The 288,358-nt window shown below is 41.9% G+C and overlaps 3 protein-coding genes and 1 pseudogene across 5 annotated transcripts; 1 reads left to right on the top strand and 3 right to left on the bottom strand.

Moving 5' to 3' along the window:
- Positions 1-4,474: 4,474 nt before the first annotated feature.
- Positions 4,475-4,566, bottom strand: LOC115517372 (annotated as a pseudogene).
- A 47,065-nt stretch (positions 4,567-51,631) lies between these two features.
- NID2 (nidogen 2) lies at positions 51,632-118,396 on the top strand. Its single transcript, XM_030319095.1, has 21 exons — positions 51,632-52,161; positions 52,817-53,125; positions 63,468-63,700; positions 69,060-69,814; positions 80,459-80,608; positions 81,040-81,285; positions 82,441-82,641; positions 84,188-84,418; positions 96,055-96,198; positions 96,905-97,033; positions 97,933-98,076; positions 104,854-104,973; positions 105,786-106,016; positions 109,737-109,958; positions 110,570-110,739; positions 113,197-113,326; positions 113,802-113,973; positions 114,728-114,885; positions 116,347-116,470; positions 117,327-117,439; positions 117,731-118,396. The coding sequence occupies exons 1-21, from the start codon at positions 51,733-51,735 to the stop codon at positions 117,739-117,741; spliced, it is 4,422 nt and encodes a 1,473-aa protein (XP_030174955.1). The 5' UTR covers positions 51,632-51,732; the 3' UTR covers positions 117,742-118,396.
- A 107-nt stretch (positions 118,397-118,503) lies between these two features.
- On the bottom strand, positions 118,504-134,712 carry RTRAF (RNA transcription, translation and transport factor). Its single transcript, XM_030319097.1, has 8 exons — positions 134,558-134,712; positions 132,647-132,771; positions 130,587-130,686; positions 124,902-124,988; positions 123,938-124,026; positions 121,234-121,302; positions 118,952-119,000; positions 118,504-118,831 (listed from the first exon to the last, which is right to left on the bottom strand). The coding sequence occupies exons 1-8, from the start codon at positions 134,616-134,618 to the stop codon at positions 118,677-118,679; spliced, it is 735 nt and encodes a 244-aa protein (XP_030174957.1). The 5' UTR covers positions 134,619-134,712; the 3' UTR covers positions 118,504-118,676.
- Positions 134,713-165,126: 30,414 nt separating this feature from the next.
- GNG2 (G protein subunit gamma 2) lies at positions 165,127-285,252 on the bottom strand. Of its 3 annotated transcripts, XM_030319092.1 has the most exons (4): positions 285,080-285,250; positions 267,391-267,432; positions 190,603-190,718; positions 165,127-168,340 (listed from the first exon to the last, which is right to left on the bottom strand). In XM_030319092.1, exons 3-4 carry the CDS (start codon positions 190,687-190,689, stop codon positions 168,212-168,214), a joined length of 216 nt encoding a protein of 71 aa, XP_030174952.1. In that variant the 5' UTR covers positions 190,690-190,718; positions 267,391-267,432; positions 285,080-285,250; the 3' UTR covers positions 165,127-168,211. The 3 variants fall into 3 exon arrangements, with proteins under 3 accessions (XP_030174952.1, XP_030174953.1, XP_030174954.1); XM_030319093.1 differs by lacking the exon at positions 267,391-267,432 and having other exon boundaries at positions 285,080-285,252; XM_030319094.1 differs by lacking the exons at positions 267,391-267,432; positions 285,080-285,250 and adding an exon at positions 194,012-194,020.
- Positions 285,253-288,358: the final 3,106 nt, after the last annotated feature.

Raw genomic sequence — 288,358 nt, 5'->3', positions numbered from 1 at the left:
AATAAAAGAAATATATGATATGTGACCTTTTGTGTGTCTGGTTTTCTTCACTTCGCACAATGTTTCAAGGTTCACTCCTGTTATAGCAATGAGTCAGTTTTTTATTCATTTTTATGGCTACATAATACTCCATTTTGTTCATCCCATTCCTCAGTTGGTAGACATTTTGGTTATTTCCAGTTATGCTCTTCCTGACCAACGTGTGAACTCAGCTAACATGAAGCTCCAGAACAGTGGTAATATCACACTATGAAGATACCCCTAGGGTTGTCCAGTGCTGGAAGTGTGACTTGTTGAGGAGAAACAACTTTGAATTATAGAGTCAGAAGCTATCATGTCAGAGGAATGACTACCTTTATCAATTCTCCATGTAGAAGTGATGTAACAAAAGTGTTGTCAAATGAAGGTATTATCAAATTTTTGCATCCCAAATATGTAGAAAGACATTATAGAGGTGTATCAGTAGTTAGTTAATTAAAATATCTTTTTGGGGGGGGGACTATTTTTTGTTAATTATCAATTTTTCACAACATATGCTTTGTGGTTTATTTTCTCATTTTAAATAAACACTTTTAAATTTGAGTTTATATTTGTAATTTGGCATTTCTTTTCTTAAAGGCCCTAAATCATATATACAAGCCCCTCAAAATAAGGATCCACCCTGCTCTGAAGTGATGCTTTTAACTCCCCCCCCTTTTTTTTTTTTAAGTTTATTTATTTGGGGTGGGAGGGGCAGAGAAGGAGAAGGAGAAAGAGAATCCCAAGCGGGCTCTGGACCGACAGCTCACAGCCTGTCATGGGGCTCGAACTCACAAACTGCGAGATCACGACCTAAGCCACAGCCAAGAGTCTGAAGGTTAAGGTAAGGACTGAGCCACCTAGCCCCACCCCCACCCCCCGCCTTTTTTTTTTTTTGGTAGTACTACTTAGAGGTGGCCAGGAGCTTGTGTGAGATTTCCTCCTAGGGAATATACAGCAAGTTGCTCATTTTGTTGCTTTCCACCTTCTTCATTGTCCATTCTTTCCTTTTTCAGCTCGCGAACACTTTCAGGAAAAACTAGCTCAAGCAATACCTTATTACCTCATTAAATATGCAATACCTTGAAGAGCTGCTGTAATTGATTAAATACTGTTCAGCAAATATTTCCCTCTAGGCTCCCCTTCCCTGTGGGACAGAGTCTACTTCCCCTCCATTCCCGGGTCCCCACCGTGGGCTTGGCCATGTGATTGCTTTGGCCAATGGGATGTGGGACACAAGTCCACGTGACACTCCTGAGCCCAGAAGCCGCTTTAGATCATGTTCTGGGAGCCAGAGGTCCTTCAGCGTGGGTCCGCAAGAAGTCACTGGTAGCAACCTAAATCCTGAACCCGAAGCTCAGCACAAGGAGGAGCTGCTGCCGCTGACCTGCAGACCGTGAGTGAGAAATAAACGTTGACTGTTCCGAGCCACCGCGTTGGGCTTGTCTGAAACACACTGGGGCTGCAGCAGGAGCTGACTAATGCAGATGCACGTTCCCAGTATGAACAGAGAAGCCAGTATCATTTATCTCTCGGGGGACAGCTGAGTTTGGTTCCCAAAGGTCAAACTTCCAAGATCCCTGACAGCAGATCCCAGTACACCACCTTCCTAGGCTCCTAATTAGAAAAAAAAAAAAAAAAATGTTTATTCATTTTTGAGAGAGAAGGAGGAGAGAGAGACAGAGAGACAGACGCTGTGAGCGGGGGAGGGGCAGAGAGAGAGAGAGGGAGACACAGAATCCGAAGCAGGCTCCAGGCTCTGAGCTTGTCAGCACAGTGCCCACCAGGGTCTGGAACTCACAAACCTCACAAACCTCGAGGAAATGACTGAGCTGAAGCGGTTGCTCAACCCCGCAGGCGCCCCTCTAGGCTCCTAATTTAGCACTTTTCCATCTTTCAAGGAAATCCATTTCTGGGTTGAGGACCTGCCTCCTTTTCCCCACCTCTGGGCAGGTATAATTTTAAGTACAAGTCGTTTCATTGTTTCTACTCTCTATAATAATATTTTTGGTCACTTCCAGTTAAACCGCTTCCAAAAGCAGCCCACTACGCCTTCTCCAAGCCTCTAAATTTATCGCTTCAATTTGACAACCCAATCAAAAATAGAAAAAAATCTCCGGGACTTTTTTTTTTTTTTTAATGTTATTTACAGTTAAACTTATCATGTTTTTGTGTGTTGGTGGGGAGATTAGAGTAAAAAGACAGACTATTTCAAATATAATAAATCTTGTCAGAAATTTTTCTGAAGTTGAGAAAATTTCATTAGGTTATAATGTCTTTAACTTTACTAAAATTTCTTCTTTTTAGTTGGGTAATATTTTTCTCTGCAATAGCATGATAACTCAAAGTGAATTATGTCCAAACTTACTTCCTTTCCTTTCCTTTCCTTTCCTTTCCTTTCCTTTCCTTTCCTTTCCTTTCCTTTTCTAATTTACATCCAAGTTAGTTAACATATAGTGCAACAATGATTTCAGGAGTAGATTTCCTTAATGCCCCTGACCCATTTAGCCCACCCCCCACCCACAACCTCTCCAGCAACCCTGTTTGTTTTCCATATTTAAGTCTCTTATGTTTTGTTCCCCTCCCTGTTTTTATATTCTTTTTGCTTCCCTTCCCCCTTATGTTCATCTGTTTTGTATGTTAAATTCCTCATATGAGTGAAGTCATATTTGAATTTTTATGTTAAATTCCTCATATGAGTGAAGTCGAATTTGAAGATATTTGTCTTTTTTCTGACTGACCTATTTCGTTTAGCATAATACCCTCCAGTTCCATCCACGTCGTTGCAAACAGCAAGATTTCCTTTTTGATTGCCGAGTAATACTCCATTGTATATATATACCACATTGTCTTCATCCATTCATCTATCAGTAGACATTTGGGCTCCTTCCATACTTTGGCTATTGTCAGTAGTGCTGCTATAAACATGGGGGTGCATGTGTCCCTTCAAAACACACCTATATCCCTTGGATATATACCTAGTAGTGCAATTGCTGGATTGTAAGGTAGTTCTATTTTTAACTTTTTGAGGAACCTCCATACTGTTTTCCAGAGTGGCTGCACCAGTTTGCATTCCTACCTGGGATTCTTTGATCAAGGATTAAACTTTCAGAAATTTGGCCTAGGGGCACCTGAGTGGCTCAGCTGGTGAGCATCAGACTTTGGCTCAAGTTGCGATCTCATAGTTCATGATTTTGAGCCCCAGTCGGGCTTATTGCTGTCAGTACAGAGTCTGCTTTGGATCCTCTGTCCCCCTCTCTCTCTGCCCTTCCCCCATTCACTCTCTTTCAAAAAAATATAAAACATTTAAAAAATAAAACAAAGAAATTTAGACTAAAGAACAACACACAATATGTAAAATGCATATAGAAGAATGCAAAATATGAGAAACAACCTAAATGCCCAGCTATAGGGGATAGGTGAAATAAAGTATATGAATCCAAGGGGATACTCACACCACTGTCATTAAAAGTGTTAGAGTGAAAATGTGTTTATGGACATAGAAAGGCAAAGGTTGCCAAACAGAATGTACCGTGTAAACTCATTTTGTGAACCCAAAATCTGTGTATATATCTAGAAAGATATATGCCGGTTGTGTTTTACAGTGGTTATATCTGGTTGTTAGAACTATGAGTGGTCTTTGCTTATTTCATTTTGCTTATCATTTTTTCTTCTTTGCTAACCATATTTCCTAATATTCTGCAAAGAACCTGTTCTACTTTTGTAGTGAAATGAAGTAATTATATGTCATTTTGACCCTCAGAACTGTTTTCAATGAATTGAGAGGATCTCTTTTTTTTTTTTTTTTCTAATTTTCAGTTTCATTTTCTAGATACTCAGGGGTCGGGTGTAATGCAAAGAAGTTGACGAGGATGGTGATGGGGGCAGTTCTGTTCACAGAAGGATAGCAGGTTTAGGCATGCATGGAGGGAGAAAGGGAACACAAAGCAAGGCTCACACAGCAATCTGGGCCGTACAGGTAAAGATGGGTTTCCTCCTGCACCCTTCCTATAAAAATTAAGCAGTTTCTAATGAGCTTGGGATTTCCGTTTCCTGACGGAATACAAGTCAACACAAGATGGAAGCAGTGATGCTTAGAGGCCTGGTTGGAGAGGAAGTGACAGATCCAACTGAGGACATTTTCACTTGATTATATTTTGCCCATGGCAGTCAGGAATGAGCAACCTTTTGTTGCTGGAGGATCAATTCAGGAAGAATGAGTTCCTGAGAGGTTTACATGACATGTAGCAGACCACACAGGAAGCTAGTGGTGGAGTCAGACTTTGACTTCCAGCCCAGTGCATATTCTACCCATGCCATTTCAAGAACTGCTGAACAGACAGACTCATGATGGCTACAGTGACAAAGTTAACTCAGAGTTAGAGGAAAAAGCCGTCCCTGCCTACTCATGTGTCTGAGTCATCCAGCACCGCCGTATAGAGAGATGGTCCCTGGGAACAATATAGACTGCTTCACACATTTGTATGTCATCCTTGTGCAGGGGCCATACCAGTCTTCTCTCTTGTATCTATTTTCATCTAAGGGAAAGAAACAGAGAGAGAGCAAGTGGGGGAGAGGGGCAGAGGTAGAGAGAGAGAGAGAATCTTTAGTAGGCTCCATGCTCAGCACAGAGCCCGACGCGGGGCTCGATCCCATGACCCTGGGACCGTGACCCGAGCTGAAATCAAGAGCTGGATGCTCAGCGGACTGAGCCACCCAGGTGCCCCTTGTTGTATCTATTTTAGTACACGTGCTGTCAAAGTGAGCACCTACCATGGCATGAGCTCTCCACCTTTTTAAAGAAAGGGGGATTCCAGGTTCAGTGTTCTCCATCTGCACTGAAAAGTGGTAAAGAGAAAAATCAATAAAATGACAAAGATAAAATACAGGAAGGGAGATATAGCAATAAAATGTGGTGAGAAAAGATTGTTAATTGGACAAGCTAAAAAAGATCCCAGAGTAAGACTGTGTCCAACCAAAGGAGATCAAAGCAGCAGCAGAATAGAGCTGGATTTCATAGCCAGAACAACTGACAGGGCCGAGCAACCTTGCTGCAAAGCAACAGACCCTTTGGCCTGACCCTTCTGGACCAGCGGAGCTAAACTAGTGGGGTGCTGGAGGAGCCAGATGTGTACATCTCTCCAGCTCTGCATTCAGTCGTGGCAGAGTGATGGCTGGAAGTCAGCTCTGGTGGGAGTGCTGACATGGCAAAAATCAGCAAATGCTATAAATCAAGGCTCTTCCCCCCAGAGACCTGGTTGTGAAGCACTTACCGGCATTATCACTGACACAAAACATCTAACCTCTCAGGGGAGAAAGCCAAGGGAAAATCAAGCAGTGCTGGCACAAGTTCAAAAGTATGCAAACCCTTCTCCCCACCACTTGACCTCACTACCCCTGCCCACGGCAGGGCTCTAGGAATCCCTCCAAACCCACCTTCCCAAATACTTTCCTGTGATGTCTAAGCCCCCCCCCATCCAGGGCACATTCTCAAGGAGGAGCAAACGAAAGAGTGAAAGTCTGATTCCTTCCATGCACAGGGCGTGCCACCTCTGAACATAAAGTGAAACTTGAACGTCCCTTTGAGCTTACAAGGAAAATGTAAAGGAAATTAAAAGGCCCTTAATGGTACTTGACTTGTAGAAGGGCAAATCTAACTTCCTTTATAGTTTTTCTCCAAGATCTGCACCTCTGTCTTGAGTAGAATTGGAGATGGTCTTTTGTTACCTTTTTTTTTTTTTTTTTTTTATGTCTGCAGAAACAGCTCAGCTTTAAAAGAGAATTATTAAAATAATTTGGGGTAAATTGTAAAATCTTTCACTGTTTCCAAATCATCAACTCTTGCTTAATTACTGCCTCTCCTCTTCTCCTCCTCAGCTGACCTGTTACAGTCAACTAGGCTGGAGGGATGTGATTCCTTTTGATTGGGTTTTAGTGCGACAGAGGCAAGGGGTGGGGAGAGAGAGACGAGGCAGTGACATCAAAATGACATCCTGTTTTACTGTCCACTTGACATGGTTGTCATTTTTTATGCTGGTATCTTTAAGTCTTGCATCTATGTATGATCTGTCGGCACTGTTTGTAAAATCCCTATTAAGAACAACTAAAAGCTGAGGTGCCTGGGTGGCTCAGTCTCTTGGGCGTCCGACTTCACTCAGGTCATGATCTCACGGATCATGAGTTCAAGCCCTGTGTCAGGTTCTGTGCTGACAGCTCAGAGCCTGGAGCCTGCTTCGGGTTCTGTGACGCCCTCTCTCTCTGCCTCTCCCCACTCACGCTCTGTCTCTCTCCTTTCAAAAATAAACAAACATTAAAAACATTTTTTTAAAATAAAATTTACAAAAAAGAACAACTAAAAGATGAATTTAGTGTCTATAATATGCAGAAAGGAATGAGAAAAAGAAGCTCCAGATCCCGAGAAACCCTCAAAAAAGATAAACTCTGTCTGTATGATGGTGAAAAATAATGTTTTGAAGTTTTCATTATAAGAGCATCATCTGTGCATATCAAAGAAAATTTAGAATGTATGAAAGCATAGAAAATAGTAGGAATCACCAGAGTTCCATCGTTCAGGCATGATGACTGCTTCCATTTTGGCTGGATTCTCTCTAAGGTCTATTTCTGTGTGCTTGTGTGTATTTATTCAGATATCAAGCAGAAGACACAAATGAGCAGTCTTTCAGCTAAAAAAAAAATCTGGCATGTTTTATTGGGCTCATGCAGTGTATTTACCATTTAAATTAGATTTTTAACAGGCAAAAATGAAGAGAGTTTTAATTAAATCCAGATTTGGAATTTTTCTTGAAAAATCGAACCTGTATTTTCAAATGGCAGGAGCTAAGGAGAGAGTCACCTTCAGAAGGAACCCGTGCTTGCCAATTTGCCATTGTCCCAGTGCGGGTTTCTTTTATTTGTTTATGCTGCCTATTGGCTTCCGTAGGTATTTAAGTTTGATGTCCTTGATGTAGACTGTTTGTTTTTTTTAATCATTGCATTCATTTTGCATATGCAACTTTACGTTCAGCTCTTTTCCGTCAGCAATATATCACTAACCCTTTTCCCTGATCATTCTGGTGTACGTACAGTGTTATATACCATGTAATGCCGTACTTATTTTCTCCCTGATTATCTAGTGTATATGCAGTAAATATCAAGTACATAAAAGTATGAAGAAGAAATTAACTATTATTTGGAATTTTTCTTCTTTTTTTCCTATGCAAATACCCTTTTTAATAGTGGGAATCCTTCTGTACATACAATTTGTAGCTTTTTCACCTTTTCTTGCATTATAAACACTAACACTACTCATCAACTATATGCAGCTTAGTTAACAATTGTCTTCCCCCCTGGCTGGATATGTGGGTTTCCCTTGTTCTGTCATGATTATGTTATAGTGAATATCTTTCTGCTGAAAGTTTTTTTCTATATTAAGCTTCTTCTGCTAGGCTATATTCCTAGAAATGGGCTATGCAATTAAAGGATACAAACAGTTTTATGGCTCTTGATGTATGTTGTCAAATTGTATCATAACAGGGCTATCTGGTGTTCTGATTTACACATGTACCTACATTATGTGAGAATATGTTTCCTGACACCTCTAACAGCATTAAATATACATATATAGATTCATGTTTGTATTATATATTCACTATTGCTTTGATACAGAAACGTAGTACCTTCTATTTTTAATTTGCATTCTTCTTGTCCCCAAGAACTCAACTATGCCCTTTGAAAAGAGCAGAACACCAAGGAAAGAGTCTCCCTAATTCAAAGGGACAGCCATGGGACAGCCACACAATGGAGGTGGAAGTGAGTTAAAGGCAGAAACCCAGAAATCCCAAGCTGAGGGGCACCTGGGTCAGTTGAGTGTCCGACCCTTGGCTCAGGTTATGATCTTACGGTTTGTGAGTTTGAGCCCTCTGTTGAGCGGGCTCTGTACTGACAGTGCGGAGCCTGCTTGGGATTCTCTCTCTCCCTCTCTCTCTGCCCCTCCCCTGCTCTTTCTCTCTTTCTCAAAAATAAATAAATAAGCTTAAAAAAAAAAAAAAAAAAAAAGAAAAGAAATCCCCAGCTGAGGTAGAGGCAGCCAGGAGCAGAGGCACTAGAGGGCAGAATGAGGCAAAGGGGTTGAGACCACAGGCGTCAGCCTGGTGAAAACTAGGAAGGTTTAGACAACAGTCTATAATCCAGACCTCATAGCTAAAGCCCCAAATAGCTAAATCCACAGGATACAGATTTTTTTTTTTGTCTTCTAGTGTGTAGTGTTTTTAGGTCTGAACTCTTAATGAGGCTAGTAGTCTAGAGGCCACTTTAAATTTTTCACCACAGGTAATTTACCCATTTCTTTCTCCTCCTTCCTAGTTTATCCTGCCAGCTTGAAATTCCTCTTGAGACAGGATTTGTCTAGAACCTACTGTTCTGAATCCAAATCATTTGTTTAACTTACAGAAGCATGTAACCAAACTGGAAATCAAGTACCATGGACCTGGATGGTGGGGGCCTGAATTAAAATCACTCAAGACAGGAAGAATTTGACATGGTCAGTCAGACTTCAGAGCCAAGGGTAACATCAGGAGTGGCCAGTGTTCTGCCTGAGGCTATTTATTATTAATGTGGAGTCAAAAATCTTTTCATGTATTTTTTTTCTGTGAACCTTCATAAAACTGAAGTTTGAAGGGAAAAGGGAAATATGAAAATATGAAACCTCATATGAATAAATGAATATTCTTAGCTACAGTGATATGTAATTAAACTTGAAGGGAGCAGTTGTTTCTAGATTATAATTTCAACTTTATTTCATCGAATGCATTTTTATTAGTTTTTATCTCTGGTCTTTAGGACTTGATTCTAGTGATTTTACTGCCTGGGGAACTGAGAATAGTGAGCATGAAAGTTATAGTTGTGCCTCTCTAGCTCACAAAATGTTGTTTTTCTTTTTTTTCTTTTAATGTTTGTTTATTTTTGAGAGACAGAGAGACAGACAGAACACAAGCAGGGGAGGGACAGAGAGAGAAGGAGACACAGAATCTGAAGCAGGTTCCAGGCTCCGAGCTGTCAGCACAGAGCCTGATGCGGGACTTGAACTCACGAACCGTGAGATCATGACCTGAGCCGAAGTCGGACACTTAACCAACTGCCACCCAGGTGCCCCTAGCTCACAAAATGTTAATAGAAACATGGATTTCACATCAGGGCCAACAAACCTTGCCAAACTCTGGCCTGCTTTTGTACAACTTGTGAACTAAGAATGGTTTTATTTTTATTTTATTTACTTTACTTATTTTTAATGAACACACAATGTTATATTAGTTTCAGCTATACAATATAATGATTCAACAATTCTCTGCATTTCCCAGTGCCCATCACGAGAAGTATACCCTTATTCTGTTTCACCCACCCCCCCCACCTACCTTTCCTCTGGAAACCACCATTTTGTTTCTGTATTTAATAGTCTGTTTTTTCCCCCTTTTTTTCTTTGTTTACTTGTTTTGTTTCTTAAATTCCATATGTGAGGGGAATCATATGGTATTTGTCTTTCTCAGTCTGACTTATTTCACACAGTATTATACCCTCTAGATCCATTCATGTTGTTGCAAATGGCAAGATATCATCCCTTTTATGGCTGTATACTATTCTGTAATCTATATTGGTATCTATATCTCTGTATATACACAGTACATCTTTAACCATTCACCCACGGATGCACACGTGGGTTGCTTTTATATCTTGGCTATTGTAAATAATGCTGCAGTAAACATAGGGTGCATATATTCTTTTCAGAATAGTATTTTCATTTTCTTTGGATAAATATCCAATAGTGAATTGCTGGATCATATGGTAATACTATTTTAATTTTTTGAGGAAACTCCGTGTTGTTTTCACAGCGGTTGTACCACTTTGCGTTCTTAACGGTGCACAAGGGTTCCTTCACATCTTTGTCAATACTTGTTATTTCTTACGCTTTTTAGCCATTCTGGCAGGTGTAGGGTAATATCTCATTGTGGTTTTGATTTGCATTTCCCTGACAGTACCAATGTTGGCTGTCTTTTCATGTGTCAGTTGGCCATTTGTATATCTTTTTTGGAAAAATGTCTATTAAGGTCATCTGCACATTTTTAAATTAGAATATTTGAAGGATTTTTTTTTTTTTTGGTGTTAAGTATAAGATCTTTATATATTTTGTAAATCTTTATTTTTTTTAATGTTATTTTTGAGAGAGAGAGGGAAAGAGCACAGGCATGAGTGAGGGAGAGGCAGAGAGAGAGGGAGACAGAGAATCCTGAGCAGACTCTCCACTGTCAGCAAAGAGCCCAATGTAGGGCTTGAACTCACAAACCATGAGATCATGACCTGAGCCGAGATCAAGAATTGGTTGCCTCAACTGATTGAGCCATCCAGGCACCCCTATATATTTTAGATATTTAACCCTTATCAGATATATATTTGCAAATATCTTCTCCCATTCAGTAGGTTGCCTTGATTTTTGTTGATTGTTTGCATTGCTGTACAAATGTGTTTTTATTTTGGTTGTAGTTCCAATAGTTGAATTTTGCTTTTTTATTCCCTTGCCTGAGGAGACATATCTAGAAAAATGTTTTTGTACTTGATGTCAAAGAAATTATTGCCTATGTTTTTTTTCTAAGAGTTTTATGGTTTCAGGTCTCACATGTAGGTCTTTGATCTTTCTTGTGTTTGTTTTTGTCTATGGTGTAAGAAAGTGGCCTCAGTTTCATTCTTATGCATGTAGCTATCCAGTCTTCCTGACACCATTTGTGAAGAGACTGTGTTTTCCCCATTGTATGTTCTTGCCTCCTTTGTCATAGATTAATTGACCATATACCTGTAGTTTTATCTCTGGGTTCTCTTCTGTTCTATCAGTCTATGAGTCTATTTTTTATGCCACGTACCATACTGATTTGATTACTACAACTTTGTATTATATCTTGAAATCTGGGATTGTGATACCTCCAGCTTTGTTCTTCTTTCTCAAGATTGCTTTGGCTATTTAGGGTCTTTTGTGGTTCTATACAACTTTTAGGATTAATTATTTTAGTTCTGTGAAAAATCTGTTGTTATTTTGATAGGGATTGCATTGAATCTGTAGATTCCTTTGGGTAGTATTGACATTTTAACAATATTATTTCTTCCAATCCTTGAGCATGGAATATCTTTCCATTTGTGTTATATACAGTTTCTTTTATCAGTGTTTTATAGTTTTCAGAGCACAGGTGTTTCACCTCCTTGGCCTAAGTTATTCCTAGGTATTTTATTCTTTTGGGGGCACTTGTTAAATGGGACTGTTTTCTTAATTTCTCTTTCTGCTACTTCATTATTAAAGAGATTCAACAGGTATCTATATATTAATTTTGTATCCTGTGACTTTACTGAATTTTTTTTTATCAGTTTTAGTTTTTTTGGGTGGATTCTTTAGGATTTTCTATGTATAGTATAATGTCATCTGCACATAGTGAAAGTTTTACTTCTTTCTTACCACACTGGATGCCTTTTATTTCTTTTTCTTGTCTGATTGCTGTGGTCAGGACTTCCAGTACTATGTTGAATAGAAGTGGTGACAATGGACATATTTGTCTTGTGCCTGACCTTAGAGGAGAATGCGGTCAGTTTTTCATCATTTTGTATGATGTTAGCTATGGGTTTTTCACAAATGGCCTTTATTATGTTGAGATATAATAATGTTTCCTCTAACCTATTTTGTTGAGAGTTTTTATCATGAATGGATTATTATACTTTGTCAAATCCTTTTTCTGCATCTATTGAGATAATCATGGATTTTGTGCTTTCTCTTGTTAATGTGATGGATCATATTGATTGATTTACAATATTGAAACACCCCTTGCATCCTTGGAATAAATCCCACTTGATCATGGTGAATGATTTTTTAATGTACTGTTGGATTCAGTTTGCTAATATTGTGTTCAGGATTTTTACATTGATGTTCATCAGAGATATTGGTAGTTTTCTTTTTTTGCAGTGTCTTTATCTGGTTTTGGTATCAAGATAATGCTGGCCTCATAGAATGAATTCGGAAGCTTTCTCTCCTTTTCTATTTTTGGAATTGTTTGAGAAAAATAGGTATTAACTCTTCCATAAATGTTTGGTAGAATTGCCTGTGAGACCATCTGGTCCTGAACATTTATTTGTGGAGTTTTTCAACGACTGAGTCAATCCATTGCTAGTAGTGGTCTGTTTAAATTTTCTATTTTTCCTGATTTAGTTTTGAAGGTTGTATGTTTCTAGGAATTTATCCATTTTTTTTTCTAGGTGTCCAGTTTGTTGGTATATATTTTTTCATAATATTCTGTTATAATCCATAATCCTTTGCATTTCTGTGAGTCAGTTATTTCTCTCCTTCATTTCTGATTTTATTTATTGGATCCTCTCTTTTTTTTCTTGATAAGTCTGGCTAAGTTTTATCAACTTTGTTGATCTTTCCAGAGAACAGTTCCTGGTTTCACTGATTATTCTATTGTTACTTTAATCTCTATTTCATTTGTTTCTGCTCTAATCTTATTATTTCCTTCCTTCCACTTGCTTTGGGCTTTTTTTTTTTTTTTTAATTTAACTTTCTTTACTTGTAGGATTAGGTGTTCTTATGAGATTTTTCTTGTTTCTTGAGGTATGAACTGTATTGCTATAAACTTCCCTCTTAGAACAGCTTTGTTGCATCCCAAAGATTTAAAATTTTTTAAATGTTTATTTATTTTTGAGAGGAGAGAGAGAGAGAGAGACAGAGAGAGTTGTGAGCAGGGGAAGGGCAGAGAGAGAGAGAGAGAGAGAGAGGGAGACACAGAATCTGAAGCAGGTCCCAGGCTCCAAACTGTCAGCACAGAGCCCTACACAGAGTTTGAACTCACAAACTGTGAGATCATGATCTGAGCCTAAGTCGGATTTTTAACTGACCTGAACTACCAGGTGGTGCCCCACATCCCAAAGATTTTAGACCCATTGTGTTTTCACTTATTTGTGTCCATGTATTTTTTTATTTCCTCCTTGATTTATTGGTTTGCCCACTCATTGTTTAGTAGCATGTTATTTAGTCTCTATGCTTTGTGTTTTTTCCAGATTATTTCATGTGATTGATTTCTAGTTTCATACTGTTGTGGTTGGAAAAGTTGCATGATATGATTTCCACATTTATTTTTAATGTTTATTTTTGAGAGAGAGACAGAATGTGAGTGAGGGAGGGGCAGAAAGAGAGGGAGACACAGAATCCGAAGTAGGTTCCGGGCTCCGAGCTGTCAGCGCAGAGCCCGACGCAGGGTTCAAACTCAAAAACTGCGAGATCATGACCTGAGCTAAAGTTCAATGATTAACTGACTGAGCTACCCAGGCGTCCCTCCACATTTTTTAATTTATTGAGACTTTTTAAATTTATTGAGACAAATTTATGGCCTAACATCTGACTTATTCTGGAAAATGTTCCATGGGCACTTGAAAAGAATGTGTATACCACTCTTTTTGGATAGCATGTTCTGAATGTATCTATTAAGTCTATCTGGTCTAATGTGTCATTCAAAGCCACTATTTTCTTGTCAATTTTCTGTCTGGATGATGTATCCATTGATTGTAAGTGGGGTGTTAGAGTCCCCTGTGAGTATTTATTACTGTCGGTTTCTTCCATATGCCTATTAATAGTGGCTTTATATATTTAGGTGTTTTCATATTGGGTGCATAGATACTTACAATTGTTATACTCTTGTTGGATTGTTCCCTTATCATTGTGTAGTGTCCTTCTTTGTCTCTTGTTACAGTCTTTGTTTTAAAGTCTGTTTTGGCTGACACAAGTATTACTACCCCACCTTTCTTTTCACATTCGTTACATGGTGAATGTTCTTCCATCCCTTCACTTTCAGTCTGCATGTGTCTTTAGGTCTGAAGTGAATCTCTTATAGACAGTATAGATACAGGTCTTAGATTTTTTATCATTCAGTACCCTATGTCTTTTGATTGGAGCATTTAATCCATTTACACCAAAGTAATATCGATAGGTATATGCTTTTTTGCCATTTGTTACTTGTTTTACGGTTGTTTTTTGTAGTTCTTCTCTGTTCCTTTCTTCTTCTCTTGCTCTTTTCCCTTGCTTTTTGATGGCTTTCTTTAGTGTTAAGCTTGGGTTCCTTTCTCTTTATTTTTTTGTGTATCTATTACAGCTTTTTTGATTTGTGGTTATCATTAGGTTCATATATAACATCTTATGCACATAGCAGTCTATGTTAAATTGATGGTCACTTAAGTCCAAATCCATTCTAAAAGCACTAAATTTTTACTCCCCTCCCATGTTTTATGTATATGATTTGATACTTTACATCATTTTATTTTATGAATGCCTTGACTGAATTTTGTAGATATAATTGATTTGCTGTTTTTGTGCTTTAACTCCCATACTGATTTTACAAGTGATTCGTCTACTACTTTTATTCTATGTTTGCATGTACCTGTGAACTTTTATCCCTTTCCTAATTTTCTTACTCCTGACTATGGCATTTAATTTCCATTCAAAGAATTTTCTTTAACATTTCTTATAAGGCTGGTTTAGTGATCATGAATTCCTGTAGTTTTTGTTTATCTGGGAAACTTTCTGTCTCTCCTTCTATTCTGAATGATAACCTTGCTGGATAGTGTATTTGTGGTTGCAGTTTTTTTTTTTTTTTTTTTCCAGCACTTTGAACATATCATGCCACTCTTCAGGCTTGCAAAGTTTCTTCCAAAATATCAGCTGACAGCCTTGTGGGGGGGGGGGTGTCCCTTGTATGTAACTGTTTTCTTTTTCTCTTGCTGCTTTAAAAATTCTCTTTTTCACTATCATTGCCATTTTAATTACAATGTGTCTTGGTGTGGACCTCCTTGGGTTGATTTTGTTGGGAGTTCTCCATGCCTCCTAGATTTGGATGTCTGTTTCTGTTCCCAGATTTGGGAAGTTTTCAGCTGTTGTTTCTTCAAATACATTTTCTGCCCCCTTTTCTCTGTCTTCTTCTGGGATCCCTGTAAGGTAAATATTATTATGCTTGATGATGTTGTTGGGTTCCCTTAACCTATTCTCATTTTTTATTTTATTTATTTATTTGTTTATTTAATTTATTTACTTACTATTCAGCTTGGCCTCTTTTCATTACCTTGTCTTCCAAGTCATTGATCCATTCCTCTGCCTCCTCTAATCTGCTATTGATTCCCTCTCCTATATTTTTTGTTTCAGTTATTGAGTTCTTTGTCTCCGACTGGTTCTTTTTTTATGTTTTCTCTCTGTTTGTTGAGGGTCTCACTGAAGTCCTCCACTCTTTTCTCGAGTCCAGTGAATGTCTGTGTGACTGTTACTTTGAATTCTTTATCAGCCATACTGCCTATCTCCATTTCACTTAGCTCTTTTGCTGTAATTTTTGTTCTGTTCTCTTCTTTTATCTGGGGCATATTCCTCTGTCTCCTCATTTTGTCTAACTCTGTGTATATTTCTATGTATTAGGAAAGTCAGTTACATCTCCTGCTCTTGAAAGTAGTGGTCTTATGAAGAAGAGGTCTGTGTAGCCCAATGCATCCTGTCCACTGGGACCAGGTGCTTCAGGAGTGTCTCCTATAGACTTACATGTGCCATACTGTTTTATCTGAGTTGCATTTGCCTTCAGTCAGTTGGCTGCAGTGGTCCACTTTGCCTGCCTGTGGGTACAGGAAGGGTTTGGTGCCTGTGTTGTTAAGGGGCCAGCCTGCGGCGCTGTCGGTTTGTAGTTGGTGGTATCAGCTGTCAGACCAGAAGCCTGCCCTCGGCCCCTTAGCTGTAGTCACACCAACCTGTAGGGCACTCTCCCTACATTGTCCTCTGTGAGGCTTTCATGGGTGGGTGGGCCAGCAGTCAGATCAAATGCTTGCCCCCAGTCCAGGGCTGCAGATGCACTGATCTGCAGGGTACTTGCTCTGCACTGCAGGTTATCATAAGGTTTGGCTGTTGGGACTATGGGGTGCACTGGTCTGTGTAGTATCTTTCCCTCTCTCCAGTGTAGGAGTCACTTTGGGGTGGCACTGGTCCCTGCGGGGATGCCTGCAGGGCTGTGTTGAGGCGGAGCTGATTTGGAGGGATGCCTACTAGTGGGCACGTTGGATGGGGGTGGGTTTGCAGGAGGAATGTGGGGCAGTTTGCCTGGTGTTATCGAGTTGGGCGGACAGTGATCACAGTGTTTCCCCTAAATGTCCTGCTGTCTGGGGGAGGGGTGGTGGGGATTGGTGGGAATGTGAAGAGAAATGGCATCTGCCAGCACTTGTTCTTGGAGAAGTCTCCTAAATTTCCTGCCCCTCCAGCGCATGTTCTGAGATTAGTAAATAAATTTCTTATATACCCCACGTGCTTTTCAAACTGCTGCTTCTATGCTGTATCCCAAGGGGCTGTTTGTTATTGTGGCTCTGTAAGGGTGGGGACTCAGTTTTGTATCATCCTCTACCTGTCCCCTAACTAAGCCTGCTGAGTTTTTAAAGTACCCAGAGTTAAGCCCTACTGATGGCAAAATTCACAAAATTAAGCCCCACTGGTTCTCAAAGCCAAAATATTATGGGACTCATCTTCCCAGTGCAGGCAGGTCCCCTGTGCCTGGTGTGCCTTGTGTGGGTCTGCTCTTCTCCCTTCTTGTGCTGTCCCTCCTCTTTGTGATTAGTCTTGCGAGGGGTTTGGTTCCCAACAGTGACTCTGCCCCTCCTACCTTTCGAGAGAGAGAGATACATACGCACACACGTACACACATACATATTTTAGTATATATTTATATATTTATTTCTAACATAAGCTTCTGCCACTAAAGTGTTAATTCCCTAAAAGGACTGCATCTTGCTTTTTCATGTGTCCTTTATTTAAGTTCACAGTAATAGTTCACAAAAGGTTCTTCAATACGTGATGACTATCTATATATATGAATATTTATCAATGTATAAATGATATTGTTTAGAATAGACTCAGTCACCTTGGGCATCTGAAATTATAACATATTTTTATATATTTATATTTCAATGGATTTTCATAAGACGTATCATCTGGATTATACCTGTGTATAAATTAATAGAATATTTAAGGAAGATAGTAGACTTATTTTTCTTTTTTTCTGTTTTTATTGAAATGTAATTGACATGTAACATTGTATTCGTTTTAGGACTATAGCATGATGATTTGATATGTGTATATATTGTGAAATGATCACCACACAATAAGTTTAGTTACTTTGACCGTTACTTTGAATTCTTTATCAGGCGTACTGTGGTATCTATCACCTCACATAGTTAAAATTTTTTTCTTGTGATACGAACTTTTAAGGTCTACTCTATTAGCCATTTTCATATATATTATATGGTTTTGTTAACTTTAGTCACCATGCTGTAGTTTACATCCCCAGAACTTATCGTCTTATGCCTAGAAGTTTACATCTTTTGACCACTTCATCCACCCCACCCACACTTGCCTCTGGAAGCCCCCAGTCTATTTTCTGTCTCCATGAGCTTGGTTCTGCTAGATTTTAGATGTATGTGAGATCATTTACTATATGTCTTTGTCTGAGTTATTTCACTTAGCGTAATGCCCTCAAGGTCTATCTATGTTGTAGCAAATGGCAGAATTTCCTTCTTTTTTATGGCCAAATAATACTCTTTGTGTGTGTGTGTGTGTGTGTGTGTGTGTGTGTGTGTGTGTGTTTGTACACCACATTTTCCTTTAAAAAAAGGTTCATTGGGGCACCTGGTGGCCCAGTCAGTTAAATGTCCAACTTTGGCTCAGGTCAGGATCTCCCCACTTGTGAGTTTGAGTCCCATGTCGGGCTCTGTGCTGACAGCTCAGAGCCTGGAGCCGGCTTCAGATTCTGTCTCCCTCTCAATCTGTCCCTCCCTGCTCATGCTTCCTCTCTCTCTCTCTCTCTCTCTCTCTCTCTCTCTCTCAAAAATAAATAAAACATTTAAAAAAATTTAAAAAGGTTTATTTATTTACTTTGAGAGAGGGAGAGAGAGAGAGAGAGTGCACGTGCCCGAATGGGGAGGGGCAGAGAGAGGGAGAGAGAGAATCCCAAGCAGGGCCCCGTGCAATCAGCAGGGAGCTGGACGTGGGCTTGATCTCATGAACCCTGAAATCATGACTTGAGCTGAAATCAAGAGTCAGACACTTAACCAAGTGAGCCACCCAAGTATCCCCACATTTTCTTTGTCTATTTATCTGTCAGTGGACACTTAGGTTGTTTCTATCTTGGCTAATGTAAATAATACTGCAAGGAAAAGGGGGGATGCAGATATCTGTTCAACATAGTGATTTCATTTCCTTTGGATAAGTACTCAGAAGTGGAATTGCTAGATCAATTGATAGTTCTGTTTTTAATTTTTTTGAGGGTCCTTCATATAGTTTTCTACAGTGGCTGCACCAATTTACATTCCCTCCAAAAGTGCCTGAGAGTTCCCTTTTCTTTACATCCCTGGTAATGCTCGCTATATCTTATCTTTTCTTAATTATTAAAAATTTTTAAAATGTTTATTTATTTTTGAGAGAGAGAGAGAGCACGAGTGGGGGGAGAGGCAGAGAGAGAGAGGAAGACACAGAATCTGAAGCAGGCCCCAGGCTCTGAGCTGTCAGCACTGAGCCCAATGGTGGGGCTTGAACTCACGAGCCATTAGATCATGACCTGAGCCAAAGTCAGACGCTTAACCTACTGAGCCATCCAGGTGCCCATATCTTGTCTTTTAGATGATGGCCATTCTAACAGGTGTGAGGTGACATCTCATTGTGGTTTTGATTTGTATTTCCCTGATGATTAATGATATTGAGCACTTCTAATGTGTCTGTTGGCCATCTGTGTGTCTTCTTTAGAAAAATATTCAGTTCCTCTGCCCATTTTTTAATCGGATTGTTTGGGGTTTTTTTGCTAATGAATTGTATGGGTTCTTTATATATTTCACATATTAACCCCTAGCAGATATATAAGTATTGATCTCTGTGTCAAGGCTACCAAACCTCACCCTGTCATAGCCTGCTTTTGTACAGTCTGTGAGCTAAGAATGGTTTTTGGATGTTTAAATGGCCAGAAAAAAACTTGAAGGAAAATAGTATTTTGTGACATGTTAAAATGATATGAAATTCAAATTTTAGTGTCCATAAAACAAGCCGTATTGGAACAGAGTCATGCCTGTTTGCTTATGTATTATCTATGGCTGGTTTTGTGCTATAATGGCAGAGTGGATTAGTTGCAACAGAAACCATAGGGCCTACAAAATCTAAAATGTTCACTCTCAGGCATTTTATAGAAAAAAGTTTGTGGACTCCTGCCGTAATGCATTTAGAGACATTGTCTTACCCAGTTGAACACCTTTGAGAGGGGTCCTATCAATGTTAGCTAAATTTGTAGTTAGCTAAATTTGTAGCTAAAAGTGTATGTTAGCTAAATTTGTAGTGCTGCTAAACCAGGCAGGAGGAGAAAATAGTTGTTAATCAAATACTGGAAAAAATATTAAAAATGAATACGATAAGTGATCAAGTTGAAGTGGGCATTGAGGATCCAAAACGAAATGCTACAGGTACAAAATAAGGAAAGCCTGAGGTTATGGCATTAACAATCTGACGAACGATGTCAAATTATAGTGTTAAATAGTAGTGCTGTGTTCTCAAGAGAAGCAAACACAGGTAAGGTTTAGTAACAATGAATACCTATCCATCTGAGATCAATACTTGACTCAAGCCGTGGGGCTGCACTTTTTGGTGCTTTGGATCCCCTCACAACACTCAGTCCATCAAGGGTCTTGACACATGACTTGATCTATATCATGGTGTCTGGATTTGGGGTCTCCAAGCTCTAGAAAGACATGGGACTGAGGGTTCTACAAAGATGCTTTTAAGTGCAGAGGAAACAGATGTATCAAAAATGGTCAAAAATCTGATGTGTTTAAACAAGAATAAAGAAGGAACAGATCTGGTGCTGTTAGCGCAAGGACATTGTGAAATAAAAGGCTTGTTCTGTAATGCCCAGTCTTGTCACTTACTAGTCATGTACTTTAACCTATCTAAGCTTCTTTATCTAAGTAATAGAAGTTAATATCTCCTTTAGTGATTCTTGAAGAAATTAAGATAATATTAAAAGGGCTTTGTAAATTCTAAAACACAGACAGATGTGGGACAGTGTTTTTTCCAGGAAGCCAACCTGTGATAATGATTATCTTTGAGTACTGATGAATTATTCTATACAGTTGTAAGGTTTGTGCACTGCAAAAAGGGTTGCAGCCAAGGAAGCCAGTGGGAGCTTGCCCAACTGCTCTGGCTCAGGCAGAATTCATCAGTAAGAGGAGCACCTTTTTCTCATACCATGGCATCTTCTCATCCGAAAATGCACCCACTTAGAGGACATTCTCAAGCAGGTGCTGTGTAGTTTTAACATATTGATATATAGATATACAGTTGCATTGTATATTTCAACAGTAGTCAAGAGAATAATGCTACATAGTTGTTTTTCATTTTCTTAAGAGGGGATGGAATATTTGCTCAACTTGCAGCAACAAAGAACTCAGGCAGAGACGCTGTCTGTTGATTTAAAAGAGCTCAAACCTTAGACTATGTGAGGTGAAAACAGAATATTCATCTGCAAAATCTTTTAAGACAAAACAGAAAACCTTCTAAGTGTTTACTATTTAACATCTGCCTGACACTCCTTATTCTCCGATTCTCAAATTATGCCTCATGGCTTCCCTGTGCTTCTCTAACCAGAAAATAAAATTGTGTCTTTTTTTTTTTTTTAATGTTCATTTTTTGAGAGACAGAGCATGAGGGAGAGAGAGACACAGAATCCTAAGCAGGATCCAGGCTCTGAGCTCTCAGCACAGAGCCCAATGCGGGGCTTGAACCCACAAACCTCAAGATCATGACCTGAGCCAAAGTCAGCCTCTCAACCAGCTGAGCCACCCAGCAGTCCCAAATTGTGTCTTTTTCTTAATTAGACTTGTATTTACCAAACACCAAACTGTACTGCTTGATGATAATAAGAAAAACAGGAAATACTTGAAACTTTTTGGAATTCCAAACTTTTTCGAATCTTTATATCTTATGTCCTGTGCATATGTCTTATTTACAAAATTTTCTGACATTCATTGATTAATCCATTCAGTTTTCAAAATATTTATGTAAGTATGTGTGTATGTAATTTCTACACTCAGTGTGGGACTCGAACTCATGACCCTGAGATCTAGAGTCACGTGCACTTTTTACTGAACCAGACAGGCACCCCAATCCATTACATTTTTAACCAACTCTGTAGAAATGCTTCCCGTATGATGTTTCTGCATCAGCAAGATGCTGACAGTAACTGAGTAATATCGGTCTGTAGGCATCGGTGGCAAGAATACTGTCTGCTCTGAGCCAGGAGTCAAAATAAAAGCAAACAGGTAAGCTGCTTGTCTGAGCCAGATGTAGCTTTCAATAATCCCAATATGCTGATTTCTCTTCCACTTTTGGAAATCCTTTGGAAATTGTAGCTGAGTCTTTCTGGGCTGAAATAATGGCTTCCCTCTTAGTAATACTTTATGCAGAGGATTCTTTGCTTTCAATGTATTTTTGCAAAACAATGACCTTGTCATCTGTATAAATTTGTAACATAGAGGACCATCTGTTTTTTTCAGTGATAGCAAATGGCCCACAACATAATACTGCTTAGAATGCATTCAATGACTGAAGGGATGCTAGAACATTTTAATATAGAATAGTTTACATTCTAAATGCCTTTCTATATTATGATCTTTTATAACAACTCTGTGTGACACAGCCAAATATCCTTGTTTGGCAGAAGAGGAAATACAGTTGGAAAGAAGTTAAATATTGGAATTAGGATCACACAAGAAGTTAGCAGCTAAATCAAGTTTGATCCATTACTCTTGTCAAGTTCTTTTTAGGCTACTGTCTCTGAATAACAAGCAGGAAAAAGAAGCTTGTCTTTGCTATTCTGAAAGATAATGAGCAGATACCACCACCAGATCACATTGGATGTTGAATTATATTACCTCAGGCTGCTGCATCTTCCTATATCATATGGTTTTAAAATTATTTTGGGGGCACCTGGGTTAAGTGTCTGACTCAGTTTCAGCTCAGGTCATCTCATGATTGTGAGATTGAGCCTTGCATCAGGCTCCATGCTGAATGGATCCTGTTTGGGATTCTCTGCCTCTCTCCCTGCACCCCTCTTCCCCATTTGTGCTCTTTCTCTCTTAAAAAAGAAAAAAATATTTTCTGAGCTCTTATGAGAAGAGCATAGGATAAGATAGGTCTTGACCTGCTTTTAATTGTTCTCTCTTTCTCTTGATTTAAACCTGCAAGGGCTATTCTTATTCCCTCATCAATCAATAAAACTCCTCATTCATATTAAATGCCTGCCTTTGAGAAATTTATAATTGAGTCAAGGAGGCTGATTATACATATTCAAAATGGGAAATAGAAGTGGAATCCCAGTGTCTAAAGCTGGTAAACACAACTATGATTCCGTTAACATACATATCCACATCATGATGGCAGTTGATTGCCAGAGGGCCAATGTCTTCCGATGTCTTTCTCCCCAAATAAATCTTGGGATTTCCAGAGATGCACTCTTGTGTCCAAGACTCAGTCTTGGTTATTGAAGTTACAGTGGGTGACAAAGCCAAGGTCCTGAGCTCCTGGTTCTGACAGGTGCTGCTGAGAGTGGAACACTGCTTGCTCTGCCTGACCAATGGCAGACTATACATGTGGTCACTATGAAGATGCAGCTGGGCTGTTCTTCCCAGTGTGGAGAATACTTCTGTATCGTCCTCCATCCGTGCAGAAGAGGGAAACCTATTTATTCAGCAAATTCTTTTTGACCATCTGTTGCATGCCAGGCACTATTACACCCAGGCACTGAGGGCATAGTGGTGAATAAGACAAAGACAAACCCTCTTCTCCTGGAACTTCTGTTTCTTTTTTCTTTTTAAAAATTTTTAATGTTTATTTTTGAGAGAGAGAAAGAGAGAGGGAAAGAGAGAACTAGTCGGGGAGGGGCCGAGAGAGAGGGAGACACAGAATCTGAAGCAGGCTCCAGGCTCTGAGCTGTCAGCAAAGAGCCCGACACAGGGCTTGAACCCACAAACCATGAGATCATGACCTGAGCCGAAGTCAGATGCTTAACCAACTGAGCAACCCAGGCGCCCCATGGAACTTATGTTTCTAATGGAAGAGAAAGACAGTAAACAAGCAAGAACACAATTTTCTCAAAGCAAACTCCTAAAGAATCAGTTTTCTCAAGGGCCTGTGTGTCTTTCTGGTGCAGTGTCAACAGTTAGGAGTGGAACAAGGTAAACATGTATGAGGATAATTACAAATATGAAAAAAAAAATTGGAATCTGTTTTGCATTCAATTTTTAGTCAGTCTAAGCCTAATCAGAAGAGTAAGTCTCACAGGATTGGTTTGATAAGTTTTAATTAACCGAGTGACTATTATCCCCTTTACTGATTATTTTGTCTTTTTTGATGTATTTATCCAGTTATAGAAAAATGCGTTAAATATTATGAGACTTTATCTTGGCTGACTAGGAAATAGACTAGGGCAATTTTATTATTTAGGACTATTTTAACCAATAAATTTATATTAGCCTCTTAAGCAACTCAAGATTGAGTTTTCTTATTTTATTTTGGGGGCCGTTATCAGACATAAATTATGAATCTTACATTATAGTTCAGGAATCCTTGTATAAGCCAACAAAATCTGTATTGGATAACTCTTGGCAAGTTATCTTGTAAAGCTCTCAAAATGTAAGTAAATGGTTGAATGGGTTTAAATGCTTGGAAAGGCCATATTACCATGTCGAGAAAATAGATTACGTTTTAGTATGTTAAAGACAAGAAGGCTGTTTCATTATTCAAAAATAGACTCCAGGTGGGGCACCTGGGTGGCTCAGTTGTTTAAACATCTGACTCTTGGTTTCATCTTAGGTCAGATCTCATGGTTTATGGGTTCAAGCCCTGCATCAGGCTCTGTGTTGACAGTGTGGAGCCTGCTTGGGATTCTCTCTCTCCCTCTCTTTTTGCCACTCCCCCTCCCCTACTAGCATATGGTCAAACTTACTCTCTCTCAAAATAAACAATAAACATTTAAAAGAATAGACTCAAGGATATCCATTGAGGTGCTGTTTAATGAGAATAGGTACTAATAACAGTCTGATCTTAACTGGTCTAATTGTAGAGAACAAAATCCCTGGGAGAATTAAGAGGAAATCATGCAGTTATTCCTGCATAGTTTTATGGAAAAATAATTTGGACCAATTTGCCTAATTGGTCACATGTCTCCTTATTTTCTGATGTCCTTGCATCCCTTTGAAGTTCTGAAAAATATCTGTAACAGCAGCTAATTGGCTGGGGTCTAGAATCCCACTGAAATATAGAGATGTATCAAAGTTAAAAATATATATATATTAGTGAATTTTGAAGCTATAGATTAATTTAATATTTAGAAAACTGGGTGGTCACTGCAATTCTTTGTGAAAGGCAAATTTAGTTTAGAGAACTTTACGGGAAAGAAAGTAGTTGAGAAGAGAGCAAAACAGATCAACACAAAAGGAAAGAAATAAAGGAGAGACAAACAATATGTCTTAAGTTGATTGATAAATCCTTTGACCCAATCATGGATGTTCATCCAAAGTGTTGAGAGGAAACTATACTTGGTGTCAACTTTTTCATCCATAGAGGATTGGGAGGTAAGCTGATGGCTTCCAGAAGTTGTCTTGCTTCTGGAGGACTTTTAGTGAGTCTTGGGCAGATACACAGTGGTCTAGACTATAAGATACAGATCGTAAGTATGTTTGCTGGCCCACATGTGTCTTCAATATATGTCTTGGAACTTGAGAACAATATTTGTGGTTAAGAGTACCTGAAATAGCCCTTTTCAGTGTATTTTTTTAAAATTTTTTTTTAAAGCAGGCTCCACACCCAATGTAGGCCTTGACCTCACAACCCAGAGATCAAGAGTCTAGTGCTCTACAGACTGAGCCAGCCAAGCACCTCAAAATGTATTGCATTGCATTTTTTTTCTCAAGTAAGCTTTATGCCCAGTGTGTGGCTTGAACCCAGTGTAGTTTCAAGGCTGACTTTCATTGGGGTCTGTTTGAATATATTTGATCTCCTAAATCTATATCATGTAGTGATAATTTCAACTATGTACCTTTTGGAATGGCAGCTCACATCTGTTGGACCTGTGATCACATATCTACCTGATCATATCTGACAAGGCCAAATGTAATCTGCCAGGAAAAGAGTCAAGCTGAATCTCACAGGGCTTTATGCAACAATTTTATACATTGCAAATTTATGGGGATTCTGACAGATTCCATGAAAATGGAAAACTGGAACAGTTTTTATTGTCAAATACCATTAGCTCATTTTATGTTCTTAGAGTTTTAGGAGTGGTATGTCAGTGACATATTTCTTTAAATATTCCCTCAAATATTTTAACTTTAAAATTAATTTCCTTTAGGTATTAAATTGTTTCCAATAAGTAGACATTAATTTATTTTTTTAATGTTTGATTGGAGTTTCCAAAGAGGTTAGAAACCCCTCCTTCTTAAAAACAACATATCAAAATCATGAAAAACATCAGCTTAGACCTGTCTTAAGTGTGGCATACTCATGTTAGAGCTGTCTGAGAAGAATGAGCTATTGGTAACAGAATAGCTAGAATCTATTGCTCATACAACACAAAGTGTTGTATACTCATACAACAAAGTGTACATTGATTGTTCTTTTTTTTTCTTTAAAAAAATTTTTTTAATGTTTATTTATTTTTGAGAGAGAATGACAGAGTGTGAGCGGGAGAGGGGCAGAGAGAGAGGGAGACGCAGAATCTGAAGCAGACTCCAGGCTCTGAGTTGTCAGCACAGAGCCCGATGCGAGCCTTAAATTCACAAACCTTGAGATCAGGACCTGAGCTGAAGTCAGATGCTTAACCAACTGAGCCACCCAGGGGCCCTACACTGATTATTTTTAAGATGTGAGCAATCACCAAATGTATCATTGTCATGAGGGTTAAACATCAAATCAGAACAGAAAGTGTGATGTCATGAGATTTGCTTATGTTCGAAAGGGAATGGGGTGATGTGCCTGGGTGACTCAGTTCTTTAAGTGTCTGACTCTTGATTTAAAGTGATCGAAATCTGTCCTTATCTCCTGGTCATGTGACTGAGCTTTGAATCAGGCTCTGTGCTGAGCGTGGAGCCTGTTTGGGATTCTCTCTCAAAAAGGGAAGGGAAGGGAGGGGAAGGCAAAGGGGTAGGGGTAGGGTGCCTGGCTGGCTCAGTCTATAGAGCATGTGACTCTTGATCTTGTGATTGTGAGTTTGAGCCCCGTGTTGGGTATAGAGATTTCTTTAAAAATTTTTTAATTAAAAAAAAAAAAAAAGGAATGGAAGGGAGGGTTATTGGGTTTAGATCAAAGCAGCATTTAACTAGTGTGTTGGAAGCAGGCAACACAAGAATTTAATAGGTGATAATCAACTGGCTAAAGTGCTGCTTATGGTTGGGTTGCTTCCAGCAGATAAACGAGGTGGAGAAGCCTTAGATGAGGGGTCAAGAAACATAAGCAATGGGTTTATGATAAACTCCTAGTTTGGAATAAGTACTCTTAAAATATAACATTGTCCTTTATGCACAAATTGTGAGAAGGGGTTAGTGTAGGTCAAAATGTCCAAAATAGAGAGTTAGTCTGGTTTTTGCCTAATAAAGGAAAGGCTCATTTGGCATCTGGATTCAGAAAGCAGGCATTGACACAATTATTTCAGTGACTCATATAGCTGATAGAGCTAATTAAAATATAAAGAGCATGAAACATACCTTATTATTTTATAATAATAGGGTGAGGGGATAAATCTTTTTCATTACCTAGGGACCATCTTTTATAAGATAACTGGATAAATCTTTTTAGTTACCTAGAGACCATCTAGAAAGCCTCAAAGATAGCTTAGATTTAAAAGAATCTTCACATATATTTTTTTATAAAGTATTAATTGGTGGTTTACGTTTAGGAAAGGCAAGAGAGTTTCTATGCATTTAGGAATCATGATCCAGCATCTGTAGGATGATTTGGAGTGGAGAAGTTCTGCAGCCAAGGAGATTAGTTAGGAAAATATTGCAATAGTCTAGGAATGAGGTAACGAGGGCCTGAACAAGAATTTTTCCTTGAGAATGGAAAGGGGGAATGATGTGCAGCAGTAAATGAAGTGAGAACTGACAGGTTTTAGTGACTGCCTGAGAGAGAAAGCACAGAAGAGGCTGAAGATGATGTCTAACTGAGACCCTAGGTCGCTGAGAGAAAGAAGAGAACCCAGGACAGGAATGGGTTTAGAATACAGTGGAGCTGAAATGTAAAAGGCAAGGGAAACGGCATGTGTAACCTTGTAAAGGAGGAGCTAGAAGGAAAGTTATGTGTGTTTTCATTCATTCATTCATTCATTCATTCAACACATCACTTCATTCCACAATGGATCTGCAGCCATTTATAAAATTGCATAGAGAATAAATAGAGAAATAGACATATAAAATACCAATCAGATACGATATTAGCAAATAGGTTTGCATGCTAAAGACACTACACTGCATGTTACTAAGATTATAGTGTAAACGTGGCTGTAGACTTCTGAATGACCTGTGTAGGTACAGAGGAGGATTTTCAATATCCATGAAGATAAATCTACTGTTTGGTGGGAACACAGCTTTTCTTGATACATGTAAATGTTTTCCTGTGTTCACAGAAAGAGGACACAGTGATGTAACAGATGATGTACTCTCTTGTTTAATCCCTACAGGGATTGGTGATGGTGAAATTTATTAATTATAAATAATTAATGCCAGCCTTTCCCTCTCTCTGCTTTGGTTTTGCTCACTAAGTTTCTTCTCCTTCTCTACTGTTTAAAGACAGTTCTGCCTTTGCAGACTTTTTTCCCCTTGGATTTTGTTGATGACTAATTAGGAGGAAAGGGAGAGGGATGGGAGCCAAGATATGTGTGAATTAAGATTGGGAGAGAAACCCTTTAAGGAATTTTGGAGGAGTTTTGGCTTGAAGAAGCCATGAGGCATGAAAGAAACACAAAGAGAACAAAATGCTTTGTGAGGGCTGCAAAAAAATACGAGTGTTCCTAGCCTCTCCTCATGCCTCTACTGCTTTCCAGGGAGGAGTCTGGCTTTAGCTAATCTGTTTTCTTCCTTCTCTCCTGTTGTCTAAGTGGTGTCCTGCCTTTAGTAGATCAGTTCTTCTGAGGCTTCATGATGAAGAATTGATAGGAAAGGGGGTAGGATCATGAAGAATAATGGGTGGGCAGAATAGGACAAGTCAGGAATTTCCCTAGAGATTTAGGAGTTGAGAGAATTGGTGGGAACTACAGGGTAAGATGGTTGATCACAGATGGCATTTTTTTCCAGTAGTTTTATTACTTTTTACAGCTTCATTGAGATATAACTGACATACAATAAACTGTACATATTTAATGTGTACTATTTGATGAGTTTTTATATGTGTAGACAGTCATGAAATTATCATTGCAATCAAGATAATGTACTTGTGGGGCGCCTGGGTGACGCAGGTTGGTTAAGTGTCTGACTTCGGTCTCAGGTCATCATTAATGAGTTCGAGCCTCACATCGGGCTCTGTGCTGTCAGCGCAGAGCCTGCTTCGGATCCTCTGTCTCCCTCTTTCTCTACCTCTCCCCACTCCCCCCTCCCAAAAATACATGACCATTAAAAAATGATAATGAACTTGTGAAGATAAAACCTGATTAAAAATGGAGCTTTAACACACAACCATTCATACTCCAGCAGGAGGAGAAGAAGAATTTCTCCATGTCCAGCAACATTCCAGCCAGTGAGAAACTGCTTCACTCAGCTAGAGTAAAGCCGTGACCTGAACTCTTGGAAGCAGTCACTCCTGACTTCCTTCTTTCCTCCATAAAAGCAAGTTAGTCTCCCCGGTTATCTGGTCTTACCTGTGGTTTGCCATAGTTTGCTTGTCCCAAATTGCAGTTCTCTGGTATTCCCAAATAAACTTATTTTGCTGCTAAAAGTGCTGGCTTTTTTTTTTTAAGGTCAACCAACTTATAGATGACATTTTAATGAATATTGCTATGAACTGTGTATTAACTTTGCTGTGTTTAAGAAACACAAGAGTACATTATTTTTAAAAATTTTTATGTTTTTAGTTTTGAGAGAGGGAGACAGAGACAGAGCACGTGTGGGGGAAGGGCAGAGGGAGGGAGATACAGAATCCGAAGCAGGATCCAGGCTCTGAGCTACCAGCATGGAGCCTGACACAGGGCTTGAACTCATGAACCAGGAGATCATGGCCCAAGCTGAAGTCTGACGCTTAACTGACTGAACCACCCAGGTGCCCTGAGTCTGCATTATTTTTAAATTAGTTGTTGGTTGCTGGACTATGTTTCTTTGACTAGGACTCCACTCAGATTCTGGGCCATTGCTTCAGTAGGGTTATATAGAATACAGAATTTAGATGGCTGTTTCTTTCAGATTTTTCAATTGAAAATATAATTTCAAAATGTAGCCTTGTGGCTGACTAGTGACTTGAGGGAGGAAAGGAAGCCTAACAGTACAGCCATGTTTTCTGGACAGTCTGCTTGAGCCCAGGGCAAAATTTCTAATCTCCAGCAGAATGATGGATTATGTGCCTTTGTCAAGTTCCATTTTTGTAGCTGAACTTTGGATCTGTCTTGTACCACAGAGAATTGAAAGTTGTAATATTTATCAAAACTTGGAATCGAGATGTTCTGAGTTGCTAATTAAAACCAGATCCAAATCTTTGGCAATCAGTAGAGTCAACAGTAAGATTATGATCCTCTTACTGAAATTAAGGTGCCTGACCAGGACATTTGTCTGGACAGAATCACGGAAGAACCAAAACCATCCTCAGGGAACAATTTGGGGAGAGATGTTTTATTAGAAATAAAATGAAAACAAAACAGGAAGTCCCAAGGTATGACCAACTTGAATTGTTTTCCATGTCAGTATATATGAATGCCTCCTTTTTAAGAGAGCTCCAAGAAGAGATATAGGCCAGATCCACATTCTGTGTGCCTGTGACTGTTCCAGTAGCATTTAATTATAGGACATTTCTTTGTTAGGGTTGCAAAAAAATGAGTGTTCCTAGCCTCTAATTAATTATTAATTTCCCACCAAAGTCATAGAAAAATGTAAAGTGCCATAGAAAGTCTGATTTTAAGCAGTGTACCTTTCTGGTTTGCTCACCAGTGTAATTAATTAATTAATTAATTAATATTTTTTAATATGAAATTTATTGTCAAATGGGATTCCATAAAACACCCAGTGGTCATCCCAACAGGTGCCCTCCTTAATACCCATAACCCACCCTACCCTCCCTCCCACCCCCCATCAACCCTCAGATTGTTCTCAGTTTTTTTGTTTTTGTTTTTTTTTTAATTTTTTTTTCAACGTTTATTTATTTTTGGGACAGAGAGAGACAGAGCATGAACGGGGGAGGGGCAGAGAGAGAGGGAGACACAGAATCGGAAACAGGCTCCAGGCTCTGAGCCATCAGCCCAGAGCCTGACGCGGGGCTCGAACTCACAGACCGCGAGATCGTGACCTGGCCAAAGTCGGACGCTTAACCGACTGCGCCACCAGGCGCCCCATGTTCTCAGTTTTTAAGAGTCTCTTGTTGTTTGGCTCCCTCCCTCTCTAGCTTTTTTTTTTTTTTTTCCCTTCCCCTCCACCATGGTCTTCTGTAAAGTTTCTCAGGATCCACATAAGAGTGAAAACATATGGTATCTTTCTTTCTCTGTATGACTTATTTCACTTAGCATAACACTCTTCAGTTCCATCCACGTTGCTACAAAAGGCCATTTTTCATTCTTTCTCATGGCCACGTAGTATTCCATTGTGTATATAAACCACAATTTCTTTATCCATTCATCAGTTGATGGACATTTAGGCTCTTTCCATAATTTGGCTATTGTTGAGAGTGCTGCTATAAACATTGGGGTACAAGTGCCCCTATGCATCAGCACTCCTGTATCCCTTGGGTAAATTCCTAGCAGTGCTATTGCTGGGTCATACGGTAGATCTATAAAGCTGTAATCATCAAGACAGCATGGTATTGGCACAAAAACAGACACATAGACCAATGGAATAGAATAGAGAACCCAGAATTGGATCCACAAAAATATGGCCAACTAATCTTTGACAAAGCAGGAAAGAATATCCAGTGGAAACAAGACAGTCTCTTTAACAAATGGTGCTAGGAGAAGTGGACAGCAACATGCAGAAGAATGAAACTAGACCACTTTCTTACACCATTCACAAAAATAAACTCAAAATGGATAAAGGACCTAAATGTGAGACAGGAAACCATCAAAACCCTAGAGGAGAAAGCAGGAAAAAAACTCTCTGATTTCAGCCGCAGCAATTTCTTACTTGACACATCTCCAAAGGCAAGGGAATTAAAAGCAAAAATGAACTATTGGGACCTCATGAAGATAAAAAGCTTCTGCACAGCAAAGGAGACAGTCAACAAAACTAAAAGGCAACCAACGGAGTGGGTAAAGATATTTGCAAATGACATATCGGACAAAGGGCTAGTATCCAAAATCTATAAAGAACTCGCCAGACTCCACACCTGAAAAACAAATAATCCAGTGAGGAAATGGGCAGAAAACATGAATAGACACTTCTCTAAAGAAGACATCCAGATGGCCAACAGGCACATGAAAAGATGCTCAATGTTGCTCCTCATCAGGGAAACACAAATCAAAACCACACTCAGATACCACCTCACACCAGTCAGAGTGGCTAAAATAAACAAATCAGGAGACTATAGAAGCTGGAGAGGATGTGGAGAAATGGGAACCCTCTTGCACTGTTGGTGGGAATGCAAACTGGTGCAGCCACTCTGGAAAACAATGTGGAGGTTCCTCAAAAAATTAAAAAAAAAATTAAAAATAGATCACCAGTGTAAATTAATTGTAAGTTGTACAAAAGTTACTTGACAGTGAAGAGGATGTCTAGTTAGAGAGCATCTGGAAGGCGGGGAATCAAAAGGAAGAGAGTATTGCTCTAAAATCTGCCTGGCTGGCTCTGTGACCTCAAAGAAATGACATTACGTTTTTGGATCTCTAATGCCTCATCTCAAACATGGACGTAATATTTTGCCTGCCTGAAGGTAAGGCATAGGCCAGGTGCTTTGAAGTACTCATTAATTTCTGAGCGTCTGTGATCTTTGATTCCTTCTCTGTAGAATGAGAGCATTGAATGCCATAGTCTTTGATAGATCTACTTGCTCTTAATATGCTGTGGTTCAGTTCTCTAGGCATGTCAGGGACATGGGAGCAGGCAAGAGGATGGTGAAGAGACCTGGGCAGGGAGAAAATCTTAGCCCGGTCTCAATGGTGAATTTGGAAGTAAGCACATGGAAGGATGAGCAAGAGTGTTTTGAGTAGCACTTAGAACCTAGCTAAGGTCATTTGAACCCAGCCAGGCCCAGCAGCCTGAGAATGTGGTGGGAAAAGCTGAAGGTTGGAGAGACCCAGACAAGGCCAATTATGCCAGGAAAGCTATGAGCTAGACCCTGAGTCCAGCCTCTGTATGGGGAGAAGTGAATCCAGAAGGAGGTTGGTGTTCAAAGCAAATGGACCAGAAGGGGTATTGCCCTGTGGGACTTTGGTTCAAGTTTAGCCTGAAGAGCAGAATACTGAAAGTCAATTCAGAGAAAGAGACTTGAAGGTTAAGGTCTTGGTGGTGAAAAGTTGCTATCACTGTGTAGCCTGGGAAAATTGCACTTGGAGGAAAGTTAAAAAAAAATCTGTGCTCTAGACACAATTAGTAAGCTGTACAACTTTAGAGAAAGGATTTCACCACTTGGAGTCCTGTCAGTGGAACAAGGTGCAATTCTAAGCTCCTGTTTATCTTCCTGGCTTCACAGTAATGGGAAAATGGCGGTAAAACTTGTGGTTCAGAATAAAGAAACAGCTGTCCATAGAAAATCTTGATTTTACCCCCCTATAGAGTATATCAAATGCATTACATGTTCCCAACAGTCCGTCCAGCAAAAGGAGGAGGTGGATGGTGGAATAAAGAGGAAGTGCTAGAACTTCCCCAGAACGCTGGAGGACCTACAAGGGACCATCCTTTCCACATCCTTCCTTCACCAAGTTTACAGGGTGTAGCTTCCGGAACTCTACCAGTACTCTTAAGTCATGTCTGCACTCTCCTTTTCCTGCCCCACCCCTGCATGCCCTGGTAACAGAGTGAAAAATGAATGGATGACCCTTCACCCAACTGCCCATTGGATGGCCTTGAGTTATTGTGCTTCCCCCAAAGGACATCAACAGAAGAGTTACCAGCTACTCCTTTAAAGATGTGGGAACTGGGAGGAAGGCTTGGGAGTGGACAGGAATCCAGCCCTGTGGTGTCTGGATTATTCTACAGCACGGTATGGGGGACCTCAGGCCCAGGTCCTTCATCTACATGCCTCTGAACCAAAGATTTTTATATTTTCAATATTTATTTCTCTGGGCTTTGTGCATTTGGACATCTTGAAGTTTGTTACACCCAAATTTTTAGTTTTTTTTTTTTTTTTTTAAGAAAAACAAAAAGGATGAAAGCTTTAAGATATTCTAAGAGGAAGATTCTCTTATTGGCATTGTATCAAATTCTTTTCTCTGGGGGAGGCCTGCTGTTGGGGCAGGGTGGGGTGGGTTCAAAAGGGTTGTAACATACTCTGGCTTTGGGCCCAACATTGTTGAAAAATGCTCAGAGGAGACTAGGAGCACTTAGATGTTTGGCTTTAAAACTTTCTTTGTTTAGATGTTCAAATTTGTTTAAATATTTTCTGAAACAGAAACAATAAAAGAACTTGAATAGAAGTTTTTTCCGTGAAACAAATTCTTTCCTGACTTAGCCGGACAAGTTCACTCTAAAATCACATTCATATCTTTATTAAGTATCATGCAAAAGAAGTGAAATATGTATAGGATTTGGGTAAGTTTTAAAACAGTCTAGACTTTTCACAACAATAATAGCAATCACTATCAACAACTATTTGATGTTAGGCCCCAGATCCTGTTCTAAGTGTTTTTCATATACCTTATTTCACTTAATCTTCTCAATAGTCTTTAAACTAGGTAGTACTATTTCGTCCACTTTAAGCATCAGGAATCAGAGACTCCCGACTCGAGGAACTTGAGTACACTAGTGAGTGTCAAAGTTTAGGTTTGGCTGCAAACCTAGATTGGTTTGACCTGAAAGTCTGGTCTCTGTCAGTAGATCTATAATTCATCATTGCTGATCAGTGTTCAACAACCAGCTCTCTGGTGTGGGAGGGGAGGTCTGCTTTTTGGTGTTTGCCAGTTTCCACTAGAACACACATTCAACTACCAGCTACCAGACTATCAACTACCAAATGTTTGAGCCACAAACATGATCTCGCTGATCAGAGAGTTGGGAAGAAATACACAAAATCAACTGTCGCTGCTATCACCTGCCTCTAGCACACCACAACTTACCTTGTAGGTTATGTTGTCATCAAATACATTTTGGAGCCTGGAGCAAACCTGCGTCACTCACCATTTAGTGGCAAGGTCCACAGTCTTCCTACTCCTCATATTCCCACACACTTACTCTTGTAAGATGCCTTCTTGGAGCACTTCTCCTTGGTACTTGACCTGGCCAAGCACTGCCATAAAGGCTTCCCATGCATTTTCTTTCCCGCCCCCCTCCCCCATGCATTTTCTTACCTTATTTTCTCTATGCCATTTTGAGGACACTGCTGTTGTCTTTATCTCACAAAATGGGGAACCAGAGGCTCAGAGAGTTTAAGTAATTCGGTGAAGCTCACACAGCTCACAAGTGAGTATAGATAGACTAAGGCTAGATGTGAGTCTGTGACTCCTGTAGATGATGAAGTTTTCGGGAAGAACTGGAGAATAAATAAAGGTGGGAGAGATGTATTATTAGCCAAGTAAGATTGGACATAAATGAAGTTTTTCTCTATCATGCCAAAAAATAAAAAATAAAATCTATGAGTCACTTGTATCTGGATGATAGTAAATATCAGAATGATTAATTGTGTTCCGAATTTTAATTTTTTTTTTTTTCAACGTTTATTTATTTTTGGGACAGAGAGAGACAGAGCATGAACGGGGGAGGGGCAGAGAGAGAGGCAGACACAGAATCGGAAACAGGCTCCAGGCTCCGAGCCATCAGCCCAGAGCCTGACGCGGGGCTCGAACTCCCGGACCGCGAGATCGTGACCTGGCTGAAGTCGGACGCTTAACCGACTGCGCCACCCAGGCGCCCCAATTGTGTTCCGAATTTTAAAAGTCTGGATAATTTGGGAAAAGCAGCTGGGGTACAGTGGAAAGAATGTGGAGGAATTGAAGGGTCTGGATTGAATTCTGTAGCCAGTGGATAGGTAGATGGATGATCTTGGACATATCCCTTGACCTTTCCTAGCTTTGACAATTTCATCTCTAAATTGGTTGAATGGACATCAACTGAGACAATTTAAATGAATGGTGTTAATCATCCAAATGTTTATTTAATATTAAGTTTTGGTGTTGAACAGACACGGCTGAATAAAAGGAACTTCTTTTCGTTCATAGCTTTTCAGCTGTCAGGGAAAATGTTAAAAATTGAGAAATATATCAATTATTGTGTAATTTGGGGTTGATGATAAAAAGTGACACATTATTTCGTAATCTTAAAGAACTTTCAAAAATGTGTCCAAAAAATTATTTTAATAGAACTAAAAAGGTATGAATTTACGGATGAATATCTAGAATCAGTCTTCTCTAGGAGAACTTGGTCCAGTTTTATTCTGCTTCTTAGACCTGTTGGTTCTTGCTGATTTTAAGGCTAGGATAGAAAACCCCTGAATCCAGATGGCCTAAATTGTTGTTCTAGTCCCTTTTTAGGGCTATCTCTCTAAATTCACTTTATATGGAAATTGGTAGGTGTATCTAGCCACAGGCAGTTTTCTCATACATTGATAACGTGCAAATTACCAGCAGTATTAAGACTTGATGCTTAAGGAATTAAATCCTCTACATTCTCTTTTGACCAGAAGGAATGTTGAGAAAGAAAAGTATAGCTCTGTTCCCCCATGGATGTGATAAAGTCTGAGCCTTGCAAAAGAGCTTAAATAGTACAACTTGTGTAAGAATTCTTTGGGTGTAGTTAGTATAAACAAAGGGTCCTTGGCACGAACAGAGAACTAAGCAGCTGCAAGAGATTTGCTTAAAAAACCAAAAGATTAAATACTCTTAGAGAGAGAGAGAGAGAGAGAGAGAGAGAGAGAGAGAGAGAGGGAGGGAGGGAGAGATGGAGGGAGGAAATACCTGCTAAGGTCTCTGATATTTCCTTTTTCTTTCCTACTTCTAATCTTCTAGGATTAAATAATGGCTATCTGTTGTTAAAAAGACCAAAAGAATCTTCTACTTAAGAATGACCATATTGTCAGCATTTTCCCTTTATCTCTCTCAATTTAAGCAAGCATAGGAGTCTAAGGTTAAGTCACAAGAAATAAATCATTTGCATTCCCTTGCCACCATATCTATTCTCTATGAGATCATCAATGAAAGGATACTGATAGTAATTTAACCCCCATGAGAATATTATGAGTTAGTGGGAGTGATTGATGCATAAGGGAATTGCCTTGAAATGAAATAATTAAAAGTACATACCAGAACCAGTTTGTTTATTATGGAAACCCCTGGTAAGCAGGGGTAATAAATTTTGTTGTAGTCTTGCTGTTCTTTATGATACAGCAGCTACTCATATACCAAGTTTCCTAAGACAGAAACATGAAATTGACTAGACTTTCTCATATTTCCACACGATTCAACTGGTCACATCTTTCTAAAACAGTCCTTATTGTTGCAGCATAATTCTCAATTCAAAGCTGGGAAATGTGCAGTGTATAATTTCATCAGGAAATTTGTACAACTTTAAAATTTATTCAAGTATACTAGAAATAAAATTGCTATTACATTTGGAAGCACATGGAATTGTCAAAATGTGATTTTTTTTACATAAAAAACCAGAACGTTTTTGTGTTATTAGGAAAGAGAATATATTAAATGATTGAATAAAGCACATAATTGATTACCATGATGTGGAAGGCTCTCCAAGATTATTATTAAAGGATAAAAGCAAGTTTTCACACCATATATGTAAAATGCCACTGTTTTTGCACTTGTATGAAACTATACTATATACATAGCATAGCATATACATGGGAACTCTATGGAGGAATTATGCTAAGCTGTCAACAGTAGCTATAACTAGAAAGTAAAATTATTATTTTTTTTTTAATTTTTTTTTTTCAACGTTTATTTATTTTTGGGACAGAGAGAGACAGAGCATGAACGGGGGAGGGGCAGAGAGAGAGGGAGACACAGAATCGGAAACAGGCTCCAGGCTCTGAGCCATCAGCCCAGAGCCTGACGCGGGGCTCGAACTCACGGACCGCGAGATCGTGACCTGGCTGAAGTCGGACGCTTAACCGACTGCGCCACCCAGGCGCCCCGAAAGTAAAATTATTGAAGGAAACTTTGGTATTCAATATAACATATTTCTGTAACATTTTAATTTTTTAATAACAAGCGTGTATCATATTTGAAATCAGATGAAGAATATTTTTAAAAATCTGTATATACAGTTAGTAAGTAAGCATATGAAAAGCTCAACATCATTAATAGTTAAAGAAATATAAATTAAACCACAATGAACTGCCACTATACATATCATAATGGTTAAAGTGAGAAATAGTGGCAAAATCAAATGCTGGAGAGCACACAGGAAAAAAAACAGATCATTGATACATTACTGGTGGGAATGTAAAATGTTACAACCATTCTGGGAGGCAGTTTGACAATGTTTTTAAGAAATAGGGAGCGTATGTATAAGGGGAGAAGGGCAGAGGGAGAGAGAGAGTGAGAGAGAGAGAAAGAGAATCTTAAGCAGGCTCTACACTGAGTGCAGAGCCTAATGCAGGGCTCAATCTCACCATCCTGAGATCATGACCTAAGCTGAAATCGAGTCAGATGCACAACCAGCTGAGCCACCCAGGCGCCCCCCAGTTTGGCAATTTCTTATAAAGTTTAACATACACTTAGCATATGACTCAGCAATTGCACTCCTTGGGCAAGAGAAAGAAAAGTTATTTTAACGCAAACACCTGCACAGGAATGTTTGTAGCTGTCTTATTCATAATCATCAATATCTGAAGACAGCTTAGTGTCTTTCAACTGGTGAATGGATAAACAAACTGGTGTGTCAATAAAATGAACTACTAGAAAGCAGTGAAAAGAAACAAGCCATTAAGACATTTGACAACATAGATGAATCTCAAATGCATTACGCTGAGTGAAAGAATAGCTGTATGATTCCACTTATGTGACATTCTGGAAAAGGCACAACTATAAGTTGCTATCCAGGGATTAGGGGTAGGGTGAGGAAAGTGGAATCGCCGGGCAGTGCTTTAGGGTGATGGCGTTTTCCTGTATCTTGATTGCAGTGGTGGTTATACAACCCTAAGCATTTGCAAAACTCATAAACTATACACCAAAAAAAAAAAAAGAATTTTATTGTATGTAAATTTAAAAAATACTTTAAAAATGCTATTGAAAAAAGATCTAATTGATGTTTTATTTTAAAAAGTTGACAAGTATTGATTAATCTTATAAATTTTCTGGGTTAAGAGAAACTGCTTTAAAAAAGAGAGAGAGAGAGAGAGGCAAGGGGAGAGAGAGTGCACAAGCCAGGGAGAGGGGCAGAGAGAAAGAGACAATACGTGGAGCTCAATCCCACAACTCTGGGATCATGACCTGAGCCGAAATCAAGACTCTGACACTCAACAGACTGAGCCACCCAGGCGCCCCAAGAGAACCTGCTTTTAAATTGACAAAGGTAGTTGCCAATTGTAAATTAACTGATATTCTTGCTACCTAAGGAGAGATTGGGAGTTCAGAGCCATAGCCTGCAAAATCTCTGTATAAGTGCGAACTGTATGAAGTGTGGGTCAACAGTTATTCAGGAGCAGACTATACAGGTTGTGAATGCTGTCCATTAAGGCTTTAATCCCCTTCACACTGGAAGGTTGCCTTGCCCACCCATCAATTAGATGCAAAAAATTGTTTGATCATGTTTGTCTCATATTCCTATGCTCATTCTTCCTTTTATTCAGACCATGAGTAAAGAAGGCCCTTAAGTGCCAGAGGAAGCAAGGTTCTCTCTCCTCTAACAGTTTTGTGGACCCTGACTGCATATATCTGTGTGGGCTTGAAAATGTAAAATGCAATGCATGAGAATAATCTCTTTAGCAGTTAGCATGGTATATGGCCAAATAAAAGCACTTGTTTCTGAGTATATTTTTCCTTTAAGTTTGTGCATCTTACGGAGGGGTAATAAAATAAAATAAATTTAAAAAATTTTTTTAAAAGGTAAAAGAAGGAAAAGGAGAAAATAACAACACGATAAAATCTGCTGGCCTAAGGCCGGAAGCCTGAGCTCTCCTCAGTCACCTCCATTTTCCAGCTCAGCCTAGAAGGGAAGCCTACCCTTTGAGCATGGCTTATTAATGAGTCAGCCTTGACAAATTGGGTTTGTTAATAGGAGAGACCGAAACAGATTGTTCCATATAAATAAGTTTTTATTTTTATTTATTTTAATTTTTAATGTTTATTTTTGAGAGACAGAGAGAGACAGAATGTGAGCAGGGGAAGGGCAGAGAGAGGGAGACAGAGAATCTGAAGCAGGCTTCAGGCTCTGAGCCGTCAGCAGAGCCTGATGCGAGGCTTGAACCCACGAACCGTGAGATCATGACCTGAGCTGAAGTTGGACGCTTAACCGACAGAGCCACCCAGGTGCTCCTCATATAAATAAGTCTTTAAAGTGCCACCCTGAATTTGGTAATGATGCACCAGATGTTCTTAGTGAAGTGACCACTTCGCATAACAGCATATACCTAAGACTCTAAACTGAAGGAAGTGCCCTCCCCCAAAGGCCTATCATTTTATTTCCCTTCATTTAATAGAACGCCTCCCCCTGCCCCTGCCAGAAAATAACGGTGGGAAACTAGCTTGCTGTCTATTTGATTCCATCTGTTATTCTGTTTACTATGGCTGCCAGCTGCTTCAAGTAGGTGCTAAAAGGGGATCTTTTCAACCCAAATCATCAAATTACTGGGTCTGTTAAGCCCTTCCTAGGTACCTTGTCTTTGGAAGGGTAACAGCCAGAAAGCTCAGGAAAGAAAGTGTCACCAGTGCTTGAAACTGATCTGACGGAGGATGCTTCTTCTCATCATCTCTGTTTATATCTGGGCAGCAAGGGCTGGAGCTTTGGCTCAATGATTGCTAGCGTGGGAACTAGGCTCGATTGTTCCTACTGGTGCTGTGATGTGTGACTGTAACTTTCTGAGTCAGAGTTTTGTCACACTAAAACAAGGAGATTAGATGATGGGTATTTCCTGGGGCCCTCAGTTCTAAAGGCCATGAGTTTATGAACTAAGGGGGAAAAATGAGATCAAATCAGTAACGGAGCTCAAGGATGTATAATGATGACTGGGATTCTTTCTGAATGATTAACTCACCTGTGTGTCAGTTCACCACTCATTCAATATGTAGAATACAAAGTAAAGAAGTGGCAGTGGACACAAATGACACTATCAAAGGAGGACAATCTGGAAAGATTGGAGATTTTCCTAAAGTTCTAAGGGCACATGTCATAGCAAATGTTAGATACTCAGGTTTCTGAGTCCCCCTGCCCAGCTTCAAATGTTAGTCTTAGCACTTGGTAGCTGTGTATCCTTAGCCAGATTTCTTTCTTTTTTTTTTTTTAATTTTTTAACATTTATTCATTTTTGAGAGAGAGACAGAGTATGAGCAGGGGAGGGGCAGAGAGAGAGAGAGGGAGACACAGAATCCAAAGCAGACTCCAGTCTCTGAGCTGTCAGCATAGAACCAGACGTGGGGCTCGAACTCACCGAGCTCATGGACCGTGAGATCATGACCTGAGCCGAAGTCAGTCGCTTAACCAACTGAGCCACCCAGGCACCCCTAGCCAGCTTTCTTTCTTTGGGCCTCTGTTCATCAGGTGTAAAAAGTGATAATAAAATTCTCCTCAAAGAGCTGCTCTGAGGATTAAATAAAATAATTCATGCTTGCCTGCATTGTGAAACATTGGAAGTCAATTACTAACACCACTTCTGTTGCCGCTGCTACATATAGTCTTGAGGGAATGATACACTCCAGAACACGGAGCCATGGATGGTGTTGGGGAAAGGGACGGCTGTGGTGGAGTGACTAAGCCGCCAGACTTGGCTTCTGAAGCCTAGGGTTTTAATTCCAGATAACACAGAGATCAAGAATGTGCCCACAAACAAATTCCACAGTATAAATTACATTAGGCATGTACTGTCACTTCCTAGCTGGGTGACTTTGGCCATGTCACCCAACCTCTCCGAGTCTGGGTGTCCCCATGAGGGTATTAATGCTTATCTCTTCAGGATGTTAAAATGAGCTCTGTGAGATAGTGCATGTGAAATCATGCACTGTAAACCACAAACTCTGCAAAGGCAAGCGTTGTTAGGAGCTAGCAAGATGATGAATGAAAACCGAGGATAGAAATCTTTCTGAAAGGATACATCCGTTTCTCTGACATGTTGAAATAAGTTGCAATTTTTTTTCGATGACTCAGGGTTATCTTCCTGAACATCTATTACCGAGAAAACATACCTGTCTGTAGCGCTAACCATACCTGTCTATGGCGCTTTACCACTTTAACCTGCCGTCACCTACATAACTTCCTTCCGTTTCCACAGAAAGGTACATAGCTGTTTGTCCCCATCCTGACCCTGGGATTAGTACCCGTCGGCATCTTTCCTTGCAGCTCCCATGGTCTGGCCGTGGCTCCCACTTCTTTTCTCTCACACCACATAGTTATTATTGGAAGCAGATGTAAGAATAATATCAAACACTCATGTTGAATGCTAGGTTAAGGGGAGCTTTTGAGTAAGGAACGGGCATATTCAGGTATTTTATAAAGCTTTCTTAGCAGCAGTTGATCTGATAGACCAGGAGATGGGGACTGGGATCAGGACAGAGGAGTGTTATTTACTGACAAGGAAAGATAGTAAGAGCTTGTACTTGGAGGATGGCAGGAGCAGAAGGAGGTAAAGACTAAAGAGACTAGGAGACAAGACAATAAGTCTATAGAACTTTATTCACTCAATAGAACCTTTGCCACGTGTCAGGTATTGCGCCAGGGACAGGAAATATATCAGTGAATAAAATAGGTAGAATCTTGATCTCTGTGAAATTATGGTCTCTTCCATTTGTCAAGTAATTGGATGTCAGTGAGAAGGGAAAGTGGGAAATCACACAGAAGTGACTGAAGTTTCCAGCTTGAGCGTCTGGGGAAATGGGGGTGCAATTGACAGCAATAGAAGGCAGGAGATGGAGTGGGTTGGGGTGAAAGGTGACACATTCAGTGTTCATAACAATGAACTTGAAGAATTGTTAGCTAATTAAAATGCTTTCCTAAAGTGAAATGAGCTCTGGGTTTAACTCTTGGGTTTTGTGACTGGCACCAGCTGATCTAGGCAGAGTGGTACAGTTTCTCCGTGTCTAATTCAAGAGACATCCAGAATGGACTGGAGACACTCATTCCTGGTCCCAAATTTTAGGAGACATTTTTTTTTTATAAACCTTATATGAGAAAGTTCATTAACATAGATAATATCTATAATTATGGTTTCATAAAAAAGACTAAATGTCAAGTTCACTTTTCCCATAAAGACCTTCTATAAAAGTTGAGAGCATACAAGTAAATCTTCATCCAGTCGAGGGATTTTTTGGAGGCAGCAAGACAAAATAATCCAAGTGCATTTATTCATAATAATATTACTTACTACAGGGATGGAATATAGGGATGGACATATTCCTGTACGCTGTGTTTCAAATATCAGATGTCTCTTGGAAATTACTGCCATGGGCTGAATTTTAGTTAATTCCTCACCAACCTCTCTGCCTGGTACATAACACAGCAGTATTCAGTGTGGTTCATCAAAGAAAGCTCTGTAGGCCACAGATATATACCAACAAAGTAAACATGCTACTAAGAAAATTTAGAAGTCCTACTTTTTTATTCTTCCCCAGGCCAGAGATCATTCTGCTTCCTCTCAGAAGCGGGCCACAGAGATGGTAAGATCATTGTTTCTCCCCCCAACCCCTTTGTAAAAAAAGTATATTGAATCTGTTCATACTCCTAAAGGATTTGTTTAAACCCTACTTAGCTATGTACCATAGCTACGGAAGAGACCATTTTATCTTGAAAAAATGTTAAGAGTAGGTTCAAACACTCAGTGACTTATAAATAGATTTTCCTTAGGTCAAAGTGGCCAGCACGAGCTATTTATAAGGTGTCTGTAGAACAGTGGTTTTCAACCTTGGCTGTACTTTGAATCACCTTGAGAACCTTAAAACATACTGATACCTGAGTCTGACCCCAGGGGTTCTGTTTTAATTAGTCTTTGAGAGGGAAAAAAATTCCCAAGGTAATTCTCACATGCAGCTATTGTTAACCATAGCTTTAAAACATGGGATTTGGACTAAGACCGTATCTCAGCAGGCCTTGCCAACATAAGCTGGCTAAAAAATAAGGTCCAAATAGAGGTACTTATTTACTATGACTGCATGTTAAGTTAGTGCCTTTCATTTTGATATACTTTACGTTGGCAGTAGAAATGCACCCTAGCCAATTCATGGAGTATCTTTATCAGGTTACATGTCCATGGTAAAAACAAAACAATAAAAAGGAGGGCAGCCATGGGACATAGCCCACTGTATATCATTTAGAATTTGAGAGCTTATTCTTACTCATGCTAAACTTGGTAGTGCTATTACTGTATAAACATGAGTAGCATCTGATATGGACATTCCTCTGCTTGATGTATCTATCAATATATTAATGGAATCAAGTATCGTGAAGATTTTGTAGCCTTCACATTTCTGTCTTTTCTTCATTTATTTGTTGTTTTTGTTATTTCTGATGTTTATGCTTGGAAGATTTCTGGCTCATTTTTGTGCTCATGGTCATTCTGGATGACTTATGTACCAAGTTCCTATCACCAGATGCAAGAAACACAGCCACATTTACATTTGATGTGACTCTTGGGGCCATCAGATCCTAGCTCAACTACTGCTAGTTGTTATAGCCTGAGCAAGTCAATCAAATTCTCAGAATCTCATTTTCCTTATCTTAGAGGGTTGTTGTAAGGATTGCAAATAATATATTATACTGTCTATTGCATAAGAAATGTTCAATAAATTAGAGCTGTTATTACCTCCAAATCTAGATTGCAAATGCCTTAAGGGTATTGGGCCATATTTCTCTATATAGTTTGGTATTTATAATTCCTTAATCATGCATGAGATGGTTTTCAATAAAGATAACACAATTCCAACTTTATAAATTATAGGGAATACTAGATAGAACTGATTACCTTTATCAGTCTTACAGAATTAAAGGTACTGTCTGTGACCAGGTTACTGAGCAAAGTGACTGGACTACCAGAGAATCAGATCCACAGTCTTAGGAGGTTAAAAGTTTGGGTCCTGGAGTCAGACCACCTGAGTTTGAATTCTGCTTCAATTCTTGTTGGCTGAATTTTTTATCAAGTTGCTTAATCCCTCTCAGCTCCTTTCTTTGTCTGCAAACTGGGTGTGTTGAATGGATTAATGAAACAATGTATATATAGTCCTTAACTAGAAGCTGGTACATTATAAAGGTTCAATTAAGGCTTGCTATTCTTATTTTTGGCGTTATTAGCATTGTTCTGACTTATGCTCTAAGTTCTAGAGAAAGGGACAATGGCCAGCAGGCCACATGCAACAGAAACGAGGTGACTCAATTTGGTAAGACGCACAGGATGTCTAGGAAAGAAGCACAGATGAAGCCAAGGACAACAGCCTTTGGAAACACAACCACAGCCACAATGCAATGGAGACAGCACACACTGAGGTCACTCTTGGGCAGTCGCTCAACTCATTAGAAGTTGACCTGCCCGTATTTACTCAACATTGTGTCAGATAGTGTGGGAGTATTCAAGGAAGTGAAAAGTAGAACCTTTGAGGAACTTGTAGTCTGGTTGGGGAGAGAAGTCTTCAAGAAGAATGGATACTGGTGTTAAGAGCTAACTTGTGAGGTTTGGCCTCTGACTGCAGTGAAGTTACAAGAGGAGAGAGAACAATGTTGGCCTTTTTGTACCATTCTGTCTACAGGAAAATAATGCCATTATCCATCAAACCTTCAAATATAATTAGTAATGAAGGTATCTTGGCTACCAATATAAATGGCCACACCTTTTAATTCCTTCTATTCCACAATAACCCTGATTGTAACTAATATGTGAAGAATCTGGGAGTAGATTACTCATGGAAAAGTATGGGAGTTATGGAAGATATCTTTTTTTAAAAAATTTTTGTAAAGTTTATTTATTTTCAAGAGAGAGAGAGAGACAGAGCATGAGTGGGAGAGGGGCAAAGAGAGAGAGAGGGAGACACAGAATCTGAAGCAGCTCCTGGCTCTGAGCTGTCAGCGCAGAGCCGGACCCGGGGCTCCAACTCACGAACCTTGAGATCATGACCTGAGCCGAAGTCGGATGCTCAACTGGCTGAGCCACCCAGGCGCCCTGATTTCTTTTTATTTCTTTACTTTTGGGGGAAGATTTCTTTACAATACTTTTTCCCAATTCAAGTCAACAATGGTTGGGGCCTCTGGGTGGCTCAATCGGTTAAGCGTCTGACTTCGGCTCAGGTCATGATCTCACAGTCTGTGAGTTCGAGCCCCACGTCAGGCTCTGTGCTGACAGCTCTCTCTTTCTCTCTCTCTCTCTCTCTCTCTCTCAAAAACAAAATTAAATAAACATTAAAAAAAAAGAACTTAAAAAACAAGAAAACAAATCAACAATCGTTTACAAAACAGCCAGGAAGGATGTACCAGGTATTATGCTAGACCCATGATGTTTAGAATGAGGAAGATTGGTCCTGCCTTCAGGGAAGGATGGTTCACATTCTAATGGTCATGTGGGACTGTCAAGGCCTATCTCTTTTTCTGTGCTCAGGCTTGTGGTAAAAATGATCTGAAATAGATGTACTGAGTCCTTAAGAGTGCATAAGAAAAAAAGAAGATGAAAGAGCCATTAAATGAAAACTATCCCTGAGGCCCTTTTAACCAGTTGAAAGGACAGATACAAAGAGACCATTTCAGTATTTTTGGTGAGGACTTGAGACACGGGTGTGCCCAGGTGTTACAACCACTCCGGGTGGTTCTCTGCCAGAACTCTGTGAGGCTGCCGACGTGATGTCTGAACTAAATCCCGGAGGGAATGAGAGATCATCAGGAGATAGGAAGAGTGTTCCAAGCAAGGAATAGCACAAACAGAGGCGCACTGCCGTCAGGCTATCTGTGAGGATGGGGAACTACCAATGGTTCAATATTGCTAAAGGTGAAGGGAGGAAAAGGCAAGAGATGACAGATAGAGGCCAAGCCACTGAGCCTTTCCAGCTGAAGATTCAGCCTAAAAGTGAGGGAGAATCCACCAAAGGGTCCTAGACAGGAACGTGTGATGGTCAGATTTGTGGGTTTATTTATTTATTATTATTTTGTTTTGTTTTGTTTTGAGAGAGAGGGGGTGCAAGTGAGTGTGGGGCAGAGAGAGAGAGAGAGAATTCCAGGAGGGGCAAAGAGAGAGAAAGAGAGACAGAGAGAGAAGTGGGCTCGCCCGAAGTGAAGTGGGGCTCGTGCTCACCCGATGTAGGACTTGAACTCATGAACCTTGAGACCATGACCTGAGCTGAAGTCAGATGCTTAACGACCAAACCACCCAGGCGCCAAGATTTGTGTTTTAGATAGATGTAGAGAAAGGAGTTAGCAAGGTATCAGGATAGGTACTGCTGCATGTAACAGTGGCTTAAGCCAATGAGCGTTTGTTTTCTTACATAACAAAAAGGCTGGAGGTAGGCAGATACTCACTAAGACAGTCTTCTCCTCTCTGTCTTTTTGCTGCACTATGTTTTTGTCTTCATAGTTGTCCCTTTGTGGTCAGAAGAGGGCTGCCCAAGCTCAAACCAACACATCCATGTTTAAGGCAACAAATATGGAGAAAGATGCAACTGTTCCCTTTAATCACCAAGTAGAAGCCCTCCTGGAATCACCAGATTTTCGGCACACAGCTAGCCGTTTGGTCAGGACTGTACCAGATGGTGACTGTCACTGCAAGAGGAGCTGAGACAGCACTCATCTTCCATCTAGGGTGGATTCATGCAAGAGAGGAGGTTGGGAATAAGGGGTGGGAATAAGGGGTGAGATGATGAGGACAGGAAATAGGACAATGGTAATAAAGAAGGAGTGGCTATTGCTGCCCTTAACAAAAACTGAAAACTCAGAAATTCAGAGTAGTGGATCTAGTTCAAGAAGTGGCTTGGAAAAGGGTGCCTGGGCGGCTCAGTCGGTTGAGCATCCGACTTCAGCTCAGGTCATGATCTCGCCGTTCGTGAGTTCGAGCCCCGCTCGAGCGCTGAGCTGTGCTGCCAGCTCAGAGCATGGAGCCTGCTTCAGATTCTGTGTACCCCCCTCTCTCTCTGCCCCACCCCTGCTTGTGCTCTGTCTTTCAAAAATGAATAAACATTAAAAAAAAAGTAAAAAAAAAAAAAAGAAGTGGCTTGGATGTGTCATCCCACCTGGGGAGGGATATAAATGAAAACCTCAAGTGAAAGTTGGAGGTCATTAGAATGTAGGGATCCCACCAAATATATCTCAAGCAGTACTCAGAATCTCTAAGTAGCACATGGTTTTTCTTAGGCCTAACAATTTCAATTAAGCCTAAGCCTGTGGAGACGTGCTAATTTGCACAGCCCTGTTTTTTTCCACATGCTAATATACTCACCCTGGAATTTAATGGACAGTAAAGTTATGCAAAGAATCAGTGTGTGCAACCCAGCACCAGGACATTTTCTGCCAAGCCCACCTCCAACACAAACACATACACATACCAGTCAGTGCTATACATAGAACTTTCTCTTGAATCCCGACATCTATTTGCCACACTGTGGAGCAAATGTGTTTCCATTCTCTTGATTAAAATAACAGGAAGTATCATCATTCTTGAAGTCTTGGTATTTATAACAGACATATAACCACACGCACACAAATATAACTGTGGAGACTCTTGCTGAGGTCTATTGGCAAGGCGTCTGGTACCGTTCCTGCAAAAGTCCTGCGTTTAAATAATCTCACCTCTCGAGCCATGCTCCCAGCTACTGTGAAGATGGGATCCAAGAGGACTAAAACGTCTACAGAAGAAGTCCTCTGTAACCGCCAACCCAGAAGGGGCCTCTGCCTCTTTAGCTGGTCTGGCAGGTCATGGAAATTCTACTCTGGAACTGGATACAAGAGAAATATTTCTTCACTATTTACTCTGACCAGTGAAATCACTATGACAGATTTTTTTCTTTTTCCCGAGACACAGAGTGACATTTTAAAGGAGAAACCACTCTTTGGGTGCCATAGTCTTCTAAAAAATTATATTAGAATAAGAGCTCAGAGGAATGTCTGCCCAGCACAACTGTCTATAGCCTCATATTTCAAGAAGAATGCGGCCACTCTAAGCAGACAGGAAGCCGGGACTGCCCAGGTCAGCCTCTTTCCTATTGGGTCGAATTCGTTGGACTCAGCATCAGATTCAAAACTAGTGACACCCTCCTGGTGCAACGGCTCTTTTTGCCTGCTTTGCTGCTAAATCCGTGCCACACTGCGGTGTTGCTGCTTTTTCATAGTTATACTTTGTTCTCCAGACCAGATCAAGAGCACCCTAAGGTCAGCGGTCACACCTTGTATTCCATTATGTCTTGCAGAGCTGTGTTTGTCATGGTAAACTTACAGGAAATTGTTGGATGGATGGATGAATAAAACAATGACAAAAACTGGAAAACAGCAAAAGGTGGGCTGGGCTGCTGTCTGGTAAAGCAGATTACGAAACTCAGGTCAGATGAGCAGGAAAGGTGGTGTAGGGGAAAGAATGTTTCATTTGAGTCAGCCCACATGGATCCTAGCCCCACGTTGGCTTTCTTGCTTTCACCCATTCAACAAACATTTTTCTAAGCTTGTGCCAAGGAGCCGGGCAAGCGTTGCGGCAAGCCCTGAATAGCAGTCCCTGCTCTCAAGGTGTGGTGGTGGTGGTGAGGGGGACATGAGGCAATCGGGAATTGTGGGAGATATGGTGTGATTGACAGCATGATAACGATGGGCACAGGGCACGTGGAGATTCTAAATCAGACTGTGGTTTTCAGGAAAGCTTCCTGAAGGAGAAGGATTTTTTTATTCTAGCATTGAAGGATGAGTGACGGGTAGAGGAGACTGATTGAGAAGAGCATTCTGGGTAGAGGGACGAGCATGTGAAGATGTTCCAAACCATAAAATAGGAGGCTGTTAGGACTAAAGTCTCGGCTGAAATGGCAGCTGTGTGGCCAGAGCCGAAGTTAGAGAGGTAGGCTACAACTGTCTCACAAAGAAAGGGCCTTGTGGCAGTATGATTTAGTGCCTCGGCAGAGGTTTAGAAATCAGGCAGAACTGCGTTCGGATCCCAGCTCTGGTACTTCCCAGCCTCGTGACTAACTGAGTTTTTTAAACTCCTCTAAGTCTTTGTTTCCTTAACACAGTTTCTAGCTGTATCACTTCTCTAGTGCAGCATAAGACATTATCCCAAACCGTAACAGCATAAAACAACACACGTTTATTAAATTCTCACAGTTTCTATGTGTCCGGAACCTGGGCCTTGCTGAGTAGGGTCCTCTGCGTCAGGGTCTCCCACAAGGCCGCAAAGTGTCAACCAGAGATGAGGTGTCATCTCAGACATGACTGGAGAAGGATCCATTTCCAAGTTCACTTACATGGTGATTGTTGGCAGAATTCAGTGCCTGGCTGGCTATTGGCCAGAGGCTGCCCTCAGTTCCTTGCCATGTGGGCCTCCCCAGCGTAACAGCTTGCTTCATCAGTCAGTGAGAGACGAGACGGTTACTGAAGTGACTTCTTGTCACTATTACCACATTCTGTAGGTGAAAAGTCACTAGGCCAGCCCATACTCTGGGAGGTTGGAGGGGGGAGGGATGGGATTATACAAGAGAATGAATACCATGAAATGGGGATTTTGGGGGGATTTAGGGAGGGCCTATAGCTAGTAGCTTATAGCTTATTACCTATTAACCTGTAGCTTATATTACCACCAAACAAGTGTTATTTTTATTATGCTGAATTGAGAGATCTGGAAAACCTAGAGAAAGCTAGTGAAGGATTTTCTATCAAAGAGTAACTTTTGGCAATCTTGGCTAAATCAAATCACCTCATGTCTTTGAGCCTTTATTTCCTCCTCCGTCCAATGAAAATACCCATGTCCCAAAGAAATGAGAATGTAAATGTGCAAGCACAAGTACATTTTAGTCACAACAAATATACAACTCTTCACAGTGGGAGGAAGCCAACTGCTTTGGGCCAGTTTTCCATTTTGTGTTGATTCTGTGAGTCTCACAGTCTGATCTCTTCAGAGTTTTCAGGGCTTGGCCCTGTGGGCCCAGAAGGATTTGTATAACTGGAATAAACACCCACAAAAAGAAATGTGCCTTTTGAACATCCCTTACTTAAGGCGTTTCCAAGGGTTTGCTTTTTTTCCTTCTTTTTAAGTACCTTTGTTTCCAACGACCCCATGGTGCGGGGAGGGGGCGAGCGGGCAAAGAGAGAAAACAGACTATCTGGGGAATTTCAAGCTCCTGATAATAAAAGTGGTAATAAAATCTCGCTGCCTCCTGATTCGTCACAGAGGGGATATTTGTGGTGGATGGGGTTCCCCCACACCTAGCAGCTGGTTTCGAGGCTGTGCGGTTTCCAGTCCCAGGGACCGGCTCAGGTTACCACCTCCCTGCTCACGGGGTGAGAGACCCAGCGTACCCCCACCCTGGCGCCTCGCCCATTTCCGCTAGGTGCCCAAAGAGGATGCTTCATTCCATGCCCCAAATGGAGCCGATCACACACAGTAGTGTTTCATGGCCTTCCCAGGTGCCGTTTTCCCCGGGGAAGGTAAACAGCGCGCTCTCTCTCCCACTCTCTTTTTAAACGGCGCCTCTTGACCCTGACGAGTGGGTATTTCGGCCGGGCAGCCCAGTCTTCCCCGTCGGTGGCCTTTGGACTGGGGGTCGGAATTTAGGAATTACACCTCCCCCCGCCCCCCGCCCCCGTTCATCTCCATACAAAGGCACGCTTCTCCGCAGGGCATCTCCGCGTGGAGCCACGGAGCTGTGGCTGCGACTATGCCTCGAGAACGAGGGGCGCCCGGGACCCCACCACCACCCCGTCGCCCTGCCAGCCTGCAGCTGCACACGCCACCGCGGGGTTCCCCCTTGGCGCTGAAGTCCTCTCCTGCGGCGCCGCTGCCCTCGGACTTGGAGGGCCATTTGGTCTTGGGGGAGGGGCTCGTAGGCCCCGCGGAGCAGCCCCTGCAGGAGGGCGGGAGCGAGCCCGGCCGCTCTCGGGTTGCGGAGGCGGAGCGGAGCCGAGCAGCACTCCCGGCAGCCCTGGCCGGAGGCTTTTACCTCGCCAGCCCCGCTGCTCCCGCGACCGCTGCCTTAGAAAACTTTTAACGAGAACCAGATGTGGCAGCCGCTGTCGAACTTTCCCCGAGCCGGCGATTGGTCCCCGGCCGAGGGCCGCAGCCAGTCTGCGCGCTGCGAGGGCCCGGAGTCCCCGCCCGCCCGGGCGCCCGCGGGGATCCAGGTTGGAGGCTGGCGAGGCGCAACTAGCGGGCTGGCGGGCCGGGCCGGGACGCGCTCTGCGGCGGGGCAGCCCAGGAGCCGAGCCAGCATGCGGGGGGACCGGGCGTTGCCGCCGCCGCCGCCGCTGCTGCCGCTGCTGTTATTGCTGCTGCTGTCCCGGGCCGCGGCGCTGCGCCCGGACGAGCTCTTCCCCTACGGGCAGTCTTGGGGGGACCAGCTCCTGCAGGAGGGCGACGACGAAAGCTCAGCCGCGGTGAAGCTGGCGAGTCCCTTGCGCTTCTACGAAGCTCAGTTCAGCTACCTCTACGTAAGTTCAGCCCCCGCTTGGTGTGGGAACCGGCAGATGTCTCGCAGCTTCTTCCCAGGGGTCCGTGTGGTGTGGCTCTCACCGAACCCCTGCCTTCCGAGGGGGAGGAAATAGTCCGCACGCCCTGCTGTCCCCGAGCGCCCCTGGGGTGGGAGCTGGCTTTGCAGCGATGCTGCTGTCTGACTTGCTTTTCTCTACCTCGAGAGGAAGAGCAAGAATTCAGACCCACAAATTCGCAGCCACAGAAGCGTCCCAGGCGGAAAAGGAGGTGGGGATGCTGGGGCGGCCAGTGGGGTTTCCAGTAAGGACCTCGAGAAGGCTGTGCGCGGGTGCAGAGCTGGTGTATTCCCTCCTCGGACCCAGAGGTCTCCTCCAGCGTGGTGCGGAAAGTGAGAAGATACTTTCGGGCTCCTGGACCTATCGCACCCCTCCGTGGGGGTAGAGGGGGTTGGTGGGACAGCGGCTAAAGTTGCGCTGGTCGCCCTGAATCAGGAATCGGGCTCCCAGCCGGTGGGGAAGGGGAAGCTTAAAGCCCGGGCCAGTTCCCTTCCCTCCATGTGGAGCAGGGTGGGCGCACACATTTGGACCTTTGGTGGCCGCCCGTGGGCCTCCTGCCGCGTACGCGACCGTCACCTTTGTCCCCCTCCTCCCACAGGTGGGCACCAACGGTATCATCTCCACTCAGGACTTCCCTAGGGAAACCCAGTACGTGGACGATGATTTCCCCACAGACTTCCCGGCCATTGCTCCCTTCCTGGCAGACATCGACACGAGCCAGGGCAGGGGCCAGGTCCTGTACCGTGAGGACACGTCCCGGGCCGTGCTGGACCTGGCTGCCCGCTACGTGCGCTCAGGCTTCCCGCGCACCGCCGCGCACTTCACCCCCACCCACGCCTTCTTGGTCACCTGGAAGCAGGTGGGCGCCTACGAGGAGACCACACGCCGGGCGCCGCCCTCGGAAGAGGTAACTGAACCAGGAGTGCTGGGCCGCTGGGCCAATGGAGGGATGGGTTCGAATTCTGGGCTGGAGCTCAGTACTGGCCTGGAGTTTCTTCTGAGTCTGCTCTCATGCTGAACCTGCTGTATCTTGTGGTGGCACTTGGGCTGGAGTGACTGGGAAGTGGAGAAGGCTTCCTTAGGCATCCTCTGAGGATCTGAGAGGTGGCTACAGAATTCTAGCAAAGGGATCGGAGGGCCCCAGGGCAGATGCGGAAGGCCCTCCGAACACAAGGCAGTTCACTGTTCGGTTGTTTATTTTTAGAATCACCTCTAAGTATACAAGAATTATTTCTAATTATATGTTCATTGAAGGAAAAACATCAGCAAATACAGGCAATTTAAAGAACAACCTCTCATTTTCCTAGCACTCAAAGATAATCACTGTTAAACATTTTCATTTATATCTTCCGGAGGTTTTTTTCCCCTATTAATATCTGTATTTATCTGTGACTGTCTATTAACAATAATGGGTTCACACTGCACACACTTTTGTAAACTATTTTTTCCACTACATAGTATATTGTCAATGTATTTCATTGTCATGAAATACATTTCTCCGACATCATTTATAATATCTGTATAATATTCCACACAGTGAATTGACCACTGTGTTCAGTGGTCATTAAGATTATTTCCAGTTTTTCATCATTATGAATAATTTGGTGAAGCACTTTTTTTTTTTTTAGCTAAACTTTTTGCACATATCCTTACTGGATAGTCTAGGAAGTGGAATTGACAGGCAAGAAAGAATACACTTTTTCTATTTTCTATTTATTTATTTATTTATTTATTTATTTATTTATTTATTTATCTTAAAGTTTATTTATTTTTGAAACAGAGAGAGAGTGTGGGGGGGGTGCAGAAAGAGAGGGAGAAAGAGAGAATCCTAGGCAATCTCCATGCTGCCAGCACAGAGCCCAACGGTGGGGCTTGAAACCACGAATCATAAGATCGTGACCTGAGCCGAAATCAAGAGTTGGGCCTTTAACTGACAGAGCCACAAGCGCCCCTATTTTTTTTTTTTATTTTTTAAGAAAGGTTATTTACTTTGAGAGAGAGTGTGTATGAGTGTGTGTGTGTGTGTGTGTGTGTGTGCGTGTGTGCACGCACGCACGCACAAGTTAGGTAGGGACAGAGAGCATGAGAGAGAGAATCCTAAGCAGGCTCTGTGCTGTCAGCACACAGTCCCTCACAGGGCTCCATCCCAGGAACCGTGAGATCATGACCTGAGTGAAATTAAGAGTCCGATGCTCAACCGACTGAGCTACCCAGGCGCCCTGGGAATACACTTCCCATAAGGTTCTTGATGGCTTTTGCCAAATTGCCCTGCAGATATTAGTTTACGTGCACCCTAGTTTACAGGGGACTGCCCTCCATTTGCTTTATAGTGTCTACCTGAGCAACTAAAACAACCCAAGCGCTCAGTCTTTAGGCTTGGCAGCAAGATCTAAATACTCCAAATGGACCTCAGGTGGGCTCAGGGTAGCTTGGCAAATGGTGAACTGCCTCATTCTTAGAATAGGTAAGGGCTCCTGTGAAATTAGACCTGAATCTAAAATGGCATACTCGAAGGGCTGAAACTCTTATAATTTATCTCTATTTTAACTCATTATGTTTCTTAGCTGTGGAATGATGGCACACATCCTCCCTGAAAGATCAAGATCAAGTAGCTTGTCCACACTCCCTGAGTAGTTCAAGGTGGTGGCTATTCTTGTTTTGTGTTCTGTAAGAGAAATAGGCCCAGAAGGCTATTCTGAAAAGATCTAGAAAAAAGTGTTTGAGTTTGTGGTGGTTTTTTTTTTTTTTTTTGACATTTAATTTTTGTCAGGCAACATTTAGTTTTGTTCATTGAGTAATTTTTTTTTTTTTTTTACAGATGTGGGTTTGACATTTCAATTATTCAATTCAACAGAATACATTCAATTCAAACAAATATATTGAGCACTTTTTAGTGCAGGGCATTGGGCTAGGTGGGGGGTTGGAGAAAGATGAATAAGGTAAGGCTCCCCATCATTATGTTGCACTCATTCATTCATTCATCCATTCGTTTTTGTATATCAGTTCAAAACACTTACCTGCAATTAAATATACCACACCTATAATAAAAAACGTAGAAAATAAGAAAACAAATATTATTTACAATTTCAGTAACCAGAGGTTACCACTGCTAATACTTTGTGTTTTCTTCCAGTCTCTTTTTGTAAACATATGTCTTATATGTGGCAGATATGTATGTGTGTGTATAAGTAATTTATATTTAAATATAGTTAAGATTTATTCATCCAACAAATTGTTTTTTGTACACTAACTATATTTCAGAACTGGTATAGACACAATGAAAGGAAACACTCTTTACTCCCAAAGACCTCATAGTTTTAGTGAGGACATTGATTATGTGTAATATAATATGATAAGTGTAATAGCATCTTCACTTAAGAAGACTAACGCTGACCCTTCCTGATTAGGGGACTCAATCTGGGAAGGTTTTTTTTTTTTTTTTTTTTTTTAATTTTTAAAAAATGTTTTTTATTTATTTTTGAGAGAGAAAGAGAAAGAAAGAATATGAGCTGGAAAGGGGCAGAGAGAGAGGGAGATACAGAATCTGAAGCAGCCTCCAGGCTCTGAGCTGTCAGCATAGAGCCCGCAGGGCTGGAACCCGTGAACCACGAGATCATGACCTGAGCCAAAGTCGGATGCTTAACCGACTGAGCCATCCAGGTGCCCCTCAATCTGGGAAGGTTTTAATGAGGAAGTAGTTTTGAATCTGAGTTGAGCTTAGTGGAACAGTCTCAGAAGAAATAGCATGTGACATATAACCCATGTGCTGTAAAGTATGTTGTGTTTTGGGCATTGCATGTGGTGCATTATTACTGAAGAAGAACGGTTGTTGGGCATGAGGATGAAAAGGCCATGGGGTGGGGACAGATCATGTTCTGCTGGGAGTTTGAACTTGGTTCTTTGGCAGTGGGAAGGGTTTTGAAGGATTTTAAGCAGGGGATTGATTTTTTTTTTTTTTAAGTTCTTTTTGTCTGTATTGAGAGGGTAAGGGCTCAAAGGAAAGATTACTAAAACAATTACTATATATGTTGTTTATTCAAGCTATCTACTTAATTCTTAAAACAATTATTTTATCATACTGTCTTCCCACAACAGTCCTACAAGATAAGAATTATGTTTGCATTTCACAGATAATGGCAAATAGAAGATAATACAGTTGTCCAGAATTCTCCTCGTTAGGCAAAGGCAGGCTTAGAGGACACATTTCTTGATTCTTAGTTTTTTTAATTGCCTTTATTTTAAAGTAACCTCTACACCCAGTGAGGGTTTGAACTCACAACCCTGAGATCAAGAGTCGAATGCTCTACTGACTGAGCCAGCCAGGTGCCCCAGTTGTTTTTTTTGTTTTGTTTTGTTTTGTTTTGTTTTACTGCTTTTAACCCAGATTTTTCATGCAAGACCCATTTCCTTGGCTCGAGTGATGTTGGTGGACACAATAATAATTGTGCTTTTTCCACAGACTTCCAATAAATAAGGCTTGGTGTGATCTTAGTACCAAAAGAATGCTTGGAATCATATTTCATTCAAAGGAAGAATGAACTCGCAATGAAATTGACTGCCAAGGATGCTATTGATGCCTTATTACTTCTAAATTAGTATTCCAATGCTCTAAAGAGAATTCAGCTGCATCTGTCTTACTTTTCAGTAGAATAAAGACAGATGATGTTGAATTGAGTGAGGCTGAATCAGGGAGATGAACAGTTACACAGAAGTGCTGGTTCGGTGAAATCACAGTAGAGTTTTACAATTCCATTTTTATCAGAGCTCATTTGAAACCAAAAATTACAATACAGACAAGGTGAATTTGTTCATTATTTTTTCAGTTTCATCTGTAGCATAGGAATATTGCTCTCTCACCCAACTTTCAGGTGGTTGTCAAGACAATGACAATATAAAAACATCTTGAAAGAAGATGTGGATTATGAAGGGTTATCCAGTGACTTTGGAAGTAATGATTCAGCCTCATTCTTAGTTTTCTCACCTGTAAAATGTGGGAGCAATGCCTACCTTACAGGATTGTTGTGAGAATTAGCTAATGTGGCATTTTTTAAACATATTTTTAAATTCTATTTATTTATTTTAACAAAGAGAGAGAGAGAGAAGCAGAGAGAGAGGGAGAAACAGAAAATACCAAGGAGGCTCCATGATCAGCGCAGAGCCCGACACCATGACCGTGAGATCATGACCTGATCCGAAATCAAGAATTGGTCGCTTAACTGACTGAACCACCCAGGCGCCCCTAACTAATGTGGCATTTTTAGGTAGGATGACATTTTTAAGTAGTCCTTATATCCCTCTAGACCTAGTGGGTATGGTTGCTCAGCCAATCTGTGTTCCTTTGTGTTGGCTTGATAGGACCAGATTCTAGTTTTTTAATTTTTCTATCTTGTAAGGACACTGTGATGTAAGCCCTTTTGCATAAGGATTCTTTAAATACTAGGTTTTCTGAATTGCAACTTTTGTCTGGTCTCTTTTGGGTGGGAAGTACAAGAAGATTTGTAGATTCCATCTCTCTTTTACTTTTCTATTTAAAATCATTCCTCAGACATCGCCATATGCTCATTTGGCTTTGGGATTTGTTTCATTTCGAAAGGAGATAAGGGTTCTTCTGTTTGGAGAGAGGATGTTTTTTTCAGTTACCCGCATTGAAGGTTCTTCTGAATACTTTAAAGAGCCCTGTGATTTGAGTTCTTATTTTAATAGTTCTTTGGAGATAGGTTTTGGCAAGCAGTAATCTGCCTTGCCTGAAGCACTGTGTGAGTTCTGTGTGGCTTTCTTGAACCCTGACACGCTAACCTGATGTCACAGAGTTGCCGGAAACTTGAAGATATCAAAGGAATGGCATCTTTACCATGTAAAACAATTTCAGTTGTTGCTCTTTCTTTCCATGGATATTCATGGTGGGTATGACAGGACATGGTACCTGATGTTGCAGGAATGGCCAGGGGTGATTGCAACTAAAAAAAAAAGAAAAAAGAAAAAAAATGAGTAGTGTTTATCAGTTCAGGTAATCTGAGATTCCTTGAACTGTCTTAGGTACCTCACAGGGCAAAGCAGTCATGGTATTGGCCTTCAAAGAACTTGTTGATGGAGGTAAAGAGGACTAGTGTTTACTTTAGCTATGGTTTTGGGGGGAGGGAGGTATTGTTTTGTTGTTGTTTGAGTGATGGGAGTTATGGAGAACTGGGTCACACAGATCTGTGTGACGTGGGGGGATGTTCTGTTGGAATTTAAGTTGGGCTGGAAAGACGGAAAGAATGGACCTTGAGAATAAGGCAGCAGGAGAAATTGTTCCAAGTGAGGCTTTTCCTGAGGCCGGAGAAATGGATGAAGGGATTGCACAAGATGGGCGGAAGGTTGCACTTCGGAGGCCTCACTGTGGGGACAAGGTGTGTTGACTTGTGTCACAGGATGATTGTGGTTGATGGAAGGGGTGGGTCCACAGAGAAAATGGGAGGTAAAAGCAGGACTTTTTTGTAGGTCACTGACTTCTGGAGCTGAAGTCCAGAAGAGGAGAAGTCTGAGGTTCTATCTGAAAGAGTTTAACCTGACTCTAAGATATAGTTGTGAAGATGTACTAAACAGAGACATATATGGAAATTGGTTAATGAAATGCTGAAGTTTTGCTAAAGGCTAAGAGTCAGGAATGATGTCACGTTAGACTAGAGAATTTATCTCTGTAGGATTTAGGGCATAAAAATGAATGAAGGGAAGTCTTGTGTGTGACGGCAATGTATAGGTACTGGGAGATGGAGAAATCTGTTAAAGAGTGGAGATTAGTGCTTGCACCAAACACTGGAGGCCAGAAGTCAGTGATGCCACCGCTGTAGAGAACATGTGACCCTAAGGAAGACAGACAGGAAAGAGAATTTTGTGACACTTATAGGGAGTTATCCTACTTCTTAATTTTCATTTTTTTTAAAGATTTTGGTAAGTAAGTATGTATGTATGTATGTATGTATATATTTATTTTAAATGTTTATTTATTTTTGAGAGAGAGACAGAGCATGAACAGGGGAGGGGCAGAGAGAGAGGGAGACACAGAATCCGAAGCAGGCTCCAGGCTCTGAGCTGTCAGCACAGAGTCGGATGCAGGACTTGAACTCACAAACCATGAGATCATGACCTGAGCCGAAGTTGGACACTTAACCAACTGATCCACCCAGACACCCCGAGTTTTTTTAATTTATTTTTGAGAGAGAGAGAGAAGAGGGAGCAGGGGAGAGTCAGAAAGACAGAAAAACAGAGAGAGAATCCCAAGCAGGCTCCACACTGTTAGCACAGAGCTCGATGCAGGGCTCAAACCCATGAACCACAAGATCATGACCTGAGCACAAACCAAGAGTCAGACGCTTAACCCTGACTGAGCCACCCAGGTGCCCCTTTCATTGTAATTTTTGTAATTCACTATAGGCAAACTTGTTTGGGACAAGGCTGGCTGGCGCTGTTCTGATTTTTTGCCAGATGACCGAAATCAATTGCATGAATTGTAAACTCAGAAGTTTGTAGAAGGGCATGTTTTATATCTGCCAGCATGGCTCTGCTGAGCATCAGCACTGATTGGTGATGTCCCATACCTGCAGGGGAGAGTCAGACCCTGCCTGGTTTCTACTGATGACTCTGGCTTGTCTCTCTTTCTGATAACAAGATGGCAGAAACCTTGAAACAAGGCAGCCACTGGCCCTGATCCTTCCTGTGCTGCCCCTCTTCCCACAGAGGTCACTCTCTCCTCCCTGGGGTCCTAAGGAAGTTGGGAACCAGTGACCCTTTTGTGGGGTTTGGCGGCCCATCTGAAGGTTTGTCTTCAGAGACAGAGCATGTGGGGTTCTTGCAAAGGCGCTAGTCTCCAGGAATGTGAAGACCCTTCCAGTCTGGAAGCCAGTCGAGGGGTACTTTGGGAGGAGGACCCCTTCAGGACTGCATGAAGTGTGCTCTTTAGCAATTAGGTGTAGAATTTTGTGGGGCCGAGACAGAGAACTTCAAAAGAGATCATTTGGTGTGTGGGTGGTTTTTGAACAGCCAACCTCTTTTGGCCTGTACTTTGGGATCATAAATTCTATCTAAAACCCTCCTATTGGCCTGTTTTAGTGGAGACAAGTGGATTAAATAAAGGCTTATCACCTGTCTAGTAAGCACTTGGCTCAGGGATGGCATATAAAAGGCACTGAATACATTTTCATTGGAATGAATTTATTGACTGATTGACTGAAAGAATGAATAAAATAAAGTGCTAAATTCCCAGGCCCTGCAGTAAAAGCCAGACACTCCCCTTCACAGCTCTGTTTACTTTCTCCCTCCCTTCTTCCCCCATTCCCTTCAGTTCCCTCGAAGTCTCTAGGACCCCCCTCCTCCTTATCTTACAAAATTTCTCTAAACTCAGAACCCGGATGCTTCCTTCCTCACATTTGCCATAGGTAATCAATGCCAGGAGCTTTGAAAGCTTAGATTATTACAACAGGTCCTTTCTCCTTCCTCGAGTACTTTTCTTTCCCTAGCCGAACTTTGTTGATTCTGACAAATGGGGTACTCTGAAGTTACGGAATCAACATTAATTGATGATGTAGTATGTATTATGTAGAGATATGATGCGGAGTAGGCTTTGTTGACATTCAGCAGAAGTTATGGTTTCCTAGCTTTGAGATGTTCTAGAAAGCATCCTCTGCCTTTTGTTTTCGGAACAGTCGAGTTTGCTAATGAAACGATCCACAACTACAAAAATAACAAGTACACTAGTGCCTCCCCCCCCCCCCCCCGCTCCACCTCTGCCATCTTTAAGTGTGTGTGCTTAAAGAAAGCAAGAAAGCAAGCAGGGGTGCCTCGCTGGCTCGGTTGGTAGAGCATGTGACTCTCGATCTCAGGGCCCCATTTGGGTGTAGAGATTACTTAAAAATGAAATCTTTAAAGGGGTGCCTGGAGGGCACCTGGGTGGCTCAGTCAGTTGAGTGTCTGACCTCAGCTCAGGTCATGATCTTGCGGTCTGTGAGTTCGAGCCCTGCGTCAGGCTTTGTGCTGACAGCTCGGAAACTGGAGCCTGCTTCAGATTCTGTGCCTCCCTCTCTCTCTGCCCCAACCCACTCGCATTCTGTCTCTGTCTCTCTCAAAAATAAATAAACATTAAAAATAAATAAATAAATAAAGGCATGCCTGGGTGGCTCAGTAGGTTAAGCGTCCAACGCTGATTTCGGCTCAGGTCATGATCTAGCAGTTAGTGAGTTCAAGCCCTGCATGAGGCTCTGTGCTGACAATGTGGAGCCTGCTTGGGATTCTCTCTCTCTGCCCCTATCCCACTCACTCTCTCTCTCTCTCTCTCTCTCAAAATAAATAAATAAACTTAAAAGGAAAATAAAATCTTTTAAAAAAAGGAAACAAAGCAAGGTAAGTTTTTCCATTAGAGAACAAAAAGAAAGGTTGTGTGCCTTCTTTTTTTCTTTAAAAGCGTTTTAACACCTGAATTGCTTTGTCCTATAAGCAAAACCTCAAAACTGTACTTTGAAATTAAGCTTGTGAAAGGAAGAGTAAACACTAGAAGAGTCTGAGCACCATATGGAGAAGGGCCATGGACAGAACGAAACGCAGGACACTTTCCTCTTGTTTCCTCTTTTATTTAGTAAGATGTGATGTTCTTCTCTCTGCCTGCTTTTATCTGTCTAGCAAAATGGAGAAATAATACTCCTTACCAGTAAATAAGAGTCACATTATTTAGGAAGTAGTGTTATTTATAAATACTTCCCAGTCCCCTACCAAATTGTAAAAGGAGGGGGATTTAGTGAGAGAAGCCTTCTTAGAGTCCTAAATATAACGTGTTTTTAAGATAAGGAAGTACCATTAACAGACCATTTGGGGTTGGGTGGAGATAGCCTTATGTAGGTAAAAGCAAAAAGTGTCTGGCTGAAAATACAAGAGTAAAATGAACTTTAAGGAGTGATTCTATAAGGACGTGGGTGTTGGGTTTATGGCTAATTCAGTCTCTCACTCTGGTCTGCTTTGGCTCCTCCTGTGTTTATTAGCATTCACAGGCTGCCTCTGTGATGCCTCCCCAGCCCAACCCTAAGGTCTCACACACCCTCCTCTGGCCTCTACTATCTTCTCCGCCAACTCTCCTGAATTCCAGTCATGGCCGTTCCTTCTCCGAAATAGAATATCCTGGGCAGAGTCTCCCTTCCTTTGTTTCTTCAGCACCAAGCATAATGTCTCGTGCTTTGTAGGCACATGGTAGGCACTTGGCTGAATTAATGTGCGAGTGGATTAATAATGGAGTTTACAAACACATAAACAGCTAACTAAGCAAGATGAGGTGAATGCTAACGAGAAATACCCACAAAGGTGTTGTGGATGGTCGGAGAACAGAAATAAATCTACAGGGAATCACAAAATGCCTCAGAAGGATAGCGTTGGAATGTTAGGAAGGTTTCCAGGCACGGGGAAACATGAGCAAAAATACAGAAGCAGTAAAATACATGACACAGATGGGGAATGTTACGTAGTCCGATGAAGATGCAGTGGATCTAAACCTGGGGAAAGAGTTTAGGGCACTTACAAACCGCCCTGAATGGCACGCTAAGGAGTAGTTAGGGTGGCCTAGTGGCACAGGGCATAGACTCTGGAGCCGGCTGGCCTGCCATCACGTACTAGTTACCAGCCCTTAGGCAGATCTCTTAGCCCTCAAGTCTTGTTTCTGATCTGTGAAGTGAGGGTAGGCTAACTCGCGTGCTGGTGTGAAAAGGCGGCAGAAAGAGGAAAGAGAGCAAGGGTGTGAGAACAGTAAGGAGGCCTTTAGATCATCCACTGGCTAACACCATGCCTGCCCATCACGGGTATTCAGTAACAGATGAATGAATGAATGAATGAATGAATGAATGAATGATCCACATGAGTGCCTGGGACAGTGAACTAAGCCAGTGGCTGTGGGAATATACAGGTTAATTTTGGTCCTTGCTCTTAGCTCTTAAAGAGGTTTGGATGAGAACAATATGAAACCTTAAAAACGTTATTTTTGTAACCTGTGTTTCTTACCTATGCACGTTTCAAGTGTTAATCTAAATGATAAAAAAAAGAATTATAATAGTATAGCTTACAAAATTATAACTTGGAGAGGAAATTGAGAAGAATATAATGTACAAAAGCAATTTGGAGGAATCCTAAGAAGGGGGCAAACCCTTTGTGTTTTATGATGCTTTGTCTGCATTCTGTTTTGTTTTTCTTTTCTGTTTCTTTTATTAAAAATATTTCCTATTTTTTGTTTTTCATAGCGGAACACTTTCCAGGCAGTTTTGGCGTCTGATGAGTCTGATACCTACGCCCTCTTTCTTTACCCTGCCAATGGCCTTCAGTTCTTTGGAACCCGCCCCAAAGAGTCTTATAACGTCCAGCTCGAGCTTCCTGCCCGGGTGGGCTTCTGCCGAGGGGAGGTCGATGACCTGAAGAGAGAGGGTCCCTACTTCAGCTTGACAAGCACTGAACAGTCTGTGAAGAATCTCTACCAGTAAGTAACTCAGGGCATAAGCCCTTCCCTGTCTGATGTTGAGGACCCTTTGGAGCTACCCAAACTCAAGCGGCCATAAGACCATTAAATAATATCTTGGGGGCTTCCACTGGAGGCATCAGGTCAAAACCAGGAACTAGATTAGACCCTAGGGGGAACAAATTCACCAAAATATAAAAGGCCCTTTATTTTTCCTGCCCTATTGGGTATAGATACCGGAAACAGAACAGTGTTTATGTGTTTGCACAGCCACTGAGGCTTGCTATGGAAAACATTGCTCTTGGAGCCACATAAAAATGTCCAGTAATATAACTGCCCAGACTGAGATTTTTCCAAGTTAATCATTTCACCGGAGGAGATGTTGTGATTTAGTCTTTTAGGCAGATACACGTTAAAAGTTAAATCAAGTATAGTGTAATTTGGGGAAAAGGGAAAACCAAACACATTGGTAGCATTTTAGAGGTCTCAGGGTTTCTGTATGGCTTCATTAACTGAAACCATACTGGTTGGTTTTCCATGAGGTCGCCAGAACTGAGCACATTCCTCAGTGCCATCAGAGGCTTCCTCTGCCAGTGCAATAATACGCCCTTGTGCTATGTGTCAGTCCGCATCAACACCATATCTGGGTCGGCACCATTTCATAACTTACTAATTTCAGGGCTTGTAAAAACTATCTTTGCTTTTATTCCTTTCCCTAATACTGGGCTAGAATCCAGGCGGAATACACTGTTTACTTAGCCTTCCTTAACTGTGTCTCCCTTCCATTATGTTATTCCTGGGCACTGCAGTACATCACACTTTTACATGCCATCCTCTCTACTCAGCTATCAGAGAGCAGGCCCTACAACCAGATCTGGTTACTTAGTGCTGACATGTTTTGAGGGCTTATTAGTTGCCAAACATCGTGTAAAACACTTTCCAGAAGTTGTCTTAGTTAAAACTCACAGGAATCCTGGGAGGTAAGTTCTACTATCTTCTCAATTTGATAAATGGGCTTAGGGAAGTGAAATTATGACCTCAAAGTAATTAAGTGGCAAGGCCAAAACTCAAGCACAAGTCTGGAGTCCCCAACTCCTTCTTTTATGCTGAATCCCGCTCTGCTTTCCCAGTCTTCTGACCAACCTTGGGCATCTTTAGGTCTCCATCCAGGCTGCCTTTTAGTTCAGACGTGAGAAAATTTAGCTGCTTGCTTTCTCTCCTCTGGTTTCACCTTCCTCTTCGTCTCTGGAGGCCACAGATTCTCTACTCCTCAGATGTTATTAAGAGTTCACAGTGCGCAAAGCACTTGAAATGCAAAGATGTTTGAGACAGCAGCCCTGCACACTAGCAACCAATACTCTGGTACACAGACAAATAAATGGGTAGAATTTCAGAGCACTGGAATGAGTGTTGACTCTACTCCTGGTACAGGAGGCGGTGGCCAAAAAAGTCTGTAGGAAAAAGCAGTTGCGCTCCCCATCATGGTGATAAAAACCCTTTGGAACTAACACACATGCTTACACATGTGCACACACACATGCACACACACGTGCAAAGACTTGCACGTGCATACACACACACGCAGCACTCCCATTTACCTCCCTCTGTTCCTGCCCTCATTTGTGTCTTTGATGCTTCTTCTGAGTTCCTTGCTGAGAACAGAAGATAGGGGACTAACAGATTTTTCTGAAGTAGAGCTCATACTTAATATAAAATATAAAGTACAAACACACGGAATAATGTGAAATAAAAGCACAAATTACCCATTATCACTGCTTCAAGCAATAACCAGTATTAGCAGTCATTCTAACTTAAGAATTATGCAAAAACTTTCTAAAACCAAAATGGTTCTTTTGCTATACATGTAGCATTTTCCCATTTATCAATGTCTTATAGGTATCATTCACTAAGATAATCTGTTCGTCTTATCGTTTTAAGGCTATCGAACATTGCATCATTTTTATACCACACTATTAAGATAAAAACTTACTGATGAATTTGTTTTTTTTATCTTTCCTTTTAGAAATATCATTGCAGTACACAGCATAACACACATTGCTCAGATTCTTATTTCTGGTAAAGATAACTTCTTAAGAGTGGAATTGCTGAGAAAGGATAGATACAGTTTTAACGCTTTGATGTACATCAACAAACTGCTGTTCAGAAATGTGCAATTTCTGTGCTCACCAATAGTATAGAACTGTGATCAACAGCTTCTTGTTAATATTTGTGAATCTGGTAGGTATCAATTGCTATCCTCACTCTAATTTCTTTGATTAGATCCTTAGTCTCATTTCTTTGATTACACCTTTTCATAGGTGTAATAGCCATTTATCCATCTTTGTGACTTCTCTGCCCATGCCCTTTGCTATTTTCTACTGGGGTGTGCAGAGAGCTCTTATAAATAAGAAAAATTACAGCAAGAGTATTAATTCTCTCATAAAGCTGTAGGTTTAGTGTCGTCAAAGATAGTACTCTTTTCCTTTGTTATTCTTATAAAGGCTTTCCCTACCTCCCCATTGTGGAAATGGTCCTCAGTTTAACCTTCTATTTTACTTTTCCGAATTTAAATTTTCAAAAATACACAGAAAAGTGGAGAAAATAGCTGAATGAATACCCAGAAGCTCATCAGTTAGATTTAGAAGCTGTTGACATTTTGCCATATTATTCATCATTTTTAAAACACTTAAGTATTTTAAGGTAAATCACAAACATCATGCTAATGCTAAATACTAAATACTTCAGTATGCATCTCTAAATAATAAAATTATCTTCCTAGTCAGTGGAATCTTTGTCTTCCTCAAACTTGTCTTATAATTGTGAACTTAAAGGTAATGAATTATCTAATCCACAGTGTATTTGGCATAACTCCTCTTCTGCAAATTTAAATGCGAATGCACACATTTGTGTTTTTTGAAATTATACTTTTCTGTCTCCTGAAAGACAGTAATTACTAAGTACTAATCGTGTGCAGGGCCTCATGCTAGGCATTTTATGTGGTGTTCTTACTTAATCCTCCTAACAGCCCAGGGAGGAAGGCACTGTCATCCCACTTTGTGGCCTTGTTTTCCTTTGTAGAAAATAAATTAAATTTTCTCTATCTCTGAGCTTTCCAAATGACCTCGGATTTTAGGATAAACTCAAACTGGTTACTTTCCCATCACGCACAACAACAAAAACCAGGATACTGATTTATATTTCATTAGAGAGTTGTTTTATTTAGCTGTTTTCTGCCATAATTTGTATTTTCCTAGTCTTTGAAACTTTTATAGTTTTTCTAACTTCAAGAAGAAATTTCATAGCTGCAACACCTCTGATGCGATAATATAAACTAACTATCCTCAGATCCTCAGGATTCTCTCTTCTTACTTAAGCGTTCCTTATTTGCTTGCCGGAAAAACACCAACATGGAATCTTAGAACATACCAAGCATATATAGCTTAATGCACAAGAGATCACAGTTTTGTTTTCTCTGCTCCTCTTTCCCTAAGTAACTATGAGAGCAGCAGCAGAAACAATAACAACAACAACAACAACACACACACACACACACACACACACACACAAGATAGAGAGTGGGAGAGGGGAAGGTGGACAGGAGGAGAGGAAGAAAAGGGCAAGGGATGGGCAGACAAGGAGGGAAGGAGACATTCTTAGAATTGTACTGAAGTTATTATTGCTATGGAAATCCATGTGAACATGATGAGTTCCTACCCAAATGAGCAATGATTCTTATAAATGATCCGATAAATTTGTTATTCTCTAAATTAGTCTTATGCCTCACTGACCCCCATAATTTTTTTGATTAAAGGGGGAGCTTTGAGCTTGGTATTTTGCACATACACCAGAGGAGTATAGAAACTGGTGCATTCAAGCTAGCCAGACCCTTGTTTGTTCAAGTTTTTGTTGTTGTTTGTTTTTGTTTTTAGTTTTTTAGAAGTCTTTTGTGTAGTTCTCTTTAGAATGTATCATTGACTAAAATAATGGATCCTTGGGGCATTGGGAAAACTGAGTGGGGTCCATGTTCTTTTCTAATAAAGAAAACACGTGAGCTCTCTGGTTCCAGATGTTTTTGAACACCTCTCACCTATAACCCATGGAATTTTGATTAAACTATTTTCTTTTTTTTTCTTTTTTAAGGTTATTTATTTATTTTGAGAGAGAGAGAGAGAGTGCACGTGCACATGCGGGGGTGGAGGGACAGGAAGAGAGGGAGAGAGAGAGAATCCTAAGCAGGCTCTGCCCGGTCAGTGCTAAGCCTGATATGGGACTTGATCCCACTAACGGTGAGATCGTGACCTGAGCTGAAATCAAGAGTTGCACGCTTAACAGACAGAGCCACTCAGGTGCCCCAAAACTACTTTCTGATATTCCCCTTAACTTTGTTCTGCGTTTGCTCAACATTTTTTACACTTGGGCATGTATATTTCTTTGAGTGTTTTTACATTGACTCACAATTCTATGTGAGTTAGTTTATTGATTAATCCATGTGATTAAACAGTGAAATAACATTCTGAAGACCAGTGATCATTCAGATGCCGATTGACTCTAGTATATTGGTTTTCTGACATAAGGTAGATATTTAGAGCATGGGCTTTGGTGTTAGTGGTGAATTCGTGTCCAAGCTTTGCCAGTTATTAGTTGTATGACCTTAAGAAGATTGGTTAGCCTCTCTAAACTATTTTCACCTCTGTAAAATTGGGCATAATGACTGCCCCTACCTTGTAGATTGTACTGAAGAACATTAAGCACTTGGTATATCACTAAATCTCAAAAGTACGTAGTTGTCACTGTTTTAAGTGTTTAACAAAGTTGTATAAGCATACATTTTTCCGAGTGTGTTAAAAGTAGAGGACGTATAAAATATTCTGCATTCTCTATTTGTTTTCAAATAGCCAGATTTTAGATAAAACGTGAATTTTAGAGATTTTTTTTCTTTTTTAAAACGTTTATTTATTTTTGAGGGAGAGCGGAGGAGGGGCAGGGAGAGAAGGAGAGAGAGAATCTCAAGCAGGTTCTGTACTGTCAGCGCAGAGCCTGATGCGGGGCTCAAACTCACAAACCGAGAGATCATGCCCTGAGCTGACAGCAAAGAGTCAGAGGCCAAATTGACTGAGCCACCTGGGTGCCCCTTAAAGCAGATTTCTAATTTGATGGTCCAGCATTCTGAAAGCTGATGTTGAGTAAGAGGTAGTTTACATCAAAATTCCAGTATAATCCTTTTAGTTAGCATATAAGACTGGTTTTATTTGGTTTTATACACTGATGAAAACTCTGAATCTGATCTTAACAGTGTTTCAGTTTTAAAATAAATTGCTCACCTTTGTTGGATGGTGGGCGAATGGACACTTTGGTCATGCACTGTTTCCTTTTTATTTAGACAAAGCAACCTGGGGGCTCCTGGAGTGTGGGCTTTTCATATCGGCAGCACCCCCCGACTGGACAATATCAGGCCAGCAACAGTTGGAGGGGACCTTTCCAAAGGCCACTCTGCAGCTCCCCCCGAGCGTTCCTTCGGCCTCCCTGAGGTCCTGGAAAGTGACTACACTGAGGACAATTTGGATTATTATGATGAGAATGAGAATGAGGGGGGAGTCGAATATGCTCCGAGTGAACCAGAGGAAGCACTGAATAGCCACAGCAGTGTTGATGTTTCCTTCCAATCGAAAGCTGAGTCAAGACCCATGGGGGGTGGAATGTCTCCACCGAATTCTGATCTGGCCTCCCCTTTGCCACATCTGACCTCTAGTAACTGGCCATTCTACCCTGAAACGGAATCTGCCACCTTGAGCCCTCAACCCAAAGAGGGGAGACATCCGTGGGGGATGGATACCCCAGATTTAAACGTCCGCGTTGAGTCTTCTGAACAGCCAGGGACCAGAGGCCCAGCTCCATCAGAAATAGAAGGAGAGTCACTGGATCCTTCCCAGGGGACCCTGCCTCCGTATCCTGAAAACAAAAGCATCAACCCCTACACATATGGAGGGGCACCACCATCAGAAGCGGATGTTCCTCCAGCCCTCCCTGAAGGAAAGGTCGTTCTTCTAAACTATCCCTTGCCAGCTCACAGTATACCACTGGGTCGAGGGAGGCAAGTGTTAGGGGTGGAAGACGTCATCACTTCCAACACTGAGGGTAAGTGCGTGAGAAAACCGGGCGCTGAGATTTCATTTTTAAAATGCTGGTTTTGCGCAGAGTTATGATTTTTCCCTCCAGGGAGTTGGTGAAACGTTCAGCAAAATGAAGATTGGAACTGACTTTTAAACCTACGTTTCAGGAGACGGAGTATCTTTCTTCTGCCAAGTAAATCTTGGCAGGCAAAGTCTGTTGGAATCTCTTGACCATTAATAATGTTTTTTGTTTTTTTTTTTAAATGGGCCTCACGAAGTAAGTGGGGAAGAACTAGGTTGTTCGTGCCGGCTGTGCTGTCATAGTGTAATGAAGTGTTTCGGTTTGAAAGTTCAGCAAAGGTGAGGCGCCTGGGTGGCTCAGTCAGTCGGTTGAGCATCCGACTTCAGCTCAGGTCATGATCTCGCAGTTTGTGAGTTCGGGCCCCACGTCAGGCTCGTCGCTGACAGCTCGGAGCCTGGAGGAGCCTGCTTCGGATTCTGTGTCTCCCTCGCTCTCTGCCCCTCCCCCGCTTACCATCTGTCTGTGTGTGTCTCTCTCTCGCTTTCTCTCTCAAAAATAAACAAATATTAAAAAAAAAAAAAAAGTTCAGCAAAGGTAAAGTGTTCTGAGGCTTCATATACATTATAGTGACGGAGGGGTGAAGGCTTTAGTTTCAAGTGGCTGGTTGTGCTGGCTCAGACGCACATTCCAGATTCTTGCTCTGTTATGGGATAATGCTTGTGCTCCCCTTAGTTAGAGATGCATTGGTGGTGTGTGGGAGGGGAGACCCCTGGGGAAAGAAAGTTGCTAACCACCTGTGCCCTGTCATTTCTGGTTCATGGCTGTGCGGCTGCGGTATTCACCTCCCTGCAGTCTTGTCCTCATTTTATGACTCACTGACCAGTGTGAGGGGGCCAGGAAAGAAATGCCAAGAGGAGGCTGTGGTTAATTAATACAGACATGGAACCATGTTGCCTTCTCTTCCAAATAGAGTCTTGTCACATCAGCTCTTTCTTCCCAGTCAGGGATGTAAACACATGAGTGGGAAACCGAGCACAAATTCATTCCAGTTCCAGGGACTGCTCATCTGACCTCTAATAGGAGGCGAGAGGCCCGAGGTGAAAGCACTCTTCAGGACCTCTGCCCTGCCCCCTGCCCCACCTTTGCTGTTTCCCATTCCTTTTGTAGTAAAAATGTGTTGACCTAGCAGAGGGCCTTCTGGGTTCTTCTGCTGTGGTAGCGATCTCGAAGGACATGCTCAAAGAAGCGCTTATTTTAGGAGGAAAGAAGCTATTTTGTGACAAAAGTGGCATTGTGTAATGATTAGAGGGAGAACACTGGTGTCAGACTTAGGTTTGAATCCTAGCTGCCTTGCTTGCTTGCGCGCTCACTTGCTGGGTGACCTGAGGCAGCTCATGAAACCCTCAAGCCTCTGATTTCTCCTCAGTTTGCTGAGGGGACTATGTGAGATAACAAAGTTCTCAGTGTCTGCACTACCTGATCCTTAATAAATGGTGGCTGCTTTTACTAATGATGGAAGATTTAAGGCAGTAGGAATGAGGTGGGTGGGGGTTGGCTAGAGGTTAGGCAAGGGGCTTGTTAAGTCACTATGCCTCAATTTGTGCCTAAGGGCCACTTTTCTGTCAAATGGAAGATGTGAATTTTATTGGAAGCCTTTTCAGTGAAAACTCCATACATCTAAAGAATATTTAAAGCCACGTATCAAAGATTTTTAGGAAAGGGAATTTGGAGGTAAAGATGCAGTCCTAAAACGGTCTTTTCACTTGTGATTTCCTGCCCTGGGAAGAGGTTGGAATATTAAGAAGCCAATCTGTGGAAGTGATTGATTGAAGGGTTAAGAAGAAAGGGGCTGCCTAGCCTGCTTTGAGCTGTGAGAGGTTGAGCTTGCTGAAGCGAGGGGAGGAGGCTTAAGGAATATAGAGAACAGAGGCAGCAGCCATAACCCTTCTGGGGCACGAACTATGGTATTTAGCAGCTGCTGGAGGGCGTCTACTCCTGACGTCTCAGAAATGGCAAAATGCATATGAAAAAGCTGATTAGTACACTGAGACATTTAGGAAAAAAAAAATATCTAACTAGAAATTTTTGAACCGTGAGGAGAAAAATAATCGGCAACCTCAGAGAGCACAGATAAAACTTGAGAGCAGAGGGGGAAAATCAGTTCTGATTTTCAGGCTTTAGGAAGACTGTGTGGATTATAGAAACGTGCACTTAGTAGATACTTTTTTTTTTTTCAAATGGAAACATTGGCACCCCAGAGGTCCATCAAGCAGAAATGGACTTCCTCTGGGATAGCTGGTGGAGGGGGGTAAGCAGTGACTCACACGGAAAGTTGCCTGCAAGTGCCCAGCCGTGAGCCACCTGCCTGGCTGTTTCTACTGACGGAGTGGGGGAGCATGGATTTGGGTATTGGGTGACCTGAGCTTGAGTCCCAGCTCTACTGTGTGGTTTGGGCTAAGACATATACTCTGGCCCTCGTTTTCCTCAGCTATTAAATGGAGAAAATGTAAACCTTGTGAAGTGGCTGTGAGGATTGGAATTGAGTATGGCAAGCACCATGCCCAGTGCATTTTAATTTCCCCTTTAAAACTTACAGGTCATCTTGCCGAACCAAAATATTAAGATTTAAAGAACCCCCAAATATCTCTTCCTCTCTTTTCAAATTTTCTTTCCCTTAGAGACTCTTTTTATAGACTTTTCTTCTTGTTGAGAAATCTAGATTCTTTTCAGAACCTGTGTACCTCACTCAACGAATGTCCCCATCACGCTCCGTTTTTTTTTTTTTTTTTTCATTTGTTTATTTTGAGAGAGGGAGAGGGAGGGGCCCAAAAAGGAGGGAGAGGATCCCAAGCAAGCTCTGCACTATCAGCGCAGAGCCTGACACGGGGCTCCAACTCACGAGCCGTGAGATCGTGACCTGAGGTGCCATCGAGTTGGATGCTTAACCGACAGAGTCATCCAGGCGCTCCTCCCCACCAGTCACACTCCAGTTCTGGCCTCAAATGCATTGTTTGCTTTGTTCTATTTTCAGAGACCACAGAGCCAGCACTATAATGGAAATGCAAGCATCTTCTATCTAAGGTGCCTTGTTTGTGCAGGGAGCTCCAGGAGCTGGTCGACAGAGCAGAGTTACCCAAGTGCCTGCCTCACGCCCTGCTCTGACCGAGGCACTAGTGGACTTTTTGGCTGGCATTTGTCACATACCCCCTGGGACTCTAGGTGGGAACTTGCTTTAGTTTGTGCTGTCACGATCAGTCTTCAAAACTGCCCTGTGAAGTGGAGATACTGTCATTCTTCCCATGTTACAGAGGAAGAAGTTGAAGCCTGGAAATACTGAGTGATTTGTCTGAATAAGAGAGAAGGGAGCCACGGAAGGATTGGCACATGCTGTTAAGGTGACACAGTGGAGGGCAGACCCACACGTCCCTGCAGTCTGGGAAGTCTTTGCGAAGGAAGAGGGCCTTGAGCCAGACCATGCCATCAGAGTCTGAGCTTAGAGAGGGAAACTGGGGAAGTGGTCTGGACAGAGGACTGACGTGTGAAAATGTAGAGTGAGAGAGTGGATGGGGTGGGGGAGAGAGGTAAGGACTACGGCTGACCAGGACCAGGACTGACTGTGAGGTGGGTAGTGGGCACGACGACTTACAGAGCTCTTAGGTGTTCCTGTACCTGCTGGGTTGGTGCTGTGAGCACCTTCATCTAACCTCAGTCTGCATGATGAAACCTCAGCCATCCGTACTCCACCATGGGATCCTGGTGTCCCCACTTACATGGCAGTCGAGCCGGGAAAGCCCAGGGTGCCACAGGGATTTCCCTGTGGCTTCTAGTCCAACTCTCCTTTTGGCTTTGGGAAAGGCTGCAGGAATGTGTTACTCACGCAGCTTCCACCCTGGGATGAATCAGAGCACGCTCTGCCTCCCCCTCCAGCATCTCTCCCAGGGACACGTCCAGGTTGCTGAGCGTCTGCGAGCACGAAGGCTTCCCATACCTGTGGAGACCCCTGCTGGTGTCATGACAGTGGATGTAAACCACTGCCCATACCGACCCCCACGCCTCGACTCCTAATAACTATGTGCCCAATGGCATCACATACACACACACACACACACACACACACACACGCACACACACACCCCAGAAGAAAACAAACTGAAAACTGGAGGGAAAAGTATACCACTGTTTTGTTTTGTTTTAATGTTTATTTTTGAGAGAGAGGCAGAGCGCAAGCGGGAGAGGGGCAGAGAGAGAGGGAGACACAGAACCTGAAGCAGACTCCAGGCCTAACTCATGAGCTGCAAGATCATGACCTGAGCTCAGCCGGACGCCCAACTGACTGAGCCACCTAGGTGCCCCTATACCACTGTTTTTCATTACAGAGTTGGATGTGGTTTTTCTTACTAGTCAATCACTCTACAAGTCAGGGAAACTTAGGAAGATCTGTCCTGCGGTGAAAATGTGGGTCCTTTTCTTGAGCAGTAAAAGCTGTTGAAAGTAAAAAAAAAAAAAAAAAGTCACTCCAGGTGCCAGGGGCAGCCTCCTGCTGGAAGTCCTCCTTCCCCTCTGTGTCCTATCTGCCTGGAGCCAGCCGCCTTCCACCTTTCACGTGGCTGGGCCAGAGCCCTTAGGGAAGGAGGGCAGGCCCAAGGCTGAAGACCAGCGCTTACGTGCTGCCGGCAGAATGAAGACTGAAGGACAGATCAAATCTAGAGCAGAGAAGCTTTCTTTCTTTTTTTTTTTTTTTTTTTTTTTAATTTAGGCTTCACGCCCAGCAGGGAGCCTAGTGTGGGGCCTAGCACAAGGCTTGAACTCATGACCCTGAGATCAAGACCTGAGCTGAAATCAAGAGTCAGATGCTTAACCAACAGAGCCACCCAGGCACCCTTATTTTCAATTTTCTTTTTTTTTTTTAGAGAAGTTTTCCATTTTTGTGAAGAACTCCCGATGAAGATGAATCTCAGGAACTTTGGCAGGTGCCTTTCCTTCTCTTATGTATCCCCATCCCACTTTTCTTTCCATGAAGGATCTGAGAAGAGTGAAAAAGCCTTAAAGGGGAAAAAGAAATGAGATTTGAAAGTCCTCATGTTAACAAAGCCTTTGTAAACTGAGCACATTCAAACCTGGCTGGCCTCTGCCCTCCTGCTGTGCCGGGCACAAGCCAGCCGACTTGTCTCTAACGTTTTTGACTCTGTGTGACAGGTGCGCCCAGGCAGAGAGTGGGTCCCAGGAGGGTCTGGAAGACAGCCTGTGGGTAAATGCAGGAGAGAAGAAGCCATGGAAGATGATTTCTCCAAGTGTGGTCTCTAGTCCCCTAGCGTCTGATTCATCTGGGGCCCTTGCTTAAAATGCCGATTTCCACACCCTTCCTCCACCTTCTGAGCCAGAATCTGCATTTTTAAACTAGGTCCCCTGGTGATTCCAAAGTAATGGAAAGAACATAGGATTTAGAGCCAGAAGATCATATCACCTCCATGGGCCTCAGTTTCTCATCTGTAAAATGGAAACAATATCTCTTCCCCAGAATAGGAAGAAGTGGATGAAAATACATTCAAAACTCTGATGTAAAGAGGCATATAAATGATCACTGAAGAAGAAAATTGTCACTTGTTTTGGGATACACTCATGGCACATCTCATCCAGCTGGGATTCAGACGTTGATTCTATACTTTCCAGCAGCTCAGCATCTTTGGTTGTATCTGCAATTCTCCTAGAAATTTGAGAAGGCGCATGGGCCAAAAGTCTGGCTTTTCTTGCCTTGGATAGATAGCTGCATGTCGGAGCCTATTTCTAGATCCAGTTCTGCCTCTTCATCAGGGAGGGGATTTAGCCTCTGGGCTGGTGGATCTGGGCCCAAGCTGGCAGTAAGCACTGAGTCCTGCTGCTTACCTGGCCAGGAATCAATAGGAGGGCATTGCCTGAAATCCCGCCACCCCCAGGAGCTGCTGTCAGCTGAAATTCATTAACTATGCTAATGAGCACCCTCGAGCTCAGAAATGGAAAGTTTACAAATGGCCTGAAGGTCATCTTCAGTGGGCACAAGAACCACCTGGGGAGTGGTTCAGGTGATTCTGATGCAGTGGTTCCCCACAATCCATGGAGAAAGCTCTCCTTCTGAGTGGTTGAATGGTGCCCTCTGAGGGTCCTGTCGGAGGGGGAAAGAGCTTCCTCGATGCCTCCCAGCTGTTGCTGGAACGGATCCCTCACAAACCTGCCCTTCCACAGTCTGTCTCAGGCGATGGCAGCTCACCAAGGTGTGAACGTCACCATGGGCTTCTGTCTTTCCTCTCACCTTCTCCCCATTTCTTCTCCCTTTCTGCGCTCCATCCAACCCATCAGCAAACGCCGTCGGCCCCATCTTCAAAACACTCTGTGTTTGTGCCCTTCTCTCCACCAGATCTTCCAGCTGCCAGGGCACACACTCATTGGCTTGTTCCTGAAGTATGGCAGGTCAGATCTTGTCACTCTCCTGCTCAAGATGCCCGAGTGGCTCCCCTTCTCACTCAGACTAAAGCTCAGCTCCTTCCTATGGGGGCCCTTTGACAACTGGCCAGTACCTCCCCGGCCTTCTCTCATTGCCCCTGTTCCTCCCACATGCCCCTTGTGTCCTGCCTGCAGTGCCCCTGCCTCCAGGCCTCTGTCCAGAGGTCACCTTCTCCCAAGGTCCTCCTTGATCCTGATGTTTAAAAGAGCGAAGTCCGTACCCCCACTCTCAGCCCTCTTGACCTTCCCCGACTTAAGATTCTGCACAGCTCGTAACAACCATCTCTGTACTAAGTATTTGAGCTGTTTGTTCAGTGCTGCCTAGAAGAATGTTAGCTTCAGGACGGCGTGTTTGTCTGCTGTATCCTTAATTCCTAGATCAGAGCCAGGCCCATAGTGAGTGCTCACATTATTTGTTGAATTAATAAATGAAAAAAAAAGTGCAACAGGCATTTCTTTACCTTTCGCCTGACAAGCTGATACTGTATCCAGTGTGTGCATCTGTGTGCACGCCTGTGTGACGGCAGGCATTCGAAGGGATCCTAAGGGGAGCCTGTGTTTGCTCCTTTTGGGAGCGAACTCCACCTCTTTCCCTGTGCAGCTGTCACAGGGCTGGAAGGCTGAGCTTCTATTTGTGGCCCAATAACCTCCATCCTGTGAATGCAGTAGTCTCCAAAAAAACTGCATACAAATATCCCTGAACCAGTTTACCAATAACCCGTCCTAATTATACTTTGTCTCGTAATGGCCTTTCATGGGACCCTACCCATTATTATTATTTTTTTTTTTTTTAGAAAAATGCAGTCTGGGGGCGCCTGAGAGGCTCAGTGAGTTAAGCATTCGACTCTTAGTATCTGCTGGAGTCTCGCTTGGGTCATGATCTCAGAGCTGGTGCCTCCTCCCCCTCCCCCACTTGCACTCACAAATCAGCTTAAAAAAAAAAAAAGAAAGAAAAATGCAGTCAGTGTGCCAGTCTGGTTAAACTTTTGCACAGTTGCCTTTGTAAGTTGCTAGCTGCATTGCTGAGCACCTCTCCTTTTACCCATAGGAAAGCCATGCCTGCGCCTTGCTTTTTAATGAACCTCAGCTCTCCAAATCTCCAGTCCTCCTGCATCCCATCTCCCCCTGTGTGATGACCCACTCTTGTAAGAGGGATTGGGTGCCAGAACAAGTCTTCACCAGAGAAAGAGAGGGAATACAAGACAGACCCGCTTTTCTTTAATCCGGGAGAACACTGTTTAGGGTTTGGTTTTATTTTTACCCGATTTAACCTGAATATGACTACTCGTTAGACCTGTGTCACATTGCTTTTCTACCTTGGTCCTCTGAAGTACGTTCAGGAAAAAATGTGATTTCTGGCAATGGAGATGTGAGAAGGGGTGTCACCCTGATTTTAGAGAGCATTTCTGTGGTTTGCACAGAGCCACCTGAGCCACAGTCAAGGTTGAGTTCTAGAAGTTGGGGTCCTCCTGCCGTTCCCCCCCCCCACCCCGTGTCCCTCCCACCTTGTTCCAGAGGAGAGTCCTGATGGCAGCCGTGCCCTGAGCACTTGCCAGTGTGCCAATCCCTCCAGGAACTGCTTCTTTACACTTAGCTGTCACCTTTGGAGCCAGAGAAACCCAGGCTGACAAGTTCCTTTTTGTTTTACTCAAACTGGGTCCTAACTTCTTAAATCAATGGACGGTGATGACATCGTTTTCTTCACAGCAGCCTCTATAATACCCAATCTAGATTTTGGGGCGGGGTGGGGAGAGGGGAGTTTGGAGGGGGTTGTGAGTTCTATGTCCCTGTCCTATTCACAAAAAAAAAAAAACCCTGTTCAGGATTATGCCTAAATGTCTATGTTTATCAAACTGGAATTTCTCATCTGTGTCATCAAGGCCCTAAATACCAAGTCTTGAGTCACTGACTTCATTCTCACCATGTTCCCAGATATTTCACTTGAGTCCAGTCACCTGCCCTGCCAACCCTCAGCCTGCTGCTTTGTCAAGAGTCTGTAAGCAGCGGTCAAGTACGGCCCAGAAGTTAATGCTCCTGCCGCTGCCGCCACCTCTTACCTGTGCTCTTTCCTACAACACACCGTAATCCCCGTCCGGATCATCCCAGCTCTCCTTCCATCAGGCCCGATTTATAACGTGTGCCTCAAATATTACTTGCTGAAGCCTAGGCTGATCAACCCCAAGCAGCCGATCAGATCCTTAACCCAGCTCTCATGGCCTATGTACTTGGCTTCCACTGCAGTCCAGCTGGAGCCAGACCTCCAGGGTTCAAGTCCTATGGCCTGTGTGACTTCAGGAAATTCACTTTAATCTTTAGCTTGTTTATCTGCAGAGCAGGGATCAAAACAGTCCCTGCTTTTGTGCAAATTGAAGGTGTTAATAAAGTACATAGATGGGGTGCCTGGGTGGCTAGGTTGGTTAAGCATCCGACTTCGGCTCAGGTCATGATCTCACGGTCCGTGAGTTTGAGCTCTGCGTCGGGCTCTGTGCTGACAGCTCAGAGCCTGGAGCCTGCTTCCGATTCTGTGTCTCCCTCTCTCTCTGCCCCTCCCCTGTTCATACTCTGTCTCTCTCCGTCTCAAAAACAAATAAACGTTAACAAAAAAAATTAAAAAAAAGCATAGAGTGGTATCTGCCATAGAGGAATGGCTATTTAAATGGTAACTTTGCTCTCTTTTTACCTGTGGATACAAGTCTCTGCCTGGCTATGTTTACTTACCTGGGGTACATCTCCCCTCCTTTGGTTCCTTTGTTTGCTCTTCTTCCCTGGAGTAGTGTGCGCATGTTAATCTTTCCATTTTTTCTTTACCCTTCAGTTTCCTCCTTCTCAGACCTAGGTCCGGAGCACAGCTGCCACCTAGGTTTGCCTAGGAGTCTTCCTCCGTCTTCCTCCGGAGCTGGCACCCCACAGCGGCAGAGTCCAGCGCTGGAGTTCCGTGCTGTCCCTGCTTGTCAGTGCTCCCCGAGTCTCCACCCAACTCCTAACCCTCCCGCCCCATGTGAAGGCCAGGTGTGCGCAGCCACTTTGCCTCCTGGTGGCCACGCTCGGGCTTAACATCATCCCTGGTGTCTGGAGAGAGCCCTCTCTTCTCTATTAGCTCCCCCCCACCAACCACACGCCACTCTCCTGGCCATTTCCTATATGGAAATGGAATCTGCTCCAATTCCTTTGTTTCTCTCTCTTTTTTTTTTTTAACGTTTATTTATTTTGAGGGGGCGTGGGGGGGAGGGACCGAGAGGGAGAAAGAGAGAATCCCAAACAGGCTCTGCACTGCCAACGCAGAGCTTGACGTGGGGCTCGAACTCAAACCATGAGATGATGACCTGAGGCGAAACCAAGAGTGGGATGCTGAACCGACTGAGCCACCCAGGTGCCCCTGATGGCCCTCTTTTTTTAATGGGCAGAATAAGTGGAAGATGGAAGGAGCCACTACTGGTCCACTGTGGTTTCCTAGAAGAGCTGTAATCGTGGCCCCCTCTCTCCTACTGCATAGCAATCTCGCTTGTGCCATAGCCACCACCAGAAACCCCACAAAGGCACAGGGCATTTAACAGCTGAATCCTCTCCTTCCCCCTCCTCCCTTCCTCTCCATACATTCTCCTTAGGGGTGGGTGTGTTCTTTAAGGCCCTTCTCTATCAGAAGAAAACCTACCTCTCTGGGCAGATGAGACAAGCTGCAGGGTATTCTCTTTAGGTACAGGATCCCCTAGAAGCAAAGAGTGCTTGGACCTAAGACCACGTTTGTTATTTCTCTTTTCAGTCTTCCTCTCTCTCCAGGTCGTTACTCTCAGGTTGAGTCACATAAAATTGCTGCTATTTGACCATTTTAGACCCACAAAATGGCAGTTTGGTACAGTTCGGCCTCACGCGTACTTACTGGTTGGCTTTTGTGTTCTGTGCTCACCCCACAGTGCTGCGGCCTCCCCGGAGCTCACCAGCTTTGCGGTGAGCCCAGATGGGAGCAGTCCGTGGTACTTCTTGCCAGAAGACAAAGCAAGTTAATTCCCCTGGGTTGAGTGTTGTTCCTGTCTCTTAAACATCAAAAACCCATTTGTTTATTACAAGCTAAACTGATTTTATGGAGCAGATGTGGTGTCCACGATGAAGCTTGGCAGGAACGATGCTGGAATCACTTAGTCCTTGTAATGCGAATTTGTTTTGACTTTCCAGTCTTCACGTATAATGCTGCCGACAAGGAAACCTGCGAACGCTACCACGGACAGTGCTCCCCACACGCCTTCTGCACTGACTACACAACTGGCTTTTGCTGCCACTGCCAGTCCAGGTTTTACGGAAATGGGAAGCACTGTCTGCCAGAAGGTAAGAGATGCTGGCTTGACGGGGCTGGGGGCTGCTCTGTGCAGATTTTTGCCACTTGCTTGTTTCCAGCCGCTGCTGTGACTCTGCTTATGGACCTCAAATCTCCGACTGCCTGAATCAAAGCACCGGCAACTTGCAGGTGCTTGATCGAGAGAAATGAGCGCATTTGGGCTGGTTTCCCAATTTGAGGATTAGCCAGAAATCTTTCCTCCTTTTTGCCAGCTCATTAGAGTCAGAGTGGATGGGAGAGTGGATGGGAGAAAATAAATCGAAGACAGGTCTGTTTTGTACTTAGATGGATAATGGGTTGGTTAGGAATCATGAAAATGGCTAAAAGACTGAGTTTTGGGAATTGTGAGCGGAATTACTTTCTGGGTACCCATCCCCAACCTGGACCGTGGTCACAGTTGACCGGATCTGCTGTCTTTCAGGGGTACCGCATCGAGTCAACGGGAAAGTGAGTGGCCACCTCCGCGTGGGCCACACGCCTGTCCACTTCACTGACGTGGACCTACATGCTTACATCGTGGGCAATGACGGCAGAGCCTACACGGCCATCAGCCACATCCCACAGCCAGCGGCCCAAGCCCTTCTCCCACTCACGCCAATCGGAGGCCTATTTGGCTGGCTCTTTGCATTAGAAAAACCAGGCTGGGAGAATGGCTTCCGTCTCACAGGTGAGCAGCAGTGCCCTTTGAGGGGGCTGATGTCTCCTGGCCACCATGCTTTGGGTTTTATTCTGTGAAAGAGGATCTGTTTGCTCAGTATTGTACAGGTGTGTAGCTGGGCCTGGTTTGGTCTCACGGGACTGTTTTCTTCCACATATTCTCCAAGTCATCCTGAGAAATGGGATGATTCCATTTGGACCATTTATGTCCTTTCACCAGAATTGCTTGAAGCTTGTTTGTTAGGTTGTGTTTACTTGAGTTGTTACACACAGATCTGACAAACAGAGATGCACAAATGGTGATTACAGGGCATCTGGAGAGGAGTTTGCTCGTGAGTAAACTTCCTCCTCTCCCACCCCCGCGACTCTGACCCATAATGGTACCGACCGGTGATTGCCTCTCACACTCTAACCTGCGCACAGATCACCCGTAGCCCTTGTGAAAAGGCAGATTCTGGCTCTGTGGGCCTGAGCTGGGGTCTGTGATTCTGTTTTCCTAGCAAGCTTCCAGGAGACGCAAATGCTGGTCTAAGGACCACCTTAGGTGGTGTAGAGGATCTTTTTTTTTTTGGCTCTTTCCTCCCAACCTGAAAAGGCCGGTTTCCTACTGGATTTATCACAGATCAAGTGCTGAGAGAAAAGTTCTTCCCGCACCTCTAGAGCTATCTTGTTTTCCATCAAGGTTTGGAGTTACAAGTAGGTGGGGTATATTCTGTCACATTTGAATTTCAGGTGAACAATGAATTATGTGAATAACTTAGTAAAAGTATGCCCTAAATATTGTAGAAGACATATTATACTAAAAACATATTATCTGAAATTCAAATTTAACTGGGTGTCCTAAGATTTTTTGCTTGTTTTTCTACTAAGTCTGGCAACCTCAGAAAGAGAAAGGTCAGGATGTTCCTAGTAGCTTCTTACGGAAAACAAGCCGTTACAAAGAGAAGCAGCGTGAAATGAGGCAGGATGAAACCACACTGTTTAGTAGAAACTTGGGGGAACTGATGAAATCGGCAGCTGATGGTACTCAGTCTTGGATATCAGATGGTCTCCGTAGGTGCTGTCTCCAACAGCAGTAGGAATGAGGAAATGCACAGCGGTGATCGTTACTGGCAGACGCAACACCCCTTCTTAGCTCCATGCTGAAGTCTTTCTTCCTCTCCAGGTGCCACCTTTACCCATGACATGGAAGTTATTTTCTATCCGGGGGAAGAGAGGGTTCGCATCACTCAAACTGCCGAGGGACTTGACCCAGAGAACTATCTGAGCATTAAGACCAACATTCAAGGCCAGGTGCCTTACATCCCAGCAAATTTCACAGCCCACATAGCGCCCTACAAGGAGCTTTACCACTACACGGACTCAGGTATGTGTAACCCGTTTTGACATCTATAAAATGGGGAGAGTGCATATCTCCCAAGATAGTTGTGAGGATGATGAGTTTTTTTTTTCATTTCTTTTTTTTAACATTTATTTATTTTTGAGACAGAGAGAGACAGAGCATGAGCAGAGGAGGGTCAGAGAGAGAGGGAGACACAGAATCTAAAGCAGGCTCCAGGCTCTGAGCTGTCAGCCCAGAGCCTGATGCGGGGCTCGAACTCACGGACCACGAGGTCGTGACCTGAGCCGAAGTCGGACGCCCAACCGACTGAGCCACCCAGGTGCCCCGAGGATGATGAGTTTTTATGTGGGATGTCCTTAGAATGGTGTGTGGTACATAAAAGGAGCTCAATATCATTTTAGTGCTCTTACTAAATATGTAGTGTAAGTGTTGGCTGCTACACAAATGAATACTAACATTCCTATCCCAGTACTTTCAAATAATAATGGAATCAATGGTAACCTTGTCTCTGGGGGTGGGTTAGGGTTGTATAATTATATACCGTTTTTAACCACCTGTGCTCTCTGGGCCACGGAAAAATATTGACTATTGGAATTTTTACTTGTCCTGTAACATTGTTTCAGCCCGTTTTAAAATGAGGTGTTACACAGTGTTGTACAACTAATGCTAGGTTTGGAGTCAGAGGATGGGAATTCACATCATGGACTTGTAGTTTAAACTAGCTGAGGGCTAAGGTCACTTGCCACCTAAGCGCCTATTTTCTCATCTTGAGAATGAGCAGAAGAATGCCTTTTCTCTCTACCTTCCGTGGTTGTTATGTGTAAATTGTGCTGAGTTCTGTAAAACCACCTGAATGCAAGACGCTGGCGTAGTCACAGCAGTCGTCCTGCGTCACAGCAGTTTGCTTTGAGCCGTGCCTTTCCTGCTTCTGTGTTGTGAGTGTTGGAAGCTGGGCAGAGGGTGAACAGAGGAGAATGGGCAGGAGAAACCCAGATCGTGCACAGAACAGCTGATGGCCAGAACACTGGTGTGGGCTTCCAACTCCACATTCAGATTGAAAGAACGTCCCTTCCCTTTGTCCAGAACTCTTCGGACTTAAGTTGGAAGCTGTCACCTCTGTGCAATCTTGAACATGAAAACTTGGGGTAGAGAGTCGGGCTGCCTCGTGTCCCAGTTCCAGCTCTATCACATACACAAGGCTGGTATGTGATAGGCTACCTCTTCACCTCTGCAAGGCCCCCTGCCTGTGATCGCAGAGGCCACCCTGCTGGGTTGAGGTACTAACAAGGCAGTGCTTGTAGAGCACCTGGCGTGGCTGGCACATCATGGCAGAATTTATTCTTTGCTAATAATGATGGCAGTGATCGTCCCTCCTCCTCCTCTGCACGTTGGCTTTGTGTCTACTCACATTCCTGGAATTGTCGGGCAGGTTTTCCATATTAACTCAGGAACTTCCCAAGGGAACACCCTCCAGGAATTAGATGAAAAACTGTGCAGAAAAATCTACCCCACATGAAAATCTCTGGTATCTTCAAAATTGACCGGTTTGGCTGAATAATGTCGGTTGCAGCTGTGACCTCCACAAGTTCCAGAGACTACTCACTCATCCTCGGTGGCATCAACCAAACACTGTCCTACCGCATCTACCAGAACATCACTTACCAGGCATGCAGGCACGCCCCCAGACACCGGGCCATCCCCAAAACCCAGCAGCTGAATGTGGACCGGGTCTTTGCCTTGTACACTGATGGGGAAGGAGTACTTAGATTTGCTGTGACCAATCAGCTTGGCCCAGTTGAAGGTATGTTTCCTTCTGTTGTTTTGGCAAAAAATCACATCCAGCTTTTAAAAATTCCTTTTTGGGTAGCCTCAGAATGATTCACGGAGGTTACTAAGGGTTACCGAGTACCAGGCTCTGTGTTAGGTGCTGGGCGTAAGGATGTGTAAAGCAGGGGCTTGTCTTTGAGGTGGAGACAGAGGTAGAAATGGAACTTGTAGAACAGCGTTCCTACCAAACTAAGGAATAGAGCACAATATGTGAGGCTGCTTGGTGTGCCAAGCACACACCCCATGTGTGTGCCAGTCTCTGCTGGGGAGACATCTGTGAACAAGGTGAGGCCAAGTTAGGAGGGGGACTGATGCTGACAGGTATTTATAATACTGATAAGAGCATGGCACTATGAGCCTAGTCTGGAAGTGTAGGGAAGAGGTACCCAAAAAGGGACATTTTAGCTAGAACTCAAAGGGTGAGCTGGATTTCACCAATTCAAATCAAATCAAACCAAGGTAAGACAAAGAGCCAGTTCCTGGAAGAACAAAAAGAGAGAAAAACACAAGTTGAATCGTACCCCATGAGGAAAGCCTCGATGCTTTCACTCTGAAGATGTCTGTTCCTGTCACTTCTGCTCAGCACTGCATCAGAAGTTTTAGCCAGGGCAATTAGGCAAGAAAATAAAAGGCATGCAGACTGGAAAGGAAGAAGTAAAATGATCTCTGTTCTCCTATGATGTGATCTTAATATGTAGAAAGTCTAATTCATTAAACTGTTAGAACTAATGTGTTCAGCAAAGTCGAAGGATATAATTTTTGTATATCAGTCTTCTATTTCTGTATAGTAACAATGAGCAAACTGAAAAGGAAACTTTAAAAACAATTCTGTTCCTAAAATATTTAGGAATAAAAAAATTTTTTTAAGTGTAACACTTCTACATTGAAACCTATAAAGCAGTTTTGAAAAAAAAAAATTAAGACCTAAATAAATAGAAAATTAGACCTAATGGCATCTTTATGACTCAGAAGACTTATTAGCATAGCAGTGCTTCCTAGCATAGATTCAACACAATCCTATCAGCTATCAGCTGGTCTTTCTGCAAAAACTGAGAAGCTGATTCTACAATTGATGGAAATTTAAGGATCCCAGAATAGCCAAAACAAAATTGAAAAAGAACGGTTGGAGGATTTCCACTTTAATCGGGACCATGTAGTCCTGGCACAAGGATGGGTATAAAGATCAGTGGAATAGAAGTGAGAGTCCAGAAATAAACACTCACATCTACAATCAATTGATTTTGACAAGGTTGCCAAAACAATTCATTGAGGAGAGAGAGTAGTTTTTTTAACAAGTGGTTCTGGGAAAGTTGGGATATTTGCATGCTAAAAATGATTATGGACCCCTGTCTTCCATCATACACAAAAATTAACCAAAAATGGGTCATAGACCTTCATGTAATTTAGCTACACTTTAGAAAAAATAAAGGGGCAAATTTTTATGACTCTGAATTTGGCAATAGCTGCTGCTTTTTTTTAATGTTTATTTTTGAGAGCAGGGAGGGGCAGAGAGAGAGGGGGACAGAGGATCCAAGGCAGGCTCCACACTGACAGCAGAGCCTGATGTGGGGTTCGAACTCAAAAAGTGTGAGATCATGACCTGAGCTGAAGTTGGACACCCAACCAACTGAGCCACCCAGGCACCCCAGCAATAGCTTCTTTATATAGGATACTGAAAGCGTAGGCAATCAAGAAAAAATTGGGTGTCATCAAAATTAAAAACTTGTGCTTCAGAGGTTATTACCAACAAAGTGAACATACAACCCACAGAAAGGTATAAAATGTTTGAAAATCATATATTTAATAAGAGGCTTATATCTAGAATATATGAAGAATTCTCACAAACACAGTAAAAAGAAACAATATAAAAAATTTGGATAGAACATTTCTCAGAAGATACACAAACTACCCAGTAGGCACATGAAAAGATGCTCGATATCATTAGTCATCAGGAAAATGCAAATACAGTCAAAGCCATAATGATACTACTTTACATGCATGTGGATTGCTGTATTAAAAAAACATAACAAGAGTTGGTGAAGTTGTGGAAAAATTGAAACCCTCCTACACTGCTAGTGGGAGTGTAAAATGGTACTTACTATGGGAAACAATCCAGTAGTTTTTCAAAGTTAAAGTTACCACTTTAGCAATTGTCTTTTTTTTGTAATTTTTTTTGACGTTTATTCATTTTTGAGAAACAGAGTGCAAGTGGGGAGTGGGGCAGAGAGAGAAGGAGACACAGAATCCGAAGCAGGCTCCAGTCTCTGAACTGTCAGCACAGAGCCCGACGTGGGGCTTGAACCCACAAACCACAAGATCACAACCTGAGCCGAAGTCGGATGCTCTACTGACTGAGCCACCCAGGTGCCCCACCACTTGAGCAATTATACTCGTAGCTCTATAACCAAGAGAAAAGAAAACTTATGTCCCCATAAAAACTTGTACATGAATATTCATAGAAGCATTATTCAGAATAGCCAAAAGGTAGAAAAAACCCAGATGTCCATCGATTGAGGAGTGGATTTTTAAAATGTCCTAATGCATACAATGGAATATGATCAAGACATAAAAAGGAATGAAGTACTGACACATGTTACAATATGAATGAATTTTGAAAACAAGCTGACTTGTGAAGGTAACTAGTCACAAAGGACAACCTACTGCTTGATTCTATTTATATGAAATATCCCAAAGAGGCAAATCTGCGAAGAGAGTAGATCAGTGGTTGCCTAGGGCTGGGGCATAAGAGGAGGATAGGGAGTGGATGGCCAGAGAGTACAAGTGTCTTTTGCGGGTGGGTATTAAAATGTGTTAAACTTGATTGTGGTGATAGTTGCATAACTGTAAATATACTAAAAAAATCTGTGTTCTTTAGATGCATGAATTATATGGTATGTGAGTTATGTCTTCACTGAAAAAAAAAATAGTGGGGTAAAAATAAAAAAACAAAAAAAAACCCAAAAAAACTAAACAAAAAAAAAAAGCCGTGTTTCTCAAACTTGAGTTGGAATTAACCACACCTGTGAAGCTTGGTAAACATGCAGATAAGAATGTTCTAGGCTTACTAAGGCACTAAAGGGCATGAGGAACCTTAAGTACATATTGCTAAGTGAAAGAAAGCCTGAAAAGGCTACATCTGTGTGATTCCAACTACAGTTGACCCTTGAACAACACAGGTTTGAACTGGGTGGTTTACTTATATGTGGCTTTTTTTTATACAGTACTGTAAATGTATTTTCTCTTATGATTTCCTTTTTTTTTTTAACTTTTATTTAAATTCTAGTTAGTTAACATACAGTGCAATATTGGTTTCAGGAGTAGGATTCAGTGATTCATCACTTACATACAACCCCCAGTGCTCATCACAGGTGCCCTCCTTAATCTCTGTCATCCCTTTAGCTCATCTCCCACCCACCCCCCTCCATTGACCCTCAATTTGTTCTGTATCGTTAAGAGTTACCTATGGTTTGTTTCCCTCTTTTTTTCTCCCCTTCCCATATGCTCATCTGTTGTTTTTTTTTTTGTTGTTGTTGTTGTTGTTAAATTCCACATGTGAGTGAAATCGTATGGTATTTATCTTTTTCTGACTGACTTATTTCACTTAGCATAATATACTTTAGCTCCACAGTGGGGTGCATGTACCCCTTCAGATCTCTATTTTTGTATCCCTTGGGTAAATTCCTAGTAGTGGAATTGCAGTGTCATAGGGTAGTTCTATTTTAGCTTTTTGAGGACGGTCCATACTGTTTGGTAGAGTGGCTGCACCAGTGTGTATTCACACCGGCAATGCAAGAGGGTTCCCCTTTCTCTGCATCCTTGCCAACACCTGTTGTTTCTTGTGTTAATTTTAGTCATTCTGACAGGTGTATCTCATTTTTTTTGACTTTCATTTCCCAGGTGATGGGTGATGTTGAGCATCTTTTCATGTGTCTGTTAGCCATCCGATTGTCTTCTTTGGAAACATGTCTATCCATGTCTTCTGCCCATTTCTTAGCTGGATTATTAGTTTTTTTGGGTATTGAGGTGGGTAAGTTCTTTATAGATTTTGGATACTAACCCTTTGTCAGGTATGTCATTAGCAAATATTTTCTCCCCATTCCGTAGGCTGCATTTTAGTTTTGTTGATTGTTTCCTTCACTGTGAAGAAGCATTTTATCTTGATGAAGTTCCATAGTTCATATTTGCTTTTGTTTCCCTGCCTCCAGAAACGTGTCTAGTAAGAAGTTGCTCTGGCCGAGGTCAAAGAGATTGCTGCCTGTGTTCTCCTCTAGGATTTTGATGGTTTCCTGTCTCACATTTAGGCCTTTAATCCATGTTGAATTTATTTTTGTGTATGGTGTAAGAAAGTGGTCTAATTTCATTCTTCATGTTGCCATCCAGTTTTCCCAACACCATTTGTTGAAGAGACTGTCTTTTTTCCATTGGATATTCTTTCTTGCTTTGTTGAAGATTAGCTGACCATGTAGTTCCATGTCCATTTCTGGACTTTCTGTTCTGTTCCATTGACCTATGTGTCTGTTTTTGTGCCAGTATCATACTGTCTTGATGACTACAGCTTTGTAAAGCAGCTTGAAATCTGGGTTTGTGATGCCTCCAGCTTTTTTTTTCTTTTTTTAGGATTGCTTTGGCTATCTGGGGTCTTTTGTGGTTCCATGCAAATTTTAGGATTGTTTGTTCTAGCTCTGTAAAAAATGCTATTAGTATTTTTATAAGGATCGCATTAAATGTGTGGGTTGCTTTGGGTAGTATAGACATTTTAACAATGTTTGTGCTTCCAGTCCATGAGCATGGAATGTTTTTCCATTGCTTTGTGTACTCTTCAGTTTCTTTCATAAGTGTTCTATAGTTTTTGGAGTACAGATCTTTTTTTATTTTTTTATTTTTTTTATTTAAAAAAAAATTTTTTTTTTCAACGTTTATTTATTTTTGGGACAGAGAGAGACAGAGCATGAATGGGCGAGAGGCAGAGAGAGAGGGAGACACAGAATCGGAAACAGGCTCCAGGCTCTGAGCCATCAGCCCAGAGCCCGACGCGGGGCTCGAACTCACGGATCGCGAGATCGTGACCTGGCTGAAGTCGGACGCTTAACCGACTGCGCCACCCAGGCGCCCCTGGAGTACAGATCTTTTACCTCTTTGGTTAGGTTTATTCCTAGGTATCTTCTTGTTTTTGGTGCTCTCTTAGAATTTTCTTAATTTTTTCTTTTCTCTGGCTTAAATTTATTATTAAGAGTACAGTATATAATATATAAAATATCTATCAGATATTTCCTTATTGGCAAGGCTTTTGGTCAACAGTAAGCTGTTAGCTTTGGGGGAGTCAAAAGTTATATGCAGATTTTTCAGCTCTGCAGGGGATCAGGAAATTGTTCAAGGGTCAACTGCATGTAACAGTCTAGGAAAAATGAAACTATAGAGAATAAAAGTCAGTGGTTGCCAGGAGTTCAGGGGGAGGTGACTAGGGAGAGCACAGGGGATTTTTAGGGCAGTGGAACTACTACTCTGTATGCTTCTATGATGGTGAATACATGTCATTATACATTTGCCCAAACCTATAGAACTGCATGACACAAAGAGTAAGCCCTAATAAACTGTAGACTTTAGGTAATAATATCAGTATTGGCTTATCGTTACAATGACTGTATCACACTAATATAAGAAGTTCATGAACTGCATATTGGGGGGGGGCGCTATGAAACCTTTATTTTCTGCTCAATTTTTCTGTAAACCTAAAACTGTTCTTTAAAAAAAAAAAAAGTCTGTCGATTAAAAAAATTTTTTTTTTTTTGGTGAGCCAGAGGGTGAACCTGCAAAGTCCAGGAACCCTAACAGATAGGAAATTGTCAGATGAAAGGGACATTTTAGTTGTGAAAGCCAATAGCTAGTGTTTTCCCCTAGAATGCAAGGCATACCTAAGGAGTAAAGAGAGGGTCTCCCGTGTTTTGCTCTGTATCGATACTGTTGAGGCCAGACTCCCCTCCAGAGGTGATTCTGTGACTCAGCAATGGAGAGGAGGGCTCCGTAAGCCTCCTCAGGCTCATGAGCATCACTTCAGCAATACGATAACGAGATGAAGGCAGGAGGGCTGGACTCTTCGAGGATGCGGAGGTGACTTGAAATGAGAATCCTGAGTTTGTTGGTGTGGCTGTGTGGGTGGTTTGGTTTTAGGAAACGTGCTTGGGAGTACAGGCATTGGGAACGCAAAGATTTTTTTAATAGCATGAAAACGTCAGTTGACTTTAGAGAGATGGACATCCCACAAGGGAAAAGATGATTGCCTATTTCTCAAGAAAAGAGTTGAACACAAACAGCTGAGGAAAACACCCTTCAGCACTTTGCTGGGTGTCGGCGTCTGGTCTGTAAGAACAGTGATTAGCGAAGAGCCTCCCAGGCCGTGGAATCCCGCTCAGATTCTAGAATTACGTAGTGAAAAGATAAATCTCTGGGTGTGTTTTTCCCGGAGGCACACCAGATGAGAGTAACAAAAAGAATGCCGGCAAACTGACAGGTACCAAGTTGCTCATTTGTCTTTAGAACTTTATGTGATTTTTCCCTTCCATGCCAGTCCAATATAATAGCAAAGGACGGTTTACTTGGCTCCAAGCACTGTCATAAGTACTTTCAGAAATGAACTCAGTCCTACAAAACCCCCTGCCCAACAGGGGGATCATCATCCCCCGTTTTACAGAGACTGAGGTATAGACATGAAGTAACTTGCTCCGTCACAACTAAAACGTGTCCAGCTGGGACCCAATCCTGGGCCCCAGCTCTAGAGCCGGTCTCGTAACCTTGCCCGGCGCTGCTTTTCCACATGGACTCCGCTGGCCTCAGGACTGCCTCATAATTTGGGCCAAATTTCAAGAGGGCGTGTGTGTTTTAACCCTGTGTGTTTGCACCCCGTTTCACCCACCCCTGGGGAAAACTGCAATACTGTTGTTTATACTCCCTGAATAGGAGAAAAATGGGGTGGGGGGGAGAGAAAACAACAAAGGAACAAATGACAAAACCTTCCCCACCCCCCCCCCCCACCCCGCAGTACACAACAGTATCCTCTCAAGTGTTCCGTTTCTCTGGAGGGACTGATGATCTGTTTGGAATGTCTGGGACACCCCTCAGCTGCCCCATCTGATGTGGGCACTTGTGGCTTCCCAGGGCTCGGGAGGTACTGTCGTCCAGTCTTCCCAGTGAGCGGTCAGAGCCTGGGGCCTGGCCCACTTCCCAGCTGCAGCCCCCAACCACCCTCCAAGTGTTTGAGCTTCAGGTCTGGGTTGGCTGTCCTTCGTGGGGTCCTTGAGCAGGACGCTGCTGGGCCTCCTGCCCTTGTGCCCACCTCAGGGCTCCTTCTGGCGGGTCGAGGAGACTGGGCAGAGGGCCATGCAGCGAAGCGGAACGGACTGTTCCTTGATGGAAAACTGCTCTTCTCCTCTTGATTAAATGAGTAAATTAGTTCCAGATCCCCTGTCAGAGAGTCAAGCCGTTTAAAAGGGTGAGGGCGAAATAGAATACATGGTAAGGAAGATAGTGTTGTTCTTGCTATAATAGGAGAAAGCTAACAAGCCGTGGAGAGTGAGTAGCCAAATGGTTTTAGAAATGTATTTTTAAAGCCGTGTTTTTGGAAACCAAGTTCAGTGAGCAGGGCCTGTGCTCAGAAGGGCTCTACACTTGGTTTGAGAGCTCTGCGGCTGTTCTCTTGAAACTCTTAATTTGTGAACAGGGCCCTGCGCTTTCATTTTGCACTGAGCTCTGTGAATTACATAGCCCGTCCTGTCAGTGTAGTATATTTTAAATCAGTGTCACGTAACTATGGACATTTTGCCCCCTTGGTTTCAGGTAGGCCAGTGTTTCCTGTCCAAGTTTGCAAGTCAGCTTTTGCACTGTGTTGTTTTTTGTTTTGTTTTGTTTCATGCCTAGCAGGGCGGTGAGCTCTTGATGTCTATGCATTCTCACTGATCTTTACCAGAATGTGCCACAGTGCAAATTTGATGCTGGAAAGTACTGAACGAGAAGGGTAAGCATTGGTATTTCTAAATTAAAACATTTCAGAGCTCGCTTCCCCCTTTGGCTGGGTAGACCACGCACGTTATACAGCATCTTCTCCTAAAATGGAGAAATGAGAAGGAATTGCCTTGCTCTCAGCTTTCAGCGAGGACGTGACCCTTCTCTTAACCATAACCATGCTGTGGACTGTCTCAGGAACTTGGTCTGTACTACCCTATAACCCCAGCGTTCTGCTTCCATCCCATTCACCAAGAGATCCAGAGGGAAGAATGAGGGACGCCCAAGGGTATCTTGCTTGATTTGCGGAGCTAGGCGCACGCTGACAGACTTAAGTTCATCAGGTTTAAAAAGTGCTGGAGCCATTTGTTGGTCCTTTTTTTCTTGGCAAAGATTCTGTAACATACACCAGCCAACATCATTGAGGCAGACCAAGGATAAACCCATGGCCCTCCTTTATTTACTTGCTTGGCCATAATTTGGGACTAAGAATATTGCGTTGTAAGAACACAGAGTGGTGTTTCTTATAAAGTGATAGGGGGAATTGACCAGAAGGCAGCGGGTCCTTTCAGAGACTCAGCCAAGGCATCCCTGCTCCTACCAGGCTGAGAAAACTGGAAGAGTCAGCGTGGACAGTGGGCAAGCCCTGGGGAGGTAGCTGGATGTCCTGAAGGACTGCAAGGGGGTCCAGTCTGAGGCAGGTGACGGCAGCAAGTGTCACCTTGAGTCTAGACTAGGAGTTACTTTGGGCAAGGCCCACCCACCTGAGGTAAGGAGGGTGGGAGATGTGGGTGAGCCAGAGAGAAATGAGAGGGAATCTAGGAGGAGGTGGTGCCAGAAAGTTCAAGTAGGTGGTGTTGCCAGTGTATCCACCAATGCCAAGGTTCTGGTCCCTGGAGCAGTGGGAGCTGTCGTGATCCGGGCAGAACTTGGGGTGTACCGAGCTGGCTGTCAAGACAGGGACCAGGCACAGGCAGAAGTCCAAGGCAGAAGCTCCAGTTATGACTTAGACGAAGCCCTCTTGGTAGCAGGGATGGCTTGATGTAAAGCCTGGGAGGTTTGGATAAAGCTCTTGAAATCTTTTGGATCTAAGATTAGAATTAATTCTAGGAACTGAGACATAAAGCTGAAAGCATGTTGAGAGTAGTGGCCCCACTGAGGAAGAAAAGGGGGGAACAGAGTCACTAGGGACTGGGCGGGCCTGCCTGTGGGGAGAGAAATTGCCTTCCACGTACATTATGTCAGGTTTGCTTTATTTTCTTCAGTTTTAGCAGATCTAAGCATTGTCTTTATTCCCATTTTACACCTGAGGAATCAGAGGAGTAAACGGAAGTGCCCAGAGTTAATGGATTCCTTGTGTCTGGAGCTCTCTCCAACACCACGTCTGTGCCCTTGGCTTAGATGAGCCCACTTTATGAAGTTCCTTCAGTGGTGTCTGTAGCCAAGTGGTGGAAAGCACAGACTGCCTGGCTTCTTGTCCCCACTCCATGCACCTTGTCTTATGACCTTGGGCAGGTTACTTGGCCTCTCCATACTGTAGTAAAAAATGAAGATATTAATGTCTTCTTCACAGTGCACTCATGAGGATTTAAAGGGATGCTATATGTAAAGGGTTTAGAACAGTGCCTGGCAAATAAGTGCTCGCTAAGCATTACTACTCTACTCTGTCTAGAAATAAAACTTTAGGGAAGATCTCAGATGTTAACAGTTCTCACTACCCAGTGGGTGGATGGATCTCTGGCAAGGTTAATCCTGAAGAGGAAATACTGCAAAAATCATTCCTCTTTAGTCTTCTAAATCTTATAAAAGCAAGATTTCCCATTAATGAAATTTTGACTTCTAAAATGGTGAATTTTAGTGAGGTCTTGCCCACTTTAGGGACAAAAATTGGGGGTATGCATTCCTGCTGTATCATTTCCTGGCTTTGTGAGCTGGGGCAATTTTTCCAATGTCACTCACTTACCTGCAAAGGGAATGGGGATGACAGCCAACCTCACAAAGTTCGGAGAGTCACATGAGGTGATAGAGTGAAAGCACTTTGAAATAAAAGTTGGTCATGTTTTGGATGTTTTTATTCCTTGGACACAAGCCTAATGTAAGTAATAAAAGGTTAGGTGTCTGTAGAGTAGGGAAGAGGAAGCCATTCTGGAATTTAAAACTGTAGGTTGGATAATCCAGCCCAGTTTTGGGGATTAATAATTTAGTAAGGTCGCCTGGTGGGCCCCCAAACAGATGAGGATATAGTCAGTCCCATGGAGTCTCTCTTTTTTTTTTTTTTAGTTATTGTCAAGTTAGCTAACATACAGTGTATACAGCGTAGCCTTGGCTTTGGGAGTAGATTCCCTTGATTCATCACTTACATACAACACCCAGTGCTCATCCCAATAAGTGCCCTTTTCAGTGCCCATCTCCCATTTAATGCCCATCTCCCATCTTCCCCACCCCTCTAACCCCCCCCCCCCCCCATCAACCCTCAGTTTGTTCTCTGTATTTAAGAGTCTCTTATGGTTTGCCTCCCTCCCTCTCTGTAACTTATTTTTCCATCCCTTCCCCTATGGTCTTCTGTTGAGTTTCTCAAATTCCACATGAGTGAAAACACATGATATCTTTTTCTGACTGACTTATTTCACTTAGCATAATACCCTCCGGTTCCATCCATGTTGTTGCAAATGGCAAGATTTCATTCTTTTTCATCTCTGAGTTGTATTCCATTACATATATATATCACATCTTCTTTATACATTCAACAGTTGATGGACGTTGGGGCTTTTTCCTAATTTGGCCATTGTTGATAGTGCTGCTATAAACATTGGGTAAATGTGTCCCTACAAATCAGCACTCCTGTATCCTTTAGATAAATTCCTAGTAGTGCTATTGCTGGGTTGTAGGGTAATTCTATTTTTAATTTTTTGAGGAACCCCCACACTGTTTCCCAGAGTGGCCGCACCGGTTTGCATTCCCACCAATAGTACAAGAGGGTTCCCCTTTCTTGACATCCTTACCTACATCCTTTGTTTCCTGAGTTGTTAATTTTAGCCACTCTGACCAGCGTGAGGTGGTGTTTCAATGTGGTTTTGATTTGTATTTCCCTGATGATGAACAATATTGAGTATCTTTTCATGTGTCTGTTAGCCTTCTGGATGTCTTCTTTGGAAAACTGTCTATTCATGTCTTCTGCCCATTTCTTCACTGGATTATTTGTTTTACAGGTGTTGAGTTTGGTAAGTTCTTTATAGATTTTGATACTAACCTTTATACGATAAGTCATTTGCAAATATCTTCTCACATTCCTTTGGTTGCCTTTTAGTTTTGTGGATTGTTTCCTTTGCTGTGCAGTTTTTTTTTATCTTGATGAGGTCCCAATAGTTCATTTTTGCTTTTATTTCCCTTGTCTTCAGAGACATGTCAAGTAAGAAGTTGCTGTGGCCGAGGTCAAAGAGGTTGTTGCCGTTTTCTCCTCTAGGATTCTGATGATTTCCTGTCTCACCTTTACGTCTTTCATCCATTTTGAATTTATTTTTGGGCCCCATGGAGTCTTTGATCTCCTTTCTGTGCCATTCTCTTTACAACAACCAGATTGTGCTAGTGTGGTTTATTCCCTCTCTGCTCATGCAGTGGACTCAACCCCCACCCCAGTGAATCCTTGCTTCGATGGGAGCCACGCATGTGACACGAAAGCTCGGTGCCATCCAGGGACAGGTGTAGACTACACCTGCAAGTGTGCCTCCGGGTACCAGGGAGATGGACGGAGTTGTGTGGGTAAGTTGTATGCGCTGTGTTCTTTCACGGGGTCCTCCAGCCCTGTGTTTATAGAAGATAGGTGCGTCTGCTTTTATGATCGCCACTGATCAACAAGACAAGTTTAGCAGCTATTAACCTAAATGCTGTTATTTAAAAACTGAAGCATATTCTGGTTAGGTTTGAGAGGATAGTTTGGACGTGGGTGTTTGGGGCTGGGACTGGAGAAAGAAGACAACTGTTGCAGTTCCTGCATATTTTGAGTTCTTAAGTTTTGTCATTTTAATCCTGTATTAAGTATTTTCTTATATTTACTAAAACATGTGTTTTCAGGTTGTCTTCAGGTTTTTCAGACATTGTTTTTTTTCCCCCTATTATATCCCCACAACCCACAGAAATTTCTTTACATTTCTAAAAGAAAAGTCATTAGTGTGTTTTTCTTTTAAATGTTGAGTGGTTTTTTTTTTTAAATAAAGTCTAAAGAATGCTTAGAATATTGAAATATTTCTCCCTCGGACTTATACTTGACTGACTGCAGATAAATATTATAATCTGCAACATGCATTCTGGTCGATGCTTAGAAATCTTACCTTTGGACTTCTGTTTAGTCCACAATTTATTTGTCCTGTTGAAGCTTCATAGTAGTGAGGAAACATCGAGTGTTCAGACCTTTCACTTGTGGAACCCTTGATTTAAGCCGCGCTTTTCTGTCGTTATTTCTTCTTAGATGTAAATGAATGTGCAACGGGCTTCCATCACTGTGGCCCCAACTCTGTGTGTACCAACTTGCCGGGCAGCTACAGCTGTGACTGCCGGAGTGGTTATGAGTTTGCAGACGACCACCACACTTGTATATGTGAGTGCTAAGCCATTTCTCTTTTTGGCCAAAATAGTGCTGAACCTTGCTCTTTGATTCATTAATGTTTCCGCTCTAACGTACAGAAGCTCTGCCATATGGTTTCTGAAAACACTTTGCGCTGAAATAACCCTATGGCCCAGTTCAGCCCTGGGTTTGTATGTTGCTTTCCTTTCGGTGTTGAGTTATTGAAGGGTGTTCACCCAGTTGGGATTCCTGCGTGTCTTGGTATCTGGCCCAATCATATAACAAGACTGTGAACCTCTAATACCACCGGTTCTGGACAGAAGTAAAATATTTCTCAAATTTAAATGAAACAGATTTATGATTCAAAGATGCTCGCCCCACTGGGCCAGCTATACAACTCCATCTGTAATAAATGTACTCTTTCAAGGGTAAAAAAAAAAAAAAGAAAAAGAAACCTTTGGACCTAAAAGTGGATCCACAGGAACTAGGATCCCAAATTCATCCCATTGGTAAAGCCAGACGATGATAGAGAAAGTACACTTTTTAACCCAGTGGGATGAAAGAGTAGCAGTGATCATAGAAACTGTGTGTGTGTGTGTGTGTGTGTGTGTGTGTGTGTGTGTGTGTGTGTAGTTCTGGTGAGTTATAAACTTTATCAAGCACTATTTTAATGACTGATCTTCATGTCTAGAGTTTTAACCACAAACCCAGACCAGCACTTCTCAAACTTTAATACGCATACAAGCCATCCAGGGATCTTGTTGAAAGTCAGATTCTGATTAACTGGCTCTGGGATAGGGCCTGAGAACCTATATGCCTTCTAAGCCCCTAGATGTCCTGATGCTATGGGTGTGTGAATCACACTGGGAGGAGCAGTCTCACCCATCTGCAGGTCTGAACTCTCAGATGTCCTTGCCTTCTTCTCTTTTCAGTGATCGCCCCACCTCCCAACCCCTGTGCAGATGGCAGTCATTCCTGTGCTCCTGCTGACCAGGCCCGGTGCATTTACCATGGGGGCAGCACGTTCAGCTGCACCTGCCTGCCTGGTTACACTGGCAGCGGGCACCAATGTACTGGTGAGTACCTGCGGGTCGTCAGCCTCAGTGACTCTGGAAAGTTGCCTCGTATGCAACATCCCCACGTAACCGGAACCTTTCTCAAAAGGACTTCTCCCTTCCTTGACTCACACAGCCTTGGAATTGTCCAAAGAGCAAGAGAAAAGCTGTCCTTTGAGTCAAAAAGCAGAGCAAAGGGTATTTTCCCTTGGATTAGATTGGTGAGCATATGGTGGGGATGTTCCTGGAGCACTAGGAAGCCACTGCGAGCTTGTAGCCAACCTTCTGTTCCTTAGAGCTGGCGTAGGCTGGAGGAACTTCGGGAAAGCCTATTCACCTGTTGGGAAGTCTCCATCCTTCCATCTATGGTCAGTGACTTAGTCTAGCACTTCCAGTTGTGCGTAACTTTGAGTTGCTTATGATACTGGTTGAAGGGGTATTTTAAGTAATCTCTAAACATACATGCAATTCTTTCTCATTTTTTCCCTCTCACCTCTCTCTCTGGAGAGAAGGGGAGGGGGTGGGGAGAGAGAGAACTCTGTCTTAAGAGGATAGTAATGCATACATAAATACCCAAAACTTTTTTTTTCCCCCCAGAAATCTAACCACATTTAAGCTGGTTAAGACTTGGTACAGTATTTTATAAAATCACTAAACTGGAATGCAGGACTAACTGTTAAAATTTAACTCGGTTAAATAATAATAATGTTTGAGGTTGTTACTGAACTAGGTATAATTCTCTGGGTATAAATATTCATGAAACTGGGATTAGTAGTACTTTTAATATAGAGATTATTTAAGAAATCTACATAATCCACAAAAGGTTTTCAAAATATATCCAGTGACATGATGGAATTGAAACTCCATTTCATGCTGTCAGTAATGCGCACAAAGTTAGGGTAAAATGAGACACCGGCAATGAGAGAATGGTGGGAAAAGGGTCTGTGTGGGGATTATAAACCTGGAACACAGGGTTCCCCCCTCCCTTCAGACTGCTGCTTGCATTGGCTGGGCCACCGTTGATGTGCTAGAACAGCCGTGTGACCCCTGGGAGCTTCACAGCAGATGAAACAACATGCCCGCCCCGCCTCCTTACCAGATGTTCGCTTCTCCTTCTGCTCCTGATTCCTCTTCCCTTCCCTCTCAGCGGAGAGGCTCCCGGACGAGCCCACTGACGCCGTCCGTTCTGGACAGAACACGTGTCAGGGCAGCACAGCCGTCCTCTCCTTCCTCGTTGTGCTGGGCCATTTGGTATTGTCTGAACTGGCTCTTTCATGTTTCCACTTCTGTTGTACAGAAGTTCTGCTGTATGCTTTTCTTAAAAACACAGTTTATACTGAAATGACCCAAAGCCGTGGCTCAGTTCAGCCCTGGTTTGTTTTGTTTTTTTCTCTACTAAAAATATCCCCAGTTTTAGACAGAGCTCAACTGCTTCCCAGTGAGAATGAGGTAGAGTTGGAATTCACAGATGCTTCTCCCACTTGACCAGCCCAAGAGTTCCATCGGTAATAGATACACTCTTGACACACAGAGGGTAGCCTCCACAGGTATGGAGTTCAGGATGTGAGGTGCACAAACTCCTCATGGTTCTGTTCTTCATGCGGGAATAATGTTTTGTCCACCCTTGTGGAGCTTTACCATTCAGTTCCATTTAGCACATTTAAGAGATGAGACTGCCTGGAGAAGCAAAATCTTGTCAGTAGAATTGCGTATTTAAACATCCGGCCACTCAGGTCAGCAGAGATCGTGCCTTTAAAGTATTTCACTTCTTAGGTCTTTGGTTTAAAGCTAACAAGTTGAAATTAACTGCAGCCTAGGTGTGATGAGTGTTAATCAGAATGTTAATTGAGTTAGATAGTTTTTGCCCTAATCCCGTCTAGAATCATTCTCTCTTCCTTCTTTTAACTTCTATTTGTCCTGTAAAACTTTGATTATCTTTGGGATCATGTTAAAATTGGTTACTTTTCCATGTTGGGAACTTGTGAGTAATGCCATTCATTGTTATTACTGCCCTCTTGCTGATTTCTGCCATTTTTAATTGTCCCTATTCAATCTTTGCTTCTCTGCATTTGGGATTTTCTCTGGAACTCACAAACTTAAAACCCATCAGTTGCTTCCCTTAGTGTATTAGTTACCTATTGCTGCATACCAAATTACCCCCAAAATACAGTAGCTTAAAACAATGCACATTTATTTTCTATAGGTCAAGGGCCTGGGAATGGCTTAGCTTGGTCCTCTGCTTAAAAAGATCCTCACAAAACTGCAACAAGGGGTCTGGTAGGCTTGGGGTCTCCTCTAAAGGCCTAACTGGGGAAACATCCTCACATGGTTATTGGCAGGATTCAATTCCTTGAGGCCTGAGAGCCTCAGGTCCTTGTTAGCTGTGGCCTGGAGATGACCTTCAGCTTCTTGACACACAGACCTCCAACAAGGTAGCTTACTTCATCAAAGCCGGTGGCAGAAAGTCTTTTAGCGAATTGGAAGTTATAATCACAAAAATGACATCCCCTCAGTATTGCTTTCGTGTATTGATTAGATGCAAGTTACTCAAGGGAAGGGGATTACATAAGATTGCAAATGCTAGGAGGTAGGGATCTTTGGGGGTCCTTAGAGGCTGTCTCCCAGAATCCATTACCATGGGTTGCCTTCCAAGCTTTTCAGACTGTGGAGTAGAAGAGAATGAATAGTCCTTTTCCTAAAGACCTATGCCATGCCTAAATCCGACTGGGCTAGTCATGAAGGTGATTTGCAGGATAAGTACATACGTGTGTGTGGGTGTATGCACATGCATGCACATATTTAAAGACATGCCACAATGTGCATGTGTACCTGTGGCCATAGAGAGAAAATAGCAAAATAGAGAAAAATAGAGATAGAAGCTCTATTTTGTGGAAAGTGCGCATTCTTGAAGCATGCATGTTATTCTTTACTCCATTAAACTAGCAATAAAAGGCGTGTGGGTTTTTCTCTAGCCAGTTTGTTAAAAACCAGGTTCCCTGGAGAGGCTGGACTTGGCTTTGGGTTCTCAGTCTAGTCTGAGTCACCAGCAGTTACTACTTTTATCCAAGTAGAGTTCAATCTTTTCCAGCTTCCCTCAATCAACCCCGATTGCAATGGTTTCAGGGTTGATGTCCACCTTGTGTTGGTATGAGCCAGTATTTCTCAGGCATGTTTGTCCTCATAGATCTTGGTAACTTTGCCAGGTGAAGCAGTGTGTCTTGAGTTGGGCCCTTTCCAGGAGAAGCGATTGAGTTACGGGTGGGACATCCCTCAGCACCATCACTGCTCAGGAGGGACGTGAGGAGAGGCACTTAGGTTATTCTGTCTCTGGTTTTCTGTTCTAAAAAGAGAGATGTTAAGTAGGGTATGGTAAAGTTGGTGAAGCCACAGGAGAAGAGAACAAGGTTTGCAAGGAAGGAGTTTATTATGCTCATGGGTCCCAGAGAGAGGGTCACCACATACCACACAGGGGCACACCCAGCAAGGTGCTTGACCGAATAGGTGGGGAGCTAGAACTTGTGGGCCGAAGCCTTTATTGGGGTCTGGAAATTTCACTGGATGGTCTGAAAGCAAAGGGGGTTGGGGGGGATGGGTTAAGGGTAGCTAGAATCTGGTAATCCGGTGGTTGGGTTTGTTTTGAAGGGACCTCGCCTGATTTGGGTATGGGCTCAGAATTACGGCAGTGAAAGCATTGAAACACCAAAGCATGAATTCAAAATGGAGGGTTTTAACAAATGTTCCATACAGGTGTTTTACCAGCTTAACAGAATAGAATGGAGAATTGTGCTGACATTGAGCCGTGTTTCATTACCTGAATGGCAAAGGAGTTCTACTGTGCCCCAAACATTGTCGTCTTGACCTCAGTGTTCTGACAGCCCCTAAAGACCCCTGACAGGGATTGTTAGGCATAAATGGCAGCTCCCAGCCTGAGCGTAGCAACAAGGAGTTTCTCCCTTCCCTAGGGGCTGAAAGTGTTCCATGCTTTCTGTCCTGACACTTGACATCCTGTGATAGAGGGAAGAGCTCCCCTTCATTACACAAAAGCCCCAGTTCCCCCCACACCCCTCAATGTTAGCACTCCTTGGGAGGAGCCATAGCCTGCTCTGAGCCCAGGCTCTGGAGTGGCTGACTGCACTCATTTTCTGTCATGGTGTGAGGTCTTCCAAGGAGGTATGGGGGACTGTGTTTCAGGGAGCTTTACCTCCTCCAGCTTCTAGGGGACGGGGGCTCCTCACTTGTGATGCTTTCTGTCCCTTCAAGGGCTTTCTCCTGCTGGTCATTTACAACCATTAGTGTCCCTCCCCCTGACTCTAGTATCTGTGGGAAGATGACCGGCTTTCAGTCTGATCACAATTCTTAGGTCGTAGGCTTTAAGAACATAAGGAACCTGGTAGCTCTGGGGAGTCCCCTCTCCCTTAGTTCAAAAACAATCTCAAGAAACTGATCCATGGGTTCTAGAAATAGGCCCTGTGTCTCAGGAATTCCTGCTTCCTGTCATTGCCTGGGGTTCCTGTTAGCATGAGAAGTCCTTTTAGCATATGTATTATGAATAGCTTCAATTTCCTGCATTTAATTTCCTGCTGGATGTTCAGTTTTACAGCTTTGGTTTTACAGCCAGTTTTATGGCCTCTTGCAGGCCCAAGGAACTGGATGGTCACTGGCTTTGCCCAGCTAGGTGCTGGAGTTGTCCTTGTCAAGAGACTGAGGGCCAGACTCAAAGATAATTAAATATGACAATATAGAACCTATTGATTAGATTGGAGATAGAGTTTTTGTTGTGATTAGTTTGGTTTCTCTTTGGTTGACTGAGGAGCTAACCAGACAACCTTGTTTGTTTCTAACCTTGTACTTTCCTGCCTTTGTAGGTGGAAAGAAGGTAACTAGGGAGGCCAGTTCATCTGGGCAGAGCCTCTCTGGGTGGCATTAAACTCCGTTCTGTCAAGCATTCAGGATGGTTTTGGACTTAGGGGAGCTAATGTATGTTGACGAAACTTCCTTAAGACTGAGGATAAGCAGAATGTGAATTCGCTAATTACGACATAAGAGATTCCTCTCCCACGAACATGTCTGCTCACCGGCACCTGGGAGGGTGGCTCAGTGAGCACATGGTCATAGCAAGGCTGGTAGTCATAACCCTAGAAGAGATTTCACCTGGGGCATGGGAGGCCGGCTGAGGGGCCAACTCTGTCCCCAGCTGATCCATGTCAAATTCACGCTGTGGCTCTTGGGCTTCCTGGGTTCTATGTGTCTCTGCCATGGGCTATAGCAAATTGATGCAATTCACTTCTGGGACTCACATAATTCTAGGTTTCACATTGATCACCCCAACCCACCTTTTTTCATCCATTTTTTAAATCGTTTTTTGGGTGTTTTCGTGAAAGTGACGGCTTTCTTTTCAGTGGAGCCTTGATCAGACTTACACTCTTTGTCCTCCTTTTACTCTGGAAGACTTCCTATCTCTGCAGAGAGCTTATCTCAACCACTAGCCATTGGTTTTAATAGTTTGACTCTCATAGGTTTTTTGGGGGGAAAGGGGACTGTCTTGCTATTGTCTGCATATGCTGATTGCAGTAAATAAAAGGACTATAAGCTGGCATGTAAGGTTCTAGGATGTTGTAACTTAAAAAAATTTTTTTAAGTTTATTTTGAGAGAGAGAGCAGGGGAGGGGAAGAGAGAGGGAGGGAGAGAGAATCCCAAGCAGGCTCCACACCAACAGCATGGAGCCTGATGTCGGGCTCAGACTCAGGAACCGCAAGATCATGACCTGAGCTGAAGTCAAGAGTTGGACACTGAACCGACTGAGCTACCCAGACACCCCTAGGATGTTGCAGTTTTGAGAAATATGAAATTTAATCCTTACAGTACCATGTGGAGAGTGGGAGGGCCTGAACTGTTTGTACTGATAAACCTGACAAATTTAGATGTTCTTTTTAAATTTTTTTTTAAATGTTTATTTATTATTGAGAGACAGAGGCAGAGCGTGAGCAGGGAGGGGCAGAGAGAGGGGGAGACACAGAATCTGAAGCAGGTTCCAGGCTCTGAGCTGGCAGCACAGAGCCCGACACGGGGCTCGGACTCACAACCTGCGAGATCGTGACCTGAGCCGAAGTCAGACACTTAACTGACTGAGCCACCCAGGCGCCCTTAGATGTTCTTTTGAATGTGTTGTTCCAAACTTCTGATAATATTTTTCTGACGCTTTTCTATTTCTTCTAAAGGTAGAAAGTAGAGAAAATTTCTGATTCCTTGGGCATTGTAGATGGTAGGACTCTGATTCCGGGAGACTGGATGTGCTTCCAGACTTAGTTGAAAAAGCATTTGGAGCCTCACCGGGCTTCTCCGGATCTGTAGATTGGTGTTATAGGGACATGGTGCCAACAGGGCAAGACCGAAACCATTGTTACATGTATTTACTGCTGTGGTACTGAAAGGAAGTGAGTGATTTACAGCCCAAAGGCTAGTTCAAAGGTAATAACTTCCTGGAATTCACTGTGGATGAAAGATACTCTAGAAATACACCGCAGGATATTTTTTTTTTCTGGAAGTGACCACACATTTGATTTCTACACTGTACATTCTTAGTCTAATGGGTTCGCTCACATGTCCCTCGACTTTGTATGTTTAGCCCGCCTTTAGCTGTCAGCATATTTCTGCTCATGCCCAGAGATCTTCTAAGGTTGACCCCTTGGCATTGACCCACATGTACTAGGGCCGCGTAGTAGCCCCAGTTGGGTGCAGTGAAGTCATGCTGTTCCTCCCTGCCCCCCCCCACCCCATCCCTGTTCCTGCCTCTGCAGATGTTGATGAATGCTCGGAAAACAGATGTCACCCCTCGGCCACCTGCTACAATACCCCTGGCTCGTTCTCCTGCCAATGCCTCCCTGGATATCATGGGGATGGATTTCAGTGCACACCTGGTAAGGTCTTGAGGGCTGCCTGAGGCACAGAAAACTCCTAGTTCCTTCAGTGTATTTTTTCTACAGCCTTTAGCCTGTTCTTATCGGGACCAAGGCTTTTCTAGGCTCTGGATTTTCTTCCTGTTCCCTCCTTCTAGTTTACTTAGAAGTCCCTGGTTATTAGTAATCTGGGAGGCCAGGAGTGTGACCCCACCCATTGTCCTACCTAGTGGCAGCTGTGTTCAACTCCCATCATGATCTGCTTTGCCTTGGTAAGTGTCATTTAGATGAAGGACTGGGATAAGCTTACTAAATAGGAGCCATATGCACCTAGTGAGCTGGTAGTAAGCCCCCGCGGTGACACTCTAGGAGGTCTTGGCCAGCACTGTGTGACCTAGTGATTGCCATTGACCTGGAGCTTCTCAGACTTAGACTCTGGACTTGAGAGGATGAACAGAGGTTTACTTGTTTTCTCCCAAGTCTCTTGGGATGTTTGGACACAAGCTATGGGTTCTTCATTTTACCCTTAGGGCTGAGGGAGGGGCGATTTTACAGTAGGTACGGTCAGCTCAGGACTTAACAGGGTGAACTGTGAGAATTAGGGAGACATTAGGTAGATAGTGGCAGAACTAAAATAAGAATCCAGGAGTTCACAATCTCAGTGCCCGGCTATTTTTTTTCCCATGTTATGCTGTCTCCCAAGTATAGGGAGGGAAAAATAAGCAAAGAACATCACCTCAGACGAGAGACTTTGAAGTTAGCTGGTAAAAGTGGATGGGTTGCAATGTCTTTTATTCCTTCTTGGTACGTCTCCTCCACCCTGGTCTCCGAAGACCCCACATCAGGACTGAAACCCTGTGAACGCCAGCAGCGCAGTGCCCACGCTCAGCACACCTATCCTGGCTCCCGGGTGCACATCCCCCAGTGCGATGAGCAGGGCCACTTCCTGCCACTGCAGTGTCACGGGAGCACTGGCTTCTGCTGGTGCGTGGACCCCAATGGTCACGAAGTCCCCGGCACCCGGACTCCACCCGGCTCCACACCACCTCACTGCGGACCAGCAGGTGAGCCAGGCAGGAAGGAGCTTGTACCGACCTAGGCCCGGGGCTTGAGAAGCTGAATGGCGCAGCCTGTGGGGCAGATTATAACTCCTGCCCAGACCGTGCAGACTCGGGGCCGACTGCTGTCCTTTCATAGCCTCCTTCCTCCTAGGACCACTCAGATGATCTGTGCCCACCTGTGCACACATTCAGGTGACAGGGACATAGACTGACATCACTGTTACACGTTGGACTCCAGCCTTAGACTTGCCCGGTACAAGACGGGACGTTGAGATGAATGGTGTAGGTCAGGCTGAGGCCACTGCCCGAGACCTGTTACGGCAGCTTAGGGAGGCCTTGGAGCTAACGGATCTTGCCAGACCAGCCTTCTGTCCAAAGAGAACTGCCTGCACATGTTCCTTTATATCACTACACTCTGCCTTCTGAATTTCAGGAAGCAGTATGAAGGCCAGTTTAGTATTAACAGGAAAAATAAGCAGACACCTGTGGGTGGATCCCACTAGTTTGCTCTAAGCTAATGACCCTAGGCAGGCCCGGCATATCAGTGGGGAACCCCCTTGCCCCAGCCACTGTCCGAAGAGATGCAGGGACCTGTTGTGTTAGCCCGTGCGGTCTGAGATGCTAATGGTGAGCGTGTCTGTAACCATCTGAGGGCTCTCCGTGCTCCCCGGGGGGGTGGGGCCTGGCTATCAAGTGCTCACATGTCCTGCCAGCCGCAGGTTGCCAAGGCAGATTGTATTCCTTGCTGAGTTGTTAAGAGTGGAAAGCACGTTTTTAAAACTACAGAAGAACTTTATTATGAAGAATGTAGGATTGATCTGATTCCATTTTAGCCAAAAATTCCTATAGCCATGAGCTTGCTATTTTTACTACTGGAAAAGATAAATCTTGGCTTTTAACATGAGAGTAAGAAGAGCTGGTGAATTAGCACCAGTTTTGATCCTGTCAACAATATCACAATGGCCGGGACATGAGTAGTTCTAAGATTCACACAGGTAAAAATTGGTAATGTTTGATCTAGATGTATACCTTTGTTTCCGCAGTGACATTCCTAGTTCCTCTTGTCCCTATTTTTAGGAAAAGATTTGACAGGTCCAAGGGGGAAAAAAAGGAAAGAAAAATCCTGTTTCACTCCTTTAAAATCTTTAAAAAGTCTTGGTTCTAACTCCATCTGGGATTTAAAGAAATCAGATGGTTGGGACCTGCCTTAGGGAATGGTTCAGAGTTCTATTTACTAAGACAAGCATTTAGTTTTAAGGACCGTGATTCAGAAGGGAGCCAAGAGAATGAGAAGTTAATGACTGAAGGGAGGGACACATTGTCTTGTGCAGACTCTCCCCCCAGTGGCCCAGGCTCCTCTCTTGGCACTGGTTTGGCCTTGGCTGCCTTTTCTGACTAGTCCCATCTGCATAATGGGGTTGGCTTGAAGGGAGAGAAAAAAGTCTGTGTCCAAGATTTCAAACTATTTAAAACCCTGCCAACCGAAACCAGAAATCAATCTGTGGTTGGATTAAGAAGTAGCTTCAAATAGTAAGGAATGAGAGGGATGCACACGTATCAGTGATGTGCCCACTTCCCAGAAGCTGAGTGAGCCGTGTGTCTCCATTCCAGACAGAGCCGTGCCTCATCGGGTGGTCCCCTGAGCTAAGAACACACCCTCTGAGTTTGCGGGGCGGACCTGGAGCCGTGTTGGGAACTTCTGCGGGGCATCCCACCTTGAGGTGGCTCGTTAGTGTTTGAAGAAGTGACCTTTCCCTGTCCAGATTCTTTGAGACACATTTGGGTGAGGAAGTCTCCTTCTCCGTTGGGTCTTATAAAGAACTCTGCTTCCCAAGGGTTATGAACTATAGAGGCCACCTGAAGGGCATCCGTTGCCACCAGACCTGGTGAGTCTTGGAGTTGAGCTAGTTGGGTTTGAGCTCTGAGGATTTTGTTAACCATCCTCCCTCTTGTCCGGAGGAATCGTAGGTACTAGAACCGAATTGTAACGTTTCCAACTTTGTTCTTGGAGGCCAGTGGAGGTTTTGACCAAAGGAGTGACATGAAATGACTGTGTTCGAAGTATTTTTTTGCTTTTTAAAAAAATGTTTATTTTTGAGACGGAGTGAGGGAGAGAGAGAGAACACGAGTGGAGGAGGGGCGGAGAGAGAGGGAGACACAGAGAGAGGGAGAAGCAGGCTCCAGGCTCGGAGCTGTCAGCACAGAGCCCAATGCGGGGCTCGAACTCACAAGCCATGAGATCACGACCTGAGCCGAAGTCAGACGCGCAACTGACTCAGCCATCCAGGTGCCCCAGAAATGACGTTTTAAAGGGACTCTTCTGGCTGCTGGCTGTTTACATTGGGGGGCGGGAAAGTGGGTGGAAGCCAGGGACCAAGTGAGAAAGTTTTTGTAATATCCTAGCAGGAGACCATGAGGCTCCGACCAGGGTGATAGGGGTGGATATAGTGCAAAGTGAAGATTTTCTGAATGTATTTTGAAGGCACAGCTGACCTTTTTCTGACCTACCAGATGTGGAGAGCAAGAGACAGAAAGGAGTCAGGGATGATTGGGCCCACACAATGGAAAATGGAGGTGCTATTTACTGACAGGAAAAAGTCTAGGGGACAGCAGCGCTGACGGTGGAAAGCAGGGTCCCCGTTTTTGTTCTGAGATTAATGGCATACACCCAGGTGGTGGTATCATGTAGGTACTTGGCTGTGTGATTCCACAGACCACAGGCTTCGAGTTACAGGAATTAAAGCAGCAGCAGCTTCTAACGAGCTCCTTTAGATACTCCTCTGACAGACGGGGGTACAAGTTACTTCCAAAGGCCGCAGCAGACTCCCTGCAGACAGAGAACCGCCACGTTTGGGACAGAGCGACAGCCCTGTGGAAGCAAGCAGGGAGAAAACTGCAGCTAGAGAAGCTACTCTGCAAGAGCTCACAGGAGTGTAAGCCGGGTGGTGAGCCAGGAGGGCGAGCAGAGGGGAGGATGCTGGACAAGGGTGGGGCAGAGCTATGGGCAGGAAGCAGGAGCCCGGGAGAAATGTTCAGCTTTGAGCCAAAGGGCTTCCGGGAACTGGAGCGTCTAACAGTCAGTATGGAGCTGTTGGCCACCACGTCCTCCATGCGCACCCCTACTAATTACAGTGAGTCTTACTCCATATAGTTTTCCAGTGAGCAGAGCTGAGGGCCACATAAGTAGGGTAGGAATAGGAGGCAGGAATAGTTTGGCAGTAGGGCAAAGTAGGGCAGGCAGTAGGTCAGGACTAGTTTGTAAGACGCGTGGCCAGTGTCAAGATTGTCCTCTCAGGTGCAGGCCTGGAACTTGAACCAAGTGGGAAAGAATAAATACTGCCTTTAAGTATCATGTAGGCCCCTGGGTCCCCGAGGAGGGTCCCCACCAAAGGGCTCTGTTAGCAGAGGTCCTGGGCCCCGGCAGAGGTGTCCCCATGGGCCGAGCCCGAGTGTGCCCTGCACCCCTGATCTTAACCTCCTCTTGCTCCCTGCTGACGTGGCTGGCCTTTGTGACAAATCCTCCTGGCCCAGGAGCTTTTCTCCGTTCTCCGGATGCCTGTGGAGAGCTTCTTAGAGCACTTGACTGGTCCAATGTCCAGGGGCTTGGCTGAGGCCTTGTTGGCGGATACTAGGAGGAGGGAGGCCAGGTGTGGGGATCTTCAGCCACATGCTGCATTCTGTCCTTGGCTCACGATCAAAGGCTTTTTGTCCCCATCTGCTCAGAGCCCACCCGGAGGCCCCGGACTGTCTGCGAGCGCTGGAGGGAAAACCTGCTGGAGCACTACGGTGGCACGCCCAGGGACGATCAGTATGTGCCTCAGTGCGATGACCTGGGCCACTTCACCCCCCTGCAGTGCCACGGGAAGAGTGACTTCTGCTGGTGCGTGGACAAAGATGGCAGAGAAGTGCAGGGCACCCGCTCCCAGCCAGGCACCACCCCTGCATGTAAGCACCCGGGGGTCAGCCCTCATCCCCCTCATCCACTCTGAGGGCTTTCTGTATGGAAACTGCCAGCTGTGAGTGAAGCTGGGGACAGGGGGGCGCCCATAGGTCCAGTGAAAGAAGTCGCTAAGATGCCGTGTTGATTTATCAGCTGGTCTGTGATCCAAATCCCTATTTGGATTTAACGTTTGGTTTTGTCATTAGCAGTTTCTGTAATTAGAACATCTGGAACTCAGTTCAACAAGCAGTTCCTCCCCCCCAGCCCAGGGTGAGAGGGGACACGTGTCACCCTGGGGGCCCAAAGAAAAGCGGACACAATACTGTTTTTTTGCCCTTAAAAAGAAAAAAAAATGTTTTTGCTTTGTTCTGAGGGAAGTGTTTTGTTGTCTTCCTCCCTAGTAATTGGCAATGTTTTACATAATCCTTGGGGGGGGAAAAACCCCTAGAAATTAGAATTTCTTTTAAGGAACATCTGGAATACATCTGTCTAGGGTAAAAAACCTTTTGATGTTTTTGGAGGTTCTGGTATGTGGAAAGTAACTTCTTCCCCTGTCCCCACCCACCTTTGTGTTCTTTCCTCTCCATTCTTCATACCCTCCTCCTTCCCACGGCAGGTATACCCACCGTTGCGCCACCCACAGCCCGGCCCCTGCCCCGGCCTGATGTGACCCCTCCGTCTGTGGGCACTTTCCTGCTCTACGCCCAGGGCCAGCAGATCGGTCACTTGCCCCTCAATGGTACCAGGCTCCAGAAGGACATGGCCAAGACCCTGCTGTCACTGCATGTAAAGTGGATTTCTCCCGTGGGGGTGGGACCGTACGGGGTGTTCAGATCTGGGCCAGGGCCTGAGGTAGAGGGAGGTCCTGGAGGATTTCTGGGCTGCGGTCCAACTCCATGAGTCTGACGCCGCTGCCACAGAAAGTGAGGGCACTGTCTGCCGGGAGTCCTGTCTGACTGACCAAGGCTTTCTCCAGTGGTTCATGGGGTTTCAGAGAAGTGGAAAGGGAAGTTCAGAGTTACCAGGATATGGAGGCAGTATGGTGAGCCGAGGGAAAATGGAAAGAAACTCAGCCCGAGTCCCCAGGGTTCTCTCCATGCCAGGCATCTCCACAGAGGGTCCAGGACTAGCTAAAGGGTGTGGTTTCTGTGGAAAGAAGTTAATGACTGCCTCGTTGTTGTAGCCCCCTCCCCTCCGTTTTGGTTCTGTTGATCGGTCTCCTATCTTCTCTAACTCCTTCACAGATGAAGATTTGGGTGGAGTGGGACGCTGGGAAAGGAGTGGACAAGCTTTCCATAGGAGATGCTTGTCGCTTTCTGAGCCAGCAGCCTCCCTCCATTTTGGAGGACAGCTTTCTTCTCTAAAATGGAGAAAAGAGAAGGGAGTTCGCCAGAAAGGCACTGATGGTTATTAAGGAAAGCCGTCTGATTCCATTTCTAAACTTCATGCAGCAGGTACTTGTCCATCTGATAGAAGAGTATAATGTCCGTGTTTCCCTTTACTTATGTTATCAAGCTAATCCTGTAACTTTTGGGATTCCAAAAAAAGCTTAGAAGCAGGTAGTATTCAGAGAAAGAGGTTTGTTTTTTTAAGATTTAGGTTTTGGAGTTTTCGGTGTGTTGGCAACCACTAGCATACTATTCTGTAAGCTTCTCTAAGAGAAACTAAGAAATCGTCAACACCTCAGTCTAACTATCGTAGCCAAGGCTGATGGTTTTACTGCATTTCTGCGCTTGCCTCTCATTCGGGCAAGGTGGTGGTGGTGGTGGTGGTGGTGGTAGAACTGAGAGAATGGCACATGGGTTATGAGCACGTCTTGGGGAAATTTACTTAAACTGAGCCTCCTTCTTCGAAGAAACCCTAAAGTCAGTACATGGGTTAATGGATCCCATGATTCCCTAGGTCACTGGAAGCACATGGATGTTACTCCTGCCTGAGACAGATGACTCACTTTTCAAGTAAAACTGTTCTTGACCTTCAGATCCCTCTAAATCAACTGCCCATTTTTTTCCACAGGAGTCAAAACCTGCTTTGTACAGTATTTTTTATATTGACTTCTCTCCCGGAGGCATGTCAAGCCAGCCCCAGGAGGCTTTGTTAGGCAAGCAGGGAGCTGGTATGACCTCAGGGACAGCCAGATGGCCCCTAGATGTTGGCTTTGCACATCTGTTGGGCTTCTCAGACCAGGAGTCTGGGTTGGAAACTGAATGAAGCAAGTACTGTGCAGAGTTTTGTAAAGAAATACCACAGACTCAGCATTTAAAAAAGACTTCTTTATTTAGCAATAGGGAAGGGAAGACCTCCCTAACCAGCGGTTTGGTGACCACCAGTCTCCAGTTCCTTAACCCATCCTTCTGGAGACTTTCTTCTACATATGATTACAACCAAACCATTTGCTTTGTATAAGAAGCAGAGATAGGGATAAGGGATTAAACCTCAGGGGAAAGATCTCATGATAGTTATAGGAAAAGGGAGAGTAAATTTTGTTGTTGTATGTTGAATTAAAAAAATTTTTTTAATGTTTATTTTTGTGAGAGAGCACAGGTGTACATGCGTGCACAAGCAGGGGAGGGGCAGAGAGAGAGCGAGGCACAGAATCTGAAGCAGGACCCAGGCTCGGAGCTGTCAGCACACAGCCCAACGTGGGGCTCGAACCCACGAACCGTGAGATCATGACCTAAGCCGAAGTCAGACGCTGAACTGACTGAGCCACCCAGGCACTCCTATGTTGGTGAATTTTAGAAAGGCTGTTTCAGAAGTGCTGATACCATTCAGAAGGAGTACGTTTTCACCCAGTACTGTATTAAGGACTTACTTTGCTGAGACTAATGTTTGTTCTCTAATCACTCAAGGGGCTGATTTCATGAAATCATTTTATTACTGCTGACAGTAATTGTGCTTATTGAGCACTTGCTGTATACTAATGACCGATGAGGATACTTTACAAGAACTTTTGGTAGAATTTTTATAGCAGCACTATAAAGTAGGTACTAGTATCTTCATTTTGCAAATGAAGAAACCCAGGCATAGAGAGGTTAAATACCAGTCATAGCTAGTCAGTGGCCAAACCTGGCTGGGACCCCAGAAGTCAGCCTCTAAGCCACCTGTGTAATCCTGCTGCATAGCTGCCCTTAGGACTACTGTGAGTCGTTCACTACAGCCATGTGTGCAGCAGCTGAGCACAAGCTCTGGGGAAATGCATGGAGTCCTAACTCTTCCAATTTCATGTTTTGGTCCACAAAGGGCTCCATAGTCGTGGGAATTGACTACGACTGCCGCGAGAGGATGGTGTACTGGACAGATGTTGCTGGCCGGGCAATCAGCCGTGCCAGTCTGGAGCCAGGAGCAGAGCCTGAGACGATCATCAGCTCAGGTCAGCAGCTTCATCTGGAAGATGCTTTGTATTTCATTTGAGTCTCCTACGTTCACCAGGGGAGGTTAAGCGCCATTCAAGCCACTTCATCAAGCACTGCAATACCAGCCCCTCTGTAAACACACACTTATACGTAAGAAAGGAGGTAATTCTTACTGTGAGCCTGTTGAGAAATTGGAACTCTCAACAGAAATGGCTCACAGTGAGAACTCAGGGTGTGGCCCCAGTTGATGCTGCCTGGCCCCAGCACTGTGCATGTCCGGTACCATCAGGCTGGTGGGTATGTAGTCTAGAAGGAAAACTAGAGGTGGCAGGACAAGTAACAAAGGATCCGTTCCTCAGTTAACCTGGTTCTTGAGGCCGAGAGCCTCTCGGGACTTTATGTTTTTTAAACTGTTCAAACATAGCAGATCTCTCTGCTTCGGGTTCCCTTTTCATGCCTGCAAATACTCCAGTCCTGCTGTTCTACTTCCAGGTCTGATAAGCCCTGAAGGACTTGCCATTGACCACTTCCGTAGAACAATGTATTGGACGGACAGCGGCTTGGACAAGATAGAGAGGGCCAGGCTGGACGGCTCTGAGCGGAAGGCCCTCTTCCACACAGACCTGGTGAATCCTCGAGCCATTGCTGTGGATCCAATCCGAGGGTCAGCTGGGCTTCCCTATTCTCCTGCTTCCTGCGGATCCTAATTTGGAGCCCTTGGATTTTTTTTTTTTTTTTTTTTCAACGTTTATTTATTTTTGGGACAGAGAGAGACAGAGCATGAACGGGGGAGGGGCAGAGAGAGAGGGAGACACAGAATCGGAAACAGGCTCCAGGCTCCGAGCCATCAGCCCAGAGCCCGACGCGGGGCTCGAACTCACGGACCGCGAGATCGTGACCTGGCTGAAGTCGGACGCTTAACCGACTGCGCCACCCAGGCGCCCCTGGAGCCCTTGGATTTTAAATGCAGTGTGGGGAGGGTCAGAACAAGAGTGCAAAAGCTCCAAAGCATGGACTTAAAAACAGTATTTATATAGGATCTACTAGGCGTCAGACGCTGTTCTAGGCAAAGGGGACAAGGTCTGCTCTTTCGTGGAGCTCACATTCTGGGAGGAAGTAAGGTAGTAAACTAATGAATAAACTAGAAAATCATTAAGACGACAGTGCGATACGGAGAGAATTCAGAGTATGTGAGAGGCACTGGGGGGCCACCCGAGATCACTGACCAGGCAAGGCTGTCTAACACTTGAACTGGATGGGTGGGTCTCCTTCAGCAACACATTAGGAAACTCTAGTGCTGAAGCAACAGGGTTAAGTTCCTTAAATGGTGAGAGTAACCAAAACTCAGACACTGGTGTTTTATTTCTCTGGCCTCATTTTCGCTATTGCAAAAAATCTTTATTTAATTTATCCCACAGCAACTTGTACTGGACAGACTGGAATCGTGAGGCTCCCAAAATTGAAATGTCTTCTTTAGAAGGAGAAAACAGAAGAATCCTGGTGAATAAAGACATTGGACTACCTAATGGTTTAACCTTTGACCCCTTCTCCAAACTGCTCTGCTGGGCAGACGCAGGTATTACTGATGGCATGTACACACAGCACACTTCAGCACCATGGGTGCCAGCACTTAACCGCAGCTTTTACAACAAAACCAAATCCCAGTATGTAGAGCTTTTGGCTTCAATTTTCAACAGTACAGCCAGCACAGAATCTACTCCTTTGGTTGGTGTCTAAACTGTTAAAGAACACTTTTAGTCGATACTTCTAATCCTTCTTTGGGTTTTCGGTGGGAGGGGTTGTCTGTGACTTAGGCAATGATCTGAGGGCTGGAACTATTTTGTGCTACTAGCCCTTCCCCACACAAGCACTTGGTATACTTATTTTGTTTCTTTTAATGTTTATTTTTGAGAGACAGCGACAGTGCAAGCGGGGGAGGGGCAGAGAGAGAGACAGAATCTGAAGAGGCTCCAGGCTCTGAGCTATCAGCACAGAACCCAACACAGGACTCGAACTCATGAACTGTGAGATCACGTTCTGAGCCAAAATCGCATGCTTAACCGACTGAGCCACCCAGGTGGCCTGTCCTGGTATACTTTTTAAAGAGAAATTTTATCCTCTGTTGGAACTGGCAAACTTAGATAAATGAACAAGAGGCTTTGTTTGTTTGTTTGTTTGCCAGTATCAGAACATTTTACAGTATGCTATTACGTGGAAGACATTTTTTGGAAAGTGATGTGGCAGGACGGCCCTTGGTTGTAAGTTAAGGTTGCCAATACCCAAGTTCTTTCTGTTGTGTGATCTCCTTATTAGAAAAATAGAAAAGATGCTATAGGTCTTCTTCTATACTAAAAAGAATATGAAAATGTCCATTCTTAAAGAATTTCTAATTTAATAAAAGGAACTATAAATGCAGATGGATCAATATTATAACCTGGTTGGCCCAAAACAAGTTATTTTTTTTAAGTTATATTTTTAAAAACTACCTGAAATTTAAATCCATGTTTCGTAAGACGCATGAAACTTGGAAACTCTTGACTTGTTTAGGTACTATAAAATTTTCAAGAGTGCTTCCTTTACACTGAAAAATATAAGCCATGTTGCCATTTTAGTTACTTTTAATTCCTATCTAGAAGATAAGTCTTTAAAATTCTTCAATATTTCTTAAGGGCCTTATGCACTGCTTACAAAGGGCAAGTGTTTATCTGATGTTTACGACAATTTATGAGGTGACACTTTAATTAGAACAAAGTTTATCTCTAATGTCCTACTTAGGGAGAAAAAAATGCAGTCCTCTCTTCCAAGAAGGGATCAAGAGTCTAAATTCTAAGAAACGAGAATGCTATTACACTGAAGACTGGTAACAGAACAGGAAAATTGTAGTTTCTAATTTGCATCACTGCACTGGGAAGAAAATACCCTATTTCCTCGTCTACCTTTGTTTCCTTTCAGAAGGCCTCCACCTGCCACAATTATTTTTGGCAAATGACTTTTCTCCTGGTATGGAATGATTTCATTTTCTCTGGTGTTTTAAAAGGAACCAAGAAACTGGAGTGTACGCTACCTGATGGGACTGGACGGCGGGTCATTCAGAACCACCTCAACTACCCCTTCAGTATTGTCAGCTTTGCAGATCACTTCTACCACACAGACTGGAGGAGGTGAGCCGACGCACACTGGACGTGCCTCACGAGGCTGGGGTTCCGGAAGACGCGCCACCCATTTTACCTAATGTCACTAAGTGTCTTTAGTAAACTATGCCCTCTGCCGAAGTTTCCATTATCTCTGTTAGTAGGTAACATCATTCAAATGCTAATGCTTTTTAAGTCCTACTTAATGGCACTGCTCACATGTAGCTTAAAAGTGGCACAGCTTACACTGAACTATCCAAAAAGGAAGTACATGAATCCAAAACACTACCCCCTTAAGTGGTGCCATGTGATTTAAATTGATTTTTTTTAAAAATGGTATTATGGATATATTGTCCACCTGGGAGAAGGAAGAGTAGTGTAATTTACACTAGTGCCCCAAGGAGGAACTGGGGAACATTAAAAATACATATGGATGTCTAAGCCCTTCTACCCCATTCCTTGCAATCTTGACTTAATCGGTCTGGCGTGAAGCCTAGGCATCAGTATTTTAATAGATTTTCAAGTGATTCGTTGAACAAGGGTTGAGAACCATTGACTTGGACCAGTGGTTCTGAAAAGTTTTGTATGGCATCAGAAACATTCCAAGGGATTGTTAAAACCTATTGCTGGGTCCCAGCCCATAATTCCTGATGACTCAGTAGGTTGGAGTTGAGGCCATTTGTATTTCTAACAAGTTTCCAGATGATGCTGGTCTGGGGACCACTTTGAGAACCACTCATCTAGAAAATCTTCAAATCTAAAGGAGTCAAAACTCACTTGGTTAAATTAAAAAAATACATATTCTAGAAGGCTAGCAGAGATTCGCTATTGAAACTGAGTTTCTAACCTTAAATCCCATGAATTTACTCTTCCTTTCTGTTACCAGGGATGGTGTTATATCAGTAAATAGAGATAGTGGCCAGTTTACTGATGAGTATCTCCCGGAGCAGCGATCTCATCTCTACGGGATAACTGCCGTCTACCCCTACTGCCCAACAGGTAAACAAAATGTACAGGGTGCTCCTTTGGATCAGCAGGGTAGAGAAGGATATACCTGGTAACTGATGATCCTTGGCCCAGATGGCAGCTGCTGCCACTAACATCACCACCAGGGAGAGCCACTCTGAATAGAAAAGTTAATGGCCCATACACAGGGGTGACCAATCTTGACTACCCTAGCTTAACTATACACAAAAAAAGGCCAGCCTATAAGGATATTTCCCCTTTAAAATGTTGTTGCAACTGGGTTATAAAATATTCACCCACTGTCTCTTCCACCTCCCCTCACAGGAAGAAAGTAAATATGGCATCACAAAGGATTTGGAGTTTACAATCAGAATCTGGACCCTAAAGAGCATTTACTACAAACACAGGCAAAGAAAGTGAAAAAGGAATTGGACCTACAAGATGAACATTTTCAGTACAAAAAGACTAAGTATATCTTGTGAAAATTTTATACCTCAATCTTTACTACTGTATTTTGAATAACAAAAGTTACTACAAGTTTTAAAAAAGTAATAGAATTTTAATTGCTTATTAAAGCAATTTTTAATAAGCATTTCCGTCATATTTAAAGGGTCAAACTCACTAGAATACATTAAGACCCTAAATCTAATTTTTGCTAAGGATTCTTTCTGACCAAGAAATTAAAGCATGGGTTGTCAGTACAAAGACACAACCCTAAAGACCACAAGCCTTGACCTAGAGAAGGCTATGTGGAACTGGTAGGGAAGTTTCCCAGTAAAAGTTCTAAGATTTTTTTTTTTTTTTTTACCTCTGCATCACTGCATTTCTATTTATATTAAAAGGTGCTAGAATGTTTCAATTTGTATCTTCTGATCCTGTAAGTCCCTCTATAGTTACCCATAGAAGTTACTACATTTATAAATACCAAAGATGTAACAATTCTCAAATTTTCTAGATTACTCCAATAAAATATTTTAAGTTTTCCCATGATTTGAGGATCTGTATTGTCTCTGTAACAGTGCTGGGGGCTGGCATGTACCTCACCCACAAAAGAGGATGATTATATAGATACACAAACATAACAGTCAAAAAAAAAATCCACTTTCCTGAACTTTATTAAAGAAAAAGCAATGATGGTAAATCTCAAGAACAGAGTCAATTTTCTAGGATTCTTCTCTTGAAAATGTGACATTTGATTTCCAAACACATGCCAGAGTGTACATGGTTCCCAGTTGTACTAAGTACGTGAGAAGCTGACATCCTAAAACGTTCATCTTCCAACTTTCCCCAGTCTGTGGTCTGTCTTTGGATCAGCAATAATTGCCTGAACAGCTACTATGGCTTCATTAATTTTTGTCTGTAGCTCTCTGAGCTCTTCTATATGCAGCAATCGCAGAATTTGAGCAGCTTCATTAAGAACTGCATCTATTTTATAAGAAACACTGCATTAATCCGTATTCAAGACCATTTACTTGCCCATTTCTTCCCCCAAATAATCACCTGGTCTCTAAAAATAAGAGTTTGGATTAAAACAAAATCACTTACCTCCTGTGTCAAAACCAAGAATGTGTTTGTCTAAAGCAACAGGTAAGCCCTTAAAGACAAAATAAAACTTTATAGTTAAAAATCATGTTCTTTTCTCATCTGTAACTGAAAATCTATTTTATTAACCCTTTTAGCTGCAGTGGTGGGGGGCTGAGTGTTTTCTCTGTAGATTTGCCTTTTGATGAAATAATGGCCTCTACATGTAGTGGGAAGCTAGTTCTACCAACCATTCTCTCCTCTAAGACTAGGCATATAAAACACTAGCTCCTTTCACAGCTGTTCTGTCACTGATGCTGTGGAAGGACAGCTGAGCAGGGCCGCTGTTGTCCTATTTTAGCTACAATAAGCAGCACAGTACAGGGCAAATAGGTTTACTTTTAATATTTCTGAACACATTAATTTGTTTTTATACAAAATCTAAAATCTATATTAACTTTTTTCCAGCTAGTGTGATGTTTACCACATTACCTTTATAGAATTTAACTTTCAATAATAGTTCATTTGGAAGTTACTCTGAAGTCCTGGAAAACAAATGAACTTTAAACCATTTAGTTAACTGGTCAGTACCTACATACACATATGCCAAACATGGGGACTATAATGCCAACCTCCATGGAGTTCAGAGTAGCAACAAGGACAGACAGTCCAGACTTTCTGATTATACTATATAAAATCTATACTTTCAATGTTACAAATGCTAGGATGTCACTACTCAATTCTTACCTAATCTATTAAAGCAAATCTATCTAGGCTCCAAATACTTTAAAATAGCTAAATACATTATACAGGTGAAGAAATGGATATGTAAATTTAGCAAGCAAAGCAAGAAAGTAGAATTACATTGCCAGTCTTATTTTCGTTTTCTCTGCCAACAGACCACCAAGGAACAGCTAAACCCCTCAAGATGACCATATGCCCCAAATGCTAGTTATGGTTTATAAACAAGACTACTCACTATAAGAACCTCTCCACTGTATGTATACCTATAGCATGATACCTTCTGAGAGGACACTAAAGATTTGGAGCAGTGAAAATAAAATTGTACTTTGCAAAAAAGAGTAAAAAGAGTTGACTATGCCCTCATTTGCACTGCCTCCAAACAGAAGACATAGTTTTGCTGAACGAATGAATGAATGATTTTATTATGGTGGAACAATTTACTGTCTGTTCTACAGTGTGGGTGAAATAAGCTGATCTTTAATCCAATTTCCAGTGGCCCAATTCATACATAATTAATAAGCAATAAAGAGCCTTTAAAACAAACAGTGTCTTTCAGAGAGAACTACACTGCCCTGGCATTAATAACCTTTTAACACTGCTGGGCCTTACTAAAGATGGGATCAGAGGACAAAAGACACTGGGGGATTAGGGGAGACAAAAAAAGGACAAGAATCTAGAATGTTTATTGTGCCCAAGGCATTCAGTGCAGTATCTGTTCATAGCAAGAGGCATTATCAGACACCTGCTACTGCTAACCCTGAGGACATTCTCTGCACTGTCCCATAGTCAATGAGACTAGGGATTTTGGATTTCTCGTACAATTTATCTAAAATATCTCAGAATTAAGGGAAAAATTGTCACGGTGTATAGTTTTCAGCCTACAAAGCAGGACTGAAAGAGGACAGCTGCAGTCACCTGAACCTTGAAACTTACACTCTAATACAGCCTCCACACCCCTATGCCAGAATTCTCCTGGGCTAGCCAATGAGCTCATGCAGGCCTTCACACACAGACCTTTGTCCCCATCAACCGTTAAGAGCACTGGCTCTTGAATCAGACTATTTGAGCTCAACCGCTTACCAACTAGATGGTCTTAGGTAAGTTACTTTCTCCTAAGTGATGCCAGGAAATATGAATAAAGTGAGAAAAGATTTCTCTGAAGAAACAAAAGAGCAAGGACAGGATTTACTTCAAAGAAGAAAATTAGTAACAAAGACAAGGTGTGTCCTGTTTTCCAGCAATTCGTCAAAATAACCTGGTAAATTTTACAAGGTAAATTCTTTTAAATAACTGGGCATGTGCAGTGGTTTCTACTGGTGGACTGTGGATATGCTATTGGTAGCTGCTTTAAGGTATGAAGTGACGTAAATTTATTTTTCACTCAAAAATAGCTGTAATTTGCTTAAGAAGCAAATTCAATCCCACTGAAATAACCTATCCTTTCTCTGGACAGTTCAACCATAGTTTATCTTAAGCAGATACAAAGTGTAAACTCCTGACAACACTAGAAGAACCTTTCATTAGTGATCAATTTAGAATTTATTAAAAAAAATAGTACATACCTCTCTTGTTTGATTTGCTTTAGCAACTGCATCCTGAGTCAGGCGCTCCTGAACCAAAATGCGAATTGCCTAAGAAACCGAAAAATATTTTTTACTTTTTATTGGCTGTTCATCTCTTCTTCTGACTCTAGAGAATAAGGACACCTAGAGACTAATCAAGTTAGAATTAAAATTCCCTAATAAATTAAACAAAAACAAACTGCTATTAGAATGAACATTTTCACTTTTAATACTTTATAATGTGGAAAGATGCTCACAAAAATTAAATTTTTTTGAACAGGTAATTCATGTGTGTGAAAAATAAATTTTTAAAAAGGATACATGTTAAAAAAAAGGGGGGGGGGTTCTCCTTCCTACCCAAGCCTTAGCCATCCCTCCAGAAGACAATCAACGGAATGAACCAGACTGCTGTATATCCTTAAAAAGACTATTATAAGCATGCTCAAGCATAAATGCGCATACACACAAACTCTTGACAAAAAGAGTGGCATATCATACCTACTGTCCTTGATTTTTTAAATTATACTAAAACATTTTCAGATCTCTCATTCAAGGACTGGTTTTTTCCATCACCAAGGCATTTTATTATGGCAGACATAAGTGCATGCATACCCTACATATGCTTAAAAAATAAGTTTTAAGTGGAATTCTAGTAGATGCCAATTGTGACTTAAATGCAAAAACTGAAAAATTATTAATAATATAACAAGCCAAACACTACATTTAGAAAGAATCATTAAATCAATCTTCAATAATCAGTCCAGTTGCCAGTCAATATAGTGATTCTCACACTTGGCAAAGCTATGAAGATGTCTGCAATAGTGTCATGGATTATTTGAATGCTTCCAAACTTCCAAGACAAACAGGCAGCTTAGAATTTAAAAAGCTTTTGATTATAGCTGATTCATACTTTTTTGGGTTTTTAAAGTCTAATAAAAGCACCCCAAATATGCTAGTCTATTTGTCCTCTCATTCAGTTTATGATTAAAGGTGACATGACCACTGCAGAACTGTTCCAAAGCAATTTACATAATCGCCCAAGTAAGGAATAAAGAGCTAAATTTCAATAAAAACAACTTTTTGCCTTTTAGAGTTTTTATTTATGTATTCATTTAAGTAATCTCTACACCCAACATGGGGCTCGAACTCATGACCCCAACCAAGATCAGGAGTTGCATGCTCTGGGCGCCTGGGTGGCTCAGTTAGCTAAGCATCTAACTCTTGACCTCAACTCAAGTCATGATCTCAGTGGTTCGTGAGATCAAGCCCCACATCAGGTTCTGCACTGACAATGCAGTGCCTGCTTGGGATTTTCTCTCTCTCTCTCTTTCTCTCTCTCCCCCTCCCCTGCTCGCACATGCTCTCTCCTCTCAAAATAAATAAATACACATTAAAGAAAAATAAGAGTCACATGCTCGTCATAACCAACTGCGCCAGCCAGGTGCCCCAACGTTTTATCTCTTGGCAACCAATCTGAGTTGAGAAAATCTAAGTTAACGTTTAGATTTAGTAAAGAGAATTGTAATAATGTAGAAATAGTTTTTCTCTTGTTGGAAGTGTCATTTAATACATACAGTTTTAAAAAGAATAAATTATGGCTTAATCTCTTATGCGTACAACAGAATTTAATTATTCAATTTACTGCAAAGTAGAATAAGGTAATTTATATGTATTAGGTATGGTCAAAAGCTCTTTAATTTCTCATAAAATCAATAATAATTTCTAAAATAATTTCCAAGTCTGGAATGTTAAGTATCTTAAATACCACTCCCTTCCTCCCACCCCACCCCACTGTACTATCACAATTATGGGACCTAACTCTGCTGAAGTATATCTTTCCTCTTAGAAATAAGAGACCTCTTTTCAGATCACTGGGTTCCCTAACATGCAGGTATGAACTAAGTAGCCTACCTAGGATGGGGCACTGGGAAAAATAAAAACATTCATTCCTCAAAGAGATTCTGGGGCATATATTTTTGGCCAAATCCACCATTACCAATTTGGCATTTTCCATTATCTTAGTTGAGTACAGATCACAAATCTTTAAAAGGAATGATTAAGTAGAATTGGAAGATACAGGAAAAAGAATGGACCGCAAGGTGAGACCACAAGTGCCCAGATAAAATTCCTGGCTCTATCAATTTTTGTGTCATCTGGACATTATCTATTCTTTTGGTCTCAATTTCTTCATATACATATTAAAATTAAAGGATATCGGCATCTATCTCAGGACGATTGGGAGGACTGAATGAGATCTCCTTTGCCAAGGATTTAGCACAGTGGTAGGCACAAAGTAAACACTCTTTGATGTTAGCTGCTATTAGATAACCTAAAACAGATGAAATCTGCTTTAAGTCCCAAGTTCCTGTTATTTAACAATATATTTAAATAACACAGTTAATTTTTAGAAAATGAAATTTTTTTTTCTACATATAAGGTTTCTGTCAGGTATCAAGAATATGTGGGGCACCTGGGTAGCTCAGTGGGTTGGGCGTCCAACTTCAGCTCAGGTCATGATCTCATGGCTCATGGGTTTGAGCCCTGCATCTGGCTTTGTGCTGATAGCTCAGACCCTGGAGCCTGCTTCAGATTCTGTGTCTCCCTCTCTCTCTGCCCCTCCCCCGCTCATGCTCTGTCTCTCTCTTCTCAAAAATAAGTAAACATTAAGAAAATTTTTTTAAAGAATCAAGAATATGAAACTGACCTTAAGCATAACCAGGTAATCATCATGACGCTGAATCTGAAGAAGGTTAGCCAAAGCCATTACACCAGCCTTAAAATCTGGATTATTTACTGTAAAAGATAAAAAATGGAAACTTACAGCTCTATAAGCATGTTATTATAGATCTATGTGTAAGTATATAAACCTATAAAAAACATTTTTAATTTTCCAATAACAAAAAGCCTCTTAGTTTTTAAAAGTGCTGTTGATAAGAGCAGTGTAGGGACATCAACAATTAGGCTAACTGATGAGCTCAATGGGTTCTCTATTAATCAGCCACACTGAACAATCCAATATGACTAAATTAACTCCCGTTAGGTTTGTCCTGTAACATTTCCCAAAAGGCACACTTACTGTAGCAATTTTAAGAAACATTTCTTCCCAAAGCTATCAATTTTAAACTCAACTCCTTCAATTGATAATTTTCCCAAAACCTCTTCTCCAAGCAGCAGCTCTAGAGTCTGTCTAACCAGCTTATTAATTCATAAGAGTAGCTTGTGAATCATAGGTCACAATGAACCTGTCATGAATGAATACTTAAATTATTATAATGTAACTGGAATCTTCATACTTTTAAAAAGAAAATTTCTTAAAGGCACTTGGAATTTCAAATAATGAAAAATTTTAGTACTTGTCTCATGTCATTAGATTAGAAAAAATATTTTATGCATCCAGGAAGGCAAACAATCACCACCATGATTAAATACAAATCAAAACCTTCAAATTACTATGAACACATCAAAGAACAGCATTCTAACATTCAGCTATTCAACTGTAAGAGGAGGGAGAAAACACATTGTAAATGACAATAAAAAACATCATAGAAAATAAAGCATTCTTACTTTACTAAAACCAAGTAAACCCACACTTCTTCATTCTAGGAAGTAAAAAAACATTTATAGGACCAAAAATGCTGATGATCACTTTTATGCACTTATACACTTACCATCCAAATTGATCAATGGCTCTGCATTTTTAGCTGCATTGTCAGCATTTTTTGTATTATCAGGTACCAGGTCCTTGTATTTTTCAGCTGTAAACATAGGCAAAAATAGAATTTGTAGAACTGTTTTACTTAAGGTAAAACAAACACTGCTTACTGAATTTAAGCCAAACTGATTTATAAACATAACTCATCCAATCAAAATTATTTTTTTGCTATAAAATATCCATCAGAAGACAATGTGATGATAGCTTTCCGATTAAGCTAAAATGATTACTGGAATATCTATACAAATATCTTTTCATTAACATTTCCAAAAATAACACAATTCACACACCATCTAAATCTAAGGAGAGAAAGTGCTTTTACAGCTTGCTGAGAAACTTAACAGGGGTAGAAGAATGGGAGGAGTAAGTATAGGTTACATGACATTAGATACCACCTCACTAAAAATCTCTTCCCTAAGTCTTTTGAATGTCATATGTGGAATTCCAAAACCTTGCTTTCTCAAAAAACCAGCACATCAAGTACACCATCATGTACAAACCTAAACTGATTTAATGGAGATGTGAAATTCAGAATTCCAAAGGCAGGTTTCATGACTCTCACTTGATAAATCATTAACAATACTTAAAAAGAATTTACAAATGTAAGTATTTAATAGTAATTCACTAAACAAGTCCAAAGTGCCATCTTTGGTTACAGTGCTTCTATGATCTGTTAATGAAGCAAGAGGGAAAATAGAAGCATTCAAATCTAAGTCATACAGGAGTTAGCTCAAAAAAGCTCCCACTGGCCAAATGGAACGTGTAAACATCACATAATGACAAAAAAAGATTATGACCCACTGAGTAAAATAAGAATCCACATTATCTACACTAATTTATATAAACAAACATAAACTGGAGAAAAAGGAAGTCTCCTTTTTCTTTACCGTAAAAAGCCAACAAATAAATGTAGAACAAATGATGGAATCAGAAACACACTTCTGGCACTTATCATCAACATAATAAATGACTCAGACAAGAAAAATCAAATGGAGACCAAAGGTAGAGGTGTAGGGGCGCCTGGGTGGCTCAGTGGGTTAAGCATCTGCGCGCTCAGGTCATGATCTCACAGTTTGTGAGTTTGAGCCCAGCAACAGGCTCTGTGCTGACAGCTCAGAACCTGGAGCCTGCTTTGGATTCTGTGTCTCCCCTCCACCTGCCCCTCACCCATTTGCGCACGCACTCTCAAAAGTAAACAGGAAAAAATTTTTTTAAAAATTAAAAAATAAAGGTAGAAGTGTAGTTTGAGGAGTAAAAGCATACTGACATCATCTCCCCACAAGACACACATTATACAGGGGAAAATATTAACTTTACAGTGGACAAACCTCATCCAAGTGAACAGAACGTGACAAGTACGTGACTAGTACTGAGGCATATCACTAACTTAAAAGAATATATCACTTCTGTGCTATTCTTTTTTTTTTAATATTTATTTATTTTTGAGGGACAGAGACAGAGCGTGAGTGGGGGAGAGGGAGGGAGAGAGGGAGGGAAGGAAGGAGAGAGACAGAATCTGAATCAGGCTCTAGGCTCTGAGCTGGCAGCACAGAGCCCGACTCGAGGCTCGAACTCAAAAGCAGTGAGATCATGACCTGAGCCGAAGTTGGATGCTTAACCACTGAGCCACCCAGGCGCCCCTACTTCTGTGCTATTCTTAACAAAAGTACAAATCTTGAATCAACTTATGAAGAAATATCGAACAAACCCAAACTGAGTGACATTCTACAAAAAAATTGTCAGCATCATGAAGCACAAAAGTGACTGAGTAAATGTTGCAGATTAGGGGCACCTGGGTGGTTCAGTCAGTTAAGCCTCTGACTCTTGATTTCAACTCAGGTCATGATCTCATAGTTTGTGGGTTGGAGCCCGCCTCGGGCTCTACGCTGTCACCATGCAGAGCCTGCTTGGGATTTTCTCTTTCTCTCTGCCCCTCCCCCGCTGGCAACATGTATGTGCAATCAAAATAAATAAATAAACTTAAAAAAGTTCCAGAGTATAGGAGGCTAAACAGAATAGCTGAATGCAACATATGGTCCAGGATTTTTTTTTTTTTTTGCTATAAAGAACACTACTGAGACAACTGGAAAAATATAACAACTGTATGTAACAGTACTGAATCAAAGTTAATTTCCTGATTTTGATAACTATACTGTAATTATTGAAGGCAGTCTTTTTTAGCAAATGTGCGTTAAAGTAACGTAAGGGGAAAAGAATCATTTACAACTTATCAAATGGCTTAGAAAAAAATTACATATGTGTATTTGGGTAGGTAGAAAAGGATAAGGCAAATGAAGTAAAATGCTAACATTTTTTACATATGGATATGGGAAAATCCTTTGTACTATTTTGCAACTTCTGTAAATCTGAAATTATGTCAAAGAAGTTAAGAAGAATGCAACATATTAATGTAAAACAAAAGAACAACAGCACCCCCTACTGATAAGGGACAGTATTACTACTTTAACACTTTTCCAAAAATGGTCTGCAATTCTGAATTTTAAAATTAAACACTTGTTTTCTAGTTTAGACTTTTAATACACTTGATAAGTGTACTTAAAAGTTACAGTCAACTGTAGGACATTCACATGGCATCTACTGTTCTTGGGACCTACGTAACCTAAGTTGCAGTATTCTAAAAATGGGACAAATGAAATAAATAAGGGTAAAACAGAAATAAACAGATGTGACTACAATTTTACTTGGCAACAGCTGAGAAACACCTTGGAAAAGCTGGAGAAAATTTTGTCACAAATTAAGAGTTACTGTCAACCCAGAGCAGAACAGTTAAAGACTTTGCTAAAGACCCTAAAAATCAACTAATGCTACCAAGGCTTATGATTACATAAAGGGAGAGAATCACAAGTATTTTCTTCCTTTTTTTTTTTTTTTTAAGTTTATTTATTTATTTTTTTTAGTAATCTCTACACCCAACGTGGGCTCAAACTCATGACCCTGAGATCAAGAGTCACACACTCTTCCTACTGAGCCAGCCAGGTGCCCCACAAGTATTTTCTTCCTAAACTAAAATGGAAAGTAAAGACTCTTAGAGATTTCCTTAAGACTTCTGCCATAAGGCTTTTGAAATGTAAGTCTGAGGAAGCAGCAAAAAACAGCTGGTTGATGCTCTGTAGCAGTATACGTAAATACTCGTAACTTGCCAAACATTAAAGTTAATAAGCACATCTACTGTCTCCAAGAAACTATGTCAGATACCGTGGCAGATAAAATCATGACTGTTCCCCTGCCTTCCCACCTCCTCCCCTGCCCCGGCCCCAAGATGTCAATATCCCAATTCCTAAACCTAGGAGTATGTTGGGTTACATGGCAAAAGGAACTTTACAGATGTGTTTCAATTAAGGACCTTGAAATGGGAGAATTATACTGGATTATCCAGGTGGGCTCAATATAATCATAGCATCCTTGTAAGAGGGAGGCAGGAAGATCAGAGTCAGAGAAGATGTGGCAATGGAAGAGTCACAGAGAGATTTGAAGATGCTATGCTGCTAAATTTGAAGATAAGGGAGCCAGAATCAAGGAATGCAGGCGGCCTCTGGAAAGTGAAAAAGGCAAAGAAATGAATCTTCCCATAAAGCCTCCAAAAGGAACCAGCCCTGTGGACAAACTGACTTTAGTAAGACAGATGTTGGACTTCTAGCCTCCAAAACTGTAAGATAATAAATTGTGTCTTAAGTCACTGAATTTGTGGTAATCTGGTACAGCAGCAATAGGACGCTAATAGAGGTACAATGTAGGAAACAAAGCTGAGTATCAGCTTATAATCTGGTGGGGCAAATAAGACATATAAACAAAATGGAAAGGGGCGAATGACATAAAAGGTACACAAAGCATGAAGGTAAACGCTATGAAGGTTGAAGGGTGCCTGGTTGGCTCAGTCAGTTGAGCGTCCTACTTTGGCTCAGGCCACGATGTCAACAGTTCATGGGTTTGAGCCCCGTGTCGGGCTCTGTGCTGACAGCTCAGAGCCTGGAGCCTGCTTTGGATTCTGTGTCTCCTTCTCTCTCTGCCCCTCCCCCGCTCACGCTCTCTCTCTCAAAAATAAATAAATGGAAACAAATTAAAAAAAAAAGCTATGACAGTTGAGAGAAGGAAATATTCTTGCTAAGGTGGCAGTTGCGCTGGATCTTACAAGGATGAGTAGGATCTGGATGCATAGAGACAGACTGATATGGCATTCTGGTCAAGGAAGAGTGTAAGCAAAGAAATCTAAGGGAGAAAAAACAGATGTAAACAGGAAACAGCGCTCTTCTAGTTTGGGATGTCAAGTATGTGAATACTAATTGGGTACCAGTTATCAAAGGCCTTGAATACCAGGCCAAGGGAACCTGGAGTTCCTTTTGTAGAAAATGGGAAAGCAATGGTGTTCCTGAATATATAATAGTAACTGTTCTTTAGAAACAGAGCAAAGCATTCTAAAACACTTATGTTTCCAAAAGGAAGCCTGGTGGGTCATGAAGCTAATGGGAGAGGAGTCTGAAAGACACTACAATAATCTCAGCAGAAAGTGACAAGAGCCTGAGTCAGGGTTATAGCAGTGGGAATGGAAAAGAAAAGATCCACTGGACATCAGAAAAGGTGGATGGCGACAGGCTGGAAGGAAAAGGGAGACGACAAAGATCAAAAAGGCAAATGGAAGGACTGTAAGAGACAGTTGCATAAAAGAGAACAACATAAAATGCAGAGGATGGAGGTAAGGTAACTGGATGCTGCATTTAGATGTTGGTAGCCCTTTCAAAATGAAATGGTCTAATGAGAGGAAACAAATTTACTGGAATTTTTTTTTTTTTTACTACAGGTACTAATATTCAAAAGTTTCCAATAATATAAGTATATATAATAAAACAATATTAACAAAAGTAATAAACATATTACTACATAATAGGGCTACAGCACCTATTGGCATTAGATACATGTTTCAGTCTCTTGTGAAATTACCAGCTGCAAACAACAGTCTGAAATCCCATCAATTCTAGGATTCTAACAACAATTTAACACAAAAGGCTAAGGTGCAGACTGTGAAAGACAGCAAATTTACCAAAGTAATGTTACTTTGGGAGAAGACAATTACCAGGAGACACCATTCTAAATTCTAAAAGAAAAAATCTAAATACCAATAAAAGCGGCATCTGGGTGATTCAGTTGGTTAAGCTCTGATTCTTGATTTTGGCTCAGGTCATGATCTCACAGTTCATGAGTTCGAGCCCTGCATCAGACTCTGCACTGGCAGCAGGGAGCCTGCCGGGGATTCTCTCTCTCCTCTCTGTGCCCCTCTCCTGCTCTCTCTAAATAAAGAAATCTTTTAAAAAGTACCAATGAAAGACAGTTGCTTTCAATGCTTTATGATAATGAAGAGACTGTAATTTTTTAAAAGAAAACTCTTTCCTAGATAATTTGGGAGTTGCAGGGGTAAGAGCTAGACACAGAAGAATGGTTTCAAAAAGTAAATTTTTGAAAAGATGATAAAAAGGGAAATGAGGATGCGTAAAACCTACAATGCACCAAAGGTAAAACAATATAAGACAACGAAACTCAACTGGTAAGTTCCCTACATTTTGACATTCCTTTTGCTCCCACCTTTCCTCTCCCTCTCTGTGAAACACACATTCCCCACAAAACATACCATTATCTCCATATTCAAGTCTAACAGCTAAGCCAAGAAGCCAGTCAATTGCTTCTTGTCGATCTTGAATCTTGAAAGGACAGTTAACATCTCTGAGATACTGTGAAGAAAAAAATACCTGGTTTCATTATTACTGTAACATAGCAGAATCAAAAAATGGTAGTTGAAAGAGATCTTAGTTTGGATCTCTACAAATATAAACAACGTTTATATTACTAAATTGTTGATACAATTACTTACCCCAAAGGATGGAAACATGTACACGTACTACTTAAAAAAAAAAAAAAAAAAGTATTTCCATCTTGGTTTTCGCAATTTTTACTTTTGGAGATTCTAGGTAAAGCACCACTGGTCTAAAAACAACTTCCTTATTTTACAGATGAGGAAATATGGCCTAGATATTAACACCTGCTAGCAGTTACACGACTTAGATCTGGGACTTGAACCTAAACTTTCTGACTCCAGTTCTGAAAACACAGTTTAAAAACAACAACAACAACAACAAAACCCCAAAAACACTTTAAAAAGTGAACACTGTCCTTCAAATGGGTCTCTTAAGAGCTCAACATCTAATTTCAGGAACAATGCTATTTAGCCAAAACTTCTGCAACTCCCTTTTGGAAATCTTTTCAGGGTACTTGACAAATCAGTATTTTTTCACTAGAACTCATTTTCTAACCCAAAATTTTATCTCCCTGCTTTAAAGAAAACACTTCATTCACATGATTTGGTCATGATGCAAAAAACAAATCCACCTTAAAGTATAAAAAATTACCAGTATTAAAGATATTCAAAACATGTCTCATGATTTAAAAGTAATTCCAAAAGTTCTGAATATGTTTGAAACAATTAATTCATTATTCCAAAGAGACCAACTTGAAAGATAGTATCTGGATTGCAAGTTCCAACACACTTAAGTTATCTTACTTTACTGTCACTTCTAGGTGTTTTCCATTAGAAAAATTTTCATGTTCTTCAAATACCCTTCTGTGAAACTTTGTGTTGTCTTATACACATGAATGTGTCATGAGAGGTGACATATACAAATATAAAATCCTAACAACATACTTCCAAGTCTCAAACCTACCAAAAATTTCAAAAAAATAGTTTTTAAGAAAAAAGAAAATAGCAGTAGTAGCAATAATGCTAGGACAGGCAGGGGAAGTAATGAGCATACAGCACTTGCTATGGGCCAGTCACAGGTATATATCACTCACTAATAAGTGCCACTGCTATGGCATTGGCACTACGGTTATCCCTATTTATTAATGACAATATTGAGACACAGAAACCTTAACAAAATTTGCCTGTGGTCATAGAGCTAGTGTGTAACTTACACAATCCCTTAATACACAAAATCTCTGATTCTAAAGAGAAAAGTACCTAATCACTTTGCTGCGGCAAATGAAAAATTTACTTTTCATATTTTTAAAGGAAAATATCTTTTTCTTCAAAGTAATGAAGCTGATGAAAATGTTTAATGTAAGTAACGATACCAGGAAATATGATTTTTATTCTAATTTGGAAAAAATTCCTTTTTCTACAAAAATGTTACTACGATTAAACTAAGTCAATAGGAAAACTATTCTAGCTGCAAAAATAAGATATACACAGACCTTGTCAGGAATGTTTATAATGTACACAACAATGAACATCTACTATGTACATTAAATATAAGCCCAAACAAGACATAATCTTAGTTTGCAAGTAAGTCAATGTCTTAACATAATAAGTGCGTTATTCCTACCTTTTTAGTCTAATGTAAAAATTCTAATTTTGGCCACTTTTACCATTTACAGAATACATGTCACATTAAGAAACCTCACAGTGTTTCCAGACAAAACTATTGCTTTCTAATACTGAAAGTTTGGTAGGGAGAGATAATATAATTTGGTTTAAAAACAAACATGGAAAGAGAAAAGTTAAATCCTTGAAACCCAGCTTTCCTAATACTGATCATTATTATTTATTTTAAAAGCACAAAGTAATTTAAGCTCAACTGTCTTCATATACGTTTTAGAAAAGCTCTCTGTACTTTTATTCACTTTCTAATTCATTACCTTTTCAAAGAACTTGGGCCAGTCACTGCTGTGGATGTTCCTTAAATTACCTCTGTCTTCAATCTTGTAGTGCCTGATTTTCTGGTCTTCAAGCCAAACAATAAAGTTTCTAAATTCTGTTTCATCTGCAACAAAGGTATTTCATAAATCACTAGAAGCATTAGGAAAAAGCACTTCTTTCTCTACAAATAATTTTTTGACTCCAAAATAAGAAGTTAACTGAGCTGCTTAAAGTACAAGTTGGAAGTGCAGGATTTGGATGAACTGATTAAAAAACTGTTCAAGCCCTGGCCTGCATTCATATTCTAGCTGCAGACACTTGGTTGTGTGAACTTGGGCTGATCACCTTAAATTTTCTGTGCCTCAGACTGAGTATCAAAATGAGTGTAATAACAGCACTTACATCTTGGGGTTGTTATGAAGATTAAATAAATATGGATAAAAACAGTGTCTGGCACATATTTTTGCTATTTGTTAGTTATTATTCCAGTTCCTTTCAGGGAGGAAAGTGAGGGAGGACTGGGCAAAGTTAAATTTATAGCAAAGTAATAATAAAGTACAAGAAACTAAATGACAAAACAGAAAAACAGAAGATACTGACCACTGTTGTCATTTACTGTCATAAGTGCATACAAGAGAAAGTTCAATACATTTCATTTAATCCTCTCACTTTTTTGCGAAGGTAATATCCCCAATTTACAGATGAGAAAATTGTCCGAAGTTTGAAATCTAGATCTAAGCTCTGTTGCCACTGATCTTTTTATTTTTTTATTTAAAAAAAAAATTTTTTTTAACGTTTATTTATTTTTGAGACAGAGAGAGACAGAGCATGAACGGAGGAGGGTCAGAGAGAGGGAGACACAGAATCTGAAACAGGCTCCAGGTTCTGAGCTGTCAGCACAGAGCCCGACGCGGGGCTCGAACTCACGGACCGCGAGATCATGACCTGAGCCGAAGTCGGCCGCTTAACCGACTGAGCCACCCAGGCGCCCCGCCACTGATCTTTTTATTATTATTATTATTATTATTATTATTATTATTAAATAAAGGTAAAGAAAAAAAAACAAGATTCTATAAATTTATATGATTCTACAGGAGATTAACAAAATACACGCATACTGCTCAGAAATAATTTTCAATCTCAAACTCAGGCTTCCATTATTAGTCTTGAGAATTATACAATGGTCTTAGTACCCCTGGGCGGGGGTTATACTCTATGCTTTCAAACTTTTTACTCGACCACAGGTCAAAAACTCTGGAAGACGTAAGGAGTGGTGGGTAGTAGTTGATAACAGTAGGTAGCAGTGTTAATCCTCTCTAAAATTTTAATGCTGTGAAATCCCAGATACCTTTCCGTTTTACAATCCAACCCCCCTGATCATCTGCTATTAACTTTTTTGCACAAATCCACAAGCTTGTTACGTGTTTACCGTAACTCTGTCAGTCCTGCACTTCACTGTGCACTCTCTCGGATCTCAAACTGCTGGGTGGGCTCCGACCGTTCCCCACCCTCACCCTTGAGTTCCCAGCGGGCAATGAACTAGTCTTCAACTTACCACCTAACACAGATTTCAGCACTCTGCTTACGGTATCGCCCAGTCACCCGGAGAACCATGGAGTTGAAGGGCTAAGTTAGAAAGCGAATACTCCCTAGCGTGCTGAGGGTGTGGGTGGAAGGTGGTGGTTGGAGTTTAGCAAGTGTACAAAGTGGCAATGCCCAGGCAGGAATGGGTGAGGGGGCTCCCAAGCCAAGCACAGGCGGCGGAAAACAGAGGTGCTTGGCGGCCGGGAAAAGAGGGGCCAGAGGACCCCGGGGGGAAACAAGGCCGCGGAGGGTCCGGGTGCGGGAACTGAGGGAGCGGCAGCCGGCGGGGTCACAGACGCGCGTTCGGCCTCGGGACGCCGCCTCACCTTTGCAGTTGAAGCCAGCCGGGTTGTGGTAGTCGAGGGCCGTCAGCTTGCGTCGGAACATGGTCCCCGCGTCTCGCTCTGGTCCCCCGGGCTTCGGCCGGGAGAGGAGAGGCGAGGAGGACCAGGCGGCACAGGCACCGGCGACGCGGCGAGAGGGCGGGAAGGCGCCGGGACGCTCCGAAATGACGGCTGCCCTCACCAATCAGAGCTTAGGAACGGCGGAGCCGGGGAATGCCCACCAATGGCGGCTCCGACTGGGTAGGCGGGGCCACGTCGGGGCACGTCGGCGCTCAAATAAACTTTATTGTCAGCTTCCTGGTTGTACAATAGGCAGAAAGCTTCTGAGTAGCCACTTAGTTCTCACTTGTTTTCAAAGCCAGTTTCCTCTTGTTTTTCTCTCTTTCTTGATACAGCAGGCAGATAATATTAAGTGTAGAATTTCTACTGTGGCCTCTCCTCTCATTGGGCCATAGAATTACTTTCAGTGCATTCATTCATTCATTATTATATACCTCCCATGTATTAGGTGCTCTCTTACACTGCTAATTCAAAGATTCAGCAAGGTCCCTTTCAGACCCACAAGTAAACGTACAACGGTAACACTGTGTGACGGTTCCAGACATCGTCACCACCAGCTACGGAATTTCTGAAGCCAGAAACTGGGAGTCATCCTTTACTACCTTTCACCCTCAGTCACAGCATCCAGCAGGTCATCCATTCCTGCTGTTCTCTCACTGTCTCCAATCCCTCACCTCCTCCCAACCCCACTAATGCTACCTCAAATCAGGCTTTCATCATTTTTGCTTACTCTAATGGTAAGATTTCTCAGGGTCAGTCTTGCCCTCTCCAATCCATCCACACCCCACTCCCACAGCAACCATAGTGATTTTCAAAGACAAAAACCTGTTGATAATTTTTTAATGCATCTTTTAGTGATTCTCTGTTGCCTTTGGAAATAATCAAAACTTCTTGTCTTTAAGACTGGTCCAGTCTCTATCTGCTTTCAGACACTGGGGAGACAGCAGTGAGCAAGACAGACCAGGCCCCCACTTTCATAAAGTTTAAAAGGCTAATGAGGGAAGACAAACAATAAACAGATAAACAAGTAGGAACTGTGGCTTGAAGATGGCAAGGAGTTTACCGGGCAGTCATTTGTCAGGAGGCAAATGAACAAAAGCAAGGAGTGAGCAGTAGCATGATCTGGAGGGTCTAGAACTTCTAGGGTCTGGAGGGTAGGAGAGAATGACAGCTGATATGACAGTGGAAAGAGGTGGGGGCCTGATCACGAAAGGCCTTTCATGCCGTGCAAAGAGGACCTGTTGAAGTTCTTGGGGGGTAAGCCAACTATACATGTTTCATTTCATTTCAACATATTATTATTAAACACTGTATTAGCATTTGTGGGGCATACACATAAGATATTTTCAGGAAGTTTAATAGCCATGATAGACATGTAAATAAATACTTCTAATCTAGAGTTAGAAAGTGATAGCTAATGGGAAATACAAAGTGTGCTGTCAGATTAAAAAACAGCTTTCCCTTGTTCCCTGAAAGTAGAGCGTTCCTATGAAAACTTTCATAAACTAGAAGTGGTATAAGCAAAGAAGCAATTACCATTAACTTATATGGAAAAATTCCAAGTGTCCCAGGCCCCAAATATGACCTCTCTCAGGCTTTTCTAATACCTTAAAGCGCATCTCGCTAATGAATGCACAAAATAAATCAAAATAAAGCACAGATGCTCACAGATACAGTTCAAAGCTCTGAGGCTTGATGCTGAGATGCTGAGTGTGGTTCCTGGGGAAGGGGGGTTGGCGGTGCTTTGCCTGCTGCTTCAGGGGCTGCTGCCTGTATAACGGCTTGCTGCAAAACGTATGTTGCACACTATTTTTGCTTTCCCCTTTCATTGTAAAAGCAAAAATCCTCTTCAGGCTTCTTTCAGTTAGCAAAAAGAGGTACCAATGGTTTTCTGGTTTGTTTGTTTGTTTGTTTTTTGAAAAGTCAAGTGGCATAATGCAAACTTTTAAAAAGCAGCAGATACCTGTACAGCTTTAAGGAGGCACTGTGAGACAATCTATATTTTCCAATTAAGATGCTTCAAGAGTGAATCAAGAAACCCAGTTTCAAGAGTGTCTTGCCTTTCATAAAATTTGATCAAAGCTGAAGCTATAAGTATATACTGTGGTGCATGCTAGGTGTATAATTAATGAAATACTGGCGAAAAAATAATAAGAAAAAATTAACCAGACGAGGAAGGGAAAATAATAAAGGAATGGTTACATGCAGTTGCAAATAATGCATTCCTTTATTTTTTTTAATGTTTATTTATTTTTGAGAGAGACAGAGTGCATGTGCACAAGCGGGGAGGAGCCAAGAGAGAGGGAGACACAGAATCTGAAGCAGGCTCCAGGCTCTGAGCTGTCAGCACAGAGCCCGATGTGGGGCTCGAACCCATGAACTGTGAGATCATGACCTGAGACAAAGTTGGACGCCTAACCAACTGAGCCACCAGTTGCCCCTGCGTTTCTTTAAAAAGTGGAGAAAAGCAGCTCTTAAAATTTGTTTTCTGGAATTGACCCTTTAATGCAAAACAAACAAACAAACAAAGCCACTTGAACTTGTCTATTTAGGACCCTACGTTTCCAGCCATTTGGAACTGTCACTGGTCATCAGCCTCAGCCACCCCCAGGCATGGTTAGGTTGGAAGAGGATTCAGACTCACAGAATGCTGAAGGGACCCACCAGACTTGAAGTATGGGATAAAGCTAATCTTGGGAAGGAAGTATTATAGGTTATAAGCATTCAATCTCTTTTTCACAAAAATATCTTTTGTCTTTTTTTCCTGAATTGGAAGGCCTCCTTTGGCCATTCTTGAATGAAATGTCCAATAGGAAGTGAATTATAGACAATTTCATCTCTAAAGACTAAGTCCTCTATGCTTTAAGGAGAGACCAACTCTTCCCATCAAATGACCCAAACTCCAATCTAATAGGTGATCACAGCTTTGATGGGTCATGAATCCATCTGTTTAATTATTCAACAAAGCTGTTAAGTGTCACCTGTGTGCCTGGCTGTCTTCAGGCACTTTGGATGCATCTGTGAAGTTAAACGCAGAAACTTCTGCCCTCAGACAACTTGCCATCCAGCAAGGGAAGACAAACAATATTATTATAAATAATGACATTATTTAGTATTTTAGAAGGTGTAAGTCCTATGGGAAATCATAATGAGATAGGCGGAGTGTGGGGTAAAGGTGGGAACTGGGGACCATAGGGGGAGTGGGGAATGATGCAGGTGGCAGTTTTAAACAGGATGGTCAGGTTAGGCCTCATTGAGAAAGTGAAATGCAGAGACTTGAAGGAGGTAAGGGAGTTAGCCACATGAGTAAATGGATGACGACAGTTCTAGATCAAGCATTTGGTACAAATGAGACATAAGAAGTGCTTATATATTTTTACATAGTTGAAAAATCAAAAGAAGAACAGTATTTCATGACACAGGGAAGTTACATGAAATTCAGATTTCAGTGTCCATAAATAAAGTGGTAATGGAACCCAGCCACACCCATTTGCTTACTGGCTGCTTAGGTGCTACAAGGGTAGAGTTAGGTAGTTGCAACAGAGAGCACATGGTCCACGGACCCTAAAATATTTGCAAGAGTTTATATGGTTTCATCAATGCAGAGGTGACAGTGTCACCACTATTACCAGGCCAACACGTTATCAAGTAAGACGACAAATCAGAGATACAGGTTGTTCTTTGAAGATTATTTTCGCAACATTTCTTCACATCTTAGCTGTTTTACTAGACCCCTTTGTTCAAATTATTCTTCCAAAGACAGTGGGAGAACAAGTTGGTAACACTTAGGCATGCCTGCAGAAGTCTCTATATTGCATAGAAAACAAGATTGATGTTCTAATGAATGTTATCAATTTAACACCCCATTAAATCAGCTCTTTTTTAAGAAGTTGTAAATGTAGAGGGGTCTTTCTTCTTCAGAGCCTACTGAAGAAAAACATCTCCTCCATCTCTTTATGAGACCCTTTTTGTTAATTATGAAGACTTGCTTTTTTTTTTCTTCTTAATTTAGGTCAGGCACTGGAATTTCATGATGTAGCACAAAAAGCAACAAGCAAGCCAGTAGAGCTCGATTTTAATAGTAGAAACAGAATAGGAATAAATAGGAATTTCCTTAGTCATACAAGGATCATGAATAAAAGCTTCCATATTTGGTATAGTAGGGGAAAAGCTTGCTCTCTTGATAATGAAAACAACAAAGAGAAGGCAGAGCCAAGAGGTTGAGAAAGGCAATTTCTGAAAATGTCTTATGAGGCCCCAGACCCAGCTCTTCAGATATGTAAGCCAATAAATTCCTTTTGATACTTGAGCCAGGTTGTGTTGGGTTTTGTCACTTACAACTGAAAAAGTCCCAGGGTGCCTGATTTGGTTCAGTCGGTAGAGCATGTGACTCTTGATCTCAGGGTTGTGAGCTTGAGCCCCACGTTGGGTACAGACATTACTTAAAAAGAAAATCTTAAAAAAAAAAAACAAAAAACTGAAATAGTCCTGACACGAGGACAGATTCCAGAAAGAGTTAAAAGAAATGGTCCACAGAGTTGGTGGGACTCAAGGTGGAATAAGAAGGAGATGGATGGCTTAAAGGTGACCTTGGGAATGTCTCACATGAGAGATTTGAAGAACAGTGGCTGCAGACATAGAAACAGGAGCACTGGTAGCAGCGAACCAGATGGGGAGGCTCAGGAATCAAGTCCAGGAATCAAGTTCAATTGGAGTTTTAGGTGATGGTAGGTGTAGCTCATGTAGGAAACCCCCTAAATGCCACTTTGACATAAAACTTATTTTCAGCTGAAAGCAATTAGAAGCAGCAAACCTAGCAAAATCTCTCCCTTTTGGGCCTAAAGACAGGGTATGAGTCTTCCTTTTCCTAGAGATAGACTCTTACCAGCCCAGAGATGCATTGGAGGAATCTGCAAACGAACCTTACTCTGTTTGTTCTTCTCATACATTTACCTTCCCAGTTCTCTGCCCTTGGAGACTAAAACTCTTTGGTCCTATCATTTCTTTACAAATGTATCGTTCTTTGTTAAAGATGCTACATCAGCTCAATTCTAAACCTCCATTTTGAGTTACTTCTGGTTTGGTTTTCTGCTGTGTGATGTGCACCACAGGCATGAATACAGGCGTATCTTGAAGGTATTGCACGTTCGGTTCCAGACTACAGCAGTAAAGCAAATATCACAACAAAGTGAATATCACAATAAAATGAGTCAAATGAATTTTTTTTATTTCCCAGTGCACGTATAAGTTATGTTTATACTATAGTCTATTATGTGGTAGCATTATGTCTAAAACAATGTATAATCTTATTTAAAAAATATTTTATTGCTAAAAAAATGCTAACCACCAACTGAGCTTTCATTAAATCACACTTTTTTTTTTTTTTTTTTTTGCTAGTGTAGGGTCTTGCCTCAGCATTGATGGCTGCTGACTGATCAGGGTGGTAATTGGTGGCAATTTCTTAAAATAAGATGGCGGTGAACTTGGCTGCATTGACTGACTCTTCTTTCACAAATGATTTCTCCTGTAGCCTGCTTGCTGTTTGACAGCATTTTATCTACATTAGAACTTCTCTCAAAACTGCAGTCAGTCTTCTCAAACCCTGCTCCTGTTTTATCAACTAAGTTTATGTCATATTATAATCCTCTGTTATTTCCCCAATCTTCAAAGCGTCTTCACCAGGAATAGATTACAACCAGCCTCTGCTAGCTTCAAACGTTTCTTAGGCACTTCCTCCCCTCTCTCAGCCTTCGTAGAGCTGAAGAGAGTGAGGGCCTTGCTCTGCATTAGGCTTTGGCTTAGGGGAATGTTGTGGCTGTTTGGATCTTCCATTCAGACCACTAAACCTCTCTCCCCATCAGCAACAAAACCGTTTTTGCTTTCTTACCATCCATGTGTTCACTGGAGTGGCACTTTTAATTTCCTTCAAGACCTTTTCCTTTGCATTCACAACTTGGCTAACTGGGGAGGGAGGCCTAGCTTTCAGCCCATCTCTGCTTTCAACATGCCTTCCTTCTCACTAAGCTTAACCATTTCCAGCTTTTGATTGAAAGTGGGAGATGTGCAACTCTTTCCTTTCACTGGAACACCGCGAGGCCATTGTGGGGTTATTTTTGGCCTAATTTTAATATCGTTGTTTCTCAGGGACTAGGGAGACCCGAGGAGAGGGAGAGAGACGGGCAAACAGCGGGTCGGTGGAACAGTCAGAACACAAACAGTGTTTATCAATTGAGTTTGCCCTCTTATATGGGCATAGTTCGTGGTGCCCCCAAACAATTAGTGACATCGGTGATCACTGACCACAGATCACCGTAACAAATATAATAGTAACTTTAAAATTTTTGAAATACTGTGAGAATTACCAGACTGTGACCCAGAGACATGAAGTGAACAAATGCAGTTGGTAAAAATCGTGCTGGTAGACTCGTTTGATGCAGGGTTTTCACAAACCTTCAATTTTGGTCAAAATGCAGTATCTGAGCAGCGCAGTAAAACAAGGTATCCCTGTAAACTGTTTTTCTCCTGTTAATCTCTCTTTTTTGTTACCGGGGTCTCGGCCAAGAACTCAGAAGGTACAGGGAAAAGTGGGTCTTCTCTCATGCACCTGTAAACATCCCGAGACTCAGGACTGAGTTTGAGTGAGTGGCCCAGACTAGAGATGTCAACAGGGAGCCACCTGCATCAAGGTCCTCTGGGTCAAGGTGTAGCTGAAACCACAAGGATGAGCTTCCTGAGAAGCCATGGAAAGAAAAGAGGGGTGATGACTGTGTCTCAGGAAACCCTGGTATTGCCATTTGAGTGGGTAGGAGAAGAGTCATGGAAACGTTTTCACGGAAAAGTGGTTGGAAGGATCAATGCAACAGGGAGTATCTTGTGTCCCAAAAGGCAGAGAGGAGAGGGTTTGGAGAGGCATGGCAGGGGGGCAGGGCAATAGAGAACAACATTTGGGTGATAGAATTCTGTGGAGGCTTCTCCTAAAAATTATTAAAAAGTCCCCTTTGAGGGCTTGAAAGCAGGTAACAAAGGGAGAGATTATGAACGTATGTATTAACTCACATACAGTTGAATTTAGATAATATGTTTTACAGACTCTGGTTGATACTCCTCTTCCCTCTCCTCACCCCAGCGAGCCCTCAGGCAGATTTGCTAACCCTCTGAGACACCCACAAAGGCTGGGCGATTTCCCTTTTTTCAAATTTCTGAGAACTGGTCTTTGTCCAGGATGCTGGGAGTTGGCCCCGGGATCCTGGTAGTTTCTCAAAGGATCTGTGATCATCTTGTAGAAGGCATTGTCCTATTGGGTAGGCTCCAAATACAGGCTTCACTTCGGGACCAGCCTTCCCAGGTACCTCCCCACACACCACCAGCACTGGAACTCAGCCTGCAAGCTATAAAGAAGGAGGGGGACAGTGAACTCCTCCAGATCTGCCCTGATCTCACACTGGCTCTCAGATATGAGGACATGTTAGGGAAAATTCTATTTTGATGCAGGAACACAGGAGTGTCTCCCTTTTGCTTCAAAGTGTCACAGAATTACTCTGTGCTCAAATGACATTCAGGTGCATAAGCCAGTAAATTCCTTTTGGTGCCTGAGCCAGGTTGGGTTGGATTTTGTCAAATTAAGGCAATTTAGGATGAAGTCCGTCCTGGGTGTGGGTCAAGAACATTCATTCATTCAGTAGATATTTATTGAGCACCTGTTATGTACCATGCTAGACGCTTGAGATATAGTGATGAAGACAGACCTGATGCTTGCTTCCATGGTGTTTACAGCCCAATAGGTAGTCGGGGGGGGGGGTTCTTGGAGGAGGTGTCATTTAGGCTAAGTCAGAGAATAGGAGCCATTATTAGATGTAACAGTGAGGGGGAAAACCAGAAACCAGTGTGAGCACAAAGGCCATTCGGTAGGAGGGTCACGATACTGTGCAACTGAAGGCACCCCAGAGTGTGGTAGGAAGGCAGTGAGCAGGGCGGGTGGGGGGTTGGTGTTCAGGGAGGAGGAAATGAGGACAGGGGAAGGGCAGGTGACAAATACTCTCTCTGTGGCTGCACTCTAGCCAGGGTGCTCAGAGTCGTCTTCTCGACTAGCCTTCACCCTTGGTCTGTAAAGACAAACACTAACCTAGCTTCTAACAGCTCACAGCCACAGATGACAACAGCTCTCCCTTAAAGTACCTGCCTGAGAAAACGCAAAGCTGTCAAAAAACTTTCCTGTTTATCCCTGAGCCATCACCTGAGGATCGGGCCCCCACCTCTCAGTTCCATGGGAGGATACAATCCTAATTTGGATCATGCCAGCTAGCAGACACAGCTGGCCTAATCACATTTATACCAAAAAGCTCTTTGCCATCTTTCACTTCCCTGACTGTCCTAAGACCCCGTTTGCTCCCTCTCCCTACTCCTTCATTGGCCCATTCACCTCTACGGATCCAGCTTAAGTTCAGTTCAGGATGGACTCTTGTTTCCTACTGTAGTAGTTATGGCTGGTCAAAATGTGTCCTTACCACTTTAACTAGTGTCCAGCATTGTTTGTCTTTGACTCAGGCCAGCAGGGCCTTGGAGGCCATGGTGAGAAGTCTGGGTTTTATTCTAAGTGCAACAAAAAGTCATTGAAGGCTTTAAACTGGGGGTGGCAAGCTGTGACTGGGGTTTTAAGATCCCTCTGGCTACTGTGTGAACAGAATATAGTTGGAAAAGAGTAAGGAAGCTGGAGGCCGCTTAGAAGGCCGCTTAGGAGGCCGCCGCGGGGGTGGGATGAATGTCGAAGCCGTGCACAGTATCTACTACATCATAAAGTATCGAGAGGGGATTCGCTGTTGCAAATTACCCTCTGCTCTCTTTCAGTCATCATTGTGGGTGACTGAGAGTCATCCCCATGAACTATCTGCTTTCATATCTTCTTATTACTTCGCATTGCTGGCAGAGCTCGATAGCCATTTGGGTAGTTTTTCAATTATAGAAAAATAAATTCTAAGGCTGAGAGAAAGAGAACATTAGAAAGAAAGGGAGAAATCCAGCCCGTGATCAGTCAGGAGACATATTTCCCAGCTCTCCCACTGTGACTCTTAATTCAAAGAGATTTTCCTATTTGCCAATGAGAGGCCGGTCCCAATTCCTCTCCTGCGCTCAGGAAAAGCACGGGAATTTCCCTCAATGCTTTTTCTTTTACAAAGCTGCCTGGAAAATGTTGGAAATGTGCTACTACACTGGGGTTTAATAATGAAGATAAAGAGCAAAATGTTTCCTCTAACACTTGAACTCTCTTTATTTTTCACGTTTGCTGGGTCATTCCTTCTTTAGTTTTGGCAAATGAGAACAGCAGCCTCATGGGGATTTAGTGTTCAGTACCTAATATTCCATGCTGGGCACGGGTGTCAGCAAGAAAAAGCAATCTCTGCCATCCTTTCCTCTCTAGCTGAAATCAGGCAGTCTCCTGGACGGCCTTGCTGGAACCTGAGACCTGACCTCATTGGTCCCGCTAATGACTGTGTAGGAATAATTTAGGTTGTTAATGAGGGTCTGAGTTATTTCCCCCGTGAGCCCAGCTTTCTGGCAGCAGCTGTCATTTTCACACCCTCACAACACAGTCAGGAAATCTTTGGAATTTCATTTTCATAAAAACCATAGATTTGCTTTTGATGTGGGTCTCTTCAAGGGTGCCCCTGGGAAATAAAGCAGGTCCCAGCTTGTCCACTCCAAGCACCGCTAGAGAAATTGAAATAAAAATAGTCCACAAATGTGAACCTGATTTCTGCTTTGCGCCTCCTTCCTACACATGGGAGAAGCTAAGTCACAGTCAGGGATGATCTCTTTCTCTAGGAATTGCACCTAACTTTGGGGGGAAATTCTGAAATGCCAAGGAATGAGTGGCAGGTGGCAGATGGGTGCAGTGTCCTTATTGACCTCCCCTGGCATCCCCTGGGATGTTCTCATTTCTGTCCAGTCTTTGTTGGTGCACAGGTCACTGCTGTGCCTGCCTCATGCCCACTGCCGGGTGGGTCTCCAGGTTCTCGGTGCTGCCCTCAGTTATTCGGGAACACGCCATGGCTTCTGGATCGTCCAAGTGACAGAAACTCCATTTCCATGGCCTCTGGGACCCCTGGGACTGCAGCACTGATCCCCTGCCACAGCCTATGAAACAGAGCAATGCAGCCCTATCTTCCTACATTGAAGATTACAGTTGGTGGTGCACGTGCAGCCCTCAGATGGGTTTTGTTTGATATGTACTAATTGATGAAAAAGATTAAAAATTAGAGCCATCATATTAATCAGAAAATTTTGCATATTTCAGATCCTTCTCCCATCCTTTTCTGTCTCTCTGCTTTCTCTGAGCCTACAAATAGGCTTAAAACACTTTAAAAACAAAAACAGGGGCGCCTGGGTGGCTCAGTCGGTTAAGCCTCCGACTTCAGCTCAGGTCACGATCTCACGGTCCGTGAGTTCGAGCCCCACGTCGGGCTCTGGGCTGATGGCTCAGAGCCTGGAGCCTGCTTCCGATTCTGTGTCTCCCTCTCTCTCTGCCCCTCCCCCGTTCATGCTCTGTCTCTCTCTGTCTCAAAAATAAATAAACGTTAAAAAAAATTTTTTTTTAAAACAAAACAAAAACATTCCTGGGGCACCTGATGGCTCATTTGACTGAGCATCTGACTTCAGCTCAGGTCATGATCTCGTGGTTCCTGAGTTCAAGCCCCACCTCAGGCTCTGTGCTGAAGCTTGGAGCCTGCTTCAGATTCTCTGTCTCCCTCTCTCTCTGCCCCTCCTCTGCTCGCACTCTGCCTCTCTCTTAAAAATAGACAAACATTAAAAAAAAAATTCCCCACAATATGCCTCGATGTACCACTTCAAGCTTACTTTTCCAGTTCTGCTTCACATGTTACACCGTATGGCACTAAAGACTCAACACTTCCTAAACCCTAGTGTTTCTCAAACTATGGTGAAGGACCAACTTTTAAATTTCCAATCTATCCCAGATCAATACTTTTGTAAAATAAAAATGTAACACAGAAAACTGACATTAAAAACATACAAATACAAGCTCAATTGATGATTCTTAGTTTGATCAGAAATAAAATTACTGTATAAGCTTATTTATTTTTTGAGTTTATTTCCTTTTATTTATTTTTTAAATATATTTATTTATTTTGGGGAAAGCACAAGCAGGGGAGAAGCAAAGAGAGGGGGAAAGAGGATCCCAACCAGGCTCTGTGCTGACAGGCTGACAGCAGCAAGCTGGACATGGGGCTTGAACTTACAAACCATGAGATCATGACCTGAGCTGAAGTTGGATGTTCAACTGACTGAGCCACACAGGTGCCCCCAAATTTGTTTATTTTGGAGAGAGACAGACAGAGAGAGAATGAGTATGAGTGGTGGAGGCGGGGGGAGGGGCAGAGAGAAAGAATCCCAAGCAGGCTCTGCACCAGTGTGGAGCCTGATGCAGGGCTCAAACCTACGAACCATGAGGTCATGACCTGAGCCAAAATCAAGGGTCAGACACTTAACTGACTGAGCCACCCAGATGCTTCTATATAAGCTTTTTAAATGCTTACTCTCAGTTGCAGTACCTCCTCCACTATGGATCAACGATAATTGTAAGCACGGCCCTAAATAATTCCCAGAATTCTCTGCTTCTGTGCCTTTGCTTATGCTGTTCCATCCACCAAGACGCTGTGCTTGCTGCCCACCTTCCCTTCCTTACCTCCCCTCATTATGTTCATCTTCGGAAGACCTTTTGATCTTTCAAGGCCATTCAGATGCAACTCTTTTTTTTTTTTAATGTTTATTTATTTTTGAGATAGAGAGAGAGCATGAACGGGGGAGGGTCAGAGAGAGAGAGGGAGACACAGCATCCGAAACAGGCTCCAGGCTCTGAGCTGTCAACACAGAGCCCGATGCGGGGCTTGAACTCACGAACCGTGAGATCATGACCTGAGCCGAAGTCGGACGCTTAACCGACTGAGCCACCCAGGTGCCCCAAGATGCAACTCTTAATACAACAAGTTAAGGACCTATCTTACCTGCTCGGTGAGGCCCCATGGGACACAGATCGACTGTCATCCTCTTGGCATTGTATAATGATCACTGTATCTGTGCCATCATACCCCTACCTGATGTTAAACTTCCTCAGCTCAAGGACTTTCCCATGAGTTTCCCAGTGGTTTCCCAAGGCTAACCCAGAGCCTTATAGTAAGCTTTCAACACACAATTGCCGAGTTGAAGTACTTCAATTAAAAAAAAAAAAAAAAAAAAAAGCAAGGATACCATTGGATTGGCTACACGGTGTTCCTGGCAAAGGTGGGAACAAAACTCAGGGCTTTGGGCTCTTAGTTTAAGTGATTGTTATGGATTCTCACAAGTTTAGCCCTAAAAGTGGGGTAAGTCAGACAGAGAGAGAAAAATACTGGATGGTATCACTTACATTGGAATCTCAAAATGCCAAACTCATATACGGAAAGTAAAACGGTGGTTACCAGGGGGTGGGGGTGGGGAAGTTAGGGAGATGTTGTTTAAGGGTGCAAACTGCAGCTAGTCGATAAGGGTACAATCTGCAGCTAGGAGATAAATTAGCTCTGGAGATTTAATGCACAGAATAGTGAATGTATTTAATAATACCGTATTATAAACTTCAAAGTTGCTACGAGGCTAGATCTTAATTGTTCTCGCTACAAAAAAAGAACTAATAATTATGTGACATGATAGAGGTGTTTACTCATCATATTGCAATATATAAATGCACCAAACCAACATATCCTATACACCTGAAGCCAGGATCCATCTTGTCCTTTCAGATGGAGGAATTAACACGGGGGGTCTTATCTGCCCCAGGCACAAGGAACCTGTAGGAATTGCAACCCCACAAGCTTACAAGTTATTAACCAGCACATTACCCTAGTGATATCATCACCAAGTGTACCTAATGAGTTCTCTAACATAAAGAACAGAGACATTTTTTCAGATTTCAAGTCTCTTGAGATGGAAGAGACCTCAAGGGACCAAACGAAGCCATACCAGAGCACCTGCTAGCATGACATCATGAGCATCCAATCAACAGCATCCACCTTCTCAAAAGATCCCTGTCCAAACTTAGCCCTTTAAAACCCTCAGTTTGCAAGCCATCAGGGAGTTCAGGACTTTTGAGCATTAGCTCCCTCTTCTCCTGGGTGATGCCATACCCAAAAACATGTTGTCTTTCTTCCCGGCAAAAGATCAGTGTCAGTTTTTACCGGCACGCTGCATATCAGGTAGACAAAGTCTCCTTTGGTTCAGTTACACATCTTAAATTTACACGATGTTATATATCATATCTCAGTTTTAAAAGCAAAAGCAAGGGGCACCTGCGGGGGGTCGGCTCAGTTGGTTAAACGTCCAACTCTTGATTTTGGCTCAGGTCATGATCTCACACTCGTGAGATCAAGCCCTGTGTAGGGCTCTGTGTTGAGCATGGAGCCTGCTTGGGATTCTCTCTCTCCCCCATCTCTATCTGCCCCTCCCCCACTCATTCATTTTCTCTCTCTCTCTCAAAATATATGCATAAACATTTAAAAACAAAACAAAAATCCCCTTGAGCTCTATATTATAGAGAATCACGGAAAAATCTGATTAACAAAAGAAAACCACAGCTCTATTTATTGTTGCCAAATTTCATTTGGCAGTCTGAGTGTCTTACCTGAATTATAATGAATGCTCAGACATCTTGAACGAGCAAATGAAAAAGCCCTTGAATTAGAATTCACATGTTCTTTGACCTTGGTACATTTTTACCCAAGAATTGATAATTCCTGATACTTATTCTGGCTTAAAAAGGGGGGGAGGGGTGGGGAGAGGGACCCAAGAGAATCCAGAGATCCAAAAGGTGTGTTACTCAGGGGAGTGCTAGAGGGAGGTCATCCAGCCTCAAAGAGACGATTCTTGGAAGAGAACACCTCTCAGGACTGGAGCAGTGAAGGAATCAGCCATTTGGGAGGGATATTGAGGACACATTTAAAACCCCGACTCCCCATTCAGGGCCTCTCTGAAATCGAGGGAAGTCAGACCTTTTCCAGTTTTTGAGGTTTTAGGTTTATTTTGAAAATCAAGGAATGCAAAGCCTTGTAAAATTTGTGGTACATATTAAATGTTTAACATATTCCAAATTAACACTTTTCTCTCCCTCTCTCACTACATATGTATCCTAACGTGGAAATTTAAAAGTATGTTTGTGAGAGGCTGTTTTGAGATTCAGCCAAGATATGGGGGTTCATGTTATTTGTGGCTGATGTTCCCTTCTTTATGCCCCCCAAATTTGGAATATTTGCCTCCTAGTTTGTCTTGGGAATTATTTGCAGCCATTTTCCCTCTATGGTCAAACATTCCCCGGCACTCTTATTCATACCTATGGTTTTAATTGCCATACATTTGTTTATTCTCAAATATCCTCAGGTCTGGGAAAATTATTAAAATTTCCATGCCTCAGTTTCTGGATCTGTTAAATGGGAATAATAATGGCACTTGCCTCATAGGCTTGTAAAGATTAAATTTTAATCAATATATGCACCAATGTATATTATACATATATTATACATGCATACACGTACATATGTGTATACATGTAATGCACATGAATTTGTATGCAGTAACAGACCTATATCACACATACTTTATGTGTATACACACGTACACATGTACATAATTCACATGTACATATACATATGAATATACAAAGAATGCATGTGTGTATACATGTATATAGAGTGCTTGCACCGGTGCCTGGCACACAGTACACATTGTATTATTTTCTTATCACTGCTTCTCACGCTCAGTGCTTGAACCACACTGAACCAACATTAGTTTCCTCTCTTCTCTTCTCCTTTGCATTCATTCCTCTTTCAGCCTAGAGTAGCCTCCTATCCTTCCCCCATTGGGTGTCCTCCTGACTCAGATCACCAACTTGGGGGAGCCTTGGATCACCTTCTCTCCAGTTGGTGGGGTTAGGTGTCCCTTCCACACGTGTAACTTCCCTCACCATATCACCATTCCATGTAATTACTTCTTATCTGTCCCCATCACTAGACGGTGAACTCCTTGAGGGTAGCGTTTGTGTCTTACTGCTTTTGAATCCTCCTTAGTTAGCACAGTGTTTGGGCACAGAGCAGGACTCATGAAATATTTGCTGAACAAGTGCAAACTAAAAAATATAGGCAGGGCTTGTATATGCCTATGTAAGTGTGGGCCAATGAGCCCTGTGGAGAGCTTGGGTCATCTACAGGAGAGGAAGGAGGGCCCAGGGCAGGTACAATGGGAAAAGCCCCTTTATTTCCTGGGTGGTGGAGGAAGGGAACAGGGTTAACACAAATATGGACAGCTGTCCCTGTGAGTGCCCTGGCAACATTTTGCTGTTCTTTGCAATGCTGTAGGTTCCAGTCGTAGCTTTGCCCCTAATTTGACTGTGATCTTGGAAAACAAGTGCTCTTAACTTCATCTGTAAAACAGGGACCCAACTGACGACTCTACCTGGGATAACATTTAGCTGCATTCACCTCTATGGCAGAACTGACTGCTTTTGGCCGTGACCGTTCTGATTGGGCAGTATCCGTGCCCTTCTGGTTGTTAACTTCGAACGTCCACCCTGACCTCTAGCTACGTGGTAAGTACAAATGTAAAATTGCTTTCTTTTCAGTCTCATAGTTAGTAAATATTAGTCATTTGCATACCACTTTCTGAATTTTCCTGTATTATTTTTACCTACACTACTTCTTTAACATTTTTATTTAAATTGGTCACGTTTCATTTATGCCCACTTTAGCCTTGTTCTAAGCAAAAATATTCTTAAATTCACGAATTTGATATGCAAGTGGTACTTTTTTAAAAATAAAGTTTATGTATTTATTTTGAGACAGAGAGTGCACACAAGCAGGAGAGGGGCAAAGAGAGTGAGAGAGAGAGAGAATCCCAACCAGGTTTCTTGCTATCAGCGAGGGGCCCAATGCAGGTCATGATCTCACAGTTTGTGAGCTGAAATCAAGAGTCAGACACTTAACCCACTAAGCCACCCAGGTGCCCCACAAGTGGTACTTTTGAATACACATGAAAATATATTTTATATGCATAACTGTTACGTTATATTCATCTGTGGGCTTTCTACAATCATCTTGAGTGATGGCATGTTCATCACCCTTTGGGGAATCTCATATACTAGTGGTTCTCAAAGGGGGATCCCCAGGCCAACAGCATCAGCATCACCTGGGAACTTGTTAAGAATGCAGTTCTCCAGCCCCACTCCAGACTTAGGGTCTCTGAGACTGAGGGTGGGGCCAGCAATCTGTGTTTTAACAAGCCCCAGAGATGACGTGCTCAAGACTGAGAGCAGCTGTCCTTGAACGTGTTGCACTCCTGTGAGCTGACCTCCTCTGCGCAGGAGTTTCTAACTCAGACTTTCCCCTGCCTCCCTGCAAGACCATTTGTTCTGGTTCAGCCACCGAGACCTGAGCAACAGCGAGGCACAGCTCCTTTTCCTGAAGCAGGCACAACTGGATCCCCACAGAGGCTGCCTTCCTTTGAACAATTTCCTTTCCACTTTATCGTCTCCCAATCTTTCAGGCATTGAGTTGATTAAATTCAGAGGAAGAAATAGGTCAAATCCTCCGTTCCATAAAAACTAATTACCTTCTCTGTCCTCCTCTATCTGTCCTGTGAGGTGGGGTAGTCTGTTTCCTTCCTTTTTCTCAGCATGGTCTTCTGCGTTGTCAAGGCCCTCTCCACTGGGCAGGTGGCATGAGGTCCTCAGATGTGTGCAGGTGCCCTAAGAGGCTTCTCTGGTCGTCTGGAAAGAACTGCCATCCCTGCAGGGAGAGGCATAGGAACGTGTAAACAGTCTTGCTTGGCTCAGCCATTGACATTTCAGCATAGGTATTGATGCCAGCAGGCCAAGTCCAAGGACCCAGAGGGGGTGCCCACAGGACCAGCCAAGAGGGTCCTTGGCTTTGTGCAGGATGGAAAGCAAACAGGAGCCAGCAGGAGGTGAAGGGAGAGTTTACTGAAGATATATACAGAGAGACATACAGACACAGCATCTGGGACACTTGGAAAGGAAAAGAGTTTCATGCTTGCTTGGGCTCTGGGGTTTTTTAGTGATGATTGTGGTCTGGTGCACGTGTCCTCTCAGGCATCCAGAAACTGGGCAGGATGAGGACAAGGTCCAGGTGTCCATTGTAAGTCACTTATTCCCTGAAGCCAGAGATCTTGACTTCGTGAAGATGTCTTAGCACCAGCAGTCTGAAATATGCATGATAGCTTCTTTCCTCTGGCCATCCTCACCTGGTCCTTCCTTAGATGTATTCCACCCTAGAGAAATGATTCACGCCTGTCCCTTACAAAGAGGACAAATGCTATTTACATTATAAGGCATGGCTAGAGTGGGGTGGGGGTGCAGATCCTGGCTAGAATACAAGCTGGAAAAGAGGCAAAGGGGAAAAAATAGCTTTTCCTCTAATGGGGTCCCTTCAGGTTTCCTGTCCAGTATCACTGTTTTCCTTCTGGGGGCGTCATCTCTTCTCCACTTACACTGACAACTATGCAGATTTCAGCTATTTCATGCTTCAGCTTCCTACCTGCCTAGGCAGCCTAACTATCCGTTCCATCCCTGCCTCTCAGAAGAGCTCTACTTTTGCATTTCCTGGGCTAGCCCCCGCCTCTGTACCTCTTAGCCAGCATGTCCAAAGCTGAACAGATCACCTTTGGTAGGAGAGAAAAACAATTTTCCCTCTACCCTTCTAAATTCTTGGCTGGGGTCCCCTGTTACAAAAGACAGATTAACAAGAGAAAAATGAACAGGTTTTTAGCATGTATATCTCATGTATACATGGGACACACCCAGGGTAAAATGAGAAACTCTCCAAGAGTTAGCTTAGAATTCAGACCTAAATATGACCATCAGCTAAGAACAAAAAAGGGTTTGGGGAAGGCCAATTGTAGGGGGGTCGACCAGGAAAAGTTTGGTCGATAAGAGTAAGGCTTATTTTTTTTAATTTTTAAAAAAGTTTATTTTGAGAGTGTGTGTGCCAACGCACACGTGCACATGAGTGGGGGAGAGACAAAGAAAGAGAGAGAGAGAGAGAGAGAGAGAGAGAGAGAGAGAGAGAGAATCCCAAGCAAACTCAATGCTGTCAGCTCAGAGCCCAATGTGGGGCTGGAATCCACAAACTGTGAGATCACGGCCTGAGCCAAAACCGAGTGAGACACTTAACCAACTGAGCCACCCAGGTGCCCAGAGAGTAAGGTTTATTACACAGATTTAAGTCAGTGGCTTCTCCACTGATGACAGTTTCTTAGGATTCACTCATATCTCTCTGGAAGAGACACCCTCACAAATGTAGATTTCTTTTCTAAATGTAAATTTCCCTTACAAAAGGGTAACTTCTACTCTGTTTTCAGAGCTCCTCCTCTGTTCTTTCTTAAAATAATCTTTATGCTAAAGGGGCTTATTTGGGGGATGGCAAATTCTCACCCTTCACCTTCCATAGTAACCCACTTGTTTCCCTGCATGTCCTATCTCAGCCGATTGCTGTATCATCCAAGCCAGAAACCCTACCCTCTTCCTCGTACACATTTGGTGGGTCAGCAAGGCACGGTGATTCTGCCCTTTGCTCCTGAATCTTTCCCCCTTGCACCCTCAAAGCCACGTTTTAGAGAAGGCCCTCAGTCTATTGCAACAGCAGCTTCTAGGCTGGTCAGTCCTTTCTGTACCTGCCCGCCGCTGCTCTGCAGCTGAAGTAGATTTTAAATAACAAATCAAATCATGGCGCTTCACTGCAAAAACTTTTTCAGCTATCACCTGCCCTGGATAAAGTTCACTTTTGCAAACCATGCCCTTGAGCACCTGGCCCCAGACTTCTTCCCTGCATTGTTGCCAAAGCACCCTGGAGTCCAAATACACAGAACCATTTGCCATTCCCAGAGCATGGGAGTTTTCCTGTCTCTGGGCCTGGGAGGCCTGCCCCCACCTCCCACCCCCACCTCGGCTCCTCCTTTCCAAGTTTGAGGAGTTCCCACCAGCGCATGAATCTCAGCTCTAGTGTCAACTCTGTAGGTTTCCTTGACTTCTCCCCACATCCAGCCAGGCCTGGGTCCTGTCCCCTGTGCACCTTCAGTAACTCTGAAGTGAGGACCTCTGTGGAGCCCCTCCGTGCTAGGCCCCCTCGGGGCCCAATGCAGACACTTACATGACTAACCAGCACTGCAGCAGCCTATGGAGATCAATTCTTTTCCTGGCAGGTGCTGGAGAGAACAAAGTTTTTCTCTATGCTCTTAGCATCCCTGGCTGGGTCTGAAAATTAAGCTGAAGGACAGATTAACAGGAGAAAAGCATACACCTTTTTCTTTTTTATGTTTATTTTTATTCTGAGATAGAGTACAAGCAGGGGAGAGGGGAAGAGAGAGAATCCCAAGCAGGCTCTCAGCATGGAGCCTGACTCGGGCCTCGTTCCCATGACCCTGAGATCATGGCCTGAGCTGAAATAAAGAGTCAGAGGCTTAACAGACTGAGCCACCCAGACACCCCAAAGCATACACATTTTTAAAAATATTTACATGTACATGAGAATCTTTACAAGAGAGTAAAGTGACCAGATCGGGAAGCTTTTATATCATTTAGACAAAGAAACAGTAAATTTGTGAAGAATTGACAAGACAAAGGGATTTGGGCTAGGGGTAATCCAACTAGGGCTAGGTAGTCCTTGGAAGATAAGGGCTGGTTTAATAAGATTTGTTTGCAAATTCCTCCGATGCCATGGCAAGGCTGATGGGAGTGTGACTCCAGAAAAAGAAGAATTTATTTCCTGCTGATAGTCCAGAAAAGAGGGAATTTTTCCCCAGGGTTTGCTTTCAACTCAAAATAATTTTTATGTCAAAGAGGCATATTTTAGGATGACATATTCTGGTTTCCTTCATGGGCTACCTCGTATCCACAGAGTCCCATATCTAAACATGAAAAGTTGTTACCAGAACTCTATCTCTACCTCAAAATAAATAAACATAAAAAAGAAAAACCCTAACCAATCTGGAAGCCCAGAGCTGGCCCAACATTTTGTGTCAAGTCACCGGGGCACTGGCTTCGCGCATATCCCTTCCATGCTGGGCTTCTTAGACAACAGTCCCCATCTTGAGAAGCTGAGAGCCCAAACCACCTATCCCAAGCCCCACAGTTTATTGTCTACATTAAGGTGCCCTCACTGTTCTATGACCTTCATTAGCATAACTTTACTAGCACAGACTCTTACCTTGGAAAAGCAAAGTTGCAAAACTTGGTTTCACTGGTGAAATTGTGGAAAGTCTTGTCAAATCATCAGGAGATGGTTTACATTCTTAGATTTGCCTTACTTATCTTGTTGTGTCCCCTAGTTGTAAATTGTTAAACCGTAATCCTTACCCAGTCCTAACCAAACCTCCTTCCCATCACATTAAAAGATCTACATTAGGGGCACCTGCTGGCTTAGTCGGTAGAACATGTGACTCTTGATCTTGGGGTTGAAATTTGAGCCCATGTTGGGTGTAGAGATTACTTAAAACACACACACACACACACACTTAAAAAAAAATCTACCTAAAAGCAGACCTCAAAGTCTTAATCAGAACTTCCCCTTTTCCTATTGAGACCCTATCAGTCTTCCTTATGGGGGTTAAGTAATAAACTCAGCTTTGCCTTATTGACAGGTTGTTTGGGAAGCCAATGGTCAACAAGACTTTGTGTTCCCCAGGCTTCTCTATCTAACTAGGAGATTGTTAGTGTGCATTCAAAAGGAGTTTTATTCTCTCACCAAGTTCGACAGTGGAATTCTCTATCTTCAGATGTTAATGGCCGTGTGCTGTGAAAAACCTGCCTTTGGCTTTTTCCTGGTGGCAAAACCCACCTGCAGACGCGATGACGTGGTGCTTTCTGAGAAGTGACCAGCAGAGGGTGCTCTTGAAAAAGAATTATTTGGAAGCTTCTTGTCAGGGACTGGAAAATTCCCACACAGGAGGCACCACTTAATTTTCATTATTGTAATTAATGGTAAATGCAAGTGGAGCTTCCACAGGACATAAAACAGAAGAGGAACAGAGTGATAGTGGTGCCCACGGCAGGAAACCCAGCGGAGAACCTTCCCAAAGTGACACTCAGATGACAACTTAAAGCTTCTAGTGGGGTTTACCCTCTCACCAAGACTCCTGCAATAACAGAACTACCCCCTACCCCCTGCAACCAAATAATTCTGAAACCTGCCACATTTAGCTCATGTCATGTAGAAGTCCAGAACTACTTACTTTGGGGTTCCTGAGAAATTATTCTCAACATTCATGTAGAAAGTCACTCTAAGCTAGGAGTTAGCAAACTTTTGGTAAGAATAGGTATTTTTACTTTTGCAGGGCCATGCAGTTTCTGTCATAACTTCCCAAATCTGCTGTTGTAGCTCAAAAGCAGGCACAAAAAATGGCTGCACAAAAAATGGCACAAAACGAATGGCTGTGACTATTTTCTAATGAAACTTAATTTGGGGGCCCTGAAATTTTGAATTTTGTATAACTTTCACAGTCACACATAGCCTTCTTCTTTTGACTTTTCCCAACCATCTAAAAATGTAAAACCCATTAAAAATTTTTTTAAATGTTTATTTACTTTTGAGAAAGAGAGAGAGACAGAGTGTGAGCGGGGGAGGAGCAGAGAGAGAGGGAGACACAGAATCTGAAGCAGGCTCCAGGCTCTGAACTCAGCACTGACCCTATGCGGGGCTCGAAATCACAAACCGCGAGATCATGACCTGAGCCGAAGTCAGACGCTCAACTGACTGAGCTACCCAGGCATTCCTAAAAACCATTTTTAATTTGTAGGCCATACAAAGACCAGATTTGGCCCACAGCCTGGGGTTTTCCAAACTCCGGCTCTAAGCCATCTGTCACCCCAAACTTTTTACTCCATCTGTAATTTCTACACCTCTCTGAGAGAATATCTTTGTAAAATTTTCTCTCTGATACCATCTGGGAATAGCCTCCAAAAAAGATGAAGGAAACAAAACATCTCTTTGAGGTCCTACTATTACTGAGCAGAGAATTGTTGAAAATTCTGGACTGAGTTCAGGGGTTAATAAAAACCCATGACTTTCGAGAGTCAACACAACTAATTGCCTTTTCTGGTGTGAATATTTACTGCAAAATGCCTGTTTTGCCAGGAAGGCTCTGCTGGATCAGCCCTGAACTAGGAGAGAGAGTGAAGGCGAAGCCAGATACACCAGGGTTTGACTCCCGAGTCTTACTGAGAGAGGTCTTGGACATGTAGGTGACTTCACTTCTTCAACTGCTCTTATCTGTAAAATGAGGGGATAACATTACCTATCTGATGGGGCTTTAAGGAGGATACACAGTAGGCAATAAATGGATGGTAGCTTTTATTACCTAGAAGATAGAAATGAACCGAAGAATTACTTCGTCAGTGTATGAAAACCAGCACAGTCTCCAACTTCAGTAATGGGTTACATAGCGTCTTGGTCCACTTGGGCTGTTATATCACAGAATACAGTAGTCCATATGGCTGGATACCATAGACTGGGTAGATTAGAAATAACAGAAATTTATTGTTCACAGTTCTGAAGGCTGGGAAGTCCAAGATCAAGGTGCTGGGAGATCGGGTGTCTGGTGAGGACCTGCTTCCCGGTTCATAGACAGCTGTCTTTTTTCTGTGTCCTCACATGGTGGAAGGAATGAGGAATCGCTCAGAAGTCTCTCTTATAAAGGCACTAATCCCATTCATAAGGGCTCACTCTCATCACCAAATCACCTTTTAAAGTCCCTGCCGTCAAATACCATCACGTTGTGGGGGTTAAGATTTCAACATGTGGATTTGGGGGGACACAAACATTCAGTGTATAGAAAGAATAGGGTAACACAAATGGATTGTGAGATCTCAAGAGCAGGGCACACACTGAGTTCCTCTTTTTCTGACTCCCTAAGTTGAGTCAGTGCCTGGCACCTAAATAGGGCCTCAGTTGTGGGGAAACACCTGTTCCGGGATGGAAAGCTATGCATTGCTCAGGGCACACTCTTCCTAGTTGTCTGGTTCCATTTCCATGGGGGCTCGGCACCTTTTCTTGCCTTTGAGCTGTTTTATAACTCTGTGAGTTACAGATAACTGAGAGCTATGTGAAATACTTCCCACTTTAGACAGGCAACTACATTCTGTCTAGTGGAGGTTCAGTTGGCTTCTCTCTCCCCATGTAAAAGAAGACAGTTTTATACCATTTGCAAATTCATTTCAGTGTTCCTGTTCTATAAATGTGTCTGCTTTTTGACCTCTGTTTTGAACCAGTTGTAACATCTACCTGATTTCCTTAACAATAAGGAATTAAATAAAATCTTCAACATGTGCTTATTTTACACCTGTGAGAGAACCATGATTTTTTTTTAACCTTTTTTTAGCGGAAAATGATCTCTTAAGACACTCATTGTGAAACTGAATTCAGGAATGTTTTAGAAAACATTTGAACAGTCTCCTAGGGGACAACCTAAAACATTTCTGTCTTGCCCTTTAGAGTCATCTTTTCTTATGTTCTACTCATGACTCTGACACTAAATAGCTATAAGATTTTGAATGACACATTTCCCCATCTGCAAAATAGGGGGTGGAAGAGAAAACTGTTCACAAAGCAGTTTTCAAACTTTAGGACCTAAGTTTCCACTTTGAAAATTATTGAGAACACCCTTGGGGCACCTGGGTGGCTCAGTCAATTAAGCAGCTGACTTCGGCTCAGGTCATGGTCTCTTGGCTTAATGAGTTCGAGCCCTGCGTCGGGCTCTGTGCTGACAGCTTGGAGCCTGGAGCCTGCTTTGGATTCTGTGTTTCCCTCTCTCTCTACCCCTCCCCTGCTCATGCTCCATCTCTCTCTCAAAAATAAATAAGCATTAAAAAAAATAAAAATAAAATAAAATTATTGAGAACACCTTCAAATTATTAAGGCTTTGGCTTATGTGGGTTATATCTATTGCTATTTGTCGTATTGGAAATCGAAACAAATTTTTTAAAATATGCACTTATTAATTCGTTGAAGTAACAGCACACCCATTACATGTTAATATAAATAACATATTTTTATAAAATATAACTATGTGTTCCCAAACCAAAAAATACACGGAGGCAAGTGGCATTGTTTTACGTTTTTGTAAATTCTCTTACTGTTGGGCTTAACAAGAGAGTGCTGGGCTCTCATGTGCATTTGCATCCAATCTGCTGTGACATCAGTCGTCAGTATCACTATCACGTAGGCACTAGAAGCTCCACTGTAAGCTCAGGAGAGAATGAAAGTAGAAAAGGCAAATTATACCACAGCATTATTATGAAAATAGTTTTGAGCTAGCAGACCCTCGGAAAGGATATTAGGACCCTCAAGAGTTCTGGAATACTCTTTGAGACCCGCTGTTGTAAAGTAAACCAACATAGCCCACAGGTAGGAGCAGTGATTTTTGTCCCAGGAAGGGACGCACCAGGGAGTCATGCTGACCCCTTTCTTAAAGCGACAGTTTGCTTTTGCAGACAGTCTGGAAGAGCAAGCTTTTTCTCCTGTGTGTGCTTATGCAAATGCAGCAGTATCTGTTGCTCTGTGTGACAAGCTCCAGTGGGATATTGCATATTTCTGAAGGAGGGACAGGAAATGGGATGGGGGGTGTGGTGGGGAAAGGAAATGAGCACCATTCTTATCTCTTTCCAAGAAGTTCTGGGTGAAATCTTGAAGCTGCATTTGCAAGGGCCTTTGTCCTGAGATTCTCATCCTTTCCTCAGATCAATGCTTTTGGAACAAAGTCGCTGGAAACCTCCGCTGCCACCCAGACCCTGCTTCTGACCCTTGGAGGGTCACTGGACCCTGAGGTTACAGGGAAGCAGTTGTTAGAAGAGCAGTTGGAAAGGGAGGGGATTTTCCCCTCCTTGCACAGGCTCCTCGATACCAGGAAATATTTTTTGTGCAAGTGAACACTTTCTAGGTACCAAGTGACCACAGTGAAGGAAAGAAAGAGTTCACAGATTTCTTCATTCCAGAAAAGCAACTCAGAGGTTTGAAGTTTACAAACAATCTATTCTACAAATGAGAACAGATTCAAAACTTGCTTTCTTGGGTTTGTGTTTTTTTTTTCAAGTTTGTTTATTTTTGAGAGAGAGTGCAAGCAGAGGAGGGGCAGAGAGAGGGAGACAGAGGATCTGAAGCAGGCTCCGTGAGGCAGAGAGCCCAATGTGGGGCTCACACTCACAAACCATGAAATCCTGACCTGAGCTGAAGTCCTCAGATGTTCAATCGACTGAACCACCCCAGGCGCCCGCTGATTCAGAACTTTCTAATCGTCTCCTTCTCAAGTACTCACGGTCAAATTTGCATAAGATAGTAGTTAAGGGTTAAATTTTGCAATCAAGACAGATGTAGTTCTTATCCTTGATCTCCACTTCATAGCAAGGGGAACTTGGGGAAATGTCAACCTTTCCAAATCTCTAATTCCTGGGCCATAAAATGGAGGGGAATTCATTTGAATGTCCCCCCCAAAGCAGAGCCTGGGTCTAGGCCTTGGATGAATGTAGTTTCATGGTGGTGAGGGTGAGCTCAGAAAGTGGAAATGTAGTAAGAAAAAAAAAAGTGAGGCAGGGAGGAAAAATCAATACAGTGTATTCCTGCGCTGGTTACTATTCTGGACAATTGAGGCTCAGTTCTGACAGAGACCCTCTAAGAAACCATATGAAATGTACCACAGAATTATCCCCTGGAGGGTGGGTGCCTGTAACATTAATCAAGACTCTCGGGGCGCCTGGGTGGCTCAGTCGGTTAAGCGTCCGACTTCAGCCAGGTCACGATCTCGCGGTCCGTGAGTTCGAGCCCCGCGTCAGGCTCTGGGCTGATGGCTCGGAGCCTGGAGCCTGTTTCCGATTCTGTGTCTCCCTCTCTCTCTGCCCCTCCCCCATTCATGCTCTGTCTCTGTCTCAAAAATAAAATAAAAACGTTAAAAAAAAATTAAAAAAAAAAAAAGACTCTCATCTCTCATTGGTTGAGGATTGCCCCCGGGGGGAATGAATTTCCCTGGGGAAGAATAAAACCCCTGCAAGTGTGGCTGAAATCAAAGTGATATGACGCATATATGATATCTGTTACAGGAGATAAAGGACATCCATGCCATAGAGTTGTTGTGAGCATTGACCCCACTGGTGCCTTAAAATGTTCAGCATTGTGCCTGGCACATAGTTTAGTGCTTAATAAGTGTTCTCTTGATCATTGTCGCTGCCACTGCTATTACGGCTATCATCATCATGATGATTATTATTTTTTTATTGCTTAATTTACATCCAAGTCAGTTAGCATAGGGTGCAACAATGATTTCAGGAGTAGATTCTTTAATGCTCATCATCATGATTATTATAATTTCACTTTCTTGAATGAGAGAGATGGACATAAAGGTATGGCTTAGGAGACTCTAGGAATGCTACCTAATCCACAGCCTATCCCTTCTGTATAGTTTACCACGACCTATGACCAATTGTGGTGATTATCATAGTACTTTTATTTTCTCCCTTTTTGTTCGGATGTGTGTGTCTTTTGCCAAAATTTGGGCGCATAGATAAGGCACATTCTGCTAGTTGTATGGCGTGGGATAAAGGTTGCTGACCATAGCTCTTGAGCAACACTGTCTAATAGCATTTTCTGGCAACAAGAGAAATGTTCTAGATCTCTGCTCTCCCATACAGTAGCCGCTAGCTGCACATGGCTATCAGACACTTGAAATACGGCTAGTGTAGCAGAGGAACTGAATTTTTAATTTTACTCAATTCTAGTTAATTTCTGTCTAAATTGAAATAGCCATGTGTAGACACAGTAACTTAAAGATGGTGTTCCCAGTGGAGAGTGGAAAAGACCCTTCCCCTGGGGCTAAAATTAAGGCAATGCGGGCCCGCGGGGTGTAATTCATCTGGCTCCTGGGCCCTCTGGTGCCTACTAGATCTCACTCCTGGTTTGGAGAGTGCTGCTGTCACTGGGGCCAAGGGGCTGCTGACTGAGGAGAAGGAAGCCCTGGGGACGCTAGTTGGCACCAGTTGGCACAGTTTAGTCCACCGTTCTGTGCACAGAGCCAACTGCTGACCGTTGTGCGGCAGGGAGCTGCTTTCTCAGCTCGCAAGCTCGCAAGCCCAGCTTTTACTAGTCACGCCTCTGCCACGTCCCATTTCTCTCTGCAGACCTGTGTGCTATGCCGAATCCATCAATAATCACTGTTGAATACTTACCGTGTTCCCAAGTGCTGTGCTAGGCACCGAGGCCTGCCTAACTGGTGTTTTCTACTCCCAAGGAAGTTAGTTTACCCTGAGAGACAAGATTTTCATATAATAAGCCATGGATTCCAGCCTCACCCCTTCTTCTCTCCTCCCCTTAGCTCCCTGTGGTTTACACCTTCTCATTCTGATTGGTAATTGACTATTTCCTGGTCTCCTTCCTCCACTAAAACCACAAAGTCCATGAAGGACGTAGTGTCTACCCCAGCACAAGGCCTCACCTACAGTCAAATACTAAATTATTTGAGGCTGATGACAAGGGCAATAGGAGTTGAGAGGAAAGAGGTAAGTATTTCCTGAAGTCATTCACAGACAATATGGAATTCAGACTAGGTTTGAAAGGCAAGCGAGATTTATTTACTTGAGTTGAGCAATGGCATTCCAGAGGAATAACATCATAAACAAAGACGTGGGGTTAGGTTTGAAAATGCAAACTGCAGGATGAACCACAAGAAAGCTTAGAAAACAAGGTGGAATTGGTAGGGTGGGGCTCGACTCCTCAGGGCCTGGCCAGCCAGGCAGCTGAGTGTGGCTTCTAATGGGTTGTAAGAGCATCATGAGCCAGAGCACTCTGGGTTCTGTGCAGAAACTGGAGGTTACATGCATGAATCTGGCAAGATGTGGTTTGCATCAGTCCTTTTTTTTTTTTTTTTAAGTTTATTTATTTTGAGAGACAGAGAGACAGCCCATGCATGTCAGCAGGGGAGGGGCAGGAGGGGGAGGTGGGGGAGAATCCCAAGCAGGATCCATGCCCAGTGCAGAGCCCAAAGGGATGCTTGATCCCATGAACCACAAGATCACGACCTGAGCTGAAATCAGGAGTTGGACACTTAACCGACTTGAGCCACCCAGGCACACCGGCATCAGTGTTTTTGACTTTAACCTTCTTTTTCTAGTGGGAGCACTTCAATTTCCTTTAGATCTGCTATTTTGCCCCTGTGGTACAGTGACCCTGCGGTTCAGGGATGGGTGGGATCTCGAACTAGATCCAGCCAGTGGAGAGTCTTAGAAAATGTTGCCAGTGATATAACCAGTGACTTGTGCTGGAGCTGTTACTATCTTTCTTCTGTGGTTGCTGACCAGGTGAGAGCAAGCCTTACACTGCCGACACTATCCTGTTGCTGAAGGCGGGCGGGGGGAGTCTGTCTGAGAATCAAACCCATGCAGAGGAAAGCAGGGCCAAAGGATGAGGAAGACACCTGATGACATCATCTCAGCACCTGGATCCAGCTGAGCCTGAAGTGGGACCTGTTTCTGAGCTCTCCGATTACATTCAGCCAGTTTCATTTAGGTTCCTGCCACTTGGAACCAAAGGAGTCCTGATTAATGGGATGGCTCAGAGTGGGAGGAGATGAGTCAGCGTGGCCACCCCAGCAAGTGTGGCAGGAATTCAAATGTGAGGTACTGAGGGTCTGAACCTCTGGGGGCTGAGAGGAAAGGATGTGAGTCCAAGCACTGAGAAGGAAGCATCTAGACTTTCCCCTCTCTTCAAAAGTTGTGCGATCAGTGTCTAATGACTCTTTATCACCTCTTCCTTCAGGAAACCTCTGTACTTCTCTCTTTCATTTGGTTTTGACAACTTAGTGAAGCAGATATTCTCATCCTCACTTTATAGCATGGAGAAGTTAAAGAACTTGCCTAACGTCCTATGGGAACTCTGGGGCCTAGTTCTGCTCCTCTAGCTCATGCTGGATGGGCTCTGTGGATACAGTACGAAGTCACCAGGCACCGTCTTTGTGTCACCTTAGCATGGAGATACACCCCCACCCCAGGGCAGGGAGAAACAGTAGGAGTTCTTACTGAGGAAAGGCCTGGGAGCCCATGACCCTTTTCATTAAAAATAAATTCTGCCTGAGTCTCCTGGTTCTAAATAGAAGAAAATGTAGATTTGGGGCAGAACCGAAGGGAAAGGGATTTCCCTTGGCAAATTATTTGCAATTTGTGGATTGGAGCTGACCCAGCTCCGATTCCCACGTGATTGTGAGTGCTGCCTACAATGTGACCAGCTTATTAAAGAGCCAGAGCTGAAGGCAATCCTCTCACGGGGGCTCAACAAAACAGGAACAGAGTTAAAACCCACCAGCTTCCTCCCCACGGTGTCTCATGCCTAGGATCTGCCTAGATTCTCGCCCACAGGTTATATGTCGACTCCTGGACAGCCACGTCCTTTGGCTATAGGAGTAAGAGTGAGCATAGATTTGGTTGGTTTACGCCTTTCCTTAGGCATTATGCAAAGCTCGCTGTCGGTAAGTCCTGAAGTCATGGTCCTCGGACTATGCCATGTAGGTGAGTATGTGTACTTAAGTACCACTGCCAGAAATTCTTAGTTGGGGCCTACTGTCTGCCTTCTTATCATCCCAGGTGATTCTGAAGCAGGTGGTCCAGGGACCACTGTCTGAGAAACAGTGATGTAGGTGGACAAGTACATTCACTCCAAGCGGCCCCTTTATCAGTTTTAAAGATGCTGCTGTCGCTGGCACAAGTCCTGAGACATCTAGCACCTCCTTCGTTACTGACAGGGCCTACTACTCACTGGCATAATTTGAGGGACATACAGAAGGTTTTGTTGACTAAGAATATCTCTGAGGAGCTACTGAATCTAGAGAGTGAGAGCGTGAGCCACTGAGAGAGGCACAGTGCAGTGTGTTCAGTGCAGAGCCCAACGTGGGGCTCCATCCCATGACCCTGGGATCATGACCTGAGGTGAAATTCAGAGTCGGACACTTAACCGGCTGAGCCACCCAGGCGGCCTCCAGTACCCCATTTAAGTAGTGAACAACTTATGGAGACCAGACTCTATGTGTTCATTTGTGCGTGTGTGTGCACATGCGTGCGTGTGCACGTATGAAGGAAAAATCCCAGTGCGGCACACTCACAGCACAGTAGAGCGTAATCGCAGTTTGTTTGTCCTCATGGTCCAGCCTGCCGGAGCCCTGGGCTCTCCTCTGTCACCTTTCTCTGTCCCCACGCATTGTACCAAAGATGTAGAGACCCAGGGAGAAAGGCTTTTAAAGAGTCTCATGTGAGTCTTTCCTTCCTTAGGGCACCTCTATTAACAAAATCCTAAAGAAAGCCAATGGATTTCTGTTTCCCCATCCATCCTGTTACATGTCACCATCCTTCTCAAATTAACCATGAAATCGATGGGCCAGGTGGCCCACGGGCCCTCAAATAAAATTGACTGCATGTGAAATGAATTTGAAAATTCCATTTATTAAAACAAATACATTGTCCATGTGGGATGAAAATGTGCACATCACATTCAGGTTTTCCTTCTTTAACATTTCTGTATTTTCCTCTCTTTGAAAGACACACTCCATAGATCTTATATAGGAAAAATGTGAACCATTCTTGGGTTGGGAATATATTAATGTATATGTAACAATTCACCTTTGCCAGGAGCAGCTTAAAGCAAATATTAAAAAAAAATACAAAACTCTAAGACAGCATGCTTGATTTCCTCAATTCCCATTTGTGAATAGGAGTATATGGATAAATTGATTTAATTTCTCCTTGGTAAGCAATCTCTTTCAAATATTATTATTAAAATTACCCTCAGATCAAAGTACTTTTTTGCAACCTCTAATTAAAATTAAATAGTACTTGGTTTAAAACCAAAAAAAAAAAAAAAAAAAAGAAATTGGAATATTGAGGATGATACAAGATATTTTTTCCCCTAAATATGAGGGTTCTTGTTACTGTTTAAACTAACTGCATGGCAGATTCTCATTACTATCCAATACATTATATGCAGATATTAGGGCCTTGAATAATTAAGTTTTCCTATTGGTTATTCCTTAAGATAAAGTCATGCTGGTGGAAATGATCGGTGAACTTCTAACAGAATTAAAGCTCTTTAGAGGTATAAGTCATCAAAAGATTTCTTTTCCCCTTAACAAGTAAAAATACCAATAAGCAAAAACGCATATAAAGACTCTGGTAGTATAATTCCATACGATAGGACATGAAGGTACGACAAAGCCAAAACATTTTCCTTAAACGTAATTTCAGATGGGCTGTGTGTTCTCTGCCTTCTCTCTTCTTTTGTAAACAAGGTCGCATGCACTTTGGAACTGCCTTAACTTTTCTAATTACCAGAGCCGTATTATGGTGCATCCTTCAAGTTTTAGTTCCATCTTAACTGCTCCAAAGATCTAGATTCACATAAAAACATAAAGAGCCCCTCTAAGAAACATAAATGATGTGGATTATGAAAGTCCTTGGGGTCTCACAATGACACCTTAATCACCACCAAAAGGTGCTTCATTTACAGTTGTTTTTGTGTGACTACATGGCCAATGCATGTTTTGACTAATTTTAAAAATGTGATACGGTTTTAGTTGATTCCACGGTAATACTAAGCTAATGGTACAATATGGTATGTGGTTTAAAAACTACTCTGCCAAGGTCTTCCCACTGTATCTGCATTAGTGTCTCACTGATTGTAACAACACCCCAAGGTTTGAACAGCAGTATCTGGTTACAGAAGTACATTCATACCTTTTGCAAATGTTTCAGCAGTCCCTTTTCCTGGCCCCAGGCGTGAGCTTTAATTGGATGTACTTATTCCTTTACCATCATGCCCATAAAAGGAGCTAAGGAAAATATTTACTCTTTCAAAACCTGTCCTTGGCATATTAAGCTTTTACATCTTTTTTCCTTCCTTTCCTTTTTTTTTTTTTTTTAACAGAAGGAAGAGAATGGAAAGTGAATAGAATGAATTTGGAAATGGTTTTCGTGACATCAAAGTAAACAGTGAGATGTAAGAGAGGTCCTCTTTTGCCTGGGAATGGCACAGAAAAAAAGTGATGCAGGCTTCCAGGACCTTCCATTACTGATGAAGGCTAGAGCTGTAAGGAAAAATCACTTTCAAGATCATCTCTTGGGAAAAGAGGGCTCTAGCTGCCAGGAAGTTGTAAATAAAGACTGAGAGACTCTAGCAAACAAGATGGAAAACAAAACCAGAAAAGGTTCTCCTGAAAAATCTGCTGAGTGAAAAGCAAAGACCATCTCAGTGGCAAAAAAAAGCCAGAACTTTTCTGATGTTGCTGGCTGAGGGGGCTGCACCTGCCCCCTTCTCCCTGGCAGTGAACAGCCAGGATGCTGAGAATGGGTCTTCTCTGGAGCCATCCAGGTTTATTTCTCCTGGTACTTGAACAAACAGAAAGTGTTCTTGAATCTAGAATTTCCACAATTCAGGGAAAGATGAAATTTGCCCTTACTCTAACAAAAGCACCTCCCAACTGATGCTGAATCCTTCCCTGTCCTGTTCAGTGGTTCCTGTGCTGTCCTGGATCCTGGACACAACCAAACTGCTTTGGATTCTGGAAAATACGTCGAAGAGGCGTATACGCCACTGTGAACTCAGAGGTATTTTAGGCATGGCTAAGGCGCTGAAGTGATCTCAGTTTTCAAGAGACTGAGATTTTTCTTCTCCAGCTTTTCTCCTCTCGCGTTCCTGTTCCAAACTTCAGAGTGAAACAACAAACCTTCTGAATGGATGTAACATAGGGACATTTTCATGCAGTATCACTCAAAAATTGTCACAAATATATGAAAGCACCAGTCACAACACATGATTTACTTTTACTTGCAGAATCAAAGCTATCATGTACAAATGTTAGGAATTGTGATAAGTGAACACAGACAACCGGCGTTTTTTTGTTGTTATTACCACGAAGATAAACCACGGGGAACATCTCCTTACATGTTTGGGTTCTCATCCTTGGAGTTCAGTCTTACGGACAAGTCCAGTCTTATCTTTGTACTACTCTAATGGGAAGGGGTGGAAGGAGAGGTACGGGGGAAGGAGAAAAGAAAAAGGCACAAAGACTAAACATCAATGCCATAAAACCAAACTGCGGCTACACTGGACAATTCAGCTTATCAAAGGGTATGCTAAAGGCAATATTCATTCCAAGAAGGTCATACACATCTTAGCTCAGTACGGCTGTCTGTTTTGATTTTTTTTTTTTAAATATGAAGCAGAAACATAAGGTGTGGGGAGGGATAGCAGAAAAGAAATGACGCGGATTTTATCTTTACAGATTCCCCTCCTCCAGGCAGTTCTGCAGATATCAGATCTCTTAACTTGGGATGTGGTTTGGCGATCATTCTCATAAAGGGGACCAGTTCTTTAAACATGCATAGCCTGGAGTTTCCAGGATGGTTCTCCTCCCTCTCTTTAAATGCTGTGGACTAGAAAGGCGCCCACTTTGCTAAGAACTCTACATCAGTGTCCCAGGAGCCCGGCGGCTCTTCAGGCTCCTCACGAAGGCTTAAAGGATGGCGCAGAAAAACTTCTTCTCCCTAAATGGGTTTTCTGAAGCCGGGACGGGGGTCAGCAGGGGGTCTTCCTTGGCATGGGCCTCACAGTAGGCCATCAAGTCTGCAGCCGCCTTGGATACCTGGAAAGGAGGACAAAAAACAACCGGATGTTTAGACGCGGCATCGGCAGAAGCAACCATGGCTTCCATCAGTCAAGGCCCAGACTTCAGAGTCCAGCTGCCCGGAAGGATTTGGGCTCAACTCCACGCTGCACTGCTCACCAGCTCGTGTGAAAGACAGGCAGGCGCTCAACCTCCATAGGCTCCGTTTCCCGGTCTGCAAAGAAGGGAGTTGGTGATCATGACCTCTCAGGACTGTCTCCAGCAGTCCCGGGAGTAGGCCCAGGCGAGTGAGGCCCTTAGGGCACAAACGGAATGGGGTGCTCACTGCTCAGGTCACGTGAGGATCAACCCTGCATGCGCACAGCCCTGACAGTGGAGGTCTCCTGAGATTTGTGCCTCAGGTACCTTACTAGGTGCCTCATCATAGTCCCAGCCCTGGCTGCAAGGATTAAGTGAGTTAATCCACACAATTTACGTAGTGCCTGGCACATGTAGGCTTTCCATCCAGGCTAGCCATTATTACCATTTCATAGTTGTGCCTTCTTGCTTCGGGAACTGTGTTAGGATGCAGAAAGGCTTGTTCATTTCCTTTTTAAACAAACACAGCAGGATGTGCACAAACACAAAAAATGCACATAACTTTATGTATTCTTATATTTTTACATATTCTATATTATATGTTCTTATACATATATAATTATGTATATATCTGATAAATATATATTATTCCTTCAATCGAGCACTGTATCCTTGAGGGAGTCCCATTACAAGGCTGGTCATTGATTTCAGCGATACTGTTATTTCTCACATTTCTGTAGCTTCTTCTTGGGAATTGTCTGGACTACCTTCCTTCGACCAGTCTCGACAATGGCAAATTTTCACTACTTGAGGGTGGACTTAATTTGGTAAAATAAACTAAAGGTCATTTATAACCACATCTGGGGACTAGGTGGATGATCCACCTGAGGAATGGTATTTGGGCTCAAAAACCATAAAGTTAAGAGTTGGTTTCTTACAGGACATAATATACTTGCTCTAGAGATCACTCCAAAAGATTTTTCGATACCGCTGCACTACTAGAATAGCCTTTCAAAGTGACTACTGAAAGGATAATCCTCTGTAAGAGTGGGATGGAGTCTATTATTGCTAAACAAATTCACTGGCCCACCTTACAGGTAGATTACACACACCCACCCAATGACAGCAGACTTGCTCTAGCCAATGAGATGTGAGAGAAGTGATGTGGTCACTTTAGGGCCGAAGCATCAAGAACCAGTGCGTAGTCTGCCATATGCTTTCTCTCTGCCAGTTTGTCCAAATGAAGCAATTTACTGCGAACCACCTGAATTGATTCAGAGGTTTTAACGAAAGGCATAGTGGCCATACCCTGGATTTGTTCCTTGCCTTATGGCCAAGTTGATTACAGCTTTGCCACTTAAAGGCCTTTCAATTTTATGGTTTGCTGGTTTCGTCATCTAACTCCACAAAGCTTTGAATTTTTGGACTCTGTTCCTTTCATCACACACCAGACAGAGGCAATATTCTGGATAGAGGATGCTGTGACTGCCAGGATCCCTGATGAAAGTGACATGGTGTGGAGTGGCAGCTGATCCGTAAAGGATATGTGGTGGGAATATCCACCAACATAACCCCCAAGAATGTTTGTTGTAACCCCCTTTGTTGTTGTAACCCCCAAGAATGGGAGGAGAGGACCTTTTGCTATTGCAACAAAATCTGGTCTATACGGACTGATATAAAGAGGTATAGGAATTGGTATGTGCATTAGTTTCTTCAGTCTGCCTTAATAAATTGCCACAAACTAGGTGACTTAAAACAATGGAAATTTATTCTCTGGCACTTAGTGTTAGAGACTGGAAGTTCAAAATCAAGGTGCCAGCAGGGTTGGTGGTTCCCAATGGAGGCCCAAGGAGAATCTGTTCCATGCTTCTTAGCTAGTGCTGGTGGTTTCTGTCCTCAGTGTCTCTTGACTTGTAAATGCATCGCTCCAAACTCTATCTGCATCTCTCTGTGGACTTCTCTCTTGTGTGTCTCTGTCTTCCCACGGTATTCTCCTCTTCGTCTATGCCCTAATTTCTACCTACCAATCACTGGATTAGGGTCGACCCTAATGTAGCTTGAACTCATCTTTCCTTGATTACGTCTTCAAATATCCTACTTCCCAATAAGACCACATTCTAAGGTTCCAGATAGGTTTAGGGGACAATATTCAATGCAGTAGAGTTTATTTGTGTCAGAGTCAGTCTCACCTTTTTTAAAAATTTTAAATAATCTCTTATTTACCCTTTTCCCAGCTTTATCGAGATATAATTTATATACAATGTATAACTTTAAAGTGTACATTGTAATTGTTTGATACACTACTATACTGTGAAATTATAACTACAGAAGGATAATTACTACCTCTGTCACCTCACGTAATTACCTCTTTTTTGTATGTGTGTGGTGAGAGCATTTAAGATCTACTCTTTTAGCAACTTTCAAGTATCCAATATACTATTGTTAACTGTGTCACCCTGCTGTACATTCAATCACCAGAACTTATTCATCTTATAACTGGAAGTTTATAGCCTTTGACCAACATCTCCCCATTTCCCTCACCATCCAGCCCCTGGCAACCACCATTCCATTCTGTTTCTGTGACTTAGATTTTTTTAGTTTTCACATGTAAGTGATATACAGTGTTTGTCTTTCTCTGACTTATCTCACTTAACGTAGTTCCCTTAAGGCCCATCATATTATCACAAATGGCCAGATTTCCTTTTTTCTCATAGCTGAATAATTCTCCATTGTATGTATATAACACATCTTCTTGATCCATTTATCCACAGATGAACACTTAGGTTGTTTCCATCACTTGACTATTGTAATGAAGTGCAGATCACTCTTTGAAATCCTGATTTCATTTCCTGTGGATATATATACTTTTAATTTTTTGAGGACCCTCCATACTGTTTTCTGTAATGGCTGCACCATTATACATTCCCACCAAAAGCAAATAAGGGTTCCCCTTTCTCCACTTCTTAACCAACACATATTATCACTTGTCTTTTTGATAATAGCCGCTCTAACAGGTGTGAAGTGATATCTCATTGTGCTTTTGATTCCCATTCCCCTGATTAGTGATGTTGAACATCTTTTCACATACCTGTTGGCCATTCATATGTCTTCTCTGGAAAAATGTCTACTCAGTTCCTCTGCCCATTTTTTAATCAGATTTTCCCCCTTCTTTGAGTTCTTTATATACTTTGGATATCAACCCCTTCCCGTGTGTATGGTTTGCAAATATTTTCTCCTATTCCATAGGTTGCCTTTTCATTTTGTTGATGGTTTCTTTTGCTGGGCAGAACCTTTTTAGTTTCATGTAGACCTTCTTATTTATTTTTGCTTTTGTGGCATGTATTTTTGGTGTTGTATTTAAGAAATCATTGTCAAGACCAATGTCAACGAGCTTAGTCCCTATGAAATATTGTTTTCAGGAGTAGAATTTAGTGATTCATTACTTGCATATAACACTCAGTGCTCAACACAATAGTTTCATTCTTTTGCATGCGATTATTCAATCTTCCCAACACCATTTATTGAAAAGATGATCTTTTCCCTATTAAGTATTCTTAGCTCCCTTGTCAAATGTTAGTTGATGGTATATAGTAGGGTTTATTTCTTGGCTCTTTATTTGGTTCCATTGGTCTGTGTGTCTATTTTTATGCCATACTGTTTTGATTACTATAGCTTTGTAACAGAGTTTGAAATAAGGAAGCATGATGCCTCCAGCTTTATTCTTCTTAGGATTGCTTTGGCTGTTCAGGGTCTTTTGTGCTTCATTATGAATTTTATGATTTTTTTATATTTCTATGAAAAATGACATTGGAATTTTGATAGGGATTGCACTGAATCTTCAGATGGTTTGGGGTAGTATGGACATTTCAACAATATTAATTCTTCTGATCTATGCACATAGACTATCTTTCCATTTATTTGTGTCTTCAATTTCTTTCATTGAAGTCTTAGTTTTCAGTGTACAGCTCCTTCACATTCTTGGGTAAATTTATTCCTAAATATCTTACTGTTTTTGATGCTCTTGTGAATAATTTTCTTTATTTTTTTTCTGCTATTTCAATGTTTTGTATAAAAACACAATGGATATCTGTATGCTGATTTTGTATCTTGCTACTTTACTGCTTAGCAAGTTGATTAGTTCTAACAGTTTTCTGTGTGTGAGATCTTTAGAAATTTTCTTTATCTGAGATCATATCATCTTCCAATGGAGACAATTTTACTTCTTCCTTTCTGATTTGGATACCTTTCATTTCTATTTCCTGCCTGACTGCTCTGGCTAGGACTTCAGTACCATGTTGAATAGGAGTGGTGAGAGTGAACACCCTTGTTTTGTTCCTGACCTTAGAAGAAAAGCTGTCAGCCTTTCATCACTGATGATGATGTTAGCCTTGGTCTTGTCATATATGACCTTTATCATGTTGAGGTACATTCCTTCTATACCCAATCTGTTGAGTTTTAATCCTGAAAGGATGTTGTATTTTGTTAAATGCTTTTTCTGCCTCTATTGAGATGATCATATGATTTTCATCTCTCATTCTACTAATGTGATGTGTCACATATATTGATTTGTTGCACCATCCTTGCATTCCGGGATAAATCTTTTTTTTTTTTTTAATTTTTTTTTAACGCTTATTTATTTTTGAGACAGAGAGAGACAGAGCATGAATGGGGGAGGGTCAGAGAGAGGGAGACACAGAATCTGAAACAGGCTCCAGGCTCTGAGCTGTCAGCACAGAGCCTGATGTGGGGCTTGAACCCACGGACCACGAAATCATGACCTGAGCCAAAGTCGGCTACTTAACCGACTGAGCCACCCAGGCACCCCATTGTGTGTGATCCTTTTAATATGCTGTTGAATTTGGCTTGCTAATATTTGGTACAGAAGTTTTGCATCTATTCACCAGGGATACTGGCCTGTAATTTTCTTATCTTGTAGTATTTTATCTAGCTTTGGTAGCAGGGTAATGGTGGTCTTTTCAAATGAGTTTGGGAGTATTCCCTCCCAATTTTCAATTTTGGAAGAGTTTGGGAAGGATCAGCATAAATTCTTTAAATGTCTGGTAGGATTCATCAGGGAAAGCATCTGGTCTTGGGCTTTTCCTTGTTGGGAGGTTTTTGGTTACTGATTCAATCTCCTTACTCTTTATTGGTCTGTTCAGATTTTCTATTTCTTTATGATTTAGTCTTGGAAGGTGGTATGTTTCCAGTAATTTATCCAGTTCTTCTAGGTTATCCAATTTGTTGGCATATAATTTTTTCATAGTAGTCTCTTATGATCCTTTGTGTTTCTGTGGTATGAGTTGCAATGTCTTCTTTCATTTCTAATTTTATTTGAGCCTTCTCTTTCTTTTCTTAATCTAGTGAAGGGTTTGTCAGCTTTAGTCATCTTTTAAAAACCAGCTGTTAGTTTCACTGATCTTTCCTATTGTTTCTCTGGTCTCTATTTCATTTATTTCTTGCTCTTATCTTTGTTATTTCCTTCCTTCTGCTAACTTTAGGCTTAATTTGTTCTTTTTAAAAAATTCCTTGAAGTTTAAGGTTAGGTTATTTAGGATCTTTTTTTTGTTGTTGTTGTTTTGTTTGTTTTACATGTTGCTATAAACTTCCCTCTTGGAACTGCTTTTGCTGTATCTCGTAAGTTTAGGGATATTGTATTTCCTTTTTTTTTTTTCATTTCAAGATGTTTTTTATTAACCTTCTGATTTCTTCTTTGATACATCGGTTTGCTGTTCGGGAGTGTGTTAATTTCCACATATGTGCGAATTACCCAGTTTTCCTCCTGTTATTGATTTGTAGTTTCATACCATTGTGGTTGGAAAAGATTCTTTTTATAATTTCAGTCTTCTTAAATTGGCTAAGACTTATTTTGTGACCTATTATTTGTCCTGTCTTAGAGATTGTAACATGTACACTTAAGAAGAACATGTATCCTGCTGCTGTTGGATGGAATGTTCTGTATATGTCTATTAGATCCATTTAGTCTAAAGTATAGTTCAAGTCCAACATTTCCTTATGAATTTTTTGTCTGGGTGAGTTATGCATTTTTGAAAGTGGGCTGCTAAAGCCTGCTACTATTATTTTATTGTTGTTTATTTCTCTCATCAGGTCTGGTAATATTTGCTCAATATATTTAGGTGCTCTAATGTTGTATAGGTTTATGATGGTTATATCCTCTTAATGATTGACCCCCTTCATCATTAGATAATGACCGTTGCCTCTTGTTACAGGTTTTGGCTTAAAGCTTTGCTCTTTAATTGATATTACATTGCTTATAAAAAGATTTTTATTATGCTCCTACTATGTTTTAGACATTGCGTTTTCCCTGTTGATCTACGCAATTATCCCGAGGTAAGAAGTGTTATTGTCCTTTCATAAGTGAAAAATTAAGGCTCAGCAGATTGCTTGAGTTTTCCAATGTCATATAGCAAAGCACATGGCAGAAAAAGAACTGAACCTGATGCTTTGCCATTAAGCCACAGCTATCCACATAGAAGCTACTCAAATGCAAGGCTAGTTCCAAAGGTTGAAATTGAAATTCTTTGTGCATCTTCATGAAATGCTATTATGATAGAATGAAAGGAAACAACTTGTTCTTCTCTTAGCTCCTCTAAATGAAAGCAAAGGACAGACTTTCAGACTGAATCTCAATCACTGTGTGTGTGTGCCTTTTACTTGTTTGAGCCATGGTCATTATTACCCCAAACAGGAGCTCAGCTGTAGGCAGCAATGACTAGGCAACAGGCATATCTAAAACTCACTTGTTAAGAAGAGATCCGGCACCATCCCTATTCTGCAATGTTCACATACAAACACAGGCATACCTCAGAGATATTGCAGGTTTCATACCAGACCACTGCAATAAAGTGGATACCACAATAAAGCGAGTCAAATGAATATTCTGGTTTCCCAGGGCGTATAAAAGTTATGTTTACACTATCCTGTAGTCTATAAGTGTGTAGTGGCTTTATGCCTAAGAAAACAGCGAACATACTTTAAGTAAAAAATACTTCATGCTAAAAAATGCTAACCGTCATCTGAGCTTGTAGCAAGTCATAGTCACTGATCACAGATCACCACAGCAAATACAATAATGATGGAAAAGCTTGGAATATTGCAAGAATTACCCAAATGTGACACAGAGACGTGAAGTGAGCAAACGCTGTTGGAAAAATGACACAAATAGACTTGCTCAAGGCAGGGTTGCCAGAAACCTTCAGTTTGTAAAAAAACACAAAAAAAATAACAAAAAACTGCAGTATCTGAGAAATGCAATAAAAATGCACGATCAAACAAGGTATGCCTGTGTGAAGCAGAGGTTTTCAAAATCTTTTTATTAAACAAAAAGTGCTACATTGAGAAAAATTAATAGCTTACGCGTTGCATATATCTTATATTTGACCACTTGATTGTGAATGGTTTCTTTTTAAAAATATTTTATGGGTTTTATCTGGTTTCCTTAACCAGATTGCAATTTCCTGTGGGTGATAGTCCCACACATTGTCAGAATCCTAGCAGGAATGAGAATAATTGCTATTATTTATCTGCTCTTGCTATGTGTTAGAAATGTGCTAACCGCTTTACATACAGTATCTTATTTAATACTTACAACAATATTATGAGTCACAAGCTATTATTATCCCCATCTTAAATATGTGAATTTGAGGCTTCATTAGGTAGTTGTTTGTCTTAGGTCTCACAGCTCATGGGTGACTGAGTAGTGAGTCTCAGTGCTCCTGACTTAATCCTATGAATACTCTTCTTTTAGAATGCATAGTGTCATCCTTATCCCTTACTTAAAATGAGTCACAGCAAAACTAGTCTGCCTGGAAAGTCTTCTTGCTTTCTGACTATCCCTGCCAAGATTTTGCCTACCCTGTCTTTTCCATTAAATACCTTTAGGCCTACTTCCATGAAAACTTTCCCAGTAACCACAGGCAATCTCTCTCTTTTCTGTCTTGTTGATTATTCCTCTGAAAATATCTCAAATTTGTTTCCTTATTGCTATTGTGACTGCCCTAATTCAAGCCTCCATCTTCTTTCTCCATGTTTCCAGAAATAACCTCTTAAACAAAAAGTGATTAATTTGGGTTTCCCAAAGGGTCTACTATAAACTGAATGTTTGTGTCCTCCAAGATGTATATGTTGAAACTTAATTCCCAATGTCACGGAATCTGGAGTTCTCATGCATGGAGTTAGTGCGCACATGAGAGAGATTCCAGAGTTCCCTCACCCCTTCTGCCATGTGAGAACCTAGTGCAAAGTCTGCCATCTATGAATCAGGAAGCAGGCTCTCATCAGACATGGAATCTGCCAGTGCTTTGATATTGGACTTCCCAGTCTCCAGAACCATGAGAAAAAGATTCTGTTGTTTATAAGCCACCCAGTCTATGGTATTCCATTACAGCAGCTCAAACAGACGAATACAGGCTCAACAGATAGAATTCAGGGGGTGGTCTGTGAACTTTAATAATAAAAATTACATCTTTATCTTCACCAACCTCAAATGGAAATTTGGCATTTCTTTCCATTTCATTTAGCATTTCTTTTCATTACATTTCCAGAGGTAGACAACACACAACAGTAGCATTAACCCTCTGACTTGGTTCCCCATAGAAATCAGATATTTTCCATCACATTACAAGCTATTGCAAACATCTGAACATTTCATTTATGTTCATCTACTTTATAATTATAGACCCACTATGAGATCTTATATAATCCGTTAATAAAGGAGTACATATATAACTTTATCACAAATGTTTTTTTCTAAAAAATATTCTGATAAACTGTATTTCAATAGGATTACTTTCCTTTGTAATTTGAACACATTCTGAAGAGGAGACCATATGCTTCTGGAAGCTACCAAACAGGTCTAAGGCAGAAAAGTTGAAGAATCTCAGTTCTAAATGAATTCCCTGCTTTGACTACTGTGCCAAGAGTAGCATTTTCCATACTACGGCTAGGAAGTTAATTTAAAAATATAAATGGGCTCATATCACGCTCTTAGTCAAAACCTCTCATAGTCTGTCATTCTACTTTGTAGAGAACAAAAACATCTTAAAACAGCCTGTGAAGCTTGCGTGCTTTGGGCCTGCCCATCTTTCCAATTTTGTGTGTGGCCTTCTTCCCTTCCCCACACAAGCCTTCCCTAATTTTGTGGAAGCTCCAAGTTCTCTTATGCCTTAGAGCTTCATTTATACAACTCCCTGGAGTATTTTTCCCCCATTTTCTCCATAGGCTGGTTTCTTCTCTTCCTTTAGGAGTCAGCTGAAATATTGCCTCTTTGAAGAGTCTTTACTGACCGCTTCATCCAATAATGACTTCCCTCTTTCAGAGCACCCTGTTCTTTCCATTTGCAGAAAAACGCTTCTCACAATTTATAATGACAAGCGTCGTTTATTTATTTGCTGTTTGATATATGTCTTTCCTTTTAGGCACTATGCTCTATGAAGGCAGAAACTGTATCCGCTTTATCCACTGTATGATCAGTGGCAGACACAAAGTAGACACTCAGATAACTGCTGAAGGAGTTCTCAAACAATCTTACTCAATAAATATTCTATTCAACTAATATTCATTTACTGAGTACCTAATTTGCCGGGCATAGGTCTGGATATTTGGGATAATAAAGGAACAAAATATACAAAGATTCCTGTCCCTGTGGAATTATGTAATAGTCTAGGCTTCTAATTCAGACTCAGATGAAAAAACACACACCAATTAAACTGGAAGAAATACATGAACAAGTAGTTTTTAAATGTCAGACAACAGGTAGGACAGGACAGTGACCTGTGAGAAAAGGGAGATAAGATAAGCCCCGTGATTGTCCCAGTTGACTGTTTAAAACAGGGGTCCCTGGATGGTTCAGTTGGTTAAGCATCTGACTTTGGCTCAGGTCATGATCTCACAGGTCATGAGTTTGAACCCCACATCAGGGTCTCTGCTGTTAGCACAGAGTCTGCTTCAGAGCCTCTGTCCACTCCCCCTCTTCCCCCTTCCCCACTTGCTCTCTCTCTCTCTCTCTCTCTCTCTCTCAAAAGTCAATGTTTAAAAAAAAAAAAGGGAAAAATGTTTTTAGGCCATGGCACAGGGAGGGGCTACCCAAACAGAGTTCAGGGATCTCCCTGAGTTGAAGAGAGAGTAACAGAGAATAAAGTGCTACACAGACACAGAATGAGAGGGAGACAGAAAGCGTGAGCTCTGGAGGTTTCCAGAGGATTCCTTTTGAGTCATTAGCTGAATACTGATCAGCACATATGTGGGAGAAAACTGCTTGAAGCTGTACAAAAAAATTCAGAAAGGATCAACTGAAATAATCCCTGGTGATCACGCAGGGCCAGAAAAGTTTGTGCTTCCATGATCTCATAACAGATGGGGGACTGACCAGAGTCCTAAAAAGGGTATTGCTTCAGAAGGGGTACCAAATCGGCCTAGGTTAAAGGCTGTTGTGGACCCACCTGCCAGTGTTCAAAAGTAAGGCTTGAATAGATCAAATGCTTCTAAGTAACTTAATTGCACTACAGAACAAAACCCCCAAATATTAAAGGGAATACAAAAAAATTCCAGTATGCCACAATGTTTAGAATCCAATAAAAAAAAAATCAGGCATGTAATTAAGTGTGAAAAAAAAATCTCTCCCTTATAAGGAGAAAAATTAATCCAAAGAAAAAGACCCAGAATTGACACAGATGATAAAATTAATAGATAAGGAGGTTTGTTGTTAAAATAGCTATTTTAAATATTGTCCATACAATCAAGAAGATAGAAGAAAGCAAAACATAATAGAAAGAGACATGGAAGATATTTAAAAGACCCAAATCACATCTCTGGAGATAAAAAAAAAAAAAACAAAACATTGGATGGAATTAACAGTAGATTTAGACGCCGCAGAAGAAAAGATGAGTCAATTTGAAAACGACAATAGGAACTCCTCAAAATTAAGTACACAGAGAAAATAGGCTGATAAAATATGAACACAGAATATTAAGCTAGAAGACAACTTGAAGGGCCTGAATACACATGTAATGGGGGTCTCGAAAGGAGAGGAGATAAGTTGTGGGTGGAGAAGAAGGAAGAAACAATATCTGAAGCCATAGTGGCTGAAAGAGACATAATGACTGATGAAAACAACAAGTCCACAGGTTCAAGTAACCCAGCAAACCTCAAATGAAGCAACATGAATCAAACTATACCAATATACAGCATAAAGAAATTGCTTATATAGTATTTGAGTGGGAGAATTCTATATATAATTGCGTATATAGAATTTGAGTGAGAGGACAGAAAAGAAAGCATTGTAGTTATAGAGAATGTTAGAAGGTAGTAAATTTTATAAGGAAATGGAAAGTAAAGCAGGGTAAAAGAGATTATGAATGTGTGTGTGTGCAGTGGGGGTGGGGAACAGATTACAATAATTGGGCTTAATTGAGAAGGTAATTAATCTTTGGGTAAAAACTTACAGAAAGAAAGGGAGGCACTGACTTGCACTGGAAAGGAGCACTCAGAGTGCTGGTGTGGAGAACACGGAGTACTTTTGGGGAGTCAAGGGAGGAAGCAGAGATTGCCCTGGAGTCTACCGCTGTAATCTAAGAGAGAGGGGGCAGTGGTTCAGAAGTGGTGTGAAGTAATATAATTCTAGATAAACGGTATTTGAATGTAGACTCACCAGGAATTTATGACAGACTGGAGATAGGGTATGAATGCAAAAGAACTTGTAAGGATAATTCTTAAAGTTATGGGACTGAACAAGTAGAAAGACGAAGCTGTTCTCATTTCAGCTGGTGAAAGCTGCAAGGAGAGAAGTTTTGGGGGTGAGATCAAGAATACAGGTTCGGTTTGAAATTAAAATGCTACCAGTGGGATATACAGTGCTGGAGTTTGAGAGAGATGTAGATGAGAGCTATAAATTTGGGAGTCAGGGCCCTACAGATGGTGGATAAAGCCTTGGGAAGGAATAAGATCATCAAGAGAGCATGTTTAGGTAGAAAAGAGAGGGACAAGGACTGAACCCCAGGACACTTCAATGTAAGAAGCTGGGGAGCTCAAGCAGAGCCAGAAAAGGGAATTTAGATGGAGTAGCCTGTGAAAGTGGGGGCTGCTGAGAGCCAAATGCTGAAGAAAACGCTTCAAGGCATAAGGAATCATTAACCATGTCAAATGCTACCAGTAGGCCACATCCGATGAAACTGAGAATTGACTTAGTTAGATTTACCCAACTGCAGCCCTCAGCAACCTTGGTGAGAGAAGGTTTGAGAGAATGGTGGGAGTGAAAGTCTCACTGGAACAGGTTGAAGAGCAAATTGGGGGGCACGTGGGTGGCTCAGTCAGTTGAGCACCTGACTCTTGATTTTGGCTCAGGTCATGATCCCAGGGTTGTGGGATCGAGCCCCATGTTGGGCTCTGCACTGAGTGTGGAGCCTGCTTAAGATTCTCTCTCTCCTTCCATCCCTCCCACCACTCGTGCTCTTTCTCTCTAAAACAATAATGAAAAAAAAAAAAGAGCAAATGGGGACTCCTCCTCCTTCATGAACAGTTCAGTCTTAAAGAGATTGGTGGGACTAAGCACGGGGGGCTCCACACTAGGTCAGAGGCCCATGGTGGGATGTCAGAGCTTAAGCATGGTGAGGAGAGCATCTGTACAGGGGACAGGAGTGTAGGAGCCCAAGTGGGAGGCGAATGCATGCATGTTGGGAGGAGAGGCCATGGAATATGGGACCTTGGTTCCCTACAGGAGAGTTGACCAAATAAGGACAAGGGGAGCCAGGACCCTCTCTGTCAGTGCAGGAAGTTACAAATACAGGAAGTGGAAAAGCTAGAATGTACTGTGGTGTAGGACAGGACCTGGTGGTGTCGGTGTGAACTCATGCTTACATATACATGGATACACAAAGAAAGAAAGAAATGCAGATGTAAAAGTGTGTGTGTGTGTGTGTGTGTGTGTGTGTGTGTGTAGTATTCTCTAACTCCGTCCACTGAGAGGAACTAAGAGTAGCAACACCTCAAACGCTTCAGCAATGACAACACCTGGCATCCAGAGTTTCATTTCTAAACACCATTCTCATAGGAACGAGTGCTCTTGGAGAAAGGATGATTCTAGGGCTGGGGCAGGAAAATAACAAGAGGCCCCTACACCATCATCTTTTTGTACCAAACACTAAGGAGGCACTCAAACAATGATGGAGTCATGTCAAAAGGATACGGTAGCTAGCTTCTCAGTCTGTGCCAATTAAAACATCAAAATAATTGATGGCAGTAGCAGATTATAAACCACCGAATAAAAGAGGAAACCATGAGTCCATACTAATATAATTAAATACGTTTTTAAAAATAGAATGTTTGTGGGGCGCCTGGGTGGCTCAGTCGGTTAAGCATCCGACCTCGGCTCTGGTCACGATTTTGTGGTTTATGGGTTCGAGCCCCACACTGGGCTCTGTGCTGACAGGTCAGAGCCTGGAACCTGCTTCAGATTCTATGTATCGCTCTCTGTGCCCCTCCCCTGCTCACACTTTGTCTCTTTCTCCCTTAAAAATAAATGAACATTGAAAAATTTTTTTAATAAAAGAATAAAATATTTGTTGAGGGGTAGGATAGTTATAGATCTCAAGGTCCCTCCCCCCCAAATACAAATGTTTCTGAACTACAAAAGACAAAAGAACTTTACGTGAAGAAACTTGAAAATAACACCTTAATTAAGTAATCAAAGTTAACATCACAGTGACAATTTGAAATCACATGTCACTGATAGGATGCAATGAGACAAATTCCCCATCAATTCTATATTAATGCCCCAGTTTTGTTAACTGAATTTAATCATGAAGAAATACTAGACAAACCCAAATTGAGTGGTATTCCACAAAACAGACGGCCCATAATCTTCAAAAGTGCCAAGGTCATGAAAGTCAAGGAAGTCTATGGACAGGACAACTAGATGCAACACATGATTCTGAACTAGGTTCTTTTGCTAAAAGGGATATTATTATTATTAGGGTGATTTGCAATACCTAAATGAGGTCTGAGGATTAGAAAGTAGCAACACATCAATGTTAGCCTTCTAATTCTGATGACTGTACTTTATGATTATGTAGAAGAATGTTTTTACTTACAGAAAGTACACACTAAAGTATTTGGAAGTGATGGGGCAGCTGTTGACAACTTATTTTCAAATGGTTCAGGGGAAAACAAAATTCTTTGTACTATATTCGCAACCCTGTTGTACCTTTGAGATTACTTCCAGAGGAAAAATAATGTTTCAAAAGAAAGGGAAAATCAGAGGTAGTGAATACAGACAACTTTTTCAAGAAGCTCTGCAAAGCAGAGTAAACAAATGAGGCAGCTGCTGGGAGAGGAAGTGGGCAAGTCAAGAGAAAAAAATTAAAAATTTTATTTAAGGGGGCGCCTGGGTGGCTCAGTCAGTTAAGCATCTGATTTTGGCTCAGGTCATGATCTCACGGTTCGTGAGTTCAAGCCCTGTGCTGGGCTCTGTGCTGACAGCTCAGAACCTGGAGCCTGCTTCAGATTCTGTGTCTCCCTCCCTCTCTCTCTCTGCCCCTCCCATGCCCATGCTCTCTCTCTCAAAAATAAACATTAAAAAATTTTTTCTTCAAGATGGAGAAATAACACTGTGTCTGTACATTGTTGGAGCTGACGAAACAGAGAACCAAGACTGATGATTTAGGATGGGCAGATGGTGGAGCGTGTCCTCAGGCAGGGAGATGACATCTGTTGCACAGGTAAAGGAATTACATTTGATAAGCGTGTGCATGTCCCCAGACTGACCACTGCTGACGCCCAGCTATCCAGCAATCTCTCCAAATGAGACCGAGGCTGAGAACACCAGAGGAAAGAGAGGGTCCCAACAAAGGCTGCCACACTATGATTTTAGCCTCTGAAAACATAGGGAGCCACCCTAGGCAGATACCATGACAGCTCTGAGAAGCAGGTGATAGGGTAAAAGTCAGACCCAAGAATTTAAACAGTATGTAAGGATATACATCTGTCTTCATTACATTCTGAAATCGAGACGCATTTTAAAATTGATGTCGCAAAATGCTTGCAAGCCATCGGGCAAAGAAGTAAAGCACTGACAGGTGGTTACTGCCTATGTATGCGGGAAGTCTCATGTGTGAGATGGCAATCAACTCTCTCAGTTGAGTTGCCTGCACTAAAGGCACCACCCAAAGTTGACTTAACTTTAACTTGTTGCTTTAAAGGACCTCAAAGATTGTGCTGGGATGGAGGCTTGAAATAGGAAGTTATTATGAACATTGAACATCGCCCGTCATATGCCTGGTGACGTGCCTGAAGGCAAAGAAACTGCCAACCTCTGGAAGAGACAGAATTTCCAAAGTAGGAGAGATTGGTGTGACATTTGTCTAGAAAGGTCTTTTGCTCAGGTCAAAAGCAACTGGCTACTTTTAAGCCTTCATTTTTCTTTGAACCATTAATATGTAATTCATGTAAGAAAAAAATGCAAATGTTCAGTTTAACACTAGTGAATGTAGAAGAAACCTCAGTATTCTTTGACATGCTTCTCAACATCATGGTGTCTGCATCACTGTAGGTGGCCATAATTGAGTAGAAAGGATCTTTTCTGGGTGTGAGGAGTACCCGGGGTCAAACTTTGATTGCAATACTACAGAAAGTAAAATTGTATGGATAAATATCTACTATTTTTTATTTATAAAATAATGAGTGAATATTCTAAGTCCTCTTCCCCTCTCCTCTCCTCCAAGGGTGGTATTAAACTAATGTTGTATCTACAGGATTTTTTTTAAAAAGGAAATAGAATGATATTTTTGAAATTAATAACTTCAAAATAGTCACCAAAAAAGTACATTTATTTAATAAAAAAGAAAGACACTGAAAAGCGTCACCCAAAATAGTTACATTTTTAAAAAGGGAGACTTCATCTGGCCTGAAAACTGGGCTATGCAGAGAAATTCATTTTCTAGGGATTTCAAATCATCAAGGTTTAACAGTACTTCTGTAGCCCCTAGGTACAATGACTAAGGCTAAGCATGTGTGTGGTGCTTAACAAATACCTACTGAATTTTTAAAAGTTATATCAACTGTCATAAAAATGAAGTGGCAAGCTCCATTATTAACGTATGTGTGAATTCAATTTAAAATTTTTTGCTTCATTATCCGCAAATTGAAAGAATTAGGACTGGCCAATGCTGAACACAACCCTTTTCTCTTTAAGTCCTTTGACACACTGTACTGATTTTATAGTCCCTGAAAATTCTCTCAATTGGCCTATGAGGAGGACAGTATCTTATTCTCCCTAATAAATCAAATGCAAGCATTCTGGGGAAGAGATGTTAAAACTTTCATTTCAAATGCTGGAGAAAAACTTCAAAAGCCCCAAACTTAGGATGTATGTCCCCTCTCTAGTACCAAGTGTGATGTCTAACTGGTCTTTTTTCAGTACCTTTTTTTTTTTCATGATTGGTACAATTCTAATCTTTTATGAATCAATCATCAGAAAGATGATTTCTTCCTCTCTCTCTCTCTCTCTCCCTTTGCCCCTCCCCCAGCCTCTAAGAAAAAGGAACCTTTGTCTTTAATTCAATAATTTACACATATTTGTCAGTTATGAAAATCGGGTCTATTTTTATGTTGAACTGTTTTAAAAAGAAGGTGTACTATAAACGCTGGCTACTTATAATCATACGTATGACATGAAACTATTCGCCCGTCCTCTCTTCATTTTTGCATTTCAGTGAAACTTCTCCTGTGATCACAGTTTTATTTAGCCAGTTATATTCAGGCTTGCAATTTCCCAAGCCATAAATGTCACTGGAAATGTCACATGGAGTATAGCTCCTGATGTCCTGTTATATGACATTCTTAGCACATGAACTTAAAGTTATCCACTCAAAAAGAGTTTCTGGAATGCCTGAGTACTCCACTGCCCTGACGGATGCAGACAGGTGAATGACATGGTCTTTGACTTTGAGGACTGTAGTCTAGTTGGAAAAATTTGTTTGATGAAAATGGTCAGAATGGCAAGAGATTCACAGACAAATGGGGATTGGAGCTGACCCTTAAAAGGGGAGTAAGATTTGGACAGGGTCTTAGTCAATTCAGGTTCTGTAACAAAATATCGTAGAATGGGTGGATTATAAACAACAGAAATTTATTCCTCACAGTTCTGGAGAGTGGAAAGTCTAAGAACAGAGTGCTGGCAGATTCGGCATCTGGCAGGAGTCCACTTCCTGGTTCAAAGATGATTTCTTACTATTACCTCCCACGATGGAAGGGATGAGGGACCTCCCTGGGGTCTCTCTCTCTTTTTTTTTTTTATTTTTTAAAATATTTATTTATTTATTTATTTATTTATTTATTTATTTATTTATGAATGAGGCAGAGAGAGACAGAGCACGAGCAGGGGAGGGGCAGAGAGAGAGGGAGACACAGAATCTGAAGCAGGCTCCAGGCTCTGAGCTGTCAGCACAGAGCCCGACGCAGGACTCGAGCCCACGGACCACAAGATCATGACCTGAGCTGAAGTTGGACGCTCAACCGACTGAGCCACCCAGGCACCCCGTGGGGTCTCTTTTTAAAAGGGCGCTAATCCTATTCATGAAGGCTCACCCCTCCTGACCTAATCATCCTCCAAAGGCCCACCTCCAAATACCATCATATTGGGGGTTAGGATTTCAACATATGAACTTTTTTTTTGAGGAGTCGGGGATACAAACATTGAGTCTGTAGTAGATATGAAAAGAATAAGGAGAAAGGCATTCTCAGTGAGGGGCCCAGAATAACCAGAGAGGTGGGAATTGACAGGGCATATTCTTGGGGGAGCAAGGGGGAGTAAGGGGAGCAAGTTGGAAAGGTCTATTTGGGATAAATGAGAAATAAATTTGACGTTTTTATGTGGGGTCAATTTATGGAGCATCCAATTAGTTAAGAAGCACTCATTTCACCCACGCCCCTGGCCTTGGCTTTCTTTTTTTCTTACATCTACATTATTCTTCATTATGCTAACCATGCCCTCCGTCAGAAAGCATCTTTCCAGCCTACAATGATTCTCACTCCTCCTTAAGTATCCATTCCTTTCCCATTCATGTGGGTGTGTTAATTCCTAGGAGCAATGTTTGCGCAATGTGGTTCTATTCTAATGTCCATTGATTAGAGCTGTAGATGGCTCACTCTTGCTAGAACAGAAATGCCACTCTAGGAATATGCACTTGAAAAGGAATTAAATCAATCTATCACCTCTTCATGGAGGTGGAAGTGACATGGGATCCTGGGAGCTGTGGGCAGCCATCATATCTGCCACACGGAACAGGCAGCTGAGAAATCTATTCTTGGGAAAAGAAAGAGACACACAAAGGGAGGCAGAGACATGTAACAGAGCTCTCCTGGTTTCCAATGGGCTTCCAGCTCTTATTTCTATTGCTTACCCAGCTACATTTCTGCTCTTGGAATCTGAGACACACTGTATCTTTTATAATCAATCCCCTCTTCCTGCTTAAGTGAGCTTGGGTTAGGCTCCTATTATTAGAAAACCAAGGAGCCCTAATATAGTGGTGAATAAATAGATTTACTGAAGTCCTGCTGTCCTTTACTTTTGGACATGCTCTCTCAACTTGTGCTCGAAGGACAAGCTTCCTTTTATTTGTCTCTGCTCAACATCAGTGTGAGTATATTGCTGTTTCATACATCTGAGTGTCACAGTTCTACGCCCCTCTCCGTTCCTGTCGCCAGATCCCTTCCCAGCTTCCTTAAGTTTTGTCTTTACTTTCTGTCCTTGAATTAAATGCTAACAAAGAAACACAGAAAGGCTGGGAGTATAATTTATATATGCCTGAGGCTTATGAACAGATAATGGATTCATTAGCCCAATTCTCCCAGGATCTGTGATGCAAAGGGATAGGACACAAGAAGGTTTAAAAATGAATATGCTATTCAGATCCTCTTACTGTACAGCTTCTCTCTGCAGCCCAAGTTATTCCGGAGGCCACAGGAGGGATAGGGCCGTGCCTGCTGATGGGACTCTGGAAGCTTCAGGGCCACTGTGTTCCCTGTTCCCTGTTTCTTGTGGCCTCAGCCACAGTGGGCTCTGTCACATGTACATACCACCACCACTGCCCTTTATAGCTTAAAGAGGTCGCTACTCTGACTGCAAAATCACAAACATGGGATCTTCAGAGAGAAGCCCTCTCTTGCTGATGGGATCATGCATGCACAGCAGGTGGAGAAGCCTGAGTGCCCAGAAGCCTTTGAAGGGACTCCTGAAGGCACATACCCCAGCCCTAAACCATCTAGCTGTCAACTCTGTCAACACAGTCGCAGTTTAGCCAACAGCTGAACTAAAAATAATCTGACACTTCACCACAGCGTGCCTGCCTGGCTCTGATGTGCAGAACAAATACAGAAATACAAGCTGCTGCTGTATTTCCAACAATGTGAGGTCTAATGACATAGTGAGGGTCCAGAGATTTGGATATGAAGATTGCCTAGGAAGATCACCACCCAGGGCCCGCTTTATTAGATGAACGCTTCGTCTCTCTTGCCGTGGTGATTCCTTTGGTGTCTTCGGAAGAAGTATACAAAGGGAACTGGGGTGTGGTGCTGGCTTCTTTCTGATGATATCTGGAGATTATGCTTCTTGGCTATCTTATTTATGTCAGTGATAGGTCGTGTTCATATTTTCTGTAACCGCTTCCTAGACTAGGAAGGGTGATCAAGGAGATCCTTGAGGGCAAGAGCCATGTTTTCATCTTTATCTGTCTCTGTCTCTCTAGGACCTAGCAAAGGTCTGGCAATTCAAAAAGCTGTCAGTAAAATATTTGTTAGATAAAAGAAAAGATGAACAACTGACAATCAGTAAAAATCCAACCTTATGATGAGGGTCTGGGAAAGCTTCTCAAAGGATGTAATGATTGGTCTGAGCCTTCAAGGAGTCGCCAGAGTTAGTAAAGCAGAGAGACAGAAAGAAGGTGAGTGAATGTTCCAGGCATTTGAAATTTCCATCAAGAGCATCAGAAGTGGCTCAGTATGGCAGGTTGGCAAAAAGAAGGGGATGAAGCTGAAAAGAGGGGCAGAGGCCAGAAGCACCTTGCATACTCTGCTAACGGTTTGGATTTTATTTTATAGGTGATGGGAAGCATGAAAAGATTTTCTGTAGGAAAGGAACATAATGAGATTTTCTTATAGAAAATTTTCATTGGCAGCAATGTGGAGGATAGTTGATGGCACGGATGGAGACAGGGTTGAGATGGGATTTCAGGGATCAACTAAGAGCCCCTGGTAGTCAGTCACTCAGGTGAGGGAGGATGGAGATCTGACTTATGGCTGAACAGGCCTATTTCTGTCTTCTCTCTCCCACTGCCAGCTTTTCATCACCTCCAGTACCATCACATCCTCCTTCGGGAGCAGATCTGAGAATGCTGAAGAGTAACAGAAAATGCCAACCACAACAGTGCCTCACAAACACTTTTATCTTAGTTGGGGTGCCCTGAAAGGCAAAGTGACATTTTCCAGAAGGTCCATGGGCAGAACCTTCCTCTGTCCCCGTCCCTCCCAAAGAAGAACTAAATGTCTCGTTTTGATGTGACAATCCTTGAATAACCTCACTTCTCTCAGCAGTCACTGTGCTACTTTTTCAGCAAGGGGGTAAGAAAGAAGAGGCAAAAGGAAAAGACGAGATGAAGAAGGTGGTAAAGGAGCAAGGCAGATGGTGAGGACCCTTTATTTATCTCATTCATGAATAAAGAAGAAGAGTTAAAGCTGTTGAAAGAAGAGAAGCTGTTTACATCTTATAGCCCCATTATCAGAACTCAAAAAAGAAGATTAAAATAGATAGATGTCCATGGATATTTGCTTAGCTTACTTATGAGGGAATACCATCTCCCCCTTCACTCTCTAGCATGTATCTGATAGGAGTTAGAAGGAACAAACCCTGGGTACCAGGCTGCCTCAGTCGGGTGAGCATTCAACTCTTGATCTCAGGGTCATGAGTTCAAGCCCCATGGTGGGTGTAAATTTTTACTTAAATAAAAAAAAAAAGGAGCAAATCCCTTTCCCTAGGTTCTTAACCTTGGCTTTACATTGAAACTAAGTGATAATTAAAAACAAAACACACACACACACATACACACACACAAACCTGATGCCTGAATCATAACTCAAGAGATTCTGACTTAGTTGGTCTAGAGTGTCATCTTGGAATTGATCTTTTCACAGAGTTCCCTGAGTAATCTGAGTATACAGGTGGGCGGAGAACTATTGTTCTAGACCAGGGGGTCAGTCAAGTTTTCAGTAAAAGGCCAGAGAGTAAACATTTTATGTTTTGAGGGCCACGTGGTCTCTGTTGTAACTACTCTGCTCTGCTGTTGTAGTGGGAAAGTAGCTACAGACAATATGTAAATTAATGGCTGTGTTATAATAAACCCTTATTTATAAAAATAAATGTTCTGGCTCATGAGCTTTAATTTACTGACCCTTGATCTACAAGCATACTCCAAAGGTTGGGTAGATAGTTTAGGCTGCTAACTCAGGTATGGAGAAAATAGTAAAAATATTCTAGTTTTAAAAAGAATTTGGCACTTGGAAGAATGTTCTAGTGTTATTTTAATAAAATGAGATACATTTCTGAGTTTCACTTGATAAAATATTTTCATTTACCCACTATGCTGTTTGACTTCTCCTTAGGGAGACCATGTGTGATTTCAGTGTTTTGAAGAAAAGAAATCCAATGAGGTATAAAAGAGTGAAGAATTATAACCTGCAGTGGTGAATAGAAGGATTAATCATGACAGGATTAATCAAGAGAGACACTTAAACTTAGAGCCTAAACCAAGACAGAAAAGTTAAAACCCAAATAAGAAGACAGTCTCTACAAAGTTGGGGAGGTCAACTGGTGACCTGATATGTTTTGTGTGTTCTCCAATCTCCTTGGCTAGATCTCAGCCATGAGCCAAAGTTTTTCATTTGTTTGTTTTGCTGTTATTGTTTTGTTTTTAAGTCTACATGGAGAACCAGTTTTAATCTATGCTGTCATTTCATTTGAGAGAAATCTGGAGAAAGCAAAGACACATTAGAAAAATGAACGTTTGCCCAATCATTAAGTTTCTCTCTTGCCCTCACTGCTTTCATCACTCTCTGTAGAAGGGAAGTCAAGTGACAGGTGCTGCAAGCCACGCTCCTCATAATCGAGGCTGGAGGAGTGGTGTGGGTTACGTGGTCCTCACCTTTATCCTATCGATGTTGGCCTCCATCTTCAGCTGTTCTACCAGCTTCCTGGCTTGTGCTATGCTGGCGGTGTTGTTGCTGGCCATTGGAATGCTGGGTAGGCTTTTCAGATACACTGAAAGAAAACAGGAAGGAAGAATGCATCAGGGAATTCATGGGCTGCCAAATGCACAGGCTCATCATATCCGGGGGTGTCGAAAGAGTGGCTGTGGTCAGGTCTGGCTCTCCCAGCCCTCTACATCCCCAGTCCAGCACTGAGTCTGATTGCAGGCAGACCAGAAGATGAGGTGTGTTTTTCCAAATACCTGCCCCCCCCCACCTCACTGCTCTGCCCCTGCCCCCACCCCCCACATCCATCTGCACTTCTTCCCCTTCTTCAGAGAAGCACAATGAAGCACAATGAAACACAATGTTTACGAAATCACTTAGAATAAGATGTACTGCTGAATCAAGAAAGCAAGTCATTAAAGTTATCTTATGAAATGAGTTCAAAATAGTAAGGGCGACAATATACATTATTACTGCTGTTATTTTTCAGGTGCTATTGTCAGATACTCTGTTAAGTGCCCTCAGAGGGTAAACAATGGAAGGCAAGCAGAGAGAGGAATGGTACATTATATAATCCTTTAGGACTAAAGACACCAGGTTTGCAATGTTCTCCTGATGGGCTCAAACACCAGCTTTATAGTTAACCGTAATCACCTCAGCCTATTATACTGCAAGGACTCTATACAGGATGTGTGGCTTTTCAGTGTTGTTTATCCAGCATTTTAAAAAATAGTCATTTCTCTCTACTCTATTTGAAATATGGCTAGATTCACAACCATGCACTTGATTCACAAGTTTTCATTTATAACAACAAGGGGGAAGGATTGCCATGTCTGAATTGTTAATTACATCAATGAGTTCACAGAATTCTGGTGAATTCTTTATTAAGTATAATGGACTTATTACTTTTCTAAATATGGAAATGGAACACAAATGTTCAGAGAGTGGAATTCTGCACCTATGTAAATTGTGAGATGGTTTCTTTGCCTCTGGCTTTGCCAGATTTCCTCCCCATCTTTGCTCCCATCCCCTTCAGGTCCTATCCCAATTTCATTTTCTCTTCTAATTCTTTCTTGACCCACCATCTCATTTGATTTTTGTCATTCATCTCGGAAAGTACCCTATTTTATTTTTGGTACCCATTTCCCCCACATTCTGATCATGTCTCGCTCTATGTTAAGGTGCCATATGCTATTTCAGGACTGTCTGTATAGATGTGCCCCTCATGGTCACTGACACCCAATAGTGAAGCAATGTCTGAGAGCAGCAATTTAACTAGAGTGCATGACACAAGAAATGAGAGGCATTAAAGCCTTACTTCAGTCAACAGTTGAATCTTGCTCTGAAGACATTATATTAAAAACTGTGACTTCTGCTAGCTTTGGGCAGTATTTTAATTCAGGGATAAAGTATAATCAGGCTACCATCACAAAAGGAAAGAGAACGCATAGAAAACCTGGGGAAGGAAGAATGACCCATAGTAAGTTCAATGTAAGACTGTCTCTTATTCAGTAAAAATCAGGAAACAATTTTTAATGACCAAAAAAGCATAAGTATGCAAATTATTTCCTTTGGTTCTTATATCTTGGCATCTTCTTCTTCAAGACAAAAGAAGAAATTATGTATAACTCTCTGTAAACAAAGAGGTCCCTTCATAGTGTTATTTTATAAAGAATACTGCAAAATCAGCCACCCCAACGGCATTTACAGTATAAACTGGAAGATAATTAACTGTTCTCTCAACTTATTTTCAAAGGCGTCAGAGACAATAAAGTGGGAAGGAAGACTGAAGGGATTTTGAAGCCACAAAGATCTCTGAGCACTACTTTCATATGCTTGAAGATCAAAGGAGGGATCTTTATGTAAAAACAAAAAAAAAAAATAAGAAGAGGCTTTGACAATTACGATTTCATCAGCATAAATAGGGGCCCAATCATCTCCCCCACAGGGAAATTACATATCCCCAAATGGAATAAAAATCTAACACCCTTGCAAAATGTCACAAGACCAAGATGGAATTTTGAATTACCGAGTTAGGGTAGTCTAACTCTTTCATTCATTCAAAGTCGGAAGTAGTTATGATCTACAAGACCCTGGACACTGTTCTGTGAAGTTAACATTTCTTCTGAATTAGAATTTATCACACTAGAATACAAATTATCACAGAATTATCAAATACTCATTGGCCCTGAGGGAGCTTTGGGAGTCTGGCCAGCTATTCTTCTGCCCTTGAATTTAAACCAGATTACGTAGCAACTTGTGTCAGAGACCACAGCTTGCCTCCACATAGTCAAATACTGCTTCTCCTCTTCATTACTAATGACAATTTTTTTTTTCCTTTTTAACAGAGACCACAAGAACCCTGAATTTTAGCTGGGCAGACTTTACTGAAATATATATTCTCTGGTCTCCCTTGCAGGCCGTTATAGCTCTATGACCAAGTTTTGGCCAATAAGATATAGGCAGAAGTGCCCTTGAAGGGAGCGGGGTGTGTTCTTTGCCTCCCTTTCCTCCTGCTACTGGCCTAGAAGACAGTCTTGTTGGCTATAGTGCTCCATCTTGAACTGTTAGGTTTCACACCAGGGTGAGAAGGAAAGATCCGGGTGCTTACTGACACTGTAGAGCCACAATACCAGTTGTGACCTGGTTATGTAAAGAGAAATAAGTACTATTTTGTTTACACCACCATTATTAAGAGTTTTTCAGCTCTTGGACAACAGATCTGCCACTGAGTAAATGACCCATTATTTTCATGTGAATATCTAGGAAAGTCTGTGTCCTAATGCCTTTTCATGTTCCTTGGGAAAGCTATGGCTGTCCCAAGGAGACTGAGACAGAAAATGTCTGAGTTTTCTATTGCTCCTGTATCACATTACTACAAATATAGGAGCTTAAATCATAGGAATTTATTATCTTACAGCTCTAGAGGTCAGAAGTCTGAAATAGGTCTCACTGGACTAAAATCCAGGTGTCAGCAGGGCTGTATTCCTTCTGGAGGCCCTAGGGGAAAATTTGTTTTCTTGCCTCTTCCTAGCTTCTAGGGGCTACTACTGGTGTTCCTTGGCCCTATCCTTCATTTTCAAAGCTAGCAAAGGTGAGTTGAGTTGTTCTCATATCATATCACTCTGACCTCTTCTGTTGTCATCTCTCCCTCTGACTCTCCTCTGCTCCCTTCTGCAAGAACTAATTTACGCCTGGCCCACCTAGATAATCCAGGACAATCTCCCCATCTTCAGGTCAGCTGACTAGCAACCTTAATTCCAGCTGCAACTTTAATTCCCCTTTGCCATATAACGTAGCATATTCACACATACCAGGAATGGAGACATGGGCATTTTGGGGGGCCTTCATTCTACTTACCATGGAAGAAGACCCCTGTACAAACAGAAAAGAGAAGTGGGGAGGTGAGGAATGAGATGGAAAAAGAAGAGGGATGGGGCAGGATGCAAGTCTGAAAATGTTGGGAAGAAAACACATTTGAAACCTAAATGGACTTAAGAGTAAAAGTAAACACAGGTTTTCGTTTTCGTTTGAGGAAGATACAGCATCAATGTTCTTGGTTTACCATATGACCCAACAGAGTCTAGTATCACTTTTGGAATCGCTCTGTGCATTTTCTTCTTTTGTGTATCCAGTTGCTTTCCCATAACATCCCCCTCCTGGAGATAGAAAGCAATACACAGTCCTAGACCAGTGTTCCAAAGAAGGATGTTTTCCTAAAAAGTGGCTATGGTAAGAAAAGTTAGCCTGTCTTCCAAGCTTGATGTATTTGGACAATGCGTCACGTGTGCGTAGGTGCACATGCACACAAACACTCAGAACCCTTCTCTTCTTATAAAACTGAAACTCTGTACCCAGTAAACAGTAACTCCCATTATTTCCTCCCCTTAGCCCTAGAAACCACTATTCTACCTTCTGTTTCTATGATTTTGGCTACTCTAGGTGCCTCGTAGAAGTGGGATCATAGAGTATCTTTTTATGACTGGCTTATATCACTTAGCATAATGTCCTCAAGTTTCATCTACATTATAGCATGAATCAGAATCACCTTCCTTTTTGAGGCTGAATAATATTCCACTACATGTACATACCACATTTTGTTTTCCCATTCATCTATTGATGGACACGTCCATTGCTTCCATGTTTTAGCTACCATGAATAATGCTGCTATAAACATAGGTGTACAACTATCTCAATTCTTTCGAGTATACACCTCAAAGTAGAGTTGCTGGATCATATGGCCAATCTATTTTTAGCTTTGTGAGGAAGAGCCATATTATTTCTCCTAGCAGCTATACCATTTTACATTCTCACCAAAAGTGCACAAGGGATCCAAATTGTCAACTTTCCCAATACTCATTATTTTCCATTGTTTTTGTTTTTGGCAGTAGTTATCTTAATGGGTGTGAGGTGGTATTTCAGTGTGTTTTTGATTGGCCTTCCCTAATGATTAGTGATGATGAGCATCTTTTCATGTACTTATTGACCATCTGTAGATCTCCTGTGGAGAAATGTCTATTCCAAGTCCTGTGCCTCTTTTTGTTTTTGTTTTTAATGTTTTATTATTTTTAGGTAATCTCCACACCCAGCATGGGCCTCAAACCCATAAACCTGAGTTCAAGAGTCACATGCTCCACTGACTGTGCCAGCCTGGTGCCCCTCTTTGCACATCTTTTTTCAAGTTTATTTATTTTGAGAGAGATAAAACAAGAGAGGGGGGGGAGTGGCAGAGAGAGAGGGAGAGAGAATCCCAAGCAGGCTCCACTCTGTCAGCGCAGAGCCTGATGCGGGGCTCAGTCCAACAAACTGTGAGATCACGACCCAAGCTGAAATCAGGAGTCAGATGCTTAACCAACTGCCAACTAGATGCCCCTGCCCATTTTTGAATCAGGTTTTTTGCTGTTGAGTTTTAGGAGTTCTATATATATTTTGGATATTAATCTTGTACCAGATAATACGGGGTTTGTAAACATTTTCTCTCATTTAACAGATTGTCTTTTTACTCTGTTAATAGTGTGCTTTGATGCACAAGAGTTTTTAATTTTCATAAAGTCCAATTTTCTTTTGTTGCCTGTCCCTCTGGCATCATATTCAAGAAGTCATAAAATTCAATGTTGTTAAGTTTCTGCCCTATGTTTTCTTTTGAGAACTTTATAGTTTTAGCTCTTACGTTTATGTCTTTGATGCATTTTGAGTTAATTTTTGTATGGGGTGTTGGGTAAGGGTCCAACTTCATTCTTTTGCACGTGGATAGCCAGTTTTCTCAGCACCATTTGCTGAAAAGATTGTCTTTTTCAAGTTGAACGGTCTTGCACCCTTGTTGAAAATCATTTAACCATATATGTGAGGGTTTATTTCTGGGCTCTCTATTCCTAAGTTAACTCTATTCTAAGTGAGTCCCTAAATATTTTATTATTTTTAAAAAATTTTTTGGAATGTTTATTTATTTTTGAGAGAGACAGAGCATGAGCGGGGGAGGGGCAGAGAGAGAGAGGGAGACACAGAATCCAAAGCAGGCTCCAGGCTCCGAGCTGTCAGCACAGAGCCTGACGCGGGGCTTGAACTCACGAACTGTGAGATCATGACCTGAGCCGAAGTCGGACCCTCAACCGACTGAGCCACCCGGGCACCCCAATATTTTACTATTTTTTAATTTTATTTATTTTTGAGGGAAAGAGAGACAGAGTGTGAGTGGGGGAGGGGCAGAGAGAGAGGGAGACACAGAATCCAAAGCATGCTCCAGGCTGCAAGCTGTCAGCATAGAGCCCAATGTGGGGCTCGAGCCTGAGCCAAAGTCAGTTGCTTAGCTGACTGGGCCACCCAGGTGTTCCAATATTTTAGTAGTTTTGACATTCTTGTCAAATGGAGTTTTTTACTTAATATCCTTTTAAGACTATTCATTGTTAGTGTATGTAAACGTTACACCACAGATTCCTAATGGGGAAGACAAAAGCTTTTGTCTTTCATCTCTACCTGAGCTGACAGGGACTGCATGCCATGAGAAGTGTTGTTGAGAAAAAGGTGTTGCACATTGTGAGCATATCGGGCCAAGAAAAGTGTTGACAAAGTGCTTAGGCAGAAGCATAGATGCATATCAGATATCCTTTGCTAATGTTCCTGTTTCATTTTACATCTTACTGAAGTTGGGCAGAAATTATTTTAAGAGGGAAGGAAATGGTTTGAGTATACCAACCACTAAAATAGCCAAAAGGAAAAGTAAAATTCTGCTGAAAAGATCATGTAGACAAAGCTTTAAGACACACACCTCTTAAAAACAAACAAAAAACTGTTAGTTAAAAAGAGAGGGTGATTAACTTCTATACACTGCTCCTCCCTCACCCCATCAGCTCAGTCTTTGGGCTGCCTTGTGATGTGCAGCCTGTCCCTGGAACCATCAGAAGCCCACCTCCACGATGCAACCAGCTGTGGACTCTAACTCTTCTAGAAATCAGTGAGGCAGAGGGAAACAGAGCCAGAATCTGGTTCTCAGGGGGAAACTCTGGATTCCTGGGGTCACTTCTGGAATCTCAAAAGATCTCTGGGAATCAGCTGGGGTGATGATCCAAGGTTGGGTAGTGCTGGAGTGACACTCTTTGGTCCAGCCAGCTGTCTTCAGCCCAGCAATTGGTAGCACCTGTAAAGTGCTGCATCATCTGGCAACCAAGTTATGGCCTAAAATATGGGTGGTTATACATCTCTGAATTTGAATCAGAGAACAATAATACTGCAGATTAATTCTTTCAGAATTCCACAGCCAAGATCTCTTTTCAAAATTCCAACAGTCTTCCCTCTGGAAATTCCGAATGGGATTCAATCTATTCTCCAAGTCTCGCTGGCAAAGGTTCTCAACCAGGGAAAGTGCCACCCCTTAGGAAGCATTTGGAAATGTGTGAGGGTGGCCTGAGTTATGACAGTAATTAGGGGCGCCAGTGGCATTTAGTGAGCAGAGGCAGAAACTATAATGCCCTGCAGAGTGCCAGGCAACAATGAATTGTGCTGTTCCTCGTCTCTCAATGAGAAAGGACACACACACACACACACACACACACACACACACACACACACACAAGCCATAGATCCATGCATGAAAAATCTGCTCAAAGAAAGTAATCCACAAGGAAAGTTTCAACCAACTTGGCTTTTATATTATGTCTTAGGATCCTGATTACCTTCAAAGGGATGAATAAGTGTTAAGTGCTCATAATTCTTGTTAGCATTATTATGCTTTATGGATATTTGGTCCCTGCTGATTTGAAAGAGGGCACAATCTCTTGCAATGTGCGGGTGGAATGAGATTATGCTGGGTCATATTTGCCAGTGAGGAAAAAGAAAACAAACAACCAAAGCCCCTAGAACAATTCTAGAGTTTGTGTGAGAGACTGGTAGGACTCTGCAAGAATGTCCTAATTATCCCACCTGAATTCCAAGCCTGAGACTAATACAGAAGGCATTTTATGCTTTTTACTGATGAGAGGAGCGTCCCTGCCCCTGAACATGAGAGATAGGCTTGTTATAGAATAATAACCATTAGATGAGTTTTCTTTTTCTAAAAATACATCCAGCATTTTCATTTCTTTCAGGAGGAACTCTTCTGTTAAGAAACCATACATTTTCTTGTCATTTAGTCTTGGGAGTAGAAACACAACTCCTTATTTCTGTGGCACAAAGATAAATAAATGTTTGGATAATGAGATCTTTGCCTTAGAGAGTAGAGGTTAATTGTGGTGGATTCCATTTTTCTCATGCTCTACTTGGTGTTTTTTAAGCACGGCATGCAGGCGGCTTCCCTGCATGGTCTTTCATTTTCATTACAACTGTGTGTTTCTCAGAACTATGTTTTGATAGTTGCAATTGGTGATAAGGGGGCTTGATTTACTTGTTTTGTATATTCGAGGGTTAGGATTACACGGCAATAAAACAAACAATTCTAGGTCTAGAAAACAAATCAGAGGCTTGCAGTCTCCTGTCACTTGATGACATCTTTTATTATTCTCATTTGTCAGGTAGCTGGTATCATGGATGAGTGGTTGTTCGTTGCTTTTGAATTAGAGGCCCAATTTCTAACAATTTCAATTTGGAATTCTCCAGAGCTGCCACAGTTAGTCACCTCGATCAATGTCTACTTTGTTTGTTCCACAACACAAATTTAGCTTGGTCATTTTGCCAAACTTATTTTTTTGGGTTTTTTGCTTTTTTGGATCCCTACTCTAATTAATTCTGTAACGAGTCACAAAACGCATCACCAAATTGATTAGAGTAGGTATACAAAGAGTCCAGGGACGGGCCTTCACAGTCAGATCATGAGTGAATTTCTGAGTTGTGGCTGTAGTGAGAATCAAATAATAACTGTAAAACAGCCCGCCAGGTTTCAGGAAACTTTTTGGTCACATATCTCTATTACCAGTTGGCCACTTTGACCTGAAAATACCAAAATAGCACATTACGATCTCCACTAATCAGCAAACACTAATTTCTTTTCAGTTCGCCCACCACTAGGGATAGTTTAAATCAATAGAGGATTTCTTTGTGAAGGTTGTTGCTTCTCCCTCCACAAGTTCAAGCCCTAGGGTCTCAGGATTGGAATCCACCTCACATGCTCACTCTTTCCCAATCATGTGTTTCAACAATTGGAGAGGGCACAAAGATATCTTTGGGATGTCACAACGTCCTGGTTTCCTCACTGGCCTTTACTTTGTTCATTTTTAAGCAGCGGTGTGGAGGTGGGGGGTGGGTAGCAAATGAAAAGAAGGTGAGAATGGGGAGGGAGGTGTCAGGAAAGGGGGAGGGCAAGGTAGGTCCACACAGACCTCAGCATGGAAGCGCTTGGGGAGGGAAGATGTGAAGTAATATTGGACCCTGGGGCACTGGTTAGCATTTGAATAGGGGAAGGGAGAGAAGGAGAGCCAGTGAGGGGAGGGGGGCGAAGGGAGAGGAGGCACAAGAAGATAGCCTCCCCTGTGGAGACCCAGGGAGTTTATGGGAAGCCAGAATGCAGAGAGCTGGACCCCACAATGCTGGCTAAGTATGGATTTGTAAATAAAACAAAACAGGAGTCTCCCAAGCACCTTCCCCTTCCTCCTCTCTCTTTCAGTACTTCTCATTTCCAGGAATTTGATCTTCGAGGCCAAAAGCTCTGTTCTTTTATCAGAGGACCAGAAACGCATACTAAAAATGAGTATTAGCTTATAAACCAAGGGCTTGCCATGTGCCAGGCCCTGGGCCAGCTTCCTGTTTAATCCTCACAACTCCAGGGAAGTAAGCACTGCCTCCCTAGCTGAAGGAAATCAAGGCTGGGATTAAGTCAGAACATTGGAGAAAGGGGTATTTCTGAAGCAAGCCCCCCCCCCCCACCCCAGGGAAAGATGTTCTTCCAGCCCTTCTCAATTCACATTTTTAGATACAGCAGACTGATCCTAATCTGGGGACTGTGGTTTATGTTCGGCCATTTTCACAAACACAACAGCAATTTTTACAATCTGTGTAGCTACAGGGAGAGCTAATGCGAACGAGATCTGGTATGGAAGCTATGGGCCAATAGGGAAGAACATGAACCGAGGGAACAACATATCCACTTAAAATCCACCCTGGACTATTTCCATGTGGTTCTGCTGTGACGTTGCCACTTACCAAACGGGAGAAAGACAGGATTGCGTCTGATTTCCTTCAAATCTGCATGGGGGCCGTCTATGCCTTGTAGGTGGAGAGTTAAGACACAACACAGCTTCCCCGCCTTAGTCGGGTGCCAGAAACCATTATCTGAAATGACCGCCCTCTGCTTTCCAGTAAACTGCTGTTTTTGAAACATCTCTGTGAGATGCAGTCTTCTGCTTGGAAAGAGCATCATTGGTCAGCTGCTTTTAACGACGTTGACAAAAACATAGCCCTTTGAAAAATGTTGACTGAAAGTCATAGATTTCACAGGTTTTGTAAAATGCAACAGAAATGAATAGGCCATGTTGCAACTTAAAAACAACATGGAAGTTTTAGTTTTTCTCTGAGCCTTGGATGATGAAATGGCTGTATCCACAAATGGGAGTGGGCATTCTCAGATGTTAGATGGGCTTTGTTTGCTCCCAGGAAAAAAAGATTTGTATTTCGTATGGTACATGTTGGGTTTTCTGAAAGAAAGAAAGAAAGAAAGAAAGAAAGAAAGAAAGAAAGAAAGAGAAAAAAAAAGGAAGCCTAGACCGTGAACCAGTAGGGTTCCAACAAAAGAGGAATAATGAGCTTGTTTCCATAGAAATGGCTCTGTTACCCTACTGATGTCTAATGCTCCAGAACAGCAGGCAAGGGGGATCTGACAGGCAGGCAGTGGCCTTCTGCCTCCTTGTAGGAAATTATTTATTGGTTAATTAATTTCTCTTTAAAAAAAAACAACAACACTGCTTTAATTCTAAATCCTCAGTGGATCTCAAGCCTTAGGCAACCCCTGGAACCCAGGGAGACTTGCCTGCCTGCGCCTCCTTGCCTCTGCTCAAATGGACTCTTAGGCTTACAAAACGGTGATACCAGAGGTCCTTAGGCTGAGCTCCTCAATGCAGTTTCCCCAGGAAGAACTGGACCCCCTCCACCGAAGTTTGTTATCACTGTATTGTCTAGGGATACCTCCTGAGATGTAATTGACAGGTGGTACAAGAGTAGAAAAACAGGTACTAGGAGACAGTAGGCCTGAATTCTAATCCATTATGGCACTCCTAGCTGTTTTTTGGTGGGAAAGTCACTGAGTCACCACTCAGTGGCTCAACTGGACTGCAGGATTGCACAAGTGTGCCTAATGTTTGTGACAGCATGTTATAAATTATGGAGGGCTATACAAGGAAAAGGCATGAATAAAGAATGATCACCACCATTTACTGAGCAACTACTAAGCTCTGTAACCTAGAAACATTACATGCAGAATCTGCAATCCTCACAAGGAACATGAAAAAGGAATCAGAGACTAAGAAAGGCAAAAGGAAAAATCTATGATTATGACCAACGGTGACTCTATTAATTAAGAACTCAATAATAAGCAAGAACTCAACAAACAGTCCAAAGCAGAGGGGATCTCTTTTGGGAGGGAAGGGTGGGTAAAACTACATCCAATTCTGAAATTTCTAATTTGCATTGCCAACTTATTAAAGAGATGACGATTCTTTGAAGATCAATTGTGATTTCAAATCAGTAAACGGGGGTTTATTGTCTCATGTGTGTGGCTCCAAAGTACATGCACATGTTATACATAGTAAGTTTCTATGGAAACCGGTCACTGAGTGCATGTGTGAGAACCCTGTGGGCTACCTCAATAATTCTAAGAAGGTGCTATCTTTCACCGGTATCTTCTGGAGGGAAAGGCTCACATCCACCTACAGCATTTGTAAAGGTTTTCTGTGGGCACAGAATAAACCTGCAAGCTAAGCACCCGAGGCTCATTGTCTTCTGCTTCCTCCTCAGGCCTATTTCCTGTATGTAAAGGCCAGCAGACCATCTGTGCATACATAGCAGATTTTGCACTAAAACCTACAGTGCATGCTGCTACCCCACATCACCAGCCCTAAACTTCGGCTCTTTTCTCCCAACACAGCACATGCCCCTGGCAGCCATGATTTCGCCATGTCTCTCATTCCCTCACGCACACCTTATCTTTCAGACTCTAGCCTCTCTTCCTCTGAGAAACCTTCCTCAGCAACTACCTACTACGTCGACTACATCCTCAGTCCCTCAAACTCATACCAACCCAGAAGCCTGTGCTAATATAAACCAAGCCATTTCTTGAGCCTTTTAAATAAATGGCATGGTGACTGGCATTATTAATTACTAGCTTCATTAATTACTACCAGGCGTCCTCCCATAAACATTTATTAAACCCACTCTTCTATCTCCAAAGTTTGTCTGTCTTTACGGGCCGAACAGGCCAAGACAGGTTTCACCCCAGGGCCCTTGCACTTGCTGTTTCCCCTGTCTGCCAAGCTGCATTGCCCTGCGTGGTACTGCCCATGACTGCCGCTTTCTCCTTAGAGTTGACGTTCAACTGCCGAGTCTCCTGATGATCACATTACCTAAAGTGCTTCATTTAGCCCGTCGTTCTCGGAGCACATCACCCTGTTTATTTTCCTGAACGCATTATAACCATCTGAAGTTACTGAATTAATCAGTAGATCATCCATCTTTCTCTTCCCCTAAATGCAAACTAAGAGTAAAGACCTTATTGTGTTCACAGTAGGTGCTCAATAAATACTCATTAAATGAATGCAAGTCCCCCATATAGCATCCCCAGCACCCAGCTTGTAAATATTAGATGCTTCAGTAAATGTTGCTACTTATGAGGGTGAGTCCCTGGAGGAGAGTATCACCCATGCAGCCCCACCAAAGAGTTGCTCCTCAGTACAAATTGCTAACGGCGGCTTTTGTTTGGGAGCAGATGGGCTCCTGGAGCACAGTCCCTAAAAGGGCACCTCCCAGGCTCTTCATCTCATCTGATCTTTAAGCATCCCCACACAACTGGCGCAAAAGATAAGCTTGTGACTTGAACCTCCTTCTCACCGTTGCCTGGCTGCTGCCAAGAAAGAGACAGATCCTGAGGTAAACCACGCGCAATCTGGGTTGTTCTTGGCAACACGTAAATCACCAACAACTCTTCACAGTTGCAAAGTTACGCAAACACACCGTTTGAGAGCGTAAACATCGGTCTGATGCTGAAAAAGCTCCTTTGTCATAGTGGCCTCACATCCCCTCCCCCACCCGGCAGCCACCACTGGCTCAGGCAGAAACCCAGTGTGAGGCCACAGTCCTGAAAATGTGGCACAGAAGACCTTGGCTCCCTTTTGTTAGTTTATTTTTAAAAAAAAATTTTTTTTTACATTTATTTATTTTTGAGAGACAGGGTATGAGCGGGGGGTTGGGGGGCAGAGAGAGAGGGAGACACAGAATCTGAAGCAGGCTCCAGGCTCTGAGCCGTCAGCACAGAGCCCAACGTGGGGCTCAAACCCACAAACGGTGAGATCATGACCTGAGCTGAAGTCAGACGCTTAACTGACTGAGCCACCCAGGTGCCCCTCCCTTTTGTTAGAGTCAGAGACAGTAAGGAGCACAGGTTCTCAAACTTGCTTTTTAAACTATTTTTTAAATATTAAAAAAGTAAAGACTAAAATTCTTTTACTTTAAAAATATTTCAATGTTGAAAAGAAATATACAGCCATCATTAGAAACTCGAAAAACACAGAGCTTCAGAAAGCACAGATCCCCTGTGATGTACCATCAAGAGACAACCAAATGAACCCACACAGTCATTTTTCAAGTGCCTCTCTCCAACTTCTTTTAAATTTTTAAAAAATGTTTTATTTTATATTTGAGAGAGAAAGAGAGAGACAGAGTGCGAGTGGGGGAGGGGCAGAGGGAGAGGGAGACACAGAATCGGAAGCAGGCTCCAGGCTCCGAGCCGTCAGCACAGAGCCTAATGTGGGGCTTGAACTCACAAACTGCAAGATCATGACCCGAGCTGAAGTCAGACGCTTAACTGACTGAGCCATCCAGGTGCCCCACCTCTCTCCAGTCTCTAATGCTGATTTGTTTTTTGGTGTGTGGTATTATGTTGGGAAGATAATATTAACTAGTACACATACACAATTTGCTGGGGCTTGCATAAATGCTGACTTTCTGAGATGTTTTCCCATCATGCACACTGCAAGATTTATCCACCCCCCCCAACATTCATCTTTAAGAGAATGAAGTTATTTTAATGTTTCCCAATGACTCAACTGTCAAATTCTATATCATCTTTTAAGGCTGTTACACATCTCTGATATGTCGTGCCGAGCCAGTTTTTATTCTTCTAAACAATACTGTTTTTACAACTCCTGCTCTAAGTACATAAAATAAATTGCCCTGCCAATATCCCTTTGATTATAAGGACTGTGTTAGAGGAAGAATGTAAGAAATCCAAGATGAAGGAACAAGTAACCCTTTCTTTTACTTTATCATTAAGTAAGGACACAGACAACTCTTGCCCACACTGATTATCCTGAAGACACCCTGGGTTGGAGGGAAGGAGAATCAAGAAGGGGACCCTTTTCCATGGCACAGTGGTTTACTTGCTGTCTCCAAAAGGTAAAGGAATTAGTCGGAAATGTTGACTTGGGGACCAGGAGACCATCTTACAGATACTTTTATTTTTTAAGTTTATATTTATTTTTGAGAGAGAGAGAGAGAGAGAGAGAGAGAACACACGTGTGTGGGGCAGAGAGAAAGGGAGAGAGAGAATCCCAAGCAGGCTCTGCGACCTCATGAATTGCGAGATCAGGATCTGAGCTGAAATCGACAGTTGGATGCTCAACCAACTGAGCCACCCAGGTGCCCCATAGATACTGTTTTTATGCAATGTTTTTTTAATTTAATTTTTTTATTTTTAAATGTTTTTATTTATTTTTGAGAGAAAGAAAGGCAGAGCATGAGCTGGGGAGGGGCAGAGAGAGAGGGAGACACAGAATCCGAAGCAGGCTCCAAGCTCTGAGCTGTCAGCACAGAGCCTGACGTGGGGCTCGAACCCACGAACCGTGAGATCATGATCCGAGCCGAAGTCGGACACTTAACCAACTGAACCCCTCAGGTGCCCCTCAGGTTTTTTTTAAAATTAAAGTCAAGTTTATTACGATATAATTCATACACATTAAAGTTCACTCTTTCTTAATGTGCCAATGAAAGAGTTTGACAATTGTGTACGTATAATCCCCAAACCACTTCAATTGCAGATACTATTTTTGGGAGCTTATTTAACCACAGTGTCTGCTCACTTTCTTCCTTTTCTAGCCTGGTCTCACAGAATAAACACCTCTGAGATCAGTCCCCAGGTACCGAGAACAGTTCTAGGAAAGCAAAGGCTGAGAACTTGACTCACCTTCCTTAATACGGAGTTCATGGAGTTATGAAATCTCAGAAGTTAGCAGGACCCAGAAGTTATCTTGCAGGACCATCTACCCAAAACAAATCTTTTTTATAATCACTGATTTAACACACTTTAATCACTTGTGACACAGGCTTTGGAAATACCGCTGAGTGTCTGGAGCCCCGGGTAGCACGGTGTTTTGCTTGACAAGTTTGGTTCAGTTTTGGCAGCCCCTGCGGGCTTATGACAGGAAGGCCTATCCAGGATGAGGGGTGAGGATTTTTCTAGGAATGAGCAAGTTAAAAAACATGGCTCCAATATGGCTCCTCTGCAAATGTATGCCACTAACCCTTAAAGAGGGATTAAATATGAGGCATTTGAAACCCACTGAACCAAGATCTTATTTCACAGATAAAAACAAAACAAAACTTGAGGGCCTGAGCAAAGAAATGAATTGCCTTAGAAAATACCACTAACATCTAGTGTCAGAACCAAGGACTTAAACCTGTTTCCTGAGTATTTCTAATATCAGAAGCATTATTAAGCTTCAAATTTCTTCAGAGGCACCTGGGTGGCTCAGTCGGTTAAACATCCAACTCTGGTTTGGGCTCAGGTCATGCTCTCACGGTTCATGAGTTCAAGCCCTGAACTGGGCTCTGTGCTGACAACACAGAGCCTGCTTGGGATTCTCTCTCTCCCTCTCTCTCTGCCCCTCCCCTGCTCCCTTGCTCTCTCTCTCTCTTTCTCTCAAAATAAATAAATAAAGTTTAAAAAAAATTTTTAAGTGTTCAAATTTCTTCAGATTTCTCACTAAATTCCACATCTACCCCCATGCCTGGTCACTACTAGAAAAACCCTATCAGGGAATGGGGTGGGAGATGGGGTGTCGGTGACATAAAAACACTATCATGCTTCCTCTGCCGATCCCTCACCAGGCCATGGTGATCAGTACCCAACAGTGAAACAGTCTGATCTATTTAGGCTAGAGGAATTGGGCTTAATTTTCTCACTTTAGTTTTTATTTTTATTTTTATTTTTTTACTATTTTTGTAAAGAATGTAAATACCTGGCAAATTTGACTACAAGGTGCCCTGATTAGTGAGTGAATAGTATTTGCTGAGCACATCTCTGCACTGGAATAAAATAGGTTTAATGTTGTATGGTAGGAGAAACTTGAGTTGATCTCCAGGGAATTTTCTGGAGGCCATCTCTTTCTAGTACATGTGGCATCTGTGGATGGAAATGTGAAGGGAAAGGCAGAGGGCCATGGAAGCAGGGGAGCTGTGAAGATGCTTTCTGAGCTGACATCCAGGGCACCTCAAGGTACTGAACCAAGGTTCACAAAGGAAATGTGGGAATCAGCATGGGGGAATAGAGTGCTGAATTCTGAGGCTGGAGGTCTGGATGTAGGGTTTCAACTTTGCCAAGTGATCATAGATGAGTCATTTAAACCCCTCTGGGGCTCAGTTTCACCTTCTGTAAAGTAAGAATCTGGAGGTGAATGATTGGTTCCTGCTAGTTATTGTAGAGATACTAACAGTTTCATTCCTGTCAGTGTATCACTGAACCCCGCACCTCTGGGATTTTCTCAACACAGTTAAGTGTCAGTTCAGATTCCAAAATTCACTGGAAATTTGTCCAAGGAAAGTGGCCAAATATGTGGAAAAGCCTTAACACCAAGAGGTCCCCAGTTGGTTGAAAGGAAGATTTCAAGCCTTCTATTGTCTCATGTCCATTTCCTGTCTTCCCAGATCAATCCTGCTATACTCTGATGATAAAAATTCAGAACACCCATCTATTGAGCCTGCCTCCTTTTCCCTGTTCCTCAAAACCTTCATGTTCTCACGTGTCACCATACCAGGTTTATATCTCACGGTCTATTGTGTGGTCACTCCCTTCAAACTCACAGCAATCCTGCCACTTTCTCCCTCAGTCATACCAGCTGACAAAATCCCCACCCCTGATTGAATCCAACTCTCAATCTTAGCCTTGAGCAGCTAAAGAGTGTTGAGTAAACACACAACCACAAATTCACAGATATTAATTTTAAGGAGGTCCTTAGTGCTGTCTAGTTTTTCTTCCACATTTCCTCAGTCAACTTCCAATGACGTTTCCCATACCTTCTCCTCTCTCCTCAAACCTCTAATACCTCCTTCTGTCCCCATCCTCATCCCCAGCTGATGACCTTGCTTCTTATCTCAGTGAAAAACTAGCAGCACCCAGAAGAGAACAGCCATGTTCTCTCATGACCAACCCCACTCACTCACCTGCACATGCACTTCTCCACTCATAACTACTGCCTTCTCTTCTCTCGTGAGGATGAACAGCTCATGCCCTGGTTTGGTTTTGTTTAGTTTTAATATCTGCTGAAGTGAGCAGACCCTTCACTTCAGCACTGGCCCCGTCTTGTCTACTAAAGAACTTGACCCTTGTCCTTTTTCTCTCATTTTCTCCTGCATCATCAGTTTTCCTCTCCTCTGTACTGGTGCAATCCCATCAGCATACAAACATGCCAAAGCATCTCTCATATTTAGAAAAACAACAATAAAGCCTGTCCCTTGACCTTGCATGCCCTCCCAGCAAGAACCCCATTTTTCTGTTTCTTACAGATGACTTGGAAGACTTGTCTAGCCTCACTGTATCCATTTCCCTTCCTCCATGTTTTTCCTGTGGCCACTCCAAATGGGTTCTCTTCCGCTTACTCTACAGAAACGACGTTTGTCTAGGTCGGCAGCAGGCCCAACTTCCAGTTTTCCAAATCCAGTGAACACGTCTTAGTCCTCATCTTACTTGACCTCTGTTTCAGTCTGCTGTGGCTGCTGTAACCAACAATCACAAACTCGACAGCTTAAGACAACAGAAATGTATTCTTTCACAGTTCTGGAGGATAGCAATTCAAAATCACTCCTCCACTGAAGGAGATCAAAGTGCCACCAGGACCATGATTCCCCCAAGACTCTTGAGGGAGGAATCCATTTCTAGCCTCTTCCAGCTTCGGGTGGCTGCTGGCGAACCCTGACTTGTGGCCCTGTCACTCCAGCCTTTGCCTCTGTGGTCACATTGCCTCCTTCTCTTCTGTGTGGCACCTCCCTCTGGGTCTCTCTTGTAAGGATACTTATCATTGGATTTGGAGCTCACCAAGATAATTTAGGATAATGATTCCATGTCAAGAACTTAATCACATCTGCAAAGATTCTTTATGCTTACAAGGTAACATCTACAGATTCTAGGGATTAAGACCTGCTATCTTTGGGGGCCATTATTCAGCTACTACCACCTTCTGGCAGCATTTAACGCAGTGGATTGCTTCCTTCTCCTTATATACATTCTTCACTTGACTCCAGGGATGCTGCTTTTCCTTGACTAACTGACTGACTCATTCATTCATTCATTCATTCATTCATTCATTCGTAATTGTGGTAAAAGGCAGGATTTATCATCGTAACCATCTTTTAAGTACATAGTACAGTAGTGTTAAGTATATTCACATTGCTGTGCCAATCTCCAGCAAGGTGAACTTTTCACCTTGCAAAACTGAAACTCTATGCCCATTAAACAACTCATGTCCCCATCTCCCCTGCCTCTGGCAACCCCAATTCTACTTTCTGTTTCCATGAGTTTGACTACTTCAGACACCTCATCTAAGTGTTTCTCAATAATTTCTCAATAAGAAATTGCACAGTATTTGACTTTTTGTGACTGGCTTATTTCACCCACAATGTAGCATGTGACAGGATTTCTGTCTTTTTTTTAGGGCTAATATTCCATCATATGCATATATCACATTTTATATATCTCTTCATCCATCGATGGACACTTGGATTGTTTCCACCTCTTGTCTACTGTGAATAATGCTACTATAAACACGGATACACAAGATCCTACTTTCAATTCTGTTGGATAGATACGTGGAAGTGGGATTGCTCGATCGTACGGTAGTTCTATTTTTAATTTTTTAAAGAACCCCCACACTGTTTTTCAAAGTGGTTGAATAATTTTACACTCCTACCAACAGTGAAATGCACAAGGGCTTCGATTTCTCCACTTCTTTGCAACACTTGTTATTTTCTGTCTTTCTTGATTCTCGTCTTGCTTTACTGTCAGTTTCTTCTCAGTCTCGCTTCTTGGTTTTATTCACCTCTTTGGTCCCCAGGTCTCAGTGTGTTTGCATTTTTCTATGTTTACACTCAAGCCAGATGATCTCATTCAGACCCACGGCTGAATTACTATCCATTGGCTTACATCTCTCAAACTTATATTTTCATTACCGGTCTTGCCTTTGAACTCTAGACCCAACTACCTAGTCAACCTTTCCACAGGAATAGGCATTTCAGACTTGATACGTCCTAAACCAAATTTTCAGTTTTCTCCCCCAAGCCTGCTCTTCCTACAATCTTCCTCATGGCAGTCAATGGCAGCCCCATTCTTCTGGTTGCTCAGATTAAAAACGTTGAGGACATTCTTGCTTCTTTGTCTCACAGCTCACCTCCAATCGCCCAACAAATCCCTGACTACTTCCTTCCAGATATATCCAGAATCCAACCCCCTTCTTCTCCCTTCCACTGCTACCAGTCTGGCCTAACCACCTTTGTTTCTTGCTTGAACATTTCAATATCACCTATCTTCCCTGATTTTGCCCCTGCCCCTTTCAGTCTGTTCCTCATATAGCAACTGGAGTGTATGTTAATAAAATGTATGTCAGAATGATGCCAGATCTCTGCTTATAACTCTCCAATGGCTTCCCACCTCACTCAGAGTAAAAGCTCAGGCCTTTTCATGGTCTATAAGAGCTGAATGATAGAGTCCATTGGCATCTTTCTAATTTCACCTTCCACTAATCTCCTCTTGTTCATTCCAATACAGCGATAGTGTCTCCTTGCTGCTGTTTGAACATAGGAAGCATACTCCTTCCCCAGAGCCCTTGCACCTCCCAAAGCCTCTGTTTGGAATATTCTTCTCATAATTCACCCCCTCATTTTATTTGGGTGTCTGTTCAAGCATCAACTTATCACAAGCCTTCCCTGGCCTCCTCTGACCTGAAAACAATACCTTGCTTCTAACACTTCTCATGCTCTTTACCCAGCTTTATGTTCTTCTTTGGTACTTATAACCACCTGACATATTTTATTTATTTTTATTTTTATGGCGTGCATTGCCTGCATTATTTAGTGTAGCTCACTAAAATACAAGCTCCATGAACGCAGGAAATTAGTCTGTTTTGATCACTGCTGAATCACTAGTGCCTGAATCACTAGTGGCTTCCAGTAACTATTTATAGAATAAGTGAATGAGGCACCTATAGTGCCTTTGCCAAAAGAGTCATTTCCCAGAAGGGGTTTTGCTTCTATTGATTATTTGTAGATGGGCCTTGAGAACTTGGGTAGTTTGGAACGTTAAAAAAAAAAAAAAAAAAAAAAAAGGCCTTACAGGAAGTTAACTTTAAAACAGGTTTCCTGTTGGAACTTCTAAACATTGCCCTTACCTGGGGGGTAGGGGATTTGATGCTAACTTGTCAGAGATACTCCTGAGGCTCATTTGTTCCATTTAATTTTAGGCCATTAATATAGAATGATAAGTATAATAGTGGAAGGTTACCTTCAAGAACTCATATTGTATTTTCCACTATTTGGGGGAAACGCCTCTGAGACAAACCAGAAACAGACTTGCAGATGAAGAAACAATAGAGAGATCAGGTGACCTTGCCAAGGTCATAGGTCGTGACTATAAGGCAATTCTTATGTCTCTGACAACTAGTACTTTCACTAGAAAACCCCCCAAAATAGAATCCCATTTCTTACTAGGTCTTTCCTGTGAAAATGAGTAACTTCTTCCATAAAGTAGGGCAAGGACAGAGCTGACATCCAGAATCACTTTGCTAATGGTAGTGATGGATTAGTCAGGTTCACGATTACTATGTCCCCTATCACCAAGGGACATGGAAGGGCAGGACTTAACATGCACGTCTGTGGTCTTGCAACAAAACAAAGCTGACCCTGCTGAAGAGAAATGAGAGTGGTCTAACCATATTTGTACAGTGTGCTAACCAAATATACCAAAGGAAGGACACACAAGGCAGAAGGGCAGGGGTGTCTGGGTGGCTCAGACTGTTAAGCACCTGATTCTTGGTTTCGTCTCAGGTCATGATCTCATGCTTTGAGAGATGGAGCCCCACATTGAGCCTGTGCTGACAGTGCAGAGCCTGCTTGGGGTTTTCTCTCTCCCTCTGTCTCTGCTCCTACCCTGCTCATGCGCTCTCTCTCTCTCTCACAAAATAAACTTAAAAAATTAAAAAAAAAAGTCAGAAGGGCAACTCGTGCCTGGTTGTATCATTATGTGCTTGGCTGAGGGTTCTTCACAGTCTACAGGCTGAGGCTAGGATGAGTGGGACACTTCACAGACAGGGGTGGTGATTAGTCATCCATATAGAAACATATTCTGGAATTTCCAGAGATAGATGCTTTTTTACTGGTGAGTTTAAAATAGGATGCTACTTTTTCTTCTGCCTGATGAGAACAGAGAATACCATCCTAGCAAATAGTTTTCCAGAGGCATTAAATTGCCCATAAGAATGTTCATTTACCTGTCAAACTGGCATCAGAGCAACCTACGTCAATTACTACTGCCAGCCTCTTCTCTCAATGCCAGTCTCCCGTCTTCCTTATGTTTTCTGCCCTACCAAGCACACAATTATCAAGGAAGTCCCTGTGGCCAGTGGATTCTGTCTTCTCTCATCCTAGGTAGTATCTCCATGAAAATCAAACCAATAATGAGTAGGAAAAAGATGTGGACATACTTTTAGTTTCAACACTTGGATATTCATTAACCCATCCCACACCCAATTACTTGTGGCTCTAGGACATAAAGCTTACATTCATGACTAATGCCTTGATTCTTTCTTTATGTTTTCCCTTGCTTGGAGAAGCAAATTTTGCTGGAGCTGCTAGAAAATTCGGTGAGTTATGGATACTCATTTGCAGAAACCCTGTGTGTTTTGAAAGGCCGCTTCACGAGTGACTGGATTCCCAGCATCCCTTCTTCAGCAAATGTTTGATGGGTCACACAGATATGAACTGCACCCTCCATTGGGGGTAGATAGGAATGGGATGAACGGAAACAGCCAGTGGCACCATTACAGCAGCTATTTAAAATAGCTGGAAGAGAAACAACACACAACCCTGTATCTAAGCCAGCTTACTTGCTGGGCATGTCATTCAGGCAACTTCTGATTAAGTAAGCGAGCCCGATTCATTTTACAGAAATCTAATTAATACTCTGACATTACTGAGTCATTTGAAATTCCTAAGATTTGGTCCTAAAAACTCTAATGTTAGTAACCCCACGTGTTTGTGAAATGTCTCTTATTCCTAAGAGTTCCACATATGCACAAATGACAGAACAGAATCTTTAATAGTAGTCTTTCAAGATTACTGAAGCTATGGTTTGATGAGAACAAAGAATACATGATTTATATGAGACAATCGTTCAGTTCACGCCACTTACTGTGATGGTACAAAGACTGAAAAAAGGCAAACACCCAACAGGGACTCCAGAGAAGACTTGGTGTTTCCATGAAGCGTTTTGGTGTCATGACAAACCCTTAGGATTCTAATGACACAAGGGGATCAGTTCATCTTTCTTACCATCAGTTGCAAAGAACGCCAGAATATTGGTTTCAAAAACGTTCACTCTTCCTTTACATAACAGATCATTTTTTCCTAACATCTGGGTGGCCTTATTTAATCTAACTGGACAATTAAACAGAAACCTTGCCAGCCCTCCGGCACTACTCTTCTATCAAATATCAGCACAATCTAGAGATTTATGTGCCAGGCAGTGCTGGGAGCCAGGGAATCAGATATAAGCTCAATTTTCAAGGAGCCTATACACTCTAAAGGTAAGACAGACCCATAAAAAAGCAATTTCAACGTGGTGCCCAGTGTGCTCAGGAAGGAGAAAGCCCAGTGTATGATGGAAGCACCTAGGAGGGGCATTGAAACCATTTTTTTTTTCCAGAAAAAGAAAGAAAAACTAGTTTATACAACTAGTGTGAAATGTAGTGATCTGTTAGGTTAAATAAGAGTTTCTCTACAAGAAGAATGGTGGTTGTGGGGCTGGGGTCAGGGAAGGGGGGAAATGTTGGTCCAAGGGTACAAACATTCAGTTATAAGATGAATAAGTTCTGGGGAATATAATGTACAGCATGGTAACTATGGTTACCAATACTGTATTACACACTGGAAAATTGCTGAGAGAGTAGATCTTAAATGCTGTCACCACACACATGCACACACAGACACACACACAAGGGTAATTACGTAAGGTGATGGATGTGTTAACTAGCCTTCTTGTGGTAATTATTTTGCAATTTATACATGACTCAAACCTTCATATCGTACAACTTACACTTATGCAATGTCATGTGCTAATTATAGCTCAATAAAGCTCAAGGTAAAAAAGGAGACTCTGGTCAAGCACAACTATGAACTTGCCTTGCAATACCTGTGTAAGGGACACTGTGGAATCACAATTTGAGCCAATGACAGAAAGAATCACACGTGACTAACTTCGGAGGTCTGACTCTTCATCTAATGGCAGCTGGGTCTTAAAAGAACTGGAGATGCTAAATTATAAAAGAAAATCTTAGGGGTGCCTGGGTGGCTCAGTCAGTTGAGCATCTGACTTCGGCTCAGGTCACAGTCTCACGGTTCATAGGTTTGAGCCCAATGTCGGGCTCTGTGCTGACAGCTCAGAGCCTGGAGCCTGCTTCAGATTCTGTGTCTCTTCTCTCTCTGCCCCTCTCCTGCTCACACTGTCTCTGTCTCTCTCTCAAAAATAAATAAACGTTGAAAAAAATTTACTTACAAAAGAAAATCTGATTTTTGAAGAATTTTAATGCCATTAAACTGGGAAAGGGGAACAGAGAAAAGAAGTGTAGGGATTGTAATTCAAAATGACATCAGTTCCAGAGAAACGGTAGACAGTCGATCCCAGACAAAATTGTTTACCATGTTGCTGGACTGCATATGCACTCAGATGGAATTATCTGACCAAGTAGAACTGCTAATGGTCAGGGGAGACAAACAATGAGAAGGCCAGCACAGCCCAGGAGTGGGGAAAGACCTTTCTAATTAATAGCCCAAGGAAAGGAACCAGTTGAGGTGGGTTTGGCAACTTGCCTCGATTTACAGTCCCATCTGCCTCCAAGAACCTTCTGTTTGATGAAGAGCTTATGAAAGGTATCCACACACACTCCAGTGATTATTGATCAGGCCTTTAGTAAAAAGATATTGAACACGAATGAGCCTGAAGACAAAGAAATGCAAATATCTGGCACCTATCTCTGAGTATCTTCTCAACAAGATTATTGCCTTTTGATGACTTTAATACCTAGACTCTAAATGTTAGTCTATTTTTATTGACTTAAAAAAAGTCGGTAAAGGATAACAAAAACAGTAATCACGTGCAGCATGGGGCATAGAGTCAATGATATTCTAAGGGCAGTGTGTGGTGACAGTTACAGGGCTGTGCTTGTGAGGTAGTACAGCATGACACATGGACTCGGTCAATCACTGAGTGGCACACCTGAACCTAATGTAACATCGTGCGTCAAGTCGACTCCAATAAAGAAAGCGAGAAATCTACGACAGGGACAGTGTTGGAAACACCATTCCATGTCAGTGGTCTTTTGGGGTCTGTCCTGGGGTGCCGAAACATCAAACTTTGGCCCACATTTCTGCCCGCCATACCCCTCTGTGCCTGAAAAGACGAGTCCAGAACGCATTCTAGAGTCAGACGTAAAACTTCTGCCATTTCCCTTACCTATGAATCTACTTTTGCCTGTAATTTCTGTGACTTGTTTCGAAGGGAAGAGAGGATATTTTTTAAAGTTAAGGCCAAAAGTCCACTACTTGGCTTTGTTCTTCGTGACTTGTCTCTAAGTAAATTGAGACGCACCTTGGTGAAGCCTGGAGGGAGAAGCAAACAGCACGTCAAACTGGTGATTTCGGAAGATTTGCAAGATGGAAAAACAACTCAGTGTGACTTATCACGGCTAACAGCAGCTTTGAGAGTTCACTTCTCAAAAAGAAATGGGCGCTTCTTTACAAAAATGGACACTTGACATTCTCAGTGTCCCTGGACCTCTGTTCTTCTCAAACCCTTATTTCGCTTAAAAAAAACAAAAAGACAACTGATCACTTCCTTGGAGCCCTTTCCTTTTTGGCCCTACTCCATCCTTACCGCTGCAAGTATATTTAAGGCTTCAACGTCAAGTCTCGTATAGGAGAATTTGAGCACCAGGTCCCAAAGAAGGGAGTGTCCTCTGATGATCACAGAAGCAGATTCTGTGCACTTCTTGTCTTCTGCACATTTTACTTCCTTCACCTCCAGTGGCTATGCCAACGGTCGGGAGGAAGGAGACACAGTATCTGTCTGGTTCTATGGTCACACTACCTGGTTTCAGTTGGATCTTCTACGCCAACTGCTCAAATTCCTAAATACTCAGCCTCGGTTCTGTCAACTGTGAAGTGGGAGTATTAGACTATGTAGTTCTTAGTGCTAGAATAGTGCCCCATTCATCGTATGTGCTTAGTGCTTAGTACATAGTACATGCATAGTACATGGTACGTGCATAGAATACAGGACATGGTTACTGCTCTTATTAGATGACGTACACTGAAAAAGAGACAACAGGCAGGATCATCAGAAGTAGACAAGATCATTACATATTTTAAAAGTTAAGCAGAACCAGTATTTACTTTAAATTCTGTATGCTTTTGGAAGATCCTTGTTTTGAAAAATATTATACTCGGAACTCCATAGTCTGTGTCTTGGGGGTTGCCTAACAATTTCAGATGAACCTCTTCTATTGACTTTTTCCTTGATAGTAACTGGAGCCATCAGGGTGTTTCTACCTCGAGGTTCCCATGCCTAACTGCAGAACAGAACTGTGTTCCGACATTTCCTCACCTCTTTCCTCTCCCTTCCCTCCTCTGATTTGTAAAACTTTCAAATGCCGAAGTCCCTCACTGAGACAATGCTGTGGGCCTGATCTTCCCAAATGTCTTATCATTCGAAATTCCCTCTCCCTGTGACATCCCTGTTCATCTGTTAACTAATCTCAACTTAAAATGTATTAATAACCAGGATGATGTACCACTGATCTCAGTTAAAAGTATTCAGTGATGACTGATATTTAAATAGTACTTCATAATTTAATAGAGGTCTTCCATGTGAATTACATCATTTTGACTTCATAGCTGTCCTGTGATGGCAGAGCGGATGGTAGCCTTCCTATATTCAGGTTAGGAAACTGGGACTCAAATGAATGAACCGCCTTGCTCTAATCCACAAAACAGTTAAGTGACCCTAGGTTAGGAACTCATAGTTTCTGATTTGGTCTTCGAGCCACTCAAGACAGGAAGCTAGTTAGGTAATTAATTAGATAAAGCTAATAAGCTAATTCATATTAAGATATGAGTGACCAACACCTTAAACCTATCAAGAGGCATATGCTTTTAAAAAGAGAAACCTGAAAGGCTAATAAATTTATTATTATAGAATAAAAGTGAGAGTGGAGACTTTATGTATCTTTGGGCAGAGAATTTTTCTTTTCTTTTCTTTTCCCTTTTGTTTTTTTAGAGAGAGAAAAAGAGAGAGGAAGAGAGAGGGGCAAAGAGGATCCCAAGCAGGCTCTGCACTGCCAGTGATGTGGGGCTCGAATTCACAGGCCATGAGATCACGACCTGAGCTGAAGTCAGACATTCGACTGATTGAGCCACCCAGGCGACCCTCGGCAGAGAATCTTTCTGATTTTTGTTGCCCATTCCTGCTGACCTGCATGGCCATCTATAAGCTGAGATATCTCAGAGTATTCGGTAAGGCTGAGAGAGGAGAGTAAACCTACGCCCTTCGGGTATCTGTGGGCCTTTCTGGTCACAAGCAAGGGCTGCATCGCATTTTTATCTTACATTCTTATCCATTTTGCATTCTATGTTTACTTTAATGTAAAGTAATTTTTAAATAAAATAAAGTGAAACTTTTACCATATTAATCCCGGCACATGGTTGCATTCTTGCAGTTTAAGAAGGCAATATGAAATCCATTTCGAGTCCCACAAATAAATATCCTCTCACTTAAATCTAAACCACATACACGCACACACACACACACATACACACACACACACACACACACACATTTACCAGTACAGAATGCAAATGAGTTTACATATATAATCATGTACGTATGGAGAGAAGTGAAATTAACCATTCGATTTCACAGCTGTCAAAAATGTTGAGTCAGTAAACCGACCCTCTCTTTACTTCTACGGTTCAGTTTTTCTCCAGGTTTGATGACCTCTACACGAGTCTAACTTAAGACCTAAGACCAGGAGGCAACTCCTTCAGAAGAGCTCTGCCTGGCTCTGGGCACCATCGTGATGGCCTCCACAGGAAAGGCAACACACTGGCTTCCCCTGGCAGCACTTTGCTGGCCTGCCGCAGAAAAAAACCCCACAGGTTCCAACAGTTTCCTACTTCGTGCCTCACATTTTCTCTGCTCAGTTTTATTTTTTTTATTTTTTTTTTATTTTGTGAAAAAGAAAACCACTCTGTACACGGGAAAGCATAAAGAAGGCTATTTGGCAGAGAGAGCCGCTCTGCTAACAAAATGCATGTTGGCCCGTTTAAGGCCGAGCTCCTGGGGCCCCTCTGAGTAACTCTTGTGGGAAGTACCTACATGGCCACATGCACAGCACTTCCCCTTCTCCTCCACCCCAGTCGCAGCCCCCATCGCAGCCTTGGAAATTGGCAGTTGCAATCTTTGACTGGACTCCATTGAGCCGTCCCACCCGCGGCTGCTCAGGAAGCACATATCAGCAAACAGAATGAAAGGGGCCTTTATAAACAGGAGTCGGTTATTTCTTAAACAGACTCCTACATAAAGACTTTTTTGTTTCTTACTCTTTAGGAAAAACTGAGCTCCTTCTGAGAGGACTCTGGAGAGGGAGGAGAAAGTGAAGATGGGGAGGAGGCTCACTGGGGGGATGCTACTTGGCGGGGGACGAAGAGGGGCACTGCGAAGGGTCAGACTTCTGAGGTCAAACCTCCAGTGTCTCTGGCTGACAGAGAGCGGGGTCAGGGCTAAGCGGCGCTGGCTGGTCACAACCACTTGGGCTCTTCTTCCCCAGAAAGAGATCCATCCACACAAGGAACATTCAGGATAGATCCTAGGGCTCTGGCATTTTTCTGGCTCCAGAAAATGCCAGGGAGCTAGGCTTTTTTCTGAGAAGACTCAAATTCTTGTCGATTTCTTCTCCTTTTCTTTAGAAAAAAAAAAGCTGCATGTTATATTTCACGAGATTTGCAAGCAATTTCCTTCCTGTCATACTATCCTGGCTTATTTCTCTTTTGCTACAGAAGTATGATCTCCTCAACTATTTCAGACATCCCCAAATCTGAGGAGTATGTAGGAAAAGGATTGAGGCTTACCAGTTGACATTGTTTGTCACGTGATTATGCACACATGGACACACACATACACACAAAAAAGGAGGATCTATAGTAAAGTCTCATTAATTTATTATTTGTTAATTAAACATTTCATAAAAATGCATCATAACGTAACTGAATCCAGGTGGTACTACTGAGGGAAATGCTAAGGAAAACAATACGAAGAAGAAAAGGATCGGGTTTTAGAGACTCGTATGCATTAAGCAAGGAAGAGAAACTGATGCTGTTTACTGCAATTCTGCATTAGCTTTGTTAAAAGAGAATATCTATGTAGAAGTCAGCTAAAGTGAATGCTTATATTTTTTAAATACATTTTTCATGATTTGCAAAATCCTTCCCAGGCTTAATTTCCAGGGTCTCATTATGTGGCTTAAAAAGAACAACTCACTGCCCTAAGAGATTCCGCATCTCAGCACTTCTGGTAAAACGGCATTTATCTCTGTGGCTCTGTCATCCTGGCGGCAGGTATGACAGCATTATGAAATTAGCACTATTTTAATATCCTGTACACAACCTCATACCCAGGGGCTTGATTACCTGCCTGTGTCCTAAGGAAAGACAGCGCCTGTGGGTATCAAATAAAGCATTCTATGGTTATGGCCCCTTTTCCAAAAATTGCCCCTTTAAAACACGCCTGAAACAAGGCGAGGTGTGGTAGGAATTGTGGACATGTAAATCTTGGTTCCCACCCACTGTTCTGTTTGTATGTTCCCTCCAGTGTCTGGAGCGTTCTGCCTCTATTGGAGTCCCACCTCCAAGGAGGTGACCTCCTTTCAGTAACAGCAGTGACACTATTAGTAACACTAGTAATAATAGTAACACTTCTTAAAAGTCTGCCACGAGGTAGGAGGCACTGTTCTATGTACTTTACCTAAACTGATTCATTGAATTCTCACAACATTATGTGGTAGGCACTAATATCATCCCCCCACCCCCCATTTTTGGAAATGGATGCACAGATGCACAGAGAGGTTAAGAACCTTCTTTCCTCTTCTCTTCCCTCCTCTCCATCCCCAGAAGAATTCAGGTCTTCCTAAGGAACCCAGCACCTCTTTCACTGCTTCACATTGCCTCCCATTTCCATGGCCTCAACGACTGCAACCATTAGGGCTATACAAGCTCATGATGCCTGGGTTTAGAAAGATACATATTGGCAGTAACACAGCTAAAATTCATGGTTGGGGCATTCCTGCCATCCTCCATTGTTTACAAAGGATGAAAGGGAAGGAGGGACTTAGAACCATTCAAAGGACACTTCTAAGCTCAAAATCTTGGATGCTCCCTGGGACGTTTCCATTTGTTAAGTTCTATCCAAAGTAAGTCTTCCCTACTATATCTCATGGCACTCTGTTCCCATCCTTCAGAGTACTTCTATAGCACAAGTTATAGGTTATGTGTATATATGGGTTATGTATATGTTTACTTCCTGTTTCCCCAGCTGGATTATAAACTCCATGAGGACAGGGCAGGGGCCATATGTCTTTTATTTGCCTAGAAATACCCAGAACCTGGTATACAGTAGTTACTCAATGAGTATGTGTTCAACAAACTTACTCCAAAGACTAAGCAACACAGTGATAAAAGATGAGCTCAGGCTGTGTCACATTTTGCTTAATAAAATGTCTACTCTTCAGTGCTCATGGCCTTTACCCAGTCACTGGAGCATATCCACTACTAGGGCAGAACACACTCAAACAGACAAAGTCACCAGCAGCAGCAGCTGACTACAAATCTACCTTTAAAATTTTTTTAAAAATATTTATTTATATTTGAGAGAGAGAGAGAGAGAGAGAGAGAGAGAGAACATAAGTAGAGTAAGGGCAGAGAGAGAGGGGGACCAAGGATCCAAATCTGGCTCTGCACTGACAGCAGAGAGCCTGACGTAGTGCTCGAACCCATGAACCATGAGATCATGACTTGAGCCAAAGTCGGACGTTCAACCAACTGAGCCACCCAAGCGCCCCTACAAATCTACCTTTTATTTAAGGCCCGGGAACCCCCTTGGTGGGGCTGACTATATTGTTAAACCTCAGTCATCACACTAAATAGCAGGGAAGACCAGTCTAAAACGTCTAAATAATGGAATATATCGGGGTAAATGTATTACTTTTAAGTTCTGAGGGTAACTCTAAAGTATACGAGCAAAGCTGGCTACATATTTCATCAGTGACTTGCTTGAAAGACTAGAAAAAACAACTCGTGTTTGGCAGGTTCACTGTTTACATGCAAAGAGTTATTTCTTTTTTTAAAAATTTTTTTTTCAACGTTTATTTATTTTTGGGACAGAGAGAGACAGAGCATGAACGGGGGAGGGGCAGAGAGAGAGGGAGACACAGCATCGGAAACAGGCTCCAGGCTCTGAGCCATCAGCCCAGAGCCCGACGCGGGGCTCGAACTCACGGACCGCGAGATCGTGACCTGGCTGAAGTCGGACGCTCAACCGACTGCGCCACCCAGGCGCCCCACAAAGAGTTATTTCTAAAGACATCAAGGATGTTCAAAAACAAATCATTCCTTTAACATTTTAAATATTACTCTTACAATCTTGTTGACAAATTACTGCATTTTAATCACTTACATCATTATTCACAAAGAATAGGTTTTTTGAGTAAAAATTAAATGTCAACCCAGTTACTATCAGAAACAAAACACACTGTGAATTAATAGAATTTAAATTAACAAAGCTTTTACTTTGGCTGAATTAGAGTTTTCTACATTCTATTTCCTTGATGACAACGTACAAGAATGTCTCCAAAACAGTAACGCTTTGCCTTTTAACTCTTTCACAATGAGGAAAATAGATTCAAGTTAGCAGTGTTAATTTTGTGTCTAAGTAACCAATATGCTTTAGTTTCTATTCCATAGCAAGCTCCAAGTAAAAGCTGTCTTATTTTTGTGCTATATATGCTAGTCTATTTATTTATTTACTTACTGATTTTGAGAAGAGCCTGCAAAACCCAAGGTAAACAAGCACTCTCCTGGGGGCCATGTCGGAGATGAACAACAGCTCTTTTATTTTCAGAAAATACTTTTGTGTCAGTTGGGATGGATAGATCTGTTTCAAATTTGAGTTCAACCTTGGCCTCCTCTTATAAGGATGACACCACAAAACCTGCTCTCCTTTTGAAATGAAGGAGATAAAAGTCAACTGCATGTTTTATAAAGTGCTCTCTGCAGGGGACTTACATCTATGGAAGAACAATCAAGAGAAGCAGAGTAAGAGGAAAGCTGGGTGGAGACAGGGCAGCTCTTCACCAACACGCATGATTCCATTTCGGTGATAGGGCCAAATCTTAGGAGGGCGCAACCTCACAGCTGTCTTTGACACTATTAAATAAAAATGCTTCAGGATCACTTCTATGCCACCGTGTCCTCTCGCTTTTCCCCTGACACTCCGGCTCTTTACCCTGTAGCTCTGATCTCTCCCTTCTTCCGGAGAGGGTAGTGGGGCTTGTTAGTCAGTCTTAAAAATAATACAGGTATTTCCGATGATTGGTAAGAAAATGATAAAAAAAATTAGAATTGCTTTTATGATTGAAATAACCATGGCAAAATAACTCAATGGTATGGTTTAAAAAAAAAAAAAAGCCTGATTTTTACTTTTAAGGAACAAAAAGCTCCCTTGATTAATCTTAAATACCTTTTTAAAAATGTGTGTGTTTTTTTTAATTTATTTTTGAGAGAGAGAGAGGGACAGAGTGCAAGTGGGGGAAGGGTAGGGAGAGAGGGAGACACAGAATCCGAAGCAGGCTCCAGGCTCTGAGCCATCAGCACAGAGCCCGATGTGGGTCTCAAACCCACGAAATGCAAGATCATGACCTGAGCCAAAGCTGGAGGCTTAACCGACTGAGCCACCCAGGCGCCCCAGTCTTAAATATCTTTAATCAGAGGAAATTCAGTGTGTGCACGACTTCTACCACTTTCTGGATGTTAAGTAACAAAAAACAAACAAACAAAAAAACATGATGCTAATAAACTCAGCACTGGGCTAAGGTTCTGGCTCTAATCCCCTAGACGATGTTGCATCTCACAGAAGATTCCAAAGGAGATTGCAATATGAAGGAAACCAATCATGTCATTGCTGTCGGACAAATGGGATGCAATTTTCCTGTGTTTTCCTCTCAGGGCTGTGTGAGCGCATCTATGGAAAAATTGCTCCTTCTCCATCCCTTTTCCCAGCATCAGGTGGGTTTCACTAGGAAATGTGGTGACTGGGTATTTTTGACTGGAGAGCATTTGGGGACTGCTTCTGCTTTGATGAAAGTAATTTCAGAAAGGAGGTATCATTTTGAAGGGGCGAGGGATGAGCTGGAGATGTGCTTACATACCTAAGGGCTACCAGAAGTTTAGGTCAAGTCCATTAGGCAGGTCTTACCTAGCCACTTTCTCCTCCTTTCCAGTGACAGCGTTATTTTCAGCAGGCTCTGCTCACCAGGTACCAAAGCCAGCCCTGAACAAGATCAAATCTCCAGCAATGGCTGAGGTTTGAAATAGACTTTGCTTGTTAAGCCTCATAGCCAGAGAACTGAAGACACCCAGGCAATGTTTCCTGCATTCTGCCCTTTTGGCCAGGCCTTCTGCCAGGCATCAACCTCCAATGGCCAGGACTTCCTCTTTGAACTTTAATAAACACCATTTTTAAAAATTTAAAAAAAAATTTTTTTTGTAATGTTATTTTTTGAGAGAGAGAGAGACAGAGTGTGAGCAGGGGAGGGGCAGAGAGAGAGAGAGAGAGAGAGAGAGAGAGACACAGAATCCAAAGCAGGCTCCAGGCTCTGAGCTGCTAGTACAGAGCCTGGCGCAGGGCTCGAACCCATGAACAAACCGCAAGATCGTGACCTGAGCCGAAGTCGAACGTTTAACCGACTGAGCCACCCAGGTGCCCAATAAACACTATCAAATGGGAGGCAGCTTTGCAGCTGGCAGATGGCCCTGGAACCTTGACACTATTCTCTACCTGACATCCCCTGTCCATCACACCACACACCTGGGATACCTACACCAAACTGGATGTGGTCCAAGGTGACCCTGTGCTGTCCCCACCACACTGCACGTAGCTAGGACTTCTGCTCCTGGCTTCCTTCTCTCTCCTTGGCCACTGACGAAGATGCACTAGCTACAGATCCTGTTCTTGCAGGAGAGTGCGTTTAATTTGATTAATCTCCGTTTCTTTTCTTCAGAATTATTTCGGTGGTGAAACGCGAACACTTTAAGATGTTATAACACCGGCATCGTTGCGACCAAAATATGAAATAACAGCACAGAGCAGGTCCTTGTGGGACGCCCATGTGAAAAATTTCCCACCATGATCTGCCAACAGTACACTGTTCTCAACTACTCCATTTATCTCCAGGGGGCAAATAATGGATATGTGCCAGCACCCACTCAATTTCTGTGTTTTCCTCTGGAGAAAATAATAATAGATCTAAAATATGGCTTTCCATCTAAAATTAGCCTTTGGTTAGACACTATCAGCTACCACTCAACACAAGGAAATTTCATACAGAAATAAAATGATTATGTAGATAGAATGATGCATAATTTCATCCACTAAATCAACTGTTCCGTACTCATTTGATGTCTCCTCTATGTAGTATGTTGCACAATAGGCGATAAAGACATAAACGGATAGAGGTTCCTGTTCTCAAGGAATTTATCTTTGAGGTTGACATTTATATTCTTTTATAGTCCCACTGTATCCTTTGAATTTCTAATGCCTCCCTCTCTAAAAATGACAGTAATAATAGGTTTATCTTACAGCAAATATTGTCGTCACCTTTCACCTGCTGCCACAGGCAGGGGAACGCTCCCAGGAAAACAAAAAAAGCCTGAACATGGTGCTCTTTGGTGTGTTTCTGCCTGAGAAGAGAGTTAACAGCTATTTCCAAAATTCACATCTGTAGGCAAAAAAAGGATTATTTCATGCTAAGTGCTTTCTTCAAAGAACTAATTTAAAGAAATGCCACTTTTTTCATTCATTAATTTTTTTAACATTTATTCATTTTTGAGAGAGAGAGAGGGAGACAAAGTGCGAGTGGGGGAGGGGCAGAGAGAGAGAAAGACACAGAATCTGAAGTAGGCTCCAGGCTCCCAGCTGTTAGCACAGAGCCCGAAGGGGGCGGGGGGGGGGGGGCGTCTCCAACTCACAAACCATGAGATCATGACCTGAGCCAAAGTTAGACGCTTCACCAAGTGAGGCATATAGGTGCCCCAATGCCACCTTCTTTCAAATAGGATCTTGTCACAAAACATTTTAGAAAAATATCGATTTTCTGTTGCAGAGAAAAAATTTTAAGGACGTAATATTTATAGAGGAAGATTCCTTTTTTTTTTTTTTTTTTTTTAATGAAAAAGTCACTTTAGCTCTGACTAGAGCGGAAGGCATCAGTGAGCATTGGGGTTGGCTTGATAGGCTGGGTGAGCCAGATCCCATACTGACAAGTCTACTGCAAAAGAGAATGGTGGCTTCTAATGGATTATATTTACCCATTCCCCCCCGCCCCCCCTAATTTTCCCTTTATCCCAAGTTCAACTTGTTTTCCTGCTCCCTCTCTAAATCCACCCCCTATCCTGAGAGCAGCTTAGGTATCATTTGTGAATTCATTTATGTTCTTTGTTCTATTCATTTTATTTGAGGCAGTAACAATTTATAGACAAGACACATTGTATTATGAGTCAGTCATAATTATTATGCTCAAATGTGTCTTTTTCCATCATAACAGAGCAGAGGTACAATAACGATTAAATCTAAATTTCTCAACCCAAAACTGCATTCTTATCCATGAGCTAGTTAACTGCCTTTACAAGGCTCTTTTTCTTTAAGGACAATGCCCTTATTCTAAGAAAAGAACAAAGAAGATGAAAGGGAGCATAGGGAACAGATAATTGAACTGATTAATATACTTGAGATCTAAACATGGCTAACGTTTCTTAACAGTTGAGGCACAATGGTGAACACTTTGGGTCACATAGTTTTCTGCAGGGTAAAAGGCAAAGCAAACTTACGAGTGGAAAGAAATGCCCCTGAAGTTAAACCCAAGGAAGAAGTCATGAAGTGACAGGCTCTTTGGCCCTTCCTGACACCATGCACGCATGATACTAAGGCGTGACACTGGGTCATGCATATCTTTTGTCCATTTCCCTTGCTTTATCACGAGATCTCAACCACATGATTTTCAAGTTTCTTCCAAAGCTAGGAATTTGTGAGTGATGCTGGTCAATATTAAATACCAGTTCAAACCTATATTATACTTAAAACACACACACACACACACACACACACACACACACACACACAAAACACTCTTCAAATAAAATCTGATGAAGATAACTAGCCTGTGGGACCCTGTCCAACAAGTTTCACCAACTAAAATCTCTCTCTGTTACTGGACCCACCACATCAGGGCCGCAAAGGAGCTCCCTTAGACTGCTTTAATTAGGTATTTCACTTACAAATGAATTAATTAATTAGTGATAAGCACCTGAAACACATTACTCATGTGGTCTGTTTAAAGCTTTAAATAGATAAAGACTACTGACATTTCATTACTATCAGATAATGTCACATAGGGGCTTAGCATACAAGATAATTTACCAAACCTTTTCCTAAAACTGTTAGCATGTATTTTAACTCCTCCTCCACCCTGGGCACCCTGAGCAGGGAGAATCCTTCAGAAAGACTCAGGAAAAAAAGGACTAAAGCAGGAGCTACGGCTACTGTGGTCAGCTCTACTTCACCAGTAGTTCGTTAGACATAACAAAACAGCCCAAGATGATGGTCTTCCTCCGTTTCGCCTTGGTCTGATGTCCATATCACGTTGCCTAATGAACCCTGCACAATGGCACTGCCGTGTATGGCAGCCCGTCACTGGAATAAAAGTGGTGACAGACCTACACAAGAGCCAAGATGGAACCACTACATTCTCCAGAAAATGGCTGCAAAGTGTTGAAGTACGTCCTGCAAAACTAAATAAAAAAGCAAGCAAGCAAACAAAACACCTTCAACTTTGTACAGTGACTCCCAGTATTAAGCACACATAGGGAAATTCTTACCCAAACCCAGCTCAAGTAGGCCTACGAAATATGGCAAATTGAGTAAAACTCTCAAATTAGGCCAGAAGGAACTTTGTGTATCCTTTATAAGACTCATTCACGCAAATTAAAAAAAAAAAAAAATCACATGGTTATTTGTGGACATAATATGGGCCTAGGGATGAAAATACGTTTGTCAAGAAACTAAATGAATTATTGGCATTGATCTTTACTAAGGAAGCCCCGGGGGAGATTCCCATTGAAAATAATCTTGAGAAAGAGACACTGATTTTGCACATAACGTTCTTGACCAGACTAACTGACTGACTACATCTAGATAAATTACCAGACCAGGATGGTTATATTCGGGTGTTTCAAAAAAAGGGTGGGGTTCTGGAAGGACTGGCCAAAAGCACTGTTAAAAATGGGTAAATGGGCAAAATTCCTCAAAAGGTGGTCAAAATTCATAAAATCAGAAGTATGAATAAAAGTCATCAAAGGTTTTGCAATTATCTCCTGTTGAGACACAGCACATAGTCTCTGAAAATCTCTAATTTTAATGTCTAGATTAAAGGAGTATATTTCCATTTGATGCTACGGTTAATAGTGCTAAATGTAGAAAACAAGTTACATAGAGATACAACATATATAACATTGAATTTTTGTATAATAATGACTTTTTCCACGGGGTGCCTGGGTGGCTCAGTCAGTTAGTTAAACGTCTGACTTCGGCTCAGGTCATGATCTTGCTGTTCCCAAGTTCGAGCCCCGCATCAGGCTCTGTGCTGACAGCTAGGAGCCTGGAGCCTGTTTCGGATTCTGTGTCACCCTCTCTCTCTCTGCCCCTACCCTGCTCACGTTCTCATTCTCTCTCTCTCTCTCTCAAAAACAAATAAATATCAAAAAAATTTTTTTAAGAATCATGACTTTTTCCTGATTATCAAATGATTTGTCACTTGAAAAAAAATCTATATGATTCAGACAGGTAATGTGGAAAATGTAAAAATCATTTGTAATCTTTATCTAAAGATAAAGATAAAAATCATTTGTAATCTTTATCTAAAGATAAATTTTTAGTGGGGGCGCTTGAATGGCTCAGTCAGTTAAGCATCTGACTCTTGATGTCGGCTCAGGTCATGATCTCATGGTTGCTGAGTTCAAGCCCCATGTGGGGCTCCATGCTGACAGAGCAGAACCTGCTTGGGATTCACCCTCCCCAAGAGGAGCCCCTCCCCTGCTCACACTCTCTCTCTCCCAAAAAGAAACATTTAAAAACATATTTTCAGTGATACTCTTTCCATTAGTTTTCATATATACGGAATGAAATACATACGTAAAAAAAATATTCACACGTTATGTGCAACGTTTCTGTTGTTATTATCGGATCAGTTTCAAGGGAATACATGGAATACCCCGAGCCTCGTTATTAGACTTGGGAATGTAATTTAAAGGTTGTAATCGTCACTCCCACAGTAACTTCGGGTTCTCTGACAGTACAAACAGCCATGACGTCTATTTATCTGGAGCATCCCTCTTCCATCCCCCTCTCTACAACCTCTCCATGTCTCTGCTGCTCTGCCTGGTGCTATGGATGACCATGTGCAGGAAAGCACCGCTAATCCTGTACCGCCCTCCCACAGTAGCAACTGTATTTTCTCAGTTCTTCCCCACGAAACTTATTTTTTAATGCTTTTATTCTGCCTAATTTATTTTTTAAAATTGTAAATGCACAGAAAAGTTAAAAGAATAAAACAACGAACACCCGATGCCATCGACCTAGATGTGACAATCATCACTTCCGCCTTCTGTCTCCCCACCCACCCTTTGAAACGAGGTAGCAGACACGATTAGACTCTATCCCTGAACGTTTCAGCAACAGCATCCCTCTGAAAGCAAAATTAGAAGATAACAGGTTACAGTAACTCCCAGAGGTTAGTGAACTTCAGCAGTTTTACCTAAATACTTATTTTAGCTTTTTCTGGGTAATCGCCCACCTCAAGGAAACAAAACAAAACCAAGCCAGGCAACCGAAATGTGGACCGCCGTATTTGAGATATGGATTACATCCTGCCTGGTGTGAGGCGTTTGTGAAGGACTGCCCACATAATGTTGTTCCCCAGTGTGGTGACTTTGGCCTCATATTAGAATCGTTGACATATTAGGAGAAATAATCTAGGCTGGTAACTCTGCTGGGAATAATTCTTCTCTAGAATGTCAGATCTGGTCAATCAGGCAATTCTGTTTTGAGAATTTCACCTAGACCATTCTGGTGTGTCTGAAGAAGCCCAGAAATAATGAAAGTAGACAGGACTCAATCCATAAGAGGGGATCTCCCCTGGCCATGGTGCCAGGTACCCCTGGACAAACCCCTGGCCAGTCTTCAGTAACCAGGACGGCTGTTGCAACAGCAGAAAGTGACAGTCTCTCCCTCACTTAAGTGGGATCAAGAGGTTTCAGTATGGGCGTAACACTCAGGACATACTCGGTATTTAGTCTGAGCCACTGGAATTTGGGATTTGCGAGGGGGTGGGTAAAGGGTGGAGGATAGAGGGCACAGAGGCTCCAGTCCTCTCCAAGGTCCAAAGGAATCTTAGTGCTCTCATCACCCCCTTTCTGGCCCTTTTCTACTGTATTTCTTCCATTCTTTATTCCCTCCCAAGAATAACATAAGCTAACGTTTGTTTATGGCTGGGAGGCAGTGCAGCAACGCAGTTAAGAGCTTGGGACTCTGAGCCCAACTGTCCACGTTTGCGTCTCAGTTCTGCCATCTCCTAGCTAGGCGATCTCGGGCATCTGGAAAGTGGGGATGATGAGAATAATCGCACATACCTCCCGGGATCTTGGAAGATTAAGTACGTTAACATATTCAAGGCCCTTCGAACAGTGCCTGGCATTGTTAGCTGTATTTTCAGTCTACTAAATAATCATGTTAAACAGAGGCCTTTTCATGCCTCAACTCTTTTAATCCTCACAAAAAGCCCATGAGAGAAGGCTGTCGTTATTCCCATTTTACAGATGAGGAAAATGAAACTCAGTTATGTTCATTAAATCCCCAAGGTTTCCTAAATAGTAACTGTGGGGTGGGGCAGGATTTGAGTTCAGACGGTGGGTCTCTAAATCCACGGACCTGGCCACTTTGCTCTCTGGCTTTCCAAATCAGGACACAGGAACACCAAGCTATGCTCACTGACTGTGTCATTCTCACAGGCTGGGTGAGCATTCTCTTCACATGCGCGCACACACACACACGCACACACACAGAGTTTTTATAAAGCTTGACATTAAAAGCATGACATCAAGCCACGTTACACTTTTCATTTCACAATTGCAAAAGCTGAAGCTAACCAGCTTGGTGAGCAGCACTGACAGATCCCCGGCCTGGTTCCTGAGGCCCTGAGCACTTTCCCGCTCACCCCCAATGGCACTGCTGGACAAATGCTGATGTTGGAGGCACAGCTCTCCACTCTAGCCCTCGTTATTAAATAATGGCTCAACACTGACTTGAGCAGCAGTGACGCATTTCAGAAGTTCAAAAACTAAAGGCAAAAGGGAGGAAAAGTAGGTTGTTCTGGAAGCTCTGCCAGCTAATTCCGTGTAGACAGGTGACCCATATTATGTCAATTAAGTGCCGTTTTAGAGGCATGCTGCAGTGGGCTTTTTAAAACATTGAACATTGTAAGGCAATGTGGGGATGGATTAAGGTTTGCTGAATGCACTAGGGCCTTTGCTCTGTAATTCAATTAATAGAATCAGGCGTGGACTTTGGTTGCAATCCTCCCAGGCAGCTGAAAGGCAAAGTGGGGCACAGACTTTCAAGTCTATGAGGGGAGAAAGGCAGGTCCCGGCCAGGCCGCTCAGTCCCTGAGCGTGTGCCATGTGTGACGATGGGTCCGAGCCCAGCGGCACCGTGCCCAAGAAGACCAGGTGGACGCTGAGGTACAGGAGGTACATGGCTAATGGAGCGGATAAGCTTCTTATCCAGTTGGCACTTCTCCCTTCCAACCCAGTGTCCATCACTCTCCCTCCTCTCCTCCATATCTGCCTTTTTGAATATTTCCAGATCCCGAATTCCTTTTTCAAACTGCTTCTTCTAACAAAATGTGCAGGGCTGGCATGATCTGGCTCTGGGCCCTCGTCTCTTGCTATGACTCCCTCTGGCCACACTGGCCTTTTTCCTTTTCTCAAACAGCTCAGCTCCTTCCCGCCTCAAGGCCTTTGCAAGCATGTTGTTACTTTGTGTTCTGCCCAGTGTGATTCTCCCAGGGTCTCTCCTACTGAATATATTTGAATACTGTCCACTTTCTCCACTACCTGGCAGTTTCATGTTGGTACTTGTTTTGGCTCATGATTATATACCCAGTGTCGCATAGCTTCTGGCCTACAGTGGGTACTATAGTTATTATTTGATGAATGAACTCATGAATGAATGAATTCCATTCTTTCAGAGTCTCAGTCTCTTCAACTAATGTGAAATACTAACTTTGCTTGCGCATTAGTGGCTGATGTCAAGATTACTTTCCTCAGACGATGTGTGTGCTGTTTAAAGGATCTTGAGGGGCACCTGGGTGGCTCAGTGGGTTAAGCGTCCGACCCTTGATTTCGGCTCAGGTCATGATCTCACGGTTCATGGGATTGAGCCCCGCTGACAGCACGGAGTCTGCTTGGGATTCACTCTCTCCCTCTCTCTCTACTCCTCCCCATGCTCACGCATGCTCTCTCTCAAAGTAAATAAACATTTAAAAAAAAAAGGATCTTGAGTCTAAGGTGTCAGGTAAAGCAATAGTGAGATTTTCAGGAAGGAATGTTGGGGGGCTCTTGGGAAGAAGCTGGATTTTTCTGATCCACTTATCTTCTGGTCTATTCCATCACTTTCTTCACTGATGCACAGACACCTGAAGGCATTAGTGTTATCTTATTAACAGATGAGCTGGGCAAACATCGCTAATGTTCACACTCAAGGCAGAGTAGCCTAACTGGGGGTCTAGTGCTGTGTGAGCTTGGGAGCGGCTACTGCTGCCAGGGAATCAACCACTCACAGGATCCCCTCCACTCTCTCTGACTGTCTCCTCACATCACAGTCCTCCCCACCACCCTTCTTTTTCTCTGCCAAGTACACGACAATCACCTTCCTCAAAATTACAGCAAGGTGTATCACAGCAAAGTTATGCTGACGTTAGAAGGCAGGTGTTTTGGGCACTTTTGTCACTAAAATATTGTAAGTACCTTATTTTTAATAATTTTTTAATGCTTAATTATATTAGAGAGAGAGAGAGAGAGAGAGTGAGTGGGGGGGGAGGGGCAGAGAGAGAGAGAGGAAGACACAGAATCTGAAGCACAGAACCCGACGCAGGGCTCGAACTCATGGACTGTGAGATCATGACCTGAGCCGAAGTCTGATGCTTAACTGACTGAGCCACCCAGGTGCGCCGTAAGTACAATATTTTTAACAGACAATTCAGCAACAGCTGATAAGTTTTTGATGCACATACTTTTTCACTCAAGAATATACTTTGAAAATTTGCTCTAAAGTAATGTCATACAGCATGCAAAGATATATGTACAAAAATGATTCTTATTTTGTCAAAAAGCGGGAGGGGGCGAAATTCAACTGCCCAACAGCCGGGACTGGGTAGACAATTCTGGTGCATTTAGTCCACTTGCTACAGTTATTTAATAGAATACTATGCAGCTTATAAAGATGAATGAATGTATATTCTGACTTTGAAAGATATACACAATACATTGTTTAATGAAAAATAAGATTCAGAATAGTGTATCACTTTTTTTAAGTTTATTTTTTTGAGAGTGAGAGAAAGTGTGTGTGTGTGTGTGTGTGTGTGTGTGTGTGTGTGCGCACGCGCGTGCAGGGGAGGGGCAGAGAGAGAGGGAGAAAGAGAATCCTAAGCAGGCTCCTCACTGAGCCCGACGCAGGCCAGGTTCCCACGAACTGTGAGATCATGACCTGAGCTGAAATGAAGAGTTGGATGCTTAACCGACTCAGTCACCCCTGTGATTTTTAAAAATAAATATATTTTATAGTGATATATAAATATATGCCAAAAACTGTGTGTATAAGGAGTTCACGTAAAATTTTAAATTTCTATGTTGTACACGAGTCTCTGTTATTTAGTCTTTATAATTGCATTTTACTTAAAAATAATAATCAATTTTGTTTTTAAGCAAAGACATAAAAATGATTTTCAAAGTATGATAGATCATTATTATTCACTTGATCAAGAGGCTGTCCCTACCTAATCCATGGTTTCTAGAGAAGCGAGTCATGTGAACCTGTGGTAGGCAGCCTCCAGGAAGACCCGCGATCATTCCTGCCCCCTGGTACTCACATCCCGTGTGATCAGTAGAATGTGGCAGAACTGATGGTATGTTACTGCTAAAATTAGGATACAAAAGACTGTGGCTTTGCTCTTGGGTTCTCTCTCGCCTGGATCACGGGCTCTGGGGGAAACCATGCCACGAGCAGCTGCACAGAGAGGCCCCTGCGGTGATGAACTGAGGCTTCCTGCCAACAGCCATATGAATCAGCTTGGAACGAATTCTCCAGACCCAGTCAAGTCTCAGATGACTGCAGTGCGGGCTGTCACCTCAGCGGCAGCCTCACAAGAGCACCTGAGCCAGACTCCGCAGCTAAGTCAATCTAGGATTCCTGACCCACAGAAACCATTAGATAATAAATGTTTGTTGTTTGAAGATACCATGTTTGCATTAATTTGTTAGGTAGTCATAGATCACTAATACAGGACTCGATCAACTATATAATTTTTAGTGCCTGTTTCCTCATCTACACAAATAGCCTTTTAAAGTTAACCATCTTTTTTTTTTAATTTATTTATTTTTAATGTTTGTTAGTTTTGAACGAGAGAGATACACAGCGTGAGCAGGGAGGGGCAGAGAGAGACAGGGAGACACAGAATCTGAAGCAGGCTCCAGGCTCTGAGCTGTCAGCACAGAGCCCAACACGGGGCTCGAACCCACAAACCATGAGTTCATGACCTGAGCTGAAGTCAGACACTTAACCGACTGAGTCACCCAGGCGCCCCTAAAGTTAATCATCTGAAAAAATAAATAAATAAAAAATAAAGTTACCATCTGTGAGCTCTAAAGTTAGTTTCCCCTTGGTTCCTGCTTCGCACCAGCCTCAAACTGGAGAAGACCAGCAACTAAAGTTAGTATAGGGCATTTTGTCCTGTTCCTCAGGAGGGTACCACTGATCATGACGGGTGGGGACTGACTCCAAAAGAGGTCACCAGAGACACAGGAGCCTGGAACTGATTTGATCTCAAATCTTCAAATTAAAATCCTGTGCTTTAAAAAAAGACTTCTGCCATTTTAATCTGATCCAATCAATCCATTACTTTACTGACTCAGACAATGGTCCACATTAAATGTCACAAGAGAACACCCATAATTAAGAGAAAAGGACAGAGCAGCTGAAAAAGCTGCCCATTATTTCCTTGCAAAGTGGGTTTCTGACAAAAGAAATGGATTCCTTTCATATGTAGGTTTAATTCTGCTCAATGCCAAGTGCAGAGAAGGAAATGAACTTTCATTGTCATAGAAGACTTTTCTGCTACACTGTTGGTGAGTTTCCACCCAAGACCCCTGGTTTTTAATCCAGCCATAAGCATCGGTTCAAATAACTCTAGGAATGGCTTTTATTTTGTTTTAAAATGGCTTGCACATGTATTGTGTAACTGAAAAAAAAAAAATGTGTGTCTGAAAGACCACTTCAAAAACCAATGAGAGGTCAGGGAAGCATAGCTAGCATGTCCAAGGAGAACCAATCTCTCCCGAGGAACCACTGACTCCCCGCCAGCTTGGTCTAAGGAGACTTGGAGGTGGCCGCCAACCTGAATAAAATCTAGAGCCGGTGTGCCTGTTTCTCCAGAGTGGCTTAGTAATAAAGTCATGGAGTCCATACAGGGAGTCCTCAGACAGGCTGCATCTAAAATATATTCTACACATCTGTGTTCTTCTATTTTCACAGGTATAAGTAGATGCCAGTGTGATAAATCAAATGGAAATTCACTTAAAAGCATTCTTCAATGAACAGCTTTCTTAACCAACGGATATTAAAAGTACATCTGATATACTGAGAGTTGTAAAATTTTACTTAAAAAAAAAAAGACTTTTCCAATTGACATGTTGAGAATCATTGTTCTAGAGATGCTACAGGGAGATCGGGGACATAAAAAACATTTCTTATTCTCCACTGAAATGTACCTGCATTTGAATTTCATTTCACCCACTCCCTGAATGGGAAGATTCCATACACTGGCAAAACAAATCACGTTTTATGTATAGATTTACAGTTACGGAATACACATTTTAAACAAGAAGGAAAGTGGTCTCCTTACACAGTTAGGTATGACATATAAAATATACTATAATATCATCATTTCCAGTAGGCCCAAAACTTTGATATGAAATAGTAAAATATGGAGGTGGAAAAAAGCAACTGAGCATGGCCCTTGAGGGCTAGGTGGTAGAACGGCAAGGACTGGAAACTTTTGCCTCATGTGGAAGATTCTAGAAACTTCAGTGAACCAGTGACAGCCATAGTCCCCTCTGAGTTTACTGCCTTGGAAGGGTGAAGGGGAATGCTGTCTGCCATAGGTCTTTGTCCTTTTTAATAGCACTGCCAAAGCATACCTTCTCTGCCAGTATCAGTGACCCTTTTCTATGGCATATTTGGCCTCTAACCTTCCTGACTTTATCTATAGTTCAAAGTGAAAAAGTAAAGGTAGTCAGAACAAATTCAATTTCCCTAAATTTATTTTTAGTTTTTCACTTATACTCTAGACGTGTGTTCAGAAAAACTCAGCTAAACCACGCAGGGGAGGTATGTAGGTGAAAATGTCATTGCAATTTTAACCTAAGTCACGATCATTTTTATTTTCAGGCTATCTATCCAATATCACTGTCGATTTTGTGGTAAATAGTCAAAAATGACAACCCCGCCCAAATACCAAAAACCCTAGCCATCTCACAGAGCTGTCCCCAAATTTAAAATAGTTAAAAAATGTTTTACAAACACAACTTTTCAAAAGAAATATTATTGGATCCCAAATCTCTGGGGAAAACAACAGCAAAGTGTTCTGAAAATTGGGAGCACAGCAAAAGGTAACTAATTATTTTGGACTAACTGCTTCCATGATGGATGATGGGAGTGACTGAGGAACATGGCAATGAACCCTGCCAGAAACTGCAGAGAGAACCCTATTCCCCGCTCTCCTTCCCACTCACATAACAAGGAATTTACAGTGAGAATAAGAAGTAAGATAGTAAGAGAAAAGCATTTGCAACTGCAAATTCCTTCCCGGTCAAGTTCCCTCAAAACCCATCATGACCAAACCATTGTGCTGTGTGTGTCCCCAGTCAGCTGGGCATTTGGGCAGTTCTAGAAACTGTCTGAATATGTCTTATATTGTCAATGGGCATAAAGTGTTTTCTGAAGAATACGTTTTTTAAGACATGCAGCCGATCAAAAGTTTTCTAACACAAAAATATGGCTCTGAAAATCAGATTTGACTCTCACAATTGATGTGGAGGCAGAAGCCCCCGAGAGCCTAGGTCTGGGGCATGTTTGGGGAACATGCATAAGTCAAGAGGCTTTGAAGTCTGTTTGGCATTTCTTGAAAAGTGGTTTTGCATTACTGTATTACTATAGCTTGTCTCTCTCTCCTAACGGTAGAGTAAAAGGAGTTGCACACTGAGTAGCTATGGCAGTGGGGGCAGCCCAGGCTCCCATATGGATCATGCTCCAGCTGCCGGGACAGGACAGTCAGTTGTCCCAACAACATACTCCTGTAGCGGCCTGAGTCATAAGTGAACCCCTTCACGTTGGCTGTGTAGGTAAGGCACTTTTATCTTTCTTTTTCCCTCCTTTTTCTACCTCTCTTCCTACGTTTGAAGGCAAGGCTAAAATTCATTTCCCTGGCTTTCTTGCAACAAAAGTACAGGCACATCACCCAAGTTGCTGCCCAGACTCCAAAATGGAAGCTTGAGATGTGGAGAACTGGGGATGGCGGACGTGGGGGTGGTGGCAGCTACTCCGAGCTTTCAGAGACAGCTGTGGTAGCAGCCCCAGCAGTGGCATCCCAGTGCCCAGGGTCTGGGGTCAGTTGCATGAGCTACAACAGTGTAGCACGCAGCCAAGTGACATCTTCTCTGGACCGGCTCTGTGGTAGGATCTGGGTGTTCTTTCTGACTAACCATCCTCCACCTTTATAAAGAGCCTCCATCTTTCCAAGAGATTCCATGAATGCTGTGTAGCCTTCAGATACATTCCTTCTATGGTAAAATTCTCCCAAGTTAGTTACGACTGCTTGTAATTAAGAATGCCCGTGGAGGGAAGAGCTGGGAACAGAACACAGCTCTCTGAGGTTTAAGTCTTTTTATGTTCAGCATGGGCTATCTGGTTAGGATTTAGGCCACAGGCGCCGTCACCACCTGAGCTCTTCCCAAATCAAACTGGTAGTCAGTTTCTGATCTTGTGGAGACTAAGGAAATATAACTGGAAACATTTACTAAGGTTCCTGCCATTTTCTTAGGATTTATCACGCAGGCCTATGCTACTCGAATAACAATATTCTTGTTGATCTTCGAGGAAAAAAGGGACTGAAAGTCATGGAGGTCTAGAACTACGTGTGTTTACTACCATATGAGAGTAAAAAAATTTACCACAACCTAACAACAGATGTCTTTTTCTGCCTTGCTCAAGACTTTGTCTGATGATATTGGACCTGATATTGAACACCTAAGTTTATGCCTCCACTAAAACCACAGTCAGTTCTCATTATTCATGGTAGCTATGTTCTAAAGAGTTACCACAAACACTGAATTAACAAATGCTAATTAGCATTGCATCTAAGGGAAATGTAGGGCTAGGCTCCTGGGACCCTTTTTCAGAATATTTGGTCAACGGAGCAATATATAATCTGGTTTTATGTGTATTTCTGTTTAAAGACACCTTACTTAAGACACTTTATGTATTACTGTTTTTTAAGACTATTTATTATTGATTGGGTAACACTGAACACTGGGCCAACAGCCCTATAGCTCATGGCTAAACAAAGCTTATCTAGCATACGTGTTTTTCCCAAAAGGCAACTCACAGCCTTCTTGCAGTTGGGAATGCTACACAGCACTTTAACACTATGCTTTGGGGGCTATTTTAAATGGTAAAATCACCATCAACCACAAAAAGGCATGATAATATGAACAACATGGCACTAAACAGACCGTGAAAAGAACACTTATTTACAGGATGAGAACTAAAACAAAAAGGCAGAATGCCGCTTCGGTTTGACTTCAGCTGCGTATATGTGTGTTGAGCAACTCGATATTCTCATTCTGTTTACGTCTGCAAATTATCATGAAAGCGTCACGAGTATTGTCTTGGGGGTTACAAATAAATTTCAGCAAGTAGGCAAATTCACAAATATGGAATCCGTGAATAATAAGGATCGACTTTTCTTGGTTCACAGAAATCTTTCTGGATACCATGAACTGCTTTTGAACATTGTTACTACATGCTATCACGTTGAATGTAGGGATCATAAATCTTGGAGGAGCAATGCAAATTGAAGGGAGACAATAATCTTCAGAAAATAAATTTGGGGTTAAATATAAATGTGCTAATGATCTTTAGTGACATCCTACATTGGCCATCTGTAAGGGAGGTAAATTTGTCTTTAACATTTCTTGCTCATCCATAAGCAAAAGCAGCTTAATAAAAATTACATCCTGGTGGCTTTTCACCTAGATACTCTCCATTGCCCCTTATGTTTCCATTCCACAGATGGATACTGTGTGGTTTTCAAACATGGCTGGAAGCCGAATGTGCATATCTGTTAATATTTCTTCTAAACTTCTCCATGTAATATTCACATGTATCATTTCAAATGAGTGCATACTATTTCACTGTGCTGTCGGGATATTTTGATTGCAAGGTTTGCTATTATAAACAACTCTGCTATAAACATTTATAAAGAGAAGTTTTCATTTCCTTTAACGTTGTTTCCTAAGGATAAATCCCCCAAATGCGTGAAGAAAGTAAGCAGCCATGATTGTTAGTAATAAATTAATTAGGTCCTTCCAGAAAGTGGTGACAAGCTTTCCTATTTCCCCAGTGGTTCTCTGGCATTGGTTTTATTTCTTTAATTTGCTAAATTAATAGGTGTGAAATTATATCTTTTGAATGTTTTAGTTGCATTTACTTAATTACTGGTGAGGATGAAGAGCTTTTTCATATGTTGATTCAGTCATTTACTTAGTCAATTAACATTTATCAAATCCCTATGAGACCAGGCCTGTGTCAGACACTGTCCCTGCCCTTGGGGAACCTCCTTTCTGCCTGTTTTTACATGTATACAGACTACCTACCTAAAATTCAACTGTCTGCCTATTGGAGGTTTGTGTTATCCTTTTGGCTTTGAATAAGCACTTTATTTAAATTCAGACAATAAATCTTTACCTATTATATTGTCAGCTATGTTCCCAATTCATTTTTTCCTTAGTTTTGATGGTTTGACTGAAATAATTTTCATTCGTATAGTCAGAAGTAAAAGTCATATTCAAAATATTCAACTGGAAGATAAAATATTAATATGTAATATAATAAAACAAAATAGTTAACCAAAATATGTCCAACATTCCTTTATTTTCTAAATTACCCATATCCTAAACATCCATAAATAATATATTTTTTTTTTAATTTTTTTTTTCAACGTTTTTTTTTTTTTTTAATTTATTTTTGGGACAGAGAGAGACAGAGCATGAACGGGGGAGGGGCAGAGAGAGAGAGGGGGACACAGAATCGGAAACAGGCTCCAGGCTCCCAGCCATCAGCCCAGAGCCTGACGCGGGGCTCGAACTCACGGACCGCGAGATCGTGACCTGGCTGAAGTCGGACGCTTAACCGACTGCGCCACCCAGGCGCCCCATAAATAATATATTATGGAGAAAACAATCTACCAAAACAATCTAGAAACTTCCTAATTTGTTGATTTTTACAAATTGTTGCCACCTTAGTGGCATATATATATGCCCCTATAGCTGTCACCTAGCTAAGCAATACCCTTGTTCAGAACCACATCAATGACTTCACCATTATATTAATAGTCATGAAATTTCCAGTATCTTTGTTGCAGCTGGACATACTGAAGACACTTCACAACTGGTATATAGCTGGATGCCAGTGCCCCCCAAAGGGCCTGTGCCCACTTTGCCACCCCTACCAACTCTAGGTAGCCATGGATCAGAGGCAGGGCGCTGAACACCCCTCCACTGTTGCCTCTCAAACCACTCAGTGGCTGCTGGGGCCATCTGTGCTGGGGCTCCTCCCAGGTCCATTACCGCCTCCACAGCCACTGATGGGAGACATCGTTAGATACTTCATAATCTCAATGGAGAGACCATTTCTCTTCACCAACCAGTATGAAAACATGTCAGTACTTGAACACCCAAAGCAGCTCTACGAGTATGTACCAGCTGGTTATTTGGCCTGGATAACCTCATATAAGGGTTTTATATGAAATGATTCTTCAGAAATGTAAGTCCTACAGATCTGACACCTGCTTAGATAACAGATTCTAAGCATTCCCAAACACTTCAGATGGTCAGTTTGCCGGGAACGTGGGAACACTTTGGAATCATCCTCCAATGCTCCACATTTGAAATTTGCATGCCCTGGCTGAATCTCTAACCCTAAATAAATAAAACCCGAAGTCCAAACCTGACGAGAGCATTTAAATGCCTCTGGGTAAATTTACACCATCATTTTTATCCAACTATGAATACTGAGTTACTCTTTCCGGCAATTAGACAACCAATAGAGCCAAATCCCGTTAAGTCGCTCTGGCCAGAAAGAGCATAGGAAGGTGACAGTTAAGTGACAGAAAAGCTCCTCTGCTCTGCCCTCAGACCATCTTACCCTCTTCCACAGCACACAGGAACAAGGAAACAGACTGTTTCTGAGAGTAAAACTATTAAGTCTGCCACAAAAAATTGTCCAAAACTCAGAAATAAGGCAGGAAGACTCATGCACCCTTTTAATGGGATACAAGAGCATGGTCTAACAAGCTCATCTGGCTTCATCTGACACTGAGGAGGACAGTTTTTTGATTTACTGTTGATTAGGACCCATACTCTATAAAGCTAGATGTTCACTGGTAGAAGACTGACAAATTACAGATTATTTTTTTGGGGGTAGAAAAACAAATTATTTAATTGCAGAACTAACCCCTAAACTTATGCCTTTACTGCCCAGTAGAGTATGAGCTAGTTTGGTAAGTAAGTTAGTGATATTCAGTGTCCTTTCTTTCATGACTATATATATACTTCGTGTGTTCTTTAACTGAGGCTTTTCTTTTTTTTAATGTTTATTTATTTATTTTGAGAGAGAGAGAGAGCAGGGGAGGGGCAGAGAGAGAGGGAGACAGAGAATTCCAAGCAGGCTCCATGCTCTCAGCACAAAACCCAGCAAGGGGCCAGAACGCAACAAACCGTGAGATCATGACCTGAGCCGAACACTTAATCAACTGAGCCGCCCAGGCGTCCCTAAATCAGGTTTTTAACTCATTGTTTCCTTTCATGAGTTAATTAAATCCTTGACATGTACTCACTGTGTATGTGTATGAGACTCATTTTCTTCACTTTTTCAAAATTGACTTTGACACTCATAACCTAATGGGTTGTGGCGAAGATGTGCAAAGACATCATCAAAGAGACAGAATTACTTCCAGACACGGCTGACTAGATTGATGACAGCCACTTGACTGAATTAATTTCATCACCTGTCAGTTAGGAAGGGAAAGTTGGTGGTTCAGCAACGGAAGCTTCATAAGTGAATGTCCGTCCATGCAACCACTGACCCGGTGGATGCGGCATCCACTCGGCAGGTGTATCCCTGCATCTCCAGTAGGTACCCAGCCTGACACTACTAATATACAAATCATTTATTTAACCCTTTTTTTTTTTCTGTGTTCATGCTCACTGAGTAACCTCTGGATTATAGGTTGGTGTCTCAGGCAGGGGAATGATTCACTGGTCAGGCCAACATGAGTAACCGGGCCGGTTGACAGTTGCATTTCTCACTGGAAATTAATAACCTGTCATTGGCATGTGGTTTCATATTCCAGTTCCTTGTGGAGCTGACAGTGTGTGCCTGTGTTATGACTTAAATCAACTCTTAAATCAAGTTTCTGGCCTACAGGTTATGACCTGTCCCAGATCATTCACCAAGGGAAATGCCCCCTGGGCAGAACTCTGGTGACGGTGCTCCTCAAGTGGTCTGTGGCTGCAGACATGTTGTTTATTCACCTGTTGGGTTTTAAATTTCCAATCCCTGTGAACCAGTGCTTTTATAAAATTCAATGAAAATATATTACTGGAAAAATGAAATTTTAAAAAGTCATAGAAAATATAGGCCCATTTTTTGTTACTAGATTCAACAGAATCCAAATTACTCCAAAATGTGGAAGTTCCTTTTAGAAGTATAAAATGTTGACTTCCAATTTATGCATTTATCTCAGGCCCAGAGACTACACTGCGTGAGGGAACTTGTTAGAAAAGCAAATTCTTGGGCCTCATCCCAGGCCCACTGAATCAGAAATGCTGGGGCTGTGGCTGAGCAATTTGTTTTAACAAGACGTCCGTGGATTCTGATGTCCAACCAATTTTATGATTCTAGGCAAGAAATACTCACCTAGAATGAGTATTCATCAGAAATCATAAGCTTAAATGGCAAAGGGGCCAGGTAGGCACAGAAAGACAATTGTGACATGATGAGAATTATGAGGAATGGGAGATTCCTTTGGCAAACTGTAGCCTAGATGTCCCACATGGTAGCATCCAAATCCAGACACAAACACACACACACACACACACACACACACACACACACACACACACACTTACACACCTTGGGCCAAACAAAACTTCCACTGGCTGATGCAGGACCTCAGTCTATTACTTTTTCTAAATATGGGTTGAGAGTAATCTGAGTCTTAATAAAATAATGGGTTGCTTTTTCCCAACAACTGTTTAAGCTCAGAATATTCTATATTAAATCCTGAATGTATGAAGGCTTATTCTTGAGGTCTCTATTCTGTCACAATAATGTATTTCCATTGTTAATTCTATACCACACTATTTTGAATTGTGAGACATTATAATACATATTTAATCACCCCTGATTATTTTATTTTATTTTATTTTTTTTTTGAGAGAGAGAGAGAGAGAAAGAGAGAGAGAGAGTGAGAGCAGGGGAAGGGCAGAGAGAGAGGGACACACAGAATCCGAAGCAGGCTCCAGGCTCTGAGCTGTCAGCGCAGACCCTGATGCAGGGCTCGGACCCACAAACTGTGAGATTACGACTTAAGCTGAAGTCGGACGCCCAGCTGACTGAGCCACCCAGGCTCCCCTTTCTTTGATGGTTTGAAAGTTAATTCTTACAATAGGTTTTAGAATAATTTTGTTATGTTCCATTACGTGTCCTACTAGCATTTCAGCTGAATTAACTATTAGTTAATTACTAGTTAACAAGCAGTTCACTTGGAGATGGGTTAGAAAAAAACAGGCTTTTGGTTCCCATCCCAGCTCTGCTACCCAGTAACTGTGGCTTTGGGCCTTATCCCTTGAACTGGCAATACCAACGCCTCTCCCACAGGCTTGCTGTAGGAAATTAATAAAACAACATATGCTTATCACCCATCCATTTATAGCTTCTCCAAAACATCACTGCCCTTTTGCCTCCTCCTATTCTAAAACACTGTACACCTCTTCTCTATCCAGTTAACAGTTTTCTCTGCTTCAGGGATGAAATAAATGAAGAACAAAACAATCCTGAAAGTGATACATTTCTTCCTCTGTACTGCTCATCTATGACTTAATTATTTTTAGAGTGCTTTTATTGTAACCATTTTGGGGTGAGATGTACTATGTTCATCAAATGGAACACCTGATATGATTTCTGATTTCTTACTTCTTATTGAAACTTTCCACGTGTTCAAGTAGAAAATACATTTTTATAACTTCTTATGTGTCTGAAGAAAAAAGCATTTATTTTCCAGAGGCAACAGAAGAAAACAAACAGATAAATTAGATGACATCAAAGATAAAAATGTGCAAGCAAGAACACAATCAACAGAGTGAAAAGGCAACCCATGGAATGGGAGAAAATATTTGCAAATCATATAACAGGTTAATATCCAGAATATATAAAAAATTCCTACAACTCAAGAATAAAACACCTGACTAAAAAACAGGGAAAGAACTTGAACACATTTTTCTCCAAAGGCAAATGGTCAATAAACATATGAAAAGATGCTCAATAATCAGAAAATGCAAATCCAAACCAGGAGATATCACCTCCTATCTGTCAGAATGGCTATCACCAAAAGGACAAGAGGTAAGTGTGGTCAAGAATGGGGGGGGAGGGGGAAGGGAACCCTCATGCACTGTTGGTGGGAGTGCAAAATTGGTTCAGCTACTGAGGAAAACAGTATGGTGGTTCCTCAAAAAAATTAAAAAATTGAACTACCATATGATTCCGCAATTCCACTTCTGGGTATATACCCAGAAGAACTGAAAGGCAGGGTCTTGAAGAGATATGTGCCAGGCTATGTTCATAGCAGCATTATTCCCAACAGCCAACAGGTGGAAGCAACCCAAGTGTCCATCAACAGATGAATGGATCGACAAAATGTGGCGTGTACATACAGTGGAATGTTATTCAGTCTTCAAAAGAAATGGAATTCTGACACATGCTACAACACAGATAAATCTTGAAGACATTAAGCTAAGGAAAATAAACCAATCACAAAAAGACAAATACTGCATATAAATATTTATATGAGGTACCTGGTCAGAATCCTAGAGACAGAAAGTGGAAGGGTGGTTGCCAGGGGCTGAGGGAAGGAGGGATGGGGCATTACTGTTTAATCGGTAGAGTTTCAGTTTTACAAGATGAAGAGAGTTCTGGAGATGGATCATGGTGATGGCTACACAAAGAGAATGTTTTTAATACCACTGGGCTGTACACTTTAAAATGGCCAAGATGGTCAACTTTACGTTATGTGTATTTTACCACAATTGCAAAACACGAAACCTCAAAAAAACCCAAGATGTTGATTTTCCCTTTTCTACCCTTAATTTTGATATAAATCACAATTCTGCCTTATTGTTGGTACCATTCTTGTTTCAGTTCCAACTAAGTCGTGGGCTGGGGATGGCCTGAGCCCCAGGAAGGGGCTCATTCAGAGTCTGTGGGCTCAGCCGAAAATGGCTGGATCTTGGCAGAGGCAAGGCTGAGCAAGAGCTGATGGGCAGAAATGGGCTGAGGGAGGGAAAAACATGGAGTTCCCCCAAAGAGCCCAGAAGCAAACTGGTATTTGTCAGCAAGGTGTCAGAACCAGAAGAATACTGCAGACAGACTCTCCCAGGAGTCTCAAACAAGCTGGGACACAAGTCCTTGAAGGTCAGTTCCAGAGTAGAGATAGGTTTCCAGGAAGCTAACACGGCACTATCAGAGATGAAGGTTTCATCACCCCTAGCCTTCTTTCCATTTCTTTCCCATCTTGCACTGCTGCCGAACAAAAAATACATCAGAACCTTAGGTCTTTATTAATTACTGATCCTGCCATTCCTACCTATTTAATTTCCACCGAATCCTCATGGTTTGGGGGCAGGAAACTTTAAGGCAGAGCTGACAATGTCCAGGTACTGTAGCGGACTGTTCAGGAAGACAGGGGACAGTGAGTGACTTGGTAGTATTTGTCTGGGAACTTGTTCCCTATCTCAGGCTGCAAAGTTACAGAGCTGAAGGGCTCTGCAATGAAACCCACATTTGTATTCAATGCATATCAGGCCACTTTTCGTTATTTTTAATTCAGACAAAGAACTTTCCTTTGTCCTTTGTGGCGATTTTGTTTGTTCCATTGGGTTTTTGCTGGCACTATTATTTTGACAATTTTCTCTTTTTTTTTTTTAATGAGTGATCTTTTTAGCTTTGTTTCATGTTACTTTATTGCATTTTTTCACTTTTATTAAGTGGGGATAAGGGAGCAAGGGAAGAACTATGAGGGTACTTTTTCTTCTCCTGGCCAAGTCTGTGGTATTCCTTTCTATATCTACTCCAATGCACATCTATGTGAGACCCAGCAAAACATAAATGCGGGAGCTATTTCTACCCTTAAAATTCACTATGCAAATCACTCAAAAGAACCACTAAGAGAAAATAAATAAATTCTCTGTCCTTCCCTGTATAATTTAAATATTTCACAATCATTTGTAAGCAATAATATTAGTTTCAAAGGCAGCTTGGGGGAAATGGCTGGAATGATACCATTCCAAAATTTTCAGAATATGAGATCTGTAAACTAGAATCTGTGGTCTCTAACCTATGTAACCACAGGACAGAGACAATTTTCTTGAGAAGTCCAAGCCATAGATGGAAAATAAGATAAATGAAAAACAAAATCCAGAGAGCAAGAGCGTTAAGTAAATCCAGAGTCAGAGGGTCTCTCTGTTGATAGAGCCCCTTTCATATTGGCCTGCCTCCCGACAGCCTCATTTCAAAGGAGAGCTTGAAAAGAATGTTGCTATTATGCAGATATTTCCCATTGCCTTCCTTTAAAACGTTATTCCTTTAACATGTTGTGGGGCATGCAGCAGTTATAATGTTAGGGGACCATGACCTCAAACATGGTGAGGCCAATAACATTCTGTCTATGCAGCCATATTCAGTTCCAACTAGCTTTTCACCAAAGGAGTTCCCTGTCGTCTCAGAACCAGGCAAAAAGAGATCCCAAACTATTTGGTAATCTACTCAGGGAAAGGCAGGTAGCATTACAGATAGGCCTATGCCCCTAGGAAGCAAAGCTGATCACTAATTCCCCCACCTAATAACTTTTTCATCAAACTTCTCAATCCATCTCTCCTTGAAGTTACCATTAGCATATGGATTCGACTGGAAACTTGGTTCCATCTGTATAATCTGCTCACCTGATACCTCTTAATTCTAACATTACCCTTTTTTCACATCACAGACTTACTCTCACTGGAGTTGTGCAGTGGGGCAACCCTAACTTCTACACTGAGTTCCATTCTCATTAGCTATAGGAGCAATCACTTGCACAGTTGCTTAGGAAGTGTCTGTCTCTCCAAGATGAGCAATCCTGGGAACCTCATATAATTCCTATCTGTAAGTGAATGAAAGGTTTGACTCTATTATATCTGAGTCCAGATAAAGCCTGACTGCCTACTACACTCTATGTTAGTAAACCAGGAGGTATGCAACATTTAAATTTTTTTATGTTTATTTATTTTTGAGAGAGAGAGAGAGAGAGAGAGAGAGAGAGAGAGAGAGAGAAGCGCAAGCAGGGGAGGGGCAGAGAGAGAGGGAGACACAGAATCCGAAGCAGGCTCCAGGCTCTGAGCTGTTAGCACACAGCCCGATGCTGGGCTCGAACCCACAAGCCATGAGATCATGACCTGAGCCGAAGTCATATGCCCAAACAACTAAACCACCCAGGCACCCCAGAGGTATACAATACTTATACCTAAATTTCAAGAGGCTGAAGCTCTTCCCTGGCTCTGAGGGCTCTTGGAACATACCTCAGGATAAGCCAAACTTCACTCTTGGAATGATACCACCCAAAGCAGATCCCAACCTAATACCACTACTTGTGCACTGCAACATTATTTGCTTGTTCCTTTTGTTTCTAACACTTTTCCTTTTATGCATTTTGTTGTGATATTAGTTCTCAAATATTATTATTCCCAGTTTCTTTATTATTTTAATTAATGTATAATATTCCTACCTTATATTTAAATTTTTTTTAACGTTTATTTATTTTTGAGACAGAGAGAGACAGAGCATGAACAGGGGAGGGGCAGAGAGAGAGGGAGACACAGAATCTGAAACGGGCTCCAGGCTCTGAGCTGTCAGCACAGAGCCCGACGCGGGGCTCGAACTCACGGACCGTGAGATCATGACCTGAGCCGAAGTCGGATGCTTAACCGACTGAGCCACCCAGGCGCCCCGTCCTACTTTATATTTAAATGTATGAACTTTTGTTTTAAGTGCATCGGTTTCATGTGGAATAATTAAGTTATATCTCTTATGACTGTCATACATGGACCATCATCTATCATTATTTCCTCTTACTTTTGCTATTTCTTATATTTGCTTAATATATGGCACTGGTATTAACTAAACACTGTATATATACTCCCATCTCTTTTGAAATATGTTTGGAAGAAAGTACTGAATGAAACTATTTCTACCTAAACTAAATCTGTACACCAACACACATATACGCACGCTATCATGACAATAATCAAATTCATTTCTCTGTTGATTTCTAGTTATAGCCATTATAAAACTGAAAATTCTTGGGCTTCTTTCTATGAGTAAAAAAGAATATTTGAGCTATGGGCTGCAGCCTCTCTCCATCTTATTTCATTCTGTTTTCACACTGTTATTCTGAGACTTCTACTTTTCTTGGGGGGTCAGAAAGACATGTATCCAAATTCTGACTATTACTTAGCAAAGCAAGTTATTTAATCTGAGACTGTTTTCTTAGCTGAAGCAAGGGGGGTCATCCTCCCAGGGGTTTTGAAGATTAGGTGAAATGAGGTACTGTAAAGAACTTGATACACAGTAGATGCTCCCTAAATATTAGTTCCCTTCAAGTTTTAGATCACAATCTTATCCTGCAATGGGACTGTGGTCAGAAGCACTGATCCTTCCTACTTAGTGTTTCTAGTCTCTCCTATTGAGAGTTGATAAAGCAGCCACAATATGAATAAATTCCTGTTGGGGACCCAAAGAGTACGGCCAGTGACTATTTAGGGTTGGTGGGATATGTGAAAATCTTTCTTTAGCTTTCCCAAATGAATGACATCTTGCCTGGATAATTTTTTCCATGAAGGGAATTGCAGATGTTTCATTTCCCTGGGGAGTTTATGGTCTCAGTTGCAGCTGTATCTGAAATCAGTATTTTGAATGTTATCTGGCCTTTCTTCCAGATGTTTTAAGATTTCTTCCTCACTGAAGTCTGAAAATGTTATAAGTAATGTCTTGATATTTTTCTCTAGATGTTACTATCCATTTATAGGCTAAGCCTTTCATCAATTCTGGACTTCATACCTTCGATTGCAGATTCTTTAAAATGTATTTCTTCTATTGGCTTAAGTACTTACTGTATTATTTTTAAGTTAAAACAGTGTGCTCCATTCTAGAAATGATTCATTGTGGTTGCCATTATTTATACATGTTTACTTAAGCCATCTAATGTTGGATTTGAAGCTATGGTTCATAAGCATACTTCCCTAATTAACCATTTGGAAGTTATCTATGTCAATTCTTTACTACTTCTAGAAATGTCCTTAATTGTGATATTGCAATTTTTACTACATGGCCTTTGTTTTATGGCTTTCTTTCTTCTTTATCATTTAGAATATATTTATGTCATTTTTAAAATTCCAATGGAGACTTTTTGGTTGTTCTATATCGGTCAATTTCAAAGTTTTGGGTTTTTTTTTTTCCCCTATTCTCGTATAATTTTGTTCTCTGGTGTTCCAACATTTAAAAATTAGTTGGGTTATTTTGAAAATTCTTTTTCACTTAAAAATTTTTTTTGGATACTGAGGTTATTTTATTGAACATTTTTGAGACATTTTCATTGGCTATTTATTTATTTAGAGAGAGTGTGCATGCACACAAGTGAGCCTAAGTGGGGGAGGGGCAGAAGTAGGTAGACAGAGAATCTTAAGCAGGCTCCATGCACAGCACGGAGCAAGCACAGGGCTCAATCTCACAACTGTGAGATCATGTCCCGAGCCAAAATTAAGAGGCAGACGCTTAACCCACTGAGCCCCCCAGGTGTCCCTTCATTGCCATTTTAATAGGTTTACTATGAAGAAGAACATCTATACTGTTACTTAGGCCACTGGTTTCTAAGAGGTAAAAAAATTTCTACTTGTAAATTCTACAAGTAAATACAGGAGTATTGCAGATATTTTTTAAAAAACTGATGATAAAATTCTTACAATAAGTAATATTCCTCATCTACCATATATCTTAAGATTTTGTCTTCAAATGAGCCTCTGTTCAACAGATAGTTGTGTTTCAAAGAAAACTGAAATGTAAATAGTTTCCCCTCTGTTAACATCCTACTTTTAAGACTGTCTTGGCTAATCCAGAACCAAACAAAGAAATAACATGCTTAACCCCACAAAGCTCAGAGCACTGCCTTCATCTATAATAATGTTGCCCCACATTAGCAAAGTTGGAATGAGATCAAGTAGCAGAAAGCTCTTTAATATTTGTTTAATTTAATATTTTGTATTCTGTAAGTCGGCTTATCACAACTGTCCCTGGGGACTGGAACTAGGGACTGCTCTGTGTTTTAGTCTGAGAACAACTTGTAGCACAAAGAGAAGAAAAGCCATGTATTTTTATATTTATCTTACATCTAGCCATTTAACCAAATTACCAATTCCAAAAGAAACAAAAACTCTTATACATTGAGGAACACATAAAAAGAAAAAAAGCTCTGTATTTTTTTTTGAAAACCATTATGGGGTGCCTGGATGGTTTGGTCAGTTAAGCATCCGACTCTTGGTTTGGGCTCAAGTCATGATCTTGCAGTTCATGGGACTGAGCCTCCCATCGGGCTCTGCGCTGGCTGTGCAGAGTCTGCTTGGAATTCTCTCTCTCCCTGGGCTCCTCCCCTACTTGTATGGGTGGGGACTATCTCTTTTCTCTCTCAGAATAAGTAGACAAACTTACAAAGAAAACCATCATAAAATATTTTTGAAAGATGTAAAGCAAGACTGGAACAAAGAGACATGTTTCCTGGATAGGAAACAAAGACTATAAAAAAAAGTTGGTCCATTACAAGTCAAGATATGATTTTAATGCAGTTTTAATCAGAATCTTCAATGTCTTCAGTGGTTGTTATCCCCTTTTTAGACTGTAACAAAATGAACTCAAAGTTTCATTGGTATAATACCAAGAAATACTGAAAAAGAGGAATGAAATAGGACTTGGTTGCTTTTCTACATACTACAACCTAAAACAAAACTACCGTAATCCTGACAGATATTCCTAACTGACACCATATATTCCAGAGGGATTTAATATATGCATATAAAAATAAATCAATAAAAGTATTAGAAGAAGAGTTAGGAGAATATTTATATTACCTTTGATAAAGGAAAACTTCCTAAGCAAGGTAAGAAAGATACACATATGTGACTAAATATAAAATTTTTTTGTGTGTGGCAAAAGAGACTACAAACAAAATCAGAGGCAAATGACAGACTGGGAAATGAATAACCACAACATGCTGAGCAAAGCGATACTATCAACAATAAACTAAAAGCCCCCGACAAATTGAGGAGTCAGATAACTTTTTTTTTTTTTTTTTTTTTTGGGACAGAGAGAGACAGAGCATGAACGGGGGAGGGGCAGAGAGAGAGGGAGACACAGAATCGGAAACAGGCTCCAGGCTCTGAGCCATCAGCCCAGAGCCCGACGCGGGGCTCGAACTCACGGAGCGCGAGATCGTGACCTGGCTGAAGTCGGATGCTTAACCGACTGCGCCACCCAGGCGCCCCGAGGAGTCAGATAACTTTATAGAAACATGGGCAAAAGAAATGAAAATTCAGGAAAGAAGAAATGCAAAAAAGCAATGAAAATATATGAAAGTATGCTCAACGTCACAAAATTCACAGGATATCAATGAAAATAGAATAGCATTCTTTACCCAGTAGAATAATAATACCCAGTGGTCACCAGAATATAGAAAACAAGCAGTTCTATACTTGCTAATGGGAACCTGAACTGGTACAACTCTTTTGGAAAGAAATCTGACAACGTATTTTAAAATTTGAGATACATGTGCCCTCTGACTCAATAACACCACCCCCCCCCCCACTCCATCCCTTTGAAATTCAACCAGAGTGAAGCTCTGGTATATAAAGATATATTGGTTAGGGGAAATACAACCACAACCAAAGGAGACAATGTTAATTTCACTCCATGGGGGACAGTACAGGGAACACTGTGCACTCATTAACATGAGCGACTTAGATCCATACCAATGAGCCAGGTGAAAGTCTGTGACATGTGTCATGTAAAACATAGTTGATGGTAATCCTTATATGTGAAAAATCCTCAAAAACAGAATATGCAGGCATGTGTTATTGAACTATAGGAAACTGTTGATATGTGTATGTGATTGAGTTCATATTCAACTGCTTTTGATCCATTAAAATGGCAATTTCATTAGTCACAACCTTGCATGTGTTCATTACATACGTATGAGCAGGAGAAAAAGAGTGAAATTGTACAGCCCAGGGCACTGACACTGGTTATCTGGGGAAGCAGAGAGATAAGGAAGGAAAGGGAAGATGAACAACTTTTCATATATCTTTGCACTGTTTTACCTGTTACACTTGCAAATTAAAAATATCTAATAAAGGGGCTCCTGGGTGGCTCAGTCAGTTAAGCGTCCGACTTCGGCTCAGGTCATGATCTTGCAGTTTGTGAGTTCGAGCCCTGCCTTGGGCTCTGTGCTGAGAGCTCAGAGCCTGGATCCTGCTTCAGATTCTGTGTCTCCTCCCCTCTCTGCCCCTCCCATGCTCATGCTCTGTCTCTTTGTCTCTCAATAATAAATAAACGTTAAAAAAATACATATATCCAATAAAGAAAAAATTTGAAGAAAAAAACAGAAAAGAAACAAGATGCTCAGGTTGGATATTACTTGAAGACCTATATCTAGGGGCAGAATCTATAGCAAGGATCCATTTAATTTTATAAAATGTAGCAAATGAAACCCAATTTATTCTCTTATCTCTTTCACTAAGATAGTTCCAAGTGAAAACCCCAACCAATTATTTGCTATTTAAAAAAAGAATTTCAGAACACATTTGCAACAAGACTAGTAAAAATGAAAATTCAGAGAACATTAAGTACTGACAAGGGAAGCAACAAAAACACTTTAGAGGCTAATGAAGAATAAATTGGTGTAACCACTTTAAAACAATTTGGCATTACCTAATACAGTTGGAACATTGCATATTCTATGACCCAGCAACTGAACCCCAAAGCACACGTCCTGGAAAACTCCTGGATGATGACTAGGACACATGTACAGAGTGTCCAGAACAGCATTTTCATGAGAGCAAGAAGCTGGAAGCAACTCAAATGGGTAGAATGGATAAATAAAGTGGGGTATATATCGTACGGCAGAACAACAATATTGAAATACTAATTAATACTAGTGGTGAAAATAACTACACACATTTACCTGTAGGAATCTCAAAACATACTGTTGAATAAATTCCAAACGAGAGAAAAAGCATGAAACAGGCAACACTAAACAATAAAAAAAGTAAAGATTTTAAAAAAGCAGGGGAATGGGGCGCCTGGGTGGCGCAGTCAGTTAAGCGTCCGACTTCAGCCAGGTCACGATCTCACGGTCCGTGAGTTCGAGCCCCGCGTCGGGCTCTGGGCTGATGGCTCAGAGCCTGGAGCCTGTTTCCGATTCTGTGTCTCCCTCTCTCTCTGCCCCTCCCCCGTTCATGCTCTGTCTCTCTCTGTCCCAAAAATAAATAAACGTTGAAAAAAAATAAAAAAAAAAAAAAAAAAAAAAAAAAAAAAGCAGGGGAATGACAAATTAAAAGCCCAGATGATGGTTTCTAGGAATGGGGAGAAAGGAGGAAAAGGGCAGTGATAAGAAAACAGGAGTCTTTAAACGTGATACTTATCAATAAGGCTAGGGAGGAAAAAGACGGGGAACTATACGTGTGCTTATTTTATTAGTCTTTAGGATATGTGTATACAGGGGCGCCTGGGTGGCGCAGTCGGTTAAGCGTCCGACTTCAGCCAGGTCACGATCTCGCGGTCCGTGAGTTCGAGCCCCGCGTCAGGCTCCGGGCTGATGGCTCGGAGCCTGGAGCCTGTTTCCGATTCTGTGTCTCCCTCTCACTCTGCCCCTCCCCCGTTCATGCTCTGTCTCTCTCTGTCCCAAAAATAAATAAACATTGAAAAAAAAATTAAAAAAAAAAAAAAAGGATATGTGTATACATGCACGTATTCTTCTGATGTATGGTATGTTTCACTCACACACATGTGCACACACAGAGAAAGAATCTAGGTCAATGTCTGTTTATGCCTTCAAGCCTGTCCTCCTGGAGAAGTCACTTAAACATCTTCTAGGCATATTTACATTCTAGATGCTTAATACATAAACGAATGGATATATTTCTAGATTCAATGGATACACTATACCCCTATATATATTTCTAGAATGAATGGATGTAATATATCCCTGCATATATTTCTAGAATGAAGGGATATAGTACCTAGATGAACGGACATCCCTGGGAGCCGTCTTTTTCCAGGGCCAAGGTAAAACAGAAATTCTCTTATGCAATTTTTCGTAGCGTACCAGAAGCTGGACAGAATACAACAGAATGCCCAAGATAAATGCCAAGTCACCTTGGGAGAACTTCATTCACTAAGTTACAGCAAAAGACAAAGGCAACATTCCTTAGTAGAGTTACAATGGTTTTAATTTCACTGTTTCATTCACATCATGATTTAAAGTAAATGACATCAAAACTCACACCATGGCTATTAAGATTTCTAAGAGCAGGAAAAAAATGTCTTTCGTCCACGACAAATTCCAAGTACCCAGGAAACACTGATTTATTGGGACTAGACCCCATGGAACTCTATGTCCAGACGTTACAATGTCGGTCCTGATTCACAGCAGTGGAGCAGCTAAGAGCATTCTAAATAAGGCGGTGCTTCGCCAGGTGAAGGAAGGCAATTAGAAAGGGAGGAAGTCTGTCTTGATTCCCATCCTCTACAGCTGCTTGAAATCAAAGTTACACCTCTGACTGAATCACCACTGACTCTGAGCTACTGGCTTCTTTTCCTTTCCAAGGATTATCTTGAATATTTGGACTTTGACTTTACTCACTCTGTTCTGCCTACTGCTGTTAGGGGTTTGGTAAATAATCTGATTTAGCTAAGATGCTTTACTGACAGGATATCCTGCGTCTAGTTAACTGAGGTCGGAGGAAAGGGTGATTAGGCAAACTGAATGCATGTTATTTTTAAAAGGAAAGGAAAAGACGAAACTGTCAATGTAGTTATAGGCTCTTTATCATCTCAAGTAAACTAAAACAGTATGATACTGAACTGCCTCCAAAATATGACTTATATGCAGATGTGACATTTTTACTTCCTAATGCTTGAAAGTTCCACGTTGTACTCAAGACCTAGAATGCGGGTGCAGCATGGCCAACGAGGAAAACAGCTTTAAGTTTTCCTTCAGCAAATTAAAAACAAGCAAATTAAATTAACTGCTGAAGTTGAACGTTTTTCCCCAGTTTTACAGATTACTTTTTAAAATAACAGTTTTATTGAAATATAATACCCATACTATAAAATTCACTCTTTTAAAGTGTATACTGCAATAACTTTTAGAATATTCAAAGTTATGCATCTATCACCACTACTATTCCAGAACATTTTTATCACCCTCCAAAAAACCCCCATACCCATTTCCCCTCCACCACCCGAGTCCCTGCAACCACTGATCTACTTTGTCTCTATGGATTTGCCTATTCTGGACATTTCAATAAATGCAACCGTGTAACATGTGGCCTGTTTTGTTTAAGTTTATTGATTTATTTTGAAGGGGGGACGGGGAGGGAGAGAAAGAGAGAGAGGATCCCAAGCAGGCTCTGCACTGCCAGCATGGAGACTGACACGGGGCTTGAACCCACGAACCATGAGATCATGACCTGAGCCAAAACCAAGAGTTGGACGCTTAACTGAATGAGCCACCCAGGCACCCCTGTTGTGCCTGGTTTCTTTTACTTAGCACAGTGCTTACCAGGTTTATCCACAATGTAAGCATGAATCCTTATTTTGTTCTTTTTTATGCAAATAATATTCCATTATATGACTATATCACAATTTCATCCAGGTATCAGCTGATGGACACGTGGGCTGCATCCTCCAGGTTGCTTATTTCTTTTAAAGAGCAAACAAAAGCTGAGGAAGTGGAAAGAACTGAGCTTCAGCTCAGAATCAACCTAAGCCAGGGATTAATAAGCACCATTACTGTTATGTCTGAATTTATCCCCAGTTGTTATAAACCATGCTACCCCTGGGCGATCTTAATGGAAATGTCAACTGGGTAACATGGAATACGTGAGAATTTTTTCTTATACTCTTAATGAGGAAAGAAGAAGGGAAAGAGAAACAAAACTGAATAGTGTCCTCCAATGGGTGAGCAAACAGTGGCACACCAATCCAATAGAGCGCTACTCTGTAATAATAGGAACAAATAGTGATCTTTACAACACGGATGTGTCTTGTAAAATCATGCTGAGCAAAAGAAGCCAGGAAAAAAATACATAATATGATTGCATTTATGGAAAATTCCAGAAAACGCAAATTCTTCTAGAATGACAGAAGGCAGATCAGTGACTGCCTCAAGACGGGGACGGGAAGGAAAGACAGTTACTGGGTATGAGGAAACTTTGGGATAGAAATGTTCACGATCTTGATTGTGGTGATGGCTTCACAGGTGTATTCAGTCAAAACACATCAGCTTTATTTTAATTTTTTTAATATTTTAATGTTTATTTACTTATTTTTGAGAGAGAGAGAGACAGGGCACGAGCGGGGGAGGGGCAGAGAGAGAGGGAGACATAGAATCCTTAGCAGGCTCCAGGCTCGGAGCTGTCAGCACAGGGCTTGAGGCGGGGCTCAAACTCACGGACTGTGAGATCATGACCTGAGGCGAAGATGGATGCTCAACCAACTGAGCCACCCAGGCGCCCCTGTTTTAATTTTTTTTAAGTTTATTTTTTTATTATGAGAGAGACAGAGACATTGTGAGCAGGGGAGGGGCAGAGAGAGAGAGAGAGAGGGAGAGAGCCATGCAGGCCCTGCGGGCAGTAAGCCCAGAGCCCGATGCGGGGCTTGAACTCACGGATGGTGAGATCATGACCTGAGCTGAGTTCAAAAGTTGGACGCTTGACTGAGTGAGCCACCCAGGTGCCCCAAAACTCATCAACTTTAAATATGCATTATTTACTGTATGTCAATTATATCATATGTCCATTGTACCTCAATAAAGCAGTTAAGAAACTATTTTTTAGTAGGTGAGTATACCCCCCAGAAGTATTTGAATGTGTGAAAAACACTGCCTTTGTTTTGCACATATGGCTGTAATCAATCTTGTAATAAGTCAAATTATTCTCATTTTATACACAAAGAAACTTGAGATTGAGAGAGTTCAATAATTTGCCAAGGGGGCCACTGTCGGTATTAAACTGAGATCTCTTATTCTCAACCCCCAAATCCATGTTCTTTTCTCTATACCACAAGCTACTCACTGTTCCTACTACAGACCCAACTCTTTTTCTGGAATCTCTGGGTCCCAGAATTTCCCAAGTCAGGGAGTTTTCTGGCCCACAGAAGAGATTTATGCTTTACAGTAGTATTCCAAATGTGTTTTCTTTTGTGTAGCACGGTATGCTACCACAAATACCTCTCCAATTATGGGGATTTGTCCAAGTCAGTTGATTTATTCATTTTCAGTGGATCAGAGTAGTTAATCTGGATTAGATCAAGGCAAGTAATCCTGGTCTCTGGGTCAAAGAAGTGAAAATAATTCATCTGAGATTAAAAACAAGCTGGACAAAACAAAAAAACTAGCCATTCAACCCACTAGCTGAGCATTGTACTTCACGGGGAATGATAGGTCACTCTTTTGAATATGGGGGTCCAAGAATGTGGACTGTTCAAAGTTGCTCTGAGGCATCTGTCCACTTTTGGCCACCCTTAGCACAAAACTTAGGTGGAGGTTGCTGTCCCCTCTCTATATGGCTCATGGACAGGGTAGGCTTTCTCACCTGTGAACAGCCTCCAGATCATCTTTCACTGCATAAACAGCTGGATATCGTCCAAATGCCACCAATGTACCTGGGCCCATTTGAAGATGGGCTATGACCACGATTATGTAAAATTAATGAAAAAATACAACTTGGTTAAAACGACTGTTTTTATAAGATAGCTAAATTGAGGGGAGGAAAGGGTGCCATTTCTTTCATGCACGAATGTCCTAATGAAGGTTCTCTGGGCTAGCTATCTTCCATTTGCCCCTCCAGACCCGTTCTCCAATCCTATTCCACTAAGCTCCATCCCCCAGGAAACTAAACCATACAAACTCAGCAGCAGCAGCCTTTCTTATTCTTTGTCTTCCAGCTGGGTTTTGTCAACGGGGAGCACAAGCAGATTCAGAGGGAGAAGGAATCATTTCCGTGTATAGTTTCCTGGGATCTCTGCCTCCCAGGTCATTATAATCTGGCTCCACCTCTTCCCTGGAGGCTACAGTTTCGCTCGGGAGGCCTCTCCTCCCAACCCTCATCCCTTCAGGCTTCTAGACAGTAAAGGAGCCTTGGAGAAGTGCACTTTGCCTACACTCTGCCCACATCCTTGTAAATATTCTCTTTATTAAGCTCTCCTAAAATTAACCGATTTGAGGATGCCAACTTTTCCCAGTACGGCCGAAATGTCCTGAGGGCTAAGAGTACGCCTTCTTCAGAAAATGAACTTTATTCCAAGCCCTCGATTTGTATGAAAACACAGACATTCATGGGGTGATACCAAGGCCAGGCAAAAATAAAGAAAGGCTAGATGAGGTGCATAACAGAGAGCTCAAACAGCTCTGATTCAAACTTACTGCACCACGAGCCTGTAAGGCAAAGACCTATTCACAAAATTTACAAGCATACAGTAAAGGGCGGTGGACGCATTTCTCAGATTTTAAAATGTGGGAGATGTAAAGCATTTTCAGGTTGCTATATCCTTCTTCGTGCTTATAAATCATTTTCCCGTGGTGCCTTCAACATTTCTGCATGTGCTACGTTAGTTAGATTGAGGCTTTAAACCACTTTTGGGGAATTCTAACTACCAATATGAAGAAAGAGATGTTTGCTACAATAAAAACTGCCTAAATGGCAAATCTGAGAAAGAGAGCAGATTTCAGAGGTACCATCTGTTTTCCTTCATTGAGAGGTATTATCATATATAGTAAAAAATGCTATAAAAGTGAAGTGATGCTTCCTGTGTCATACATAAATTATAATCTCAAGCAGATTTTGATTACTGAGAGCTTATATCAAAGATATAAGACCATTAAAGAAAAAGATGGATCTTGATCCCATCTAAGTCCGAAACAACTAACCTTCTGTCTCTAGGATTAACCCAACTATATTATTCCCAAATGAAGAGCATTCTATAACTAGAATAACTACTTTAAGGCTGGCTTAGGTTGAAGATTTTTCTCTAATGAAGACAAAATGTTATGTAGCACAAATCTGTAAAGCTTCTTTTAAGTGAAAAAGCTAAAATATTGAAATATCAATAGGGTGCTTTGTTTGCTTTGGTTTGGGTGTGCGTGAGCACATGTGACTGCATGCTTGCTGTAGATTACAGCCACAGACGGAAAAGAGAAACTCACTGAATTAACTTGAGTCAGCAAGGTAAGATCTATCCTAGTATTCATTAGGAGTGTCTCTAAGAACTTAAGAGTATTTGAAAGAAAATATCGAAAAAATCTGGGGGACTCTGGCAGCCTCCATTGAATTCTGCATCACACCAGATGGCTCTTACAAAGTTCTCACTTCTTATTTTCCAAATGAGTGGTAAATTCATGCTTTTGATTTTTCCCAAGTCAATACAACATATCAATGAATAATACCACTTTGCATTTGTACAGCATTTTACAATTTACAGAGTGTTTTCCAATTCATTATCTCAACTAATCTTTAGAGCAGTTCAGATATGGTCAGGGCAAATATTAGTAACCTCCATTTTACAGATACGAAAACACCTAGAGATACCATCCAGAACTGTCTGTAGCAACTGGAATCAGCTTAGGTAAAAAATGGAAATGAATGTGTTGACTCCCATCAACTGAATTCATAGACTCCAATTGTTAGTGAGCTCTCTCCTTTCCCTTTATCTATCTGCCTCTTTCTTTTGCTTCCCTTCTGTGCATCAGACTTCATTCTCTCAGCAGACTGAAACATGGCCTTATATGACTCTTACTGCCTTGAGATGAGAAAGGATGGGACCTCATCCTCAACTTGGGCTGGAATATCCCACAGGAAGAACCTATTGGCCCCTGCTTGGCCACATGTCCACCCTTTGAACCGACTCCTGTGGTCTGGGGATGAAATACTGTGGCTTCCCCAGCGTGGGCCAAGTCCCCACCCTTGAGGCCAGTATTACCCAAACAAACAAACAAAACAGGAATAGACAGAGCCAGCGAGGAAATTGTGAGCAGAGAGCCAGCCACCCTAATTTGTATGTACTACATTAAATAAATTGGCCTGGGCAGAATCGGAATGACTTCATAACCATCTTCCAGGGCAAGCCCAGCACCCTTCCACTTGACCGCACAGCCCATCACTGCAGGAGTCACACAGGTATTATGCGCCTCTTTGTTCCTCACGGTTACCCGTGCAGTCTGGCTCCAGAGTGAAATCTGGACTAGACTCAGGTTCTAGTCCTCATCCTGTCAGTCATCGGCTATGTTTGTGGGCAACGCATTTAACCTCTGAGAATCACAGCTTCCTCCTTGGTAACATAAACAATTCCTACGTCACGGGGTCATCAAAAGGATCAAGGGAGATAATGTACTTCAGATGACTTTGAAAATTACAAAGAGCTACCTTAAGGTTTATTACTAAAGCTCTGTATGTAAATTTCAGGGAGGCCAAAATGACACAGTAAGATTCTTCAGTGCAGGCCCTCCTACCACCATGCCCTATTGGCATCACTTTGGTGCTGACATTTTTACTTTTTCGGTGTTGGAAGGCACATTTCAAAAAGAAGTATCAAGTAGTGTCTCCAGATTAAAAGATTTGGTCCAGAAGAGAAGCAGACTAACAGATGGTTTAATGGCATTTACCATACTCACCTTTTCACTATAGATTAACCAAAAGATGAAAACTTCTGACAGACACACAAGAAACTATTAACAGCGGATACCTCCAGGGAGTGGGGCTAGAAATTAGCATTTGGAAAGAAACTTCTATTTTTCATTTAACGCCTGTCTCTACTGCTTGAATTTTAAAAATCTTAACACATGTATTCCTTTCATAATAAAGAAAACTAAATTAAAAGCATGGTTATCACATCACAGAAAAGGAATACAGTATATACTTAGTATAGTGTCTGACACATAAAAAGCTTCCAGCAAGTGCTTATTTATTGATCAAAGTAGTTACCGCCTATCCAGCAAAGTAAAATCAACTTCACTAGAATAAAAGCCAGCTTTCATCTCTGTGACTATGCATGTTTTCCATTAATCATATTGTGAGGAATGTTCATTGCCACCTGCTGAGCATATGATTTTAAACTCTTACACCTCACACACCAAAAACTGAAAGCTCCTTTCTTAATTCCCAATCATAAAGCATAGTGCATGCAGCTACCTCTCAACTCTGTTACCGCTGTTCTTGTAGGCACACTTCCTTATTCACAGCAGACGATGCTGGGCTTCTAGGAACCACTCTATTTTACAGTTGGGGGTTTGCATGATATTTTCTAAGACATTAAAGGTTACATGGCAGCATATGCCAAAGCTAAAATACTGATTTAAGTGGTATTTTTTAAAAATGATGCAATGGTTATGAAGTTTGGGTGCTGTGCACTGGCTACGTGCTGTTACTTGTTGCCTAGTTACATCTCTGAGGAAAGGTCAAAATGGTTGCCTCTAAATCTAGAAGGAATTAAAAAACCTTAAAGCTTTATAATTAAACCAAGGATTGTGTGAACCCTTATGTAAGCATCCCTTAAAACAAGTCCCCATCAGACTTTGATCACATGACAGCCCTTGGGAATGTCTAAGGAGATGTTTTAACGAAAGACATTTCTGTATCTGAAATTTGTTACCTGCTCACATTTCATTAAAGTTATCACATCTGGACTCTTTCCATTTTATCATATCCACCTGCAGTCTGCGACCACAGGATATTAAAAAACTGTCCAACCTACTTAACACAAGTTCTATCCCGTGAAAGATAGAAGAAAGTCCAGTGTTTTAAACTGTTCCACTAAAAAACCAAATTGTTATTGTGGTCAACTTTGCAAAGTCTAGGCCAGTCTATAATCTAGTAACAAAAACTATACATCTTAATAAACAACTTGTGTCTAGACCAATTTTGGGTCTAGAAATTTAACATGAGTGTATTAAAATGGCTAAGATGGCTTCCAGAATCTACAGAGAGGGAGAAACCATCTTTTTTCACTTGAAAAAAGTATTTTTTAGGTAAAATTCACATAACACAAAGTTAGCCACTAACCCTTTTAAAGTGTACAATCCCACAGCATTTAGTACATCCACAGTGTTGTGCGGCCATCACCTCCCTCTAGTTCTAAGACATTACTATTACCCCCAAAGGAACCCTGCACCCAGAGTAGTCATTTGGACCTCTTATTTACATTTACTCTCTAATTTCTCTCTGGCAAAGGATAAAAGAAATCTGGGTTTAAATGATAGCATAATGATTTGATATGCTTTCATTTCTTCTGTAACTTTTTTGATTCACAAAAAACCCAGCATGCACAGGTCTGAAGCTGAAATGATGCTAGTCTTAACAAAATGAAACCGGGATTGGTTGTCCTAGAAGGAACCCCAAAACGGGGGCTGAGGTAGATCTCAAAATAATTTACAGTTCTATCCAAGACAAATCCTTGTCAGAAACCCAGATTGTATCTCCATGACTGATAGTGCTCAATCTATTGGGATTAAAAAAAAGATATTGAAAGAGAATTCCTTATACCATCAACAAGGAAAGTTCAGAAGACAGGGAACAATTAAGCACATTTAATAAAAAGGGGAGGGGGGAAAGTGCCAGCTCCTGAAAGTCAAGTACCTGTTCTGGGGAAGCTAAGTTATTATTCTTTCAAGAACACTTATAGCCTTCTTTGTCCCAGTGGTTTAGAGAAACATAAAATAAGAGACCCCAGGACCTTCAGTATTCCCGTTTTCTCACTCTGTCTTGTTATGGTTAACACAGTGCAGTGTCTTATGGAAGCAGGGAGGAAGGACTGAGCAAGAGTCTTTACCCAGATGCAGCTACTTGGATCAGGGCAAGTAGCTCACACTCTACAGCTGGCAAGTCAGGAAGCATCAAGAGCTGGGTGAGACTCCAGCACATCGTCCACTCCAATCCCTTCCCCTCAGGCACTCAAGAGAGTCTTCCTAATACTTCTCTATTTCTGAACAGTCTATGCTATCTGTCAGGTGGGAAAGTCCAACTTTGTCATACAATAGACAGGATTCAAACTAAGAGAGCCCTGGGTTGTTTAGGGAAACTTGGGTTTTATCATTTCCATACATGCTGACGTGCTGAAAAAGAAGCAGTGAGGCACTGTGGTCACTTCAGTAACAAAGTTTTTAAAGATGGGCTCATCAGAGGCATCTTGTAAGAGGGTGCTGGTAACACTGGGGAACTGAAAGGGAATGCCATGAAATGTAACACCTCTTAAATGTCACAGGTTCTTCTTAGTTCTGAATCTGAGAGTTGTTGTTGTTGCTGTTTTTAAGTTGGTTTGAGCAAACATGCTAATGTGGATACAGATTTTCCAAGAGTTAGACTTGCTCCTCTCTTCACCCCAAACCCTGGGGGTTGTTGTCATTATTTAAGGTAATCAAAATTTCTATTCGGGGGCACCTTTATTTGGGGGCATCAGTCAGTGGAGCGTGCAACTCTTGATCTCAGGGTTATGAGTCTGAGCCCCACGTTGGGTAGAGAAATTACTTAAAAATAAAGTCTTTAAAAATTTTTTCTATTTTAGTAATTCATTGACATGACAGCTACTTTCCACTAGAGCCATTTGTTAGACAGATGGTGGGGGGACCAACTGTCCCGATTTTCCCAAGACTGGTCCAGTTTTAGCATCAAAAGTTCTATGTCCCAGGAAACCCCCAGTCTTAGACAAATCAGGGTGGTTTGTTACCCGATTGCTAGCCCTAGGTTTGGTCTTCAGATCTGCATTGCTGAAGCGTCTAGAAGTAAATAGAGAGGGGGCCTGCTACAAAAAGTAGCTGAAAAAATTTAAAATCTCCAACAAAAATTTCCAGCTACATTGTCCTCCAGAGAGAATTTTCAAAAAACAAGCCACTGGTTCATTTCACTCAGTAGGCAAAAAATGGTTTCTTACTGTGTGGGGATGACCTACCTGATGGATGATGGAAATTAAACCATACTTAGAAATTAGCTATAAGAAATACCTCTACAGTGAGGTTTTAAAATATTGTTATTTTTCCTCCAATTTCCACATTTTAGAGCCTAATAAATATAGCATAATATGACACACAGACATAACAGCATAAAATAAAAATCTCACATGTTTTTGGTACTATTCAAAGACCTTGGAACTTACACACTGTGGGCAAACTCCCCAAAGCTGGAGGAACTCCAAAAATAGCACACCCTCCAGGGGCCACACCCATAGTACCAAAAGGTCTGGCCAAGAAAGGAGCTGTGGGACGTCAACCTGTCCACTGGAGCCAATGACAAATACTCCAAGAAAACCCAAAGCCTTTAGGGCTTGTATCTATAACACAGGATTTCCAGAATCAAGATAAGAACTTGCTTCAGCAATTCAGGAACCCTAACTCCTGCTCAACCCTACACAGTGGAATGTTAGATAATCCTACCTCTGCTACCTGACGCCTTTCCACTTTTCTGAACAACTAATCTCTTTTACTTTGCAGTAGGCAGAATAATAGCCTCCAAAGAGGTCCACGTCCTAACCTCTGGAACCTGTGAACATGTAACCTTACAAGGGAAAAAGGGACTTTAAATTAAGGACCTTCAGAGGGAGAGAGTATCTTGGGTTAGCCAGTGGGCCAAATCTTATCACAGGGGTCCTTAAATCAAAGAAGCTTTTCTATCTGAGTTCAGAGTTAAGAGATACAGAAGGCATAGAGAGATGCAATGTTACAGGCTTTGAAGATAGAGAATTCTCTAGAATTCTCTCCTAGAGCCTCCAGAAAGGAAGGTGCCTCTGTCAGTACTTTGCTTTTGGCCCAGTGAGATCCCTACAGAACTTAACCTGCAAAACTGTAATAAATTTGTATTGTTTTAAGCCACTGAGTTTGTGATAATTTGTTACAACAGCAAACAGGAAACGAAATATATCCTTCATCATTGCTGCGCTTTCAATTTGCATGCTGCCTTGGTAGTATTTTGCTTTAAACCCCAATATTTGACCATTTCTTACCCAATGTTTAATTTGCTTCTCTGTATAGACTAAAAAAAAAAAAACAGATTTGGTCCTAGAGCACATATGCTCAAAATCCCTCCAACAGTGCAAAACACTATTTTGCTTTACATATCTACTTGGTTTAGTTTCTTTCTTTAGTTTGTTAGCACAGGGACCACTTACATAAGGAACCACTGAGCATACGTGAAATCAATCATTTTGCATGAGGCAAAAATGCTTGCGAGAATGATAAGTGACAAATAATCGCTCTACCATTGTGTGCAAAGACACAGTAGTTCCCAGTGTCTTCCTAGGGTGCTCTGGATATCACAGTGACTGGAAGATGCCACCGGCCTTTTGTGAGCCAAGGACAGGAACACCAAAAAGGACAATGAAGAATTGTCCCATTCAACATGCCAGCAACTCCCATTGAGAAACTCTGCCTGGATTGATTTGAAGCATTTAAGTACATGCATTAACACGAAAGAAATCAACACAAACATCAGATAGAGAACATCAAATACTTATAAGAGAGTCTTCATTATCAACAATACAGTAGTCCCTGCCTTATCCATGATTTTGCTTTCCACAGTCCCAGTGGTGCTTGGTCAACCACAAATATCCCCCACAAATAAGGGGGGGGGGCTTCTGTATTTGGTACAATGTAGGGATGGCTCAGTACTCTTGCAAGATATTAAGTACTTAAATCCAAAAGAACCTCACTATGAGGTAGCAAAAGCTATATATGGTCTTAAAAGCATACCTACACAGGCCTTTCTTCTAATAAGCTCTTGGTTAGAGATTCTTATCCTAAGTTTCTAATACTAGAAAATACTAAATATTTGCTGAATAAATAAATGGATGAAAGACCAGCTCCAGGAAACTGTCAGTATTTTTTATTAGCACTTTTCTGTAACCACTAAATAGTTATGTAAATAAATAATTAAAAATCCAACAACCGAATTCAAACCACTCACATAAAATCCAAAGGGCAACGAAGAGAATAGGAGGTAGGATAAAGGAAACAATATCGGCCATGAATTGAGAGTTATGGAAACTGAGTGGTGGGGATATGGAAGTTCATTATATTATTCTATACTGGAATATGCCTGAAATTTTTCCTAATGAGGTTAAATTTTAAAATAGGGGAAAGGGGCACTTGGTTGGCTCAGTTGGTTAAGTGTCAGACTCTTGGTTTCAGCTAAGGTCATCATCTCTCGGTTTGTGGGTTTGAGCCCTGCATCAGGCTCTGTGCTGACAATGCAAAGCCTGCTTGGGATTCTCTCACCCTCTCTCTCTGTCACTACTCTGCTCTCTCTCTTTCTGTCTCTCTCTCTCTCAAAATAAATAAATAAACTTAAAATAGGGGAAAAAATCCAAGTTGCTGACTGTTGGTTGGGGCCGACAAACACATTATCACCTGTCTCAGCAGTATGGTGACCTTTCAAGTCTACAACCAGAATCAAATGGCTTTAGCTACTTTCAAAAGCCAAGTTAGCTTCTTTAAGAAGAAACCCCTACAGCATTAGATTGACCTTTCGTTATTATTGTTTGTTGCTGCTGGAAAAAAGCCCTTACAATGTCTACAACCAATCTGTTAAGAACAGGGCTTACCCTTCTCTGATCTAATCTACTGTGACGTCTGTCTTGCACAGGGTATGTCTTCAATAGCTGCAACCGATTAATCATGTATAGTGCCATAGGAATACATTTTAAGGCTATGACCTCAAGGCTCTCCAACTCAGGTTTTTAGGAGAGAATAAGAAAATCTGGGTGAGAAATCTGATTTTAACTATCATCAAGGATAACCAGGCTTGCCTTAAATCCTGAAATCATGTTAATTTTACTAAAGCCTCTACGGATATTTCTTTTTGATAAACATCACCCGTCAAATGCAATCATCTACAGGATCAGTTAAGATACTCTTTTCGGCTTAAAGTTCTGGTTAGATTCAAGAAAATCCTAGGAGAAAGTATTTTATAATTCTTACCTCTTGAGTTCCCAAAGCCTGAGGCTCACTGGCAGATCTGGGCTGTTGAGAAAGCAGAGAGGAAAATGTATTTTTTTTTTTATAAAAAGGAAAAATAACATGATACGTAAGAGCTGAACAGGCAAATGGGTGTTTCTGTAACTAGGGTTTGGTGGTAATGGCTGGATAGCTCTAAGGGCAGAGGGTCTCACAGGTTTACATTTCTGAACCAAGAAACAAATATTTTGTTAACTCTTTTTCTTTTAAGAAGCAGATGTGAAATAAGAGTCTCTTTCTTTGTGAACTTCCCTGGCCTGCAAGAAAACATGAAAATACAAAGTCAGCTTGGGAACTTGAGGAAAGCAGAGTTCTTGGTGACAGAGATGACTAAGAACAAGTCTTTCTCTTGACCTCACCCAATCTGCTCCCAACGGACCAAAGCGGCAGAGGCAGGAAAGGTTCTTGCTTTAGGTGTCCTGGACAGAGCTGAAGTTCCATTTGTGTGTATCTAGCCCTTTAAGAGGGTAGATTTCGACAATTTAGCAATTATAAAAGCATCTTTAGTATCTACAGTTTCTGTGGGCTGTTTAGAAGTAGAGACACGCATATCCCTGGCCACCATGGCTTCTGAGGATGTTGAACAAAAATCACATTGGGTCCTAGGACCCATGAACATCAGTGTCTGTAAAGATCTCACAGTGCTTAAGATTGGCACGTGTGCTACAGTCACAACCCAACCAGCTCCCAGATGGTTAGAAGGGATCATACATTTTATTTTATTTTATTTTATTTTATTTTATTTTATTTTATTTATTTACTTATTTACTTATTTATATTAACATATGAAATTTATTGTCAAATTGGTTTCCATACAACACCCAGTGCTCATCCCAAAAGATGCCCTCCTCAATGCCCATCACCTACCCTCTCCTCCCTCCCATCCCCCATCAACCCTCAGTTTGTTCTCAATTTTTAAGAGCCTCTTACGCTTTGGCTCTCTCCCACTCTAACCTCTTTTTTTTTTCCTTCCCCTCCCCCATGGGTTTCTGTTAAGTTTCTCAAGTGGATCATACATTTTAAAATGAGCCAAAGTTGTTAGGAAAGCATTATCTCATGATTAACGACAGCAAAGAAATAAAAAAAGCCAAGGGCCAAAAACAACCTATTTTCAGAGAATGAAACCTATGGATAACGATGATTAGTGGGGCTTGTAAAATAAGCCTATCCAAGGATGCTCGGAGCTGAGCACTCTCATGCATTACTGGTGCTAGCAGCCTCTTGGGAAAACAGTTTGGCACTATTTATCAAGGCCCTCAAATATGTTCTCAATCATTGTCTTAGTGATATCACTCCTTGACTTTATTAAAAAAAATACAAAATGCAGACAATTTTTACCAAGGTGTTAGAAACAAACGAAATACCAGTAATTCAGCCTACTGAGTAAAATAAAAACTCTGCATGATGGAACTTTGAAACAATACATACAAAAAATTGGGGAGCCTTGGGTGGCTCAGTCCATTAAGGATCCACCTCTTGATTTCAGTTCAGGTCATAATCTCATGGTTTGGGAGTTCAAGCCCCACAGTACAGAGCCTACTTGGGATTCTCTCTATCTCTCTCTGCCCTTTCCATGCTCATGCTCTCTCAAAGTAAGTAAATAAAACTTTTTAAAAAACAGATACAAAAATTTTAAATAAGGAAAAATATACATGATATAAAGTAATGTGAAAAAATACAAAACTACATATAGTATGACCTCAGTTAATTTTGTAACATATGTTTCAAATACATTTTTTCTAATCCTTTTTTATATTTTCACATGTATATTCTTCTAGTATATTATTTCACAAATATTATTTTCTGATAAATATTATAATCTCTCTGATATAGGTTATTCTAGAAAATGACTGGAAGAAGATACATCAAAATGTAAACAGCATATTACCTCTTCTATCCTATCATCTATAGGATAATGAAAGTAGCAGAAATTGCTAGATATGTCCAGTATCTGCTCTTCTCTTTTATGCTTATAATAGAATTTTCAGCTAGGAACATAGATGTCAAGGATAACTACTTTTCCCAGCCTCCATTGCTGCGAGGTGTGTGGCTATGAGACAAAGTTCAATGCGAAGACTGCAACAGTGATAAATGTCAACTTGTGGGCCATGCCCTCCCCTTTCCAACTACGTCCCTTCCTCCTGGTGATAAGTGAGATCCTTAGGGCAAGCTACTACTTTAGATCATAAACCAAGAAAAACATGCTTGAGTGATGGACTAACATGATAGAAAAAGCATGGGTCCCTGGATGTTCTTGGGGGGCAGAGCTACCTTTCCAGCCCTGGACTACCCATACCTCTGAATTATTATGTGAAAGAGAAATAACTTCTGTCACCCACGGTGAAGTCAAGTCTCTGTTATGTGCAGTTCAACTAACAACTCAAGTATTTTGGCAATTTAAGTATTTTCCAAATTTTCAATAATCACCGTGAATTACTTTGATTATCCGAAAAAAAAAGTTTGTTAAGCATCGTTTCATAATGTTAAGAAAATTAAGATAGCACCGAATGGAGTTCAAGCAATGTGTGACTTCTCTCCATATAGGAGAGGAAAAAATGAAATCCACAGTTTCAAGAAGTAGTTAATATATCCTTTCAAGGGTATAAACTACACACAAACTCCCTGAGTTGCCATGACCCTTTCATCATGCACCAGGGCACTTTATTTCAAGCCTTTTGAAAAACAGTTTTAACAAGGAAAAGTTGTTTAGCTCTAAATAAAATCTGCTTTAAAATCTGCTTGAGGAATACTCTAAAAAAATAAAACTCTAGTCAACATATTATAATTATCCACTTGAGAAGATATCTAGACTTCTTAAAGTAAACTTAGAAACATTCTTAAAAACAGCTTTATATGCACTCACTCATACCTTTAATTTAATACGGGTGTTGTTTTCTCCCCATATAGAATCATAATGACTCACCCCTACCGTACGTAATTCCACTGACCCAATAACTGTGTTGACTGTCCATCAAACAAGTGTTATGTTTTGATTTTACTTTCCTCTGGAGTGGAGCTCACATAACCTCTCTGATCTCTGTGACCCATGGGCCCGTATTATAAGATGACTGACCAAGATAAAGGAGTCAAATCTACTCCATATAATAGAGAAAAGATACCTCATCCACTTGGGGATCAGCTCTGAAACAATGGCCTCACTAAAACCAGTCTCTACCCATATTACAATAATGCATTAAGGATCCTTTAAATCTGCAATAACATTATGCCCATGGTATGTGATGTCTTTTGGAAGATCATTAAAGCCTTGTGCACTGGCGTGCAAGACATTTCCCCAGGCAGACCTCAAAGACTTATATGTAATTACGTATCAGATAAAGGATCTATTTTTCCCCCCTTCTACCCCCAAGAGAATGTCAAATGGTCCTTTTCTCCCCTGTGAATCACAACCCCCCCGACACTAATATGGCTAACTTATATTCAATAACAAAGGAGGTATGCCAGAGTTTCTTCACTCCCCTCTAAGGATAACTACGCCAGCATGTTTTCAAGATCCCCCTAAACTCTCTCTTGCAATAGGCAAATAGAAGCTGATAGTCCAAGCTCTGAATTCTCAGTTTCTCTCCCCCTCTTCCCTTGACAGGAACATAAGCAAGCCAACTCGACAGGCCTAATTACCATGGTAACAACATGCACTGTGATTATAGATGTGTTTGTTTTTTAAAATGACTCACAGATTGTTCTCCCAGAAGCCCCAGACACACAGGTTTCTGGGTGGTTTACAAAAGCTATTCAAAGTTTTCTTGCAAATTTCTTGCTCCTATTAGCATAACTGGTGTGATGGAGAGAGATTCATCAAATCAAATATGCCCTTCTCCTTAAGGAAAAAAAAAAAAAAAAAAAACAAAAAAAAAAAACGCTGCTTGGTTCCTTAAACGCTCCAACATTAATCAATTTAAAACTTGGGTTAATAATGAAATTAATTTGAGTTTGTACACTGGAGATAATTAATCTGTTCCTAATTTAAATAATTAAGGTATTTCATAATGTAGTTTTAGAGACCCAAATGAAATAATCAAGTGAAATAAAATCAGCACTAAAAAAATAGCAAATAAAATAGCCTAAATCTGTGGGTACATGATCGGTCCCATGTAAAGTGTTACAAAAGAATAAATGTTAAGTCTTAATACCAAGATGTTTTTAAACCGATGTCCAAAATAAAGACATTGACTTTTTAAATGCAAACATGAAAGAGTCCAGACATTTGGAAAAACTGGACTGTTCTGTTCATTTATTCAATATGTATTATTTAAGACATGCTATGTAATAAGTATCATTGTTTATAACCAGAACATCGCAATAGGGCTTAGGGAAGACCATTTTTTTATTGGAGACAAAGACCATGGGTGTGGCTTAGTCTATGAGAAAGATTCTTTGCCTCACAAGGCACCATTCGGGGTAAGCTCTCAGTGAGAAGGACAATTTTCCAATGATAGTATTGGGCTTAGAATTCAGAGTCCTGACTTTGGCATCATGGTTGACTCTCTCCAAAAAAAAAAGCACAGTGGGTAATTTTGGTATGTTGGCTTTCCTCAGTATGAATTGGAAACAAACCTTATTTTAAAAGAAAATTTAAATGGAAACTTATAAATCTAACCTAAAACTCTATCTCCTGATGCTTTCATATAATACAACATATAAAACACACACACGCGCGCACACACACACAAAATAGTCACTAAAAATCACCGTCTCCAAATAGCTACACATTTTATGCACTGTTACCAATAATATACTCTTCCTCTAGAGTTTGAAGGGATAAATAGGCTAGGTTATACTGTGGTGATGAACATTTCCCAAATCTTAGTGGTGTAAGACAGCAAAGCTTATTTCCCACTCCCACTACATGTCCATTGCGGGTCAGTGGAGAGACCATTCCCGGGTTGTCTTTACTCTAAGACCCAGGCTTAAGAATGCAGCCCCCATTTCTGTGTTCCTACCACCGCCAATTGCCAAGGAATGCACTCACACCCTGATTCTTAGAAGCTTCTTCCTGGAAGTGATAAATAGCACTTACGCTCACATTTCACTGGCTAATACAAGATATGTGGCTACATCTAACTAAATGGACAGAGAAGTGTAAGCCTTTCGTGAGCTGGGAAGGAAAACTGGAAATACGTATGACTAAGTGCATGGATTACTGGACAAATAGTGCAAGCCTGAGATTGGCGCTTAAGTCACAACATCGACATCTGGCTATCCCAGGGAAACAGGCTTCCTCAAGTGATTCCTTACTCCAAGTTCTTTGTGTCTGTGACTGCTGTTCGTCCATAACAGTGATTTCTGCTAGAATTTGGTAAGAATCCCATGGACAGAATAAAAGATACTTTAATTCCAGCTTTGTAGTAACAGTAGCAATTACAGTAATTAATAGTTATACTTCTAAATAGTTACTATGTCATGCATTCTGCTAAATGAACATTTTAATACATTATATAATTTTCTCCTGACAATTTTGTGAAGTAGGTATTGTCATTATTATTTCCCATTTTGTAGATGAGGAAACTGGGGCATAGAAAGTAACTTGCTCTAGAGATTCCGATTCCAAACTGGTGTCCTTTAATTAACTATGCTCACCTGTGTATTAAGCTTTAGAAAATTATTTTTTTAACATTTATTTATTATTTTCTTTAGAGGGAGCGTGAGTGGGGGAAGAGCAGAGAGAGAGGGAGACTTGAGGATTCAAAGCAGGCTCTGCGTGCTGAGAGCAGCAAGCCCGACGCAGGGCTTGAACTCACAAACCACGAGATCATGACCTAAGATGAAGTCAGACACTCAACTGTCTGAGCCACCCAGACACCACAGAAAATTATTTTTTACACTACAGTATTTTAGGATTATTTTAAGACTTATAATAAAAAACACATCATTTGTCTTTTACCTAGAAGCTTTCACCTTTTCTTACTTAACTTTTGTGTTATTTTCATTAAAAGAAAATCTAGGGGCTGTTCAATATCAAGGGTTTTTTTTTTTTTCTTAGTGAAATTATTTGAATGCCTATACACCATGATGTTCCCTAAACACAGTCATCATTTATGAGATTTTTTTTTTAATAGCAAAGGATCAGCTCAGTTCTCTAAAAAGACTCAAAAAGGATGGTTTTTTTTTTTCCTGTTTAAGTTTTTTCACAATTTTTCTAATATGGTTCTGTACAGATCAGATAAATACCCTTCTTAAATAGAGCTCTGTTGGCAAAGCCTAGAAATTAACTTTACTTTCCTGTTTAAAAATGCAACTATGAGTAGGAAGCATTCAATCATTTATTATAGAAAAGGTACTCCTACTATTAATACTTAGTCTGCTATGATGAGAACGCAAAGAAACCACACCTCAAGGCAAGCAGTCAAAACACTGTAATGACAGCAATTCTGCTGAAATCTCCCTTTTTTCACTATGGCTGCCTCACACACGTGGCCTCTGAAATACAATGCCAAAGTGGAAAGCAGGAACCACGAAGAAAAGGCAACGATAATAGAACTGCATGTTGCCTCCAGAGTTGGAAAGTGAAAACCAATTTTCGAAACAACTCATAATCTGAAATTCCAGAGATTAGTCATTCTTCTCTTACAGGTGCTGTAATCAACAAAATACACACCTCTCTAGAGAAAACAAGGTTTTCATTGAAGTCCGACAGGTGCCACACATAGAGAACCCTTGGCCTCTCTGGGGCCTGTCTTGGCCTAGGGTGGATTTTATTTACATCAAATTGACTTAACTGACCAGGCAGGAAATCTCATTTTATATATATGTGTGTGTATATATATGTGTGTGTGTAACATATATTTATATGTGTGTAACATATATATAACATATAATTTATATATATGTTACATATATATATATTTACACAATTTTTTACAATGCAGATAATGCAAGAGTGGTTGTCTAAATTAAACAACATTTTTTTTTAAGTTTTCATTTAATTTATTTTTTTTAATTTACATCCAAGTTAATTAGCATATAGTGCAACAATGATTTCAGGGGCAGATTCCTGAATGCCCCTGACCCATTTAGCCCATCTCCCCTCCCACAACCCCTCCAGGAACCCTCTGTTTGTTCTCCACATTTAGGAGACTCTTATGTTTTGTCCCCCTCCCTGTTTTTATAAGTTAAATGACATTCTTATGGCTTTATAGGACCTGATGTATTTTCCTCTGGAATAATTTGGTTAGAAGGTTATTTACTAAGTCTTGTATTAGCCATTTGGTATTTTCTTTCAGGATTCTTTCTCCCATCTACCTATATCACCACCATTTAACAAAAACAGGCTTTTTGTCTATGTGTGTGTGTGTGTTTTTCAAAAGGAAATGCATGGAAACACTGGTCAACTCCAAGTTGTGGGCTCTTGAAATACCAATTACCTTTTTTGAGGCTTGATAGCTTCACTTATAAAATGGGAATAATAATAGTGTTAGGCTCCATTGACTGCCTACTTGTTAATCATCAACTCCTTGTTCTTTGCTAACACAACCAGACCTTTTCTCCGGGGTCTGGTGACCACGTGCTTCAGAGACGCTGTTCCATGGCCCCAGGAGGAAACTCTCACATCAGCCAATCACAGGGGTTCTGTCTGCCTCACCTCCGTAGATAAAGCATGTGAGCTCTGAGGGGGATTCAGCTGGAGACAGCTGTTCTGTAACACTAATAAGAGGTACATGAAAAGGAATCGGTCACCTCACTGTGCCTCTAGATATTGAAATCTGCCTGTTATTCTGAAATTGTAGTAGCCATGTCAGCACCGTCAGGGGAGCAGTCTAAGAGAGAAACCAACTGTGGAGGATGTCAGAACAGGAGGAAGGAAAGAATGCAGGTTGCTAAGAACAGTGTTCTGGAGTTACCCTTCTTTTAGGAGGTCTTGAGGCAAATTTCCTGTTGGTTAAGCCATTTTGGTAGGGTGTTCCTTTACCAGCAACCAAAAGTACCCTGATAGAAAAATTCTGTTCACTTCTCATAGGGTTATTTTTTAAAACTAATGGCAAACAGTAATGTATGCAAAGTACGGGGCACAAACAGCATGCCCAGCAAATGCTAGTTTTCAACTTGATTGCTGAAATGTGTTGATTTTCACTCATTCAACCACGAGTGAGCGCTTGACTCTACGTGGTCCGAATGGCTCCTCTGTGAGGTTTTCCTTGGTTCCTCCCAATAGAATTAAGGGCAAAAATCACTGCTTTCTCTACTCTGTTCATCTAAAAGATAATACCAAGTACCTAAGGTTTATTTTAAACAATAACATTGGCATTTAGTCCAGACAACAAGCCCTGTAGTGCTGATTGCAGTGTAGAAAAATATAATGAAACAAAGTAGTCTTGCTGACTGTGTAAATCAATTTGATCCGAATAAAATTTAACCCAGACCAGGTACTCAATGGAGCAGCCAAGTGTGCTACATTTGGAGACTGCCTAGTTTAACGGAAAAGTGGCTTTCTGTAGAGGAAAGACATATTTCATAGATTATTTTTTTAAGTTTATTTATTTATTTTGAGAGAGAGTGCATGCACGTGAGTGGGGAAGGGACAGAGAGAGGGAGAGAGAAAATCCCAAGCAGGCTCCACAGTGTCAGCACAGAGTCTGACACAGGGTTCAGTCTCACAAAACATGAGATCATGACCTGAGCTGACATCAACAGTCAGATGGTTGACCAACTGAGCCACCTAGGCACCCCGAGATTATTATACATGTATGTGAAAAGGACATACTGGCTCTGAATTTCATCTCATCCTTAGGACCTGACTGGGAACTCTCACCCGCCCCCATCCCCCACATCCTCACATGGTGTTCTCCTCACCAAAGGCTCAATTTAAATGTCACCTCCTCAGAGAGGTCTTCAGGGACTACCCAACAAAAGTACATTTCCATTACCACCACCATCGTATGTATAATCTCCATCATTCAACTTGTTTCTATTTTCATCCATCTCAGCACTTCTCACTACCTGATATTTTCTTGTATTATAATTTATTTCTTGTCAATGGGGTCCAAACTTGGCTGGCTGTGATCTAATTAGCCTGGGCTGAGGCCAGGACCTCGGTATTTTTTTCAAAGTACCACTCAGTGATATTGAACATGCAGCCAGATCTAAAAGCCACTTGTTTATGTGTTTACTGGATCTGTCCCAACACTAGACTGTGAGTTCCAAGAAAACAAAGAACTGGCCTGTTTCGTTCATCCAAGTCTCCCTGGCCCCTCCAAGAACACGTGGCACATCGCAGACATTCAGTTAAGGCTTGTGGACCGAATGACCAACTGGGTTATAATTACATCAGCATTTGTCTGTTTCCCCTGTAGTTTATGAGCTCCTAGAGAGCTCCTAAAGTATCTAGCCCAGTCTGCATCAAAAAATAAGTGATGAAGGAGAGTTCAGTAAATAAATGAATTATAAACAAACTGCATTTGTGAGCTTAAATATTCTCTCACATGCACACACATACACACACAATAATATGTGAAGTAAGGGATGTGTTAATTATCTCGATGGAGGGGATCCTTTCACAATGTATACATGTATCAAATGAGCCCACTGTACACTTTAAATGGCTTATTTTATTTGTTAATTATACTTCAGTAAAGCTGAAATTAAAAGCAAATAAACAAAAAACCCCACATAACTGTATTTGTGTGCTATATATAAGGAAGACAAAGATGAAACTGGGCGTGGCCACTGTCCTCAAAGAGCTGGCTGAGGGGAAGAAAGGCAGATTGCCATTATACACACTAGAATGTGCTAACTGCTATGATGAAAGAACAAAAGATTTCAGGGGAGGTAAAAATTGTTTCTTACTGGGGAGGGGGGGAAAGAAACCAAGGAAGGCTTCATGGAAGAGGGAGCATTGGAACTGAGTCTTACAGAACAGACGGAATTTGGCTATTCAGAGAAGTAACACTGTGGGGTGAAGTGTGGAAGGGGAAGTAGGAAGGTTATTCTAGGGAGAGGAAAGAACACACACAAACCAGTCCAGCTGGAAGTTAGGAGGGCCTAGACTAAGACACCAGCTATCAATGTGGAAAAGAGTAGATAGTGTCAAGATATGTTCCCAATCACAGTGCAAAAAGCTATGGGACCAGCTACAACTTGGGCTGTTTGTTGAGGAAAACTGAAATTGAGTTTTTATAACTGAGGGACTGAGAGAATGGGGTGTCATTAATAGTCAGGGATCCGGTAGGAGCTAGTTTTGGGTGGGGAAAGGCAATAGTAGCACTGATTTGGACATGTGAGTTTCATTTTCAGTGGGTCGAATGTTTGCAGGGTGCTTGATGTACAAGTTTGGCAGCGGATGAGTGATGAGGACGAAGGATCACATTTGAACTTACCTGCACGGTGACAATGACTAAAGTCATAGAAAAGGATTTGATAAAGGGAGAGGGAGAAATTAAGAGGCAGAAAAACCAAATCTTGAGAACAAACATATTTAGGGATCATAACTTGGGGGTTAGTGGGGAAGTTGGGAGCCTTGAGAGAGCTATGAAGGGTGGAAGAATGTGCCACCCCAAAAGATACCTCTTTGACATACAGATTATTTTGAACAGGATACTTTGGGAAACAGCAGACACAGGAGAAATTCTGAAAACAGACTAGACATTACCGCTTATGTAAGGGAAATTTACATTTATAAAGGAAATCTCCATTTATAAGGGTGCCTCCTCCCTCTCCTACCTGAGAGGGAAGGATGACTAAATCCCTAGAGACTCCAGTCAGTGGACAGGTATCCACTTAAATCTGCTTTATCTTAATCTTACTCTTATTTACCACACTTTTCCTGGTCACCTCCCCCATAACTGGCTTCCTCCAACCCTTCTTCTCTGCCTTTAGCTGAAGATGGTATTTCAGCTGGAATTCTAAGCCACCTCTGAGAGTTACTCATTTTTCCTGGGTATCCTGCATGTATACATGAGGTATACATGTTAATAAGTATGTTTGCTTTTCTCTCACTAATTAATCGGCCTTTTGTTCCAGGGTTCCCAGATGAGAACTTAGAAGGATAGTGGGAAAACTATTTTTCTTCCCCAACAGGTAGAAGAGAACAGGTTCGTTGAGGTTATAAAAGTCAAGGGGAAGCTCTGTTGGCAGCAGATCTAATTTTAAATTAATTTATGTGCATGAACTAATCACATTTGCAGGCAAAGAGAAGAGGGCCAATAAAGATAAGAAACCAAATACGTGTGAAAGAGATAGACTTATTGTCAGAACATAGTCCCCTACAAAGTAAAAAGAAATGGAATGGAGAGTCCAAGTAAAGAGTTTACTCTCAGCTTGAATGAAAGGCTGTGTTAATTTGACCTAAGAAGACAGGGGAAGAGAATGAGTGGAGACACAGAGGTATTTTGAGATGGTAAGTAATGAGGTTGAGGAAGCCTGTAATATATACCTTTTCAGATAAACAGAAGGTGAGGTCACCTGAAATAAATAAAAGTAGTGGGACTTAGGTTTAAGGGTTTTACTGAAAATGCACAGGGAATAGTAAAAGAGGAAATTAAAAAAAAGAAGAAGAAAAGGGTTTTCAGAGAACAGCAATGGCCCTACAGATGTTGCAGTGAATGTGGAGTAGAACCCAGCTTCTAGACCCTCTTCACTAGCTCTGAGTGCCAGGTACTGGAGGAGAGGATTGTGGAAAGGTCTGACCCTGACAACCAGGCTGGCAGGAGGGCAAGGAAAGTCCAAAGCAACAGGGAGGAAGGGGTCAAGGGCCTAGTTTTCCCAGGCCTCTCCTTTAAAGAGCTTGACTGTTTACACATATTTGCCAAGAGATAAAAGAGTTGATCTTGTCTTATCTCAAACCTTGGTATAAAGTGGTACCATTTCTAAGAAACATGTTATCACTCGAGTTTAAGATTGAACTCCCTCTTTTTAAATGTTTAATGAAGTCCCTTAGAGATTGTTTGAACATCGATTCCCATTAAATATAACTCGTTTTCTGTAACATAAGAGTCTGGGGGAACATATATATCTCTAATGCTCTTACCTGAAAATCTGAATTGCAATTCCAACATGACATCTTTACATTTGAACAAATCTGAACACAGAAACTGCATACTTACACATTACACAGGGTGTTAAATTTAAACACTTATGGTCTTCTTTTTAAACAAAATAATTTGGTCATACAAATAATTTTAAAAGTGACAAACTGTAGAGACTTTCTCTGTCCGTTTGCCCTAAGACGGAGGGAGGTGAAATGGAGATTGAATTGGGAGACAAGGTATTAATCATCTGGGCAAATCTAGAAAGGTAACTTAAATTCTAGGCCTTTTCTATTATCCATCATGGATGGTTTGATGCAGGTTAGGCTCATCCCCAGGTCATTTTCAGTTGTACAAGTTCTACGATGTCAAAGGCCAGGAACTAAGTCTTAATGCAGCTCTGTAATTCCCCTCTCCACCCGGATCCAGTAAAGCCAGTGATGGATCCTCCAAGTAAATGCAGAATAAATAGATTTGCAAATTAAACAAACTGGGGTTCATTATGCAACCAACCAACACAAAGAGTGCATTATAAGAAATACACATATGATCATTCAGGAGTTCTTCAAACCATTCAAGGTCAACCTCTGTTCCCACACCATAAATCTCAGATACTGTTGCTCTTAACAGAATCCCCCTTCATCTTCCCACCCAGCTCCTCTCAAGCCTTGTCCACTCCCTGCCTCACCAGTTTCAGAATCAGGGGTGAAATCTGCAGTGGGAAATGAAACACAGAAGGATTCCCTGTTTTCAAAAGTGAAATTTAGGGGCGCCTGGGTGGCGCAGTCGGTTAAGCGTCCGACTTCAGCCAGGTCACGATCTCGCGGTCCGTGAGTTCGAGCCCCGCGTCAGGCTCTGGGCTGATGGCTCGGAGCCTGGAGCCTGTTTCCGATTCTGTGTCTCCCTCTCTCTCTGCCCCTCCCCCGTTCATGCTCTGTCTCTCTCTGTCCCAAAAATAAATAAACGTTGAAAAAAAAAAAATTAAAAAAAAAAAAAAGTGAAATTTAGATCAGCATCACATTTCATCAGTAGAAACCTTTTTCAGAAATCTATTGTCGTTTAACTACCAAAGCCCCTTCTTCACAGGTTAATCCTCTCCATTATGCAGAGCTGGAGAGGGGCACCTGGGTGGCTCAGCTGGTTAAGGGTTGGACTCTTAGTTTCGGTTCAGGCCACGATCTCACAGCTCTTGGGTTCCAGCTCCAGGTCGGGCCCCGCACTGGCAGCTCAGAGCCTACTTAGGATTCTCTCTCCCTCTCTCTCTGCACCTTTCCTGCTGTCTCATGCATGCGTGCAACAGGCACACACTCTCTCTCTCTCTCAAAATAAATAAAGAAACTTAAAAAAAATAAAATAAAGAGCTGAAGAACAATTTAGTACTTTAGATTATCTTCCTTATTTCTGACCCTGCTAACTATTGGGCATTTTTTTTTCTCATCCAGCTAATGAGAAGAGACTAGAAGAACATGGGAACAACAGTCCCCCAGGGCCTCCTCTGTAGTAGCCTGGTCCACATTTGACCAGCCAGCTCACTGGTGTGACTGTCTACAATACGGGTTTGGATTTCACTATCAGGTCCTTGATATCACCAATTACCAGGAGTTATACAGATTTTCTTACTTTCTCCTTTTGATTTTTTTTTAAAAAAAAGTAATGTTTTTTATTTTGTGTTTTAGAGGGAGAAGGAGATAGAGTACTAACAAGGGAGGGGAAGAGAGAGAGACACACACACACACACAGAATCTGAAGCAGGCTCCAGGCTCTGAGCTGTCAGCACAGAGCCCAATGTAGGGCTCAAACCCACAAGACTTATTCATGACCTGAGCTGAAGTCAGAGGCTTAACTGACTGGGCCACCCAGGCACCGCCCCTCCTTTTGATTTTAAAAGTTACTTCTGAGAGATATATTTTACTTGGGCAGAGATAATACTGGTATATGCAAGAGATTAAGTACAAATATTACAATCATGATCTTTATGATGCACTATGTTAAGAGATCCCACCATTTAAAAATGTCTCCTTGAAAACAATCCAATTAAAAAATGAGCAAAAGACTTGAGTAAACGTTTCTCTAAAGAAGATACACAAATGGCCAAGAGGTCCATGAAAAGATGCTCAACTTCATTAATCCTTAAGGAAATGCAAATTGAAAACATAAAGAAATACCAATTCATATCCATTCGTATGGCTACTATCAAAAACAGACAAACAAAAACCCCCAAGAAATAACAAGTGTCGGTGAGGATGAGGAGAATTTGGAACTCTTACGTAGTGCTGTAGGACTGTAAAATGGTACCATCGCTGTGGAAAACAGTATGGCCATTCCTCAAAACAATTAAACACAGAATTACAATTTGATCCAGCAAATCCATTTCTGGGTACCCCAAAAAAGTGAAGGCAGGGACTCAAACAGATAATTGTACACTCATGTGCACGGCAGCATTATTCACACTAGGTTAAACATGTAAGCAACCCCAGTGTCCAACAGATGAATGAATAAACAAAGTGTGGGGTAGACACACAAAGGAATCTTATCCAGCTTAAAAAAAGAAAGAAATTCTGACACCTGCTACAACACGGATGAACTTTGAAGACATTATGGCGAGTGAATTAAGCCAGTTACAAAAAGACATACCACTTACGTGAGGTACCCAGAGTAGTCAAAGTCAGAGACAGAAAGTAGAATGGCAGTTGCCAGGGGCTGTGGGGAGGAAGAAATGGGAACTTATTGTTTGATGGGAGCAGAGTTTCAGTTTGAGAAAAATGGAAAAGCCCTGCCGATGGACAGTGGTAACGGTTACACAACAATGTCAATATACTTAATGCCACAGAATGGTACACTTAAAAATGGTTAAAAGGGGAAATTTTATGTTATATATATTTTACTCCAATTAAAAAATATATATATATCTCCTGGAACCTTGGAGGTAGCTAGCGGCAAAGGTCGAGAATATGCTAGTTTTCCCTTATGTCACCCATGAAGAAAAAATGACATCTGAGTACCTACCACATAGCAGGCACTCACCTATTCACACACAAAAGCAAAACCAAAACGCAACAAAATGAAAACCAAAAACAAAAAGAAACCCTTGATTACGTACTATTAACTTCTCTTTACCACGAAGAAACTAAGGTTTATACATTAACGTACCAGGTCAAGTAGTAAGAACCAGGGATAGGATTCAAAGGCAGATCTGCCGGACTCTCGAAGCCTGTGTTCTTTTCACTCCACGATGTTCTTTTATTCTACCCACAGTTGTCTTTTTGAACTGGCTTTCTGCTTTGACGATAGAGCTTTTATACTTAAAAGTTGGGCCTGCCTTCTGAAGTAGGCTAAAAAAGTCAGTCAACCAAATACATTCACTATGTGCCCACCATATGAGGCCCAGGGCTGGCCACGAAATAATGGAGTCATGTTTCCACTCAGCCATTGGCCATATGGCAGGAAAAAAAACCCCATACAATTAAAATTTCAGTGTCCATCGACTCCCTCAAAAGCCACTGAATACTCTGGGCAAAAGCACTATGTCTTTCAATATTCCATATGGCCGGAACAAGTGGAAATAGTCCAGTTTTACAGCATAGAAGCATTTTTATCTTTTTCCTAAACCTTCTACCATCACAGTGGCTGATCTGCTGTTACTCACTGATGTTGTGCTTCAAGCTGGAATTTAACAATTAAGGAAATGTTTTGTGCTGTGCAGAAAATAGGCAGCTCTTAATTGTTTTCTAAAAGAGAGCAGGGGGCCCTCTTGACTCTCCTGTGCCTAAGGGCCAAGGTTTCATTTTCTTACTCTTTTGTGAAACGCAGCAAAGAATAACGCAGATTATCTACACATCCCCAAATAAAGCAGGGTGTTGGCAGGATCCAGTGAATACAGCCTGAAGATGAGTAAGTACCAAAGGGTGAGCCCCATCCTTGTTCATACAGCCCAGATTCCCAACTTTCTATTTCATTTAGTGACAGGCAGCTTGATCACAAAACTGGATCCAAGTTAGGGGCATTCTGGATCCAAGATCCACCCTACATCTCCCCCTGGAAGATGATCTTTACATATTTTATTCTTTAGGAGGCAAATGGGGAGTGTAATTGTGAAGTACATGGAATGACCTGTCTTGCCTACAGGTTTGATTAAATTCATTGACTCCACAGGGAAACTCTACGGTTTCAACACTAGCAATATTTTGCCCCTTAGACATAGCACAAGTTTAATTTAATAAGTAACCTCAGAGAAGTAGACATTTTTTTTTCCTTTAGTACCTAAAGATTCTCATCTCTGAACATGTGCTGCTACCCACAAATTTTGGGAAGCCAAATCAATTTCAGAAAGATGGCATTAAAAAGCAGACCGTACAGCTTCTCATAACCGAGAATGGTGAGAAATGAGGAGCCATATACACTCTCAACGGCATATTTAGTGTTTAAAAGCCTATATGTTAGGAATTTGAATATCTAAATACGACCTTTTTACTATTTTTTTTACCTTACTATAAGCAGTTCTTTCTTTCCTTTGAAAACTTATCTCTCTTCATTCTAAACATTCAAGAAGAAACCTTTCATCAATGACCATTTATTGCTTATCCACACTTTCCATTGGAAACAAAGCTTAATTTTTAAAACCATGCTTCAGTAGGGTCTTATGCTCTTTCTCCTACATATCCTGCCAAAGACATCTCACAATTTCATTTCCAATTCATTAGACCTATTTACTGTACTTTTATAGGTCGTTCATAAATATGAACAAGTCATAGTCATGGGCACTCTCATTAAGAGGATCCATTGCTCAAGATAACCAAAGAACAAAAATCGCATTCTGATTTTACCATTTGGGTGTATACAGGTAAGGAAATAACCGAGCTCCACTTTCACGTTTTGTCCCTCACTAAGGTTAACATGCATCTTGACCTACAGATGAATAAAATCCACATAAACATCAAATCCATATATATCTGATTCTGGACAAGTTAAACCCGCCACACTCCCTTGAGAAAGGATGCAACTTTAGGATGAGACCTACTGGCAAATGGTAGCTGTTTCTGAGGTTATCCAGAAAGCAGCTGCACAGAGAGCAGAGGGAGGAAGACACCGTTTTTTTTAAACAAATACTGCCCCTCACATACGCAATTCCAGCCCTTGTTGGCAAATTCTGAGTACAAAAGGATTTAACCAAAAATAAATAAATAAATAATAATAATTTAAAAAACAGCTAAATCACAGTCGTTATAGTGCAAAACAGCAGACACCTCAGTGCAGTATGTAAGAAAGATAATGCAACGAACATTTTCCACCACTTAACACCCTTAAGACGAGGGGACTGCAACGCTCAGATGATGAGCCCACAGCTTCACAGCCCCAGTTGATTTCAACTGAGCCCCGCTTTTCTTCCAAGAGAACTCTGCAAACGGCTTCTTAACACTTAGGGTGTTTTTCTGACGAATCGCCAAAGCGAAGCGCCAACGATGATTTCAACAACAAAAACCAAACAAACGCAAAAGCAAATGTGCCACGAATTTGGCCATTCTCAACAGCCCTTCTCAAAGAACCCATCCTCTCATCCTTTTCCCCCCACCGATCCCGAAGCAACGTCCCCATCCTCCCTGAGAAATCCGCCCTTACAACCGCAGGCGGTGGTCATTCTCTCGCTTAGAAAGGAGCGAGCCCCAAAGCGGCCCCTTTACCTGGGCGCCCGCGGCTCGTCGGAGAGCGGCTGGTCTCCTGCGGGGGAGCCGATGTGTGCAGGGGAGCCCGGCGCAGCCCGCGCAGCCCGCCCAGCCCGGCCCGGCCCAGCCCAGCAGTAGTAGGAGCTGCCACGGAGCGGCCGCCGCTGCGCGCTGTGCGCTGTGCGTGTGTAGCAGCGGCGCCTGCAGCCCAGGGACTAGTCCCCACCCAGCTTTGTCTTCAATCATCGCGCTTTCCACAGGAAGCAGCGCATCTCCCACTTCCTCCTCTTCTTGGTGCCTCTCGGCTGCTTTCTTCTTTCCCTCTCTTTCGAGCTAGCGCTTTCACCTCCTCCTGCGCTGCCCACACTAGTGTGACCAGAACCCCTCTCCCCCTTTGTTCCAAGTCCCCCTGGTGCCTCTGTTCCTTCCTTCCCCTTCTCATTCCCTCACCTCTAACAGCAGCTTCCAGCAACCGCCTCTTCGGGCCCCCCTTCCCCGCGCGCGTAGTCGGCTTCCCGGCAACCGGCCTGCACCGGCCAGTTGTCGTTGATGGTGCTGCTGCTGTTGGTTTTGGGGGATCCGCAGCCCCTGGCGGGGGGCTGGCGCTGAAATCCAGCACCAGCCTCAATGGCTGCTCCTGATTTACTGTGGTCCCTTTCAAGGCAGCTAGCTGGGAGCCTGCAGCTTGCAGCTTCTCGCTGCAGCATTTTGCTCTGTGGCCAACATGCCAGCAGCTTAATTTCTCCAAGGTCCCACTACCACGGAGATCTTATTAACCCACATGCTCAGAAAGGAATGGCCCTGATAAGTATCCTTGTGGGGTACAAGTGCTAAACCAAGTCCTGCACTGCTACCTGTAGCCTGACAGTGAAGACATATTCCCAAAAGATTCTCAGAGGTGCCAAGGAATTGGGGGGGGGGGGGAGCTGAATGCCTTCCCAAGCCTAGAAAGAGAACTCTGCCCCTGCCCCCACCCACTCCCACTGGTAGGGCTGAAAGGACCCTCATGACCCTCTAATCCTTTCCCCCTTGCTTTAGGGCTTTAGGACGGGTATCATGTTATGGGTAAGGGTAGAGACTGCAGGCAGTCTGTCCACTTGAATCCAAGCTGTCATGACTGACTATATGAACTTGGGTGAATTATTTAACTTCTGTGTCCCTCGATTCCCTCATCTGCAAAATGGAAAGGATTACAGTCACATCCCACAGCAGAAATGTGAGGGTTACAGGAGATGGCCACAAAATGCTAATAGTTCCCGAGACTTAGGAAGTGTTAAATACACATTAGCTCTTTTTAGAGAACGTGGATGCTCTGAGACGAGATGACTTTTGAGAGTCAGCAGCCACATCAGGACCAGTCTTTGGTTTCTGAGTTCCCCACCATCAGTATATTCATCACTAAACTCTGATGCTCTTGGCGACAATCTCTTCAGTTTGTGAATCACCCTCCCCTCAATTCCAATACAAGGTGCTTTGGGGAAGCTACAGATTAAACATGGCCTAGGGGCAGGAGAAAATCTTCCCAGTGTCCAAGCATTGCTGTTAAGAAACCTCTCTCCAGGCTTCAGTGCCCAGAAAGCTAATCCTCCCCAGGCAAAAGAGTTAATTCCCCAATTCCACCTGTTTAAATCCAGTCCTGCTTTAACCCGCCGGCAGTTTGAGGCCACATGCACCTGAAGGTACAGAATTTAGTAAATAGGAAATGTTCTGACACGGTCCCAGCATACTCTTTGTTTTGACGTTCCAAGAACAGACTTGACTTTTCTTTCTGGAAATCTTTTATCAAAAAGGACCCTAATGTCAACTCACTAACATCAGAAAATTACAAAATGGGTTGTTTTAAGATTAAAATCAAGGAACTGCTTTTGAGCCACCAAGAAACAGAATTGTGGTAGGGAGAAAGATTGGACATAGATTCCCACTGCCTCCTGCAACCCAATGGAAATCAGACACGAATTATCTCCAAATCAGGAATCTTCATGGCAGAGGTTCCCAGGAGCTTTTAAGTAAAAATTTAAATACAGTATCTGTGATACAAAGTCTAAGAAAAAAATGAGAAGTGCAATTATTAATGTTGGAAGATTACAGAAACAAATCTCTGGTTAGTTTTAGACTAGTGGATTTTGGTGTTAACTCTGGATTCAAACACGTCTCTTCATTTATTTATTTTTCTAATCCTCTGTTTGTCTCTCTCCTTCTCACACGTTCTCTCGACCAGCAGAGAGTGGTTGGTATTTGCCTTTACATCTTTATAGGAAAATCTCAGACAAGGAAATCTGCCAGGAATTTGACCTGTTATTTTCTGATTGGCTCTTCCCCCTCTGGAGCTTAATAAACTCTCAGTAGGTTCACCTGACCACTGCTGTGAGCGCTCAACCAACCTCTCTTCACAGCCGAAAACTAGATTTTAAGCTCTTTCTCTTTCTGTCATTAACCTCATTGCTTTCAACTGGTCCTAACAGACTCTTTCTGGAGAAGAAAAAGGTGGGGGGAGTAGATTGGCCAAGAGAGAAGATCAATCCAGTTCAGATCTCTTAACACAAGCATAGTGGAAGTACACACTAAGTCTGCAAAGTGTTCATTTCTTGGGAGATATAATTACATCTCACCATTAACAGTTCATGCCATCAGTAACTAAACATGAGCCTAGATGCGTTGTATCAATGCACAGAACAGAAACCCGTAAAACACTCCAACTCATCAATAGTCTTATTTATAGGCATTGATACCTTCTATTTCTTAGGTCCACCGTGTAGAAGTGGTTGATGGTCATAAAGAAGCCATCGTTTCAGCCTGATATCTCTCCTGCATTACTGAACATTCTAGCTGAATGTCCCTTGAAATTAACATTTTCCAAATTTTATATATTGCCTCACCCAAAGCATGTTCCCCTTTCTGTATTCTCCACTTTATTTAATGAGGACTATAAACCTGTTTCCCACAGGGGGAATATAAGAATGCTATCAAAACCATTTGTCTTTGTCACCCCATGTCTGATTGAAAATTCCTTATATGTTTGTTCCCATATAATTTTATAGCACCGAACTATCCCTTTGACTAAATCCCTGTTTTCCTTGCCCCTGTCTTAACATAAATGCTTTGGTTTCCTCTATATGACTGCAATACTCCCTCCTGTGTCCTTCTACCTCCAGTCTCTCTTCTTTTTTAATGTTTTATTTTTTATTTTTTGAGACAGGGAGAGACAGAGCATGAACGGGGGAGGGTCAGAGAGAGAGGGAGACACAGAATCGGAAACAAGCTCCAGGCTCTGAGCTGTCAGCACAGAGCCCGACGCGG

This window comes from Lynx canadensis, chromosome B3 (assembly GCF_007474595.2).
Source record: "Lynx canadensis isolate LIC74 chromosome B3, mLynCan4.pri.v2, whole genome shotgun sequence".
NCBI lineage: Eukaryota > Metazoa > Chordata > Mammalia > Carnivora > Felidae > Lynx > Lynx canadensis.
The sequence above is the reverse complement of the archived record's forward strand: the minus strand, read 5'-3'. Positions and strand labels throughout refer to the sequence as shown.

Coding starts and splice junctions, on each gene's coding strand:
- NID2 (XM_030319095.1), top strand. CDS start 51,733: ATGTGGCAGCCGCTGTCGAACTTTCCCCGAGCCGGCGATTGGTCCCCG. Junction 106,017..109,736: donor ACCTCACTGCGGACCAGCAG/GTGAGCCAGGCA, acceptor CCATCTGCTCAG/AGCCCACCCGGAGGCCCCGG. Junction 114,886..116,346: donor GCTCTGCTGGGCAGACGCAG/GTATTACTGATG, acceptor GTGTTTTAAAAG/GAACCAAGAAACTGGAGTGT.
- RTRAF (XM_030319097.1), bottom strand. CDS start 134,618: ATGTTCCGACGCAAGCTGACGGCCCTCGACTACCACAACCCGGCTGGC. Junction 124,989..130,586: donor ACTTGAATATGGAGATAATG/GTATGTTTTGTG, acceptor CTATGTTTACAG/CTGAAAAATACAAGGACCTG. Junction 118,832..118,951: donor TCTTGGTTTTGACACAGGAG/GTAAGTGATTTT, acceptor CTTATAAAATAG/ATGCAGTTCTTAATGAAGCT.
- GNG2 (XM_030319093.1), bottom strand. CDS start 190,689: ATGGCCAGCAACAACACCGCCAGCATAGCACAAGCCAGGAAGCTGGTA. Junction 168,341..190,602: donor CCAACATCGATAGGATAAAG/GTGAGGACCACG, acceptor CCTCCTTTCCAG/GTATCCAAGGCGGCTGCAGA.